The 288,358-nt window shown below is 36.3% G+C and overlaps 1 protein-coding gene across 5 annotated transcripts; it reads right to left on the reverse strand.

Moving 5' to 3' along the window:
• Positions 1–35,530: 35,530 nt before the first annotated feature.
• On the reverse strand, positions 35,531–238,701 carry SPOCK3 (SPARC (osteonectin), cwcv and kazal like domains proteoglycan 3). Of its 5 annotated transcripts, none has more exons than XM_074147075.1 (11): positions 238,528–238,701; positions 167,783–167,791; positions 167,638–167,683; positions 149,599–149,713; positions 117,606–117,732; positions 98,041–98,155; positions 57,289–57,408; positions 44,874–45,095; positions 37,997–38,059; positions 36,637–36,774; positions 35,531–35,697 (listed from the first exon to the last, which is right to left on the reverse strand). In XM_074147075.1, exons 1-11 carry the CDS (start codon positions 238,699–238,701, stop codon positions 35,531–35,533), a joined length of 1,296 nt encoding a protein of 431 aa, XP_074003176.1. The 5 variants fall into 5 exon arrangements, with proteins under 5 accessions (XP_074003176.1, XP_074003175.1, XP_074003177.1 ...); XM_074147074.1 differs by lacking the exon at positions 167,783–167,791 and adding an exon at positions 216,093–216,106 and having other exon boundaries at positions 238,524–238,701; XM_074147076.1 differs by lacking the exon at positions 167,783–167,791.
• Positions 238,702–288,358: the final 49,657 nt, after the last annotated feature.

Here is a 288,358-nt window from a genome sequence, read left to right on the forward strand (position 1 = left end):
CTTTGAAAACAAGACATTCACTAATGAGAAATCTTCATTTTTACGTTTATGTGATTCAATGGAAATTTTTGCTTTATCTTTACCCTTGGTTATACCTCTGGTTCAGGCAATATCTCACTGTCTCACATTATAATAATGAAAGAGCCCGCCCTTTCTTTTTTCTACCCTCTTAAGCTCACACATACACATATATATAAGGGTTAATAAAAAGGGAACCATCAATTGCTGCATCATGCTCCAAGCACAGGTAAACAAGCTGAAGGTGATGCTGTGTTTTCTGACCTGAGAATTAATGTCATCTTACTCAACTGCTGGATGGCTAATCAATTTTATGGGATGAACTGAATGCCAGGAATTGTGTATATACAGTGCGTGTTTATGTTCAAGATGAGTCTTCTCCTGTAAGATGGGAACATAGTATCTCCACTTCAACACAGCAGAGGAGAAGAATGAAGAGAAGCTACCTCCATGCTTTCTTGAGATGAAAAGCAGAGCAATCAAGCATGTTGACAGAGACAGGAGCAAGAAAAACATCTGAAAATGAATGACTATACAGAAATGTATGTCAGAGACTGCAAACCTGAGACTTTTCTGGGGCATGAAATATTTAAAAATTATTTCATTCAGTTTTCTGGCAAACAGTTATCATGAAAAAAGAAATTTAAAACTACATTAAGAATATGAACCACAGAAAAGAGATAATTCTGACAATGTCTTTTTGTACAAAGAAAAGGTTAGGCCCCTCTTCTTTCACCTTTCTCTCCTAAACTTTTAACAGCAAATATAAAAAAAAAAAAAAAAAAAACCATTTTTTCCTCAAGGGTCAGTATTGGTATTGGCACTGTTTAGCATCTTCACCAGTGACATGGATAGTGGGATTGAGTGCACCCTCAGCAAGTTTGCCAACAACACCAAGCTGTGTGGTGCAGTTGACACGAAGGAAGGAAGGGATGTCATCCAGAATGACCTGGACGGGCTTGAGAGGTGAGCCTGTGCAAACCTCATGAAGTTCAACAAGGCCAAGTGCAAGGTCCTCCATACGGGTTGGGGCAATCCCAAGCACAAATACAGGCTGTGATGAGAATGGATTGAGAGCATCCCTGCCGAGAAGGACTTGGGGGTGTTGGTTGATGAGAAGCTCAACATGAGGCAGCAAAGTGCACTTGCAGCCCTGAAAGCCAACTGCACCCTGAGCCGCATCAAAAGAAGCATGGTCAGCAGGTTGAGGGAGGTGATTTTCCCCCTCTACTCCACTCTCATGAGACCCATCCTGGAGTACTGTCTCCAGCTCTGGGGCCCCCAATGTGAGAAGGGCATGGACCTCTTGGAGGAGTCCAGAGGAAGGCTACAAAGATGATCAGAGGGCTGGAGCATCTCTCCTATGAAGACAGGCTGAGAGAGTTGGGGTTGTTCAGCCTGGAGAAGGGAAAGCTCCAGGGAGACCTTATAGCAGCTTACACACTTATGTACTGTGAGGGCAGTGAGATACTGGAACAGGTTGCCCAGAGAAGTTGTGGACACCCCATCCCTGGAAGTGTTCAAGGCCAGGTTGGATGGGGCTTTGAGCAACCTGGCCTAGTGGAAAGTGTCTGGCCCATGGCATTGGGGTTGGAACTAGGTGATCTTTGAGGTCCTTTTCAACCCAAACCATTCTACGATTCTACAGTTTTTTTGTTCTCACGGCAATACCAGGAATTAAATCTGGTTCATTAATATTAAGCACTCACAAGCACAGATGAAGCTCTTGTTGATCAGAGATGTTCTGTCTGGTATTGGTTTACACAGCTTACAAGGGAAATAGTCCCATATATCACAAGATTGTTTTTTTATAGGCTACATGCAACTTCCTGAAGATTGTAACTAGTAGTCAGAAGCAAAAACTAACTGCAGGCTTCCTTTGGTGTGATGAAGGCTATTCCCTAGGTCTTCTACCCTGTCATGCATATTTCAGTCATGAAAGGAACAGTGCAGTTCATTTACCTTCTGAATATTTCAGCAAAGCAATTCGAATATGTTAGGATAGCGAACATAAGTAGGAACAGACTACTGGCTCAACAGGAAACCTCCGACTTGTACTCTTGATCTAGCTCTTCAGATTACCACAAGCACTTTTGCTATGCGATCAAGAACATCTCAAGAACTCATGAAGTTGCTAAGTAATTCTAAATACTGAGGTCATGCAGCATCTTTATAATTAAGCATATGCTACTATGGGCTCCAAAGGGAATCTGATACTGGTTTTTAGATATTTTCTTAGCACCAAAGGGTTGGAGAAGTTTGAGGTAGTGAATCTATAAGGCATTACATAGCGTTTTTGAAGGACCACACTGTTATTTTTTTCTATCACTGACTTGTCACTATTTGGGGAGATTACTGAATGCTCTACCCACTGCTCATGGATATCTTTGATTGCTTTCTAAAACATCTGAAATGGGCATTAGCCTGCTGAGAGCCCTGGAACAGCTTTGCAAAAAAGTAATTTTTCTTCAATAAAGACACAAGTTGTCCAGCATCAGTCACATCAATTGGTGTATCAGATACTGTCATTCAGTATTTTCAGCTCCTGAGATTTGAACCTACTTGATCTGAAATTCTGACAATGATGGGGCAGACAATAGCATCCTTTCAGAAGGTTTTATTTTCCTACTTGCAACAGCTTGAAATACTTTTAACTTAGCAAACATTTCTGTGAGCAGGACCAACTGATTTTTTATTTTTTTTTTCATTTGTTGTGAACCCTGTTATGTGATATGTAAAGATATCAAATAAGATGTTGTCCAAAGGGCATTTATGTTGGCTTTGTCATACTGAGTAATCAAGTCTTGTTGATTTTTTGGATGCTCTCTGTTATCTCAGGAAAAAAAAAAATCCTCAGATTTATCTTACAGTGACAGATGGTTTCATTAATCAATGTGGCAACAACTCTAATGTTGTCATAGTCCTGGCAGCTGGTACTCCAGGGCACACTGTGTGCAGTAGTGTTGAGTGAATCAATGCAGTGTTGTACATCTATGTATCTGTAATCACCTTTTCTTCATTCTTTCTGCACTGTTTTGAAAACAACTTGCCACAACCCATTTCAATTGGTCCATGGTTTCTGAAACTCCACTGGTCAGAGGGAAATTTCCTTCTCTTCAATGACACCACAGAACAGAAGGAGAGTGAGTTACTTAAAAGGCTTCCTTTATAAACTTGGAGGAAAAATAAAGTGCACAAGCGCCTACCTCTCTTCTTCTCTTCCCTAGTACAATCATGATGACTCTTCAGGGTTTCTTCTCCCACTCCTTGCAAGTGCCTTTGTCATTCTCAATGTTGTGACATTTCCTTGGAGCAGCAGCCTCTTTCTTGGATGTGTCTGCAGAATGAGGAAAGCACAGGAAGTGCATAAAGAGAGGTAAATGGCTTGAAGTTATTCCCAAGCAGCCTAGGTTTAGCAGAAAAGGCCAGAAGAAAACTTTAAAAAGTAGACAGTAAAAGACTGAAAATGACTGAATGTGTCAAAAGATGAGTTTGGGGATAAACAGATGGGCAATTACAATTAATTAATTACCAAACATGGAGTTGGAAGACATCACATAACAGATTAGAGTTGCTCCTAGCCATTTTCAAAAGGTTTATTTTAAATAGGTTTTTTCTAAATATAAGGAAAGGGTATCTGTAATGCAGAAAGCAAGGCTTTCTAGTCTAGATTTTTAAAGTCAGCTTTGAAAGGATTGTTTTTATAAGATCTTTCTTTATTCCTGTTTTTAAAGCAGTAATAAAGGGCTCTGTGTCTTGCATGGTACTATTCAGCAGAGATTTCATCTTTTGAGAGTCATGGCATTATAACTTTATCTTTTTTACATATAAAATGGAGCACACTGTGCACATGATTTGATATCATGAGCCAGCTGCCAAGACACCATATTGATGAACAAATGTAGGCAATAATTCCAAAGGGAGCCTTTTAAAGAATGTTTTTCCAAATATACTGTGGACATGGTCTCTGTTTCTGTCAAGTTGAAAAAAAGAGAAGGTGAGCAGGAAAAGAATTTGGTGGCATAGGAGCTCGGCTGCGCAGCAGTAAAGAAAATTACCAGAGAACCCCAGGAGCCTTTAAATGTTTAAATCCTTTTTAAGCCAAGGCCCCAGTGACCAACAGGCGAAAGACTGCACAAGCCCTTATCAAAATAGAAACTTAGTCACCACTGCATTTTTCTTCGTCTTTCCAAAGACTGCACCCTGAGTCTAGATTCCTTACTTCATATCACACATAATGAGTAACTTGGATAATACAAAAAAAACCCCACACCCCAGATTAAGTAACACTGTCTAAAAGAAGCTGTTTCTCTTCTACGCACTACCATCTCTTACTCACATTCAATTCCATTTCATAATCCTGTGCATTGATAAAGTGATTGAGGTCAGGTTTTTTTATGCCAACCTCCCTTACCTTTGCTTCTGGAATATGAACAAAACTACTCTGAGCAATACAATGTGCTTCTTCAGGTAGCTTCTGCCTCCTTTTCTCATGACAGTTTTCTGCAAAATTTCCACTTTGAGGAGGTGGTCTGGGTTGTTTAATAGGTGTTTTCTATCAATTCTAAACTAGATTTTTAATTTGATCTAGAAAACATTGCCAGTTTCAGTTAATACATTTCCCACTCTTGGACAAACTTCATCTAAGTTACATACCAGCACTAACAAAGTAATAAAAAGAGTAATTGCATTCATTCACATTTCAGGTTCCCTTTATATTCAGCAACTCCACACTGAGAAGATATTGCCATGGAGGATAAGAAGAAAAGATAATCAGATATGGAACTGGCTGCTGTTTTCTGAACCCTCACTGTCCTCACGCTGTGTGTGTGAAGGAGGAGCAGTTACCTGATGATCCTTCCTGCAGCTGAAAGTGGTTAGAGTTCAAAATATGCATATTGCACCCCACAGGGAGAAATAGTTATCTCCATTTATTGCCTGTCATCTTTCCATCAAAAAGTGGAAAGGTACAGATGCTATAAAGAAAATTTGATAACACTAAGATTCACTTGAGCCATTTGCTAAGATGGAACTAGAATCTAAATCTACTATTGTTCATTGAAAAATATAGAGAAATATATCAGAAAATGAGTCCATGATTCATTTGTTCAAGGGATTTAGACCTTCTTATCTATTTTTTTCCAATAGATTACATAGGTTTTTCTTATATTGGCTCAGAAGGGACTAGCCTCTAAATCCACTCTAACTCAAAGCTGCATCTAATTAGAGGCCCAACACTTCATGTTTTACATTTAGTAGGTTCACAGGGACTGAACATGGAACACATAGGTGGCTGGTCCATCTCAAACAGGTTCTCTGACCTCCCTTCCCCTTTTCCAAGCCCTGCTACAGAACCATCCACTTCCTTTTCCCCCTCTAAACAAGCTTGTCTTCTTCTTTGCTCTTCAGGATACATAAATCACTAAGATGAACCCTGAAATACCATTTTAAATTACAGAAAAGCATTTACAAAAGATGAAATGGAGAGAGATAAGGGTTCTATCTGAAATGAAACACTGGTTAATCTAATCTATTGCTCACCTCACAGGAACTGCATATCTTGGTTAAAGAATTCTGCTGCAATTGCTTTCATTCAATCATACTCAAGAAAGAGGAAATAGCGTAGCCTATTTAAAACTCATTTCTTAATGCAGAAGATCATAAGGTAAAATATGCAAGGAGATGGCCTACGTTACTTGTTAGTAAACTGCAACTCAAAAAGTATTTGTTAGTTTTATTTCTAAAGTTATTTTGCCAAACACTAACTGCCTGATAGGATGCCAATTGTCCTCTGTTTTCAGCTGTTAAATGACATTAAAAGATGCTAAATGATGCATTGCAGCCTTTCATAGTGTTATGCTTCAAATTGCTGCCACTGTTATAGGAATTCACTTGGTGGTACACAACAGAGGAGCTGGCTCAGGAGACTGTCATTGTAGTCTGTCTGGATGAAAAGGTCTGTTGTTCCTCACCCCCTCCTACTCCCTCAACAGCACTGAATTGTTAAGTACTGAGCTGTAAGTATTGCATTTACAATTACATCTTCCAAAACATTCAGATTTTAGCAGACTAGATTTTCCTGGAAGAAATTTACAGAAAGGACTATAAATACCCCCACCTCAGTCTCTTTCAATGTTATTATTTGATCTAGGAATATTTTTTTTCCCAAAAGATCCATTAGCTTTAATAAATCTTTCATGTTGGAGAAAATGTCATTTTTTTTCTCTTAAAAATAAAATAAACAAGGAGAGGAGAGTGACGGGAGGACATTTTTGCCATTCATTTGTCATTTCATGAACTAGGGCTCTGAAAAGTCTGGACTCTTTATTTCCTCAAAAATAAGTGTTTCATCCTCACAGAGCCATGAAATGTTGTTTTTTTTTCCTTGCATCCAGGAAAGTAAAGAAAAGTGCTGCAAAGAAAAGCCACAGTTTAAATCCAAATATTGGTAAAAAGGTGGGGTTTTCTCTTTCCTGTTTGTTAGTCCGCAAAGCAATGAAGTTACGATCTGAGAAGGATCACAACAGTGTACTGCACCTTTCACACTTAGCAGAGCCATGAACAGACTGATTGAAGAGAGTCACTTTTTTCTTCATAGAACATCTGACTTGTTTTAACAAAGATCATGAAAGATTAGTGGCTGGAATAAGACCGAAAAAAAACCTGCTATACATGTTTTATATTTTTGTTTTGTAACATTCAGCTCTAAGGAATGTCTTCCTTTTGTTGTACACAGATGGTGGATGGTTCCTCAGAAGAGTTTTTTTCTGACTAAATATCTGAAATAAATAGTAAATAATGTCATACCATTATGCAAAGTCATGCAAGGCATTCAGGTACTTGAAAGTACAACAACATAGCACTTTAAAAGCCTTTTAGAGAGCTCACTTTCATCTATATGACATGAAAACAAAATCAATTCTGCTTAAAAATAACATAAGTGATCTAGTAATTGAAGCAATCTTTACAATACAGCTTGTGCAGTGACAGGAGAAAATGCAAGATATTTTTTATTTTCTAGAAAATGGCTCGAAGGAAAAGTGAGTGTAGACCTTTGAGACCTGCAATAACCTACAATGAGGGCAACAGCCATCATACAGAAAATATAACAGATGGCAGCATGGTTGCCTTACTCTCAGACACAGGTTACTGAACAGATGCCTTTAGGGCTTAATATTAGATTTTTTTTTCCCCTTCTTCTAGACCATGGCATAGCTTTGTGCATATGTCATTTATAAAACAAATGTAAAACACCATAGGGAAATGAATAAAGTTTCAAATGGCAAAATGTCAACAGAAATACAAATTTACAGAGGATAATGTGATTATCAATGATGCTAGTGTAGACTGAAACATAACCTTACCCTTTGCAGTACACTATATCTATCACACAGTATTTTGAGCTATGCTACCATAGTTCAAAAAGCAGGCATGTAAAATCTGTTATAAACCCTCTATTTGCTTTACCAGAAAGGTCAACCACCCAATAGGCTAAAAGTCACCTCTTTTTCTTACCAGCTTTAAACACTTAAAAACACCAAGACTGGAATGGGGAGAAAAATTGTCATACACAGCTAGCTTGACGATTTCTACAAATATCTAAAAATCTAAATCATACAGAAAAAATAGGTCATTCATTGCTGAAACAGATAACAGCAAAATAAATTATTTCCAACTCTTCAGGCACCATAGAATTCACAACTTAACCAAATCAAAAATACAACATCAGAATAAGTTAACAGGCTTACACAGATCAGCGTCCTAACATGGATTCGGTCTTGATGGATTGCTTGATACATTGTAAGACCCCCAAGCACCCCCTGGTTTTTCCGGTCCCGAGTCTTTTCTCTAGGTGACAAGACAAAACTCCTTTTGCCTTCAATAAGAACATAATTTCATCTTACATACACATAAAAAAATACACTTGAGCACAAACACATTTTTTTCTAAAATTCTTTTAGGACAAATTACAACTCTGTCCAGAAAATAAAAGAATCATCTAGAGATTACTCCAGTCTCCCTTTCACAATGGGATGTTTCGATATTAAAAATGGTACATTCTTCAGGGCATTTTAGTAAATGTTTCTTAGCTTGAACTGTATTTGTTCTACTACAACTACATTCCTTAACCAAGGAAGAACAATGTTTAACAAAGAAGCTGGCTGCTTTGTTTTAAAACAGAGGCACATTCTTTGCAATAAAGAAGCATTCAGGTGGAAAGCATAGTGAGAAGTGGGCATCACTGTCACTTCCACCATTTTCCCTGTAGGAAAGGAAACTATTTTTATTGGTCTAACTACTAAAATTTGAGACAGCAGGATAGTGAAATACCTGAAAGCAGATATTGTGTGTCAGAGTACTTGCTGTAGCTTACACTGCTTTGCCAGAAATACCACAGGGAACCTTTCCTAAGTTTCACAGAAATTTTGACATGATTTTTCCTAGGGAAAGCAGGATAACCTTCAGCTATGAAGGATGGATAGAGATGGTTTGTTTTGATTTTACTATGAACATTTTATGACCTTATATAATCTATTTACTCTGCCTCAATTCTCCTTCAGCATTGTGGCTACTTTCCAACACTATGAAGTGCTTGGACAGTGTGGCATTGAAGGCTGGTGGAAATCCAGAAGAAAATAAAATTTCAAAGGCTATCTGTAAAACTTTGAGTACTCCTGAGGAAATAAAGTAATCTAGGGTTAGGGAAATAGTGTTAGCAAGAGACCACAATAATTTAGTATATGAACTCGTGAAAACAGAAGAACTGTCACTTCTGTAGCCCTGTAGTCAGTTTTTCATCATGTGTGTGTTACCAAAACACTAGCTGTTAATCAGAAGCTGATTATGGACACATCATCATCCTTGTCATCTAATTGGACTTATTAAAACAAAATATTATGGAAATGAACTATAGGAGAAAACCCATCCATCCTACCCAACAGGGCATGTGTAAGTAGCTACAGAGTATGTTTCCTTCCTCCTTTTCCCTTTCAGCATCTCAGGGTATTCCATTTCCATAGCAAACAGGCTGACTTGGCAATAAAAAGCTTTCACTTAAACAAAAGTCTTTCACCAAATGGATTCACAAGCAGAAAGGCTCTATCATGAGCTGGTTAATGTAGATAGGAAAGGAGGGTAGTTTATGGGAATCAATATAAGGTATTGTGATGGTTTCCATCTTCATTAATCATTACAATAAGGTAATAAACAGCACAGAATGATAGATAAAGATTGAGCCAAACTGGAAGGGGATACAAAACATTAACAAAGAGAAACAAAACAAAAGAACTAAACTATGGAAAATCACCCAGTAAATTAAACTTTAGAAAAATATTGGCTACTTAATTTTCAGATAAATCAGGAAATCTTATTCCATGGAAGTGACATAGATACTAAATACAAATGTTGAAAAATAACTGATAGTTGAAAGAATTTTATACAGAAGCTACAAAACTCCCACTCACATTAGCCAAAAGAAACAAGTGAGCCTCAGCTGCAGGGTAGTAAGAATACCATGCTTCATTTCCAGGCATGCAAATACAAGAAAAATATTGAGTAAGTAGAAGAGAAGAGAAACCAGCATGATTTTTAAGAGAGAAAGAGAAATGGACAAAAGTGAAGAGAAGCTGGTATTCAAGTTGCCAAAGTAGGACTTGGCAATGCTTTCAAGAGTGTGCAATACAAGGTTGTAAATATTTGAAAGATAAAAATCCCAAGAGGGTGCAACAGTAGTGGTATGAGCAAACCCCTGTAAAAGAAGTTGAGTTTGTCATGCATTTGGATTTACTTTGAATGAACAGACCCTTAACCAAATTGTTCACAATCCAGACAGAGAAAACACAGCTGCTTCTTCCTCCTTTTGGGTCAGAGTCCCCTTTCTTTTTATGCCTGTATACAAAAGATTAAAAATGTGCAAACTAACAGAAGAAACTCCTTGATTTTACATTCAGACACTATCCTGCCTTGAGCCAGCAATATAAATAAAATTCAGGTTCTATTCTCAAATGAGTAAGTTCCATGGCTGGTGATAAAACCCATCACCAATTACATGCCTCATCTAGCTGAAGAAAGGTAGGCTGACTTTGCTAGAGAAGTGCTGCAGCTGACTTCAGCCTGCAGGGACAATTGATTCTACATTTACAGTATGACAGGAGGTATATTATAAACTGCAACACAAATTTAAGATGTTTACAAATTATTTTCTTCCTTCTCTTCCAACATTTCTTACCCAAAACATGTACTTCATTGCAGATTTGGGGCGGAGGGGAGAAACATCTGGCTAAAAATGATTGCTCTTTTTCCATTTACGTTTACATTCACTCACTTGTATGTTACCAGACTGTTTTAGTGCTCTGCTTCTGAAGAAAATAGTGTAGTTGTCTTCTGAATCCATTTCAGCTTTTCAGTGCTAATTGCCATTTCCCCATATGTTCATTATTCTGTGCTTCATGGGTTTTAGTTCACTTTGTTTATCTGGATTTAAGTTGGGTTGACTTAGTTTCTTCACTCATTAACAGCATACAGAACAGGGTTGACCCTGGCTGGATGCCGGGTGACCAAAACCGTTCCATCACTCCCCCTCCTCAGCTGGACAGGGGAGAGAAAATACAACAAAAGGCTCATGGGTTGGGATGAGGACATGGAGATCATTGACCAGTTACTGTCACAGGCAAAACAGGCTTGAGATGAAAAAAATAATTTAATTTATTGGCAATTAGAAGTCAGAGTAGCGTAATGAGAAATAAAACCTAAAAATCTTAAAACACCTTCCCCCCACCTCTCCCTCCTTCCTGGACTCAACTTCACTCCAGATTTTCTCTACCTCATTCTCCCAAGCAGCACAGGGGGAGAGAGAATAGTTGTCAGTTCATCACACGTTGTCTCTGATGCTCCTTCCTCCTCAGGGGGAAGATTCTTCACACTCTTCCCCTGATCCAGTGTGGGGTCCCTCTCACAGGAAACAGTCCTCCATGAACTTCTCCAATGTGAGTCCTTCCCATAGGCTGTAGTTCTTCATGAACTGCTCCAGCATGTATCCTTTTCCACCAGGCACAGTTCTTCAGGAACAGACTGCTCCAATGTGGGTACCCCATGGGTCATAAACCCTGCCAGCAAACCTGCTCCAGCATGGTCTTCTCTCTCCACAGGTCCATGGGATCACAGGTCCACTGGGAACACCAGTGCTAAGTTCTGTGAAAAATTAGTCAAAACTATAAGGATTTATGACCAGAAGCTCAAGCAATATGAACTCTTATTTAGTGTTGTGGAATGTTAATAGTGAGAAGAAGTAGCTGCTGAAACAGTTTGCGATGGACCACGAAGGAGTCCCTCCACACAGCTGCTGCAGTCGAGGCAGGCTGCTGCATGCTTGAGTAGCTCAGTTCAACTAAAGGATTCAGACTCAAGGCAGAAATTTGAGGAAGCTCCAACTTCTGTCTTATTCAGGTCAGACTGTAGGATTATACGGATCCCTTTGGACTTAAAAAGTCTATTAACCTGAGTTCTGCTCTGTTTTTTTTAAACATAACACAGTTGCCTGCTGTTAGGAAACAACAAAAGACCCAATAGATGGAACAATGGATTTAGACAATAATAAAATGAGAAAGTCAGGAAAACCAAACATGCATAGACTATAATATTTAATATTTTTTCCTACAAAATATAAGCACAAATACTTTTATGTAATCATCATATTCCAGTTAGGCCTACAAAATACATGTGTAGCAATGAGACCTGTTAAGCATAAGCTTGACAAATTAGGCAAAATTCCTATGGCCACCACTGGAATATACCTGTAAAATGCCTACGGGAGTTTTCTGTGCCATGAACTTATAACCAGTAGATATGGAGCACCAGATAGAAACTAGCTTATGGATGTTGAGGACCAAAGCTGCAATAATCAGCATAGTTTTCATGGTCCCCACACTATAAGCATGGTGTAAATCCAAAGTTAGATGCAGCACTCTTTCCAGATTACTATTGTACTCTGATATATCACAATATAAAAAACTGCCCTTGATCATGATTCAACTTCGGGCAGTGAAACACATGGTCTGTTCACGGCCGTGCCTACCTGGTCAGCTGCTCTGCTCCAGGAAATTATAGGTGGACTAGTGGCTCTTGGGTTGGTTTTCTTGGGGATTTTGATGTTGTTCCTAATTAAAAGGAAGAGAAGGAGAAGAAGAAGGAAGCAGAAGCAGCCCACAAAGAATATTCTGTCTTACGTACGCAGAGCACTCAGATCTACCCTCAGTGCTCGTTACAGCATCACAGACAGGGAACGCCAAGTACCACAGAAACTGTCAGATACATTTGCATACAACTCAGAGATGTTAAGCTGTTTAGGCAAGGTGCTCTGCCCTGACAGCTTCGAGAGGCTATGATGGGATTGTGCCTTAGTTATGTATAAGTCATTCCTATGCTTTCATGGAGATTGTGTTGTCACCTCTGCTTAAACCAATAGTATTGGAAACACTTTATCTCTTGTCATTTGATTTTCAAAAAGAACATAGTCTCAAATGAATTCTGGATGCACAAATTAATCTAGTTTATGCCCTGATGGTATGGATTATTATTTAATAAAATATCAGCAGGCATTTTTTTACTGCATCCGAGCAAAAGAAGGCACAGTTGGTACAGAAAAATGAGGCATATTTGCTTACCCTCTCTTAGGTATGAAAGCATTCACATGAAAGAAGGTAGGTAGTGCCTTGGTGAGAATATATTTAAGGAGGTGGGGGGTGGGGATGAGGGCATGACCCTGCAGCAGCAGCTGTGAGAGAGGAGTGAGAAAAATGTGAGAGAAACAACTCTGCAGACACCAAGGTCTGTGAAGAAGGAGGGGGATGAGGTGCTTCAGGTGCTGGAGCAGAGATTCCTCTGCAGCCCATGGAGGTCCACAGTGGAGCAGACATCCACCAGCAGCCTGTGGAGGGGCCCACACTTGAGCAGGTGGATGTCCAAAGGAGGCTATGACTTTATGGGAAACCCACACTGAAGCAGGGGCTCCTGTGGACCCATGGAGAGAGAAGACCATGCTGGAGCAGGTTTGCTGGCAGGGTTTATGACCCATGGGGTACCCACATTGGAGCAGTCTGTTCCTGAAGAACTGTGCCTGGTGGAAAAGGATACATGCTGGAGCAGTTCATGAAGAACTACAGCCTATGGGAAGGACTCACATTGGAGAAGTTCATGGAGGACTGTTTCCTGTGAGAGGGACCCCACACTGGATCAGGGGAAGAGTGTGAAGAATCTTCCCCCTGAGGAGGAAGGAGCATCAGAGACAACGTGTGATGAACTGACAACTATTCTCTCTCCCCCTGTGCTGCTTGGGAGAATGAGGTAGAGAAAATCTGGAGTGAAGTTGAGTCCAGGAAGGAGGGAGAGGTGGGGGGAAGGTGTTTTAAGATTTTTAGGTTTTATTTCTCATTACCCTACTCTGACTTCTAATTGCCAATAAATTAAATTATTTTTTTCATCTCAAGCCTGTTTTGCCTGTGACAGTAACTGGTCAATGATCTCCATGTCCTCATCCTAACCCATGAGCCTTTTGTTGTATTTTCTCTCCTCCGTCCATCACAGTCAGATATGTAGAAACGTGAGTATTGTCACACTAAAAATTACTCTAATTAATAAGTCCTGTGACAGAGCAGGGAACTGAAAAGGAACTTTTGGTTTCCAGTAACGCCTTTATCACTGGACCACCCTAGCTTTCCCCACTATAATCCATGTAGTTTGTGGATCATTTGACCAATCTTCCAGTTATGGGCTACGGGCTTTCATTCTATGCTAGTGTTTTACTTCGAAGATCCCTCCCACTACTGACAGTTTTCTATATTTTTTTTTTTTTTCCTAATTTCAGTGGTGCAAATGCAGGTCTTCCAAAACTGTATTTACCTATGTCTTTATGTATTTCCATGTGAATTAGCTACTGGTTTGGATTTTTTTTAATATCTGTTACATTAAAGAAAAAGAAGGTATAATTAGAATGTGAGTTTTCTGAAGGGTAGCTCAAATGTACTATGGCAACTTCAGAGACAAAATCCTCTGCTGACTTTACACCCTGTATAACCCCTCAGGGACCACCTTCACTAATTTTCCTGAAGCTGCATCCATGCTGCTGAGAGGAAAAAATCCACAAACCAGTAACATATCCTGTGGCGTTGTAAGTTATATCACTGAAACACACTTCAGGGCAGCAGGTGTGCTAATGTGACATAGAGTTTTGCTCATTAACTTCAGTGGTTTAAGTCAGGATAAGATTTGGCCCTAGAGCATTATCTTCTAATCTTTAGATGAAAGCAGGAAAAGCTACTTATGATAGACCAGTACACAGAAACAGATGTCAGCTGCTGACCACAAACCAACTCTTTGATATGTTGAAAAAGGGGAGTGTTTTCCAGAAATTCCTAATAACTCTCACTTTTGAACAAATCTCTGACTTTCAAAGTGTTCACCTACTGGCATGAGCCCAAATATATAATTTTTTTTTTTTTTTTTTCATTCTGGGTTATGTGTAAACTCTAACCTGTTTCACTTCAGACTGCACACAGATAAATCATTTTCTGCAGTGAAGGATTTTTCAAACTGATCTCATTTAAAAAGTGTTGTTGAACTTCAGAAGAAGATGAATATATCTTCAGTATCAATAATTTCAGCAACACTCTATTCTGCAGTCACTGTTGTCGATTCTTTACAGCTTGTGTGCTTGTGCTACCAAATATTTTTATAAAAAAACAAAATAAAAGTATGCTTCCTCTTCAGACACTCTCTCACACACAAGCCCTTCTCCGTTCTTTTTTGCTTTTCCTTCAGCTGAGATCTCATTTCGGGCAGAGAGATGGGGAATGAAGAGCACAATTCAGTAACCATTGTAAGAATTTAGTCTATATTTAGTGAAAAAAATACGAACTTCCTGTGCATACAGGCACTTCAGAACCTACTTTGAAGCACTTTGTCAGACAATATATTAATGGAAACAAAGAAGAGATGAAGTGGACCTACATGAGTAGTTGAGTACAGACCTGGAGTGCTCCTTGAGGACGTGCTGATTGTCCTCAGTTACTGATCTGTGCCCAGAGGCAAGGACTGTCCTGGGGCACACAAGCAGAATTTCCTTTAGGTGAATGCATATGACCATATGCATTTTAATGTTAGGAAGTCTGCAGCTGCCATAGATTGTGGTGTTTCCCTACAAAATTCAGAAAAAACAGTCATTCAGCCCAGTATAGGTTTCGTTTCCTGACTACACTCAAAAGTACCTGGGCCAAAATCAGTAATGAGCTATACTTACTGGTCTCAAAAACAATAAGCTTGAAAGATGTGCCTGGACTTTGGTAAGAAAAATCTCCCTCCCTCTTCCGCCCCATATAAACCCAGATGCTTTTAACATATTAAAAAACTACCAAGCTATAAGCAGCAGATGAAACATTCTACTGTGTGGAGACTCAGCACAAGTAAGACTGTTCTGACTTGGCACAAGAGTAACAGCCATTATTTTCTGCTTTTGCCATTAGTGTTGAAGAAGGACCGAGTTTGCCCCCATGCTTGCTGGCATGGCATGTTTACAAAGAGGTTCATCAAGACCTTTTAGCAGGAGTTTGTTGAGAAGAGCACCAAGTAACTAAATCACTGGCCACACAAGGATTTACAGGCCAGGCTTGAAGTGTTCATGCATCTTTTATATTATGGATAAAGATTTTAATCACATCTATGCTTATTCTGCTTTCCTTTAATACATCTAGATGAGAAAATAACTATAAAGGTAATACAATAGTGTCAAAGGCAAACATTGTCTAAATGTTTTTCTATGCTTCTTCAGTAAGGCACTAAAACTGGCAAAAAAAATTGTTTGCTAGAGGTTCTGTTTTCATCGTTCACCCCTCGGATGGTATCTGCAATAGCTCGTGGTGTTAACGGCAGCCTGGCAATTACTTTGATATGTTACATTTCTCTACAACACAGTTTTAAAGAATTTGCATCAACAATACCTTTAACGGCAGGGACCACAATAACACTAAGGTTCAGTTTGACATATCCATGTATTCCTCTGTGTTTTCCTCTACACCTCCTAGCTAAGCAATGCACTTATGCACCAGAAAAAAGGTATAACTTGAGCCAGGGCAAAGCCCTTAAGGATCAGGGCCATCAGTAGTAAGTAATTCTTATCAGTAACAAATCAATAACTTAAAATATGGATCCAGGGGAAACAGCTTCTAAATACTTGGACAGAACGCACTTGGCAAAATTCATTTTTATCCCCATCAGCCCCATGCAGATTGATGTCATCTTTCCTGTTACTAAAAGGATCCATACATTCTTCCAACCACCAGCTCTGACAATTCTGCTGAGAACTATTTTTCCCAGTACATCATTATAAGTTTGCCTTTAAAATGAGTTATAAGTATCTAAGCCTGAAATATGCCAGAACGGCAGTTAAGGAAGTTCAGAGGAAGAGAAAAAGGTGCTAAGCCTGTCAAGCCGAGACAGCAGAGTGTTATGAATGCAACTACCTAGAAAATCAGTCACAGGAGAAAGTTAAGCAAAAAGCAGCACTTTTCTTGAACTCCACAGTAAATCTGAGTGTGGAATATTGACTGCCCACTAGAAAAAAAGTTTAGAAACTTTTTATTGAGACCATCAAAGAAATTATAACATGGTAAGCCCAAAAATGCCAAAGTCAGGTAATTCTTTTGAAAAAATTTCAAGTAAAATTGTCCCTAGACATTTATAAATTTCCCAAAATGGCAAAAAATTTATACCTGCACAATTTATACCTCCACTTTGAAAAATACCTGAGAAGCAAGGGATTCAGGTTCATGCAAATACTCGGTACCAAAGTTTGAGCCTGAATAACAATAAAAAATGCATAAAACATGCAGAATTTTTCTTTCTTCAGAACATGTATATCTGAATACACAATCTCTCAGATATTACCTCTAAATGGAAACAGAAGAGGTCAGAGGAACTCATGATAATTTTTTGTTGTGTGTTTATTACCTGTATAAAATGAGTTGAAGGCTTCACGTTAAACTAATGTAAGTAGATGACCACAGAAAAGTCGTTTCAAGCAATCTCTTCACTGATGGCCTCAGTAAACCTTTCCAAATCCTTGTAACTATAGAGAATACAAAATCCTTTTACTCTGATGTTGTTTTTTCCAGATAAACACATTTGTACATGACAACCCATTTTAGGAAACCAAGCCTCAGCCTATAGATTAATCTCTTAGTCTCCCTGGGCTTCAAACTTCATTCGCTACAAAATGATCGGAGGAAAGGCCAGTCAACATGCTAAGGGGAAAACATCCAGCTCCCCAGGAAGGCAACATCTGGCAGACGTTCAGAGAGAATCCATTTCAGACCTCCCATAGTCATTAGAGTAGGTCAGTTAACCAATTTCAAGAGTTCAGCTATTCATCCAGCCTTGATTTATAGGCTTTCTTCTCTGTTTTAAAAGGAGAAAACCAAACTGGTCAGGACCACTGCAGTACCCATACCTGCTTTAGGTTGCAGGGAGAAAAAAAAGTACAAATCTACACATTTTAGAATGAGGATGACTAGGAGATTTTGCTTTTTTAGTAGTTTTCATCTAGACCTAGAAATGCACAAGTAGGCAAACATGTCCAGTTTATCAATATAACAGCAAGATGCTGGCATTTCTTTGTGGTTCAGTTTTCACTTCAAACATCCAGATTGTAAAATCCTGAGCGTGAAATGCATTTCTTTACCACCTCTCTACAGAACTAAATGTGATAAAATCAAGCGTTAGACCCCTTCAAAATTTTCAAATCAAAGTGCTTTAAATTAGAGATGGATTAGACCATCTGGCTTAGGGAATTAAAATTATTTCCCACTCACATTTGGTATTTAATTGTAGTTAAATCAATACATCTGAAACTTTTCACTAGACCAACAAAAATACCAAAATACCACAAAAGGACCCGCTTTGTCCTGCATTTCTGTCCTTGCACATCACTGTGCAGTCCCAAAAGTATGGCTCTGCCATTCCCTTGCTGTTCATAGTATATTTTCACAAGAAGAAGTTGGAAGCCTGAAAAGAAAAAATATTTTCTAAACCTGCCATTGGCTCCAAAGAGGAGTAGGATCAAGCTTCCCATGCAATGCAACTCCACCACCCTGCAGTAGAGCAGCGTGAGGAATAGAAAGACCACGAAGTCCTGTTAGGCTGAGAATGACTGCAGCATTGATCACATACTGCACATTGACTCCAGAAGTGGCATGTGATAAAAAATGTGGATCACACATGTTAATGTCCTTTTATTTTTATTTTTTATTTTATTCTACAGTACAGCCACCTTGTCACAGTGGAAATGGATATTCATTGCTTCTCTTTTTATACTAGACACTGTATAGATTCATTTGCCAGTAACTTCATTACAGGGCATTTCCAAATTCAAAGAGAAAAAAGTGGTTTTTTTAAGCTCTTTTTAGACCAATTTTTCTATTTTCTTACAGCAATTCAGGTGTAAAAATGTGAGAACTTGCTAATTATTATGTGTTTAGGGGATTAGCTAGACTTCTTTTTCTTACATTTGACAGGCAAATCAGCTTCTTGAGGCTGTGAAGTCTCCCTCTGTGTGTTGTCATTAATTTGTCATTTTTTTGACTGCAAAGCAATTCAAAGTTCCTTAGATCCATTAGAAGTGGGTGGGTTTTTTTCAGGATGGTAAAAGAATTAAGAAATTTGCTCTCCAACCAATCCAATGACAACTCATCAAGCTACCACTGGGGAGACTGATGTTCAAGAATGGCACTAAAAAATCCCACAGTGAAGGAATCTGACCTGAGAGCAAACACAACCTGCAGCACTTAACTTACAAGGAACTTTATTGGGTACATCCAGCAGTGTTTGTGTAATAAGGCAAGACTAACTTCTACTGAGGGCAGATTCTTCACTTCTTTCTCTGACTAAAGTACCATTTACCAGACAGTGAGATAAATACTTGCAAATTGTGTAAAGGCTTCTGCATTTTGCTTCTGAATCACAAAAATTTGCAGAGAATAGGCAAAAAAAAATCTGGCACCCCATAAATCATCCTTTGCATTGGAACTAATACAGAAAGTTTCTTCTCTTATTCTTAAGCTGCCATATCACATTGTAGCAACAGACTTAATCAGAGATCTCGCAGCATGCAGCCAGACTATACCGGTGCCTTCTGTCACTAACATGTCTGTTTCTGTCAGAAGGGTGAAGCTACTCAAATCCTGATTCTCTTTATTGCTTAGCCACAATAACCTTTCTTTCCTGACAGTTAACATACAATAAATATTTAAGATATCTAATAAAGACAGAGAGCAGGAAAAAAAAATAATGCAAAGATTTCTCCAGTGCGTTCCTTTGTACTGGCTAAAAACCTGCTATTGAGAGTCCTGGCATCAAAGAAATGGGGACAGGATTTCTCTCTCCTGTCACTGGGCTTCCTAGTGATGTTTGCTTCAATATGGTTGGGTGAATTCTAAATTTCTTTTGTAAGTAGCCCAGTGAACCTACAGCTATCTGTTCCTGAATGGGGTAATAAAATGAAGTTTTTAATCCCAGATTTTTTTTAAGGTCAGGTCTGTACTGAAATAAATCAAGCAGCAGGGGAAAGAAGCTGATTACTAAAACTATTAGCAGGCAGTATGCATAGACACAAAACACAGTGACATGGAAAACTTAGAAGTAAGTTTCACAAATATGGAAATGATAAAAAAACACCAACAACTGTTTTCTAAAAGAAGAAAAAAACAGATCAACAAGAAGTATCAATATACTAACAATTATGATTTAGAATACAGTTTTGTTGGACAGCAGTGATCCCTGGACTGTAGTAACCCTTCACGAGTGTAGCAGTTTGCTTGTAATTTTGAGTTAAATCATAAATGGTATGTGTTTTACAGAAGGATTCTATTTTGGTGGGAGGGAAGTCTTGTGAGATTTGTACCAACTTTTGGCCTATCAGTTCTCTCAAACTTCTTTCTGGAACTCTCACCTCCCCAGTATATCCCCCATCTCCGCCAAAAAAAAAGAAAAGAAAAAAAATATTCCCCAAACACAATGAAAACAATTAAACCTCTACCAATATCTTATCATTCAGGTCTTACACATTACTCAGGAGCATAGTCACTATATTCTCATAGCATTTAAAACATCTGTCTTTGTCATGGTTTTGGCCGAATTTACCAAAACCAGACTGACAGATGACCCTTCCCTCCCCCTTCCCCCTGCAAAAAGAGGAGAGAGGAAGAGAAAGAGATAAGGAGATTCAGAAGCTTAGAATGAACTAAACTACTTTAATGAAAAATTAATATTAAACTAAAAATAAAGAAGAAAATAATGAAATAGATACAATATATACAAATCTGTATCAAGCTCCCAGGATGACAGTCACATCACCGGCAGACACTGGGGAAGTCCCAGACTAGACTCAGTGACGAATGGGAACTGGATTCCAGCTCTGGAGTCAGGAACACGCGGATCGGGATCAAAGGCAGATGAACAAACAGTCGTCTCTGGATGTCGGCCATTGCAGGAAGGGGCTGACCCTTTGATCCCTCAGCCTTTATACTGAGCATGGGGCAGATGGGATGGAATACTCCAGTTGGTCAGGTTTGGGTCACCTGTCCTGTCCACTCCTCCCCACCGATGTGACCCCTCTACGTTTTTTCCGCTTCCGACCCTCTAAGGGGGCAAATAACGAAATTGGCTGACCTTGGTTGTTATAGCAATAAGTATAAGCAAGGTCCTCCCTGCGTACCATTCCTTGGCATGGAGCACAAACATTGGTCTTATCATTCTGAGAATGAGCAGTTTTCTCCACAATATGCCGTTAATTTCAGAGAGTTAGAGGAGGCCTAGCTAGGATGTAAAGTTACAGAACAGAAAATTGGTTCGGTTTTACTTCAAACCGGGACAGTCTTCTCTTTTAATATTGTTGCATAAAAGCCACAGCACAGTCCTGAGCTGAAAATCCCATCCAAATGAACTAGTTAGTAGGCTATTGGGCCAACTTTCTTTTTTCCTGGGACACCACTCTTCTTTTCAAAAATATAAAAACATTGATTTATAAGTCAAAGAATCACAGAATCGTAGGGGTTGGAAGGGATCTTCAGAGATCATCTAGTCCAACCCCTCTGCCAAAGCAGGTTCACCTAGAGCATGCTGGACCGGAACACATCCAGGCAGGTTTTGAATATCTCCAGAGAAGGGGATTCCACAACCTCTCTGGGCAGCCTGTTCCAGTGCTCTGATACTCTCAAAGTCACAGCTTAGCCTTCAAAAAATTGAGTATATCAAGCTGTTGGCATTTCCTAGCTGGGAAGTGTCTGTTTAGCAATTCCTAATAGATCTTATTCTCTGGAATTCACCAAGTGCAGGGCAGAAGTTCACATCAAATAGCAACAACAAGTGTCTGCTTTACATCTAAAGCAGTTGGTTATTCTGATTTGTGTCACAGCAACACATGGATGCCCCAGAAAGATCTTGGCTCCATTTCAGTAAGTAGTATTTAAATAATGTGAGCCCTGAATAATGCATATTCTCTTCTAGTACTCTCTAACAGGAAATGGGTGAGGAAGAAGGGTTGGCATCTGCTAAAACCCATCTAAGATCAATGACAAACAGTGAATAGAAAATGGTTTTCCATTTCACAGAACCACAGGATGGCTGAGGTTGGAAGGGATCTCTGGAGGTCATTTTGTCCAACCCTGTCTCAAGCAGGATAACCTAGAACAGGTTGCTTGGGACTGTGTCCAGCTGGCTCTTGAATGCCTCCAAGGAAGGAGATTATACCACCTCTCTGGCTTTGTTTCAGAGCTCTGTTCTCCAAATGCATTATGAAGCTCACTTTAAAAAAAAATGTAAATAGGAAAAAAATTGTGATTTTTTAAATTTCTAATTAAAAATAAAAATAAAAATTTTCCCAAATATTTTTTTGTGGTTTTTTATTGTTTTTAGGGCATTCATTGATGGTCAAGAATTTAACAAGATTAGTGGTCTATATGATCAGGAGCAGAACTCAAATACAAAGAGAACATTGATAGGTTTTTCCAAGCTATTGCACAGCACACATTTAATATTTAATACACTAACACTTAAGCAGCACTTTGCACAAGTTAAAAGCTAAATGAGCAGTTATGCAGCTATTTAAATTTTAATAAAATCTGGAACACGTCACATAATAAAAACTTTCATTACCACAGTTATTACTTTTTTTTTTTTTCTTTTCTTTGTGTAGAAACAAGGTCTTCCTGTTTGTGTGTTGCAAAGGAGAATTTATGATCACTCTTTTCTAAGGAAAAGAAGCTAAAATTTATCTGGGCAGCAAATACATGCATGTAATATCCTGTTTGTTCTGTCATCTAGTGTTCATCCAAGAGTAGTCACTACCATAACCTTTCTGGAATCAACTCTTCCTGTTCTGAAGTTAGTAATTGTGGCATTATCCTTGACACTGCTTTCACAGATAGCATTAATCATAAACCTGATCCTAACCCTGCAAACTCAAATAAAATTAAAAGAATAATGGAATTACTTTTTAATTACATTGAAAATAAGTTTCATACTTTTCTCTCAAAAATGAGGATGATAAATTTTGGTGTCTCAGAGAAACTACAATCAATATACCTAAATCTACAGAGTGCAGGAAAACACTTAGTGACACTTTGGTAGAATGACACCTCAGAAACTTTTCTATATCTTCATGCCAAATCAGTATTTTCTGGTAGCTTACAAACTAGCAACCGAGAAAGAACAAATCCTAAGAACAAACTAGTGTAAAACGTCACCATGTGAAACACCTTTGGTCATTCCACTCCAAGCAAGCAAGTAAATGGGAAAAGGAAAGGGGCATGATCAGGGGAAAAAAAGTCTTTAAAGGAAATTTAACAATCATTTCATAGGTAGAGCCCTGTGTCTGAAGAAACAACTTCCAAAAAATGCATACAAAAAAGCAAATCAGAAGGCAGTACTAATCCTTCTTCTCTTCCATGCATTGAAATTCATATTTGGTCTTATAAGTTACTCCTCACAGAAAATAAGGAGCCCAAAAGGGCTAAATAAAAACAATCAACTCTTAACAATACTAGGGACAGATCGGTCTCCTTTCTGTGCGAGGTCCCAGTGGGGTACATAAACAGGATTTGACCCTAGCTGAACTTGGCCTCGTCCCTAGATACACGCTGTGCACATTGAAGAAGTGCACTTAATCTGAAATGAGCAAGTGCCAAATGAGAAAATTTTGAGATTTGACACTAAGAAGTAAAGAAGTTTGGCAGCAATTGAAAATATTATATCTGAAAATTGTAAGAGTTTCCAGATGAGATTTCCAGTGTTTCCTAGCATTAGCAAGGCTAACAATAAATTCAAGTTAGTTTTAACACTGCCTTACAGTCACTATGGCATTATACTACTTCCATTATGGGATCTGGCAGATGGTGGCAAGTGCAGTTACTCACAGTCTTTTTTTTTTTTCAAATGAAATTAAAGTAAACATGAGATATCAATTTTTGTATGTCTATATTTTGCCCTCTAGGATAAAAAGAAAAAGAAAAGAGAGAGAAAGAAAAAGTAAAAAAATCTCTTAAAATTACTTTAGTTAAAAAGGAACTAATTAAGTTTTTTGCCAGTAATAAAAAAGTCAAATAAATGAGTTTCAAAGAAACTTTCAACATTTAACAAAGACTGAAATAAAAATCCAGGTTCTAACAAGAGTGGGGTATTAAATGATTTCTCATGAAAAAACAATATTACATTTGAGCTGCTGTAAAGGTCTTTCCTTCACAAGCATTTTAGAGTAAATTATCAGTGACTCCTTTATGCCAGTCAAATGCTATCAGTGTCAAAAAAGCTTGGTGAAAGGAAAGCTTGGTATTTTTACATCCACTTTTTAATACTACTGGATGAGATCCTTAAGTAAGATGTCACACAGAATACCAATTTCAGCCAATAGGCTATGAATTATTTTTTTTCCTGATGGTCCAGATGTGGCTTTCCCAGTCCTAATATTCAACCAATAAAAGGAAAGGGCAATAATCCCCACAGGAGCTCTTGCCTAACACTAGGTTTCCCTTTCAAGAATTTACAACAAAGGTCAACAATGGCAAGATGTATGGCCTGATTATTTGGACCTTTTATAAAGCATTTGACAACTTTCCACTAGATAAGTCTTCTTTCAAGGGGCAAGCCAAAGGAACTACCATGAGAGCAAAGAAAAGGTGGTATAAGAGGGAAAATAATACCGTGTGAAGTACTTGTAAAAAGATTTCTTTCTGAGTCAATTGCTAATTCCTAAGGAGTATGAATGTGCCATCTGCTGCTGCTCAAATCATACGTGAAGGGGCTTCTGCTGAAGAAGATCTGTTGAGCATACGAAATACTGAGACCAAGAGCAACCTTGGAGCTTCCTGGCTGCTGTAGTAATTCTTAGAAGAATGGAATTATTTAGTGGCAAAATAGATGCAATGAAGGTGGAGAATAGATCTGGTTGCATGAAGCATTGACTTGTGCAACAGATAGCTATTAGATGTGATGATTTTCAATAGATAATAGACTGGGAGAGTAGAATGACAGTGAATGGACTCTTCACAATGAAAAAGAAGTCTCCCCAGTAAAGTCACATTTGAAAAAGGGAATGTATTACAGTTTGGCATAGTTAGAGGAGGCATAATTGAAAGTCATACCTGCTCCCTCTGTAGTCAAGACCATTTCTTCAGAGGATGTGTTGATTGCTTCATGAGCCTGCTGAGAAGATGTTTGAAGGGTAACTCGTAGGATGGGGAGGATGTGTAAAAGCTCCGTTGTGGTTCTCTCCAGCAGCTTCAAGGTGGAAAGTCAGGATCTCAGGATCTGCTATATGCTTTCATAGCTCAGAGAAGACTAGAAGCCTCTTCTGGAGCAAGACACCTGAGTAATGGCTAGAAGCATAGCTATAGGAATTAATTTTCTGCAAAAAGAGGCAGTCTTATTAATGTCGTTAATGCGGGGGGGTTTGTGCATGTGTAATCCATGCATTGACCTTCTGAATTTACTTTAGGGAAGAAAGGACAGTAGCTCACCTAAAAACAGTATCTGGTCTGGTAAATTTGAGGGGAAGGGCTCAGATTACCACTACAATTAGATCATACACTAAAGAACATGTTGTTGCACTGGACAAACACGAAAACTATTCTCATAACCATTCATCACCTTCATTTGTTTCCTTCTCTATGATTTGTCTGCTAGATAGCACTGCTTAGGTGTAATGCCTTTTGCTAAATGGCAGCTGTTATTGTCCTCCATAGGGTAAAGGCAAAGCTCAGTGGACATCGCTGCCTTTGGTTCAATGTGTCCCAATTTAGATATGTTGATATTCTTACACTGAGTTGATTAATATCTTTAGTGGCATGTGAAATCGCTCCTCCAGAACTCGATGGACTTTGAAAAACTGATATTGACTTTCTCTAAGGTACCTATGATTTTATCATGCTCTATCATATCTCCACTTTTCACGTTTAATCGAGGACTGAACATCCTAAACTCTTTGTCTTCTTCATATGAACCAATATCACCTTTAATTATCCTCATCATCCTTTCCTGTAACTTTTATACTCTTTGGAAACAGGGAAGACACAGACATTAGCACACAGAAAGAACAGCATGTGCTTATACAGTGACATAAATTATGTTCTTTGTTTTTTTTTTCTCTGTTTCTTTCCATTGTCTCCAAAATAATTCCTGATACAATAGGCTTTCTTTGACTGTCATTGAGCATTCAAGGGATATTTTAAAGAACTTTGTGTATAACTCTATTCTAAATCATTATCTGTTTCTGAACTGGTAATGTTTAATTTAGATTGCCAATTAGATCTTGCCATATATGTAAAGTTAGTTCCTAAACACCATTTTATATTTCAGAGATGGGGAAAAAAAATTCAGCTCACACTATCCAAACATGTACTGTTGAGTGAAAAATTGTAAAGCTATGAGGTGGACTGTAAAATCCTGAAAAGGACTTTGGCTCTAACAAATAAATTGGATCATATATCTCTGCCTAACTGTGGTTGATATTCGTACTAAATGTTTCTTAACTTTCAGTTGGGATGATTTCAAATTTAAATTTGCCTTGAAACTGCATAATTTAGCTCATTCTTAGCAACATGGCTATGAAAAAGATTCAGGGAGCTCTGGAAATTGCACTGCAGTGTTTTGATGCAGTAATCATTTGATGACACAAAGCTGAGTGGTGTGGCTGACATGCCTGAGGCATGGGATGCCATCCAGAGGGACCTGGATAAGCTCAAGAAGCAGGCCCATGTGAACTTCGTGAAGTTCAACAAAGCCAAGTGCAAAGTCCTGCACATGGCAAGGCAACCCCTTAGGGTTGCTTTGTCATGTGCAGGGGTTGCCCTTAGGTTAGGGCAACCCCTGGTATCTATACAGGCTGGGAGATGAAAAGGTTGAAAGCAGCCCTGCAGAGAGGGATGAGGGCGTGCTAGTGGATGAAAAGCTGAACATGAACCAACAATGTGTGCTCACAGTCCAGAAAACCAACCATATCTTGGGCTGCATTGGAAGAAGTCTGGCCAGCAAGTTAAGGGAGGTGATTCCGCCCCTCTACTTTGTGCTGGTGAGATCCCACCTGGAGTACTGAGTCCAGCTGTGGAGCCCTCAGTGCAGGAAAGACATGGTCCTGTTGGAGTGGGTTCAGAGGAGGGCCACAAAAATGATCAGGGGGATGGAGCACCTCTCCTCTGAAGACAGGCTGAGAGAGTTGGGGTTATTCAGCCCGGAGAAGAGAAGGCTCTGGGGACACTTTACTACAGCCTTTCAATACTTAAAGGGAGCTTATAAGAAAGATGGGGACAGACTTTTTAGTAGGGCCTGGTGTGACAGGACAAGGGGTGATGGTTTTAAACTAAAACAGGGTAGATTCAGACTAGATATAAGGAATTTTTTCATAATGAGGGTGGTAAAACACTGGAACAGGTTACCCAGAGAGGTGGTAGATGCCCCACCCCTGGAAACATTCCAGGTCAGCTTAGACAGGGGTTGGACTAGATGACTTCTAAAGGTCCCTCCCAATCCAAACTGTTCCATGATTCTATGATCCTTGCAAAAATCATCATTTTTTGTTCCTGGATTCAACTAAAGGATTGGAAGCCATTGCTTTCTAAGCAAAGTACCTGACATACTTAAGAATGTCAGCATTCTTAATGTGGAGAAAAAAAAAAAAAAGAAGGGAAAATTAGGTTTAAGATGGTGATTACAATGCATAACTCTCAACATGTGATTATTTTTTCAAACAATTTTGTCACAAAAAGATGCTACACCAAAGGAAAACTGCAAATTTTGATTATGCAGTGTCATTTTTTCCCTCCTGAGGGAGGGTGACTGGAATCTCTCCCCATGTGAAAAATGTAGCTTTGGCAATTTACAGATGTTTACTCCATGAACAGGTATAATCCCAGAAATACGGGATAAAGCATTGGCTACAGACAGATACAGATAAAGATCACAAGACTAATAGAGCCTTTAGAAAAAGTGGTGCTGGTGGGGAAGAGCAGCATGGGACTTTCTCAGTCTCACTAGGTGACTATTTTTCAGATCTCTGCCCTGGTAGTTTGGTATTTTTTATACTTAGTTTTTCTCCCCTTTGCTATAATTTCTTTATTTTTCTAGCAATAGTGTGACCAAGAACAGTTTAAAAGTGAAGTTAACAAGAAAAATTAGAAAAAAAGCTCACAAGCAAAATATTTCTTTCTTTTTTGAGACAGATAAAACAGTAGGGAAAAGCAGCTAGCTATTCTGTGCTTATAGTCCAGCCAGGAGAAACGGAAAGTTGACACACCTGACAAAGCAAATGTCTTTTATGAAGATAAAGTACAGAGCCCACAGAGGCCACTGTTGTGGGACTATCCAGTTTGCATAACCTCACTATGCAAAAAGAGAAAAAGCTTTCCCTTTCTTCCATCACACTCGGGCAGGTAGCAGCAGCCGCAGCACTACCATAAAGCCCTTAGGCTTATGCAATTCCCTTTCAGCAAATCTTTACTCTATGGCAGAGCTGATCCCTCTGTGGTCAGGTTTCAACATAACTACATCAGCTGCACAGGAGCACGGGGAAGGATAACAGAGATGAGATGTGCCAGGCAGTAAAGGTTTCTGAAACCTTGTGCTGCTCACAATAGCAATATTCACTCTGCTGTGTCAAAGGAGCTGGGGGCTGCATGGCAAGGTTCCTGTCTGCTTGTAGAAAGAAAAAAGACCTATTCCTGTACAGCAGAAAATAATAGGAATTTTATGCATTTTTACTCCTGCTGTTGAAGATTAATAGGCCTTTTTTTTCCCCATTGTTATGTAGTGGTATTCAAGGAGCAGTGGAGTGGGAGAGAATTTAAGACAAATTGACCTCTTTATTAATTAAGACAAATTAACAGGAAGACAGACATTTCAGATTTGAAAGGGGAAAAAAAGAGCTTCTTTCACTCACTTTCTCATAATAATTGAAATCTAAATATGGCCAGAGAAAAGTTAACCAGGCAGCTAGTGCTTATGGTGTAAGTCAGATCTATGAATCATAGAAGTGAACTGTAAATTAGGGGATCTACTCATTACCTGTTTGGCCTTAAGATGTACCTTGTGTCAGCACTGACATTTCTTTTACCTTTACAAAACTGATACAGGAAATTTACTTAGATGACGATGCTTTTTCTGCCAGTAGCTCTGATTCAAATGAAAGTTACTATGCAGAGAGATAAAACAGTAATGCAATTTCTACTACATAAAAATCAAGCTATCTTAATGGACAAAATATACAACCTTCAATGATTATTCCACTTTTACATCGGAATATATGTCAATTACTATTTGTATAAACAAAAACTCTGGACAATTCCCTGCACTGAGTCAGGGAAGCATTTGTAATGGGTGTACTAGATTACATCTGGGAAAACACTTGCTATAAACTACTTATTCTGAGGAACTCTTTAATGTGCCAGTAACATTCTCAGCTTCTAGGCTGGTCAATGGTGCAATTCCTACAGATGCTTTGTGCCATGATGGCACTATGGGAGTTGAACTTAGCACTCATGTGTAATTTCTGATATGAATGATATGCCATAAAGATACATAGCCTAATAAAAACATGTGTGTGGGAAAATTATGAGGGGAAAGAGCAGCATGAGCAATGAACTTGGAATCCTCACCCTTTTTAATTCAGTGATAGGATCAGTCAGCTACCCAAATACATAGCGCTACTCCAACACTGTCTCGTTCTGATTTTTCCCTGCCTTCCTTTCCTTTGAATTTGCCTTATAGCATTACTTTTTTGTTGTTGTTAAATTAATAAAATTGCTTCCCATGAGCCAAAATTATATTCAGGCACATTTTTGTGGCATAGTTTAAAATTGCTGGTAGGTTTTCTTTACACAATTATCGATCAATTAGTCTTATTTAAACCACGCATTTCAAGCTGCTGTGCTTTCAAAGGCGTCTCCTTCCTATGTTCTGGCAAGATTTCTAGGGACAGATCCTAGAATTCTTACTGCTGAAAGAGGCAGCCCTGCCTCAACATTTGATTTCATCCTTACATTGGAAACTAGTCTACATTTCCGAGCATATGAGGGAATTGAGGGAAGCAAGTTCACTTGCACGTGAAGAAACGTGGACTGGTATCATCATCTTGTGTTGTTACAGTATCATTTCGCATTGTGTATCCTCTCATTTGAGTTACACTAACATACAAACTCCATTCCATCACAATTAATTACAATGAAGACACAGCCCAGTGATGTTAGCTTTGCACAAATCTTTTTATCACACTCAACAAACACGACAACATCCTAACACTAGATACAGCTGTACTTCTCAGGCAGCTGCCACAGATGTTAGAGCAATAAGAATTCTTAAAACAATTTTTAACCATTTCAACCTCAATTTTAAACGTATGCCTCATATGAACCAACCATGGTTTTATAGTAACTTTTTACTTTGGGGAATTTGGCTTGGATTTATACTGGTGACATCTTTAAAATAAACTCTAGATTTTGTTTTCTTCAAGAATGAAACTAGAAAATAGATAAACACTAGAATAGATAAACATAATATAAACGATAAAATAGATAAACACTAGAAAATAGATAAATAACTTCACACAAAAGATTTTGAATTAAAGCATGTCTCAGTTGCTTAACACTAATGCAGGACAATAGAACATACAGAAGTTTGGTAAAACTGAGCAAGCCCCGAAGAAGTTTTGCATAATGCTCAAAACCCATTGATTTTGAATTACAGTATCCTTGCAAATAATTGTATTTTTCTCAGGAAATAAGAAAAAAGTATCACAGCATTATGGCTGCAAAATTGAACTCTTACTATAGATTGCTATTGTTAGGATTTTTTTGAAAGAAGGGAAAACCTGAGTATCCTTTGCTAGCTTTCAAACAAAATCAACAAAATATTTTGTTAATCACTACTCCATTCTAACATCCCAAACTTGGTAAAACTTGGTGTGGCCCTCTAGACCCCTCAGGCACATGGGAACCACAGAATAGAATCACATAATTGTTTAGGTAGGAAAAGATCTTTAAGATCATCAAGTCCAACTGCTAATCTAGCACTGCCATGTCCACCCCTACACCATGTCCCTCAGCACTACAGTTACGCACCTTCTAAATACCTCCAGGGATGGTGACTCAACCATTTCCCTGAGAAACCTGTTCCAGTGCTTGACAACCCTTTCAGTGAATAAAGTTTTCTTAATATCCAATCTAAACCTCCCCTAGCACAAGTTGAGGCCATTTCCTCTCATCCTGTCACTTGGGAGAAGAGACCAACCCCCACCTCGCTGCAACCTCCTTTCAGATCTCCCCTCAGACTCCTTTTCTTCAGGCTAAACACATTCAGTTCCCTCAGCCACTCCTCACAAGATTTGTGCTCTAGACTCTTCAATCAATCAAAATCAATCAGAAGCATTACAGTTACAGTAGAAGAGATCCAATCTCCTCTTCTTCTTGGGGACTAAAGTCCAGTGGACAACTTAATTTCATTAAAACATGTTGGTACGTAAGCCTGTGAGGTAAACAATGAAAAGGGAAAGGAATTTGAGGAATTCTTACTAAGAACGGGTATCTGATCTTAATAGCAAGACTTATAGAGCACACCCTCAGTGCCTTGTGCTGGTGATAGCCAGCTCCTTTGCAACTGCACTTGCCTGAGGAGTGGTATAACAACCCTAGTTGGAGGGATGTGTATTCAGACTGCAGTATATTCTACGAGTTTACAAAGCAGCTGTGAATGCTATGGGCAGACAGGGGAACCAGGCCACCTCACTGTCCATCTTGATTTTAGCTGATAAATTTCAACCATCTTGGCAAAAAATGGTTAGAGGCACAAGCATGAGTTTTGTGGATACCCTTGTCTGAAGTTTTAATCAAGTTTTCCTATGGGGTCATGTGAAAAGCTGGTGAAGTAAAATGTTCTGTGTAATAACAGAACATTATTAACGTTACTAATAACTAACATTATAGGATAGAGATTCTTTCAAAAATAGGTACGCACATTTCACTTGTAAAACTCACCTTCAAGAGGACAGATATTGTGCAGTAGTATCTTTTTCAGGATTTGGTTCAATTTGCATCTGAAACAAAAAATTCAAGTGGAGGTGTCATCTTATGCTAGGCAACTCTTTCCCATTCTTGCTCTGGTTCCTTAACTTCAGAGAGTCTTTTCTACTTCCATTTCACTGGATAAATTAACAAGTTACCAAACTGCACCCGTGCGGTGCAATGAGTACAATGACACTGTGTTAGCAGAGATCTACTCATGACAAAGGGTTTCCCAATTACTTGAGCATGTCCAATATGGCACTTGCCTTCAGAAGCGGGTTGGGTTTTTAAAGTTTTGATATTTTAATTACTTACCCAGTGATAACTGGTTAAGTTGGAGATCCTTCCTAATCCATTACATTGTTCTCCATGTTTATACCGATCTATTTCTTCAAACAGAAACTTGGTGACAAATTACTTAAGCGTCCACTGAACTGCTGAAATAAAATTGTGGATGATTTGCCACTAATATATTTAGATTAGTGGAAAAACCATAAAAAGGATTACTGCATTTCAAATACATTTGTGATGCCACAGGTCTATTTAAATCCAATTTTTAAAAACTTTTAGTAATTAGAAATATATACACCGTTCTAATGAAGAAGTCCTGTAAATACAGATTTTTTTAATTTCCTGTGAAACAAATTTAATCCACTTTCTGATAAACTTTTTTTATTCCACCTGGGCACTAGATACTTTAATAATAATATAAGAAATCCAGTTCTTCTCCATGTGCACAAAACAAGTAAAAATTTTCCTACCACCATTATGGTCCATCTATCTCAGTCTTGTACAATAATCCAGTTTTTGTCCAAGGAAACTAATGACGCTAATTCATTTGCTTTCAAACTAAGTATATCTATGTGGCTTGACCCGAAATATTCCCTTTGAAGACTATATAATAACTGATTTCATTGATCTCAGTATTCCTTACTTTTCAATGAATCTGAGCACTGTAATTCCACACATTCTAAGAGCACAAGGATTAATCCCTGTGTCTGAAAATCTCCAAATTTATATCAGTATCTTTGCATATTTCTAAGTACATAATATGCGCACAATTGTAAGATCAAGAAAAAAAACAATCAACGACAGCATACTGTAAAAATAATGAAGTTTTAAAATCAAGGCTTCCCTACTGCTTTCTGCCTGACTGTGCTTATGAGGACATACCTCTGTGCAAATTTTTGGATATGACAGAAAGAAGAAAAAAAGATTCTGAATGGTTTAGTTATTTTGTAATTGTATACTATTAGCCTTTGCCTTTATTTGTTCTTTATTTGTTCTCCTGATCATGCATTTCTTCAATGCTGCAGCAAAGTAGTTTCCAGTTCATTTGGTAACATGAAAGAAAATCAACACCGTAATATTAATCCATAGACAATTTTACCTATTTTTTTTTTTTTAACAAGAAGGATATTTTCAAAGGAAGTCTCACACTATCAATTGCTTCTCTGGGTTTTCTTCGAGAATGAGAAACAATACAAGTGTTTGCTGTTGCTGTTTTAGTTTTTGGACCACAAAAATTCTCCAAAATGACCCTGAATCTCCACTGCTGCTGTTCTTTAGGAAATTTAGCTATCTTGAATTGCTTCTGACTATATAGTAGGTAGCTTTGATACTCAGGGACTAAAATCCATGCATACTCCCTCCTCTTCCAGTTTAGTAGGGAATTTTCAGGGAAGAAAGAATATAAACTTCTTTTGTGCTCTTCTGCATGACAGCTCATTTTAGCATGGTCTTCATACTGTAATCCCATTAGGCTAAACACATTATGAATTATCTTTCCATACTTTTATTCTCCTAGTATCACAAGTTTTAACATTTTTAGTTTGTCATCTAATGACCATTTGTCACATCAGAAAAAAAAACCAACACAACAGTACTTGCTACATCAGCCAATAATGACAACATTTTTTCTTTAGCTTCTTTATTTAAAATCAATTTATATATCAGTTAATTTCAGCCATAAGAAACTGTTCTCTGATAAAATCCCACTATATTGGAATGGTAAACTCTTATCTACTTTTATTTAAGAAAATAATACAACTATGCCCCACAAATTATGACAGAGTTTGAAAAGAAATATTTCTCTCTTTCTTTACTATGTAATGAAGACAATGTCGTAAAAGTACATAACAAAGCTATAGAAAATTCAGGAAAAAATACAGAAAAGTAAAAGCTCCCTATGGATTTTGCTTTAGTCAGAAATTCTTTACTGGAAATAAAACATTATTAAATGGTTTTATACAAATAAATACATATTTTAATAGGTGAAATGTATCTGAAACATGAATTCTTCCTGTTTCAAAATTTCAAACTATGCAAAAAGTCAAAATGATGGGCTATACTGGCCATAGATTGGTTACAAGGGTCTTTATTTTGCAAACTATACAGAAACAGTAAAAAAGAAAATGCATTGTACTTTTCAGTATTACATAGGATGAACATTAAATGTTTTATTTAATGTGTAGAAATTAATTCAAATAAGAACCTGATTTTCCGTTTAATTAACTATGGGAAACCAGTGATCCAATTTTGAAATTATACAACCTGTAGTATTACATTATACAGGTCACGTCAAATTTATTGTGGACAGAAAGCAACAGATATGATATGAACAAAGATGGTGGAGTCCCAAAATGTCTACACAATTAATTAACATGCTAACATAAATACAGTGATTAAAGTAATTTTCTCTACAGTCAAATCTTAAGTGCTACTCTACACAATAATTATAATCTAGTTCACATGGTAATTACATAACAATAGGAAAAAAAATTAAAATATCCCATTTTCTTCATTCCAGCAGCAGTACCTATACTGGTATTAATTTGGTAATTGGGTGTGCTTAGCTATTGCCTAATATCCTATACTGGTATGCATGCTAAAACCTCTCTATTTCTATTTTGCAAGGCACCTTTACAATACGTTCTCTAAGTTTCTGCACTAGTAACGGAAAACAACATGAATTAAGATAAAGATGCAAAATTATTTCCTGAATTAAGAAAATAAAAAGTATCACTATACATTTATTAAAAACTACCTCGGGGTAAGTGCCGATACTCTGAAATACAGTAATGTATAAAGGTAATATAATTTTAAGCAAATTTTCCCCCCCTTGTAAAACATTTGACGCTAATCTGATCAGAGAGAAATACAGAGAAACAAGAAAGGGTGATGCAATGTTTGAGTAAATAATGATAAAACCTACATGATCTTGACATGAAAGAAAAAAAAAAATTAAGGAAGGTAAAGAAAACTTCAGAATTACAGAATTGGTGCTTGTCCATGCTACTGCTTTTGAAAAATCCTTTCAATAACCTAGCCATTTCCTAATAAAAAACTTAATTACAAATGAAAACTCAAAGGAGGACTTTGCTTTATTTTTCCCTCCTGATAATTTTTTTCCATACCTTTGGTTAATTAAAGGCTGGTGAGATGCTACTTGTGCACCAAAGTTTTTCTACTGTAATACATTTTTGATTTATTAAATGGACAATTTGCAAAGCCCGCAAGGCCTAAAACACTGACAGAACTAAAGTTAAGCTAAGTATGTGTTCTGAAGAGGACATGCACCGTTCCAAGTAAGGGCAAATATCTTTTCAACGGAGTTTTAAAGGGAATGGTCGTCTTTATAGTGTTTTGCACATTTATATTTTCAGTAGCACATAACATTTCTTCCTTCAGGCTACACTTCCCATGTGTTTTCTTCAGCACAAAGGCATTCAAAAAACTCAAAAGCACATAATATAATTATTCTTATTTAAACAAAAAAAGTCTATGACTCCAGCTGCAATGTTTGAAATAATCATACAAAATATACATGTTTGTTAAAATCCTTTTGATCTTGAAGAGCAAAGGGATTTTATGAAATGTCATCTTGTGAATTTTAGAAAGGTACAAATTCATGGACCCCCCTAGTATCATCAAATATATCCATCATGATCATCGTCGTCATCATCATCTCCTTCATCTTCATCATCATCTTCAATTTCGTCTTCATCATTCATAATTTCATCTTCGTCATCTTCATCATCTGTCCATTCACGGAAATCGCCAGAGGCAAAATCACCTGAAGTCTCTAAATCGATAGCTAGAAAGATATGATAGTTATAGAAACAACACACAAGATATACTATAAATAAATAGTGTAATATATATAAGCATACAAAAGGCACACCAGAATATTTAGTTTCAGGAGTTAATTTTAAACTACACAGTGTGACATAGAAAATAAAACATAAACACATATGAAAATTCTTTTGTCTTAAAAGAAAACCACTTCAATAGGGATGAATTGTTAACAAAAGGAGACAAATTTTATGGATAATGATAATGTACACTGTCTATTGTCATTCTTACATATTATCTTGAACTATCTAGAATTGACCATTTTTCATGGATTAGATGGACAATAGGCCTGATCTGTATGTCATATACTGTGTTAAATTTACGCTTTGTTTCAGGTTGTTATTTTGTTGCAAAAGAAGTGGAAAGGAATAATGTAAGACTTTTTAAAAAAAAAAAAAAGCAAAATGTTTTATTGCCATTTTTTGTATCTGGGACACCAAATAAAGGTGACATGGGAATTCTTGGAAGAAGTTGCAGAGTGCTGCAGGGAAGGGAAAAATAAGGGAAGATTTAGTGTGTTAGAACTTTTGGCAGTTCCCTCAAACAGCAACTGAAAAAAATGTCAAAATGAATTCACTAGCATGTTGATTACCCAAAGGGATTTCATGAAGCATTTTGCGGCTTGTCTAATGCTGCTCTAGAACATTAATTTTCCCGAGGTTTATATACACTATGCCAAGCACATATACAAGGTCTATTAATACCTGACAGTGATAGGAGCTGAACAAAAAAAAAAAAAAAAAAAAAAGTAGTAATAAAAAAAATCATAATTTGTTATTTTTTGTTTCAAAATCCATGTAGTTGGGTCCCACATCTGCTCTAACTGAAGAAATTTAATCTGGTTGGTAATCAAAGGGAGTAACACCTCTGAACCAAATGCCACAAAGGGTTCTTAACTTACCGCATTCTGCCACACCGTTTGTTCTGGACCCTGTCACCTCATTACCGTATCTGTCAACACACCAGCACTGCCCTACGCCACCATGGCACTGACTTGGTTTGTAATACCCATCTTCATCACATAAGGGGATGTACTGCCCTGTGATATATAAATATTGAATAAGAATATTAAAAACCACCTCTCAGCCAATGTAACAATTATAGCAGAAAGTAACTCTCTTTTGCCATTTCCTTATTCCACACTCTACACTGGTTTACTATTACTAAATTAAGCAGAAAGTGACTGAATGTATCAAATGTGGGAGGCAAAATAACACGTATCAGTTTGGACTGATTTAAAGAAATAAAGTGACCAATCTTTCCCAAATTTTTCATTGATCCTGTGATGCATATTCCTTACTCCCTGAATATCTCAGTCAAGATCTTCACTGCATTGTGGGGAAAAGGCTCAAATGTAGCACCCAACCCTGTATGGGATGTTCTATAATCTGTGGTGTACAAACAAGTCTAATAAGGGCCACGCTTCCTGGACTAACAAACTATCTGCTACAAGGCTTAGGAGCTATTTTTATTTAATATTTATTTTACAATCCAGTTAGTTACCTACTAATATTTAGTTACCTTACTACTTAAGACAAATGCAGTGTAACACACCAATTTTGTTAACATCAAATGTTAAATTTGCATTTATACGCAAAATACCTAGGCCAATTAGGCTCTAAGATAAAAGGGTTCCCCACCAAGAGTATACGAGACACACTCGGAGATTAAGGCTCAGTAATCCAGATTAAGGTTGAATAATCCACTGGATTTCATTTGGAACTAATGGAGACTTTTTGAAAGAAACATAAAATGCAGACAAACAACAATGAACAAAACATTCATATGAAAGCATTTTGAAGTGTATAGTTATTGTTAGAAACCATCCTTAGCAGAAACACAGTTTTGACTACTTTGGGCCAAGCATTTTATTGCAGCTTTTATGCAGTGGCTAGTGGTAAAATGAAGATTTTACATTTCAGTAATATTGATACAGTATAAACTGATTCACAACAAAGATTTCAATTACTTAAAGAATATTACAAGTAAAGGATCAGCAGAGATACTAATTTAGGAGCGCCTTAGACTATCTCTTCTATGACAGTAAAAACGTATCTTCTATTAGGGTAATAAAACAGATATAACTTTTGGTTGGTAAGGTAATAAAACTAAGTTTAATAGCTTTCAAAAATTTCATAAATTTTGTTGCTGGAATTTACTGCGGTCTATCTTTGTTGGATTAATATTGATTTTATGTTGCTGTTTCACTAGGGTTATTTATGTAAGCAATAAAACCTTCAAAAGAATGATCTATGGCTCACCTAGGAGCTTCTTTACTCCTTGCTGCTTCTGAATGTTGCTGAGTTCTGTCTGGCAAGGTGGGTCTACAATGACATAAAAAATGTTAAACAGATTACACTGTATCTAGGAAAGAAGCATATGACTACATTTTCAGTTTGCAACCTTCTAAGATCTCTCTAACTACTGATCTTAAGAAACACACGCATCCTGCATTAGTAGTCGTGTTCCAAATTCTGAAATCAAAGAATTACTGTACCTTGCTACAGCTCCAAAATTATGAATTAGAGCACCACCCAGATTTGTGCAGAAAGCCACTCCCAGCTAACCCAAATGGAAGTGAGCATCTAGTCACTAGTCTGGAGAACTGAGGAATGCTAGACCAAAATAGTAACTCTATCATTCCTTTTTTTATCAGTCTAGAGAAATCAGAGTGTGACTATGAAGTTTGCCTTATGTATTGGTTAGAAACACAATGGCTCATTTAATTCTTTCTCTTTTGTCCTTGTTAGAGGTCATGTTCAAGTTTTGTATTTCACATACTACACAAAGAAAATAAGAATTTTCTCCACTGAAGTCTGCAAGATTGTGATTCTGTTGCAACAGTTTAACACTGAATCCTATGGCCACAAAGCCCCATGTTCAGAAAACTAAGTCAAAAACAGTGGCCAAACTTTAGATGGCTCTAAGAGGCAGAATAGGTATTAAAATTCCATTTTCCATTCTTCAGAGTTATAGCTTACTCCAGTTCTGAATCATTTAATTTTCTATTGTCTATAAAACAAGTGACAGTATGCCCCATGAATGGGAAGGAAATAAGATGCAAATGTGTATACGATACTAATGAATAAGTGAAAGAAAGACACCAAAGTGCGCTACGTTAGACCGTTAGCACAAAGGCATTTCTCATTCTGAATCAGCAGTAGTATTACTGAGTTTACTTACATGTGTCTTTAGCTTATACTGTTCCCAGACAATATTCTGATAACTTCACACTAAAATCTTACATTCTATGAATATTAAATGCATTTTCCATTTTTGCAGACTAATTATTTAGAATACATCTTTGCTATGCAATTAACTCAAGGCTCCCTTCTGAAATATAGCGAAACTACTTTTTTTCCATGCAAACAGAAAAAAGTCTTCTGAGCCAGTTTAAAGATGAGTAAGACTGGCCTAGCTTATTGATGAAGCACACACTTAGACCAGAACCCAGTCAGTGTTTAGGGCAATGGGTGGCAAAAATCACCTGAGTGGTGATAGTCCAAGCAGCCTTTCCTGAATTCCTCCTAAAGGATAACAAGGGTGCTCACCCTTTAGCCAGCTGAGAGCAGCACAAGGTGTACAAAGGGATGCAGGAATGGCAAGAACACATTATAATACATGGAGGTGCCTTTCCTGTGGAAATGCTCAAACTCTGGTGACAAATGCCTAGATGAACTGGAGCTCAAAAATATGTTTCTGGTGAACACACAGCCTCTGACTGGTGTTGCCTACATATACCAAGAGGCCTTTGGTATTATTCATGAGCTCTTATCTAACAGAATAAATAGAAACTGGAAGATAACAATAACCCCTTACTGATAGCAGGCTGTTAATTTCTCTTGGCTTTACATTTTAAATGTTATTTACATATCCCATACATTTAAGCAAGCTTATAAATGTTTAGAGTGGCATTGACTCTGGTGGGGCAGGTTTTCACACAAATCTATAACAATTCTTTATACAGTGAAGGCCTTAAAAGGAGGCTCTACTTTTAAAATACTGTTCACATGAGTCTTAGTGACAGAACAAATTTGCAAGAGATTTCTTTCCAGACAACCAAGCAATTTTCTGTGTCACTCTTGAAAATCACTGGGACTTGACATCATTGGGTGGTATTGTGTTTTAAGCATTTAGTCTTCAATTATTTGCTGAGGCTATATAAAGTTTTACATTTCTTGTTAAGAAGTGCTCTGATGATGATCATGCTCACTATTATGCCAGAGAAGTTCATTAACTTTCAAAACTAAGATGTCTGTCTTTCCTAATATTTAAAGAGTTAAGCTCTTAATTGTACAACATTCTGAGGATCAATTATTTTTTAAACCAAAGGTATTTCTAATTAGTCGGTAATCTAAAAAATATTAGTGATTTATGTACCCAAGTACCACAGGCTAGAAGGTTCTAGGATTGTGGCGGACTTAACAGTGTTAGATTAATGGTTTCACTTGATGATCTTAAAGGTTCTTTCCAATCTAAATGATTCTATTCTATTCTGTTCTATCTTTCAAAGAAGGGAAATATGATGAAGAACTAGTCAAATAGGAAAAATATATGTATTTTGTTCTATGGGAAAAAAACCTAAATTTTTAGAAACACAGCAGACATGAGCACTAACATGTAGAAATTTAAAAATGATGGACTATGCCTAAAGAAAAAAAATCTTCATTTACAGCTATAAATCTTTGGTGGTATAATTACAAGAGGAATACCACTAACCAAAAGGTAACAAGGCAATATGAGAAAGTTACTTACCCAAAACTTTCTTCTTCTCAGAAGCTAGGTCTTCAAGATTCACAATTAAGCTTTGCTTCTCAGGATAAAAGCAGCAAAAACTCTTAACAATACTAAATCATTCTGGTGCTTAAACTGTCAAAGAGAATGGCAGGCTAGAAGTTCAACCAATTCCTTTTGGTCCGCAGAATATCCTTTTTCCTCTCTCCCTAAATCATCATGCTTCCTTCTTTATTTTCCAGTTAGTTCCTGAGTTTGGAAAAGCTTTCTTTAGACTTCTGAACTTATTTCAATAAATATAACGGTGTCACTGGACAACTTTTGGGAGTCTTGAGCCAAGGATAAAAAATTAATTTACAAAAATCAGTGTGGTGGCTTCCTTTGAAATAGAAATGAATCTGATATCAGTCTTTCTGATAATCTGAATACAAATAAGAGATCTAATCATCTTCACACTTAATCTACTTCCACAGATGTGGCAGAAATTATCTTTCTGACAATATTACTGCATTGTTATGAGTGATTCATGAACCACTTAGCAGCCATCCACAGTTCTTCAGTGCTCAAGGTACTGATGTACACCAGAGTATCCCATGGCCCTTGAGACATCAATATTCAAGTGCTGCAAGGCTAGTACAATTAAGCCTTGATTTATCACGAAGAGGCACATTAACAGAGCAATGGGAGGAAGACTGGTAGATTTGACAAAGAATGTCTAGGATTTTTAACAGACATGTCTCAAGGAGCTGCTATCCACACAGTGAGCCTCCAGCTTTCACAGACTTTCATGGAATCACAGAATTGTCAGAGTTGGAAGGGGCCTCTAGAGATCATCTAGTCCAACTCCCCTGCTAAAGCAGGTTTTCCATCTTATTCAATTACAAAACACTGATCTTCAAGCTGATAATATTTGTCAGAGCCCTTAGCTTCTGGCATATGGCCCACTGCAGACTAGGCTGCCATGTTGTTCTTTGCCCGTGCTTGGGGTCAAGTATTGTAATTGTTCTTGGACAACCAAGGCTTGAACTTTAGGGGTTTGAAGCATCAATACTGAACTGCAAGAAATCTTTCTCAGACCTCAGTCGCATGTTAAGGCATGTTACACCTGCCTTTAGAACCATCCACATTGAAAGTTCTGCAATCTGAAAAGGCTGATGTAACAAATACGAATCACAATAATTATCATTCTTCTGTAAGATGGACTAGTTTTAAAATCATAAATATGTCTTCCAGGCTTGACAGACAGAGCAGCCTGTAAGAAAAAGGCATCTAAAGGAGTGCTGGACTAATAGATCCATGCAGAGGCCCACAGTAAGGAAATACTTAAGTGCTAAGCAATAATATTCCCAGTACAATTGGGTACTCTCCTACTCTGAAGCAGTGATGCAACAAAATCAAGGCTCTAATAATGATGAAGTACTCGCAGAAAGAAATTCAACCAGTAAAAAGGCCAACGCTGCAAGTGCCTCAGCATTTAGATAAGCACTGAAGTGTTAAGCTAGCATCAAACAACTAAGAAAATAAGTTCTGATGAAGCACTTGCATGAACTGTAGTTGAAACTAGAGGGCAATAGCAACCAAAGCATACATGATGACTTGCAAAGAGCACTGGCAAAATGCAGAATTTGAAGTATTGCAGAAATGCATTATAGTGTCTTGGATGTATCTCAGAAATACTAAACTACACTTAAAGCAGAATAAGGCCAAGAAAAAAATGCAATAAGCATCACTAAGCATACATAAGTGTTTAAGCATTAGTCAAGGTGGGACAGTTACTACAGGAAGATCTTTTTCTGAGCAAGAAAGACATGACTTAAGTATTCATAAGAAGTTGCTTATATTGACTAGAAGTTGTGAGTTATGTGCAGTAATGGGTCTAGCGTACTGTAATGCATCATGGCAGACCTCAACCAGAAAGAAAGAATGAAGAATAGTTGCAAGTACTTGTCTGATCCTGAGAGTCTTGAACGGTGAAGCTAAAATCAAAGAGCAAGCGCGCTTCTCAGATAATGACTCAAGCAAATACTATGCATTTTAAAAAAGCAAAATGGAATTTCTATCCCAGTATGATATATATTGTTGACTAAATTTTGTATTCACTTTGAACATTGTTAATCAGCAGCAGTGCTGTAAAACTGTAGATCTGCCCAGAAAGCACCTACTAAGCTCATTGAATACAGAGAGATGTCTACACGGCTTGAAGCATTCTGTTAATATCAACTTAATTAAACATCAGAAAGAAGCCACTGAATTTCTCTGTCTAGCCATTTCTTTGCTATTAATAGCAAAGGTCTAGTTAAAGGTCTTACTTAGATTGTTCAATCAAGTAAAACATAACCAAACATAACATATTATAAGATTTAGCATAGCACTGCAAATTGTTTAGCAAAACGCTGAATAGAGAATCAGTGAGTCCCTAATACACTAGGAAGATAGGACTCAGTTGTGCAAGAGCTAATAATAAGATGCGATAAGACTATAAGCTTTTATTTCTCCTTACACCTTCAAAAAAGGAGAATACAGATTTTGCTTACTGTTAATTTGGAGGGATGGAGGGCATGTTTAATGTGCAAGGATTGTCAAAACTGAGATTACGACTCATTGTCAATGTTGAGGATACATCTTTTTTACTATATTGCTTGAACACACTGTGGTATCACAAGCTATCTGATCTGTTTTAAATCTTAAACCTTATCACAACACAATGGTCATGACAGTGAGGAAACTGGTAAAAAATGGGAAGAAAAGCTTGATAATGTTGGATTCTACAATGGGGAGAATCAGAGTCGCCAAAAGCTGGATACCAGACTCTTAGGCCTCGGGGTTTCATTAATATAATTCAGTAGCATTTAGATCAGTCTTTACAATACCATCTTTGGGTTCTAGTGGTACATTAAGCAAATATTTTAGATAAACATAATTTATAGGCTATAGAATGCAAAATTGAAACTGATCTGTGGAAGTGCTTTCTTAATGCACTGGTTATGCTGTACGCACATTATATGATTTTAGTAGAAGAGCCAATTGGTAGAAGAACCTTGGACCATACCAGATCACGTGTTATGTCCTGTACTTTCTCTGACAACTGAAAATAATTATGCTGCCTTCCAAAGAGAAAGGGTGTTTATATATTAAGCTGAAATGATTGTGGTCATGTTTATTTTTATTTTAAAGACAATCAAACAAAACACGTTATGTTCTTTACTTTAAGAACTGCTTTACTTCTGGGATGGGTTATTTTTCATTTACTAATTTTGTTAGCAGTACATAAATGCTTATAAAAATAAAAGCCAAAATATTGTTCTAGTAAAAAACAAACAAGGTGTTTTAAAAGATTAAATTTTAGCTTTTTAACTACAGAGTTACCAAAGAAGTCTGCTACTTAGTATGTATCTACAGATGTAGAGCTTCATTTTTGTTCAGATTTACAACTAGCATATGTGGCATGATAAAAATCTTTATTTCCACAGAAATCAGACTCAAATCATAGGTGCTGAGTGCTAATGGGAACTTATGAGAGTTTTAAGGGCACAAGTGAGATTTAAAAAATGGTATTAAAATTTTCAAAAAGGTTGAACTGACTTTGTAAACTTTCCACCAAATCTGTCTTATCTCCCTCATATTAGTAAGAAAAATGAAGTGGCAATTCTGTCCAGTTTAGTCCATTAGACAATACTTAATGAGTAAATTATTTGATTTGTTACAACTAGTTTGATTATATAACTAGTGATGTCTCACCCAGATCTAACATCGTTATATGATCTTCAGGAAAATAATGCTTATAAGTTATGTTTATTTGTTTAACCAAATCACATCAGGACATTAACAAAAGGTTCATCTAGGTAGTAAATAACTGGCAATAACTTTATCCATAACGTTCATTCAGTTATTTTAAAAGGTTCACAAAAAGGAACATTAACATATCCTGCTTTAGCAATATAAAGGTCTATTTTGTAATGTAGGCGAAGTAGATTGGGAAAGAAATAGTTTAAGTAATTTTGTTCTTTATTTTGGTCTCTTTCCTCTGCATACTTCCTGGAAGCTGGCATGAAAAACAATATTGCTGTAAAAGCACTAGCCTCTGTTTTGCACTTTATTTAGAATCACTGAATTTCTAGCAAGCCTTTCCATGTAGCTTGGGTTGTTTGTTTGGATTTGTTGGGGTTTGTTTGTTTGTTTGTTTGTTTTTACTTCATTTTAGGTATTCAAATAGGTCAAAAACCTTAACACAAATTCACAGTACAGCATTTAAGAGCTTGTAGTTCACTGTAATCTTCTTATTATTGTGTTTCTTACTATTATATCCCTTCTTATTATTATGTATCTTCTTATTATGTTAAAAAAAGATAAAACACTACCACAAAAGTCAGTCATATGCGTATGCAGGTTGTTCTCATCTTTTACCTTGCTGTCTCTGGAAGCAGTAGCACCATTCATTGTTAGATATCAAACTGTCCTTGTATGTGTCACAAGAATTGAAGAACGCCCTGGTACATGGCTCATTCTTGTCAAGGTAAATGCTTCCAAGTTCTGACTGGTCCAACAACAGGTCATAGTTCGTATCAAGCCTGTTAAACATCCATCCGAGGGAGTCTTTGCAAATTGGCAAAATGCTGGTATCAAATCCTGAGGAAAAAAAAAATTACAAAAAAAAAAAATCATATAGCAGGAAAGAATGTTGCATCATGGAAATTGCTCCAGTGGTACATAGCTACAGTACATAAACAGCGTCTGCTACTGACATATTATGTATAAATTATGTCAGCTTAATTTTAAAAAAATCATTAAATTAACCTTGTAAAAAAATTAATCACACCATCAGTCTCAAAGCATTTAGAAATATGAGTTTTCTTGTCAAACATTATATCTATAGCACACACATTATATATGGTAATAAATGATCTACAGTGAATTCCTGGAAAATAATTCTGTTGAGGAATTTTAGTGATATTATAAACCAGAAGAGTGAAGCTTCAAGTGGCTTGCAATGTTTACAGAATTAAGGAGAGAATAAATTTCAGGTAACTTCTTGTAGTCCATTTTCTTCTTTCTATAACACATATTCAGCTCTATGAAAAAGGAACACAATACTCAGCCTCAGCAATATCTTGAAAGTGATATTTTATCTATACCTGATGTACTTTACATCTTGGAGCAGGCCATGGAAAAGATGACTTCTAAGAGCAGCTGGCTGCCAGTATTAGACCTACTTATACAGCTTGCATCTTCCTAAATTGTTGCTTGGAAAAAGGGCCGTCAGGAACAGGCTGAGTTAATTACTCCTGTAGCCAGAGCTCAGACCTCATGTTTGTTTTTCCTGCATCAGCTGTAAAATACATGCAGACTTGTATATGGACATGGATAGGAAATTCAGAAACTGCCAGGCCTCTTGTCTATGTAGAAAATGTGAGTTGGATTTGATATACACACATGCTGCTTCTTGTTAATGTGCTACGGGTTATACCACAGGCTTATGGTGCATGTGGCCAGGCAGTTGAGTCTACATCCTAATACAGAATGAGATTTACTACTATTAAATACTATTTTTCTAAAAATTTTTAAGCTAAAACTGAGCACTGAAAAAATTATATTGGTGAATATGGATGCAGAAAATTTGACATGAGAGCACACAGGGATTCCCAGTTTCTACTGCTGTTAAAATCAAACCTGCCTGTCTTCGTTGCTGTTCTGAAAACAATAAAGAAATCTGAAAAGTGTTTCTATATTGCTAAAACAGGTCAACTTGGACAACTTGGTAATCAGATTTAGAAATCAATAGATTTTCCTTTAGATATATATGTATGTGGAAATGTCCATGCTATGGCAACAACCATTTTGGAAATGAAAGGAAGAAAGCTGACAGCACCAAAAACTCCCCATGGAAGTCAGACAACCACATAAACTCCACTTCCCCAGAAATCCTAAATTAACTATGACGTTTTGTCAGGGCAGTCTCACTTGTTCTTGCTCCCTGTTGATCATTCGCATTCATTATTATTTCTGCTTGACAGTAAGAAAAAAGCAAAAACATAAGTAATCCATTTGATATTTATGATCTTTTTGATGTGCTTAACACAATTTAAAAACATAGCCAAGCATTGAACCAACAGACTCTCTCTTCCTTCCACTCCAGCCCCTGATAAAATGTCGAGACAGAACAACATTTTTTTTTTTGTGGATTAGCAAGAGCAGAGACAGGACCCAACTGAATGAGTAAGGACATACAGTAGATGTGTTATTCAACTTTATCTGTAAAAGGTATCAAAATTATTTAAAAGGCATTTCCAATTTGAAAAATTCTGGAAGAAAACATTTTTTCTGAGGATGAATTTCACTGAATTTTTCACTGAATTTTTAGAGTTGGAAGGGACCATAAAGATCATCTAGTCCAACTCCCCTGCTGAAGCAGGATTGCCCAGAGCACGTTAGAGCATGTTACTCAGGACTGCATCCAGGCGGGTCTTGAAAATCTCCAGAGACGGGGACTCCACAACCTCCCTGGGCAGCCTGTTCCAGGGCTCTGTCACCCTCACTGTGAAGAAGTTTCTCATATTTGAGTGGAACCTCCTATGTTCCAACTTGTGCCCGTTGCCCCTCGTCCTCTCACTGGCAACCCATGAAAAGAGTCTGGCTCCCTCCTCCTTCAACCCACCCTTTAGATACTTAAATGTTCAGTATAACATTATTTACCTCGAAGGCTCTGATCCTGAAGGCCTCAACACTTCCCAGATATTTCTCTTTTCTCTGCTAGTTCTGCTTTTAGCTAGAGAACCTCCTCAAGACCTTGGATTCAGAAAGGGGTCAATGTGAAACATACTGTTTCCTACCCAGCCTTTGTGTACCACCATGAAGGGAGTAATTATTTTTGTGCTTACAATTTTTTTTCTCAATTTGGCATTCTCGCCAGCTCACCAAACTGTAAGATAAGTTGCAGAAGAAGAGCAACCATGAGGAGACAGATTTTAATGAATAAGATAGCCAGAAGGTAATATAAGATAAAAGCCACTTTAAAGGTGTATTCAGGGATGGATCTTGTGGTCCAAATCAGATAACTGTGTATAATACATCTGCATGTGGAATTTCAAGTGTAAATTTATTGAAAGACGCATCACTTTGAAGCATTTGTGGTCTATGCTGGAAAAGCTCACATCATTAAGTACTTTATATTTTAGGAAACTAAAAGCTATTGCTATGTATTTAATAAAATATTACGGAAAAGAGGAAAAAACCCAAACACCTGTTTATTTCATTTCTCTTAGTCTGTTTCAAATTTTACTCTAAAAATAAATAAATTTATCTGAAGAAAAGTGAAAGAACACTGAACAGTTCAAAGGTTTTATGCATCGCTAAATTAAGGTTGGAATGATAATACATATCTGCAGAAGATTTTATCCCAATTTTTTCTTCATTCTCTTAACCAGCATTAGCCTCTGAATTGAGTTCATCCTCTATTCCCATTTCTCATTTTTTTCTCACTTCTTTCTAAACAAATTTTAGATTTTTTTAAATGTGTGTCTAATAGTGATTTCCCACTGGATTCCTATTACATTTGTCATAGTTAAGGACAGAGCTTGAAATTAAAACAATTGCACTGCAGTCAGTACTATCATTAAAAAACAGATTATTTTATTGCAAATTACTAATACCAACAGTAAAGCACCAGAAAAATGTCACTATGTTGTAATATTTTCTATAAATCCAGTTATAGTTCAAAATAACTATAGTTTAATATTTAAATATAGAGTTTGAAGTCTGACATTTATGATACACACTTCCTAGTAAACAGAAATATAACAGGCACATCAGAATTAAAAAACCTACTTCAAAAAATAACTTCTTTTGAGACTTCTTTTGTTATTTCCAAGCCTGAAAAAATAAAGTTTACATATATTAAAGCTGTCATAACCTATTAAATAGAATCATAGAATAGTTTGGGTTTGAAGAGACCTTAAAGATCATCTAGTTCCAACCCCCCTGTCATGGGCAGGGACATCTGCCTCCAGACCAGGTTGCTCAAACCTGGCCTTGAACAATTCCAGGGATGGAGGATCCACAACCCCCCAGGACAACCTGTTCCAGTGTCTCACCACCCTCATAGGAAAGATTTTCTTCCTTCCTCTTTCAGGGAGGAAATCTCCCCTCTTTCAGCTTAAAACCATTACCACTCGTCCTGTCACTACAGTCCCTGATACAGAGTTCCTCCTCGTCTTTCCTGTAGGTCCCCTTTAGGTACTGCAAAGCTGCTATAAGGTCTCCCAGGAGCCTTCTCTTCTCCAGGCTGAACAACCTCAAGTCTCTCAGTCTGTCTTCATAGAAGTGCTCCAGCCCTCTGATTATCTTCATGGCCCTCCTCTGGACTCATTCCAACAGGTTTATGTCCTTCTTGTGTTGGGGTCTCCAGAGCTGGACACAGTACGCCAGGTGAGGTCTCACAAGAGCTGAGTAGAGGTGCAGAATCACCTCCCTCGCTCTGCTGGCCATGCTTCTTTTGATGCAGCTCAGGATGCAGTTGGTTTTCTGAGACAGAAGCACACATTGGCGGCTCATGTTGAGCTGGTCATTAACCAACACCGCCACCAAGTCCTTCTCAGCAGGGCTGCTCTCAATCCATTCTCCACCTAGTGCATATTTCTGCTTGGGATTGCCCCGACCCATGCGCAGGACCTTGCACTTGGCCTTGTTTGCACAGGCCCACCTCTCAAGCTTGTTCAGGTTTCTCTGGTTGGCGTCCCTTCTCTCTGGCATGTCAACTGCTCCACTCAGCCCGGTGTCATCGGCAAACTTGCTGAGGGTGCACTCAATCCCATTGTCCATATTGCCAACAAAGATGTTGATCAGTGCCAGAGACAAGGATGTCATGCAGGACAGCGTCAAATGCTTTGCTCAAGTCCAAGTAGGTGACATCAGTTGCCCTTCCCTTATCAACCAATGCTGTAACACTGCCATAGAAGTCTACCTAATTTGTCAGATGCAATTGCTCTTAGTGAAGCCATGTTGACTGTCACTGATCACCTCCTTATTTTCCATGTGCCCTAGCATATTTTCCAGGAGGATCTGCTCCATGATCTTGCCGGGCACAGAGGTGAGACCAACCAGCCTGTAGTTCTGCAGGTCTTCCTTTTCTCCCTTTTTGAAAATGGGGGTTATGTTTCCCCTTTTTCAGTCAGCAGGAACTTCACTGGACTGGCATGACTTCTCAAGTATGATGGACAGTGGCTTAACAACTTCATCCGCCAGTTCCCTCAGACCCACAGATGCATCTCATCAGGTGCCATGGATTTGTGTTCACATTATAAATGCTTAAGAAATTACTGTAGTAAAGCAAAACTCTTGGTTCCTTTTTAAAAATCCTTTAAGGAACCGTCCAACCTTAAGATTATCAGAAGCCCTTTCTCTCTGCATTGACTTTCTTCCTCTACTATAATATTGATAAAATAATACAGGTGTCATTCTTGAAGGTGATATATTTGAGAAAGAGTCACTTAAGTACATACCTGGAGTTTAACATCTGCTGACATGAGGGGGTCAGGTGATACAGAACTATGAATCGTGAAATCACCAAGTGACGTAGAACTAGGAAATTAACTGCCCAAATCACAGACTATGTATACTATCACTTTGAGCGCCAACTGGAATGCTGCTCTTAAACACTTTTCACAGTTGTGACACAAAATGAAAAGCAGAAACTAAAAGGGGAAAATTAGTATAGTTGAAGGATAACAATTTATTCTTGATAATTAAGTAACAGGACTGAAGAGAGAAAAAATTGCTGCTCAGATGTCTAAATTACAAAAGGTTTTCTTTCTCTCATTTTAACCACTTATTTGAAATCTATTTCTATATACCATAATTAAGTAAGCTTTTATGCAGTTATTTCTGAACATTGTCTAGAAAAATGTGAAGTACCAGTTTATGCTCTTTTCCTCAGCCAAGACAATCCCAAGGGAAATATTGAGAAACACACCCTTCCTCCATGGCTTACACACCAGCATTCAAAACATTTCCTCAAAAGGAACCAACAAAAATGCTCCAGTGTTTCTGATTATTTCTCTGGGGAGAACTTCAACTCTTGGTAAATATAATCTGCTTTTCAAGGTAAAACTATTGTTTGCCTGCTTATTAAGCTCATAAGTAATAAATCCTTGTGTACATTGAGGAAGATAGCTTTTAATGTTATGTGGAAATCTAAACAGCATACATACATATGGCTCACGCATTGGATTATATATAAATTGTTTATCTAATATGCTAAGAGAAGTAAACTGCGTGATTCTTTCTAATACCAGTACACTGTCCAGTACAATAAAAGACACTGACAAATCACACATGTGAATAGACACCTATGCACTCTGCTAGCGTCCTGACTGCAGTCTAGACCATGGCTTTTACTTGTTCAGTGTGCAAGCTGCATAGCAAGAAGGTATTCACTTGTGAGGGATTTGTCTAATATTTAGCCTATCAGAAAATCTTCAGCTAACAGCATCTCACAGCTGATGCCTACCGCTCACAAGCTGGGAACAAGTTTGCCTTCCTAATGTAGTTTTATCAGGACGGACCTGAGTAGGAAGGACTAAACTAAAGAGAGGACCAAGCAGACATGAATGCTTTCTGTCATACTTGCCGTTCATGTAAGTGCCGATCTAGGTGAGACCCATCTGGCTCCACAGTAGCCTAAGGAGACAGCATCAGGCATAACACTCTCTGTCATCTGTCTAAAGCTGTAATATATTCCTGCTCACTATGATTACACAGATAAGAACAGAGTCTGGGTTAGGGCAAGATATGGGGAAGGTAATAAAGGCCTTATGATTAACCTAGGATAACTCACTCCCATTTGACAATAAAAAGTACAAGGGAAAGAAATAAAGCACAGCTGCAATGTCCCTCAAACATCCATGAAAGTTTGCATTCTGAAGCCTCTCCTCTTCCAGAAAGGGTTGTAGAGAATTTTATATGGTGGTGAGTGGGAAAAAAAAAAAAAAAAAAATCAAGATGAACCCTATTGTTGGAGGTTACCAGTTTGCTAATAGACTGACAGTTCAGATTAAATAAATTCTGTGGGACACCAGATTGACCATTTTATTAATAGGAGTGACTGTTAACGAAAAGTAGATGATACCTGAGGAGGGAGAAATAAAATAAAATGCTACAATAAACATCTATATATATTTCGTTGTGTATAAGAATAATTCTGTACAAAAGATTGAGTCAAAACAAACTTCAGTCAACACTACTAATTTAGTTCATTCAAAGTCTTAATTTTAAGTAAAGATGGATTAATTCAAAATTCCTGCTCAGAATTACTTTTAGGCTGGATTTCTTCTTCTAGACTCATGCTTTAAGGATGCCTGGGCTTATGCTAACCTGACACATGCAGGAAGACATTAGAAGAACCTTCTCTTTCTAGCAAACTAGAACTAGGGTTCAGGTTGCCAGCCTGTACAACTTTGCAGTACATCTTACAGGGCATTTTCTGAGATAATCTTACGAAGTAGCCAAATTCTCAGGCAGTCAGCATTTTCAAGACATCAAAAACGATGTTTATAACTGCAATTCTTTTTATCTCTTATAAGTATACAATGACTGTAAGGGAGAGTACTGACAGGAGTAAGCAAAAACTTCCTGTTCTGCTTACGAGCTCTGTCTGTATATTGGTGTTTCCAAATATGCTTCAGCAATGAAGATCAGGTAAATTTAATTTATCTCTCCATATTTTCAGCTATGTCCCTTCATCAATAAGGAACTAGGACAGTCAGAATGAAGTAAAAACCTCCAAGCAAAGATCTGAAATTGTTATTTACACTTTTCTATACAAAATTGGTCTTTCCTGCCCCAAGTTTGTAAGGGTATTTGGCAATTTTAGTGTAATAATATCTCCCCATGCTAGTTCTAGACAAGCAAATTAGAAGTAATTTTCTTTCAGACTTCTTGTATTTTTCTATTATTTTCAAAATTATTATTGTATTAGACTCCAAATAATCATATTATTTCCAAGCCATAAGAAGATTATTACATTTGGCCTCTACTCTTTCAATCTTCTAACATGACAAGGTGCACAAGTATTCTTCAGAAATAGTCTGCCTGTTAGCAGAAATATTTGTGGGACCCGTATTTTTTGTGCTTTGCATTTGATGCATCCATTCCCTAGAGTTTTATCACACAAAATTAATACAGAAATAGAAGAAGTATTTTAAAAGACTTTAAACAGGTATGTAAAATCTCAATTTTTCAACTCCTTACTTGCCCATCCACAAGGGAATAATAATGGGGGTATTATTGTAGTATGAGGTTAAAGTATACTTCTCTCCTTTGTGTCCTTTATTTAGACCAGAAATGGTCTGAGGACCAGATTTAAGTGTTTATATAGCATTTATAGTAATGATACTTCTAGATATATGCAATCTGAACACATCTGGACACACAAAGGATTTTGGAAATAAAAGCCTATAAATTATTTGAAATATTCTGGTCTGCATTACTAATAAGATTCAGCTTTGGAAAAAAATAAATGTCAGTTACAAAAAATTACATAACTTCTGTAAAAACACAACAACGTAGAGACATTTTTAACTTGCCAGCATATTGATGGCTCTAGCAGAACAACTTAAATGCTATTGTTTGGTTTGTTTAGAAATAATATTAATGATTGTATGGATCAATGTGCACTATTTAATAGCTGGAACAACTCTGAAAAGCACCAGCAAGGCACTATAAACTTGCACCATATCTACCTTCGTCAAAAGGACTGTGCCCAAGCCTTTTAATAAATCCCATCCCAATTGCCACCAGAGAAACTGAAATATGAAAAATCCTAAATGCAAACAGACAACCAGAAAGGATGTCACAAATTGCTTTTTAAAGCACAGAATAGTTTTTCAGTGAGGAAGGAATTCTATGACAAGAATAAAGAACAGCCTGAGGGAAAGGGTGCCAAAACAGATTTTTAACTCCCCAAGGGTAATGAACAACTCCAGGGATTTGCTAGAATAATTAGGACTCTGAAAGGGAAAGTTGCATTCAGGTGGCTTTTTTTTGTAGCTGTTGTTCTGTACAGATCACTAAGTCTCATGTGCTAAGTATAAGATCATTACACATGATTAAGAAATTCTTTGCAGAACTTAGAAATAAGTGTAGTGCTCAGACACCCCCAAAACAGGGGCTGGACTCCCTGGTATACTTTAAAATTAATGTGCCTGATGTCTTGGACCTACTATGACTTTGGAGATCGACTTTGAGGGATTTCATTAGGGTCACTACTTGAGAGCTTAGCTCTTGAAGAAGTTTTAGGAATTTCTTAATGGTACTAGAAAAGACATTATCATGATGAATGGTTTTCATTATTTTTGTTTCTTTTTGTGTTTACAAGGACATAGTGACCTAATATTTTCTTCTAAAACACAGACATGTTAATTTCTTGTAAGATGCAGTATCATTTGCTGTCTCAAATGAGAAATTTTGAAGTTCGGAAATGTACACACCAGAAAAACCATAGTTGCACTAATGAAACCAGGTTTTAAACAATTTTTGCATCCTCAAATCCACAAATGAAAGAAAACTACTACTGATTGTATATTAATTCGATCACTTTCTGTCTATAGATGGACTGCCTTTTTTGCAGTAGCTTGTCAAATTAATTCAATCAAGTAAATATTGGCTATTTATAAAATCAAGCAAATATTGCACAAATAGGATCTGTTATATTTAAAAGTAAAATTTTTTTCACAATTAGATATATGTGATTTGAGTAACTGACCACAGTACTAAAACACTAGACTCTATTGTTCAAATGTTTTTGTGAAACATTGTGGGTTTTGTCAAAAATCTCTTTTTTAAAGAGAAAAAGAAAAGAAAAAAAAGATAGGACAAACTGAACGTCTCCCATGTAACCATTTGCTACAATTTGATTTGAGTAAAAAGAAAATAAACATGCCAATGCCTATCATCAAACTTGCATGTTTACATCCTAGCATTCCTATAATAAACAGCAAATTCTTCAATATTCTTGTAACAACACTACCTCTATTTTAAGGCTGATGAGGTATAACTCTCTGAAACAGAAAATCTAATTTAAAACCAGCCTAGTAATCAATTAATATTTTGTACAACATTCTAGCTGTTTAGGATTAATTTCTGGTACCATATTACAAGTGTAAGTCAAACATTATTGACAGCACCATGTTCACAGGGAATTTAAACTCGGTAGTACAACAAAAACAGATTCTTCCATACAGATTATATTTCATTACCTGTTGATCAAAAAGAGCCCTGAAAAGACTATTCTTAGCCATCCAAATCTCTGTCTCTCAAAAAACTGGTAGAGTAGGATCCAGTCTAACTTGTGCCTAAAATTTCAGATACCTCCTAAAGTAGATGTGAATTCCTATACCGCCAAAGGAGAGCACTTCATGACTTCGAAGGCTTCCAAAAGGAAATTCTGAAAACTGGGCCAGAAACCCATTTTTTTCCCCTCAATTGGAACAATTATATTTGTAGAGAAGATCCTCATCTGAAGGCTTTTAAAGGGAAATACATCTTTCTACCTGCCTTAGAAAGATTCCTTTACTAGCTTAGGTTAGGTGGAAAAGACCCCACAGGCCCTAAACCTTTGGAGGAAGCTAATCAAAATGGGACCATAACATTTTCTGCAGGAGAGCTTCTCATGCTCACAGACCTAAGTGCTTCATGCAATTGAACAATAAGTTCTAAAAACACCCACATATCTCACAAATGCTCTAGTCTGTATAATCTAAGCAGATGGTTATTATCTTTTGCATTGTAAATGAAGTGCCAAAACACAAACATTTAGGATGTGGTAGATGTAAAGTCAACATTGGGTAGACACCTCTCAGTCTTACCAGTGTTGCTAATGTCATAGTAACCATTGTAACCATAGTAACCATAGTGACCATCAAAGTTTGAAAACAAACCAACCAGTTTGGATCACATAACACATTTCTAGGCCATAAATTGACAAGCTCTAAAAAAATCTGAGATATTAAGTCTAAATACAGCCCTTGATTGCTATTATGAAGTAAAAATTTGCAAACAAACAAGTAATAAAATAAATGTGAGTATAATATATCCATGTACACATCATGATACAAACACTTGTCTCAAATATAGATACTAGGTCTTATACATGCCACCTGTGTGCTTAAGGAAAAAAGGCCAAGGAAAATGTCTAAGGAAAAAATCTCACACTCTCAAGAGCTTTGTGGTTGCACTACATTTTCAATGTATTCAAAGTATTAATTACGAACTTTACATTCCTGTATTACATTGAACCCAATTACTTGAAACACTAACTTTTATTTATGGATGCCATAATACGTAATAGCTGTACAGTTGCTTCTTTCAGCATTGCCAAACTTTCTTTTTGGACCTTTACTGTATTATCAGGCTTCTAAACAACTGTGCTGCATTTTTTACCTTACCTATTCAGTGTGTTACCCTCAACAGAGTGATTATTCAGCCAGAAACAGAACCCTATGCAATGTTTCAGCTGACCTTTAACTGAGTGATGTGCTAACACTTGCTATGTTATTTGATACATTTTATTTATTGCTATAAATGTTTACTTAAGAGCTTATATTACTTATATTTCTGTTCTTTTAATTACTGGATGAGAAGCAGATCACATGCCAGCTATGGGCACCAATCAGAACGCAAACTGGAAATATGTTTTAAATGTGTCTTTTTCAGTATCAATAAATAGTGACAGTACTGTATTACCATCTTACCTGAGAAACATTTTTTCTCAATGTTAAGAGAAGTATTCCCAGATAACACAGAATCATCTTTAATTCATTGAGTTTTACAGAATTATTTGTTTTTCCTTAGCATAAAAATAACAAAAAGAAATGACATTTCCAATTAAATGAAATAAATGGATTTCTTGAAAAAAAGAAAAAGTAACACTACAAAAACAACAGCTTTAAAAAATTCTGAATACTGAAAAAGTTAATAATGAAGGAACTAAGGTACACGCAGTCAGTGGTGGCCAAGTTCAGTGAAACATGCTCTGGAGGAATTGATAGTTTGCCCTTCATATTAATGAAAGGCAGAGTTTTACGGGTTATGAAATCTAATTTGACTCTCCTTCATAGTAGGACATCACTCTTGAAACTGTTATTGAACTCTTCAATTGCTATTTCAAATAAGCCCTTTCATAATTACATTTTAAAACTACTTTCCACAACAAAAAAAACTATTTAAGTATTTGAGGGGGTTAAAAAACAAATTATGCCCTCTACCGTTTCCACTTCATTAGTACTCCTGAGTCTTTTCCAAATAGAAGTATATCCTTCAAAATTCCTTTTTACTTACAAGCTTCTTTTCCACGTGTTTTTCTGTACCAGTACCTACAGTGGCATCAACTAGCAACAATGGGATGCACATAATCACAGCTCCTGTTTATTATTTCTTAGGGCTAGCCATTCAGCAATTCACTTTTCTCTGTAGAAAAGTTGCTCCAAATCCCTACTTGTTTCTTCTGTTTTGTTTCCTTACAGAGCAGCTAATTATCAAGTTCCATCAAATAGAATATTTGATAGTGTTCATAAATGAAAGCATTGTGAATGGCAGCTGCCATACGTCCTTACGAGTTACCAGAGTTTTGCCAAATAATGCTGAAAGTTTAAAGTGAAAATCTTATATCATTACTGAGCCATAAATAAGAAAGTAACTTTAGAAAAGCACAAAGCTATGGTTTTGCGCAAATGCCTATTTAAAGCACATGATAACAAATGAGAAATGGAACTACAAAAGTGCAGAAAAGTATCAAAGAGAACATCAAATAAGACAGGTAGAAATCTCTTACTGGTTCTTTCAGGCCTTTGAACAATCCTAGTCTTCTTATTGTGAAATCCACTTTCATGAAGTGCCTTAAACCAGTCTCTCAATCTGTTTGCAACCTCCCTGAATTCCAGGTCACTGCACACTGAAAAACAAAATACAGAGCTGTTTAATGTTTTTCTCCTGGGTGCTAAATAGAACTTTTCAAACTATGTTAAAAAAATGTAAAACATATAAAATAATATAAACATATATGTTCCACAGCTTTCTTTAATTCATAAAGTTCAGTTTCACTACTTAAGTATGCCTTCAAAATCCAATTAAGGTCCTCAGAAATGCCTGATGTACAAAGCAATTATGACATCCTTTGCAAACTACTATAAACAGTCCTAGCACATATTTTCACATCTCACTGTAGATGAGGCTGTACAGCAGAGACACCCACAACTGTCTTTTGGAGTTTCATTTCTATGTTCATTAAGGCAACAGTAACAAAAGCCCAACTAGAACAGGTTGGAGATGCAATTTAGGCAGATAATGAAGGAACACCCAACTTGCTTTCCTATACTGAAGCGTGAAAAGAGGAAATATGGTTGACAGAGAAAGTGATTCACAAGTGTTCTGAAAGCTTATTTGATTGAATGTAGTTTTACAAGCCAACATTCATGAGAACCTAAGTGCAAACAGGCAACCGTACAGACACTTGGTGATGGAAAGGATGGCTTCTTTGATCAGAAAGAGTAAAGGTAGAAAAAGCACACGAGACCAAAGACAGCATCTGTAGTACCAAGAGCATCAGATTAGTAGCAGACTGGCTGAAGCATTGTACAAAACTGGTAGCTAGTACTGTGCCAGAAGCAGATGACAGATGTGCAATGAGGAGGTGAGGAGGCCTATTCATCTTCACTATTAAACTACTGAAGACGACAAAGAAAATGTGTGCTTGGAGAAAGCAGATATCTCATCCAGAACTCTGTTTTCCTATTTCGTGTGTTTGAGAGAAGCTGGGAGAAGACAAGAGAAATAACAGGATCTGGAAGACGACAAAAGCAGGAAAGGCACTGGATGTATGCTTCCCTAAGTAACAAAATACCTTCCACTGTCTTTGTCAACAGTTATCACTTCCAAATCCAGATGGTTTTCCAGGTCTACCAGTAACTGACTAAACTATAGTCTGAAGAGCTCATACTTAAGAGCAGAGTTTCACAGTGATGCTCTTGAAAATAAATCTCCAGTTCAGATTACTTTTCCTTTATTATGTAGCAATCCATAATATCTGGTGACATAGCGTTCAGCACATTTTATTAAATTGAACAACACTGCGAAACACCTATTTGTATTTTAGAATAAGATTGAAACATGTCATTATTTCGACAACTATCAATGCCTGTACAACAGCAGGCATCTAAGCAATTGTTTATTCATTCTTTACTGAAGTGTCTCTTGAGACTTTGATTCTCTCCATGAAAGACTTAGGTGCAATCTATACATACATTTGCATAATTTATGAACCAACATTTTTATAAAACTTGTATTGTGCTTTTCTCTTGTGTAATGGAACAAATTTTTTTTTCTGATAATTCGATAGGGAACTGAGGAAAAAAAAAAAAGATTTATGGGCATGTATGTTCAAAAATGACATATCGCAACAACTAGATGAAAATAATCTCCTGCACCAAGACTACACATTACAATGCAAATTTGTGGGATTTCCACTTTTGCTACAATGACAACTTCCTTTACCAATCCTTGCACCAGCTGACAGGTCAGCATAAAAAATCAGATATTAACTTGGGATACCCTACTCTCTTTAACTTCCCCTCCCATTACAGGTCAAACCGAATAATATTTTTCCCTTCTCTACCTACCTTCCCTTGGTTTAAGAGAAAGGCTTTTAGAATTGAATCAAAGGGTGTGGTGCACAGCACAATCATTAGGGGTACCTGACCTGCCACCTAACCTCTTTCACTGATCTACCCTGCACAATACTGTACAATACCACCGCCAGTCCCAGAAATAACACAGCTACATTAATGTGGTGCACTGAGCACCATTTTCACCTATTTCTAACCTGTTTCTATTACTATTTCATCTATTTCTAACCTATTTCATCATATTTTCATCTATTTCTAACCTGTTTATATGCCGCGCTACTCTGACTAACCTCTGATGCTTAGGTGACCTACTCGGAGTCAGCATATAGGCTTATTTACAGGCACAGACACACGCATATATCCACATATATGGATGTCTAGGTATATATATATACACACACAAATGGGACAGCATGAGGAAGTGCCAGCTACAAGTAAAAGCTTAGCTTGAATAACATTAACGGAAAGATGCACATGGCAGTTGCATGATGGAGAAGCAGGCAAATAGACACACTGAAGCTAATCATCTCCTAAGCTCATTAAGGTGTAAAAACAAAGCACTAAGAAAAGGAGATAGTGCCTCTTTGATTATTAGGAATAAAACAGAGCTTGCTCTTTCAGCATCTGGTACTAGCCACTGTCATGCACAATATGACATAATATGACATTTTCTGTGCTCCTGTGAATTGCATTCCTTTCAAAATGGAAGGTGTATATAGCACATTTTGGGCATCAGATACATCCCACACCAGATCTCAGATTAGGGGCATTCTTCCAACTTCAACTTGTTATAACCCTTTTCCCAAACTTTGCTTGACAATTTAAATTATGATTTTTTATCTCAAAACAAAGAATGAGAAAAATGTAATAAATTTTGGTTCATCTTAATGATTTTGATAAATTTATCATGGAAATGAATCACCTTCAAAAATCAAGGCAATGCAACCCAAACTGATTGAATTGTCATTTGCCTATTTTATACCCCATAGCTACTCAAGTGCTGAAGTCGGCTCTCAAACGTGGTAAGTCACTACATTTACTGTATTATTAACTGAAATGCACAGTGAATTTTTGATTCACAACATTTTTAGTGTGTCAAGTAAAAGTAGATGTCTTCCATATGTGAAATATACATGAGATACGCAGCAGAACTACACTAATCCACACACTTAATTATTTACATGGACAACTGTTCTCAGCAAGGATTTAAACGATGGTTTTATAACAATGTCTCATATTTCAATATTTGAGTATCAGAGTTTTTTGTCAAAGAACATTTAGTTCATTTACTAACATCTCATAAAAAGATTTAAACGGTACAACCTGCCAGCAAACTAAAATTCTTGCCATGAAACTTTCTATCAATCATCTCATTTCAACAGGATGCTTAAAATGTGTTAAAATTTTGAGTTGGCTAAGTAATAACTAATCACATAATTTAATTTTGACTGCTGGAAAGTAAATACACTTGATTCCTCCTGCCTTTTTTTTTTTTTAACCCTTCTCTATTTTGGCATTTTCCAGTGAAAAATTTAAGTTGCAGATCTCAGTATACTTACTATTTTCCAGAATGCTTTTCAAGATCTAGCTATCCTAACATTAAAATAGCAGAATAAAAAGAAAAAAAATAGAATGTATTTTTCATTTTGTGGTTCCTGTTAAGTGGTTTTGGTTGGGGCTACTTAAGGCTAATTCCCCTTCATCTGATGTCAGTATTCATTCACTTTCATGGTTAGTTTTGCATATGGTCCTCTCTAAATATTCTGTTACATTATATTGTTTGAAGTATTTCAAAAGCATAAAACAATCTGATGAAAATAATTCAGTTTTTTATACTGTGTTTACTGGGGGAAAAAAAAAAAAGCCAGTACTATTCTGACATGAGAATTAAAATATATTAAAAAAAAAAAAAAAAGAGACCTTATTAGAACATGGTATTTTCATAGAATCATAGAATGGTTAGAGTTGGAAGGGACCTTAAAGATCATATAGTTCCAACCCCCCTGCCATGGGCAGGGACACCTCCCACTAGACCAGGTTGCTCAAAGCCCCATCCAGCCTGGCCTTAAACACTTCCAGGGATGGGGCAGCCACAACTTCCCTGGGCAACCTGTTCCAGTGCCTCACCACCCTCACAGTAAAGAATTTCTTTCTGGTGTCTAATCTAGATCTCCCCTCTTCCAATTTAAAACCATTACCCCTTGTCCTGTCACTACGCTTCCTGACAAAGAGTCCCTCTCCAGCTCTCCTGTAGGCTCCCTTCAGATATTGGAAGGCTGCTACAAGGTCTCCCCAGAGCCTTCTCTTCTCCAGACTGAACAACCCCAGCTCTCTCAGCCTGTCTTCATAGGAGAGGTGCTCCAGCCCTCCGGTCATCTTCGTGGCCCTCCGCTGGACCCGTTCCAACAGGTCCATGTCCTTTCTGTTTTATATGTTGTCCTCTCTATCTTTTATACTGGAAAATGACAAAGCAGAAAACAGATTTACCTAAGTATGTAAGCACATAGATCCTTAAAGTAGTACAGCTATTTCTATATCTAGAGATTAGCATTTGAGCACCCTTCTTCCCATTTCCTAAGTTATTAGGTACAAGGTGCTTGGACCACTTAAGCCATGCCAGGGGCAGGAAACCTGCACTAACAACCCCCTCAGATAACACAGAGAAGCAGAGGACTAGTGGCTTGGCAGAGAAATTTTCTCAAAGGAAAAGACTGAATCTTTTGACAGTTCCCAAACGTAAATCAGGTAGTAAAACCCCATTTTGGTCCTATCTCAACACAGGCATATGTGCCAAAACTTAACAGAAAAGAAGCACCACATGCATTTCTTTCTTCACACAAAATGGTGCTTACAATATATTTTATATAAGTAACAATTCATGTGGCATCTAGAAAGTCAACATTAAATTTGCATAATATTTTCTTAATTAAAATTATATATTTATGTGAATTACAAAGCTCTAAAATTATAGTATTTTCTGGTCTGAGGCTAAACATTAATATATTACCTGTATGAAATATTATACTTCTAAATATACTGTGACTGATATGTTAATGACATTCCAAATAAATTTAATTAGTATTAAGACAGTACACAAAACAGTCCACCTTGCGTGAACCTGCTTTCATGTTAAGTTATAAACACACAAAACCAGAAATTGTGTATTAGCTTTTTTGCACGTTCTTACATTAGGAAAATAATCTAGAAGTTGCTCTACAGCTGTCAAATGTATGCACAGCAAACTGCCAAACTGAACACAACTCTAATATTATATGGCAGAAGCCATATTTTACAAATTTCTAATAAAGTTTTTTTTTGTACAGTATGCATCAATAGCTAAAAGCAAATTCCAGAACAATTTAAGATCAATGTTATTCTTCTATTTTCAACAGCTTTTTCTACAACTGTGCTTTACAACTATGGTTCAAACTTATTCATAAGAAAAGGGGCTACTGTTAACATCATGAATGTTGTTTTAATGTTGACTCAAAGCTAAACTTTTTTTTTTTTTATTTGGATCAATCTGATCACACTACTTACCACCCTGCAACAAGTGTGACACATTGAGCAATCATTCTCAAGTTATGAAAACAGCACGATTTCCGGCTTACAGGGCAAGTACCATAATCAGGTACAGTTTAGGGGGAAATTCTGCCTTAAGAACTTATATATGTAGTGCAAACTTCAAATAGACTATCAAATAACAAATATGGCCTAAAATGATCTATGCTTCTCTATCAATCTGCTGAACAGAGCTGTCTCAAGTCTTACCATCTTGCAAAAAGTCCAATTTTTGAAAAACCCAACTCTTTTCAGGAACAAAATGTTTTGAGTGATAAAAGAAAAAAAACAGGGGAAAGTAACTCTGGGAGGTAGCACAAGAACTTTTGGGAGATAGTGATGGGCCTGCCAACTTTAATGTTAAGCAAGGTTAAACAAGACATGGGGAGGATTCACTGTTTGAGAATTTTGGATTAATTGTTCTTTCCTTTTCTCTCTCTTCCCAGAAAAAAAAAAAACAAAGAAAAAAAAAACCAAAACAAACAAACAAACAAAAAAAACCCCAAAAAAACCCACCTGTGCTTTTTGCTTCTCTCAATTTCCATTGCTTCCCACCCTGGTAAAGAAAGGGGCCAATGTGTGAATAACATGCAGCCACTCTAAGAAGCAGGTGTGGGACAGGGTGTACCAGCTTTCTGTTCTCGATCCCATCCCTGTCTCAGGTACACACAGCTTACTGTTTCAGGAAAGTAGCTGTCACTGGCACTACTTCTGGTCCACTATTTTATCTCCTCCATGGCAATAGCTGAGATATCTCCAGAAAAACTGAGGGATGGGCTATTTGGGCTAGGATCCTGCTCCTGCCCCAGTCCCTTCCTTCTTTCACCAGTACCTTGAACTGGGCTTGTACAGTAGTAGCCTGATCACAGCACAATGGTATTACATTGTGCATCAATCTAGGGTATGATTATTTACTCTATAAAACACCTTAAAATTCCGGTGAACCAGACAGCAGGTAATAAGTGCAATTCATGCGTGAAATTATTTGAAAATTATTTGGAAATTAACACATTCTCCGCTTAAACTTCAAAAAGTAGGAAGCATTCCATTTTCATAGCACAAAAGAAAGAAAAGATGATAAAACAAAATATACAAAGTTCAGATTCCTTGATATTATCAAAAGAATACATGTGATAAATGTTACTGTCTTATATAAGCATAAAGCAAGTAGAGTTCATCAAAAGTTAGAGAGATCTACCTCAATTTTTTCATAGGTTTTTAGCCAATAAATTCATTTATGAAAAAATACATACTTAGAGGATAGCCAGCAATGACTTCATTGAAAGTGAGTCACTATGGATGCAATTTTCTTGGTCACAAGAGATATTTCTGCCCACACAAAATATGAGTACAGACTAATTGCTAACACATTCAGTCCAGCAAAAAAAGAATACGGCATATATAGAAGTAATGCTAAAAAGTGCATTGATTTTTGCCACATGTATCAGTGCCCGTGAACATATATGATTAAAATTGCTGGAAAATTACAGAATTTGTTAGGTCATTCAATGAATAAAAAATGGTAATGCTTAGATATTAGCTTTATTTATTATCAGGTCTTTGAGTATTTCTATATCAAATTAATACACAGATTCCATATTTCTTCTTGATACAACATTATACTATTATGGAATTTTTCCTTCCTTTTTGTTTCATAATAAAGTCATATTTCTGTACTGTGGCCAAAATGAGTAAAGCAATATTTGTACACTCTGAGTAAACTGAGGGCCTCAGACTACAGAAAGAATCTCACTTAATGTTCCATGTATTGAGTCAGCCATACATACACAGACAAACTGAAGATTCTTATCATGTGGGTTATTAAAAAAGTATAAAATCCTTTCTAACCTTTTCCACATGCTAAAGATATGATTTTGAATGTCAAATAACTTCAACTATATAAAAGTTTTTTCTAAAAGCACTTATCGTGCTTCAGATTTTTTTGACATGTAAAAAGGAAACAAGTAGCAAAACAACCTTTAAAATAGTAAAATAAACAATTTAATACCCTCACACAGAAACTTATCAATAAGTTTTGCTCAACTTTCCAAGAACACCCAGATGAACACAGAATAGATGCAAAAGAGTTCAGCCTAAAAGCAGCTTTCAGGAAGTCATAAGAAGCAGAGAACAACCTTTGGACATTATTATAGCTACAAACACAATTTTTTTTTCAGAGGAGCTGCACAACATAACATTCAGTTATGCTTATGTAAAATCTTTAAGTCACAAAAAAAAAATATCAGGTACATTTACTGAAAATGGCTATATTTGGCTTTGTTTCTGATCTGTATCCTGTCTCAGTACAGTATCTGCCTTAGCACTCCACCTTAATTCACACGGATTTATGTCAATAAACCTTGTATTCTGTAACACAGAGGATCAACCTAACAGTCCGTTCACCAGAACGCTATTTGCCATTGAAATGTGCTTGCTCAGGGTTATGTTAAATGATGAAAAATTACATTAATTAATGGGTTGATGCATTCTAGAATGTTTAGGGACTTTTTGTCCCAGTGATCAGCTTCTAAAGATTCATGCTGCTGAAGTTATTGTACGCATTGCTCTGTACTGATTTAAAATAGGTCAAGATGAGGTAATTCAGATCTATTCAGACTATTATTTCACCTGATAGACTGGGAGATGAATCTTTAATGGTGAAAGACAGACAGTAAAGGTTGTAGAAGGTTAGACAGTAATCAAAAAATGCATATTAAATCACATGAATCCATTCAGGAACCTGGCAAGAAGTACTTCTGGTTTTGTCTAATGCCAATGCAAGGCATTCCTGCTACTGCAATCAATTCTAGTAGCCATTAAGAGAATTAGTATGGGGTGAAATGAAATCACTAGCTCAAAGGTTACTCAAGTCTCCTGCCATTTGAAGTAATAGAAACGGACTGTATTTTAAAACCAACATATACAGCTACGCAAAAAATGGAGGGATCTGTAAACTTACAGGTACCCAATCCAGAAATTTCTTTATAATAAATATTATTTAAATGTTAGGTGGAACCAACTGTTCAATTTGTTTTCACATTCAGTAAATGTTACAATTTGTGTTGGCATTTGAATATAATTTACTGATTGGAAGTAGAATATTTGAAAATGCTAATCAGTATGTGTTCTTTCTGTGCCTTTCAACTCAAGCTAATTGATGAAGAAGTAAAAATAGTGCTACTGAAAGCTATAAAGATATGCAGAACGTATTTTGAGGCTAGCATAACAGATTGAATTCCCTAAGATATTTAAACCAGTCTTAGCTTTCTCACACAACAGAAAATAAGTCATTTTAACAGTGTATACTTTGTATCTAAACACACAAAGACACATATATAAAACTATCTATAGTTAAACAAGTGTAAATGATTACTGTATTAAATAATAAACATACTGACATACTGTTGTATTCATGAATAGCTTTTGTTAAGTGAAGGGTCAAAAAGTGATTTAGAAAAAAAAAAAGGCAGCAATAAACACCCCCCCCACTACGTGGCATCAGTCACAATAATATATGGGACCACAAGGCCGTAGATAGAACAGTGGGATTAAGTTGTAGGAGAAAGATTAAGGCTTTGTTTCAGAGTGAGATATGAAGTACCTTGCCTTGCCAGAAGGCACACCACATAATGTGGTATTCCACTATCGCATGATGTGGTTGTGCTTGCCACACAACTCTATCACGTGTTTCAAGATACACACAGTCTACAACTAGGACTGCAGAAGATCATCCCCAGCACATACAATCTCATGCAACTGGGCAGACCTATATTCATAAATTTGTGTATATAATAAAATAACCAAGAATTAAATATACAGAAAGCATATGGACAATTTGAAGAACAGGGTGCACTTCAACCACCTCCTATAGCAAACTAGGAATTACTCCATGTGAAGATGGATAACTTAACAATCAGCGTGTGCTAAAGCAAGACTTCTGATCATTCCAACTTTTTTTTTGCATTGGAATCACTGCTTATGATCACAGAATCACAGAATAATTTATGTTGGAAAGGAACTCCGGAAGTCATTTGCTCTAATCCTCTGCTAAAAGCAGGTCTGATTACATTCGGTTGCTCAGCAGAGTGTCCAGTCATTCATGTCTTGTGATCATTGTGCTAATCACATGAAGGTTCCTCACTATACGAAGTCTATCCCTCTTTAAAAGGAACACTATGCTACTATCTACTATATCATAACTCTGTACTGTTTTCCCAGAAAAATACAAGAGCATTTCCTCAAGCTGTAACTTGAGACCGCACCCATCTATCTAGGATTGCTAGACATGCAGAAACCTGGTTATAGCAGCAATTCTGACTCAACTGTGAGGAGGATTATTTAGAGCGGTCCACAGCTGATGCTTATTTAGTCTGATGCCCTTTCAGTGCATTACCTACCATTCATATACTACTGTATGGTTGTACAGTAAATCTTATGCATCTGAGATGCACTGCTTAACTGCACATCCAGTACGTGCATATAAATGTATTTCTTTTCCAGAGTGCCCTATGTGAAAATACTGTAACCCTACTACTGCCATTAGAATTCAGAGCTACCTTTAAAGATAGTATCTATTAAAGTAAAGCAGAACATTATATATGGCTTAACTACTCGGTGTCAGTACTCTGCAACACCACCATTCTGCATAGGTTTATGACTTCAGCCCTGAGGAACTGATTGCTCAAACTGAAAATTCCTGGCTCCAGACTAAGGTCTAGTTCCCATTTGGCTAACTCAAAATATCTAAGAACACCAGAACTAAAACTGTATGCAAATGGCCTTACAATTCCTGCAATATACGGCAGCATTTCCAGCTCTGCATCATCTCTGTCACAAATGGGAAGAATAACATATGGCAAAAAGAAATGTGGTCACAAAACCCAATAAATTTGGCAGAAGGAAAAAAAAGCTCTTCAAACTTGTAATTCAAGGATGGGATAGTCATTTCAGTCATCTTTTTACAGTCCCATATGTATAATCAGAACTTTTTTTTAAAAAAAAAGGCTGTAAATTGAAAAACTTCGTATGTGTATTTCTATTTTTATAAGCTCATGAAGTTTATTTAGCCATCTGTTACCTCTAGGGCCAATGATTTTAGGAAGATACCTTGAAATTAACAAATAAAAGCATTCTGATTTCCTTACTATTTAACTAAACATAATGAATTTTCTACTTCAGTTAGTCTATGTTACGAGATAATTAATATAAATGCTGCAGATACCATATCAGGGAACTGCAGCTGCTTATTCTTACTGCCTCAAATTAATGTTCCATACAGACATTCTGCTCATGATTAATGTTTCATAAAATTTAAAATGATTTCAATTAAATTGCATTTTCATAAAATAAATCTGGTATTTGTGTCCTCACAGTTTTAAAGATTTCACATTTAAATAGAAAGAACATTTCTGAGTGCAGGAAAAGTAGTAGTAAGCACAACATACAGAATTTATGCGCTAAGATAGCATTTTCAACAAAATATGTAAACGTACTAAAACATTGCAATTAAGTAAGACAATAGTAATTCTTTAAACTGTCAGAAGTATCACAGACCTATTGTGGAATTTGTTAATTTATTTTCTGGAGGACAGTCAATATATATGGATTCCTTTGCTAACTGCTGCTAACATTTAGTGTCGGTTATCATTTCTCATCATGGTCTGCTATTAATTTCTGAGAATGAAAAAGATGTCATTAATCTGTAAATTGCATGCTTATGAAGCTAGCTAGTCAGCAAAAAAAAGTTAGATAGCAAGGAGACACTCCACTGTAACATGCTATATTCCAAGATCCCAAATATTTTCATATATTCAATTGAATCCAGTATTTCACATAACAGAAGGTATGGAAAACATCAAATAGGGACAGAACAGCAATTTTGTTAGTGGTGAAATCTTTCCAGACAACCATACCCCAAAGGTGAGTTAGTTTTCTGAATTCAGTTTCAAGGATTCCTGAAAGCATTACACAGCTCTGGCACAAAGTCAGGACATTTTCCTCATTTCAAAGACAAGATTGACAGGATCCTGGCAAAGACTTTTTTTGCATTTGACATAATACCCCTTGAAACACAAGGATAAAAAGCTCACTGAACAATGCTGTTTATAAAGAAAATTTAAATATATATATTATTTCAGTATTGCAAATTAGACATTTTCTGAAATCAGAAATATTCTGGGCTGATAAGAGGCTTCAAAGGTCTATCACACTGGGTAATTTTGCACAGAGAACCTGGAAGGGACTGCTGGACCTTTCATTCTATTGTGAGGGAAAATTACCATTGTGCCTTGGTAGGACTGTCTAGTGGTTTGCACCTTTTCTCTTGCAGGAAAGGAGAACAGAATTGAACATTGGGCTGAACAATCACCGACTAATAGAAATTAACTAAACTATTCTGTTCTGCAAGTGTCTGGAATAAAGGAATTTTACATCACATTGGATCCCACTGAAGTCTGACAAATTTCAGGCTGGCATTGCAATAGTTTTCTTCTTTTCACATTTAGATTGTGATCTGATGCTTTAAACCACTTTGTACTTACCCTACCCATTTGCTTGTGTGTCCTTAAATGCTTAATCACTAACATTGCTCTTAATCACTTAAAATTGTGCATTGAAGAGCACAGTTGCCTGAAGACCTCTCAGTGAGAACTGAGAGGGTATAATCACTACATTTTAGCTAACTATTTGTGTCTCTCTTAAACTGAGGCCATCAGAGGTAGACAAGTTCTTTCTCTATCACTGAAGAAAACTATGACAGTTATTCCTTTAAATCAGTAACGTAACAGCAGGATCCACTACCAGCGCACATGAATCACATGCACTGAGATGCAAACTCTACTACACTGTACCACCACCTCGTTGAAATCAGAACTCTAGTTAAGTAAATGTAATCTGCAGCTGTGTCTCCACACAAATTCACTAATCAAAAGTTGAAGGAGAAATGAAGAAAGTAATGATTTTAAAAAGATATGATTAGGGTACAAATTTCTGAAATGTTTCCACGTGCTTACATGAAATACGTTAGCAAAGTGCAATTATGTTTTGCTAGTCAATGCACTGAACATCAAATGGATTGTTCATGAATGTCTGATGTCGATCAGAGAATTTTTATGAGATGTATATGAATATTTATAGAGATAAGAACTTATTTAGCCTTGGTAATTTCTAATGTGTTGGTTATTCATATACGTCTTTTAAATCCCCAAATCCTGCATTACCAACAGTGACCCAAGTAAGAAGGGTATGAGAAGCACACACTGGTGTGGCACATGGGAGTGTAAAAATGTTGGAGGGTATAGTCTCTGATAGGATGCCACTGGGAGACTTTGCAAGTTAAAGGACTATAAATCTGCTGCTTTTTCATCCATATAGTCTGCAGGAAGAAGTCCATGGAGAAAACTATTCACAGAGGTACATCTGAAAGGGCAACATCTACTTTACCTCAGCAGAGAGTCTGGCAGTGAACTAATAGTGTAGACAACCAAGGACAAGAGCCAAGGAGCAAACCGATAAGCTACATTATTTGACAGTGCAAATATACCCTTATGTAGTCTCCCGTATTCCTTCACCCCAAGCCTGCAGCTGAGAAATGGAGACCACGTCATATTCAGTATAAGAATAAATGGCTCCAGAGCAAGTTAATGGTCACTGAACTATTTGGCAAGCCATGACAACATTCAAAAAAGAAATACATTTTGGGTGCTCTCTTAGTTTAAGGGACAGATTTAACACCTTTCTTCAGGAGAGATACTGAACTGCAATGCTGAAGATGAAGTGAGTATTCTAGTAAACTGTGTCATCACAAAGCAGTTATTAAATAAATATGTGTAAGTTTACCCTTCGTAAAGCTTTTAGTTTTCTACAGCAGAAGAGAAAATGCCAGAGATTGGCACCCTTCTTTCAAAATAAAATTGTCAAGATAAAAGTAATGAAAAAGGGAGAAATTTCCACCAAGAACACTTTCCCTTTTTTCAACAAAATATTCAGTTTTTCTCAACCTGTTCTACTGACTGATGTACTGAGGTAATAAAAGCTTTGTCTGAGCAGCCTGGACTGTCAACCCAGGGTTGCTGTTTTGCCATTAGAGATCGGGGTCCATGCATGTAGACACAATACAGATATCCAATTGAACGTAGCAACCGCATGCGTTTTTTGGAAAGCTTAAACTAAGCTTTTCAGCTCTAACATACCCTGTTAGATAGAAAGTTCTTCGTCTATATAGCCTTTCCATTTCAATTGAACAAAGACTAACAGGGAAAAAGTAGAAGATATCTGCCATTTGACCAGCTGCATTAAGTAACTCTCCTAAACTCCTTAAAAGACCTCTTTTTAAACACAGGGATAAAAAACGAAGTTATCTGAATTGGCAACAGAAGACCCTGTAAAAGTTTAACAAAATTAAAACCCTCACTGAAGTCAATGTGCAAGGCCATCAGAGACTTGGTAGCTTTTGTCACTTGCATTAACACCAAATAAAATGTTGAGGAAATCCACAGTTATAACACTGCCACTTAAAATTTTAGAATTCTATAAACTTTCTCCAGAAAGTTGACGGCATTTATTTTCTTAAGATGAATGTCTGGTCTCCAAATGGCTCAGTGCATTCTTCTGATATCCGTACACCTCCTGTGGCATCTAGGAAATGCACAGTGTTCCTTGGAAACACTGCAGTAGCTGAACAAGAACTACAGTATGTATTAAAATTTGAGCCCGTCAGAGTGGAAAATCAGGCTGCAATCAGAAAATCTGCAAAAGGAAGAAAAACTAAGGAAAGGACTGTAAAACTGCAAGTGAATGTATTCCATTAACCTTATTTGCAGGGAGAGCAAGCTTACTAGACAGGAAAAGGAGACAGAAGAAAATTTTGACTACAGCAAACCAGTAACATCCTATCATTAAGAATGACAATTCAGAGGCTGCAGAGCTGTGCATAAGAATGTCTGCTTACAGTCACACCAAACTCTATCAAGCCTCATATCTCCTAGATCAGCTATTCACAGCTACTGTACAAAGAGCGATATTTTTGTAGTAGGACACCTCCTCCTGTTTGATACATGGCTCAGAGATGTCTTGAGTTCACAGAATTTAAATGGGTAATGTAGAACCTGATAATTTCTGATTATCTGCAGATTTCATGTTTCAAGGAAATACAGACTTTATTTTTACGAAAGGACAAGGAGAGAAAATCTGCTTGATCAAGATCCTCCTGAAATCTATTCAGGATTTACCTGAACAGTAAATTATCATAAGGGTAAACTTACAAAGCAAAAGTTGCAAACACAAGTAGCCAACACAACAGGATAGTGATAAAAATCTGTGTCACTATTTATGAGACTCTACTGTTTACTTAAGCCAGGTAAACAGGCAGTGTCTCCAGTCATTTTCTTTTTGTAAAATGGATATGGCTTCTAAATACTGGTACCAGCTTCTCAAAACTTAGCCCCTGACAAGACGTGGTCTGTGGGGGTTACGGAAGACTGTAAGAGTGACAGTGGTATGTCAGACCAAAGGCTTATCTAGCCCAGTACTCAGTCTCCAAGAATGGGAAAAAGTGGATGCATAGTAAAATACATAACAACAGAACAAGTGTTTCTTGATCTGCAACCACTTGTGCACAAGGGATTTCTAAAGCCAGATATGAATCTATATAGCTAGTGAAACTAACCTGGTTTCTCTCTTGGTGGCCTCAACCAAAGGCACGTGTAATAAAAAAAAAAAAAGAAATCCACAAATATTAAAATAAAATTTCAGGTCATGCTTTTAGATATAACACTAGAAACAAAAGAGTACAAATACACTGAATACAAAATGCAATGCTAGTTTAACATCAACCAGCTGTTCTTAAGTCCCTAAAACATGTCCAAATCCTCACTGAGACACTGTTTCTCTCAGCTCTGAGAGATATGAGTGTTGTACATGATGGTTATTGTACAGTCACACATGATGGCTGTGATCAACTCACTTGGTGCAAACCACTGATAAGAAATGGTCACTCAGAGGGACCCTGCTCCAAAGAAAACAATCAAGTCATCTTTATATATTTGCAATCCTCATATAAAATGGGTGTGTCACAGAGAATCTTTAATACACAGAGTAAACCTAGGTGAACTGTGACATTAAACAACACCAGATGCAAACCAAGCACCATGAGGGATCAGTCTGGGTATCATGACATGTTTTAGGAAACGTTTCTTTTCAAGCTGCAGTCTATCTGCATGGGATTGCAGTCTACATGCATGCAGTCTATCTGCATGGCTATTGTGCAAGTACAAAAGTTTTTGAAAAGAGCTGCTTAGAGCAGGTACAAATCAGCACCATTTGTTTACAGAATAGAACAAAGCTATAATTGGTAACAAAGACTACTATATCTTTAAAGCAAACTTGTTATGACATTAGGGCATGTTGAAGATCCTGGCATATTTTCTGATATTTAGAGAAATTCTCATCACATTGAAATCAGTAGTAATGATTTCAGTACAGCCAGAATTTTATCCCCACTTCGGTGCTGTCTAGACCAACTACTCAGACCTTTGAAGAGGAAAGGAATGCTAACACCGATCAACAGACGTCTTGGTGGTTTTTTAAATAATTTTGTTGACATTTTCCACAATGAAAAATGACATTTCATAAATTAAAGTCCATTGAAAGAATATAAAAAAAATAACCTTTTTGCTTAAAGATGACATTTTTTGAAAAAATCTATACAATAAAATATATTGTATTATAGACAAAAATCTATATAATAAGAATGTACATTGCTTTTCCATATGGTGATTAACAATCTTTCCAGACAAAAGGAGTACAGACAATTAGAGATGCCAAGCAGTAATCTATTCAGTTATAATTTTGCTTGTTAATCATAAAGCCTGAAAGGTATTTGAACTAACTGGATGTGTGATTATCAGCACCATTGCCTACAGCTGAAAAGAACTGCCAAATGTCATCAACTGTGAACCTCTTCACCACTGCATCTGAGACTTCAAAACAACTATTACCACTAATAATGGCACCACTGTTCTGTACTGTTTGCAAAATTCATGAAACTGTTTAAACTCAGTGACATCAGCAGTTAGTCATAAAGAGCGAAAATAATGCATCAATAGCTGAGGTTTTAAATGTAAAAAACAAAACCAATATTTAAATATTTTAAGAAATAATCAAATGTCTGCTGGTAATGGTTTTGAAGATAGCTTAGTAACAGCTATGTAAGAGCAGTAAAGAAAGCATTTACAGTGTGAAATTATGTCTATTTTTCACATAGAGTCTTCTGTTTTCTGTCAAAAGATTTTTAACAAAATTTTCTAGTTATTATTCAGATAGCGCTGTATTTTATGTTATTGAACTTCAATTTTATGCATGTTTCTCTTCTGCCCATTGTGGTCTGTGCTCTTAAAAGTATTTTGTATTTCTGAAAACACATCATTAACTACAGAGAAATGTGCAGAAATATGTCACAGTAATATCTGAACTTTGGCGGTCACACAACAGTAGTAAAAGTGATACTCTCGGGTCTTCTTTCAGCAATGATCATCATTAAGATCAACATGGCATTACAGAGTTCTGAGAAACTATTATATTATATATATATACAATATATATTATATACTATTATACTGGGCCAACTGGATCACTAGGCTATTCAGCTAGTTTTTAAAGATAAAGACACTGACATTTACATGTGAACCAACTGTGCTCAAAACACCATGTGGTTTTGTTATCACTGCACTGTTGCTTTCCTGTGTGCATGCTTCCTTTCATTGTCTCAGTTTCAAGATGCTGATATTGCACCTCATTGATTGATTAACTTGCACAGATTCCTATTTCACAAGGTGAAGCTGAGGCACAGCAAAATGTGTGCAGACAGAGATTACTGGATTCAATAGCAGGCACCACCGCCAAGAAAATTTACTTGCAGAGTAGTGGGTCCAAGTTTAAGAGTGTCTCTGTAGCTCTGATTTCATTAAACAGACAGAAATCCTGGTTCCGTTTATGGGGAGTTTTGTCACTGATTTCAGTAAGGCCAGTTTTTCCTTCAACAAATACAAAAAACCTCATTACTCTACTGCAGGAAGCCCACCCTTCCTCCCGGTTAAACAGTTGTGATTTGAAGGCTATAGTGTGCCTATTGCTTGAATACCTGAGTGGACTTGGCATTTTATTCAGTTGTTGCTGTCTGTCCGTATTACAAATAGACACCATCAACATACGTTTCTACTTTAAGAGCTAAGATTGCTAGTATTTCTTAATATGCAAGCTACTTATACTGAAAATTGCTGCTTTAGCCTCATTTTATATTGAATTCCTGTTTCAGCAACAAAAAAATTTCTATGGTTGCCCATGGATTAATAAAAGCTGGTAACTACCAGGAAGAATAAATATAACATAATCCCATAACATACTGTACACAACACAGAGTACCTTTGTTATAATTTAAAATCAATCCTGCAAGATAAACTTATGGTTTTATTGTTTTAAGTAGGACTGGATGTAGTACGTACTTTGAAAAGGTCACTAAGTATAGAGAATAATTTAAAATAATTTAAAATATTACTATACGGTAATTACAGAATTACAGTATTGGATCAGCAGGAAATTACTTTAAGTAGTATTTGACAACTAAAATGTGACTGCTGTGGAGCTTTTTTGATTTAACATGATTTAACAACTGTGCAAACTTGATTTATAAGCTTGGTTGTTTCCTATAATGTTAAGACCTTTGCAGGTTTGGTTTGGGGGTGTTGTGGCATGGGGTTTTTTTAACAGTTTGATCTGCAGTCCCTAGAATAAAAATCCAAAATGGATTATGGATTTGATTTTAATCGCAGACAGGGACAGAGAACAGCAGGCCCTGTACGAGCTCTTTTGCCACACTGCCACAGACCAGCACCTCAGCACACGGGCTATGAGTGTTCCTGGCCCTCTTCAGTGGAAAATCTAATTAGTTTACATATATTGGTACTTTATGTTAAAATCTTGTTAAAGTAAAGGTATCTGACTTTATGCAGAACCAGTTGAAGAGCACAGCATTCATTCTGTTGGCTCAGCCCTGACAGCAGCAGCAAAGAGCAGACGCATTCAAAGCATCACCAATAATTCTGTAGTGACTATAGGACTATGGTGTATGCAAAAAGGTTATAGCCATTTTTAAGCTTTTGCCACAGTTGAAAGACCTGTTAAAAAGTCAAAGACAGATATAAGTTTTGTCTATTGATAATCATACGTGAGTAAACAAAAATGAGAATCTAAAAAGAATAAATAGGTTTGTTGCAGGACATGATGTAGCATGGCCAGCGGTTGCCATTAGGGTAATCTAGTTTAACTTTCTCTGTAAAAAAATTCAGTATTACTTCAACCAGTACTTTCTGAAATTAGCCAGTAACTTGAGCTGTGGAGGGGTTTCTTTTTAAAAAAGTTACATTGAAGAGTATTATTTCCAAGTTGAAATGAGAAGTTATAATCAGAACAGACAGCCCACCATGGTATCACAACATCATTGTTTAAGCCTCAGAACATAAAAATAAAACAGAAAAACTCATTAAAGCTTTAAACTTTACATGAAAATGGTTTTCCTGTACAGCCAGGGAAGAAAAAAAAATATTTAAAAAACAAGGAACAGAACTTCTTTTTATTATCTTCCTGACACTAAAAAGTAAATTTGTGAATTTTGCTGTTGATGCCTCATTATACCATTTTTTGGGCAAATCTATTAAACAAGAAATAAAGTGGACAGATTCATAAATAGAATCATAACTTAGCAATCAGATTAAAATAATGCCTACTGACTTAGCAGTACTGTTTCTTTTAATATGAGTCAGTATGACGGAGCTGTGTCCAAATAATAGCACTGTACAAATTCTCCCCCTACCACCATGACATTGCTGTATAAAGTATTTGACATAAGTAAATAGCTTATAAAAATAAAATAAATGAATACTGAATGCCTAGTCTCTGCTTTAAGCCCAAATATGTCAGAGAGTTAGATAGATATCTTAGTAGGAATTATTAAACAAGGAAACAGAAACTATGACATTTTCAAAAGACATTGACACTGATCACCTGTGAAGAAGATTTAAGCAACAGCTACTCTGATTATTCAGTCACTCAACAGTGACAATAATCAGAAGAAATTTCCTGATGATATAGGCAGTGATATCAGCCCATGGGGCAGCAACTCACACAAAGTCTTCAAAACCTCTCTGAGAGGTGGTCAACTAGGTAGACTAGGTATCTAGCTTTTATTTGTCTTGTTTACTACACACACACACAAAAAAAAAGGTAAGCTCTTCAGCAGAACTTTGGAATGTAAATATATGATTGAATCTAGACAGAAAAAAAACACAAAAACAACCAGGGAGTTCCTCTCCTCTCTTCTTTCTACATAAGGCAGCCTAGTACCTGCCTGGTGGGCACAAAACTACACCCCCCCGAGCCAAAGGCAAAATTAAAGAATCATTATCTCCTTGCAATTCACTTTTTTTTTTTTTTTTTAACCTTTCTCGCCCTTCTAATCTGTTTCTTTCTTTAGTCTCTCATATTTTGAAGTGTCAACAGCTAACGAGCCACACGTTTTTTTGTATTTTTTTTGTACAACAGCAATACACATGGCCCATTTAATCACTTGAAAAGAATTCTGTGAAATTAAATATTTGTCAGACTGCACATAGTTCTGTATCAAAATACCTTTTCTAATTATCATACTGTTACTGAGTGAATTTTGCTTTGGAGCAAACTAATATGTATCCTTTTTTAAAAAAAAATATTAAAATGTAAAACATTTTTTACAAAAAGGTAAGATGCTGAGCATATTAATCTAAAATAACTGATCAACATTTATGCAATCGTTACAAAGAAAACTAAGGTAGATATGCATAATTTTTGAGTCCACATCTAACCATTTTCCCTTATAGCATTGGAATGATCTGATATTTCAAGGATTATGTATATTCAGTTTAAAAAAAAAAAAAAAAAGGCATCTTAACACTGACTGATAGCAAAAAATATTAGCAATAATCACTATTACCAAAAAGAAAGACGTATATTTCAGTTCCTTGATAAGCTTACACTCAGTATTTTCTGTTTGTTATACCACAAAGATCACAATAGGCAGATGCACTTTGTTTTCATAGTTACTCTTTGGCTTCCACTACAAAAGGAACTTTTCATCATTCAGAAGAAAGTTGATGAGCATTTCTGTTGTTTGATAAGAATTTTTTATTAACTTTTTATTTTATGTAACAGAACAACTCTTGTCTGCCTCCACATGAATCACTGGACCAAACTGCTCAACTATACAGGACAAGGGTTACCATATTTCAATTTTTTAGAATTCCGTTCTTCATCTACTGCCAAACTCTGTCTCAGAAGAGTGTACAATTCAAGTTTTAAGTCATTAAGCTGCAAGCATCTGCGATGCACCAGACTCACTGCATATGCAGTGCAACTGATCTGCACACGTGCACTGGTTACCTGCTTAGTTAAAAAATGCATGCCAATGCTATTGATCTCTTTGAAATGCCTTCTTAATGGATATATGCATTTCCATTTCCATTACAGAGGTCCCAAACGGCAAAAGGGGCATTCTTCCAGCCTGAAGAAATCTTGCTTAGAGGTAGAGCAATAGTAAAAAGGAATAGCAGATTCTACAATTATTTGATGACCTCTACAGTAATGAAATTCAGTAAAATTTTTTCCTTGCACTGTGTATAGTCAACATTGTTCTACATACAAATATATACAGCTAGGAATTTAAAAATTACTTCTGAGGCTCCTTATGTCCTTTGTGCAAATGTCAAGAATAAAATACTATCCTATTAAAAAGCTTATGTCAGATTAACTTGAATGTTACATCACTGTGGCTAAAACAGATGGAAAGCTAAGCCTGTTTTGCACGTTTTACTCTCTGCAAACACTTTCTATGAGCTCATGTTGTAGAAAACATGTTAGGTTTCTAGACTACTACTAATGATCATATTTTTCCCTGTATTTTGTATGTGGTTATGTTAACCTCCAAAGTAAATCGCAATGCTCAGTTCCACAGAATAGTTTCAATGTTCTAGTTGTTACTGGCAAAGACCTACTTGTGTTTGGCATATAAAGCTGAGATTTTTATATATATATGAAGCTTTATATACTTTTGTATTGTGTGTGCATGTAAGCAAACAATATATTTTTTTCCCCAAGACATTACTCATAATTAGGAACTCTGATGTAAGTTAATGTATAAATCCGGAAGCGCTTCTAGAAAATGTATGGATTTACATCACCATTTTGAAATTACAAAGAATTTTGTTACAAATATATTTTGAGCTATAAATCACATTTTCATGATTACATTTCATGTTATATGCTACACTACACATTTCTCAATGTGTTCCTTAAAAATGCGAGATCAGAGTGTATTTCTTTCTCTATGTTTTAGCTAAAGGAATATATACATTTGCACACAGAAGCGCAGTGAGCTAAGTATAGTAGTCAGTAAGTATAGATAGATATACCTTGTAGTTCTCTTTTTTTAAAGCTTTTTCTCTTTCACACATCTTCACAGCTAACCAAAATTGTCCCACTAATCATTGCTGAATATAACAAAAACAATCATGAGATTCAATTATGATAGTGAGAAATACATCTATAATATGAGGAAGCGTTGAGGGCACTGGAACTATATACGTTGGAGAAAAAAGCTCAAGAGGATCTTTTCAATATATATAAATACTTGAAGGGAGGACATAACAAAATGGAGCCAGGCTCTCTTCAGTGACGCCCAGTGACAGGACAAAAACAATGGGCACAAAGTGAAACACAGCAGGTTCTCTCTGAACATCGGGAAACAGTTTTTTGCTGTGAGAGTGACCGAGCACTTGGCACAGGTTGCCCACAGGACTTGTAGAGGCTCCGTTGTTAGAGATACTCAAAAGCCATCTGGACATGGTCCTGGGCAACCTGGTCTAGATGGCCCTGCTTGAGCACGGGGTTGGACTAGATGACCTCCAGAGGCCCCTTCCAACCTCAACCAGTCTTTGAGTACATGATTCTGTAATACTGGTGTGTAGCCTGATGAAAATATGGTAGTATAAGCATTTTACTGATAAATTCAAATATCTCAACAAAGATCAGCTGAAGCGATGGTGTAGTTTAATTCCCCATTTACCGGATCTTTGTTCAAATAAAACAATACAAATAGCCTGTGTTGGTTACACATGTTATTTGGGGGAAAAAGGGTGTTCATGTCTGCTTGATTCTTTCACACTAAGCAAAGTTTTCCATCTCTCTCTTCCTCTCCCCCCCCCCCCCCGCCCAGCTTGTTTCTGTACTTGTTTCTGGTTTTGAGAAGAGAAATACAGCAAATCAGAAGTCTGACCCCATGGTCAGATCAAAGTCTGTTGTTACAGGACACAACTGATTTTAAACTTCTCCCAATATTTTAGAGAAATGTAGAAATAGCTTAAATTTGGAAAAAAAAAAAAAAAAAAAAAAAACCAAGACAAAAAAGGAAACTAATTTCAATCTTTATGACACTGGGCATCAATCACTTACTACAACTTACTTTATGTGAAAGACTGAAGTAATTTCAAATATCAACAAACTAAAATATCAAAACAAGCAATTTAAGATAACTGGTAACTTAGCGCTTATCATTCACCCTATCTCTCTTACCCTAACTCACAAGGACTAATACCTTCCACTTCTCACTTGAAGAGTGAAGTGTTACACAGTATACACAAAAACGTAGTAGAAAGTGGCCTATGAAAACAACAAGGAAAGGAGTAATGTATAGTTCTTCAACATAAGAAAATAAGGATGTTCTCAGGAAAAAGGATAATATATTTCAGCTAGAAAGGAATATGCATTGTTTTCCTTTACTATATTTACTCAAAATTGACTCCTAAATTCCTGCCAATGTTGAGAACCTTTTTCAACAAGCTAAAGAAACCAATTCCATAGCATCACTCACGTCAATGAACTTCTAACAACCCCCCATGCAATATGTTAAGAACATCTTCACAGTCTGGTTGAACAGGTAAGAGTGGTCAGTGCAACTTACATGACAATATTCATGTTGCCCACAAATGAACACTACAGAGGTGTTTGCTGTAACAGGTCCAGACTGCTAATCCTTAGTCAGTGACAGCTCTCACTAATAATTAAATTACTATCTGGATCAACTATGGACGTGGTAAATCAATGCTTGCGTTACAAAAACTACCCTTAACCCTCGAGAATAAAATTATAGAGATGTGAAGAAATAAACATGTATACAATAATCTTGTGAACAACTGAATTGTTTTATGGCTTTCTTTTTCTAAATAGCACACTGTCACAGACACTGGCCTCTGACAACTGCCTGCATCCTTTAGCCTTGACACTCTTTATACCGTTGGCTACTTTCAGCTTTTGCCTCAGAAAAAGTATTTCTATACTATCTCTCAGTAAACTTTAGAGCTGGTGAACAACTCCTCCTGAATTCAAGAAAGCCAAATGATTCCAATCTGTAGTTGTTTTCTTTTTAACTTACTTTCCTAATGTTATGTATCTTTTTTTTTTTATAAAGTCTAATTGGTCATTGGATCAGAACTAAACTGTCAGAAACATCCCTACTGACTTGGATATATACTTGTACCAACTCTGTTTTTTTTTCTCATGGATACAGTCAAACAGGGTGCAATAGAATAACTAAGATCCTAAGTTTGTTACTATGCTTTTTCCTATTACTTCTTTTGAGAGGTGATGAGAGCAAGGTCTGTTGGTCTTTCTTGAATTTGCCAGGGACAAAAATATTAGCAACAAGTTGTCCCTCATTCACATTATTGAAATTTTACTCTGTTTCATTTTTCCATTCCTTTATCTGTTTCAAAAGAAAAGAGCAGAAAGAGTAACTGTATTTTCTTTGCTTTTTTTCCTGAGCTGCAGCAGTACTCTGTTCACTTTTTAAAAACTATATGCTCTTTTTGTACTGCTTCTGAAGTTAAATCTTTAGAGAGAAGGTGATTAAATAATACAGCGTATCAGTGGCCTTTGACATATCTTTTAAGCCTCTTAAACCATGCATGCAGAAATACTACAGGGGGTGATCAACTTTAAGTACTGACCTTAAAAGAAAACTAGACCCCAAAAAAATCAGATTCCCATGAGACATAGTAAACTGTGTTATAAACCTGCTTAAAACTCTCATCTACACCTAAATTCAGAAAAGGAGACAATCCTGCTGAAAAGACAAAACAGAACAAAACCATCTTAATTACTGTTTCCCCTAAATCTGGGTTTACAGCTCTATTTCTAAATGTTTCATGCTCTCCTGCTATTAACAATCTCAGGAATTTATAGCAAACCTTTCTCATAAACAGGACAAATAATGCAAACAGTTTTGACAAGAATTACTATTCAACATACATCAATCTAGGATTTCTTCTGACTTCCCTTGCACTCTTATAAATGGTAAATATAAGATCAATTGTGGTTTTTTTTTTCCTACAAAACCACATTTTAGTACTAGTAAATCCCAATACAAACCTGTTTTTCAAAGCCATTTAATCTTAAGGGGTATTTTTTAATGCTGAATGCTTTTCATTTAGCATTCAGACTATTATAAAGGTGCCACCATGCTAATGAGCCCAAGCTTACAATTTGATACAACTGAACAACTGCTGATGCTTGCATGCAAGGTGGCTATAGCACTTGATCTTGCAGTATCAGCAGGAATAACAGTTAAAACAGATGCCACAGTTAATTTCATGGTTCTTGGTGCATTTAAGGAAGAAGCTGGGTTTTTCCTTTTCCATGAAGACTTTAATGTTTTATTTAGGGGATTTTTGACATGTCAAATAGCCTGCATCTGGGATATAAAATTAAGATATCAAGAAAAAAAAAAATATTATTGTATTTTATGAAGCAGATAAAAAGCAACACAGCTGGGTAAGTATAATAACTGCAGCCACAGAGTATCTATCTAATCATGCTTTCATAATGCTGACTCATCAAGAGTACACAAAAATTTCTATTTTTTTTAATTTACAATAGAAAATATGTCTTTTTGGTAGTGCAAGTAATGGAGATATTAAAAAAATGTATCACCTGAAACAGACTAAGATCATGCTGATACTAGTGCATATTTGTTTAATCTTTCTTACCAAGTCTCTGAGTAAAGCTACAGTAACCTACACGAAGACTCAAAGCTAGCAGGACTTGGAAAAAATTGTGAAATTACAATTAGGCATGAACAATAAGGCTGGGGGGTGTTTAAGCAAAAGGAAGATGTATTGTCAAAGACAAATACACTCAGAAGCATTTAAGGCTTGCCCTGGGGAGGAGGCATCTTGTTAAATTCTCCTTTCAGCATTGCATCATCTTTTCAAACTTTTAGAATTTATCATAGCTTGAAATTAGTAGGATAATCAGATGATGTGAACATGGCCAAAGCATCATCATACTTTCACTGCACAGATAAACATTTTCAATGCATTCGATTCACACACTAGCCACATAAACCATCCAACTTGTGCCTCAAAACACTACACCAACCGAAAGAAGAATGGTTCTCAATTGTGAAAGAGAATTCAAATATTTATACAAAAAAAGTAAAAGTGAAACAGTAAATAAATATTGCTCTTCTGCCTGTATACTCAGGAAAGGTGAGCAAATATTTTTAGTGAAAATTTGTACTTTTCTGTCTAAGAACTGATTATATTTTAATTATTGGAAGAAAGAGGAAATTGTGCAACCAAGTAAAAACATGCTGATACCAGCCGAAGTTCTTTTCTTGCATAAGTTATTGGCATATCTGCTTAAAGTTTGCTTAAGTGGATATTAATTTTCATGACAGAGGTCAGCTTCAAAAAATAAATGTCTAAATTTTTGCTTGAGATCCAACATGCATCTTTTCAAATAAGGTTACAAAAAACAATTCAGAAAGTGACATCATATCACCAGGACATTGACTCTGTAATTAGCACATTTTATTTCTGCCAACTTCAGTGTAGTAACTACAGAAACATTAACAATAGCTGGCAAAGACAGACTTTTTAATCCCTGGCTTTTAAAGGACTTTGATATTTTGAAGAAAATACCACGATTCTACCAGCTATTAAAACAGTAACTTCAGAAAAGTGATACTACAACAATTTAACAGGGAGTATATAGCACAGTTAAAGAAGGAGATTAAACTATCAAAGATTCAATTACTGTTATTGAGAACTGGTGGCAAAAAGGATATCATGTGTTCTTTAAATACCAGTGAGTTTACATCCTACTTGAAGACAACTCAGTGAAACTCACTAATCCAACACTCCTTCAGAACACTACTGAACCATCATCAGTCTATTCCTGAGGATCTCAAGTAGCTTCACTATCCAATAAGCTTTGACATAATTACAGGACAGAATAACTCAGCAGTAGGTTATACAAATGCCACCACATATCTTACCTTCCAAAAATAAGCAGGAGGGGCAAATAAACTAGTTTAAAATAATTACCTGATAAAGAAAGTGTTTTCCTAGCATCTATCTCCCATTGATGAGCAATGAAAGACTTTTAAATATAACTGCATATTGATGGTATAAAAATAGCATCAGTAAAAAAATATTACCATCACATCAGTAATTGAGACACAAATACAGCAGCATCCTGTTATCTTACTCGTACATTGCATGAACAGAAAAATAATGCTGATCCAGACACTTAGCATACGATCTGCATCTCTTTGGTTATTTATTCTCAATAGAACTACTGTGACACACTTCTAAAGCCTTTAATGTATCATAAGATTGGCAAGGCCCCTTCATTTACATAATTAAGGCAATTATAGCCATTATAATTGAATGCAACACAATTTTAATGGTCTGCACTATATTTAAGCTTCCAGCTTTATAATCCATAAAAGCTGGTTGGCAGAGAGCAAAAGATGAAAATGAACCTATCCTAAAAAAAGCATGCTCTCATGACTACCTAAAATAGTTTAATAGAGTTTGTTGTGCTACACATACTAAACTTTCCTAACAATTTGGATGTTTTGGGGGGTCTAGGACTGAAATTGTCTGTGGATTGTTTAATGACCTAGGTTAAAATTAATGATTATCAAACATACAATTAAAGAGCATTAACTATCTTCTTTCATCATAATGGCTTGTCTATCTCTCTTAAAACTGCAGCATCACACACAAAAACAGAAGAAGATGCACTGAAGGTAACATTTTCACCTCTAAAGACATATTTAGTGTGAGATTTTGGGTGTTGCTTTTTTTTTTTTTTCCCTACTAAAAAATATGGGGAAAGGAAATAAAGAAATCAACCAGGCTAATCAAACTTTCATAATAAATCAATTTAAAGAAATCTCCTATAGAGAAGTCTTTCCCTTTGTGAAAAGTATATGAATACTTTGTAGCAGTAAGAAAACAACTCTGAATAAGTGCTCATCTTGTATATATTGTCTTTACCTAAAAAGAACCAGAGTGGTCCTGAGTGTCTGAACATTGACATAGAATCCAAGTATTAAAAAAAGGGTAACACATCCTAAGTCTTAAGGGTCCATCCCATGTGCGTAAGCTCACTCTCACATACTGAGTTTTAGTGAACCAGTTATTTTTGCTTGAGATGAAGTTTGGGAAGTTGACCCTGAAATTGCTCCTTATGGACAGGATGGACAAGGCCACTGAGCAGTCCCAGATGTGCTCATATCCTCAAACACACACACCTGTTTTGAAAGCCACAACTGGCATAGGACTTATATGCCCTTGGTGTTCTGTGATAAAAATACTCCGTGAGCAGAGATGTTCAATGGAATTTTAATTTGTTCTACAACTAAAACTTCATTGCAGAGAATTAAAAAAAATATAAATCACTATTCAAACACATGCTACCTTCTTTTTTTCCTTTCCCCCCCTACACTATCAGCTCCACTCTGACTCCAATTCATAGCACACTTTTTACTAGAATGTCTCTGCCTTATTGTTCTACTTGCATTTGTAGTATCACTCCTTTTCTGCAAGACATGTATTTCTATCTCTTGTTCCCAAATATTTTAACCCCTGTAAGAACAAAATGCCAAAGCAAAAACTTATTTTTAGCCAAAAGACCATCTATTAATGACTAATCAATTCCAGTTATCTTTCTTGAACTACCAAAGTGTTTAAAACAAAATGAACACACCCTGTTCCACACAAGAGAAGTTTGAAATTACAGGAGAAACTAATACAGTTGAAGCAAAAATGACAGTCACCTCTACAGCCTAACAACAGTTTACACAGCTACATCTCCATTTCCCCTGTCCTTCAACCACAGCCACAGGCCCTTTGTATTTCTCAAACATTTTACTGTTCAGTCTCAGCCATCTGACTAAACTGTGGGATCTTCAACGCTTCCTATCTGCCAAGCTCAGGTGTGCTTTTCCACATCACATATGGGCAAGACCTGGCAAGCAGCCTACACCCCTCATTTCCAACCTTTCCCTGGGTTCCAGGGGAAGGAAGCCTCTGCACGTGGTGTGCTCTGGCTAACCCCCAGGCTAGATGACAAGGGGACCAGGGGATTGTGGCCATGCAGGTCATATATACCTTCTCATTCCAAACACATTCTCTGTCATTCTGCACCACATTAGATTGCTACTAATCACACTACATTAGATTACTACTAATTATGATGGAGAAATCTCTTTTTAGAAAGTCTTAACATGGGGTTTGATTAATGAAAGAAGATACTGCTGACAATTTTACTTGTCTCAGCGTCACTCAAGCAAAAAAAAAAATTCTGTTTAAGAATCTAAAAAAGATTAATGCAGAAAAATTATCTTAATATTTATCTTTAATATTGAAGGAATAAACAATAAAATTGGCTCCATTAAGTTTCTGTTATTACACAAACACAGTAATGAATATTAAATAAATGTCTTTTACAAATACAATAATACAGTATTTTTGTGCTCGCAAATTCATAGATATGGAAATCATTTGCAGATACAAATGAATTCTTGCTAATGTTATTAGTCTGCTATCTTAGAAAAAAACCCTAACATTTATAAAATATAAAGATACTAAAGCAACAAAATCTGATTAAACAATAGTACTTCCTATTAAAGATCAAGTGAAAAATGGTCTATAATTCCCCTTATATACAACAGAGGAAAAAAAGTTGTTCTAGATTAATTAGAATGACCGAATTTCAAAGCATAAAAAACTACAATGCATCAATTTTCACTTTACCTTCAAAGAGCTTCTCTTTACATATAATGTATACTTACAGCTCAATATTACTGTAAATGTGTATAATGAATTAAACAAAGTGAAAAACAATATTTTAGCTTGCATGCCTGGACGCACATCGGTCTAAGATGAGCAGCTTTGAGCTTTAAAAGTGAATACTATGTATTATAGCATAAAAAATAATAAAAGCAAAATGGACATTTACTGCTAAGTCAATACCCTCTAAAGAACTAAAATAGATATACAATAATACACTGTAGTTTTGTGGCATCTTTAAAATCACAAAAGGTTTCAGAAACATTAGTGAAGTAGAGTTCAGAAACTTCAGTAGAGTAAGAAAGCTTACCTATAGATAATGTTTTTTCCTCTGGAAGGAAACTGAGTCACAGTGTTAGAGCCTATTTACATTCAAATCAATGGCAAGATTCACATTGATGCCAGTAGTAAAGGCATTTAATGTTGCATCCTACAGAACTTCAGTAGCAATTACATAACAAAATATTTTATTGAATCATAAATCTATGGCCAAGAACAACAGTAGACTAGAAAGTTGACAATTACCTAATGCAAATTTAACTCATAAAAAATATAAAATGTTGCTGATATCTATACTCCCAGACTACTGAGACTGCATCCTTCCTTTACTGTGGATATTCTTCAGAGAATGTTAACAACTGAGAGGAATTTCTCCATGATGAAAACCAGCATGCTTCTCTTTGTTACTTCTTTTTATAGGCAAATCCCTTATTTTCTTTAACAAGCATGGCAGAATAAAATTAGATGCTATAATTAGATCTTTTGGGAGATATTTTAAAACATACTAACATATTTGTAAATAAAGCCTAAACAGCACTATAAAATAACAGCAATTTTCTTTAGTGGGTTATTTTTGTCTTATTTGAGGTTTGAAACTTAAATTTTATCCTTGACCACACAGCATGAACTTCATCTTATAGGTGGAAATTTTGCTCATTGTCTCATAAAATGGCTTCTCCTGGCTACCCCATAACTGATCACTGATAATATCAGGCCTAATTGGTCTTGTATATGTTGTTTTGGATACAGTTTTTATTCTACTGATGTCCTCGAGTTAATCTTGCAGAAGAGAAAAAAGGAATTACAAAATATTACTCTCTGTCCTTGAAAGGTAATAATACAAAGTAGAGATTAAAGAGTAAACACAATGTTATTTTTGGCCCTAAATCTCTTTATTTGTGAAGTCTGGAAAGCATTCAGTGTTCTCTTCAAATGCAAACAAAACAAAAGCTTTTTTTTTGGCATCTATACCTGTACTATATGAAGAGTGGTTGAGGTCATGTATTGAGAAGATGTTGCCATGTAAATAAAATAAGAGGATTTGGGAGAGTGCTGTTTTGCTATTTGCTTAAAAAGAGTCCCTATCTTTGTTTTTCATGCACTGATGCACACAGAACGAAACAGAATCCACAGTGTCTTTAATCCTACTGTTACTTATCCTCATCTCTCCATAGCAATTAACAATTCAGCAGTATTCAGTATAAAATAGGATGCAGCTGAGGGAGCAGCTATGTTCTGTGATTAAAGTCTTTCAGATATGCTAACTGAAAATACTTTCAGCATGAAATGTTGCCTTTTTACCTCCTTCTGGCAAAAGCTTAGACTCAAAGAGTATGAGATTTATAGCAGCTCCCTGTGTTACCTGTATCGTCCTCCTCAGATGATCAGATAAAGGGAAGCCCTTTTTTTTTCATGAATATAAGGCTACTTCTTTTATTTTAGTGAAAATATTAAGTGAGGTCTTTCAGAGCATTTATTAGAAATTAAGACAAAAATTTTTGAAAGCAAATTCTTCTATTTCAGTAGCTCATGAATGAAAAGGGACATTTACTATTTTACTCACAATGTTACAGCTTTTTCCATGTAAACTGCATGACCTTCAACTGACCTTGTCCCAGATGCATCTTGACTCTATGTCAGGGCAGAATCCCAACCTTGTTGCCATGAAGAAATCCAAAGACATTATCCAGGAGGATGCTGTAGCACACATCGACCAAATCTTTGAAACAGACTGTTTGGGAGACCTGGACCCTGGGCATGTTACAGCACACACTTATTACAGTGTTAGCTTAGCTTGACAGGGACATAAAACACGGGCACTCTGTCAAACTTTTTGGATTTACGGATAATTAACTTTCCCCAATTCAATCCAACTAACAATGGACGTTTTTCTCAGATACCTTTGGAAGGTCTTTGACCACAGATAGAATTGTCAGCCATACACTCATCTCCTGCTCTGGCATTCAAAACATGTTTAATGAGGATCTTTCTGTAAATACAGAAATGCCCTGTATGTCTTCATTGGGCATTTTCCTTTAGACTGACACATCCGGTGGGATTTTGTAATCTGCATTGTTAAATGTCTCATATTAGGGTACTATGACAATGAAAAGAGACATAACCCAGGTATTTGGTCCAGGCAAGAAAAAAAAACAACCAAAACAGCCCAGAAACACCATCTTGCATCTTGAAGGTTTTAATTGTTATTAATATCTTATACAATTTTTAAATTTATTTCGTCAATAAGCCTCTATATAACCTACATAACACGTAAAGGAGAAACAGAAGGAAATGTCTGCAAAGATGCAATGAGTGGGGTACCATTTAAGGCAGAATGAATAATCTCTATCTCATTTTCTGAATAGATGTGAAACAATTTTGAATTTCAGAGACTGACATATTTCTTCCTCTGCATCATTCTGCAGCTTTTGAGACATGTTAAATACTACAGTTGATCACAGAGAAGGCTGTTGTTTGGGACCTCCCTTTTTATGTTCTGGAAGGTGGGGTATAAACCTCCTCAGTCTACCAACCTCTGTTTTCCTAAGAAACACTTACCGATCTAATATCATTAATTTTCCATGTCTCAACTAGTAATATAAGTACAATGCTAGTAAAAAAGAAATCCAAGGAAATATTAAGATTGGAAATGAGATAAATTTCATAGAGATATTCACAGATGAATCCAAATCCTTGCTCATGACAGTCCTATCCTGACTCCTCAACCAGTATCCAATATAAGCCAGAAATGCTCTTTCAGTCAGAAAATTCAAGGTATTATACTGTAAATATATATAACTTCATATAAAATACATTAAAGGATATATAAGAAGTAAACATAGTTAAAACTTTATGTGCTTATTTCTAAGACATATATTCCACAGACTGCCTTATTTCTTTACATAGTAAAAACAGACAACATGGATCTTGACCTATACCATGAGAATTAAATAACAGTACAAAATTACTTTCATTTTTTTCATCTTTTTTTTTTTTTGGTAACATCTTGAAATAATATTTTTTGTTTATTAAAAACTCTGAAGATTCTGCTATTGGTGTTCATTCCTCCTCATGAATTAACAAAACCTCTTAGTAAACCTGGCCTTCTAGACCCTGCAAGATACAAAGAAGCACGTGTACTCTGCAAACTAAAGCAAATAAATTTCTAATGCTTGCCAGGCCTAAACATGAAAACAAACAAACAAACAAGTGAAAACGCTTCATCCATTTAATGCAAAAATAAATTGCTTGGTAATTATGTAATATATTGATTTTCTCTCTTTTTCTTATCTTCCCTCTAACTACAGCTTGAGCCATGTATAACAAAAATATTCTAACTTCATTTGGTGAGGCATGTACTCATGTGTTCACACCTAGAAAGCTTTTAATTAAGCTTACTGGTGTATAATTTTCTCTCCAGCAGACCATAAAGAATATCCAGGATTATTTTCCCACCTTTATATAATAAGCTACTTATTAAAATTTTGTAGAAATTAACAGAAGACTACAGTTAGTAGGAGAGGTTAATATGGTGTAAGACTACACAGTGTAATACACATTTTCAAAGTAATTTCATTATAATTAGAATGGCCAAAGTCACTGAACAAAGCTGAACTATCCCCAAAGTAGAAAGGTTTGTATAACTTTTACAATAGCTTTTTTTCCCTATGCTTTTTTCATTCATGCTGAAAGAGAGAGAAGAAAAATGGAACTTTCCATTATACATATAAAGGTTTTTGTTAAAACTACATTGCGAAGCATATCTTTATTCATTAAAGGTTTTCATCACAACTTTACATCACATGAATTACATCACATATAATGCAAGGAATGAAGCAACATCTTTTATCTCCTGAACAAGTACCATTTCAATATATACTCAAAAAATATTAAACGTAACAGGTTTCAAGTCAATATGTCATTCAGTAAATGGATTGTAAATATATATTTGAGAATGAGTTCACTGCCATAGAGAGATACATTTTACATTTTGTTAAAAATTCAAACTAGCAAAAGCAACACTAAATAAACTAAAAAGCAAGACAATGCTTCTGGGATCATGCCAAGGTATCACTGAATTTGTTATGCAATTGCAAGTCATAAATGATGTTCATTAACATCAAAAGAAGATTGTGCACCTGAGAACAGTATTTTGAATATATTAACCGCAAAATAAAACATTATTGCGAAGCAGAAAGTTCAGTTGTGACTACAGTTTGTTCAACATTTTGCTCTTGCTGTTTTCAACCCATTATTAACTATTCAGATTACAAAATAAAATATTTCTTTTTTCTAATAGGATAGTAAATCTCCTGTACCAGAGCCTTGAAATCAGTTAAGAATTTGAAAGAACTCTCCCACAACCTCACTCATTCAATCAGACTTTAAAACTTAAATTTTTATTTTCTTGGCAGTATTTTTCCATTTGAATGTCTATTCATAGGTTTTGAATCAATTCAGTACAAATCAAATATGAATCAGTACTGGAATAGAAAAATGGAAATTAAATTGAAATAAAATTTACTGTTACTTAAATATTGACTGAGAGAAGACACAGCTGAAAAAAGAATAAGATAAAATTAGAAAAAAGTGCCAAATGACAGAAGAGCACTCAATAAAACTATTTTTCTTCTAAAACCCACACTTTTTTAAGGTAACAAATTACATTAAACAAACTGAAAATCAGTTAATGGAGACAAGAAAAAATTCCAATAGAAAAGCCTTATCACTTTCACCTCTACTTCTCCATTATTGTCACCTAATTTTTATGGAAGAATTTTTTCCGTTAATTTTTATTCTTAAGTTGGAGGAAAGGAAATATGATTTAAATAAAGTCAAAACAGCCAACTGCCAAAAGCTTTGTAATACACTTTAAATTACTCAAAAAGTACATGTAGGTTGGTGAATTATACATTACTAAATAAATGTAACAAAACTTCAAATAAATGTGCTATTGCAGGAGGTCAGAAATAGTTTCAAATGTGAGCACTAACAGGCAGCAGGTAAGTGTGTATGTGCATCTGTGAATGTCTAAAATGGAACTTTTGAATCCTCAAGCATAAGGCTGCTACTTGCTAGCTGCAATTGGTATGGACTGGTGTAAATTTTAATAAAATAGAAGTGGTATTTCCATTAAATCCTCCATTAAATAAAGAGACACGGGACAGAACTAAGAATTAGGAGGCTGATCATGCATCATGCCTCTGCACATAGACTATTCAGATTGGGAAAATGGGCTTTGGGGTGCTAAGGGTGGTAGGGACTGAAAGAATGGGTCCTGGAAAAAGAATGGCTTCCCAGAAAGAAGAAAGGGTCCCTGAAAGACAACAGGTAAAATCCTGGCCGGTGGAAAGATGCTGGAAGTGTGGAGAGATCCTCGAGATCAGTGAGAAGCACCGAGATGAACGCTGCGGGACTCTCAGGGACTATGGCCAATGACACCTGATAGGTAACTGCATGCAGCTACACAGCAGAAACCAACATTACTTTCTGCCTGACAGGTCCAGGTCAGCATGGACCTCCTAGCTTGGAAGGTAAGCTGAGATCGAGTGAATGTAGTGCTGGGTGGTAGGGTGAGAGAATGAGTTTGAGAGATAAAATCAAATTGAGTAAAAGCTCTAATGTCATTAGTTCTTAAACAAACCCCAGTATCTAGATGCACTACAGGTTCTTGTTTACTCTGTCTTGCCTGTGATAGTTACAGAATAGGCTAACTTCATTGCAGACAGTAGGTCTACAAGTTCCTATTTATCTTAGATAGCTGAATACAGAAGCTAAGCATGCTTCATACCCAAAAGAGAATCATAAAATGGTTTGGCTTGAAAGGGACCTTAAAGATCATACAGTTCCAACCCCTCTGCCATTGGCAGGGACACCTCCCACTAGACCAGCTTACTCAAAGCCCCATCCAACCTGGCCTTGAACACTTCCAGAGAAGGGGCAACCACAGCTTCTCTGGGCAACCTGTTGCAGTGTCTCACCACCATCACAGGAAAGAATTTCTAATCTAATCTAAATCTACCCTTTCATCTTAAAACCATAACCCCTTGTCCTATCACTACCCTCCCTGATAAAGAATCCCTCCCCATCTTTTCTGTAGGCCCCCTTTAAGTACTGAAAGGCTGCTATACGGTCTCCCTGGAGCCTTCTCTCCTCCAGGTTGAACAACCCCAACTCTCTCAGCCTGTCTTCCTAGGAGAGGTTCTCCAGCCCTCTGATTATGTTTGTGATCCTCCTCTGGACTTGCTCCAACAGGTCTGTGTCTTTCTTATGTTGGAGGGCCCAGAGCTGGACGCAATACTCCAGGTAGGGTGTCACCAGAGCTGAATAGAGGGGCAGAATCGCCTCCCTTGACCTGCTGGCCACGCTTCTTTTGATGCAGCCCAGTATGCAGTTGGCTTTCAGGGCTGCAAGCACACATTGGCAGCTCATGTTGAGCTTCTCATACACCAACACCCATATGTCCTTCTCCTCAGAGCTGCTCTCAATCCATTCTCCACGCAGCCTGTATTGTGCTTGGGATTGCCATGACCCATGTGCAGGGCCTTGCACTTGTCTTTGTTGAATTTCATGAGGTTTGCACAGGCCCACCTCTCAAGCCTGTCCAGGTCCCTCTGTCTGGATAGCATCCCTTCCCTCCAGTGTGGTGACCACACCACACAGCTTGGTGTTGTTGGCAAATCTGCTGAGCGTGCACTCGATGACACAGTCAATATCGCTGACAAAGATGTTGAACAGCAACCGTTATAATACTGACCACTGAGGAATACCACTTGTCACTGGTCTCCACTTGGACATCGAGCTGTTGACCACAACTCTTCAGTGTGACCATCCAGCCAATATCTTAACCACTGAGCAGTCCATCCGTCAAGTCCATGTCTCCAATTTAGAGACAAAGGTGTCGTGTGGCACAGTGTCAAATGCTTTGCACGAGTCGAGGTAGATGATGTCAGTTGCTTTTCCCTTATCCACCAACGTTGCAAACCCATTGCAGAAGGCAATCACATTTGTCAGACACACTTTGCCCTTATTAGAGCCATGTTGGCTGTTATTGATCACTTCCTTATTTTCCATGTGCTTTAAAAGTATAGTTTCCAGGAGCATCTGCTCCATGATCTTGCTGGGCACAGAGGTGAGACTGACTGGCCTGGCAGAGAAAGGACTGATCTGGTTCTTTTTTTCTGGTCATTTGGGAATGGGTGGGAGGATGGGTGATCTGAATTGCCAGACGGTAAAGCAGATGAAGTGTGCAGAGGTAAGTGACAACAGTTAACAGGACTTTTGTTCATCCTTAAAAATGAGTGCAACTTCTGCATTTACCCCATCGACTGGTCTCATCTCCTCATCCCAGTGACACAGTTGGTAAGTCTCAACACTGCATCATGCGTATTTGTTCTTACCTATTAGACTGAAGAGTAGGACTAGCAAAATCATTGTCCTCTATGACAGGCAAAGGACAGGACTCGGTATGTTTTAGAGCAAAAGGATCATAACTACTGTTTGGAGCAAAAAACAGTACCCAGAAACTGCCAAGGGGACAGAACTCTTCCCAGTCTTCTAAAATGTCTTCCTAATTTCTGGTTCCACATAACCACTGGAAAAAAAGACTCAGAAGAGCTTAGGAAAATAAAGATCTGCAGATTCCAGCTCGGTAAAATCCCTACATTCACAACTGTGCAAGCCAGCATGACCTGGATGCCCCAAATTCTGGTACATACTTGAAAAGAAGATTAGAGTGAAAATAGGACATAAGGCAATCACTAGCCTGGAAAATAAGACAGGGTCCTATAAGTGCTTCCTCTCTTGTCTCTTAATTAACACCTCTGTCACCAGTGGTGGTGCTTCCCATTCATCCTGGTTTACCTTTCTCATTCCACTTCTATGCAACTCCCTAAGCCATCCCTTTCTTCCATACTCCCCATCTAAATTTATTTCTAACTTTGTGTGATCCTTCCCTCCAACACTGCCTCAAGCGCTCTTCAGATTTTCCCTCTCTATCATGGCAATTTTTCTTTTCTTTCTCTTTTTAAAAATTACTGGAGCACCTGCTGTAGTTTATATGATCCCCGTTGCTTTCTCTAAACTAAAACGAACACATGACAAAGAAAGATCTTAATTTTGTTGTGTCCTTTTTTGTTTGTTTGTTTTGTTATCAACTTATACATCTAGTTCTAGATCAAGTTCTTAGCCCTTTCATTTTTGGATTCAATCTAACAGCCCCTGCACATCCGTCAGGTTCAATGTTACTGAATGTATCATTAAAACAGGACAGATTTCACAAAAAACAGGACGCCCTCATCTGCCTCATGCATTGGTCACAGAGGTGGATTAGATAAACTTCAGAGTTCACTTTCAAGATTTTCCTATGATTTTGTGATTAGGTTCAAATATATTTTAAGATGCAAATCTGTTTTTCTGAATACTGGTTTAATTTTGGTTCCCAAAGGAGTATGGAGTCCCAAAATAGTCTTGGTGTGGAAAAGTTCATAGACATACTTTTCTCCCTAGATACACCAAAAATTCAGTAGAATTTGTCAATCTGAAAAAATGAAAAATTGTCCTGGACAGGGGCTGTATTTTAGGAAACCCTCACTTAAGTTATCCCTGAAACTGGAGCATTAATCTTACTTTGCCTCTTTGGCTTCTTCAAATTTCTAAGCAACTGACATGTGCATATACAACTTAGAACACCTAAAGGAGTTCCATTTAAAGAAAATAATTGTTATTCTTACAAAAAAAAGTTCTTATTAAAAAGTTACAAGAAATTTTGTATTCTGTTAAAATAATGGCTGAAATTTCAGGAATGATACTTAGCTCACTTTCATCCCTCTCATGTCTCCTGGCCTTTGGCCTTGTAAAGAAATGACATTCAGATTTCAACACTGAAGTAAAATGTAGCAGTTGGAAAAACCCTGTATTTTGCTTGCCCTGACAATCTGTCAAGACTGGATTAGTGTTAATTCCCATACTCATATAGGACCTTTTTTCTTTCTCTTTTACATAACTAAGCACAAGTAATCTTGATCCCTTGGCAGTATAAATATTCAAGAAGAGTTCATTCCTAATTAAAACAATTCCATTTTGTTGAAGCCAATAAAATTTGTCTGTAGACTGTTTTCAGTAGAGAAGTAACAAAAATAGTATGTGCTTGAAAGAACACACACAAAAGACAAAAATAACTGCATCAGGTGGAAACAGCTTCCAGCAGAGAAAATGCTAATTTTTTTTTGGTAAGAACTGAGGGCAATTAAAAAACTAACACTTGTATGCCTACTACACACAGACAGATGCTTCTCGGCTCACTATCTTAATTTTACTTCATGCCCACTGTTAAGCAAATATCCCCACATCTATGCTGGATATGCAGAGAAACTGCAACTGCATTAATGATATATTGTATCTTTTATCAAAGGGGCCAAAATAACCATATAAGGCTGGGTGTTCCGGTGTTTTCCATTTGGGTTGGCAATATGAGCAGATTACAGATTTATCTATTAATTTACAGTTACTACATGAAATTGTAAATTAATGCTTTAAAAAACCTCAAGGCTGTATCATTTTGCAGAGACGTTATACCATAGGGAATATTTAATTACACATATTCCATTAATATTTAATTACACAATCAATGATATTGTCCAAAAAAGTGACATAAAGAAGTGCTTCAGAGCAGTTTTTCAACTGACTTGTATGCCTGCACACAGCTCGATGTTTGCAGTGGTCATGTCTATTCATTGTCAAAAGAACATTAGTTCAATTTTTAAACTAGGAAAAAAAAAAATCATTTTGGCAGTAGCAACAGTTTATCATGGAAAAAATAAGACTCTCTTGCACAATAAATTTGGAATAATGCATCAAACCATAATGAAATAACAACTTTAACATAGTCCAGGAATGTAATGCTGGTTTCTTTTATCTTTATAAGGTTGCTACAGGAAAAAAAAAAAAAAAAAAAAGTCTTCAAAAACTAGTTTTGATGTATTTCCAATGAGGATACAGGGTATTGTGCATAAAGAGTTTAGCTTACTCATCAAGAGTGTCACTATACAGAAAGAAGAAAAAAAATACAGTCTAAAGTCTACAGCCTATATCAGTCTAAAGAAATACAAAAATGCTCCAGTCATGCTGTTCTTGGCAAATTCAGGTACATGGTGGCTTAAAACCTCATGCTAAGATGGCTCTCTATTCAGAAGTACCCTGTTTTGTTTAACAGCAACCTTCCCAAGTCACTTGGGAGTCACTGAAGTACAAATATGCTTAGCCAAATTTTTTTCTCCAGTTGCACCAACGGCTAAGAAGCAGTGAAAAGCAACTGCATTTTTCAGCAGCCTAATCCCGTGCATAGTCCAAAAGGAAGCCGATTTACTGCTATCAAACACTTTCCAAACAAAGAACTTGCTTTTATATGATAGTCTTTACTAATAGTTCCATAGTTCAAGTGCAACTTCTTGCTCCTATGATATCAGCAGCAACAAGGACTTTTAAGTTTCCTTTTTTTCCCATCACACTTCATTTTCTTGAATATTCAGCTGAAAACACTGAGGAACAAGGAATTAATTTTTCTTTGTCTTAAGTACAGCCATAAGCATCTTGAGGAGTATTAAAGAGTAAAAAAGGTACAACAGTAATTCATACTACGATAGCTGCAATTGAAAACTACAGTGGTATTTTACTCTAGGCACAATTTCCAAACCCACAGCAGAGAAAATAACCTTGAACAAAATAAAGCCAGTTTTATTCAAGAATAATCAGTTTGTGATCACTGTACTCTTCTGTAAGCAAAACCTTATTTCCTTCTAGAAACGAGCTGTTAAAAATATCATACAAATTACCATCACTCACCTCTCCTATCATTTCTGCCTGCACTTGTGGATTTGTCAGAAGGGCAAGGGCAACGTCCTTCACATTTCACTGAGATTTGTTTTCCTGAGACACAGGCTTGATAGTCTAATTTACACTGTAAGGAGAGAGAATGACTATCATTAACATAAACATCTTTTATAATAAAAATCATAGTTCTAAGTATTTTGAGGGAATCTTTCATGAAGGGCTTAAATCTTTGCAGGCATAGTTGCTAGGCCAAATTTTCTGCATAATATGCCACCTTTGTACTAAGAATTAGATTAGATGAAGGTACAAAGTTTTTGTTCCCTAACCTGGCTACAGTTTCAGGCTCAATTCAAGCATGAATGCACTTCTGGTGTTAGACCGATTTGAATATGCATACTAAAGAGAAGTAAACTGCATTGGTTTCATTTCTATGATATGAACAAAAAAACAAGTCAACAATATTCATTATTGATAGGAAGTGATTAACAGTGAATTGTTATAGAATTTATCACAATTTCTACCTTTAAGATGACAGTATCCTAGTAAAAGCAATACCAGAGAAAATGGAAAGCTGGGCCCGATGCAATTCTGACCAGTGGCAATCTTTTCCAATATAGAAACAGATTAATTTGTGTGGTTCTGATCTGATACTTAAAGCTCCAATTCAGAAACCATACAAAAATTAACTAAATCTAACCAGGAAATGCAGTTGTTGTTTCAAGCATATAAAACCAACCTAGTTAAAGACTACATAAATAGAACACGACATTATTGTAAACACTGTCATTCTTACTGAAAAGCTGAACTTTTACTCCAAAACAGATCTTTCTGCAGGACATTTTGCCAATGTAATATCATGAAAAACACAAGCCAAAACACCGGGATTGGGGGGGGGGGGAAGTATCTGCAAAGAGTTTTTACAGAAGAGGAAAGGAGGAAGATAGTTATGGAGAACACTTCATCCTTGAATAAAAGATGGAAGATGTCTCGTTAATTAGGTAAAGGACATGTAACTTAGAAGTGTAGGAGTCAGAAAACAAGTTCAAGTAACAAATAAAAATATGAAGTGTTTTCTATGCACTCCAACACTTCAGAAGAAAAATCTCACTAGAATTTGTGCCTTATATTCCCTGACTTATCTTCTTTTTGGGTATCTAATTTTAGTTTAATGCAATTCCATTACACAACTATCAAGATTTCTGGCAAACACCAAAGTTGAAGTTTCTCTCTCTCTCCTAAAAATGAGTAAGAGGTGGGAGCACTGTAGCTATGTAAGAAAAAAGGAGCCTCTTGAAAGGCTGCACTTCAGGTTTCCACTAGTATGCAGATATAAGCACTGTGAATTTACAGAACTTTATCGACCTTTCATGCAGTCAGGCTTCTAGCCCTGTCATACTGTCATGCAGTTCTCTACCTAGCACAAGCTGAACTGCATCACTGCATTGAAATAATACCCTTATGCATCACTGCCAATATCAAAAAGTAGATATATCAGCAGAGAGAAAATCATACCTCACATTTTGTGTATTTACATAAAATCATCATTATAGTTCAGTTCTGAATGTGCTACCTTTTGCCAAAAAGCCACAGTTAAAGGACAATGAGGATAAAAGAATCTCTTAATTCTAACAAAAAAGAACAAAAGATCTGTTCCAATTGAAAGCTATACAAATAGCACTAGTGTCTCATAAAGGACCAGAAAATTGAAGCAAATCAAACAGCTCTGTCTATGTTGACTATGAAACAAAGGAATACCTTTTGCATCCCCACGCAATTGCCCTGGCTATACAGAAGAGTGCTTGCATTAGCCATGATGCCCACCAGACCTCTTTCCAGACAGTGTATGACATAATTCATATTTTAATACTCAAAGCAATCTTCAGAGTTAGTAGAACGGATCATAGCCTGAATTTAATAAGTATTTCTGTTGAAAAGAAAGATCTTCCCTCTTTTAAGATCTGAGAATTTTTATTGTTCAATCTTAGTAGCTTAAGGAGTCAAACCTACAAACACCTGTGCTTCAGGCTTTGATTACTCCTGTGGGGGACTGAACTTAATGAGACCACCATTTGAAATTTAACATAAAGGCAGCTCAGCTAAATAAAGGCGGGTCAGACTTCCCTCAATGTCACTTTCAAACTGGCAGAAGAGCAAGCAACATACCTGAAAAACTCCACAGAAAAAGAAATCTGTGACATACAGAATATGAGGACATGATGAGAAGCAGTGATACAAAGGAGAGGTAGTGTTGGGAACAGTGATGAAATCATTTGTTTCGTAGGGAAAACATCTGAAGAGTTTAAACAGCAGAAAAATACATGAACTATTATGTTATGCATAGCAATAAAATAATTCCAATTTATTTGGCTTTATTAGTGAGTTCTTTATATGGAGAAACTATGTCATGAACTTTTCGAGAAACTCATCTGTTGGATTTCACAATACCCCTTATTTATATTGGTTTTATAAACTGTTAACTGCTTGCGCTACTTTCATCACAATCCCTTACATGCATGAAAAAATACCATTTTACTTCTGAATATATCTAGCTTTTCATCTTCTGATCTCGATTCCCCTGACCTCTTAGCATATCAGTTTTTTACACTGGAGTTTCACAATGTCTCATTTGTATGTTTCAGTCTAAGGATGCTTCAACTGTTTGAATCTCATATTGTTTCAAGACAGAAGAATAAGTATTTCTGACTTCAGAGCAATATGCTGCACAGTGCTTAAAAAAAAATCATTTCAATACAGACAAAGAATATGTACCATATCAGGGTCTCTTGGCAATATATTTCAGGATGAAAAATTCCTTATTTCTGTACTGTCGAGCGTCCCATAGCAAAATGCAATTTGTTTACTCATATTCTGCCTGTTTGAAAACCTGTTCAGTCTTAAATGGACTCAACATTCTTCAACATTTGCCCAAAGTAGCTGTTTAGTGAACTAGAGACAAGCAATTAAAGTGTGTGGGAAGAATATCAAAGAATATATGTCATCTTTAGACACGACTCATGCAGCTTTACTGTTATTACAGTGACGATGAGAATAGTTATATTTCTGGAAGAACTACTACAGTGTATGTTATTTTGATATACATGAGCTCTCTTCGTAATGGCTTCAAGTTGCGCCAGGGGAAGTTCAGGTTGGATATTAGGAAACATTTCTTTACTGAAAGGGTTATCAGGCATTGGAATGGGCTGCCCAGGGAGGTGGTGGAGTCACCATCCCTGGAGGTATTTAAGAAACGTGTAGACATGGTTCTTCAGGGCATGCTCTAGTGTCCAAGATTACTGGTTTGTGGTGGGGTGCTGTGTGGGTGGGTGATGGTTTTTGGTTTGGTTGTTGTTGTTGTGTGTTCAGGTGGTGGGTGGTGGTTTTGTTTGTGGTGGTTTTTTTTTTTTTTTTTTTTTTACTGTTGGTTGGACTCGATGATCTCTGAGGTCCCTTCCAACCACTACGATTCTGATTCTGATTCTTAGAACTACTGTTACAGAGTTGGAAAGATTAAATGACAGGACTATATTTCATTAAGCTCTGCCACTTACCATTCCAGAGTAGCTACCTGTCAAAGGCTGCCAAACAGATCTCTCTATATTGTATATACAAAGAGCCTAGGTTGTGCCGCAAAATGGAAAAAAAAAATACAATCTAACTTTTCCATAGTAAAATAATGAAAAAATGAAAATACAATGAAAAAACCCATGATTTTTGCGTGCGTTTGATTGGCATGAATACAAGGACAGGATACACTTTATTTATTACATTAAGTTCCAAATAATCCCAGCTTCCCTTGTATTTGTAAACCAAGTTCCAGGAAAATATCATACACTTTAACATCTAAATTTTTACCTTTAGAAAACCCCAAATCATCCTCCTGTGACCAGCTGACCCAATTTTTCAAGTGTGAATGACAGTATGCGTGTCATTAATATATGGGGAGGACACTGATAAAACCTGTGACTTGGGAAAACTTTCTGATGACTTCAAATACACAGAAAACTTCTACAGAAAGGAGTAATATGGCAGCACAAGTGTCACGTCCAGAGAGGTAAGATCTCTACGTTGAGTGGAAAAGAATATTTGGAGAATATTTATGCAGTCTGGAAGTTTCCAAAATAGTTGATTTTGATATTTACATCCTTGAACATTTAAACTGGCTGAGCAAACTTAAAGCCATCAAGAAATTTTAAAGGAGAGAAAATGTACTATTAGACTGGAAATAAATGAAAGATGAAGAAAATAAATAAGCAAGGAAAAGATGATGTCAGAAATTATAGAAAAAATGGCTTTTAAGTTTGATTTCTGGACACCTAGAAGAAGAAAGGAGATGGACCATGCTACAGGATCTTATAATGCAACTCATAAGAGATCTACTCTCGTTCTGTGGAAGAACTTCTAGAAAACAGAGATATATTAGATTGCAAGTACCTTGATTTCACCAAGGCTTGTCACACTCTTTTACACTGCAACCTGGTAGGCCATACTGGAAAGTATGCTATTTGTGGGCTCATATTGTAAGATGAGTAAACTAGTTCAAGGTGATCCTCAGAGAGTAGCAATCAACAGCTCACTGTTAAAATGGAAAGATGCACCGAGCAGACTTTTCCAAGGGTAAGTCACAACCTTTTCATTAATGGCTTGGAAGATGAAATAAAAGATATCCTATTAAACATGGAAAGGCTGGAATAACTTTAGAAGATAGGAATATAATAAAAATACTCATATGATTGAAATAGGCTAAAAATATAATGTAATTCAATAGAGAGAACTGCTATGTTCTACTCTTAGGTACACACAATTACATTTAAAATGCAATGGAAGCTATGGAACAACTGGCTAGTGGATACTCAAAAGGAAAAATAAAAATCTAGTGATCATTATGAACAATTGAATGGTGTTTAAAAACATTACCATACCAGGACACATAAACAGGACAGCAACCTACAAAACATGTAAAATAATTCCACACAGCTCTGGCAGCACTTAAAAAAGAGCACCCTGTCCAGCTTTGTGACAAGGTTTCAAACAGGATAGGAATTAATTGGGAAGTACAAAAAACAAAGAGTAACCAGAGTGATCAGAGGCCTACAAAATAGAGTCACTGACAAAGAGGCTCAAGGAGTAGGGATGTTCGGTCTTGAGATAAGAGGATTTACGTAACAGCTGTCAAATAGGTAAAAGGCATCTGAAAGATACCTGAAAATAATACCACAACGAATGTTACAAGAAATAATTGGCTTAAATTGCTGCAGAAAAGTTCCAGATTAGATACTAGGAAGACTTGCAGAAAAGTTCCAGATTAGATACTAGGAAGACTTTCTAATAATAAAGGTAGTGAAGTATTAAAGTAAATTATTGGAGAAGTTTATTGAATCTTAATCACTGTCACTTACAACCAGGTTTAGATAAACCTGTCAGGAATGACACCTGTGTAGTTTATCTTGCTTTGAGAAAATGGGTGGACCAGATGGCATCAAGCTTATTCAATGAGGAAGTACAGGATAGAGCTGCTCTGGGAATGAACCACTGTCAAGGGACTATTGCTTGCATAAATCTTCTTCATCTGCTGGAGAGACTGAAAGATGTGTAATGCATGAACTAGGGAGACTGCACGAAGGAAAATGAAAATAATGCTTATGCTGGTCCACGGATCTTAGATAACTTACTTTAGCAAAATTCTGTTTGGTACTGAGTGCATTTGTGCTCTCCTGAGCTCTTGAAAAGCTGAGATCTGATTTGGGAATATGCTAAACATTTTTATATAAACTAAAACAAAAATTAATTGAATGTATAAATGTTTTGCACTGTGAAACATGAAAAAAACCACAACCCTTTAATTGGCCATCAAACCTCACAAATAATTTTTTTGCTTCCATCTATCTGCAGAATCATCTTCTATCTGCAAAACAACACTCATATCACACAGAGGGACTGTGTGTGAGAGTGTAAATTAGTTACTATTTACAGACTTCTCAAATTCTACAGGGAATGAAGATATATTAAAGCACAGAGGAATTTAGTTTAACTGCGTGGCTTCTGTATAATAAAAGACATGAGACTGTATTGAACAGTGCAGAGAAAATGAATTACTAATTAGATACAAGAGAAGTATGTCCATTCTGTGTGTTAAGCGAGCGAAGAGCCCTGTGGAAGAAACAGCAACAGAATTAAGTTAAGATTGCATCATATTTTTTGGGTAAAAAGAAAGACAAACACTGTTTGTGCAACATTAACTTTGGCATTTCTCAGCATTTTTTCAATTTGCTTTTTCTCACAGACTTAATTCTATTCCTTTTTGAGAATGGTACTACCTCAGTGGCAAGATAACATTTTTCCACAGTAGTACCGTCTTGCCAGGCATATCTAGCAGCTTCTAAATAAACTAACTAAACCTAAATCATGAGGATACATGCAATTTCTCTGGCAAGTAAGAAACAGAAGCTCATGCACCAGTGCCTTCAGGTGCAGTCTGCAGATACTCCCTCCAATTCTCCTTTCCTTCACCTTATCCATACTGGACAGCTGGAAGCAGATCTGGTACACCCCTGCAGTATACAAGTCAGCAGAAGTTAGCTGCCAGGGCATTCACCTGGATCTCCAATGCATACTGCCTCCGTTATGTGCTTCAAGCCCTTGACATTGAAAGACTGAAGTTAGGCCAGAAATGTCAATACACCCTTTTCTACCATAACTTTGCAGTATTGGATGAAGCATGAATTCAATGTGAATTGAAGTATTTCAGAAATTTTCATGTGCTGAGGTATATGACACTTACAAAAATGCTTTCTGGAACATCATCTCAATGCTGGGCATTTATGGAATCACGGAATTGTCAGAGTTGGAAGGGACCTCTAGAGATCATCCAGTCCAACTCCCAAATTTAGTAAATTGCTTTTTAGCCAACCAATAACTAATATTCATGCAACTGTAAAAAGTGTTTCATCTTTGAAAGGTATCACCTTTAATTGTACCTTATCTCAATAATGAGAGCTTTGTAGAAGTCCGTGCATTTAAAGTTAAACAGGAGATGCTACCTAATTCTAAGAAAAAAATACACTGATGAATAATTAAATTGAGATTCACCTGACAATTATTAGTCCATATGCTACAAATACTTAATCTGAACATATACTTCCATATAGGGAAACGTTAATAGTTTTTATTTCTTATTATTACCAACTGTGGTCATGAATGATGATTCTGTCACTAACTAGTGAGAGAGAGGAGAATAAGAGGCCCTGCTTCTGACTCCTCAGCTCTTTTGTACCCTTGTTCGTTTAGCTCTAATCAACCTTCCAGTGTACCGAAAAGGAGAATGAGTGATCTGGTGCAGATGAAACTGGGGATATCAGGAGGCATTGGAGAATTCCAAAATCTTACCACCATAGTCTACAAGTTGTACACCACAGCCTTCTAACACTGCTACCAACCAACTGAACATTCATAGGTCAAGCAGAGAAAGCCAGCTGTTATAGTATAAGGCTGAGGGAATTTCAAATATACTCTCAAATTTACATGTTCCTATCAAAAAAGCTCACAGTTCCTCCTTCCCTATTTTCCAGATGATCAACAATTGGTGGTTAGGGGATTTTCGTATGATGCAATCAACAGGATGTCTGAGAAAAGAGCTCTTTGCTAGCGTACAATGAAGATAGATGCTGAAGAGAATGAAGTGTTAAATATTTCTTCCAGTATCATCATGCGTCTCATTGGAAGAAATCTCTCCTGTAGAGCTCCACATTTATGCATCTATACAGATCTCTGTTTTCTCTCTGTTTTCAGAACCCAGTACCACTAACAGTTGAACAGATAATTCTCTGATTACCAGTACTCTGTACTGTGTGCTTTCAACTTCATGCTATTTTGTTTATCCACGTTCCCCATTTTCTTACATTATCCCTATTTCACAAAGCTTGCATACACTCCCCTGTTCAAAATTTGCCTTTACTGTATTTTGTGCAATTTGCTATGTGAAATTATGGCCTCAGATTTTAGTGTCCTAAAGCAAACTACGTAAGAACCTACAATATGTTTTAACTGGATTGGTGATTTCTGTCACCAATCCTGGGCATGGAGTGGGCAGAGCGAGTGTTGATCAGATTATGTTCCAGGTCCAGTTCAACACGGAGCATTACTTGATATGGAACATGCAAGAGAGGTAAAGGACTACTTGCTGCAAAGGGCCAATTCCAGGCAATGGGTGGTACCACTTCTTTGTGCAGTGGTGTCACTTTAGGTTGGCTTAAAATGGAGGCGAAAATATGGCCAGAGTTAGTGACGCTAATGTGGTAAACCTAATTTTGAAATTATTATGCCATTTGATAATTCTTTACAAAAAGGAGCCAAGAAGACACCAACAGTTGCAATATAGAATTTCAAACTAAAACTAGAAAGACCCAATGCCAAGATAGCACATTTTCAACTAATTCAAGCTTTAGAAGTTGAACATTAATGTGCAAATTTATCTATGAAGTGTTATCCAGATCTACAGATGCCTTTTTGTTCCATCAGTAACCTGTTACTCCCTAAACAATAGGAGTTTGGGTAATAAGCTTTTCAGCAAACAAGTACTACTATTGAAAATGAAAATAACATTTAAAAAATATTAACCATAAAGACATGCACCTAGCATTTTGACCAGAGAACAAAAGGAAACATGCCTATTGAACCAAGACACCCTGAGCAAAGAAAATCTTTTGTGGTTGAAAGAGAACGGATGATACATTGTTTACAAAGCTATGAACTAGAGAAAGCAATTTACATGACAAAAAGAAAATCTGTATGCACAGTTTTCTTCCTGATCACCTCTACAGCTCTTGCCTGTTTTCTTCAGCATTCTTTAGTGCAATGGCATAAAAAGAAAAGCCTGAAATCATGTCAACTAGCTATTCAATCTTTTTTCAACACCCTAGAAAAAATATCAAGTCACAAAAACATGTAGATGCCTACTGGGATTATTTAAATTAGGCACCTATCTGTCTTTGCTTTCATACTTAGAAGCTTTCAGAGACACATGATGCTTAGAAGGATTTTCAGAAGCTTCTAAGGACCTATTTGCTTTTTAAATCAGTCATCTGAATTTTTAAGTACCTACTCAGTTTGGTAATTATATACCTCACCATCTTATTCTATACATTTTGCAAACAGGTAAATATTTTATATCATCAAATGAGAATGTAAAGCTTAATTAATGCTAAAGGACAAAACTCTGTGATGGCCCTACTTGAAACGTGCTATTTCCAGTAAACTAAAAAATATTACTAATAATGCTTCTTGTCATTTTTTTGTTTAAAAAATGTAATATATTACCTCATATCCAAATTCATATTTCAATATTCCTTGAATACAATGAATTCTGTAAAAACCAGGATATTTCAAATATTAAAAAAATTAAAATATATTTAGAGTGTTTTAAAAAAATTGATTAACAAAAGGGGTAAAAAAATATAACCATATTACTCCTACCTATATTATTCTTTCTGATCTTCGCTTATTCCAAAATTATAAACACTAATGCAGTTTGAAAATACACTAACAGCTTCTTGTAAGCATGCTTACATATAAAAAATTTCTCTGACATATACATGCATATGCTTAAGTCTATAAATTCTAGCTCTTATTCAGAGCTCTCACCCATATAGCCCAAATTTCAGTATGTCATCAGGCTCCTTTTTTCAAACTTCTTAATCATTTTTAGCAGACCCAAGCTACAGATGCATAGAACATCACTAAACACTGTATGTGCGTGAGATCCTTCGTGTACCTCATTGCTGGCATTGAGTTTTGTAATTTGGAGTGGAGAAAACTTCTTGAGAGATAGAAAAAGGAATATTGCTCAGACAAAACAAACTTCAAATTTTCAAGTTCCCACTTCAAATTTGAAAATTTGTATTAGAAGAAAAATTTAAAATGTGAGCAAAACATTTAATTCTCCTAACCCATCACTTTAAAAACAGCTATTTTGGTTCAAAATCAGCCAAGAAAAATCTTCACTGATTTTTAGCTGACATGCAAATTTCTGAGTAATGGCAATGGCAAAATAAAAGTAATGGCAAAGTTATAAAGCCTTATAATAAGACACAAATGACTTATGAAAGCATGGATTTTTTGGTTAAAAGAATATGCTTATTGCTTATTAACATGCATTATCACTGTATTTTTAATGTGATATGGCTTCCTAAGCCATACTGGCTGATTGCATTACTAATTAAACAAGTTCAATTTACCTAATTATATCTAAGTTGAAATATTTATAAAGTTATATGTGAACTAAAATAGCATCTAAAGGGCGTGCTCATTAGTCTTCAATTACAGGAAAAATTACAACAGTAATAAAAGGTGCATGGATCTAGCTAGTCCACGCTGGGTTACATCCTGTCCAAGTTCTAAAAGATTTAAACTATACTATGGGCGGAAAAAAAATCTGCACTACAGAATCACCGTTTGATTCAGAAGTTAGACACACCTAGGCACTCTGTTTTCTTCCCATTATGTTGCCTCTACCACTCTCTACTCTCTTTTCACCCACCTAAAAACGTATGCTAAAATTCACTTGAACTCAAAGACTAGATTTTATTTATTAAACAGTCCAAAACACAAGGCTACGTGTGCTATCAGTGAAGGAAACGTTTATGAAATTCCACTTTCATAATGTTTTTCACCCTGTCAGGGAAGAAACATGCTGTTGTGCAAATAGGAGTTAATGTTCCAAAGCATGGCTGTTTTTCCCTAAATTACATGTATCTCTTCTTGAACTTCCATAGAGAGAGAACTTCTTGCCTTGTGTAGAGACACACAGAACTGTGCCTAAATCTTTCTTTAACCTTACGTTTTGCTGTTAGTACTTGATTGTTAAAATATACAATAGATTTCCCTGTTCTGTGTTAAAAACATATGGATTAAGATAAGGAACCCAAAGCCAAGATCTCATATGTCATGTTCTGAATGAAGATCTAGATGGCAAATTTTTTCCTACATAAACTCTTATTTTTCTTCTCCACAAAGTCCATGGTGGCCTACAATGTTCCGTTTCTTTCCCTGAAACTTTGCTATGATGTAGAGGACCCACCTCTCATACTCAGTCATGTTTTTCAGATCCCCCTCTCTCTCTCAGTTCTCATCAATGTCCAGATCTGTTCTTTCAGGATTTAAGTTATTTTGCTTTCACACTTTCTCATTTACTCAAGATCTCATCCAAGAGTACATCTCTCAATTTCTTAAATTGGTTTCACTTTCTCAACATTAATGTAGAAAAACAAGCAGCAGAGCAAGCTTTTGTGGATCAAAGATCTATTATTATTTGCTTCTTATAAATTTAGCAGAAAGCAGACAGCTTAAAAGTCTTTGGACATGTAAATAAACAGGTTGGACAGTTCTTCTCCTTCCTAGAAATTACTTAAATTGAGACAGATCACAACCACATCCCTGAAGAAAACTGATGAAGATAGAAAGAAGGCAGGTTCCCTGAAGGACTCCATATCCTCAGAAGAACCTTAAGGATTTTGTTTGGGAGACAACAAAAACATTTTTTGACATTTCTGGATATCAACTATTCATTTCTTCAAGGCTTCCTCTTCTTTGGGTTTGGGCAGTTTGTTTCTTTTTTTCCCCAAGAGGGAGGGTGGCAGGTATATATTAATGCTTCAAAGAGTCCTGAAGTGAACAGAAACTTCACAGCAACATCCAGTGTTGTGAAATTCACACAGCCCCGAAACTTCTGGATGTGTGCTTCCATGTGTGGCTTTGGATATTTTTAAGTGACACGATTATTTGAGGGAAGTGAATGTGGTTACCATGCATACCATTAGAAAACCTGAATCCCAGACAGTTTTCTGTGGTTCGATTGAAAAACTGCATTGTTCTACAGCCATAAAATTAATATGCCTGAGCTGTGAGAACATGTATTTGTTTAGTATCACAATGCTGAATGCTAAATGTGTCTTATTAAAGCACATTAAATAAGATTAGTATGCATATAACAGAAGACTACACAAACACCACCCCCTTTCAATAATAATTTTTAAATTGTAAATTACAGATGTATTCTAAGCAGATAATCTCAAGCATAGAAAAACATAGAACACTGGTATTCAAGCATCTAAAATACTGAAAACTTGAAGGAATATTTGAACAATCCTGATATGTCTGAGCTTGTTTTCAGTGAAATATTCAAATAGTAATTGGTTCATGTTTAAAATATTTCATTGTGAACTCTTCAAAATTATAAATAAAAAATAAAAGAGTGAGACTTGGAAGATGATTCTTTAATGTTACAGACATTTTACCTCATTGACATCTGCTAAATTACTAGGACTGAAGCTATTCTTTTTCTCTAGGACAGTATAATTAGTTTATAGCACTGCTGTTCTAAATTTCTCTTATGGTATCTGACCTCACTACTTGAAACTTCCCAGTATGGCAGTTTCCTGTTAAGTGCAAGCGTAACCTATATCAACGGTGTTTAAGAATATCTTTTTAGAACCTAAACACTTTGTTCTGTTTGATTACAAAATTTAACTGCAAGTTCTAAAAAATTTTAATTTGAATAATTAATTTTTTCTAGTAATTTTCACTTCATTTGCAGTTCTGTAGCTTCTTCAATGCTTACTGTTCTGTTAGTTGCTAAAGGAAACCAAAATGGCTAAGTAATGTTAAGTACATCTGGTTTTGTGCCTCCTGCATCTATGTTGTCCCAAAACCCTTCTTAAAAGGAAAAATAGAAATAATTTTGAAGAAGTTTAAAGATACAGAAAAAGGGAAAGAAATTAGAACCAACATACATTTATTATAACTCTCCACAACACAGGGTACATGAAATAGGCTCTGTTGTAAAGCAACAAAATGATCCATAGGTTCACTGCTATTTGATCAGAATATATTTAAATTCTACTTTGACTAAAAGGGGAAAGGAGACACATTCACACAAAAAAACCCCAAGGTCTCATGGTTCAGTGCACTTGGGAAGTGATGTCATGGATACACATGTAAAAAAAAAATTGTGTATTGGAATTAAGAGAAAATAACAGAGAAAAAAGCAGCAATTTAAGCTAGATTTTTACAGTGGTGTTTTTTCGGTTTTTTGTTTTGTTTTGGTTTTTTTTAAGGTACTATTCTGTATTTCATCCTATAGGGTAAATTTGGGAAAATGATCTGTTTTAAGCACTTAAACTTACTGACTTCCGTTGCACACTGGTGATAGGGAGAAAGAGAGAAACTGCTTTCTGAAAAGAAGTAGAATCATCCCATTTTTACGTATCTATAGTAAAACAAGACAAGTGTTTGTTACTACATTTTCTTCCATTTCCTCACATATCTGGAGTGCTGCCTTCTGTACAAGGACAATTAAGGTAGCCATGGCTCTCCCTCGACCTTGGGACACAGGAAGGAATGTTCCAAGGAGAATGGAATTGCATGCCCGGGGTGGGATGTCAGGCTGTCAGAGACATGAGAACAGAAATACACCATGCACTACTAAACTTCTTCCTTTCTAACAAGTGCTTACATGCATTTTCCATACCATCTCCTACACTGGCACACTCTTTGAGGTCTTCTGTCAGACAATGATTACCGTAATATTTGGAAGTTTTCACTGGGGCAAGACATGAGCCAATTTTCTTGTTTGCCAATTTCAGTTTGCAAATGCCACTTTCAATCTAATCTTTAATTCCATTCTTATCGTAGATTTCTACTAGCTCCCAAAATCCCTAGGTTCCCCAGGTTGACACCATCTTGTTTCATGCCCACTGCCTTTAAACTACGCTCTCTCTTCCTTTATAAAAAGGTTCTTTTCCATTTTTTTTTAGAAAAAAAAAAAAAAGCCCTAACAAAAGCCTTCCAAGATCATAAAAATCCTCTTATCCCACCTAATGACCTCTTCAATTACTACCCTCTTTATCCTTCACTCCACTGAAACCATGCTCACTAATGAGCTTCTGCTTGGTAAATCTGAGACAATATTCTCTTTTGATCCCCCTTCTTGCAACCGACACAGCTCATCACTATGTTCTCCACTGTTTTCTCAAATGCTTTAATGTTTCAAACAGCGACGCAAACTTAAGAACATTATTTATTGTCTCTTAATGCTCCAGACCTATCTTTCTATTGGTTTCTTTTCAGAACAATTCTCAGCTCCCCACCATCATGCCACAAGCATAACTATGCCAGTGGCAGCACCTGTGTTCAGCTCCTATGCATTTCTGCCTGCATGTGATGTGGATACATTCTTCTGGAAAAGAATTCTTGTGCCAAAATGATTCTGATTGTTTTAGCTGTAATTCTAGTTACGACATTTTGAATACTAATTCCAAAAGAGTAACTTCTGCTGGTTAAAGATACCATTTGGAGAAGGACTGTTCCCCAGATAAGTATGGATGTCTCTAATGTAACCTAATGGTTTAAGAAATCTGAATCTTTAACGATCTTCTCAACTCCACTATAAGCAATTTGAGAGTTATTTAATAAACACTGACACTTGTTTCACTTTCCCCCTATTTGTCTTATTATTTTATTGGTTTGTCCGTCCAGCCAAGGCTGTTTCTATTCTAGAGAAAACTTAATACTGTTTTAAAAAACAGTGTAAAGGCGTTATACAGATGAAAGCATAAGAAAATATTTTCCAGTCCATAAAGTAGCATTTTTTTATTTTTATTGAAGTATTAAAGTTTATGTATATTTTAATGTAACCAAATTCAAAAATGAAACCAAATTCAATTCTTGCTAGTATATGTATGTCACCCTAGTCTAAGAAATACTAGGTTGCTCAGAATTTCAAAATATTGAAGGTTCTATAAAGTAATGTGTCATCTAAGCTACCATCTCCATTCACTACAGCTTTAGCAGCTATTTATTTTCAATGCAGTTGATAAAAAGAGATCAGTTATATATAATTTGGAATTTTTAGTACATCAGCCTATTTGGAAAACTGGATTAAGTAAAGTGAGTCACCTTCTAACGTTTCTCTGCCTTTTTTTTTTTTTTGAATACCACATCTTATCAATTTAAAGGCTCCATTGATGGTGGAAGCTGCAAAACCAGAAAATCTCATTTTCTGATTTTTTATTATTAGCCTTTTTAAAGTATTTAATAATAATATTATAAAGAAGGATTTTCTAGTATTTCTGCAAAGACCAGTTTAACCTGATAAAGTATACTCCATGGGTCAATCCAGCATGATGTATTTTATCCCACGAATAACAGTAGCAATCATTTTAAAAAGAAAAATATTAAATATGGAATACTCTGAGAATAAAAATCTAGGAATTTAAGTTCATGTAAAATTATAAACAAAATTTGGACAGAGTAAGCAACGAGTACCAAACTCCCCCCGCCACACAGAGTATGTTTTTATCCACTGTCTCACCTTTCTAATGAGAAAGGAATCATACTTTCTTTGGTCTCCCAAATTATTTGAATATTAAAAAAATCTAAATCCACATACCTATCTATCTGAAAGTATATCAAGAATTCATATCCTCTTTTCTGACTGTTTGCTTTTCTATACCTTTTCCATCTTAGTCTGAGAAACTAAGTTTAGACCCATTATTTTTGCAAAATGTGATTTTTATTGCTATTTATACCTATAGGGATGTCATCAATCACAGGATGTTTTCATAGGTAGTAGAAAAAAATATTTCATAAAAAATTCACTATCAATATGAAACCAACTTGAGCAAATTGTTGCTAACAATAAAACTGATCTAGGACTTAGTGCCAAGAGGATTCTGGAATAAAATCATGAGGCAATGGGCATACTCTAAAGATTAATTTATTTCTGTGGTGTTTTCCTTTCAAAATATTCAAAGCATTGCTCATTGATCTTATTTAAGGTTAGATTTTGTTACAGCATAGCCATGCTGTCAACCACACTCAACCTAAGAGAGAAACTTCAGCCTATTATACCAAACACCAGAGCTGTAATTAAAATATGCAAAAAACACTCAAAAGAAAATTCATCTGATGTGGGACTGTATTTTTTTTTCCTTGTGGCCATTTTTTAGAAAGCCCAGTCACAATAGAGTATAATATGGGAGAATTGTTCCAATGGAAACATCCAAGCCCGAGCATCATCATCTCATCCACAGTTACACCAGCTTTACTGTATCTGTGCTGCACAGCAGAGAGTTGCATTCCTCCGTAAAATAATGGCAGGAGGGGGGTTGCTGCCACAAATCACCCCACCTGAGCTGTTCTCCATGTCCTTTTTATTTCCTTATTAATTGTAGGAAAGATGAAGCTAGAAACAGGCAGCAATGACCATGTTTTCCCTGGAGAATGGATGGTGTGCCAATTATATAGAGGTACCAAAGCCCTATGTTACAGCACTGCTTGAGAATTCCTAGTGTTAAAATGAATAATGCACTTTTAAGTGCCAAAGTTTAGAGAAATGTAGAAGGTAAAACTAGACTAATGAAGTGTAAAACACAGGAAGTATTACTTAAAGGCTATTAACTGAAAATTGTTTGTAACCCCACCCTGGTAAGGAAATGACAGGATCTCTTTATACTGAATTTCTTCTCACATAATAATTAATGTTCACTTTGATTACTCAACATTTCAGTGCGTAATATTTTTATTTCAACATTCTTGTAATGCTAATAATGAATATCTTACACCTGCTACTTTTCCTTTACAGTGACTGCATGCAACCAATTGTGGGTTGAGAAAACAGTATACCTAACCTAGCCTGCTGAAATGGGAATGGGAAATAAAAAATTTGTTACCTGACTCTGGATAATCTCAATTTAGAATGTAACCTTTCCTTCTACATTGTCTACCCATTATAACATCTTTTTTGTTGTTGTTGTTTTTAACAAAGCAAAAAACATGTACGAGATATCTATACTTACATAATTTAATACAAACATTTGCATGGGCTTGGCCTGAAAAGGGTGGACATACTCCCAAAGTACTGTCCACCCAATAACTGCCAGTTGCCTGGCTGTGTTCTACAGTACTATTACTATTTACTGACTTACTTATTTTCAGAAAACGTATTATACAATTTGCCACAGTCATTGACAAATGCATTCTAAATACAAGAAAATTGCTATATGAACTCCTACTAGAGCTTGATGACACAATGAAACTAAACTTTGCCTGGAGTAAAGGAATACAAATATTCATCTTTATGTCAATTCTCAAAACAACTGCTTCTGAAATAACCTTGCAAGGACCCTGAAATAACCTTGCAAGGACCTCATAGTGCAGTTGCATCAAAACAGGAATATGAAATCATAACATCATTGAAAAGAAATAAAAATAAATATTTATAGCCTAATACAGATGATCTGTGCTCATAAACTTTTTTTAGGATTTTTCTGCCATAAACTTAGATTTGAAATGTACCATTACAAGGCAGTGGAAGACCCTGAAAAAGCTCTCTGATGCTACATTACCTTTGCATTACAGGCATGTAAGGGACATAGAGGTTGGATAAGATGTAATATTGCACTTACTGCAGCTCTGGTAATGCACTGGAATGGAAGCAGAGTATATCTATTTAATTCACTCATTTCTCATTCTTAGAAGCACACCCTCATCTTTAACACATAAACTGATATAAAAATATCTGCATCTCATCATTGTTTATAGAATTCTGAGAGGCCTACAGGACTATTTAGAATATAGCATTCATGTGTGATAAAATAGGAAATAAGCAATAAGGTTAAAACTGGCTGTGATGTTTATATTACATTATGAAGAACATAGGGAGAGATTGTAATGGATGAAGTATACAATATTAAAAAAAAACAAAAACAAAAACAAACCCAAAAGTTGCTCATTCAGTATGACCTATATCAAATTATATACCTTGTCTACTTAAACTACAAAATCATAGAGACTACCGTCTGTTTTATATCTATGTGCAGGCTAGGCTTGGGGCTTGAAGACTGACTGAAACTTCACATGGCATAGCAAAAGTAATGCTAACTGACAGTATCATCTAGCGTCTAGTAAGACACAAGCACATTTCCAGCCCTTGATCAAACACAGACAGGAGATTACTGTGAATAAAAATATTTTCAAATACCTAAATTAAAACTAAGTCATATCGTCACTGGAATTATTTTTCTACTAAGCCAAAGAGTCCAATTCATGTGTAGGGCCTCAGATATCTTAGTGTAAGAGTCAGAATTTTTTAAAATTTTTTTTAAAAGGAAAATTAAGATTCTTGATCAGCTCCACATAACTAAATATTCAGTTTGTATGAAAAGCATTTTCTAGGGTAAGATTTAGGATAAAAGCATAAGAACTGTAAAGGTGGAGGAAGCACTAGTTATATTCTGATATTTTTATTTTATCAAGAAGAAAATACTCTTAAAGAGGATATTAAGTGTTCAATCCAATAATCAGTCGCTCCTGGAAATTCTAATGCTTTTTTTGTAAAATTCAGACATAGTGTATGATTACAGTAAAAAAAAAACAACAAAAAAGCCAAACCAAACAAAAAAAAAAAAAACACCCCACACCACAACTTCAATACAGCACATACTAACAAATCTTTAAATACTGGGAAATATCCTATAAATATTTTGCTTTAAATGCCATATGGAAATTTTTTTCTTTATAAGTAACAAACACAGAGCTTCTGCATTTCTATCAATTTAGGCTAGAACAATCATCATTATTATTCGTACCATATTTCTCTTGAAGCACTAGATATTATAAACTATTAGAAATATTTTGTTAGTAGAAGGACACGGAGTCAGAACAACAGAATACAATAGCTCCTCTTGCACTACTGACTTGCACGCCATTTCTGACAAAAATGGGTTCATCAAGAGCACACATTTGTTTCTCCTAGAGAGGATTCAGTTGTTAATACTGGCTGAAAATTCTTCTACCAAAAGTTTCAAGAGAGGATGCTAAACAAAAGGATTCATTTTCAGCTTTATGAAGTCCCTCCATCTCCCAAGTTTCAACTGAGTACTGTACTAATGCAGTCCCATGGTTTCTGGACTTCAGCATGACCAGCATAAAATCTTTTCTCCAAAAATGACTGAGTAAACTGGCAGTAGCATTTTTGTGTTACTATTCTGTCTCCAAATAAGTATGACATAAAAGACAGGAGGGTTTCAGGAATACAAAAGGAAGATTTGATTATGGTCTTAAAATATATAAATGAAGTCATAAGAAGGAAAGAAATGCAACAATTATTTACATTTCTACTTTTGTTTTTTTATCTGGGTATGTTAAAATTATGCCTGGATGCTTGGAATGTGAAGCATCCCCTCAATGGTCAACTGGAAAATCTGACTTAACACATTTACCCTACCCTACCTGAGGGGACACATTTTTTCCTTACTCAAAACCCTGTCTGTCATAGAAAGACTTAACCTGGAGTTTTGTTATACTGTGGAGCACTATTGTTTCATGTTGCTTAGAATTTGCTATGATTTTGCTTTTTTTTGGGGTCTTACTATATATTAGAATTGTTGTAGATTGCAGTCTGTAATATATATTTTAGTCAAAACAAATAAATGTTGATTTGTGTTATAATACAGTATTTTATTTTCCAATACCTGGAATTGACTGGAACAGTGAAAGAATAACTTAGTTCTTTATTCAATTCTTACCTGAGAAGAATATGTGTGACCATCTGATCCACAAACAGGATTGGTATAAACTACTGGACACTGCTTGCAGTTTGATGAAATGGGACCACCCCTCCACTGTTTATGGCCTAAACCAGCCTCTTTCATACTGTAAGTAAACAAAAAGTATGTAATTCTGATAAGCAGTAGTAAAAATAGAACATATTCAGGGTATTTTAATGAGCCTTTACAAACAGTAAGCCATACATCATTTCAGCCACAAAGTTTTCTTCTAAGTAAACAGCTGCCACAGTCTTTAGTGTATACTTGCTCACCTTTGCACATTACTCACTGTGGTGATACTTGATACCTGCAAATTATTTCACTTTCTAAGACACCTTAGTAGAAAAGATGATTAAGATGATGCTTTGGTGATTGTTACACTTATTGATCAAAGATGTCTGACTTGTGTGGCACTTACTTTTTTTTTTTTGTTATTAAATAATACGAATGGAGCTGTTTTATTAATAGTGGTGTTTTAGGAGATGACATTTAAGTATTAGAAAATTATATCATAAATACTTCTATAGAAACAGGTGGGTAGTCCTTCAGAGTACTGTTTGTTCCACTTTAATCATTGCCTTTCACAGTTTACATTTCATAAAATTCAAACTCTAGCACGCAATGTAAAGTTCAAAGCAAGAAAAAAAAGGGTAACCCACTGGAGCACAGAATTGATCTATAAAAGCATATGTATGTATGCTTATACAAACAGATAGATATAGCTAGATGGATCATTTTAACCCAGAAAAAAGTTAAACCTGGTCAGACTAAAAGTCTAAAATTAGTTACTGACTATTCCTCAGAACACTCTTCTAGCTTTCAGTAATTTGTTGCATATGGCCATCCTCAGACAAAATAAAACCACACACCTAACAGTAAACTGGTGATGATCAAAACCAAAACCTAGTTTCTCAGTTATTCTAATGTTTTTATGCTGTTCATAATTTTGGATGTAAATGTCTTGAAGAAGAAAAAGAAAATCATCTTGTAAGTTACAGAAGTTTTAATTCAGATTATGTTTTGTGGCAAAATTTTGAACTGCACCGGTTTTTTACAGTGTAAACAGGAACCTGAAATGTACACAGAAATTATCAGTTACTTCTGAAAAAGCCAGTAATAGCTTCAATTACATGTAGTCAATTTACGAGTGGTAAAACATCCACACAGGAAGTTTTTACATCCATCAGGAAGTATAAAAAAAGGAAACAATTCAAACAACACACCCTATTTAATAATAAATAACAATCCTTTTTGATACGTTGCATCATTTGAAGACTAAGAACAAACAATTTCATTGCTCCTACGATAAAGAAAAGCAAAGTTGAACTGTATATTTGCTTATGTAGAATCATAAAATAATTTGGGTCGTAAGGGACCTTTAAAGGTCATCTAGTCCAACCCCACTGAAATCAGCAGGGACATCTTCAACTAGATTACTTTGCTCAGAGCCCCGTCCAACCTGACCTTGAATGTTTCCAGGGACGGGGCATCTACCACCTCTCTGAGCAACCTGTTCCAGTGTTTCACCACCCCCATCGTAAAAAAAGTCTTCCTTATCTAAATCTAAATCTACTCTCTTTTAGTTTAAAAACACTGCCCCTTGTCCTATTGCAACAGGCACTGCTTAAAAGTTTGTCCGCATCTTTCTTATAAGCCCCCTTCAGGTACTGAAAAGCCACAATAAGGTCTCCCAGGAGCCTTCTCTTCTCCAGGCTGAACAACCTCAACTCTCTCAGCCTTTCTTCATAGGAGAGGTGCTCCAGCCCTCTGGTCATATTCATGGCCCTCTTCTGGACCCACTCTGACAGATCCATGTCTTTCTTGTGCTGAGGGCTCAAGCAGTACTCCAGGTGGGGTCTCACCAGAGCCGGGTAGAGGGGCAGAACCACCTCCCTTGACCTGCTGGCCATGCTTCTTTTGATACAGCCTAGGACACACTTGGCTTTCTGGGCTGCAAGCGCACATTGTTTGCTCATGTCCAGCTTTTCATCCATCAGTACCCTCAAGTCCTTCTAAGCATGGCTGCTCTCAACCCATTCATCCCCTAGTCTGTATTGATACCAGGGGTCGCCTCGACCCAGGTGCAGGACCCTGCATTTGGCTTTGTTCGTGAGGTTCACAGAGGCCCACTTCTTGAGCTTGTCCGGGTTGCTCTGGATGACATCCCGTCCTTCAGGCGTATCAACCGCACCACTAAGCTTGGTGTTGTCTGCAAGCTTGCTGAGGGTGCACTCAATCCCGCTGTCATTGATGATGATATTGAACAGTACTGGTCCCCATATGGTCCCCTGAGGGACACCACTTGTCACCGATCTCCATCTGGACATTAAGCCATTGACCACTACCCTCTGGATGTGACCATTTAACCAATTCTTCATCCACCAAACAAGCCACTCACCAAATCCTTATGTCTCCAATTTAGAGAGAAGGAAGTTGTGGGGGATCATGTCAAAAGGCCTTATAGAAGTCCAGTTAGATGACATCTGTAGCTCTTCCCTTGTCCATTGATATAGTCACTCCATTACAGAAAGCCACTAGGTTGGTCAGGCAGGACATGCTCTTGGATGAAACCATGTTGTCTGTCTCAAATCACCTCCCTGTCCTCTATATGCCTTAGCATAACTTCTAGGAGGATCTGTTCCATGATCTTGCCAGGCACAGATGTGAAGCTGACAGGTTGGTAGTTCCCAGGGTCCTACTTTTTACCCTTTTTAAAAATGGGTGCAATGTTCTTTTTTCCAGTCACCAGGGACTTCACCTGACTGCCATGACTTTTCAAATATCATGGAGAGTGGCTTGGCAACTATGTCAGCCAATTCCCTCAGGACTCTGGGATGCATCTCATCAGGTCCTATCCCTGAACATACTCATGTATGTTATACTTGCGTATCCTCAGGTTCCTCAGGTGATCATGAACCAGATCTTCTCTTACAGCAGGAGGGACTTTGTTCCTCCAGTTTCTGTCTTGTATTCCATCCACTCAAGAGATGTGGGAAGAGAGGTTTCCAGGGAAGACAGAGGCAAAATGTTTTTGAGTACCTCAGCCTTCTCCTCATCCATTGTTACCAGTTTGCCAGTCCTTCTTATCAGGGACGGTACGCTTTCTTTGACCTTCTTTTTCCAGCTGACACACCTGTAGAAGGCCTTATTATTATTCTTTGTATCCCTTGCCAAGTTCAGCTCCAGCTGCACCTTGGCCTTCCTGACCCCATCCCTACATAAATGGGCAGCATCCCTGTACTCTTCCCAGGATACCTGTCCCTGCTTCCACTGCCTGTGCGTTTCCTTCTTGCCCTTTAGTTTGACCAGCATGTCTTGACTCAGCCACACTGGTCTCTTGCTTCCCTTTCCTGATTTCTTACACCTGGGGATCAAGAGCTCTTGTACTGTGTGGAAAGTGTGCTTAAAGGTCTGTCAGGTCTTTTCTGCTCCCTTGTCCCTGAGGACAGTTTTCCAGCAGGTCCTATTGACTAACTCCTTGAAGAACCAGAAGTTTGTTTTTCTAAAATTGAGGGTCCTGACTTTACTCTTCACCTGACCCATGTCCCTCAGGACTGCGAACTCCACCATTGCATGATCACTGCATATAATAATATACAGTAATAATGTACAAATTGCTGCTCCTCTCACTTGACAGATTTTTCCAATCATCCACATGAGTTCCAGTGTAATTAGATTATTTACATGGCTGCATCTTTCTCTTACTTCTGGTTACTTTTATAGCTCACAGTTTTCCAGAAGTGCCCCAGTAGCCTGAGGTTACCGACAGGACCAGAGTCCCAACTACCAACCTGATGCAATTTCTGTTTATCTGAGATACAGTAACTTTAAAACACTGCCTAAATCAATTGCAAAATTTCCAGCCATCAACAGGGAGCACCCCATTGGTATCAGCAAAAAACAGAAACTGGAAGCATGATTTCTGAGACACACAAGGGTTGTTGGTGTAGATGCTTAAAAAAATCTCAAAGAAAGGACTAGTGGTGATTACAGGGTTTTAGCATATCTGCACCCTTGTACATGCCCTCAATGAAGTTTAAAGACAAGAAAAGACAGAGGGGGGAAGAAAAAGCCCTTTTAGATGGAGGAAAAAAGATAAGTAAATTCACATAAAGGATGGAAAAGAGTGATGTGACTCAGTAAGAACCACAAGGCGAATGGACACTAGAACAAGATGACACAAAAATCAAAGGTCTCTGACAACCCGGGGAGAGGTATGAAGAAAATGGATAATATTTTATGTAGTCAGACAGACTACCTTCTCTCAACTAACCTCTGTTTTGTTAGGCTTTTAAATGCAAGCTGTCACCATCATTTAGGGTGAAGCGAGTCAAGTTTCCTGTTATACAGAGAACTCACACTAGACCCTCAGCAGACCACTCTTCTTAAAATCTTGGTTTCTATATAACTGATAATAATTTTCTACAGAACAGAAATATCTGTATTTTTCCAAACTTGGAATGGAACTTAAAATGATAATTAAGTTATAAATAACGATACCTTGAAGGTATCAATGCAGAGATACCTGGTCATGGAAATGCTCTGGAGAGACATCTGTTCAGAAGCTTTAGCACAGTGATGCAAAAACTAGATTCTGTATTATCAGAGCTGCCGAACAACTATTTTTTGATTGTCAGTCACTGAGATGACAGGCAAATATGAAAAATCAATAAAAAAAATTTAATATGGTTATGGTAGGTACATGCATTTTATAAAATGTATTAATAATGCCTTTTATTTATGTACTCAAACATTTCCTTTCACCATTATTTAATTGCATCAGATTTGTTCCTATTGACTATTTCTTTGTTACCAGATGTACAAACTATTGACATAGAAACAACTGAGAAACTACTGTGATGATAGAAATCATCTTGAATTTGGTGTATGTCCACAACATCATGAAGATAAAGAAAGACTGCTTAACTACAATATAAATAATTTATTACCATTAACTTGAGATATGCAGATAAAGCAATATATTTTTACATTTTAAAATGTTAGGCAGGAAAACAATTAGTAAACTAAGAAATTGGTTACTTCACTACAAGAAATCACTTTTTTCTCTTCCTTGTATTTTTTTCGATTTGATATGCAGGAAGAAAACCTAGATCACTACAACTTGCAGTTACTAAAACTCCGCCATTTTTGTGATTCCACTGCAATTACTATAAATGTTGCACTTGTTAGTATTTTGCCACAATAAATACATGATGCCACGCAAAATTCAACCTCTTCCACTGACAAATTTTATACTTCTAAATTACCTGGAAAAGGGCTTTGGCATCTGTCTAGTAATAAAAAAACCATTACTGAATGCACAATCTCTGCCTTATCTGACATTGTTGTCACCTAAAGGGTAAAATTAAATATATGGGTTTAATTTACCAGCAATGCTTGTGATTGCAATAATTTGCATACACCAAATTGTACCTATGCTTTTAGACTGCATATGCAACTGCATGTCTAGAAACATAATTAGCCAATCTACCCAATTACTGCAGCCTATGTACCTGTTTGCATACATAAACTTACCTTCCTGTATACACAGTGATCGTGCCTGCAAATACTTTAAGAATGCTTAATGTAACGCATTGAAAATCTAACTGCAAGCAACTCTTTGGCAACATGACTTATTTAATGATATCTATAAAATGCATGAGTGCCCAATTCACTTGAAAAAATGATATTTTATAGCTAAATTTGCGAATTGTCAAACACGGGTCTCCAAATAGAGACTGACAGAAACAAATCTGACTTACTGAAAACCTAATCTTTCAAAGAACTCTTGTAATTCCTCTCTGATAACTACATTTGCCTATTTTAGAATTATTTCAGTTTAGAGGCTGCCTGATCACATTTTGCCATGGCCTTTGGGAGACACAAACAGGATGTGTCAGATTAATACAATCAGAAAAAACCACTTGTATCACAAAATCTAATTTGCTTTCATTAGAGTTGACTGGATTTCCTTCAAAGTTCCCTTTTCATGTGGAAGCATCCAGGAAGAAAACTATAGTGGTCAATATATTGTTGAGATGCTTCTTTCAAATATCAAAAGAAACCAAGACATTACTGCCAGTCTGTGCATGTGTGTGTTGATATTATTTTGACTTGTTCCACTGTTTTGCACTATTCCTAACAAATCTGTCTTAAGAAACTAATAATAATAATTGAATAAATCCGAGACAAATAAAGCAAAGGTTAATAAAGTTAATGTGGGAATAAAATACAATACATTTTAGCAATTTTAGACTACCAGTGTTGGCAAGATGCTTGTATTTATTGATGGAGCATCATAATGTTTAGCAGGTGCATGTGAAATTATATTAATTAAGCTATTATTTTTCCCCGGCACCTTCAGCCAAGACATTAGATTAGAAAATTATGTATGATCTACCATGTTTGTCAGGATCACTAAGCATACGTACTCAGTATTATGTCAGAATTTAGATGAATATTTCTTTCTGTGCATGTTAAAAGAAAATTATATTTACACATTTGCACCTGAGAAGGAAAAGAAGTAGGTATCTTAAAGATATAAATTCTTACTAACTCCCTCCACCTACACGTATTATTAAAAAGAAAAGTTTATACTTTAAGGAAGTTTCTTGCTTTGTTGTCATACAGCTCCATTATTTTCAGTACCATTTGGCCAACTTTTGCCAAGCAAATAAACCAGTATTTTATTCTAAATGTCTAGATAATAAACTAAAATCTAAACAAAACACCCTTATGTATTTAAAAAAAAACAAAAAACAAACAGTTTTAAGTAATGCTGCAGAGATTTCCTGGAATAATATTTGCTTCAGTTGGATTGAGTGAAGTTAGCTAGCACAGCATTTTAATGAGACAGAAAAGCAAAGAATACACAGCAAAACAGAAATTGGTTCTCTCATTATTTAACATCTGGAGTTGCTTGAAAGGTAAAAGGGACCTAATATATGAACAGCTGAATGCAGTGCTCACACCAACCTTCTTTTCCATTAAGTTGGCAAATGATACAGGTATTTCAAGGAGTAATTTGTGAGAAATTGCTATGTAAATCACAAGGGGAGGTGGTGGTGAAAAGTTGAGATGTTAAAGTGCCTATCAAAGATATCAATACTGTATGATTTTTTTTAAAAAAAAAGGTTATCAGCACAAAGTAGAAGGTTTCTCTTAGGACATCTCAAATTGCTACACTTGTAATTTACATAGTTAGGCCCTGATTACCACATATTTTTCTAATACACTTACAAAGAAGGAACAACGTTAAAGAAATCTTGAGTCAAAATCATTACATGCTACCATAGTTTTCTGATCAGAACTGGAATATGGTTAGTCACATCTTTAGGAGACATACAGCTACAAAAAAATTATAAAGAAAATCCAAATTACCTAAATGAAGACAGACAGACACTCAGGGTAGGTAAATGGCAGATAATGGGCAAATAAAGGGAAAGAAAATGTGGCAGATATCCTTAGACTTAAAAAAAAAAAAAAAAAAGAAAAAAGTAATAGGAGATATTTTTACCAAGACACCCAATTACTAGCTGGTAGTCAATTATGTATATGTGGTACAGAAAAGCTAGTCCATGGTAAGAGAACTCTATTGAAATCTGAAGGAAAAGTTGATCTCTGTAGAAAAGGTTCCAAATATTCTTTCAAAATTGTAAGAGACAGAAGTTCTTTTAAGCTCAACATCTCAAGAGTCCCTCCTCCCAGCTGTAGCTATTCCTTAAAAAGTTCTTATTAAAAACCTTTGTTTCAGTTAAAGATCAAAGGCAGAATGAGGATGTTCAAATATTGCCTAGAGACAATCAGAGAATATAGACTTGTTAAAGTATTAAGAAGATGGTTGTACTGGAAGAGATAGCAAGTAACTGCATCAGGATCCTGCTCTCTTTCCTCCATAAAAATAAATTCCCTTTCTTCCCAGCTAACATAATTCCTTAACACCGTAGGAAAATTAGTAAAATCTAGATGGCAAAAACGAGCACATTCTCACACTCTTCCTGTTTTTCACTTTTCCTTCTAGCATAGACCCCAGAGTACAGAGATAGCACTCTCTGGAGTCCCAGTTCTAGACAGCATGATTTGTCCGTTACTATCTAACACATTATCTAACACAGGCATTTATACGCATTGTAAAGCCAGAATACAATAAATTTCCACTGAAGTCCAGCATTCTTTATGGATATGCATACATAGTTCCATGCATTTCCTATATATTTAATTAGAAATGGTCACATATCTGAAGCTGATTTTGCTTGGCAAATACTGGAGATGTGGAAAGCATTCATGCATATCACAGACTTTATTTTCTGTCACAGAAACCACTGCACTCAAACTTTTCTAAAGATAAGAGATGTGAGTTGACCCGTAATATCTGTATTAACAGATTATATTACATAATCATACAAACATGTTACTACATCTGTAATAACAGATTATATACATAACAGTAATATTCTCTGTTTAAGCTAGCAGATATGTAATGTTACGTCAATAAAAAAAAGTCAAGCACATGAGCATGAACCATATTTAAATTATGAGACTATTAAAGAAAGGAGTATTTACCATTTTTAAAGAAAGGATTATTTACCATTTTGAACACTTCATGCTTTGAACTCAGAAAAGATTTTTTTTTTTGCTTGTATGAATTGGTATAAAGTATTGATAAAGATAAGGAACAAGACTGCATCTTCGCATAGACTATCAGTATTGTAGATGTTATAATATTTCAACACCAGAAATGTTGAATTCCTTGAAATCTGCATAAGAGGAAAACCACATTCTCACCTAGTGATACTAGACACATCCTTCATCCTTATCGCTTCAGAATACATACTGAACTACTAGTGGATAATTGGGTCAGAGGACAGCAGAGTCCAGGGGCTTTTGTTTGTTTTAATAAGAAAGGCACAGATTTAAGTAATTTTCTGTATGACTTCTGTGACTTTTTGATAACTTTTTGCCTTTTACTCCTGCCTACTCCACAAATCCCACTTAGAAGTCCTGAGCCACAAAAACCGTCAAAACTTTAGATTCACCCATTAAGGGTGAGCGTTGAGCATAAACTATCTTCTCACTGTCTCTAAGAAGGAAATCTGGACATGCAGGTCAATGGAGCATCAAAGCACACTCCATCAGTATCTGCAGTTTGGACCATCAGAATAAGGAAGAAGGGCACATATTTCACGGAGTTAATTCCCTGCTAACTGCCTAGCTTCCCCCTAAGGACTGAGGTTTTGATATGGCATGGCTGAATAACCTTGGCTCAAACTTCTGAGGAAACTACTAAATTGTGAAAAAGAGATATGAGAAATTATGTAGAGTGGAACTATGCAATGTAAGAAAAGTAAAACTGCAGACAGAACTAAGATTCTTGAGATATGGTCTGTCGGGGGGGGGGGGGGGGGGGAAACAAGCCACAAGTATGAAAAATTATAAAATCATAAAAGGAAAGAGCAGAGTCAGAATTTTAAACTGATCCTCAGTTCAAACAACACTGAGGATCAGCCCATTTCAAGGAGCAATGGAAGTCAGCACTTATTATGCTTGATTGAACTGTCTGGCCAGCAAGGACTCATTGGGTATCTTGCAAGAGGTGAAGAGCATCTTAACATTTAGTCTGATAGCAAATTAGTCCTAGCTATATATTGTGTCTATTTCATGATAAATAATTTTGGTAGCACGTCCTCCTGCTTACAGAGCCTTTGCGCACTTTAAAAATTGCTTGAGAAAAGTGGTCCAGACAGGGAAGATTATAACTATAGGTCCAGAAGTAAAGAACACAGTGGAAGAAAAACTTGGATGAAGCAGGCTTTTGTGCATGGCAGAGCAATTCACCTATCACAAGAAGTCTGATGTGGCTCTTCAGCATAGTTATTAAAAAACCATGGTGACAAATTCTTCTATAATGTATAAAAAAACCATGCTGCCTGTAGAAAACAGTTAAACTATGAATTGGTAAATCTCTAATACACACATATTTTTCAGGTCTTTTGATGTTGGCAGCTTTGTTACAGCTGTACTTTCTTTCAACAAAACAATAAGAAACACCTGATTTTTATTTTCTTTTAACTTTTTTTTTTTTACAGTAAGGGATCTCATTTCTCTAGAGGTTATTTTCTATGCAAGCATCCATTTGACATATGAATATACAGGACGTCCAAATCACTGTGCCATCTAGAGGCCACACTGAGAAATCCTCTTATCATCAATCATTACTTAATAGATATATGCAATATAAGAAGGTAAAAAAAACAATAGATCTTGGGAGTCCAGCTAATTTCCTACATCCTTCAAAGCTGACATAATCAAATCCAAATCTCATGTTTTATAACTTCTACAGTACAATGGTCACTGAATTCTCATAGAGCAAAATTAATATGTATGTTTATAACTTATCAGTTGTGTGTAGGTTAGGATTTAAGGATTGTAGATAAAATCCTGCTCCTGTTGAATTCAGTAAGATGACTCCTCTTGACTTCCAGTGTGTGATAGTTTTAGTCTGTTTAGGGTTCACGAATCACAACTGCAGTTCAGGATGCTATGTTTCTATAGCAACAAGAGAATGATTCCTAAAGATTATAAAGGTCTTTGGGGTTAATTCAGCAGTATTAGACACAGACCTTGGATCACAGAGTAACACAGAATTCTGCCAATGAACACAATTGGTGTATCTGCATTAACAAATACAGCATTATACACAGAGTGAGACAGCTGAGAACCTAATGCCCATGCTTTTCGGGGAGAGCAGGGTGATGGGTTGTTTTTCTGTTTAGTTTTTTAACTTTGAACTCACTCTAGTCTGGCACGCTGGCACACATTAAGTAGGATCCTGGAGCACATCTCTCAGTTCTTTTCATTGGAAAGAAATCCATTTCATACACTCTAAGAGACACTCCACTAAAAACCAAAGCAAGGTAAATGACATGGTCAGATTTTCACACAGTAGCACACTGCCAATAGAACCAAAACACTAATGTAGACATATCAGGTTTTTCGCTGCCCTGGTTTTTAAGCTTCAGTTTTTGCTTCTGCTCCTCCTTTTTTAAGTATATGGGTTTTTTAAAAAAAAAATAAAATCTTTCCAAAAGCATATTACATCATTCTTTTTATTAGCTTCATTGCACCCCAAATCAACCAGTCCGTAATGTCAATAAAAGAAAAGAGCTCACTGAAATACAGGAGACCCTATTCTTTAATTATTTTTTGTTTTCAATGGGTACAAGGATTTATCAACTTTATGTCTTAGAAGAAGCAGTGATGCTGTAATTTAGAAAGGACCAAATTGCCCTCCCCACAATACAAAAAAATGCCACCAGCTAATGTTACAGCATGTCCTACCCTCTCCTGTCCCTCACTTTTTCTCCAGGCTCCACAGAGACTGAAGAAAGGTCCATGAATCTACCAAGGAACAAAGGGATGAATGGCAGACACACATAAACCTGCTAAGACCCAATGCACACATCCATCCATACTCAACAACGATTCCTATAGATTACATACACAAACTTGGGCCTTCACTTTTTTTTTTTTCCTCTATTTTCATTGTGAAAATTATTTCTTCACCAAGTTCCCAGGGGCAGGTGCAGCCAGAAGGGCTACGACAATATAATTCCCCCAAAAAAACATGGCATTGACAAGTAAAATCTAACTGCAGAAATACAAATGCTACAGAATCGTAGGCTTTGAATCCAGACTCTGAAACATCCACACAGTTTAGAGGCAAATTCTTTTTCTTTTTTAGCTATAAAACAATGCAGAAGGCAATCTCTCCAGCAGTTACTTGTTTATCCCTAATTGTTCTGTGCAGAACAAAACTAAAACCAATACAACAATCTGGGCTGACACCTAGTTTAACAATCACGATAAAAACCTGTTGGGTTTAATAGAGACAAATTACCACAGCAAATAATAATTTCTGACAAAATACATCAAATAACGGTACCGCAAAGCTGAGGCCAAAAAAAGAGTTACTAATGATTCATATGATAGTAGGAACAACTACTATTAGAAGTTTCAAGGATTACTGTTTTCAGAAACTGTACAAAAAAAAAATAAATAATGAAAAGACCCTTGCACATGAAAGAAGTTTACAACAATAAAAGCTCTGTGTATATTCAGTATGCAAATCAAAATGTCACTCAAGGGCTGATATTTTTTCCCCTCTGTAATGCAACATTTTGAAGAATATATTTTGTAGGTATATAAAGGTAAAGAAAATAAAATCAGGTGAGGAAAGAACAGTGAAGCTACAGAAAAAGGTATTTCAATTATTTTGAAATTATATGAAAACATTGTCATCTAAATTATAAAGATGCTTCATTTGCTAGATATTATTTTCAGATATTGTAGATGGTGTAAAATTACCTTGGCAACATTGACCCTCATAATTTTTAAGCTTACCAACTCACCTACAATTTTTCCTAATTCACATTGTTCAGAGGGCTTCTTCCAGTAATAAAAGTTGAGCAGGCTTGAATAGCTCCAGTGACTAACCGGGATGCTCACAATTTTAACTAATTACAGAACTGAGGCATAAAATAATTTCATACATATTTTAGTTGATATAATGTATAGGGAATATTGAAAAATAAAATTGAGATTCATACGCACACAGATCCCACTTTGGTAAAGCAATAATGTATTCTTTGAGAAAGATTTTTAATAGTGTATGTTAACTAATGAACTTACAGTTCATAAGTCATAGTTTCGATCACTTGCAAAGATATGCAAACGTCTTTCATAGATGCTTTCTATGCTAATCTAAGTGTTTGACCTTGTCATAATGCAATTTTTTAATCATTTCTCTTAGAGTTACCACCTTTTCTCAAAACTGTTTTCATTTTATAGAGCTGAAAGAATTATTAAACAGCTCTCAAACCCATCATTTTCTATTTTGCAAAGACAGAACATTGCATAGGTAAATTCTGCAAGGCTGACACAAAATCTCTTTGAATATAAATATATTCACTATCTATTAGTGTTATTGGAAAAAACTTAACAAAGAAAACAATTTGTGTTCCAAAAGAAAGCAGAGAGATTCTAAAACATATTTTCTGATAACAGAGAATTTTTTCGGATAACATAGAAGTTAAAACAATTTCCTTTTTCTTTTTACACATGATTTAATAAAGAATACTTTTTTTAAAAAAAAACAACAACCAGTTCCCTTCATAAATGAAAATAATTTTAAGAACTAGACACAGTAACTAGAAGACCATGTCAACTCCTACATTCTTACAGTTTGTTGAACAGGAATCTAAACACTCCCTAATAATAAGCAAAGTGCGATAATCAGATTTGGGTAGTGCCATTTAAATTTGAGTCCTATATATCATCATGTTTCGTATTTACAAAACTGCAGGGTTGGGCATTGGTTTAATTTTTTTTAATGATTATATATCTAGTATTGAGAGAGAAGTCAACGTTGTTAATTCAGAGCCTGTTTTGCATAATATGATACTTTTTGTTACCTTCATTCAATAGTCAAATTACAGATAGAGTTCTCATCAGAAAGCGTTTTAATGCCTATGATCCATAAAAAAATAACTGAGTGAAGAAAAAACATAAAAAATAAATTAAAAACCAAATAAAAATAAACGAAACAATCAAATAACTAATAACCTCTTCTGCAGCCCAAAGATGACACGACAATATTTTGATTAATACTACTATTACAATGGCCACTCCTACAAGATTTACTATTTTCTGAGTATAATAACAGAATAGTTTTCACTAGAAAATAGCTAATTTTCCTATTGGCTCAAAACACTGGCTGCCACAAAAATGTTCTTTCACCATTATAAAAGTAGATTGATATCCCACTTATCACATTCAGAACCCTGCAGAGTGATTTTCAGGCAATCTGTCTCATTGCCTTGCAAGTGCAAGTTGCACTCTTGCTGCCCATGCTCCCAGCTGTTTCTTCCCTCGCATGGGATCAGTCACACTGTCTGCTTGAAATGAAGACAGAGGAGGAAGAAAAGTCCCTCTATAAGCATCACAGTAATCAATATCTGAAAGAAGAATTTCCATTTTCTCCCTTTAATGTTATCATCGTGCATGTCTGCTGTGTCAATCACTTGAATCTGAGGGCCAGCAGCCAGCATAAAACTTTTAATTTCTTTGAGTACTTACAAAGTTTATTTGCATTCTTCTAAACTTTATATTCAGCTCTTTAGGTAGGCTTATAGGCAGAAAAAAATCAGTTAATGATCAAATTCAAAAGAACATGCTTTTTTCCTTATAAACATTAAGTACTGAAGATAACTAAAGAAATATTATTTCTGCAAAGTGACTGATGTAGTGCAGGTTACAATAATGTACAGCTTGACCATTTAAGCTTTTAATTCTTTCTGTACTTGCTATTTTTTTTCCCCCAAATTCATCTGTTTACTTTTTTAAAATTATCATTTTCATGTAGTAAATTAATCTCTTATCTACTGGAAGGCATTCTTATTTTCATACACCAATGGTAAAATTTCTTCAAGATGTTGGTACACTCATGAATAGCATTTATAATATTCTGGAAAACACATCACCCTCCCAGCAGCAACATAACATAAGAGCTGAGATGATGTAACTCCCTTCAGGAGAAAAAACAAAAACAAAACCAACACCAACCAAAAACCCCTTTTCACACTTTTTAATATATTCATATAATGTATTTGACCAAATCTTTCTTTTTTCTCCCAGAAAGGTTACTTTTTTTTTCCCCAAGAAAACTTCTTTAGATTTGTGTCACTTATGCTGTTAGCCTAAGGCAGATGTTTCAGAATCCGTTTCCTCTATGAGAACCCAGAATACACAACACAGCTATAAGATTCAGCTTTACATTTAAACTAAAGTGACAAACAGTGATAAAATTTGTCCAAGTTCTTCTATATGATTGAAGATTCCTTTTTTCAGTGTTTTATGCACACTACACATGAACTGTATATTCAAAAAAATCAATTTTTCTGAAACTGTTATTAACACAAGTTATTATCTTTGTGGTTTTTTTTTTCCCTCACATATGCCAACGATTGAAAAGCTCTCAACTAACTTTAAAGTTGTTACGAATATTTATGTGCTTTCCCCATATATTACATATCAAAACACTAATAATGTCTTTAACATAAGCTTAAAAATGAGATTGTGTACTCAGAGCAGGTAATATTTGGGACTGCCTACTGACAACAGCATGATCTTGGATCTGCTTTATTTTCATGTGATGGAATAAGGGTCTAAGATCATCTTATTTAGACTCTGTGGTAAAATTCAGCTTTTTACAAGAAGAAACAGTTCCAAGTGTTGAGTGTTATATATTATTCTGACAGTAGTCAGTGAGAGAATAAAATGGTAAACACAAACCAGTAGTAAACACCTGTGGAAATAATGTTTTAGTATTCTCTTAGGATTTTTATTTCACATTTATTAATTCTCTCTGACAAAAATATTTGCCATTCTTGGCTTTATAAGGTCAGCCCAATCTGTTTGGAAAACTTCAATTTCCCTAAAAACAGCTTCACTTGTCAGCACTGGAAAAAGTCAAATGCATTCTGATATGACCCAAGACACTTAACAGTGAAGATACGTAAAGAGTCTCTACAAAAACTAACAGATCTTTTTCAGCCTGAAATGAACTGGGGTAGGAAGAAGAAGAGCAAGTTTTTTTTTTTGTTTTTTTTTTTACTTATAATGAGCAAATATAGTTAAGGAATAGTGCCATTATGTGTCAAAATGGTTACTCATACTTTCTACAATGTTGTGATACTGTGGCAGACAAATGAGACAGCAATGTCAAACTTTAATAAGATCATCTTTTATTATTTACAATAACACTGATAATCTCTCTATCCTTACTGTTCATCGGGAATGTGAAATGTATGTACTGTACTGTCTCAGTCCTGTAATGCCTCTTCCCACACAGAAGCACTTGTAAAAATAAGGCTGCTGGCAGGGAACATGAACATATTACATTTACACAGAACCATTTATATACATACATACATTTATAACATATCCATTTACACAGAACCTATATGAAACTGTTTTCACATCTTATAATTTATATTCAGTAACTAATTTGCCACCCCACTCATTTACAAATTGTATATTTAAAAATGCCTCTATAGCTTTTGCAATAGACGTAAAACAAAGAACACTTTTCCCCACCTTCATATTCATACAAACATTGGTAAATGCACTTTTTGCAAACAAGATTTAATAATCAATTCTTATTTTTTAACTTAGTTATTTCTGGACTTGCTAAAGGAATTGAAATATTTACTTGATTTTTTTACTTTTTCTTAAGTAAGACTTAAAACAACAGAGGTCTATGGTCCAATCAGCACTGCCGCTAAATTCATGTATATGTTATTGAACTTATTTTTACTAGACAACTTTGTTGTGAAAAGAACATCAACAGTACCAAACACATAAGAATTGCCACCACGCTCAAGGGCAAAAGCCTAGCTCTCAATGAAAAATGCTACAGTTAATTATAATTAAATAAATCACAGCAACGTGTCATCACAAGGAGCTTGCTAACCACATTCAAAGAGTTTGGCTGACCATCCTCCTGTATGGTAGGTCTTGCAGTCATGAATTTATTAGAAACTTCAAAGCACACTTAAACATTTCTCAAACACATCTAGACTTGAGATATCACTATCATCAACATAAATGAGGTGTAAATAGCTGAATACAATATACAAATAGACACACAGGTACTGCATCACTACAACAGGACTGCATCAGTGTAACAAGTCTAAAAATTATTACTATAGATTTTTACTAGAACTCACAAATCCCTAACTCATTCCAATTATGTATTTGACAGATCCAAATGTCATACTACAGGTTAATTTAAATAGTTTTTTCAACACTTTAAGTGTGGTGGTTTGTAACTGATATAGCATGCTTCTTGCTTATCTTCACAATTTGATACATTTATACCAAAATGTATACTAATACATATTGAGATATACACACATGGACACACATATATTGCAAATCCGCTCGAGCTGTGTGCACAGCTTGTGATAATTTTTGCAGTTCTCAGCAGAACACACACTATGTCTGTTCACTTGCTTAAATGACAAGTCACTGATTTATAATGATTAATAAAGCAGAAGTTGACTCTCCTCCATCACATCCCAGGTTTAACTGACAAAATGAAGAGACTACAGGGGAAAACAAATGAAAAGAAATACAGTATGGATGATACTAATTGGATGCAGCTTGTACAAGCTCTCTCTTCCTGTTCCCTTGCCAGAAATTACCAAAAAAGTTCCTGTTGCCCTTTCCCCCCCGCCCCCTTCTCCATAAAGAGAAAATGAAGCATATATTTTAATAATTTTTCAACTGGCAAATTGATTTGCTGCACTACTTGTCTTTGAATGTTTTACTGTATTGATACATTTTCAAATGTTTTATAGCTTTTAATTATACCAGCTTCAGTTTTAACACTTCAACAGAAAAAGGGTATGGCCAATATAACTTATGGAAGCATCCTAAAAATAAGCATGTTCCACTCTCTTAGCTCTGAAATTAAAACCAATTTCTGTTGCATTCACTACAGTTGCTATTTGTATCTCCTTTTCCACCTTATTTATACTGATAACACTTCCACCATCATCATGTCTTTTCTCACACTGAGACATGGGGAGAAGAACAGGGAATAACCCATTCTTTAGAGGGCAAAATTTACCTGAAATTGTTTTCTAACACCACATACAGCAGTGCATTTCACGCTTAGTACTTTATTTTCTTATGATATATGTGTAACATACACCTATTTTGAGCCAGAATTGTAAAATTCAAGGAGAGTCATAAGGAAGTATCTGTGTCCGCAGATTTTATTTAGCAATTCCAAGCTCCTTGTTACACCTGTGAGGAATAACAAGCCACTCTTACAAAGAATACATCCAAAGTATTCATGTACAGGTATCTGAGTATTCCTTAATTGCATAAGTGAATCAGGGTTCCTTCAGAGTCTCCTTATGGCACACAGCCTTGCAGTCATCCATTTTAATAAATGTTCTTTGCTCTGTATCACAGCTTTACAGTGAACATTACTTGTTTTTTCTCCCCACCTCTCCTCTGGCTTCATTCTACAGTACCTAACTCCATTCATCACTGCGTTCCTCTGTGTGGCTGATGCTGTTCCCACCACCTGACTGTACAACTTCTTAAACCTGCCAGTTTTAATTTATTGCTCTCCCCACCTCCAGAAGTACCACACCTGTTTTGCTTAAACAGCAACAATGGTTTTGGGGGGTTTTTTTGTTTTTGTTTTGTTTTGTTTTTTTTACATTAATCAGCTATATTACCGGTACTGTGTAATATAATTCTACCTACCTTGGACACCTGTTTTAATTAAACAACTTTAAATCGGACTCATACTAGCCTAAATCAAGAATAATTCTGCTAAACAAGAAAACCACGAAATAGACATAACCAAGCCTCTTTATATACTGTCTACTGCCTGGTACTGAGGAGCAATAAGGCTTGAAATGGTCCAGCTGTCTTGATAATTCCAGTGCTAGTATTACTTGCCCTTTATTCTACAGCCAAAAGGCATTACCTTCCTAAATAATTTCAAAAGAATCACAATATCATGCCTGTAGCTATAGATTCTAAGGCATAGCACACACTTGGACAGAAAATTGTCTTATACAACGGTGCTCAGGGTTACAAGTAATATCTATACAGTATTTAAATTAAAAATGAAGCAGTATTAACTTCAACTGGTTTTGCTGTTGTGATTACGTTAACCCACTTGTGACAAAGGCTGTGACACTTTCAGATTATGTTAATCAGGTGTTAGAAGACCACTTGCAAGCTGCGAACAACACTGCTTCACACCTCATGAGTTCTTAAGAGACTGATGTTTGTCTGCATATCCGTGCCTCACAAAACTAATGTATTCTGGCACTGGTCAACAGCTACGGCATTTCTATGAAAACCAGAATTCCTTTAGATCATCTATCCAACTGTCAACTTATACTGTAAAATTTCAAGTGCTTTTTCAGATAGATGAAAGAGTGCGTATAAGCACCACTTTTCTTGTACCCCCAGAGGGAGGGGAAGAAGGGATGGGGGGAAAGAGACAGAAAGGCTTTTAACCTGGTATTATCTTTTCTGTTGGTATGATATCTTCTGAATTTATGAATGGTGTCTAGTAACATCAGAAAATGGGAAGATAAAGCTGACAACCGGATGCAGAGGTCTGCTCAGAAAAGATAGATAGCAACAAGTGCGTAGTAAGATGCAGTTGAGCAAAAATGAGAGGTTAAATTATTCATGGAGGATCATCTGCTGTATTGTACTAAATTATTCTACTGATATTCTTTTACACTTAAAAAACCTAAAGATTTTCTTTCTTTTTTTTTTTTTTCCTTTTGCTTACAGAAGACAGGCTAAGTTTCCAATAGGTCAGGAGTGTTTCTCGTTAAATCACAGATAGCTAATTGACCTCAGCATGTGCCCATGCAATGAAATTCATGCATATACCTGGCAAGCCCAAAGCATCAAGAGTACCATTTCTGTTACAGATTCACTGTGGAACAGGTCTGTACACTATGGTCAGCCATATTGCCAAATATGATGAAATTCCCTGAACAAATATAAAAATCTGTGTTGACAAACTTCATGGGAGGAGAGAGGAAAACTCTGGTAAATATAAAACCTAATTCAGCAAAGCAGTGCACCAGCTAAACTTACTAAAAGAAAGAGTAACACTTGCGCAGCCTCCATTTTGGCCCCATATTGCTTGTGTTTGTCCTCATTCTTTGAAACATAATCATATTTTGCAACAATACTGCTGTTCTCCAAAAGGTATTTTTAATTTATAATTCTCTTCTTCGTCTCTGAACAAATCCAAGTGAGGTTCATACTGGAGGAAAAAATGTTTCCTTCATAGTTAGGAAATAATTTAGCTTTCTTTTTTTATATACTATGTGCAATTTTACAGCTTGAACAAGTTCTAGTTTAAACTAATTCATAGTTGGTTTTACTTATTAGCCTGCTTTTGTCATAGATAAAACCCACAGAGATAGGTAGGGATATTGCTGTACTGAAAAAAAACCCAAACAATTTAAAAGAAAACCCTGCTATGCTATTTTCATTGGCAACTATAAATGAAGCTATTTTTAAAGCATAAAGTATTATTTGCGCTGTTGCTTGAGGCAAGAACATCAAATAGATTAACAGCGTGAGGTTGTCTTGGCTGCTAATTCACACATATAAATAAAATAGATCATTTTAAAGATGAAAATGTAATATAAAACAGATATCCATAAAGAAATATCTGTGCCAGGATATGAAAGAGAAACAAATTGTCAAAAGAATTTTTACTAAGTACTGTAATGGTGTCTCACGTTATTTAGTCTAGCATAATAGAAGTTCTCTTTTATGTATGTTGGCATTATATTGCCCATTATGTCTTTATCAAAAAACCTCAACTTGATTCCGCAAAATAACTTGGTAGACAAAAAGCTAGATATAACTACTTCTGTCATTAAGAAAGTTGATAAGGTTCCTATTTTAATTTGATCTTTTTTTCTAATAACGTACATAAGCATCCTCAGTCTAGCCTGTTCCTTCTATTTTCTTTCTTCCCTCCTTAATTACGCTAATGTGGGTTCCATAAAATGGTACCTACAGTATAATACATAATCTATCCCTTCTCCATTCAAGCCCCCATAAGTTATCTCTTACCAGGGCGTATTTCAGGTTTGCAGGCATGACTGCATGAACATTAAGCCATGCTGAGTGAAAACATGAAGTACTGTGAAAGAGCAAAGTAGGATATAAAAACGGAGAAGAGTTATTTGAAGAGGAAGAAGAACAGTAAAGAAAACTGCAAGAAAAAAGTCAAGGGACCAAATAACGAGGAAACATAAACATGCTATAAAAGGTAAAATAGCAATAATAAATATTTATATGATGGCAACACCAAGAGAACTGTGGTTCAGCTTTTAGGGTTTTGTTTACGCTTTGATTTCTTCATTCTGCAACATGCAGAGTTTGGAAAATTCCCTAAATATTTTAAACATTATTTCAAACTGTTCAGAAAAATTGAAAAACAAGATACTTCATGCCTCAGCTTTTGCTCTGCTCAGTTGCTCCTACAGGGACTCCATCTTCACACAACTGGGGCCCTTGCTGGTGCCCCAGCTGGGCACCCCTTGTATTCTGCATACCAAAACACACTTATCCTAATTTAACTGCCTAATTTCAAAGTCATGATTCTGAAAAACAACAAATAAACCATTCTTAGCCTCAAAGTTGAACATGTTTCCAAATACTTTGCTTGATAAGATCAACCACAAACCCATCTTTTAAGTCTCAAAACTGCAATGGGGTAAGAGTGACAAATAGGCCACGGTTACACTGAGGAAGGAAAAAAGTAAGCTATTGAGAGATGCCATAAACGGAAACAGGTATTTTCTGCCCCCACTGAGAGGCATGAAAAACATTTCATAATTCGCTTGGGAAAGCATCTGTTTGCACAAAAGCATGATTTTTTTTTTTTTTTTCTTTTAAAAATCCTGAGAGCAGACAGTGCTACTTTTTCCAGTGGTATTTTTCCCTCTGTAGCTCCTAGTTTATCTCCATGTTCATTTTTATTGCAGTTTTTATAGGTTCAAGCATATATAAATAACTATACCTTCTGGTATCTGAATTGCTTTGGTAAGAAAGTAAATTGTGGTATCTAATTGAACTAGCATCCAGTCTGCTGATCAAATATAGCACCTCCTTTTAGACAACAGCCATACTAAAAACTGAATAGGAAAGTGACTAAATGCAAAACTTACACCTCTGTAGCCAAGAAGAGGTTTGTCACATGTCAGAAAAATTAGTTGTCTTACCTATATGCTAACCTGCAGGACTGTTCCAGCTCTACACACACTTTTCTAAACCTTTCATTTAAGCACATACTAACAAAGAGCTCTGTGGCAGTAGTGTCATGTCAAAATGAAACAGGTTCTTAAAATTTGGTTTCAATCCATTGCCTCATGTATTCTTTGCTGTTGCTTTATTATGACAGTGTAAAGGAAACTAACAGAGCAATGATTCCAGAGATAAAATCCTGTCATATCTTTCTTACTAAGCTAGCTTTAATCTAAGCGCCCATTTTTTAGTATTTTTTCATACAGAAGTCTCTCTAGGTCTCTGATCATATTTTTAACAGCTCCACAGTGTTTCTGCTACGTGTAACTTATCAAGATGGTCAGAGATAACAGGGCTATTAATACAAATTGTGAGACCTCACTTATAAAATGATTTCTTAATATTTACAGAATATTCTGTTTACCATTCTTTAAAAATCAAAATGTTCTGTTTGCTTTTATAACTATGGTATCTGCATACGTTTTCCAAGTTCTTCATAATGCCACTTTGTCCTTGCTTCTCAGTAGAACATATAAACAATATTCATTCTAACATAAATTACGTTGTTTTCCAATTTGAAGATAGGAGTGGCGAATTAGAGAATGACAAAAGACTTGCAGTGTAGGAAAAAAAGAACCCAGCATTTGTACTTCGAAGTAAATAGTTACATAATATCAGTATAGTTCTAGAATATGAAAGGAAATGCAGTTTTCCAGAAGCCTCAAATCTGTGAGATACAGGGCTGAAGTCATTCTAGAAGCATTGCTATTGTTGGTTCCCTACAAAAGAGAATTTTAGGGGTAGAAGGGTCAAAAGTACACGCGTCTCCAGCTTTGGCTATAATAATGAATATGGGGACAGCAAGCCCTCACATCCATCCTACTTCGTAACATGCAAGTTTGTTTTATGATATCTAAAAGCAAGGTATTTCATTCTGATCCAGATCATCTTGGCTGTGCATTCATACCTTTTATAGACTCCAGTAGCATGCCTCAAAGATGAATAATCCATCGTTCATATCCTCAGGATATCTGTTTCCTGTAGTTGTATGTTTATTACTCTACTCCCCAGCTTAAATCTCCTCTCAGATAATTTTTTCTCTTATTTGCCTCTCCCTGACACCAATGAGTTTGGGATGGGAGAGGAGAACGTTTGGGGTTTTCTTTAAAAAGACACCCCAACAGCAAAAGCTTAGAACATGACTAGTGTTGAATTTAGGGATCAAAACTTCAAATTAATTTTCATGAGCATACAAATCTTGGTACTACAAACATTCACTGGAAATAAATGTGCAAGTGGTGAAGGCAAAGTCAAGGGGAATTCATTCTTCAACATGCAAATGTTTTCAGAAGTATTTATGCGTCCAGATCTTAGGCTGATCAAGAAATGAAGTAACCCCTGAATTACAATAAAGTTAACTATTTTAAATTTTTACATATATGAAACCTCCATGACAAGAAAAAGCCCACCTAGGTACATTCCTCTGTGAAACAGAGGCGTTATTTCTACAATTCAAATAGTTGTATTTTACAACAGTTTTTACTTTAGTCCCTGCATTAAATTAATCTACAGTTAAGGTAGAAAGAATGATAATTAGAATGCAGAATAGATAAATGGTGTCATCATGCATAGTCATGCTTGAAAACATGAAGAATTATATCATCTTAAACCACAGTGAAAAAATTAAGTGTTGATGAATGTATATTCTTGTAAGGTGATAAATTTTGGGTGGCTTGATCCACAGGTGCTATGAAGTAGTTTAGTCATTACTCTATCCCTTTAGTTAGTGGAGAAAAGTTGTTCTGAAGAGCAAGAGCTTTGAGACTTCTTTTTTTATGTTTTTGTTTTGTTTTTTATTGTTGTTGTTGGGTTTTTTTAATTGTTTTATGGAACAGGCTAGAAATTTCAAGTCTGTGTCTGGTAGTACAGTGTTTATATTATAAGCATTATCCTATTGCTATTATAACTGCAACTTCAGGTAACAGGTAATCTATAAAATTATGGAATATTCTGATTTCTGTGCACTTTTTCAATCCTATAAAAAAAACCAACACCCTACTACTATAAATTGTGTATAAAAATTTTATCCCCAGCTTACTTGTCCTTGTATGTTCAAATATATCATTGAAGGTCTGTATTTGAAAGAAGTCTCCCTGAAAGTAATCAAACCAGTACAGACTGGAGTCACAGCTACCGTGAGTGCAAGTTTCTTCAGGTATAATGTATTCTTTTCCTCACCCAGAAGTTTTGTCTAGACAGAATCTGAGCATTTGTCTGTGATTTCTGGACACAGAATCTAAGGTGCCGTGCATCATGCAGATAGTCTTCACGTGTGCAATAAACCCAAACTATCCCTGAAACAACTGTATAGATTCTGCCTGAATTAAGGGAGTGGAACCCGCAGATTCAGGAAACTTAAAATCCAGCCCAAAATGTATTGCGATTATAAGAATTTATTACTAGTAATATTACTATTACTAATATAGAAGTTGCATATGGGTTTTAGGAAAAGTATTTGTATGGTATGTGTTCTAATATTTAGGTTAAATCATAAAATGACAAATAAGAAATTTTTTTTTAGGCAATAAGGATCTTACATAGAATATATAGTAGTCTGTGGAAGAAGCCATACCTCTAAGTATAACATTATTGTACTTTTGTAGTAGGCTACAGCGTTTTATAAAGTGAACTTACTTTTGACAATGTGGACATATGAAAAGGATTTTGGTGTTTGATTTTAAGTGAAAAAGAAATATAAAAATGCTGCCAAACAGACACAAAGCCCCCTTTCTTACATGGTCAGTTGTATAAGTCAAACATTTAGTGACACCGGACATGCCTTTACTGTCATAAGTATGCTATTTGATTTCCAAAAGCAGTAGTATATTTTACTGTAAAGAACCAATAGATGCACATACTTCACTCTATGATGAAAAACATCTCCAGCTGCTACAATTAATGTATTTTTCATCATTGGAAACCTTAAATGTAGTGTTTTACACAAATGGAAATTAGTAAAACAATTTCTGTTCCCGGAACACTACTCCTACTCAATTTCATACACTTAACAGTTTTCTCACCACTGGTACGTAAGCAAAACAACAGATGTATTTGGAGTCTATAAACACAATTTATGAAGCAAGACCTTCACACAAAATGAAATGCATTAGAAGTGATGCTTGCTAGAAATAAAAGCACCTAATTATAATCAGATCCACATGAAAATTTTAAAACCTGCAAAAGAACCCCCCACATGTAAGCATCACGAAGTTCTATTCTGTTCCATTACCCAGTGTTAGAGTATTTCAGTGACACTGAAAGACAAAAAAACCACACCCAAACACAACTCACCAACAAATTCCAAATTAAGCACTAATTGATTACAAATGTTTGCATCAGCGATTTTACAATTGATAATGTATTCTAATAAAGTATACTGAAAACTGATACTAATAACTAATTTATAAAGCACTAGAATAGGGAAGTTCTGGTTAGGTGTCCTTGACTTCAAGTTTGCTTTGATCTCCTACGAAACATATATTACATACCATTAAAAAAAAAAAAAAAAAAAAAAAAAATCCCCCAAAAAATTAGCAACTAAAAATTTTTTATTTTAGATTTCTACAGACATGGCTCAGGGCGGGGGGGTATCTTTAAGGACACCAATTTTTACGCTTTGAAGTTTGGCTGCAAAAAGTATAAATACTGTATAGCTAAGTTACAACCTTAATAAATAGTAAGGCTGATATGGACAACATTAGTACTGCAATATATATTCTTGTAATCTAGATATATATGTTCCCTTAGTGTTAACAGAAGTTAGTAATAGAGAGAGAATGAATTTAATTAGATGATCCTGATTTCCTCTAGCTGTGTATCTATAACTCCCACTAAAATGCATGGAAGAAACATATCTGTAACAAGGAAAGAACAGGCTCTCACAACATATTCAAAACATATGATGCATAGTCACCATTTTTCCGTACCAATACAATGAAACAGCTAGTGAAAATGAAGCTTCACTTTTTTCCCCATAATAAATTAAATTAAATTGCATATAAAAATATCCAAAATGTTTGCATTTTCACCTCTGTTTTAAGGACATGAAAGTCCAAATTATTTTCTCAACAAGTTCAATTATGCTATGGCTAAGTAAATTTCCTTTTCAGTACTTCATAATAGAGTGTATGATCACAATGGCATAGTTACACTATAATTGGACTAATCAAAGCTATATAATGTTAGTATTGTGAATAAAGTAGTGTTGCTCATTAGCCTATTACAAAAGAATTACTGTAAATTCAGCCTACGTGCAGCATCACTTCCTGTGCAAACAAACACAGATAATGCAACAAGCTTGAAACACTGCCAACCTGGCAGACTGGCAGCACAAATTATGCAGAGACCCAGAAAGCCTTCAGTAGATTCAATAGAGCTTGGAGCATAAGAATGATTAAGTGTTTCTGTGTACAACTACAAATCACAGTAATGAATCAGACAAAAATTTCCAATAAGGGACTTAACTGCACCAGCTGGCCTTCTTCAGCAGCAGTATAATGTGAAATGATGACATCCTAAATAGTGGTGTTTGCAACTTTTACACAATCTGCCCAAAGCAAATCCTTTGTTTTGCTTCAGTTTTTTGCAAGTCTATTTTGAAATCATAAGAAAATGCTGCAGCACCTAAAGATACAGAAAAGCCACAAAGCTATACTGTTTCTTCTTCTCTGCTTTTCCCTTTTTTTAATGAAATAGAGCATCTTCTGTATCATTTCTAAGGGACCCTCTTTCAAAACTGCTCGGACTACTCAATACTAACTACAGATTTGCAATTACAGCTTTTGTTTCTTTTGTTTTTCTTTTTTGTTTCCTTTTTTTAAAAAAAAAAAAAAATAAATCAAAAACTTAGTGGTAGCAAGTCTAAGTTGAAAACCCTTTCTTTTCTTGTAAAATGAGAGTGACCAGTAAAATACTTCAAATTCCAAAATACAATGTTTTGGAAATCCGGGACACCTGTATCTTACAATATGAACAGAAAATATATGTACAGAGGTGTACATATTTATTTATATGTATGTATCTCCATGTATGTACACACATATATACATGTATGTATGCGTGTGCATTTTTCTTATCAAATGGGCCTCTCACGTACTTGGTCTTGGTCACTTTTTATGCCTGGGGACTATCTCAGCCATGCAGTACCACAGCATGGAAACAGGAGAGGTTTCGGTTTGCTTTCACAGTGGAATCAGTGTTACAGTTCAGCAGCACTTGAAATTTACTCTGGGCTTCTGTCACATCATCCATAACAGGAAAAGGTTAACCCATCTCATGCTTCAGGGCCTAACACACTCATCACTTCAAAGATGAGATGGAACATTTTCCTCATGTTATAATACTAAGGTGAACACACTCGGGGAAGAGCTTCTGATAATCCAGTTCATATAAAAAAGTATTGAGGCTGGTCTTCCACATTTTTCAAAACTACTGTCTGAGGGTAAGAGTCCAAGCCAAGATAATGGACTAGATGACCAATGATTTGAACCAAATCAGTACTTGGAAATGTCATTTAACTCAAAAGCCTAAAGGAAGTTGAAATAAGATTAAGTGCTAGCACAAAATCTATCAAACTAAAACACTACCCTACCTTAGTAAATTAGATTAAGTGATGTAATATTTTTACCACTATCAGCTTCTGTGAGTCTATAATAAAGTGACACTTATAACATGCCTTAACAGTGAAATCACGGTAACTTGAAGACTGTGCCCACAGGCAGAAATATTAGAAAATTTTTGTTAATCACTAAATTCAGGTCCTACTCCACACAAGCTTAGGAGCAGGGAACAATTCTTACTAAACCTAAATTAACTTCATAGAACTCTTAAGAAACAGCAAAGGAAACATTTCACCCAGATAGCACCCACCACTCTCTCCTTAATTCTTAAAATAATGAATTCTGTATCATTAGGCCCTCTATACTGCTCACCTACCACCCAGCTTCACATCTTATAGAGGTTCAGTCTGCACACTTCTCTAGAACCTGCTTTGTGGAGCTCTAATACAAGAAGAGCAATTATAATTTTTTGTTTCTTTGTTTTAACTTAGTTAAATGCTTACTTGTTATGACTCTATCCATTTTTGTCATTTTCCAGGTAAATCATGATCTGTAACTGAAATGCTTTTACCATGATTAAGTCACCCTTCCTATCTTAACCTTTACTTTAAAAAAATTACAAATATCGTCAGAATCTATTGCTTAGTTAGTATTTATTGGGAATCACTCACAAACAAGACCCAAAAAGCTGCACACCTCTATGACAAGGCAATTCCATTACTCTTATGAACACCTTGCCTATGTTATTAAAACGACGTAGGTATAAGCTGCTACGAAAAGAAGAAAAAAAAAACCAGTACAAAAATAAGGCAAAGAAGGGATTGTAAATGACTGTAAGGCATAATCTGCAGAGAGAAAGAAAATAAATCACAAATAAAAAGATGTGCTACAAAATAAACCATCCCTTATTTCTAAATAATTCCCTAGAGATACCTAATACGTGAAATAAAAACTGGATCTGGAATACCTGAACTGTGTTACAATTGCTTCTTCCTACTCTGAAACTTACGAATAAATGACAGGAGAGGGTGAGAAATCCAACAGAAAAAGAAAGCTTGACGTCCTTACACAAGTAATAGCTGTCAGTCTTTAAACATTTCAATTCCATCTTAACATGTTATGGATATAACATGGCAGAGACAAGTGCAATCTGTTTCTCCCATAGCAGGGAACTGTTGTGTTGATCTGCACATTTTACATAAACGAACTCATAAAAAGCATAGTAGGTCCTTCACAATGGGGGCAGGGGGTATAATGTATGGTGAGGAATTCATAAAAGAGACATACCTACATTTACCTAGAAAAATTGCACATATATTTAATGCACTGAATAATTTAACGCATCCAAGCATTGACTGATTTTATGTATCTAATCAATTTTACACAGTACATTTGTTTTACTTATGGAAGAGGAAAAAGAGACTGTTTTACCAGATTCCACTAGGATCAATCACTAAGTACAAGGTTAGTGACCAGGTTCTAAGCTGGTATATTAGAAATTATATCAATTTATGTTATCTACCTATATCAGGTAGATAACATAAACTAACAGTCACTAATATAACCTTTCACATCTGATTTTTACCAAGACTTAAAAATGAGTGGATTACTCCTTTGGAACTTGGAAAAACAGATGGCTCTGTTGAAAATCAATATGCAAACTGTAGAAATCAGTGAAGGAATAAAATCTTGGGCTAAAGAAATTAACAGTGGTAAAGAGCCCAGCAGGCATGACTGCTTGTGAATATGCTATTCACACTCTTATTCCACCATACTACAGAAAGGACAGAGGTCGCAGGAAGAAAACCTCTTCAGAAAGAAAACACAAATCATTTGATTTCGTAATCTTGGGGAACTGGGAGATCTAAGCTTGGGAGACCAGTGACAAGTGCTGCTCCTCAGGGGTCGGTACTGGGACCAGCACTGTTCAACATCTTTGTCAGTGACATGGACAGTGGGGTTGAGTGCACCCTCAGCAAGTTTGCCAACATCAACAAGTTGTGTGCTGCAGCCGACACACCTGAGGGAAGGGATGCCATCCAGACAGGCTTGAGAGGTGGGCCCGTGCAAACCTCATGCAATTCAACAAAGACAAGTGCAAGGCCCTGCACATGGTCACGGCAATCCCAAGCACAAATACAGGCTGCGTGGAGAATGGATTGAGAGCAGCCCTGAGGAGGACTTGGTGGTATTGGCTGATAAAAAGCTCAACATGAAGCAGCAATGTGCGCTTGCAGCCCTGAAAGGCAACCACATCCTGGGCTACATCAAACAAAGCATGGCCAGCAGGTCAAGGGAGGTGATTCTGCACCTCTACTCAGCTCTGGTGACACCCCACCTGGAGTATTGCGTCCAGCTCTGGGCCCTCCAACATAAAAAAGACACAGACCTGTTGGAGCAAGTCCAGAGGAGGATCACAAACATAATGGGAGGGCTGGAGCACCTCTCCTGTGAAGACAGGCTGAGAGAGCTAGGGTTGTTCAGCCTGGAGAAAAGAAGGCTCCAGCGAGACCTTATTGCGGACTTCCAGTACTTAAAGGAGGCCTACAGAAAAGATAGGGAGGGACTCTTTATCAAGGAGTGTAGTGATAGGACAAGGAGTAATGGTTTTAAACTGAAAGAGGGGAGATTTAGATTAGATATTGAAAGAAATTCTTTACTGTGAAGGTGGTGAGACACTGGAACAGGTTGTCCCAGAGAAGCCATGGATGACCCATCCCTGGAAGTGTATAAGGCCAGGTTGGATGGGGCTTTGAGTAACCTGGTCTAGTGGAAGGTGTCCCAGCTCATGGCAGAGGGGTTGGAACTAGATGATCTTTAACGTCCCTTCCAACCCAAACCATTCTATGATCTACAAAAACCCTGTCCTGGCTCAGGACAGGTATGCAGAGAATTGCATCATCTAGCTTAAGGACTGCAAGCGTAGTCTTGTATTACAATCAACAACTTGCTGCCATTCCAGTTTCCCATTATGAGATTGTATTACTTTCAGACAAGTTTTGTCTCTTAAAATATTACCTTTCTAAAAGACTCCCAGGGACTGTGGGAAGAATAATACAGGTATGAAGGCAGATGTCAATATGGTTATTAATTCACCCACTGTATGCAGCTTCATCTAGTCTAAAAAAGTTTTCAGTCCTTACCTGCTGCATGTATGCTTAACATGGAGATTTCATTTTTTCCCCGTTTTCAGTTATGTGTGTAATACCTCTCAGAAATTTCAAATGATTGGGTTATCTTTTCAGAGTCGAGACTGACATATTCCCCTGAGAGTTGACACGCAGCTGAAATTAGACCATCTAGCTTTGTCTGATAACAGTGCTTGCACCTTATTCAACATGTCAAACTAAAATGTCTAGCTCTATACTATAGATTGTTTGATATAAACAGTCAAGCTCTAGAAATAATGTAGAGCTTTTTTTTGTTAATTAACTGTAGCTGCGGATCAAGAATAGTTTAAACTTTTCCTTTCACTATGTACTATCTTGCTTGTTTGAAAAGCTACAGATTGGTGTATTTAACATAGCTAGACACTCAGAAGAGCATTCCTTATTTCATTCATAAAACTATACTGGCTCTCCAAAAAGTTTGAAATGATCCTCTTACATCAGACAAGAACGTCTTTTATTTTCCTTAGCTCTTTTCAGCCCCTACTGAGCAAAGCATTTTAACACACACTTATTTCAATCAAATTATTGAAGTTTAACATTTCTACTGTGGTCCATTTCCCACAATGAAGTGGAAAAAAAAAAAAAAAAAGACCAAAGTCAAAAATGCAGCTTGACTCCATCTTCTCAGCAAACAACAACCTCATGACTCAACTATGTGTATGATTCAGTCCCCTACATATTCACTTTCTGTCCCAGATAAAGCCACAGAAGTACATTAAAATTTTGCTACTCTAAGACCTACAAAAATTAAGCATCTAGAACTGTTCTCCCAAAAAAAGGTAAGAATAAAAATTATCTACATTTGGATTCCAGAATAACTTTATCATATATTTCTTCCTTATATTTAACCAGTCCAGAATGCAAAGAAAACTGGAATGCATAGAAGAGAAAAAAGAAAGAAAAAACCCCAACAACTTATGCTATAACAGTCCATTACCTGCACTTTAACAGGCAGTCTTGAGTTCTCTACCTTCATATAAGAAGTGATGAAGTCAAAGTAGTGTACAGCAGCAGGACATTATCACAATCATTATATTGATTTGGTACCAGCACAGTAGGTATTTCCTTAAATGTATTTTTATAAGCAGCTTGTGATATTTATATATGTACACCCTCTAGTTTATCAGGCTATCAAAAAATCAAATATTAAACATTCCAATCAAGTTATGCATACCTAATTACATTTAAAATCCACTCCTCTGCTTATATGTTGTTAAATAACTAAACTAGTTATAGTGTATTTATGGTTTATAGTCAGTCACGAACACTATTAAAAAGGTATATAGGATTAACTTTTAAAGTATTTACCTGTGCGTAAGCCTTCGGTGACTAATGCAAACAGCAGTTTGTTGATCCTGTGCAACACAGACCTTATGGCGACTACATTTCATCTTTAAACATGGATCTTTAGCCGGATCTAAAGCTAAAAATAATTTTAGAAAATTGTTAACAATTATTTAGAAACATGCAATTAAGAAAAGAAACACACCACACATAAAATCCACCATATATGTGGAGGGGGGTTGGCCTGCTGCTTGTACAGCATGCCGGATCAAAGGCACCAATTTTCACCAGGATAAAATACAGCACACTCAATAATAATGCAAAAAAAAAATAGGTGCAAGATTCCTTACCAAGGAAAGCAGATTGTCATGAAACATGGAATTTTATTCTCATAAAATACTACTGGTCTTTTATTTATAGAAATATTGAGTACCCTATCCAGCTCTCTCCTGATCAACATTTGTAGCGAAGACAATCAAAGGTTGCTCGTTCTAACTGTAGCTGAAAACACTTATTTAATATTAGAATTTCTTAGGACGATTTGGAAGTTTGCATACCCATTATGTCATTCAGGGCACCAAATTCCCAAAGAAAACAATTTTGAATGGCATTCTGTTGCCTACAGGATTTCGTGCCATTTCAGTCACGTCATTTCTAAGTAGAATTAGGTTTGTGATTTTTACAGCTCAGAAACCATCACATTTCTGAAATCACAATAAAATCGTAAGCCCAAAAGTAATGAAAAAGAAGTCAGAAAGGCAAATGATATTTGATCAGGAGTTTCGAACATTTGTTCATTCCGATGTTGGCTGCCACATCTCCCACATACAAGATCATTTTACAAGCTGTAAGCCAGGATGCTAATAAAAAAAAAGTACTTCAATTCAATCTATTACTTGTCATTCCTACTATGAAATAACAACATCTACTAAGCTACGTTGCGCAGTATTCAATAAGACATAAATGGTGATGTGCTGTTCCATAAGCAAATTAAATCAGAAGAAAAGCATTCATTCGCTAAATTCTGATGTTGTGTAGCTAAGAAAGTACTCACCACCACATTCTTTAAAGAATTGCCACTTTGTCACTGTAATCTCCAAATACTGGTATTTCTATCTTGAAAGTAGTTTCCCTTTCCTGCTTTCTAAGACACAGTTGGGTTCTTCCGACTCAACATGTAAGTGGTGAACAATGATGCTGCCTGAATTTACTGAGAAATTTTAACTCAGATGAGATTTTAGTAAAAAAAAGGTTATATTAAAATATGCAGGTGAGTGATTTGTATGACTGTCCTTAAATACAAATTCTACCTGCGATATTCTAGTCTCTTATTTCTGTTTCGTGGGTTGTTTTTTTTTGTAGGTGGTTCTTCAGTCATTAATCCATATTCACCTTTGAACTACACTTCGAACTAAAAATACTAATTTCTGGCTATAATACGAGAAGAGCCAAATAATCCTGTTTGTAACATTATTAAGTTTGTATAGCATATTTTTTGAGTAACCATGCCTACATGACAATACAGAAAAGCTTCTGCCAATTTATGCTCTCTCAAGAAACAATCAACTTGTCCCTTCTCTGATCTCCATGGTGTCTTTCAGGTAGACTTAAATACTCCAAAACTATTTTATTTTTATTTCTATAGGTTTGGGGTTTTTTTTGAACACCCATCTAAAAAAAATCCCCAAACCCAAACAACCTATGCTAATAAATTAAACACCAAAGCCTAGCTTAGAGACACCACTGAAAATCCCAAATTGCAAAATCAAGCAAGAAAGCTATAAAAACCTAGAATTCAGTTTTCCTATGTGCATCTTCACTTTAGCATTTACTATCCAGTCTTCAGAGATATTTCAGAAATACTCTTTCCCCATTTTTCATATTTGCTTATAAAATATAAATATCTGTATACATATTTTCTGAAAGTTGTTTCTTTTGTTTTCCACAATCAAAAGTAAAAGTTTTAACCACGCCTCTATTTGAGCTGCCAGACAATATTAATACAAGGCTGACTTAACACATACCCAAGAAACAAGAACCAGGCTGATCATTAGCTGCAGTTTTGACATATGACTTTGTGTTATGATTAAATATAGTCTAAGCAGTGACTTTTTTCAGCTTTATTTTCTTCTTAACAACATATTCAGCTGTACAAAACATATGCATCATATAACCAAAGCAGTAAAGCGACGGAATTATTAATATAATAATAATTCAATGCAGACAGAAAATAAATATTTTGTTAATTATAGCATAAGACTTATGCAAAGATGCATTCCTCTTCCAGGTATTTTGATTTCTACAGAAAACCAGCCATAAAATCACAGTGAGTCATCCAGAATAATTCTAAGAACTCTAAATAAGTGGGAAGCAAATGCAGAAAAAGAATAATTGAACTAGGAAGATAACAGAGTTGGAATCAAAATTAACAAGAGTGTATCCAGTATCCTTTTCCAATATACTCCATGTCAAATACCTCCTCTGCTTAAAGTCAGGCAGAATGTAATGTCAGTCCCTAGTAAGCATAAACAGATTATCACTGAAAGTACTGGTTCAAGTACCTCTTGCCAGAATGTTCCCTGATGGAGACACTAAGGTAGCAATACTGGAATATGATATTGGCATATCTTCAGATAACCTTTTTGCAAAACTGAATAGGTCAAAGGAATAAAAACACACAAGAAAGAAATGTGGAATCACGTAAGGATGACAAGCTCAGTATCAAGTAGAAAACATGTTTCAGGAAAAGAGGCAAATGGGAGAGATCATGTAGCTTTCCATTCCTATTGAAATGGTTATTTCTTTTACCAAGTTCCTGGGACTCTGAAGGTGTGTTTTCACAATTCCATCAAAATTTAGCAAGCCATAGAGACCAAGTAAAACACTGATACAAAAATATGGATTTTTTGGAATGTGAAAAATCAACTACTTGAAGGGCCAATGTCTGCCTGCACTGACACCGTAGCTTAGCAAGCCAGAGGATAAAATACAGAAATAAATGTTGCTAGAAACCGAAAAGCAGTGCAAGTCTTTCTCTTTTTATTTCCAATATCACATGCCATAGTTAACCCTATACGATCCTATGGAGTACATAGGATCTGAATTTTATCAATCTATTTTGCACAATCTCACATTTTTAAATTTAACATGCTTTTTAAAAATCGTAAACTTATAGACTGCAGTAGTGATCTTCGAAAGGACTAAAAAAAAATGAGACACACATGAAAGCATGGAAATGGCTTGCCTTTTTTTTTTTTTAAATCAGTTTTATTTCAATACTTGGATCTGACAAATGGACAATTTTCACGGAAAATGAAGGCTAAACCACAAGCAAAACATTTTCCAAAACCACAGTCTGAAGTTTTTCATGCCAGGAAAGAACTGGACTCCCCTTACAATGCAGAGATATATCTGACCATGTCCAGTCTCCACGTCAAGTCATCCTAAATATCTTGAACTACTATGAAAATGCATTAATTTATTCTAGGAAAAGTACCATTGATTTCATCTAAGCATATAACTCAGTTAATTCAGGAAATACATGGCACTGAGTCATCAGTTCTTCACTGCATCTTCTAGCAAATCCCTGACAAAACTACAGGGATTGGACTAGGTGATTTTCAGAGGTCTCTTCCAACCCCATATCATTCTGTGAAAACGTGCCTGCTTTACCCCAGCTCACTCAGAGCATGCAGACTTGCACTGACAACACCACATATTCCTTTCCATTTCTGCTAAAATAAGCAGCTATGAGACAGCACAATGTTCACACCAAAAATATCACAAGTGTCACAGTCCCACTGTGGAGCCATTTATGTATCCCTCAGAGCTATTTTCTTCAGCATGAAACAGACATCAATCTGTTTTTATTCAATTCACATTTATTAAAATATCTTCATAATTATGAAAGCTAGAGGCCTTTTTTTCCATAACTGAAGTGAAAATGTAGATTGTACAGCACAATCACATTGTCCTTAAAAAATAGGTGATGGTTTCCAATACGGTGAGGAGACTCTAGACGTAAGAAATATGTTTATTTAAGGCTTGCCAACAGCAATTTCTTTATTAGTGTCTATAATGTATCGACTGACTTTTCAGGAAGTCAGACAAAACGAGCGTCTAAGCTGCAGATCTGATCTTAGCTTTATTAATTTGATAATATTCAGCTTTATTTAGCTCCTATTATTCAGAAAAGTGTGCTTGCTATAGGTTATTTGCCTATATGCGTACTTTAAATTTGTCCTTTATTTAACAGAACATTTGATATTATTTTGGGCAAATTTTAACATGCAGAAAAATATCATTGTCACAAGAAGTATTACGGAAGTATAAAATGCTTTGTAATATCTACTATTTCTGTAAGAACTTATATTGTAAGTGAAAAATATTTTGCAGTGCTGAAAAATTATGGAACAGGATTAGGATCACTTGGTGACTTTTATAGGGGATAAGGATTTGTTGTTCTCACACGCTAAGGAAGCGATTTCACTGAATTTCACTGAATTTTTTTAGAGTTGGAAGGGACCATAAAGATCATCTAGTCCAACTCCCCTGCTGAAGCAGGATTGCCCAGAGCATGTTAGAGCATGTTACTCAGGACTGCATCCAGGCGGGTCTTGAAAATCTCCAAAGAAGGGGACTCCACAACCTCCCTGGGCAGCCTGTTCCAGGGCTCTGTCACCCTCACCGTAAAGAGGTTTCTTCTCACATTTGAGTGGAACCTCCTATGTTCCAGCTTGTGCCCGTTGCCCCTCATCCTCTCACTGGGAACCACTGAAAAGAGTCTGGCTCCCTCCTCCTTCAACCCACCCTTCAGATACTTATAAGCATTGATAAGGTCTCCCCTCAGCCTTCTCTTCTCCAGGCTAAAGAGTCCCAGCTCTCTCAGCCTTTCTTCATAAGGGAGATGCTCCAATCCTTGAATCATCCTCGTTGCCCTTCGCTGGACTCTTTCCAGTAGTTCCCTGTCCCTCTTGAATTGGGGAGCCCAGAACTGGATGCAGTATTCCAGTTGTGGCCTCACCAGTGCAGAGTAGAGGGGGAGAATGACTTCCCTCGACCTACTAGCCACACTCTTCCCTATGCAGCCCAGGATTCCATTGGCCTTCCTGGCCACAAGAGCACACTGCTTGCTCATTGTCATTTTGCTGTCTACCAGGACCCCCAGATCTTTCTCTTCAGAACTTGACTCATTGATTCATTTATTACTAATGGATCTATTTATTTATAATACAAATTTGGAAAAGCAATTCAGCAAAGCTTCCATTTACAGCTAGCACTCCCAGAAACTGACATTAGACAGAACATCACTTTTATTGGGAGTATAATAGGAAATTACAACTACAATGTAATATGAAATTACAATTCTCACCAACAAGGAGGAACTGGTGGGGAATGTGAAGCTCAAGAGCAGCCCTGGCTGCAGTAACCATGAAATGGTGGAGTTCCAGATCCTTAGGGTGTTAAGGAGGGCACGCAGTAAACTAAGCTCACTACCCTGGACTTCAGGAGAGCAGACTTTGGCCTCTTCAGGGATCTGCCTGGTAGAGTACTGTGGCATAAATTCCTGGAAGGAAGAGGGGCCCAAGGAAGCTGGCTAATGTTCAAAGATCACCTCCTCCAAGCTCAGGCGCGATGCACCCAAACAAAGAGGAAGTCAGGCAAAAACGCCAGGAGACCTGCATAGATGAAGAAAGAGCTCTTTGACAAACTCAAACACAAAAATTAAGCCTTCAGAGGGTGGAAGCAAGGACAGATAGCCTTGGAAGAATACAGAAAAACTGTCCAAGCATCCAGGGATCAGGTCAGGAAAGCTAAAGTCCTGATAGAATTAAATCTGGTCAGGGACAGTAAGGGCAATGGGAAAAGTTTCTACAGGTAACACCAGTGATAAAACGAAGACAGGGGAAAATGTGGGCCCTCTCGGGAAGACACCCCTGTCTTGCTATGCAACATACCTACTGAGAATAGACACCTTTCAACTTCAGCAAGAAAATGAATTATTGTGCAGCTAACAATCTGAGATTCATGAATAAAAATGAGAGAATAAACAGAAATAGCCTACCTCAATAACCTGATGGGGATGTTGTAAAAAAGAAGTATCTCAAATTTTTGCTTCTTCTCCCAGGGACTGTTTTTGCCATTTAAGATTCACTATATAACATGAAAAGCAGAATGTGAAGCTACAACTGGATGTTCACAAGAGGAATCTTCTTGCATATTTGTTCCATCTGGCCACATGAATCTACAATTTCAGTAAGAGGGACAGAGAGAAGGTTTTTCTGTAGGTGGCCAAGCAAGTAATTAGGAGTTTATATTCAAAACCATGAATCTTGCGGGCTGTCTAGCAGTGTGGCTTCTAATTTGTGCACAAATGCTTCAGCAATTAAGATGGCTGTGTGCATGGAGGTTGCTTCTACCTAAGAAATATGTATTGTCACAAGTGCTCAGAAGTCTCCATACTGATGAATCAGGGACAATTGTGTAAAGCCTCTTATCAGGCTTCTGTTGAGATGCATTGCTGTTCCTAGCAATTTACATTAGCACCCAGTGTCAAGTTGCCCTGCAACAGTGGCAGTTAGGCTAGATAAAGATCTGATAAGCAAAGAAACATCAATAAAAAAGAAAAAAAGAAACTCAATACTGAGTTAGAACCATTTGACACAAAGTACTGCTATATTTCCCTTTTACTCACTGCTGCAAATAAAGTCTGAAAAAAAAAAAAAGGACATGAAAATGCATTTATACTGATGCGTAATATGGTACCTCCTATTCTGGGTACTGTTAATGTAAGTTAAAATAATTGCTAAGAACAATAAAAGCTGGCAGTCTCTATTCTTCCTCTGTAACGAAACCACTAAAGCTTGATCTCTTTTTCACAGTTTCAAAAACTTCATTCTTTCTCCTCTCCCTTTAAAGCAATCATATTAATTGAGCCACACATTTTCTAGACACTCGTGCAGAAGTGGAAGCCATATTTGTATGTTCTAAACCACAGGCACACAAACACACACCCTTCATTACAGCTCACAGAAGAGTAGGTATTTTTCTCCTAGAGAAAGGAAACTGCACAGGATATGTTCCACCAACAGGTTATTTTCTACTGTAGTCTCTGACCGAGAAACTACTCTCAGCAACTTCAACAGTATGAGATGAGGGGTGAGAAAGTTTAAGTGGGCAGATTCCAGGATGAACAGCTAGGACAGATAATTTGTATCATAAAAATATGTCTGTGTGGGTGCATGTACCTGCACAACTAAATGTGTGTAAAACAGCTAGTAAGCATCTGTGCCTCACTTTTTTTTTTTAAAAAAAAAGAACTGTTTGCTGCTGATTGTCAAATAATCAGAATATCATTTAAGGACCTCCTAATTTTCTTCTGAATTCTATTTTCTAAATGTCTAAAATCATAAAAAATCCAATCTCCTGGAAGAAATTTTGCCCAAGCCCCACATTTCTGGCCTACACAATCTCAAATTCAAATTGTGTGCTTAGCAACACCCACCAATGCACTCCATCTTTCAGCATCGTAGTAAGGAATGTGCATTAGATTTCTCATCTATGGAACAGAGATGTTGCGACTCTTCATATATTGATGCTTATTAAATGTTTTGATATCTTTACTATTAAACTCTCATTTGAAATCTTAAGAAATTAACAGATATTACACTACCATAGGCTGTAGTTTTCCTAACAGAGTTGTTACCTGAACAAAGGTTATACTTAATCCTACTTATTTACTCAGGTTTCAGGCAAGGGTGTGAGTATGGCTGGGTGAATGGGGGGAATATATGAAATCTTAAACTTTCCTATCAAAATTTTAAGAGCAATTACTGACTCCAAATTTCTCAAACACCGAGTGTTTACTTTCAGACTTTCAAAAGATATTTGAGTAGTTTACTCCTATGATTAGTAGTACCATTTAAAAAAAAAAAAAAAAAACACAACAAAACGACCCACATCAAACATAAACCCAAACCAAAACAAAAACCAGACACACTTTTGGCCCCCAAGAGGTAAGGCACCCCATAACCCCTAGTCACCTTTGACAATCGTTCCCCAGGCCCACAGCCTGAAGTGACCGCATTTTACTTTTTTCAGTGGTTAGCAGTAATGGTTTTGTAATTTCTAAATTATAGTAAATTCTTCCCCTCACAAATATATGTAAGCTCTGCTTCAAAAATACTTCCATAATTTTGTGTTCCCCCTTTTGGGGCATTTTGTGAAAGTTTACAAGAGAATAGCTTACCCATAGCTCAAAAGTTGATGTAAATGAGAAAGTCCACGAAGTAAAAGTCAAATGCCACCCTTATTTATATCTGTGCAAATTCAGAAGAGATCCTATTTATTTAAATTGCCAAAGAACAGAGTTACTTTGGACTCAGATTGGTGTAACTGACAACAAAATTAAGACAATTATATCCAGTTTCTTCTATATATAGTAAGAAATTCTCAAATATTCTGCAAAAATATCCAAAACAGTTATGACTAGTAGAAATGCATGTGCATACTTGGCTGGCATCCTTTAAGATTTCAACAGTGTTAGTGAAGCACTTTCTTCTTAAATTCCCAAAGTCCACTTTCTTAGTTTGGCAGAAAGAAATAACAAGTTAAGACTACCTGAAAGTTCACAACAGTAATGTAACACTAGGAAATAGTTAAGCATTATATTATCTTTTCCTAAATACACTAAATCATAATTTAGAGACATTCTGGCTGGATCAGAACTGACTTCTGGGTTCTCCAACTCAGACAGTCAGGGGAAGAAACATCTGCATACCTGCAACAGCAGAAAGGCATATTTTTGAAACTTCTCCCATCTATTATCTCACTATTCAAGACAATTACTCTTGCAAAACAACATGCTATAAGAGGTATTTTAATTATTCCAGTCTCTTGGAGAACTGGTCAATTACATATTTTAATGTTAAAGAAGGCATTTTAGTCAGATTTTTTTTTTTACTGTAATACATTTCAGCTTTTAAATTTTTTAAACCAACTAAAACAGTATCCAGTAGACTATTCATATAAAGTATCTAATACACCAGCAATATACACATATATGTATTTTGAAGAAGCCTAACAAAAATAATCAGGAAATATGATAAAACTGAATTAAGATCTCCACATAAAACACATTCTGTAAAAAGTCACAAAAGTTGAAATCATATCCTGCACCACAATATTCTGTCAGTTAAGCTTTTGATACATCCTGGCTCAGACAAACCATCTATGAAAAGTTCTTTGAGCTTAAAATTACTGATTAATTATTACAATAATTACTGAGCTTAAAAATACTGAAATTAAAGGCAAACCTCAAATGCTTCAGTTTTCTAGTATTTAAAGATATTTCACTGTAATAAGCTGACAACCACAAATATACCAAATCTGCAAAAGTTCCAAGTCGATTTAAGCGGACATTAGAAAAAAAGAAAAACCAAAATGTAACGATTTATCTTCTGTAAAATTATAAATGTAAAGAAATAGGGCCTACTCCATTAAAATTCGCTTTGTAATATTCTTTCCAGAGTTTCTCTTGGATCGCTAGAGTCATGCTTGCATGAAACACTTCTGGTCTCCGGACTGAAAAAACCCTGTAGTTTGGAAATACAGACAGAACTACAGGTGTTCTGCAGTTACTAGCTTGTAATAAAGAAATCTACAGTTTCAGTCACTTTTGCGTATGCACCTGACTGATAGCTATCAACACCTGGCATAGCACAGAAAAGGAAGTTGTCGTGTACATGGGCAGGATGGAGTGGAAAACAGCTTGGAAGAAACACTAGAGGCAAGAAGTCAAGTGAGGTGACTTCAGAGTGGCAGAGTGTGCATTACTTCAGACAGGGCATTCCACAGGCAAACCAGGCCTTTCTCTCTAAAAGGCACCTTGACACAATATAACAATTTGAACGCTTAGACTTATTTTTTGTATTGGCAGATAAATACAGAAAAGTGTCTAATGGATACCAGTGAGCAGTTTACTAACAAAGTAGGTTTATTACTAACAAAAATCTTTTTTATTCTATTAATAATCATCTTTTATCTGATCTACAGGTATTTTTTGCAGTTTTGGCTAAGTCCTGTTTTGACATTTTTACGGTTGTACCTATCCATCTCTCACAGCGTATGTTTCAATACATGAGGCAATCCATTTGCTTCCATCTATGGACACATTTTTATTTACGAAACGTTAGTTTAAAACCTGTGACTCAGTTGTCTTACACAGAGAAAGTCTTATTTAAAATCAGACCTAGCTAAGTCAAAGAAAAGCCTGAATATATTTAACTGCGTATTATGTAGTTTATAGAAGCAGAGTAAATGTTCCAGAATTATATGTTTCCTTTCTTTTCTATTCTTCTTTAAAGCACTTAAAGCACTCTCCTTGAAAAAGAAAAGTACAATCATAAAAATGTAACCTCAGGGTCTGCCCTTTAACCCGTCTCACAGAGTGTGGCAGTGTGCTCTCCCTGTTCCCCCCCTCCCAGCTCCTGCTCGGGCCATGGCCATCATTTTGTTAAATCATTGTTTCACCTTAATAAATATTTCACTACTTCTCTCTTAGTGAAGTTAATTACTCCACCCACGACATGGATTCTCAAATCTAATATATTTAAGTTCAAAATAATAAAATTGTTTTTATTTACTGCTGGCCATGCAGATTCTGACATAAGAGGTCAAGAGGTTTCTTAAGGTTTCATAGATGATAAAATAGCACAATTTCTCTTAAATACCTAAGAGCTTCAGGCACAATCTTGAAATCCTATCATTCTCTCACAATCCTGTCCATCAAAATGGAAGAACAATGCAGAGGTTACTAACAGGGGTTTTACAAGCCAATGGCATACTGCAACTTATTTGTCCTGGGATGTCTGTTCTTTACATACCGTAAATTAAAAATTAGTAAACAGTTACGTATACGTCACCCAGAGATAAACAGAACTACAGAAAGAGGCAAGAAACATCTTGGTTAAGCAAATTTAAATGAGAAAACAGGGGTTTAGATATAAGGAGGTTAAATAAAAATGGGTCAAAAAGGCAACTTTCAACGTTGAAAATGTGCTTTAAGAACTGTCATTCTTCTACTCAAGTTCTAGAAAAACTATGTACAGCCTTTTTTCTTTTGTATATTCTTTGGTTGGTTATATGAAAGGGATTTATTAGGCTACTACTTTTCCCCTCACTGCTAATCAGTACTGTGTGATTTCAGATTTCATATTCTTAGTAACTACCTCCATAAGCTATTTTACAAGCTTTCTCATTAAATTCCTGTGGCAAACATGAGAAAGTTCATTGGGCCATTAAATGAGCCTGTGAAGAAGCAGCAGTCCCAGTACACATCAAAACATTTTCAGGCACACAGTCCTCAGGGACTGATGGCACCCGTGACTCAAGACAGTTAGCTGGGACATCCCAGCACAGTATACAGAAGTAGAAGGACTTTAAAAATTAAGAGATTTGCAGGACTAAACTTCAGCAGCTTTGTGAGATGCAAAGAAACAGTTCCACATACCCTTTGCTCAGCATGCTGCCAGCTAAAGAAGGTCGGGTGCTCTATCTCTAGCGAGTCACTGTAGCCCTGTGCCACATTTCCACTTTTCTGACATAACTATCTGTAGGTCTGAATGGCTACCTGAATCCATGATTTAGATGGGTTAAAACCCAAACAAACAAAAAATTAACTTTTTAATTTATCTTATGACAACTTAAGATTTGGTGATTCTACAGACCTGACATCAGGGCATAGGGTGGCAGGAGAGCAGGAACGAGGGGTTAAACTGAAGGCAAGCATTATGGTATTATGGGCTGGGTTTAGCCTCAATAGAAGTCCTTTATATAGCCTTTTTTAAAATAGCTGTAAGAATTTAGAATCCATTCAATGACTCTACAGAAATAAATACTGCACCAATTTGAGATTCACAACTAGAAAACCAGATGCGTACTACCCACTGAACCTGAGTTAGGAGCCAAGACTGTGAATCAATAGGACAAGGCACTTTTGTGGTGCTATCACAGTAGAGAAATCTATAAAAAAATAAATAAAACATCATTAAAGCACAGCATCAGATAATGAAGAAAATGCACCATTAAAGCATTGCTCAGACATCTACGAAAGATCTTTTCAGGCTAGGGCTGGCTGAAAGAAATAAAAAGCAGTGAGAATCTGTTTAACACAGGATTTGGTGTACTTTCTTGGTGAACAGGATTACTAAAGATACCTAAATACCTGGAGCTGGAAACTGCTGACCAAATTAAAATCTTGGCTCAGATAAAGAAATTGTGTCTTTGTAGGAGGACACTATGAATTTCAAAAAGAACACAACCAAAAAGCTGTTAAAAATATTTCAAGGTTATTTACTATTAAGACTAAACTATATTTACAATGATATCTTGTCCTGGTTTGAGGTAGAACAGAACCAACCTCATGCATTTTAATTGCAAAGTACTGCATTTAGTTTTAAAACATCAATAGTTCTTCTATAAAAACTAGATCATGAGTGTATATATCAAATGTAGCAAAGTTAAATCTAAATGACTTTTCACTGTCTTCAACTAATGGATCTTCATTAAAATCCTTATGACTTCCCAGGGCTTGCAAATGAGTGAATCAAATTATTTTATTGAATATGACTCTAAATCTTTTCAGTTCACAGTACAGAAATGTACTCACAAATTATAGGTATATGTTTGCATATATTTGCATATCTTTACTTACCCAAATTATTACAGAACTAGGTAGATGAACCAGAATGAGCTAAAAGGTAGTGTCTCAACTAAAATATAAGTGCTTGAAATTGTTTCAAAAATCTCTTTCTGCTCTAAAATGGTATCTACAATATTTCTGCCGTAAACAGACATCTAATATAACCTGATACTACAAAAGCCAAAAATAATTCAGTAGAATGGTCTACAAGAAATGTTATAAATATAGCTACAAATCAACTATACCTTCAGGGTGTTCATCCTCCATGGAAATGTCATTTCATATTTTTTCCATTACATGAAAATACTCCACTGTTCCTCCAAGGTATTTCTATTGAGCAAAGGAAAACATCCTTTGCGCTTTAAAAAATTAACGCCAGTGTCTTCGTGTATGTAATTTTATTCAATAGCTACACCCTCCAAGCTCTGCTACCATCTGTAGTCAAAAACTAAAATGTACCAAAACTAACCTGTATATTTTTATCTGACATAAAAGTGGTATACGAAGAAAATGTGTTATTAAGTATTGTTTGGTGGGGTTTTTTTCCCTAATTTGAGAAAACATTGATAAAACATACATTAAAGCTACTAAAATATTCAACTTCGAATAGTCCAAAACACAACACATCCTAATTCCTTGTTTCTGAAAATCACTGAAAGGACAAAACTTGCCTTCTAGTAGTAATTAAACATTCATATTCATTCCAACAATAATACCTACCCCACATGATTGCTTTTTTAGAATTTACATTGTGATATTTATAGAAATACACAAACATGTATCTATGCGTGTATATCTATATATGTATCATATACAGTCAAAATATTTATTTAAATATGTTTTTCTATGTATATGAGCAAAAGAGTTCAATGGGAACAAGTACTCTTTGGACAAATGTCAGATGTTGCTTTAAGGAACAGCATTGGTGCATACCAATGCAAATTATAATCACAGAATCACAGAATTGTCTAGGTTGGAAGGGACCTTTAAGATCATCTAGTCCAACCATCTAACTAACTTCCTGGAATGCTTCGACATATATTTCTACATAACCGCTCTTATTAATACCAACAGAATTATACAGATCTGTCTACTTGAGCAATTTCGACATAATCATATTAACATAATATACAAAATACACGGAAGTATAGAAGAGTGAACTAAGACACTATTAAGACACTCATTATCATATGCATGACTATTGAATCCCTGAACCACAGACTTTTCAAACATTATAGAAAAAAAAAAGCATTAAGATCTGGCTTCAGATTAAGAATGCATTTTGAAAAAAAAAAGTATAAAGAGATACCATTCACATACACTAAGTCTATGAAAATCTTAGAAAAAGCTTTAAAAGTCATATAAGTCTTAGGAAAATTATAAGTATATGTAGACCTCAAAGGTATGCCTGTATGGTGAGAACTGGTTCCTCAAAAATACTGCCTACAAATTAATATGGGTGTTGGCTAAAAATAATTTGAAAAAGGTCCCCATATATTGCTGATTTCAAGCAGAATACGGACAAACAAAAAAGCATAATGAAAACCCATCTGTTTGACTACTAGTGATATCAACAAGGAGCTACATGTGTACCAGGTACCTACATCACAGCCTAAAAGACAAAGAGGTGTAACAGAGACAGTGTTTTTTTAAGTGACAACTAACAAATTGAAAACACAGACAAAGCTAAATATTCCATCACCACCTCTATTACATGCAGTCTGCTAGGGTTTATGCAGTTTGAAGGTCTCATATTTTGTTCATATATAGATTTTAAAACTTTCAAATATCTAATTTCATCATGTAAAGTTGCTATAACTTAAATCAGCAAAGAAAAAAAACCAACTGTAAGAGCACTAGGAATTCCTATAATCGATTGTTTTCATAGAAAACATAAAAAGATATCCTGTCTAGTAGACCTGGACTTCAGATCTTTTAATGCAAAAAGTATTCCTTGCTTATTCCGTACTTTCACAGATTTATGGGTAAGCTTCTGAAAAGTCAAATATTGATAAAACAAATAAAAAGAAATAAAACAGATAGAAATAAATTAAGGATATTATTTATTTCTGTCCTCAAAGAACTTATCAGCCTGTATCTTCAGTGGTATTTTTACAAATTTTAAGACAACAGTCATGGGAAGTTGTTACTGCTCCTGTTTAAACATAATCTTTAGTGAGCAATTTTTGTCTCTTAGTGCCAGTTTATCTCTACATTTGACAAATTTGTCTTCACTTGGGAGTTTCATGGTTTCGTTTGGGAGAACATTTTTTAATGGAATGCTCTCACTTAAGAGAGTAGCTGCTGCACAAACCAGAATGGCAATAACACAAGATTGAAGGGGAAACCCTCGTAAAGATTCTTTAACGCAGATTGCTTGGCTTGCAACAAGCCCTGACAGACGACAGGACTCCACAGTCAGTCATTTGTGATGTCCCCATTTATTGTTTTGAATAGTTCACTTTGTTAAAAGAAAAAACATTCAAAACCCATAAATCTATATATAAGCTTACTGAGGTGAAAAAGCTAATTAATTGTTAAATCTTACTTGTTTTAAACTTAGTAGTGAAGTGGTACAAAACTGGAGTGGAATGGCACTAGTGCAGCGCTTATGGCACAGCCCTGGAATGACGCTTACAGAGACTACCAGAATGTACACCTAAAACTCAGTTTCTATAGTCTACCAGCTCTCAGTTTTTCCTCTCATTAAACAATATGAGGGAAAAAAACATGCTGAGATTGTCACGCTGTATTTCTTTTATTGGCAAACACAGGCTATCATAAAAGACTTGATTTCTTCAGTAAATCATGAACATTACATTCATCCCTAAGTAACTGACATTTGCAAGGTTGCCACACTTTTAAAGTATGAATGGCTTTTCCCACAAAATATCACCCACAATCACTTTTCCCATCTAATGAGAGAGACTTGAATATATGAACAAGTACATGATACTTCCATAGTTATATTTTATTCTCAGGAATGTTTTGCTACATTTCAAAAAATCAATTCCCATTATACCCAAAAGTAAGAAGAAACCAATTATGACAACATGGAGACCAAGATATTGACTGGGAAACCTTCTTCAATTTTTTAGTATATCTTTCAGATGTAGTCAGTAACGTTATTTACAGACTTTTAAAAAAAATAACAACAGTATGCAAGTATCTGATTAATAAAGAATATCTGTATGTCAATCCGAAACTAGAAAACATCTAATTCTTGAGAAACTGTAAATATTTTGACATACAGCCCAATGCAGTATCATTGCTAAACTCAATACAAAAACTGTAGCAGTTCTTGCAGGAAAACCGAAAAGCAGTGCACTGGCAGGTAAAAATATCTGATATTTTTTAAATGATTTTTTAAATGATTTTTTAAATGATTTTTAAATTGACAAATTAAGACAATGGGAACATTTTTTTAAATAATAAAACTTCAGTGTGCCTTTTATTTTTAAAAAGTGGTCTCAGTAGCATCATTTGCTTTTCAGTTATAAATTACACAGTAAAACATAGATAAAACTACTCAGCAAATGTATTTCGCTCTTCATTAATTTTCAGTTAACAAGGATATTAAAACAGAAAGTTGAACTCTGTAGGCATGCTTTTAAAACATTCACTACCCAATACACAATGCATTTTGCAAACAACGTAGGACTGATAACGTTAACATGTTTTCTTAGTTGGGTTGTTTGTAAATTCAGAAAAGTATTCTACAAACATTAGGATCGGGATCCCCAAAGAACTCATAATAGGGTAACAGAACAAGCCAGAGTGTGTAAACATGTACATCTGCTGGAAAAAATAGCATTTCCTTATATCTTCCAAAAAACTAACAGTCAGTTGAAAAAAAAAAAACCAAACATATAAAGTATGTGATAAAAAAAAATCATGAGCAAAATTTACAGCGTATTCAATTCAGTGTCTTCTGATGAAAGATTTTACCTTTAATAAGTCATTAATTGAAGTATAACCTATTCCAGTTCTCATACTAAAAGCATATTTGCAGACCATCTTCCTCTACTAAAAAACAAAGAAGAAAAGGAATCAACTAAAAGTATTTTGTCAGGAAGTGATAAGCCTGCTTCTTAGATGAGGTACTTCACCAAAATAAAGGAATCTTTTTCTCTGAGGAGTCAGAAGACTAAAGTGAAGTACTTTTTCCTAATGTACTAGTATATAATGAGAGGAGACACACGGTCTGTGAAATTGTCAGGTTCTAAAATATTTAGGCTGTCATGGATCTAAGTTAACATTTACAAATTTTCACGAAACCAGAAGCAAATCATTACAATTCACAGGGCAGTGATAACACAAAGGTGATATTTTTCCCTTTCCTCTACTCTCTCCCACAAGCTGGCAAAACAAGCCATGTGCATTCATTTAAGAAATTAAGGCATTTCCTTGCACAGGCTTACTATAGTAATCCTGAATTAAAGTGATAAAGGCATAGAACATGGTGGAAAGTCCATCTCTAAGAGATGTGGTTGTAATAAAATACAATTTATTATAAATCTCCCTTAAAAGTCAGCATCCATTACGAAGAAAGTTCCTTAAATTAACATTACTTTCACAACATATTTTTATCTCAGTCTCTTGTGTAGAAGCCCCTACACCGTTTCTTCATTGCATTTGTGCCATTGGTATTCCCAGAAATGACAAAGTCTCTGAAGTGCTCCTTGTAGCAATTAAAAAAAAAAGTATCAAGATTCTCAGTAGCCATACATTTTGAAACAAAATACAAGAAGTGGATTATATTGACAGTAAATATTAAGTTCCTGTGCCTGGGGAGGGAATGTTTAATGTGAAAATTTGCTGCGTTTGCTCAAATTATTCTAAGGTTGAAATTGTTGTACTGTAGCATTCTCAAAGCTCCATCTGTGTTTTGCCTCAAGACAGATCATTTGAACACGACAGAGACTTCCAAAACTGTTTTTCTGGGCTGCCTTTTATCAGTCAGAAATAAAGAGACTTTCAAATTTTAATGATTTTTTTTTTTGCATTTGCAAATGATTGCACACCTTTTTTTCTTCATATGTCCTACTGAAAACACAACAGTGCTTAACCTACATATATAAATAAAAAAACCCAAAAAAACTCCCTAACTCCATGAACTTGTTTATACGAGGGAAAGTTTAAGCTACTTTGGAGGTTCCTAACGCTCCCATCTGTCTCTAATCAATAAAAGTTTGAAAAAATCACAGATATAAAACTATGATTAGGCTGAATTTCTGGCCCTCTTTAAATCGATTATTTGAAGAGGGAGAAAATGATACAATTCTGTAGGTATTCTAGAACAGGAGCACAATTATAAATACTTAAATTTTATCCCATACAAATAACCAATAGCAGAATCTTACCTTGATCAAATGGTTTACCCGGACTCCATGTACGAAAATAATCATCCTGGAGAGGGAGAAACAACCCATGTTTAGTAAAAAGTAAGGAATCAAAGCATACATGAAAAACTCACAGAATCATGAAAGACAGAAGATGTATACCAACCTCTACTTCCTAGAAAAGGTAAGCAGTAAAAAACAAATGAGAAAGATTATAGTTATCATAATGGGACAAATTACTCATATAGAATAAAAAAAATGTCATTCAGAGGCCACTTGCACTCATTAAATGAAAATGCTATTCAAACAATGTTACTTACTAGCATGTAAAATAGAAAAAGTATTTCTCACAGTACTTATATAGGTAATGTTTCTAACATTGTAATTAAGCTTTTCAATACTTCAAGTATAGGAAAACTACTGTAATATTTTAAAAGCATTTTCCATTAATGATTTTTCAAAACCAAAGCTCCAAAGTCATCACCAATAAAATATAACTACGTTTTAAAGAATGATAAATTAATTAAAAAAAAATATTCTGCAACGTACTTTTCAACTGCATCAGTAAGATCTGTCATTAAATAAGTCTAATTAGCTCTATTGATTCTACAAATCACCTTCCTAAATAAAAAATATCCTCCTAATTTTGTCATCAGTTGTATTAGGCTACAATTTCAAGAAGGAAAAACTTGAATTAAATAAATTGCTTTCAAGATTTTAAGAAATTTGATAATGAATTACAAAATCATAGCTGAGATAAATAAATTGATCTGCACACCTCATATAATTGGTGGAGCAGAAAAATTACAAGAATTTTTTTTTATTATGTCTTAATTTAACTCGCTATTTTCTAGAACAAAACATTAAAAAGAGTGTACCCAACATTTAAATGTCCACATAAATTAAGGTTCACAAACTGCAGTGAGTGCATTGTCACATCCAGCTGTTCCATCCTAAGAGTTGCTAAGAGATCACCAAGACCACCATAAAGAACCCTCAATTTATAAAAAAAATTGAACTACTGGGAAAATGTGAGTCTCACACAGTTGTCAAAACCACATAATTACAACTTTAAAATGATCAAGGACCAAGCATATTTTTACAGGAACAAAACACTCTTTGGGTTTTAATAGTTCAACAGTTTTACCTCAAAGGGAAAAAAGAAAAGTGGTTGCAACCCAAACTGATAATGTTTTCTTAGTAAAAATGTTGTTATGGGAATGCGCGCTTTGAAAGAGGAAGAAAGAAATGAGCAGAACCTGGAAATGCAGAATAAAACCATAGTTCTGTACCAATACTAACATGCCCCTTTACTCTGCTGCTGCACATATTAACAACCTATGAGTCAGTGTGTTATTTGCCTTTTTAATTGCTTTTTTTTTCCAAAGTAAATAAATACAGAAAGGCATACCAAATGATTTTTTTTTTTAAATCATGCGAGAGACACGCAGAAATGACAATTATGATAGTGTTTTCCAATTATATCCCTCCTAATAGTAACTATGGAGATGTTACTCCAACAGTAGTGTTCTAAACAGGCTTGAGCCATCTTTTCATGCAATGCTGTTCCATTAGTCACAGCACATGGCAAAACTTTTAGTTCTTGAAAAAACATGAAAGTGGTACATTCTCCTTCCATTTTTACATCAGTAACGTTCACCCACAATGAGCCTATTCAGACAATATGTTTATTAAAATGCTGAAAAGTTAGAATAATTAGAACATAAGGCTATTGAACAAAAGAGCCGTCATTCTAAGTGAGACCAAAATCCCTTCTAAGGCAAAGCATCCTGCATTATGCTTAAGGAAGAATGGAGAAGTGGAGAAGTGGATAAATTACAAATTCTCAAGTTGGCTTCAAAATCAATCACGTGACGAATCAATTCTTGTTGAATCTCTATACTGCAGACAACTTCACAGATCCCAAATGTAATATCCCCGAGGCATTTCTAGAAGACTCTTAGCTGACTTCTGTCTACAAAGCCACCCCATACCTTTCTTCTTAGCATTCTCTGGATCTTTTCCAAGACTATTTTTTTAATACAGTATGACCATTCAAGATGGAGAACTATGTATCTATACATAACACCATAAAAATATTTTGTTCTGTATTCTTCTCCATATTATGCCTACCCCTCCATTTTCTTTTTAGGCTGGGGGGGTGTCTTTAGATTTTTGAATCTTAAATCCAGAATATATATACACATATACCATATATATATCTATATTGGCTTTCCTAAAGAGTTAATTTTTCACATCACCTGTTACTTGAAGTCCATTATTGGATATGTTAAACAAAATCTTTATGTGCCTCTAAAGACAAAATAAAATAGTTAATTGATTCTCAGATTAAGTAAGGAAATTGCTTCAATAAATGCAGTTCCACAGTTGTACAAATATTACTAAAACCATTTAACCTAACATGTGCATAAGAATCTGGCTTCCTGTTACATTCAGACCTTTCTTGATCTTAAGTCAATAAGAGCTTGAGTATTATATCCTCTTCAGAATATCGCCAAGATGATAATATAATTTACAAAGCCTCATTTATCATTATTTTAATGTAAAATTAAAAACAGAATGAACAAATACTCAGTTTACAGTGAAGACTGAGTAGCATCACAGCACCTCTAGCTGAAGTATCCTTGAAGAATCTAGCCACTGTGCTCTACCAGGCAGATCCCTGAAGAGGCCAAAGTCTGCTCTCCTGAAGTCCAGGGTAGTGAGCTTAGTTTACTGCGTGCCCTCCTTAACACCCTAAGGATCTGGAACTCCACCATTGCATGGTTACTGCAGCCAGGACTGCCCCTGAGCTTCACATTCCCCACCAGCCCCTCCATGTTGGTGAGAATAAGGTCCAGCATGGCACCTGTCCTTGTTGACTCTTCTGTTACTTGGAGAAGGAAATTGTCATCAACAAATTTCAGGAACCTCCAGGATTCCTTACACCCTTCTGTGTTGTCCCTCCAACAGGTATTGGGGTGGTTGAAGTCCCCCATGAGGGCCAGGGCTTGTGAACGTGAGGCTGCTCCTATCTGTCTACAGACAGGACACCCACTGTAACATCACCTGTCCCTACCCTCCCTTTAATCCTGACCTATAAGCTCTCGGTTGGCTGCTTATGCATCCCCAGATGGAGCTCCATGCACTCCAGCTGGTCATTGACATAGAGGGCAACACCCCCTCCTCATCTTCCCTGCCTGCCCTTTCTGAAGAGCCTGTATCCTTCCATTCCAATGGAATCCAAATCACATATGTAGACTGAAAATCTGACAGCCTTAAGAAAAGGATTCAAAATGACTAAAAGCAACTTAATCAGAAAAGCTTTAAAAAAAAAAATAAATAAAAAGGGTATTTTGCTTCAAACACTTTTATTGTTCCTTCATGGACTTCTATATGAATTCTTCTCCATTCTTAAAAACCAGTTGCTATACATGTTTTAAGAAATACATATTTAAGTACAGTAAAAGAAAAAAGCTCACTGGGAAAAAATCACATCTGACAATGTAGTCATGCAGCAGAAGTTTTCTGCTTTAGAGATACAAACATATGATTCTATTTATCTTCTTGTATAAAGCATTTGTTGTATCATTTTGTTCATTTGTCTTCTGCAGTATTTTCTGTAGATGATGCCATATATTGCTGACATCACTTGAATTGTTACCCAACGGAATCTATATTGCTAAAGAATATAATGATACATGGTAGATATGATGAGTCTGGCTCAGAGAACAGTAGGTGTCCTAGAGCAAGAAGGGCAGTTTCCTCACAAATATTTTCAGACCAAGGTTGACCTGAAAAAATGGATAAAGCAAATCCAGCTCTTGTTTTGTGGTCACATTTTATCTCTAGTATGGCTTATGCTGTAAAAGCCTATATATTAAAATCAAAGATGATTTATGTCAGAGAATCCACTGAAATTGGAGCGGTTTTCTTAATTTATAATTATCTTTGTATTTTATCTAAGTATAACTGCTACAACAGGCTATAAAGCAGGGATATTATTGTGTGACTTAAAACGACTAATTTAGGGAAAAGTCTAATAGGCAACTGTTCAATGTGAGATATTGCTTCATATATAATGCCTTTTCAAGAAACAATACTTCTAACAGTTACTAAAACAGGAAAGATACAAGATTTCCTGAACTTTATTCAACACCAAAGTAAATTCTGCCCACACAAAATTCCACTCAAATTTTATACAACTTACCATATAAAAAAAAAAAAAAAACACAACAAAAACACCATTTTACTGATGGCCTCCCAATTTCTACATAGGGGCTGGTTTGTTTTTATCAAAGAAGAGTACATACTCCAATTTGTAGATGGACATGAAATCGTGTTTTGACAATTTCAGAAACAAAAGTCTTTCAGGCTACACATGCTCCGTAATATAACTTGAAACCTACATTAGATTTCTTTTCCCTGCTGCCATTAGCTATGAGAATATGTTGCTGTTTTTAATTTCAAGTTCTTATCAAGTTTTCTATTCTGTTTCTTATATCTTCATCTCAAGTACAGACATCTGCGTCTTATCTGATCTTAAAGCTCTTACCTCTTTTAGGCTAGGTCTTTGTTATCTGGTAGCTATGCTATTTTCAGAGTCACTTCAACAAGCCAACTAAATTGAATCAACAGTCCTACATCGCAGCCCTCCACTTGCCTTAACCTCACTTCTGCAGCAGACTTGAGCTCATCAAGTGTCTCCCCTTCATGTCTTTGCACCTCTCCAATAGCAGAGGGTTTGACTCATCTGCACCAAACCTTCCCAGTGACTCCGTAACACTATGTGTGTCACTCTGTGACATCTATATTCTAAGTCTCACCGAAAGAGTTGTGGTAGGGTTGTCACCTGACACTTCTATCCCAACCTCTTTCCAGTGTTGGACAAAAAGTTAGTACCAATAGTGTTTTTTTCCCCACTTATATCTTGCTCCAGGACCTTCAGCCTCCAGTCAGTAAGATTGCCCTGGAGAGCCTTAAATTGCTGGTTACATGGAGAAGTGTTACAGCAATAAAAGGATGAGACACCATCAACGTTTCCATCATATGGGAAATCTACCACACCTAAACACTGCAGTTTCCCCAAAATAAATGATGGCCATAGGCAGCATACACAGAATAACTAAGATACTTCAACCACCTCTAAGGAGAGTACTACCCCAGACTGCCCAGGGAAGTGGTGGAATCATCATCCCTAGAGGTATTTAAATGACGGGTAGACGTAGTGCTTAGCAATATGGTTTAGTGATGATTTTTGTCTGTGTTAGCTAGATGGTTGAACTCGATCTGAAAGGCCCCTTCCAACATAAACAATTCTAAGATTCTATGAAAACAAACCATAACTGGGGAAGTATAAGCTGCACCATGAAAACGGAATGCTTGTGCACTGGGAAACTCTTCAACCTCAAATCTCAGCCAGTCTGGAATCCAGGATACAGACATTCTCTTCAGCAGCATGTGGATACCTTGCCACCTAGCAGATGCTGCTTTTCATCTCTGCTGACCTGCATAGGTATCTGATATATCATAAGCCATGTAAGCACTCTGCTGTATAAATGCGGAGCGTTAGTTTAGAGAGTTAAATGCAGGACACTGCACTCAAAGCAAGAAGGTAGCTACCACACTAAGCAACACCACATTTACTATTGCAGCATCTTATGTGTGTCAGAACATCAGTGAGGGCAAGAAGCCTGGATGGACTATGCACTCCTGAGGACATTTTTCACTAATTGTAACAGATACATTCAATAGGTTGCTTGATTTGTAGGACAATATGTGCATACCTTATGTGACAACACATAGCTAAGGACCTGCAGCAGAACTAGGAGTAGAACTAGTTCCACAAGGGCAGGGACTGTTTTTCTAGCAAATTTTTTGGCTCTGTACTTTCTTCTCAACAGGACCTACCTCTCCTCATCAGCTGAGATACCTCTTATGCTTCACAGGAAGCCACCTTTGAGGATTCCTTTCTAACACCTCAAAGAAGCACAGAGCAGGAATCTTCCTTTAGTAAATCAAGATTTAAGGAAAAAAAATAATATCAGACTTATTACCTGGATTTTAGGAATAAGAAAAAAATGAACTCTAGAAGATTTTTTACAGGCTAGCATAGAAAGGTGGCTACTACCAGATTTGACTCCTTTTCCCCAGATTAATTCTCCCATTTGAAATATAATTGGTTTAACCAAAACCACCAGAAATAGCTCAGTGCATAGAGCACCTCAGACACAGATAAAGGCAATAGCACTTCATATGCAGTACTTCTGAGAATCACATCATCTTAAAGATCAGTTTAGTAAGTCAAGGCATCAATATGAGAAAACAAAATCCAAAATAATGAACCACCACAGAGGTAATAGCAGCATTGCTCCTCTGGTAGTGAAGGACCTAAACACCTGTAGGCGAGATTGAGTCCTGCAGCAAAATTCCTTTCCTACTTGTTTGGCACCTAACCTCCTTGATTGGGGTGCTGGAGTGACAGGTGAAAGGATGCTAGTCTGTTATTCAGTGACAGCCTCCAAGGAGGCTAATGTCAGTTTCCTCTGCTGCTCCAAGCTCCTGGGCCACGCCACCTCCAAGGCCTATATTCACAGGGCTGGCAAGCCACAATTAGAATCAACAGCTGCTTCCAGCAACTCTGGCACTCTGCTCTCCACACTCAGTGTTTATCCCACTCCTTTTGCCTCATGCTTCTAGTACTGTTGATGAGGCTGGGCTAGGAGCCACCACTTTTCAGCCCTCTCTTTCTGTTTCACATATCTCATTCAGTAAGATTTCTGTGGAGGCTATTTGGTAGTAGCAGCATTACTAACATCAGGTTTGAATAGCACAGTATTGAAATCATTTGCCAAGGAAACCAAATGTTCACTAGAGCTTATATTCAGAAATAGTGAGAAAATACTGAAAAACATTTTGAATAGGAAGGAATTAATATCAAAGCACAAACACTATACGCTTCTGAATCCCAACAAAGTGCATCTCATATTTCTCATTACGAACAAAAAAAAAAAATAATGAGCCATCTTTTCACTACAAACATATACAAAAGTTTTGGCCATGCTCCTCCTATTATGCTGTCAAAATTCAACTTGTGAGGAGGGCCTTAAAACAGGTTTGTTAGACTACAGAATCTGTAGTCTAACAGAGTTGAAAACAGATGACATATGTGAGGCAAGAAGGCCATCTGTGGGACTTCCACATGCCTGTTCAGAAGGGTCACTGCTCCATTTCCTCAGGTGCCTCTTCACTAATGCACAAGTCCTTGGTAACAAGGGCAGAACTTATTCCCTGTTCTGTGCATACAATGCCACAGTCTGGCAAAGAGAAGTATAGCCAAGAGTGGCAGAACAACAACTGCCTATACAGAGAGTTCAGGTCACATCTATGGGGCTGGAGGGAATTTACCAAAGTGTTTTGAAAGCAATGGCCAATATCATTGTGAGGCTAGGGTTTGTATCTATGAAAAATGGTGGACTGTATTAGGGAGATCTCTGGGAACTGGAAAGAAAGCTACCATCTTAAAAAATAAAATGTAAGGAGGTAGATGCAGGGAACTACAGGCCAGGCAGCCTCACCTCAGTCCCTGTAAAGATAGCCTCTTCAAGTCCTTTTCCAGGCACATGACAGACAAGAATAAATGCTCAGTGCAGACCTATCAAGGATTTACAGTGCCTGACCAGCCAGACTGCCTTCTATAATGAAGTAACAGTTTTGTGCACAAGGGGAGAATGGTGGGTATAGCATACCTTAACTTTACTAAGGTTTTTGATATAGTCTCCCATAGTGCGCTCATTTGAAAGTGGCAGAAGTCAAGGCTGAAAATTGATTACATCAGTGGTCAACAGCTTAGCATCCAACTGGTGTCCCACTAATGGTCAAAGCAACCCAGATTCAATTCTGGGGATCATATTGACCAACATCCTCAGTAACAACCTGGATGATAACACAGAGCATGACTTAAACAACTGAGCTAGTGGGAACAGATGACAAAACAAATAGCAAAGGCTCAATCCAGAGAGAACTAAGTAATTTGAGGGCTTGCTCAGCAGAAACATGAGGTTCAATAAGAAATGGGAAGTTCTGCAGCTAGGAAGGAATAGCTAAGAAGGAATTAGGGGGTAATAGCTAGGGGTACAGACTGCAAAACAACCGACTGTTAAAAATGGCCTATGAGTTACAATGGACAGCACGAGAATTTGAGGGTGCTGGATTTATTTAGTCTGGGAATGAGGAGGCTAATGGATGGTTTCGTACAACCATTTGAAGGTCAATTACCAGCTCTCATCAGCAGTGCCAAATAATTTAAACAAGATGCAAAGGTCATGCATTGCAGCTTGGGAAGTTCAGGCTGGATACGAGGGAAAATTTCTTTACAAGTGTAGTGCAGCAGCGGAACAACCTGCTCATAGAGATCATGGCATCTTTGTTCTTGGGAGTTTTCAAGATTTGACTGAAGGAACCCACAGCTGACCTGATCAATCCAGTGTTGCGACAGTCCCAGCTCTGAATGGGAGGCTAGATTATAGGTCCCTCAGGGGTACCTTCCAACTAAAATTTATCTGAATCAATGACTATTTACAGTATGTCAATACTCTTAATTCCAAATATTTGAGGAAAAGGAACGATTATTTTCTACTGTCCTTTTGCAATGGATTATTTTCTTTATTCACCTACGTTTCCTGCTTGGATAGTTGAACTGGCATACGTGTATATGATAGTTTCTAATACTGGGATGCGAGGAAAAAAAAAAGTAGTAGTGATGACTGAGGACAAGAGGAATAAGTAGATCAGATGAGAAGCCTGGAGCACACCAAACGCAAACAGATGTTTGGAATAAGGTAAGTAAACAGAGGAGTCACAAAGTTTCTGGAAACCGAGATTCGGGCATGTAGATATTATGGGACCAATAACTGATAACTGAGCAGGAGAGACGATACAGCCAGGAGGCAGGAATAGGGTGGAACTGCCACATGAAGGAAAATAAGAAGGAGGAAGTCAACATCAGCAACTGATTTTTTGAGTAGTGTACTGGAAGGAAGTGGAAACTTCCTTCTACAGAACATGATGCATACCTTGTACCCCAAATAACAATGGGGTTTCTACTACTCATACAGAGCTTGCTCTCTCTTTATAAAAGTCTTCTCTCTAACATTAAGAACGCATGAAATGCTCATTTTGATTATAAAAAGTACTGAACTAAAAAGAAGCTGGTTTATATATATCTTATCAGAGGAAATTTGAAATTTCTAGCTAAAATCCATTTTGAAACAAAAACATTTTATAAATGTCAAAAAATACCATGGCATGGAAAGTTTGTTTTTAACCAAGTCTGGGCTTTTAGGAACTTTAAGAACAAAAATTAATTCTATAATTCCACTAATTCTATATTAATTCTAAAATTATTTAGTTCTTTTAAAATTAATAATATGTCAATACTCCATTAAATAAAATTCCTAGGGTTTTCTCAGGCTGCTTTTTTAAAAAATAGGAAATTTTGTACGCAAATCTTTGATGAATTAGTATCGCTAAAATCAAGCCCAGAATCTAATTAGATCAAGTGCTAAATTCAGTGCCTCACAGCTAATAGAGTATGTCAAATGTTATAAAAATGCTAGATAGGTTGCTAAATGCTCAGATCAAAGGTTACAACTCTTTAGAGTGTACACTCATGATCTCTCTCTCTCATCCCTTCCTGCTACTAAAGAGGAGAATGCCACCTCGTTTTCTCTACCTTTCTTTTTATGCTGCATGAGTAATTTTTAAAGCATTTTGTGTTCTCAAGATATTTTTAAAAATCCAAGGAGGAAAACATCATTGTCTTCAGAACAGTTTGAGCAAGAAGATCATAGACTAGGTTCACAAACAAGTTGGATTAAACAAAATAATTTAAAATGTTTCATTCTGTTATATGCAGTGAATGGTATAGGGGTCTTATGAATAAACAAAGTATAGGCATTTATTAAAGACCATGCCATTAATCATTATAGAGCATGCATGACAGGCACTAAATCTAGGCAGTTTTAATTTTGGCATTTCCAAAATTTTAAGAGCAAGACTATATAATATCTATGTTCTTTCATTAAGATTTTTGAAGATTATGTGATATAAAAAGCATAGTTTAAAACTGGGAAACAGATGCATTTACAGATTGGCTCATACACGAAGTCCAAAACTAAAGATACTATTTGAAACAAGAGTAAGAAATATATCGAACACAGTTCTCTGGTTTTGAAATAGGGAAAACTTACAACTTTCTGAACAAAAAATGATTCAAATTATGTATAAGGGAAACATTACATTGATCGAGAAAACAGTATTTAGTGGTTTTATATAATACTCCAGACATATTTAGAAACAAAGACAAAAGAAATTCTTTTGTTGTACTGCATCAGATAATAACAATTTTGCCTTGCAGCAGAAAAAGTGGGGTGCCACATTCAAGGGAGGCAAACTAGTTCTTTGCTCTGAGACACCTTATTAGAAGAACCCTCCAGAAGAGTACCTGATACAGAAAAATATCAACTGCAGCAGTTTATTCGGCTTACTGTACCAATTAAATCTACTGTAGCTTCACTACACAACTTAGGAAGCAGACTTTTTTCAAAATACTAGCAAGTCAGCAATAAACAGAAGGAGCGGGGGGGGGGGGGGGGGGGGAGGGGCAGAAAACAAAACCAACCCAACCCAACCATACCCAAACACTAAATATAAGGGAACTCCAGAAAAATAGTGTCAGTCTGACTGACATGGAGAACGATAGAAAGAAAATTCAGAGACAAGACAGAATTTGCCACTTCTAAATCTCTTTCACGTCAAACAATCTTCACGGTGGGACACAACAAGTGATACACCTTTCAGTAGAAGAAAGTACCTTCCCACAGCACTGAAAACATGGCTGGTGTACATTGTACTTTATAATACACATGCCTTTCAGAAAAGATCAGTCATAACTTTATTTCTCTGTTTAAGACTGAGTGAGGAAAGCTCACTCTTTCCTTATAACATCCTGAAGATATCTATCATCCTTTAGAAGCATTAGTCTCATAATTCCTGACGCTGGGTTCTTGTTGAATGAAGAATAAACCGGAACAATTTGAGATAAATCACCAGTAAGGATCAGAATAGTTAATGGAGGTATCAATTTTTATGGTATTTGAAGCCCTGCAGGTTAAAAAAAGGGTGGGTAGCAGACTGACTCAACAGCCTACTTGGACCAAATGTGATGGAATTAAAAATTTGAAGAAAAATGTCCTTCTACTTCAAAAGTTGCACTATTCCACAAATCCCTCCTTCCCTCTTTTTTTTTTTTTTTTTTTAAATGATCCAGCTATGAAAGTTGTTGTATTGTGTTCAGGACAGAAGCCCCGAAAGACGCGAAGGATACATGGAGGGCGCAAAGATAAAAAAAATCTGAGATTTTAAGGGTCTACTTAGTGTTTAATAAAGGTATTTTCAAAGCCTTGGCCCACACTCAATTTCTAGGCAATATTTTTTCAAACATATCTGAGGACTGCAAGAGGAAAGAAAAGTGCTACTGATCAGCTTTCTTCCAGGAAGCTGAAAGATTTTGTAGTTTTAGCATGTCAAGGAGAAAAATCTGGAAACAGTTACGAAACAGATACTATACATTTGCTGCCCTTCGTATGGAGAAAATTCATTAAAGATAATCATGAGGCCTGCCATATCACACCACTCACACGGACAGGATTTGGTATGTTTCTCCCAACAGGTAGCCTCTTATGCCAAGGCTCAGAACAATGGTCTGGCCTATCTCTCATAGCGGTACACTGTAGAATATCGTTGAAGTGAAATACATATCCTAACTGTTTATAGCAGTATCCCATCCTTGAGGCTTAATTGCAATTTGGATGCAACATATTAAAATGTTATCTGACTTCTCCAACATTTTTAATTACAGCCTTTACATGACCTCAGCATTGTGCATCCTAACTATTTAGACAGTTATATATTCTTATCATAATTTCTAAATTATGCATAGCAAGCTAAGAACTTGCACAATAAAATATTTAAAATAATGTACACCTGTAACACAAAACTGTCACTTTATAAATAACAATAAAAGTCATTCAAACCTCTGATATGTTTTTATTCAAAATCCTTTTATGGATTCCTTGCAGAAAAGAGATGCTATCTTGATTTAAAGCCCTATTTAACTGTACCACTGAAACAATACAGTTACAGCCATACTAAAAGAAAAAAAAAAAATCCCACGTCCTAACCAGCTGAGATCCTGTGATTCAAAACTGTGCAGGAATTAAATAACAGTATCTGATGTTGATGACACTTTTGCCTATGCTGGTAACTTAAAAAAAATCCAAGAGAAGTCTTGCCAAGCTTATATAGAGTGCCAATTATCTCCAAGAAATATAACAAATTACAAAATGAAAAAATAAAAATGGTGATGAAGGCTTTGAAATAGTAGAAGGTTTTGTGATTCCAAAACCCTATGCTAAATGTGTGCGTGTATACACCTATATATACACCTATTCCTGAATTACTATAAACTTTTTTTTTTTAAATACAAGATCTCCTGTGAGAGGTAGTTTACTAGTTCACTATTCATAGCACTTATCTTGGAAGCCTGGGAATGCATTGAGTCTGGATGACCAGAGAGCCTTCTCTGCACCTCAGGTTTTGAAAAATTATATAGGCTTGAAATAGCGTGCGGGTTGGGAAATAATTTTTGATTATAAACAAAATTCTTCAGCAATAAAAAGGCGCATGCTTTCTATGTCTAATAGCAGTGAGTTATCAGACTGGCACCTTCTTTCAGATTTTACTCCTAAAACAGTGCTCAGAAAAGAGTGATGGCTGGGGACAAGTGAGGGTGGAGGGAGAGACTCCCGAGTTTTCTTCAGTCTTTGCGACTTCTAACACCAAGTCAGTAGGTAGCACGTGATTTGCTTATTGGAACCAGGAAGAGGCTGATTAGCTTCTAGATGCCTGCAGCTTATGTACTTTGTTTGGATCTGGACTATATAAAGTAATTCTACTTCTACTTAAGGGTACTTGTAAGAGGCATTATACATGCTATGGTCTATCCAACCGCTAGAGTCAACAAGTCTTTTGATAAGGTGGGATTCCTTGAGACCAACCAGATTTTCAACTACCTTCTTAGCAGCATTAACAATGTTCAAAGCAGTGTTTGCTAGCTTCTGTTACTTGGGGCTTCCTGAACCACTTGTAGTGGTTGGGTGAGCAAGGGAAACTGGATTGAGGGTCAGTCTTCAAATGAAAACTATATAGGAGCAAGTTGGTGAATGTGGAATTGTGGCAAAGGACTTCTTATGCAGCACAAAGTGTTGAGTGGCAGGCTAGTAGACTGAAATTTGAAGAGAACAGGGGAACTCCTCAGACTTGTGTAAGCTTAGCGGTATTCCTCACAACCCCAAGACTGAATGACTTTTTATCCCCTATTGAAACCTAGGGTAGCTTGTATTCATGTATGAGACAAGAATTATTTTTTTTTTATATAATTTCACATATATACATATATGTATCTACATATGTAGATGTATATATGTGTTTATGCATACAATTTAGTTATAAAGTTAATTGTCATTCAGTCCCACTTCAATTTTGATGTTATTACTTAGTGGATACAATTAGCATCCTTTTCCTTGAGAGTGTGTTGATCATCTAGGTAACTTTTTCCCCCCCACTTTCCAAAGTTGCACTTTGCTCATCTTCACAATATTCCCTGCTGCTGCAACAAGCTAACCTTCAAATGTTAGATACAAAACACTTCTTCCAAATGAGAACATACACATGTTAAAGTTTAAAAGTAGTAAAACATCATTGTTTTAGTACCTTCTAAGCAGGATCTTAATATAATCAAAGGAATTTGCAAGGATGATATAGTTTGTCTCAAGTATTACATCACTTGCAATTTTTTAATGTATATTTAGTTTTATATTAATTACTTTTTAAATTATATCTGTACATGCACTATAGATATTATTCTAGTTGAGTTATTATGAAGTTGAGTTTTAATTTCTAAAAACAGTAGCATTTTCATCAGTAGATTTCAGAGTACCCTGAAAATACAATCATAATTGTGCACCTACAATTAAGGAATGTAAATTAGGTGTCACACAGTTTAAACTCAATAATAGAACCAGAATACAGGCAAGAGAAAATAATGTTGGCAAGAAGAAGAAAACCAATGTTCTAAGTCAGTTGGTCATCCCTTTTGATTTGTGGGATACAAAAATATTCCCACACTTCTTGCCAACATTATAGAAGTACAAACTTAGCAGACTGGAGAACACAACAGATAAAGCACATATAGATTTCAGGGTGATATGTTATTTAGTAAAGTAATACTAATTGGGGAAAAAAAAAATCAGCAAGTAGCACATACTTGAATTGGGTTCCATTATTAGATACATTTGTAAAAAATCAGCTGCCTCATGGAAAAGAAATACTTACTCCACACATGAAAGAGGAATTTCACAGGTGTCTTGGTCTGTTTGTTTAAAGAACAAGTCAGAGTTCATTTCTTAGAAAAGTATTTGCAAACCCTGTGCTTAACAAGCAATTTAGGCTTTAGTTAATCTCCTTAGGATATGTACTTCACAACTACAAACTTCTTTTCAAGAATGTGCCAGTCTTTGTAACAAGAACCAGTAAGGTTTCAGCTCATTCAACCTATATTTAAAGTGAAAATTAAGTCTAAAGTTTACCTACTCTGAACTTTGCCTAATCAGAAGTAATGTTTTCTTTCCAAGAAAAGTTGTGTTCATTAACAGAGATTAATATAGAACTATGAAACTTTTGAGATAAATCAGCAGATTTTTTCATCTCAAAAAGCTTTCTGATGTTCCAATTTCTCAAACACTAGTTTTAGCATGATCTTAAGCATTTTTTACACATCCCTTAAGAAACACCTATCTTGAGACCTTTTTTATCCTACTTGCAAATATTAAATTTAAAAATAAATAAATATGTTGACAACACTGTACATTCTAATTATTTTTCCCTTGACAAAAGCTATGCTAAAAAGGAGTTAACATTAGAGAGTTTTCAATTTCAAATAAAATGCATCTTGATGATACCTAGTCTATAAATATGTCAAGTTTAGGAGGAATCCTACTGACACTGAAGTGACCAAAGGTTTATGAAACCTTGATATCCCAAATAAAAGGAAATTAGTTTTAAAGAAATTGCAGACGTTTTCTTCACTAACTCCACCCACCATGCCAGTGTTGTGCAGAGTTAAGAGCTAATGGATATCCTAACCATGTGTTAGGGTTTGAGGAACCCACAACAATTTACTGTCATTTAGACAATTCTCTCACCCAATGACATCTCATCTGGGAAGGGGAATTGGGGGAAAAAACAAGGAAACCCAAGAGCTGAAGTATAGACGGATTTAACAGAATAAGACTAGATAATTAACATTAACAATGCTAAAGAACCAATATTGATCCTGCTACCAACATAAAGTATATGAGGACTATACTCAGCCAATTCGATCAGTAGGGAGCTGTGCACTCCCAGTGGTGCAGAGCAAATGCCAGACATTGCAAGCACTACAGCTTCAGGTGAAAGGGAAGGGCTCAGTGGTCCAGCACCGGAGCAGGAAGTTCTTGGGATTGCAGCCATCAAGGAAAAGAACAAGCTTCACAGCAAACTTTTTAATTTATATTAAATATGACATTCATGGTATGAAATAATCCTGTTGGCCAAGCTTGGGTCAAGTACCCGGGCCTCGCTCCTCGTCCCTACACCTGACAAGCTTGAAAACACTGAGACCTTGAAACATGCACACCATCACTGGCTATAAAGTAAATATTTTCACAAATTCAGACACTAGATTCTAAAAGTGAAGTTTTCCCCAAGTATTAGAAGATAAATTAGCCCTGTGTCACTCTAACAAGGACACCATGTATGGAAAATTCCTATTTATACATGACAAGTGTCACTAAAAAGACAATAAGAAATTCTCACATGAAGTAAGTATCGCCTATGATACTTGGTATCTTAAACTACTAAGATGTATTAAAACTATTTTATTAAATATTAAGTTTCATAAAATACTTACCAAGGAAATCTGGATATATTACACTGAAACATGAAGGAGTAAAAACACCCTACCTGCTGTGCATCAGCAGAAGACACGAAATACCTGAGATACAGTGACCTTTCTCTACCTTTCGAATGGCAGATGTAGGTTACTAACAGCAGAGGCAGCAGCATCAAAGAGGGCTCATACAGGTTCAGCCTCCCCTATTAATTTTCCCAGGTATAGCATGCAAACTTTGTTACATGACACACTTTCAACTCCTGCCCATTCATTTCCAGAGCAGCTGATTTAGGCCCAGCTCTCATCCAAATGCTTGGGGATAGTGCTAAAGAAGTTTCTGTAAATCAACCCCTATAGTGCCCTTCTCTTAGGCATGAAATTTGCTAGATATCCTTTCTGCACCTCCATTCTTCTGCTTATCTATACACATCTTACCTTAATTTTCTTTTCCTAGCTTGCCTAGCTGTCTCTTTCTCCTATATGTATATATAGATCCTAACCTTACCTTCATCCTTAATCTCTCTATTGAGCAGAGGTGATAATATTCACAAAAACACACTTTGGTACCATATAATTTTCACGACTGTTTTAATCACTAAATGTTATCCGTCAATTCCTCTGCTTAAGAATAGTCTTCTTCAGGGAAATTAATGAAAAATTGTTCTCCTCCCAAAATGGCTATCTTCCATTGTTTCTAAAGAAAATAAAGTCATTAGTCATTTTTGTTAAAAGCAAAGACTGGTTTCAGTCTCATTACAAATATGCATCTACGCAGAAAAAGAGCAATTCAACATGCAGGTCTGTCTCTCACTGCAAGAGAACAGTATTTGTTAGCCCCTAAAGGAGTAACATCTACTGATGAAGCTTAAAGAAAGAAATGGAATTAAAGCATTCAAAGGCAGCTCAGTAAAGGAATCTAGTGAATTTTAAGCACAAAAGAAAGTTTGAAATATCTGCATTATTCTTTTATTAGACTCATCTAGGATAATGAACAAGTATGTCACCAAGTGCTGAATTTCTTAAAGGAATTATTCTTACATGCAATTTAACTTTAACTCAAACTAATTGACCCATTTCTTGTAGATCATTAGTGACTGGATTACTCAGAAATTTCTTTAAAAAGTACATTTGGCTTATTCCAGTCTTTTGCCATAATATCCCATTCGTCGCTTTTCTTCATCTTTCCTCATGTTTCTTCCCCATATTCTTTGCTTTCCTGCTGAAGTTTTACATTTGAGCTGCAACTTTGTGCTGATTATCTAAATCTAGATGCCTGGGAACTGTGGTGTGCCCCTAGAAAGCTCACCAGTGAGGACTGGGCTTACTGGGATCAAGAACTGAAATACCAATTTTTCTGGCGTAATTTTTAGTCAGTTTAGCACACCACTATAATCTAGCAAAGTTTATCCCAATAAAATGCAATGGTTTCTTCCTAGAACTTTTAACACCACAGTATCTGTTGTTACCTAGGTTATCGTCCATTAGTCTCACTTATTGCAAATCCTCACCCAAAACCCTAACTTATTTAATGCTTCTGATTAATTCAATAGGAGCAGAAAATTACACACACAGCTCGTAATAGAAATAACGCTAGTTTAAGTGGAGCTGAAGAAGGGCAAAGTGCAACTATCTTGTTCTCTTCAAATGAAGAGGTGCATAGTGGAAGCAGAAACAGAAGATGGGGACTAGAGAGAGGGAGAATCCAGCTACTGGCCTAATCAGTAAAAAGTCCCCCAAGTATTACTATGCCAGAATCATTATAGAGTAAATGTGTAAAAAACATTGGTCTAATCCTAGAGCCTTTAGGGTTCCTCCATGCCTCAAGGACATCAACAGGAATATTTTCACTGACTTGAGGGAGACATGATAAATTTTCATATGTTCAACTCCCATTCATTGGTTCTACTAAAGGATTAGTTTATTCACATGAAAATGAAAAGCTAGGTTTATCACAAAGCTTGGTTCTTACATTTAAGCTGCCAATACCAAATTTCTTCTAACACCTTAGAACTGCTACAATAAACCACTAGAATCAACACAAATCATTATTACACAGTTAAAGAAATTACATTACTTACACAACCTTATTGCACCCCTAACATCAACCTTCTTTCCCATCCATAAGAGTTTTCTGTTATCTCAGAGCCTCAGGTCCTATGCCAGGTTATTATTGCCTTTAATCTCAAATCAAGCAGAATTGGACCTTGCCAGGATGACTGACAAAGGATAATCCCAGCTGATGCAGGAAACCCTGCTGATGCTTCAGTACGTGACACACAAAGCCAGTGTTGAACTCATAGAGCAGCAGTGTATTAGAAAGGACTGTGCTGCTAGAAACATTTTTTCTTCTATGGGACTTAATACTGAAGACTTGACTATTTTACTTTGGCTAAATTCTCAGCAGCTATAATTACAACTGACATGAGTCTTCCACTCAAAAGAAAATTTGGAAGATTAGCCTTTTTAGTGTCCAGTTAGGAAATTACATTCTGCGTTCCTGAGATTCACCTATGCTTCAAGAACAGTGAGAGCCTTCAATTTGCCTCAAAATAGAATTATATCACTGAGCACTAAAATCTGCTATAACCTGCCCCAGAATGAGATTAATTTCAGTGTTACCAAATGTTAATCATTTGTATAGCATAGAGTGCAATGTATTTTTGGATCTTTCCAAACAGAAGGCAATTTGTGAACTTCAGCCTCTTCCTACTCTTTCTTAGTTTCTGAATTAAGCCCTGATGCAGTGCTCTATACTGAGAATGAAAAGCACAACTATCTACTCTTCCTCACCAAACAGTGCTGTGCTTTCTGTTCAGAAATCTTCTGTAGTATTTCACTTAAGCTTATCTTTGTTAAAAGCTTAACTGAGCTAAAAGAATATAAAACCAAATTAAATGTACTTTTTATAGTATCTATAACCCCCAGTCTATATATTCACTTTTATTCTATTCCTGTAAGAAACTCCATAGCATTATGCTGAAAAATTATGTTGAAAATCACCTCACTCCATTTTTCATTTTACTATATCAAGTTTCTAAGCCTAGCTTTCAGGAACATTTCCCCACAGACTTGACCCAAAATCCACATAAGCCAATAAAAGCTTTTCCAAAGATTTTCCTCACCTGGGGACCAGGCTTCACTATTAATCACCATTGCGGGGGGGAAGAGTAAGAATGAAGAGTAACAATATATGCAGGAAAAGAGACTTTGAAAGTACAACTAATTGTAACAATTTGCCAAAATTGTGGTTTTCACACATCCAGCATCTGTCTAGTTGCATTTATCATACTATACCAAATTGTAACACAAAAAAGAGTTACTGATCTTTCAACAGCAGAAATAGGATAGGTACTATTTACTACTACTTTTTATTTGACACATACCATCTGTATTCAGAGTTTACTTCATTAGGAAACACCAAGTAGCACAATCTGTCTTACTAAAAGATGACTGGCATTAAATTATACTTATAATGCTAATTAAACACATTCTCTTCTTTCCATTTTACAGTGATGTCCCTATGGAAATGAAGTATTTTTCTAACCAAGGTTTATCAAAGATGGCATACCAAATTCAACAGGGTATCACATGTCTGCCAGTACAAACCTAGGTTCCCTGCCCAAGTAATGCTTGACACAGATGAGACTGCTGTAGTAGAAGACAGCTGTGACCTCACAAATGAGAAAACAGCTGTGACCTCACATATCCAAATAGGGAACAAGGAGATTGCAAAGAAAACATATTATATTGTATTATTATTATTATATTAGTTTAATTGTATTTTGATTCTAAAAGAGGTACATTATATAAGTGGAAGGAGAATCAGACTCTGTGTGTGTGTCCCCTTTGCCTGACCTTTCCTTGAAATGTTGATATTAATATTTTATTCTGATTTATCCTGTAAAGAGCACAGGTTTTGCAGCTATAAAGAAGACTGAAAAAACAGAACAAAAACAGAAGGACTCTAGTAGAAAAAACAGCTATACTTGTAGAGAATGAAGGCTCAATGCAGCAGATACACTGCTAATGGCATTTTAGAAAATCTTGATCTACGATAAAAGTAACGTCTAGAATATGGCACATATCATTCCCTGCCTCTGTCACTGAAGTTTTGCAATAAAAGCCAGTTACATATCAAGACTGGGGATCAAATCCTGAGTGTCTTGTCTACCTACAAGCACTATATGTCAGGTTGCCTTAGTTATGGTGACAAACAAGCAGTACCAGAATGTCATGGCTCTCGAAGTGCTAGTTACAAAATTAAAACAAAAAAACATACCAAATCTTTGCAGTGAATTCAATACAAACAAGAACTCCAGTTAACATTTAAGACTAGATTCCAACTCCCTTTATCAGTCTACTGGAAATGTTCAGTAATAACGCACTTTATATATAAATTGTAATTGTAACTGAAGACTGTCACTTATTATCTCTAATGGCCTTTATGTGCCACCTCCCTTCTGCTGAAAAGAAAAACAACTGCCTGAAAGGGCACTTGAGCATATAACATCCCAGTTCATTTCTTCTCAATTATACCTTAAAGATAGATTGAGTTCCCACTTTTTGACTACTCATAATTTTGCTAGGATCAGTAGTAGTTCGCTATGGTGATAAAAGCAAAAAAGAAAGTGTTTTCCAGGTCAACGGCTACGACCTACTGCATTGGAACAACAAACTTCTCTATGAAATATTTCAGAGAATCTGTCTGATTTGGACTATGAGGGCAGTTGGGATCTGAAGCCTTACTCTAAGTCTCTGCATTCAGACTCCTGTTTTCTCTATAGACCTCAAAGTACTGCAGGAAAATCATTGTGCCTATGAACATAATACATTCTCCCAAATCCTCTACTGTAGCATCTCTCTCAGGTTTTAGGAGAGTCACTTCAACAATGCTGTTAGATCCAAAAGCAGATGACACTCCACTAGCACCCCTCAAAAAACTCCTGGGCCTAAGATTGTATTTTCCTTCCCCCTCATGTTACTATGAAGTGAAATTAAAAAAAAAAAAAAAAAAAAATCAGCTGCCTCAGCAGCAGCAGACATAAAACAGTAAAAGTATTGTAATCATAACTAATAATGAAGATTAAACTGTGATGTAATAAAATTATAGGTCATCTAGTCTAACCCCTGCTCCAAGTGTGTCCGATTAGAGCAGGTTGCTCAGAGTCACGCCCAGTCAAGCTTTGAGTATCTATAGGAATGGACATTCCAACTGCTGGTCTGGGCAACCCATTCCAGTGCTTGTCCACTCATAGGAATTTTTTTTCTTTTCCTTAATAAGGATTTCCTATCTTGTAACATGTCCTTTACCTCTAATCCTGTTCCTGTGCATAAGTGAGAAGAACAGTCTGGCTATATCTTCTCTACGCTACCACAAAAGACAGTAGAAAAGAGCAACAAGTTCTCATCCTCTTCTCATGCAAAGACTTTTCAAATACATTATAAACATTTCTTAAGAGACAAGAGGCATAAATAAGAAAGTCCATTAATTTGTATTCTATTACACTGGATATTTGATATTACAACAGATTTCCAAGTTTGGGGCTAAAAAAATAAACAGCGCATAAATGCAGATCACAATCTATAAAATAAGTTTGTTATCCTCTGACTGTAATTTACAGACTACAAAAAAAAAAAAATCCACACACACATCTATTTTCTGCCTGTCAGGCCCTAGAATATACTCAAGCCAGCTGTTCTTCTGCAGCATAGATTGAATACTGAAGCTGAGCCCACGAATATCCTACCAATTTCTGAGTTATGGTATATCAGCAATGACAAGTCTGATTTCCAGCCACACATAACATTTTCAAGATGATCACTGCCCAAGAATTTTTTTAATAAAGTACTTTCGTGTGTGAAGTTTTTGTATGACAGCTCCTGACTGTTCCTTAGATAATAATAAAATCACCTAAGAAATAACAGAAGCACAACAAATATGCCTGTGTCAACAGAACAATGGGTAATGGTTTTAAACTATAAGAAGGTAGATTCAGACTAGATAAAAGGAAGAAATTTTTTATACAGGTGGTGAAACACTGAAACAGGTTGCCTAAAGAGGTTCTAGATGCCGCATCCCTGGAAATATTCAAGGTCAGGTTGGATAGGGCTCTGAGCAACCTGATCTGGTTAAAGATGTCGCTGCTGATTGCAGGGGGGATGGAGTAGCTGACCTCTAAAGGTCCCCTCCAACCCAAACCATTCTATAATTCTATGAAATATATTCAAATGTATTAATGTCTTTTCTTATTTTCCAAAATACGTTGGGCAAAACTGACCATTTATCTTGCTGAAGTATCTTACTTCAATGACAATACTTAATTGAAACAGCAAGACTAAGAGAACTGTTCTATGAGGCTATGTCTTTATTACAGATCTCTACTCAATACATGGAAAGGTCTTGATTGCCTTTTATGATGAAATCTATTCAATAAAGAAAAACATGCATTTCCAAACTGCCATGGGGTGGGTATTTTTCCAAACTTCACTGAATATGGATTTCTTCTTTCATCATATTTAGGTAGCCATCTCATTTTCACATTAAATCATTTTACAAGACACTTGATTCAAGATGAAACGTTAGAATCCTATTGACAAGAATCTCCCATAACTGTTCACACTGCCCTGGGTGGAAAAACAGACCATCGGGTCTCAAGCTTCTCGTAGTGCTCTAAATATAGTTTATACCAGTAAACTGGTTACAAACATTAAGTCAAACTCATGTCTTCCATTCTACCACTCAAATCCATTTTTTCCTCAATTTAAGTGAATCAAATTATTGCTGTTCTTCAAAAACACATATACTTAAGCCCTCTAATGGCATTTCTGAAGGAACAACCTCATGATTTTCCTCAAATTTGCAAATTTGTGGCTGAGTTGCAAGAAGTAGTTAAAAGGTTGCTCAGTGTCAGAGGAGCTGAAGCAGAGATAGACAGGTGGTTTCATAATCACGTTCTTGTAGCAGATACCACTGAAAATAAGGCACCTTGGACCCTGGTTACCCACAACAGCAGGACTCTGCTTTAGTCCCCACTGCCACCACAACCAAAAAAATGTATGCTGCTTTAACAGCAATAAACACCCAGGAGCAAGGTCTGCCAGGAGAAACTGCACCAGCAGCACACAGTGGATATCTCAAAACAATGGCATGTGCTAGCAGTGGGTGACTCTCTGTTAAAGGACACTGAGGTGCCCATCCGCCTTCCTGACAGGGAGTCTTGTGAGCTATGCTGCCTTCCAGCAGCTAATGTTAGAGATGTTGCCAAGAGGGTGCCACAACTCATCAAGAGTACAGACTACTATCCATTGTTACTCTTTCATGTGGGCACAAATGACACCACAAGCCAGAACCTGGGCAGACTCAAGGAAGACTATAAAGCCCTTGGGGTGCAAGTAAAAAAAATTGGTGCCCAAGTTATCTTTTCCTCCATTTTACCAGTTAGAGAAAAGGGATCAGCCAGAAAGGGACAGTTAATGCACATCAACTCCTGGCTACGTGGTTGGTACCATCATGAGGCTTTTATGACAATGGGGCATTCTTTTATGAATATGGCCTGTTAGAGAGGGATGGAATCCACCTGTCTAGAACGGACAAGGAAATCTTTGGCATCAGGCTGGCCAATTTGGTGAGGTGGGCTTTAAACTGAAGGACTTGGGAAGTGGGGTCCAAGATGGCAAAGGTCACACCATGGCATCCAACTGGAGAATAAGCCAAGTCAACCAGAGCAGCAACATATGTTCCTTAGCTGACACCCAAGATGAGATCCAGAAGGACAACCACCTCAAGGGTGTGTATGGGTGTGATGGACCCTCTTGCATCCCTCCAGGGAAACACGTACTGAAACCTCACTGAAATGCCTGTACACCAACACATGCAGCATGGGGAATGAGGAGGAAGAACTAGAGATCTGCATGCAATCACAAGGCCCTGATCTCATTGCAGTTACAGACATGGTGGGATAGCTCTCATGACTGGAATGATGTCATGAACGGCTATGTACTTTTTCATAAAGACAGGCCAGCAGGGCAAGGTGGTAGAGTTCCTCTCTATATGAGAAAACAGCTGGAATGTATCGAGCTCTGCCTAGGGGAGGATGAAGAACATGTTGAGAGCTTATGGGCAAGAACTAAGGGGCAGGATAATATGGGAGACACTGTTGTGGGTGTTTACTACAGGCCACCTGATCAGGGAGAGGAAGTCGATGAGGCCTTCTACAGACAGCTGGAAATAGCCTCATGATCACAGGCGCCACTTCTCATGGGGGTCTTCAACAACCCTGATATTTGTTGGAAAGGCAACACAGCCAGGCATGCACAATCCGGGAGGTTTCTGCAAAGCATTGATGGTTCTTCTACCACCTGTGTCAAAAAGTTATATCAATGAGGAGAGGTGCACTGCTAGATCTTGTGCAGACAAAGAAGGACTAGATGACCTGAAAGGTCCCTTCCAACCTAGGCAATTCTATGATTCTGTGACTAGTTGGGGATGTGAAGACTAGGGGTAGCCTTGGCTGCAGTGACCATGAGATAGTGGAGTTCAGGATCCTTCATGGAAGAAGCAGGGCAAAAAGTAGAATTACAACCCTGGACTTAAGGAGAGCTGACTTTGGCCTCTTCAAAGATCTACCTGGAGGAATACTTGGAGTTCAACAAGGGCAAGTGTAGGGCCCTGCACCTAGGAAGGAATAAACCCATACACCAGTACAGGTTAGGGGCTGACCTGCTGCAAAGTAGCTCTGCAGAGAGGGACCTGGGAGTCCTGGTGGACAAGAAGTTGACCATGAGGCAGCAATGTGCCCTTGTGGCCAAGAAGGCTAATGGTCTCCTAGATGCATTAAAAAGAACATTACCAGCAGGTTGAGGGAGGTCATCCTCCCCCTCTACTCTGCCCCAGTGAGGCCACATCTGGAGCACTGTGTCCAGTTCTGGGCCCCCCAGTTCAAGAAGGACAGGGAACTGCTGGAGAGAGCACAGCAGAGAGCTACAAAGATGATCAAGGGAATGAAGCACCTCTCTTATGAGGGAAGGCTGAGAGACCTGGGTCTGTTTACCCTGGAGAAGTGAAGACTGAGAGGTGACCTCATCAATATAAATATCTACACAGCAGGTGTCAAGAGGATGGGGCCAAACTCTTCTCAGTGGTGTCCAGCAACATGACAAGGGGCAACAGGCACAAACTGGAACACAGGAAATTCCATCTCAACATGAGGAAAAACTTACTTTGAGGATGACAGAACACTGGAACATGCTCAGAGAGGTGGTGGAGTCTCCTTCTCTGGAGATATTCAAAACCCACCTGGATGCATTCCAGTCCAACCTGCTCTAGGTGAAACTGCTTTGTCAGGAGAGTTGGACTAGATGTCTGAAGGTCCCTTCAACCCCTACCATTCTGCGATTCACACAGAGGAGGGACATGACATTAACAAAGCTTCACAACCAGTCAATATGGTGTACCATCCTGCAAGCTGAGTGTAGCTTTAATTCTGTAATTGAAGTGAAGCTCCTCTTTGACATTAAGTTTTGATCACTGTTTCATTGTTGGGTTAGTTATCTGTAAACATGCATGAGGGTCTGCACATGCAAGGAGGTTTGGAAGAGCTGAAAAGCAGAAGGATGTAATAAAAAGGAAAACCTTTAAAAGATGTGATTATCTGAACTGGCATCATCAACTTGTGTACCTAAGCAGTCACTTACATTGCAAGTATCCTAATTTCCATGCAAAACAGCATAAAGTATGTACCACAATAGAGAGATCTTATCCTCAAATTTTACCACAGACATGGTTTCAACTGTTTCATGGCTTAGGACAGCCATAAAATTGGAAACAGTGCCTTTGTGAAATAACAGCTTTGTGCTGTATTAATGACATAGTTGAGGCTGTCAGGGAGCACCTGATTTCAAAACTATAAAAGTGGATTTCCTATCATTTGATTCACAGATATGATCTGCTATTTCTGATGTTTCAGCTTCTAGCATTTGTGAGGTACAGAGCTGATGGTTGTATTGAATGAGCTTTTAGGTCTTTTGTAAAAGCTGTATCAAAGCTCCAGAACAGAGCTTTTGTTCATGACACTTCAGGAAGAAATCAAGATTTTCACGTTGAATTGAAATAGCATACTGCAGTCCAAAGAGACAGTACTAAGGCAGTGAAGAAGAGGGGGGACAGGAGGGAAAAAAAAAAATAATTAACATACTATATCACAAGAATTCAAGAATTTTCATTTTACAGTGTGCATCCACGCAGATTTGCTGCTGAAAAAATGCTTGAGAATCTATGCAGAATTCTTTTCTTTACTGTCAAAATAATGAATTACTATGAAAAAAAATCATCACCTGCCAGCACTGAAAGGCAATAGATTCAGCACATCCTATCCATTGGGCCTACTGAACATGAGTCATATGGCTTCCAGTTTCAAAAAAGTCAAGATTTTGTAGTCATTGCTCATCAAATTCAGAGTTTATTGCTAGAACTATAGATTCTTTTCAAAACTAGAAGAAATAAAGCTAAACTATGTATTTGAACAGCTAGTTGGCACATGGGAAAAACGTTTGTAAAGTAATGACAACACATAGTTTGAGAAGACAAGTATGTCAGAAAGCAGTAAAATAATGCTATTTTCCTTCTCATTTTGTTACACTCTCTAAACATAATACTGATGTTTCTTAATTGTGTCTGTTTGGAATTCTAACTTCCGAAAGACATTACTATGACAAATACTTAAAATTACCTAAGTCACATTACTGGAATATATATGATATTGCTCTTTTAATAGCTGCATGTGCAGTCAAAATGTTTTCCTTCATTTCTGGGTCAAAAATCTTGAGACTGCCTGAACAACTATTCATATCTAATCCAAAATACACAATGCTCACTGTCATTCTACTCATAATTCTTGCATAAGGAAAAGAGTATTTCCTCCATCTATTACTTTGTCTTTCCATCCACTCAGTATTGAACGGACACTTCCCTGTAAAACAAGTATTCATCAACATGTTCTGCTTGGTGTGATATGAGGTGTCTTTTGAACATTCTTCCATTCAGTCAGGATCAAAAACTGCTTCGATTTTCCTCATTAGGCTTTGTTTTGTTGTCAGGCAGAAGGAATAGTCTGGAGAAGGGTTGGTATCCTTAGACATCTGAAACTGATACTTACAGTCACTGGTGAGGCTGCAGGGAACAATTTCTCAGTTCTCTCTCCTTTCTCCTGAAAAGGTAACACTGCATTTTCTAAATGAAAAATAAGGCCCCCATTGCTGTGAGTGGTACAGAGAGGTGGCCCGCTGGGGAAAGAGGCAGGGATGCAAGGAAGGAGACCCTTTTGTCATGCTTAGGAGGAAGGGTTCCTAAAATCAGAGGGCTGGAGCACCTCTCCTATGAGGACAGGCTGAAACAACCAGGGTTGTTCTGCCTGGAGAAGAGGAGGCTCCGGGGAGACCTTATGGCAGACTTCCAGTACCTAAAGGGGGCCTACAGAAAAGACTGGGAGGGACTCTTATCCGGGAGTGTAGCAATAGGACAAGGGGTAACAGCTTTAAACTGAAAGAGGGGAGATTTTGATTAGATATTACGAAGAAATTCTTTCCTGTGAGGGTGGTAAGACACTGGAACAGGTTGCCCAGAGAAGCTATGGATGCCCCATCCCTGGAGGTGTTCAAGGCCAGACTGGACGGGGCTTTTAGCAACCTGGTCCAGTGGAAGGTGTCCCTGCCCGTGGCAGGGTGTCAGAACTAGATAATCGTTAAGGTCCCTTCTAACACAAACCATTCGACGATTCTACGGTGATTTGTGTGTTCCAGTTCACCTTGTCATTTCTGACTCAACAGCACTGCTTGCAGCCAGAAAGGACCCCTTTACATTAAGTCTTCTTTAAGTTTCCAGATGACAACACAGAGCATAAGACAGACTGGACCTTATTTGCTTTGGCTTACAGTGAAGGAAGAAGAAACAATACTGCCCCCTCAATTTATATGCATATATGCATACAGATTTAGTATCTGAACAGCTCTGGTTGATATTAAGGAATTTATTATCTCAAAGGTAGAGTGTTCAGTTCCAGATTCTGGAGAAGAACATACAGGCTAAAAGTGCTTTTCAGTTCCTATCCTCCCGCTATCCATATCATTAGTCTCATTGCAGCTTTCCTATTTACACTGCATTAAGACTACTCCTGGAATATTTATAGATATCTGAATTTGGACAAGTACTTTTAACTGAGTTCTCTAAATTCACCCCAAAAAAGTCAAATATTGATGAATTCCTCTCTCTACTATTGCCAACAGAAAGAAACAAATCTTCACTAAAACACTGCTGTACTTACATTACAAATAAGTAACATTTGGAATAACATTTCATATCAATTTTATAAGGCCATGTTTTGTTTTATTTTTCACCAGGAAGTAGACTGTGTCTAAAATGGCCAATGAAAACTACTGTATTTGCTAAACAGTTTGATGGCATAACACATACATGCACACACATACACCCAAAATTAAGAAATTGCTTTCTTATCTACCTGCTTATAATGTACTACAGCCAGTTATTTTCCAGAAGTATACTGAAACCACTTAAGTTCTGTTTAAGAATTACATACTGAAATCAACACACATCTTCATTACACTTACACAAAGAAGCTTCTCTTTCAATCTGTTTACTTGATTCCACAGCAAGATATGCCAGGTTAGGCAGTTTTGTTATGAGGTACAAATATACACACACTCACTAGCAACATTACTAACAGGATTCCAAGAAAAATATTTTTCTATGTCCCTCTATGCAGATAGTGTTATCTTGCATTTGTTTTAAATAAGCTGCATTTTAGTTTGAAAGCATTATATTCAACTAGAAAATATTTTTCTAGAAACAAATAAGGAATATGAAAATGAAGCAGAATAAACAAATTAAGGCTCATGTTAAATCATAACTAACATAAGGCTGTGGATGTTATCTACCTAGACTTTAGCAAGGCCTTTGATACAGTGTCCCACAGTATCCTGCTGGAGAAACTGGATGCTCATGGCTTAGATGGGTATACTCTCCGCTGGGTTAAAAACTGGCTGGAGGGCCGGGCCCAGAGAGTGGTGGTGAATGGAATGAAGTCCAGTTGGCGACCGGTCACGAGTGGTGTCCCACAGGGCTCGGTACTGGGGCCGGTTCTCTTCAACATCTTTATCAATGATCTGGACGAGGGGATCGAAAGCACCCTCAGCAAATTTGCAGACGACACCAAGCTGGGTGGCAGTGTTGATCTGCTGGAGGGTAGAGAGGCTTTGCAGAGGGATCTAGACAGGCTGGATCGATGGGCTGAGACCAACGGGATGAGGTTCAATAAGGCCAAGTGCCGGGTCCTGCACTTGGGTCACAGCAACCCCAGGCAGCGCTACAGGCTTGGGGAAGAATGGCTGGAGAGCTGCCTGGCAGAAAAGGACCTGGGGGTGTTGGTCGACAGCAGGCTGAACATGAGCCAGCAGTGTGCCCAGGTGGCCAAAAAGGCCAACAGCATCCTGGCCTGTATCAAGAACAGTGTAGTGAGTAGGACCCGAGAGGTGATCGTCCCCCTGTACTCGGCACTGGTGAGACCCCACCTCGAGTACTGCATCCAGTTTTGGGCCCCCTACCACAGGAAAGACATTGAGGTGCTGGAGCAGGTCCAGAGAAGGGCAACGAAGCTGGTGAGGGGTCTGGAGCACAAGTCTTACGAAGAGAGGCTGAGGGAGCTGGGGCTGTTCAGCCTGGGGAAGAGGAGGCTGAGGGGAGACCTTATTGCTCTCTACAAGTACCTGAAAGGAGGCTGTAGAGAGGTGGGGGTCGGTCTCTTCTCCCAAGTTACAGATGATAGGACAAGAGGCAATGGCCTCAAGTTACGCCAGGGGAAGTTCAGGTTAGATATTAGGAAATATTTCTTTACTGAAAGGGTTGTCAGGCATTGGAATGGGCTGCCCAGGGAGGTGGTTGAGGCACCATCCCTGGAGGTATTCAAGAGAGGAGTTGACATAGTGCTTGGGAATATGGATTAGTGTTGGGTGGTGTGGTGGTGTGTGTGTGGGTTGCGTGTGTGGTGGTTTTGTTTTTGTTTTTTTGTGTTGTGGTTTTTTTTTTTTTTTTTTTTTCATTGGTTGGACTAGATGATCTTAAAAGGTCCCTTCCAACCTCTGTGATTCTGTGATTCTGTGATAAGCAGCTGTCATCATCTAAAGGAGAGTAATTTTAAGCAGAAAGAGCAAATGCTGCTTTGTAGGTCAGTTTAATCAGCTATTTTATAACCTTTTCAGAAGAAAACTCCACATTTGTACTTGAAACAGTAAATATTTAAACTGGTGCATTACTATCACTGAATACATATTTCTAAACTACAAATTATTATATGACTAATCAAAATAAGATTATGTTTCATGCTATTCTGGAAATATAGATTGATGCTATACAGATAACGAGACATATCAGAAATAAACTTTGTGCTTGCCACAACTTGAATTGCATCGCTACACAACATATGCAGTACATATTTTCCAGCTAGAATAAAGATTCTATTAGACACACAGAAACAAAATGGCCAGAAGAAATACAAAGACAAGACAATGAAGACACACAATATGCAAGTCCTACTGAGACAAAAGAACAAACTACCATGGGAACCAAAATATCTAAATATAACACTGAGTAAAAATGAAGATGACATTAGGTCATCTTGAACAACCTAAGTCTGCAAGAAGGAAACACTGGATGGAACTCAAAAGTATATTTTGGTTTTACAAGCAAAAACATTTGTAGGACAATACGAAACAGTCAAATTGAAGAGTTGTTTCATTTAATTTATTTGTGAGTGTGTACACATAACATACACTTGCACTGCTGTCACTGGAGTTGCAATAGAACACTTCTTTATGGAAACATGAGTTACATGCTATCCCCGTACCTGAGACAAAACAAAATGCCTCTGCTAACACACACCAAAAAAAAAAAGGCAAAACAAAGATACCACCACAATCTACCAGAAACCTAAACACAGAAGACATTTAAGGGTTTATCAACAGCCTACTGTATGAAAATAATGATTGATAGCTTCATATATTCATTTAGGGAACTATCAGAATCTGCATTTCACAGAATCAGAGAAAGAAAACTTCAAATTGGCAGGAAACTCTGAACGCAGGGTCAACCAGTGCAGGTTGCTTAGGGCCATACTCACTTTGGTTTCCAATTCTGTAATTCATTATGACAACTTGCATGAAAGAAACTTCAGCAAAGACTAAATGTAAAGTTTCAATGTTTATTCTGCAGCAAAATGGGACAGCTAAATCGGTTGCCTTAAAGTAGCATCAGATTTAAGAATTTAAACTCGCTTACAGGTATACTCACTCTAGGGATATGCAACATTTCTCCAAGTTCCACAGACACAAAGACCATTTGGGACCTCCCTCAAAAAATCTTTGAATGAGATAAGAATCAGCCTTCTAAGTGTACAATTCTCTTCAGGTGTAAGAACCAAGTGTATGTGCCATTAGACATGACAATGCTACAGTATTGATCCATCACTTCTGTTTTACAAAACATTTAATAGCTGATTTTGTGCAAAATATTTACATCAATTGACTTTAAGTTATACTCAGAACATTACTATTTCCTTCAAGTTAGAAAGCTTGAATATTCAAAAAGCGGGGCACGCACTTACTAACAAGCATAGAAAGAAGAGACCATGTTTCAGTACACCTGCTTTGATGTATCAACTACCTTTACCAGAAGTCCTTTTACTTCCTGCAGCTCTCTGCCTTATTCAGTACCTGTTCTGCATTCTGAAACTTGACTAAAACATAAGTGTAATTACTTTAAGTCCTTCAAAAGAGAAGCATGGTTCATCTCCAGTTCATAGAAAATCCCTTTCACTTAATAGGTAAGAGATATGAGTGTGCAGTTACAGACTATCATACTGCATATCAAAAAAAGGACCAGTTCAGGTATCAGGTCGAAAGTTGAAGTATTTCGGAATTTCTGAATGCTTGACTTTATAACTTTCATACTCTGTAAATCAGACAGAGTACTAAAGAATTACATATTTTTTCAGAGATTAGCAGAGAAATTACTTGACATATGTAACACAGGAAGTTAAAGTTACTAAACACTGAGGGGGTTTTATGGCCTTAAAATTATCAATCAAGAACACTGCTTCCCATTCCTTGGACATTTCCTGTGTGTCTACTTGTCATATTTCAGGAATATTATATGACAAATTAGACACTGCCGAGTTTTAAAAACAGGTTACATTATTAGAAATACTTGACAAAGCAACATTTGGACAGAAGTAAATCACAAGTTATCTATAGTCACTGCAAAGAACTAAGGCCAAAAGCATTAGCAGAGTCAGACACATCTCAGGATGAAAATATTCAGTTACATTAAAAAGGATTTAAAAAAAAATAAATCAGACATCAATCCTTGTACTCCATGGAGTCAAACTAACATTGCTAAGGGCACTACTAATGCAGAGCCCACTGTAAAAATCCCTTACATATCATGCCCAGCTCCTGCCACATTAGTCAAACAAATCCTTGCTAAATACATGAAAGAAGGATTGATTTTTTTTTTTTTTTTTCAGTTTCAATAGAATGAAGTAACTGGTTTGCCAGCTATTTCTTTTAGGTCAATGTATCATTCACTACAATGATATCCTGGTTTGCTACCTAAAACATTCCTACTTTTGGTCAGCTTTTTTCTAACCTTAAAATGCTTTAATGCTGCCTTAGACACTTCACTGCTACCTAAGTTTTCCTTATTTTCAGTACTCACTTTTGTTTATTCATCAGTGCTTTTCTAACCTAAGACACTTTATAAACTACAGGGATGGCATTATGCAAATTTAAGAGAAAATAAGACTTTATAAACATGATGCTGCTTATTCACACTGTGTTTAAGGGGCATTATCTTTGCATGTGCCATAAAAATGCATACTTAAAATTCTACTGACCCGACTCAGAACTCCTTTATTCCAGCTGTACCAGAAGAGGACCACAATAATGCAAGAGTAATACTTTTATGCTTGGACTCAATGATCTTAAGGATCTTTTCCAACCTAGATAATTCTAAATAAGTCATCAAACAGAGTCCTAAACACTCTACTCCCACTCTATCTCCATCACGAGGAGGCAACTTTAAGCAACAGCTCTCCTACATGCACCATCAAGCAGATATGAATCAAGATGTCAAAATATTGTAAGATTTGCACCCTATGCTCCTCCAAGAGCATTTGAGAAGGAAAGGAGAAATTATGGACACACATAGCCCAAGCTCATTCAAATTACAATGAACAAAAAAAAAAAATAATTAAGAGGAACAAAACTACTTTTTTTTTAAAAAGGCAACAATATGCATCTTTATTATTATAAATATTATTATTATAAAACTATAGTTTTCCTCTGCAATCTACAAAAAAACAAACCCAAAGCAAAAAAAAAAAACCAACCTAAACCACCAAACAAAAAACACACAAACAACAAAACACATTGCAGAATTGTTACAGCCATAAACAGAGTTAGGATGTCTTTGGTATCACTGAAATGATGGCCAGATGAAACAGTCATGCACTCCACGTGCTCAGCTCCTCCCTGCCAGGCAACTTCTCTTTTGTGAATTCAGCTTACTGTCACATTTGAAAGTTTCAAGCATTTTAGGGCTTGGGTTAAATTTCCTCTGAAACTGGCTGTATAATTCCTACAAGGACTGATAAAGCCAGTTACTCATTCAGTTATTGCATGTATTTCAAACAAGCATACCAGGAAGAAATTAATTCTTTAGGCAACTTCTATGATTTATGCCAAGTACCCATCTGTCCATCTCTCTACGATACGCATCAGTGCTCATCATTCAGACCCAGTTTTTGACAGTGCACTCAAACGTAGCTCTGCCATGATGAATTATCTGCCAAGCACAATGCTTCCTGGAAGACTCATTCTCCAGGATATTTCTGTTCTTCTCTTTCTTGGATATCTTGTACAACCAATAACAGCAACAGGATTTGAAGGATCACATTTCAAAGGCATCACTGCTTGCCTTTCCAAAATACAATATCCACTCCTCTGGTCATACCTTCCCAGAAAAAAGAAAATCATCACCAGAAACTAAGAAAAACAAATACAGCAAAAGCAAAGTTTAAAAACTTGATTAGTGAAAGAAAACAAAAAGTCACATGTCAAACCCTACATGCCATATTACGAAAGTCCTGAAAGATAATGAGATCTCAATAAGGACAAAGCAGTATGAAATCACAGAATGAGTCCTCCTTACCCATATTAGTCTCCAGCTTGTTTTTTTATCAGCAGTCCCCTAAAGAAAATTGAGTTCAATGTTACAGAAGTGATATTCCATACTTAAGATCCCAGTCTTTCTCAATTACTAAAACCTACAACTACTTTTCTATTCATAGAAAGTACAGTGATAAATATGGGAGAGTGGAACTTCTCAGAACAGGGCTAATGAATCCCAGTTCATTAATGGAGGTGATAGTTATGCTTATTGATCTGCAGATTTATTATTTTTTTTTAAACCTGAACAGAAATAGGAAAACCAGAATGACAGGAACTGAAGACAATAAGAGCTAAAGGAAAAATCACAAGTGTGTTTTGTTGGTTTTGTTTACTGGCTTTTTGTTGGTTTTTTTGTTTTGTTGCAATAGAACACTTTGTGCCATCTTGATTCTCAGCAAGTAGCAAGGAAAATTACACTATGAACTAATGTGAATAATGCACCGGAAACAGAACACGTGTCCACAGAGGGCGACTGTTATTATAAAATAACTAATTAAGCAATACATTTCAAAAATATGTCATGATATCACCATTTGTTGTTCAGAATTCTTTTTGATTGCTAGTATTGGCATTGGATTTAATAAAAAAATTCACACAGCTTGTATGTTTGCTAGGGCTGGCATAAACCATGGAAAATAAATTTTTCAGTGTCCCTGTGACCGTAAGGGTTTCTCATGTGAAACTGAGCACAGATTCAATGAAAAGTACTTCTTTTCTGCTCTCAAAATGCATGGTCCCTGTCAAGACTGAGAATCCACTAATTTTTCCATTACTTATGCCACATAAGTCTTTCTTATTTTCTTTATCAAAACTATTCTGTCTTCACTTCTAAATTTCAAATGAATCCATCTCGTATTCATTCCATGAGATTTCCTGTGCATTTAAATACTTCCATTTACATACACGCTTCTGTTTTTAAAATATATGCCATAGTATTTAGACAACTAACCCCTGCCCCATGGAATCATTTAGTCCAGATTCCATCTCCAACTGCAGCCAAGAACAGATAGCTACGATCTATTATTGAACAGATAAAGACTGACAGACAGACAAACAGATGGAGGTCTTTACTGAAAAAAAAAACAAACACCAAAGCAATATCCCTTAGTCACCACTCCTTCTCCATATCAGAGAGGCCTAAAATATTAAGCTGCTTCTTATGAGAATCTGCTCTTTTTCATACTGTTTATCACTTGTTTTGCTCTTTTAAATATTTCTTCTAATTCTACTGTATCTTCGGGGGTAGGCAGAGGGGGAATGAAAATATACACAATGTGCCCCATAGAATTATACAGGAACTTAGCCATATCTTCCAATTTGTTTTCTATTTTTTTCCTAATAGTTACTAACATCTAAATTGACTTTTGGATTGGTTTTTTTGGTCAGTTGGCTCCTGTTAAGTAATGAGTGTTCTGTAACTCATTACCTGAATTTTGGATGTATATTAACTGGACTACTTGCAAAAAAACCACTACTCAATAAAATTATGTAGAAGCTTCATTCATAGGAATAAGTGATTCCACTGTTTTTTGAGCTCTCTCCTTTATTCCCTGGAATTATCCCACAAGTTTACAACCAAGAGGAAGGAGAGAGTAAATGCAAGAGAATGCTTAAATGTAACTTTAACAGCACTGTGTTGTAATGATGGTTATAAACAAAAGCCTTAGGTCTCCAGTGTTTTCCGTTCACTGGCAAACAGCAACTAAAAAAAATAATCAATGCAGTGACACGAGAATCACAGTTAACAATGAGAAAGGATAAAGTATTCAATACTGCAATCTTAAAAGGATCCTTGGCAAAGAACCAGCGCACATAGTAACCTCAATAGATAGATGTACGGTAAGGATGCATTCCTGAAGCTGGTCAGGCACACGACTGCAACATTTTATCCTCTTACAGTTAAAGTTCCACAGTACAATTTCTGTAACAAAGTTTATGTAAAACAAAAATCTGCCAAGTACGCCAAAAACCAAAAGTCTCCTCCCATACTCTGACGTGCAGTAACAAGCGTGAACATCTGATAGCACACACGCTGTATGCTGATATATCTTACTTTTCAAAAAACTTTAAACAAAAATCTACTAAAATCTTCAGGCATACCTTTATCCAACAGTATAATTGCAAAACCCCGTGAGGAGTTAAGTCAACCACTTTAACTCAATAATTTCAAAAATTCACCAGGTTTCCATACAGAACTAACATATTTCATAGTGTTTCTTAGAAAGTTTGGCTCATTAGGACTCTGAAATGTCTGAGTCATGCTTTGTTTTGCCTGTTTGCCAAATCAAAGTGCTTATTTTGCATTAGGGAAAGGACAATAATAACTTTAAAAGATGAAACTGTAATTAAGTTCATCAAAACAAGTTTTACACATGTGTTTAAGTAAATATTGACTCCAACTGTTTTGGTCAAAAAGACAGAGATCACAGTGAAAAAAGAAAAAAAAAAAAAAAACAGCCATGGAAACTGACTGAGACAGAGGACTAAGAGAGTACTCAACTCGGTCAACACTGATGAAGTGGGTAATTGTCCTTTTAAGAGAGGAATACATGTGGGTGAGTAATTCAGCACTAATTCATCATGTAATACTTCTAAATTAGAAGCTAAATTGGACTCTGGGAGAAGCAACTACCTCTAACTTCAACCATTTATAAGCCATGTATGATTACAGCAGCATACTAAACTGAAAAGTGCTCTTATAGATAGAATGAAGGCAACTTATGTGAAGGTCTTGTTTCTCACAGCAAGCTTTACAGCAGGATAGTAGTGGGAGCCAACATGGAAGAAGGAAGGAAGAGACAGAAATCTGGCAAGACAGAAAGTAGTCCTCATAGCTGCAGAAATTTTATTTAGCTTTGATAGTTAAATAAAATAGCAAGATATGAACTGGCAACATGGGTACTGAGTCTGGCTGGGATGGAATTCCTTTTTGTCCTAGCAGCATGGTGTTTAGTTTCACAACTGAAACAGCATTGGTAACACACCAATGTTTTAGCTATTGCTGAACAGCGCTCACACAGCATTAGTTAATCCCAGAACTAACCTAAAACTAAAGCCTTCTCTGTTTCTCACTCTGCCGTGCCAGCAAGCGGGCAAGAGGTGGGCAAGAGGTGGGCAAGAGGTGGGCAAGAGGTGGGCAAGAGGTGGGCAAGAGGTGGGCAAGAGGTGGGCAAAAGGATAGAAGGTGACACAGCAGGGACAGCTAAACCAAATCGACCAAAGTGATATTCCATGCCATATAACATCAAGGTCAGCATGGTTTTCCTCGTTTTTGCTCTTCCTATTCTTTCCTAAATCCTACTGACAGAGAAAGGAGGGCCCATGCAGGAGTGAGCAAGCAACTCATGGACGTTCAATCGCTGGCTGAGGTCAACCCACAACACAAGGGCATCAGTAAAGTGGCTACAGTAGTTAAACATTTACTTCCAGATTAAATACTGTTTGCTTCTTTTTTGGTATTATCTAATTTGACACTAAAGGAAAAATTAAACTTACTAGCATGTACCTCTCCATTCTCCAAGTCCATGAGTATAGGGGTAACAATACAAACACGTTCATCTGTGATGTGCGCACCAGAACTAGGTTTATTCTAGAACCAGAACTAGAACTATTCTAACAGCAGTCTTGACAAGCAAGTGTTGATTGATAAAACAGGGTAGTTTCCATAGACAAGACAGAACAATAACATGAGATTTATGATTTGCTTCATACCATGGATACCATTTTGGTGTACGAGAGAAACTTGATTGCTGGCTATTAAGTGCTGATGTAAACTTTTAATTGGTCAATGAAGGTTACAAGCTGGTCCAAATACTTACAAACAATATTTATCACTCCACAGTATCCTCAAATCAGTCAGAATGTTTCAAGGAAAAGATAGTAAATACTGTGTAGGGCTAACTCAATCTCTCTATTTGGCATTGCTTTCAGAAGCACATTACAGACTGCAAATTAAAAAAAAAATAATTGCTTTTCATACCTGTCACATGTTCCTTACCTTGTGAAAAAGTTCATAGTAGGACTGAGGTGGAATGCAGCTGCCTAAACATTGTGTTACCTAGGAGACTCTACAGAACTGTATGGAGCTGTTGTATATGACAACATTTAAGGGAAATATGTCCTCCTGGACTGGCAGGTAGAGAGCGGACAGTAATTTACAGCATCTAAACTGAAACTAGATGTCTGTGCTTAGGTAACCCAGTTGTACTATGTATGTCTTAACTTTGTCAACTGTTGTCTGCCTACCATACCTTTCTCTTAAAATATATGTAGGTAAACAGCTTGACATCATGAATATATCACCCCAAAGCCATTTTCCAACCTTGATGTCTTGCACTGATGTTGTCTCAGAGCCCTTCAATATCACACATGAAAGTCACACACTTTACATACTCTATAAAACTTGTTATTTGATTGAGATCAATATGCAATCTGAAGACAATCTACATGTTACATGTATATCTAAAGTCTGATATATGAACATCTTGGTTCCAAACAACCTTATTCTTGCATAACTTAAGAAAAAATTAATCTTATTTCCTCTCTCAACTCTGCTACATCTGTAGAAAATATTCCAGACACTGATATAGTTATTTCAGATGATCTTTCTGCAGAAAGATCAGGTCCAATGATGTTTTACTAGAAGCCGAGACGATTGCTAAGTGACTCCTGAAAAACTCCAGATTCAATTCAAATGTGGAAGAATTACAAACCAGACTGCTAATAGCCAGCATCACAAAAAGCAACAGGCAACATTGTGTAAGCGTGGGTTTGGCTATCAATGAAGGAATTAGCTTTTTTCCTCTAGAAGACCTTAAAATTTAAATCCCCACAGCATTTACAAGATCAAAGAGACCAACCCTAGAGAAGAGGCACAAAAAGCTGAATGGGTGTAACTACAAATCTTATTGCATTAACCAGCAAAAGACAATTATAAAGTGGATGCAGACTCTTCTTCCCACAATAATTACTTCATTAAAGTGCAGTCTATAATACACTAACTGCATCACTAAAACAATAATAATAACAAACCTTGGAAATAAGACAGAATGTTAAACAAAAACAAAATTACCTTCAAAAAATGCTGTATCACATAGTTACGTATACAAGATATGTTCATAATGATAGAACAATAAATTGGTTAGGATTACCTGAAAATATCAGGTTTTTAAAAGAACTACCACAGAGAGAAAACATGCATCCTAAATCCTTAAGGTTCAAGTTGTCAACACCATAATCTGAGGCAGTTTTGACTTAATATGAACTAGAGTAGTCATAAGGAATATAGGTATTTAAAAGCCGGTTTTTATTTCCAGTGTTCCATCCTTGAACTGTCACTCATTTATCTCATGCAGAGGCAGCAAGAACTTCTGTTTGGAACAGAAAAGGCTAAGAAAGGAAAGGCACCTATGTCAGTTTTTCTGATGTATCTGGAAATCCCTCTGTTGATGTGGGAACAGAATATTTTTGGGGAATTCATTTGCCTCAATAATTTAGCTGATATGTTCTGAATCACCTCCCTTAACAGTTGTTCTCTATACTCTGTTCATGAAACAGAAGTAATACACTAAGAAATACATCAAGTTCCCATTTTTGCAGTTACCCTTTGTCTGTAGACAGAAAAAAAATACTTTTTGTCTCTAGGAGTCATGTGGACTCCTACATCTGTTCAAGAAGAACATGAACAGGTAGGCCAAGTCTGTTTGAGGGAAAAGAAGGGAGAGGGAAGAGAAATGTATATTATTAATACAGATGGGAGCTCAAACAAGACAGGAGTTAGTAGTGATGACATAAAATCAACAATTTCTAAATTAGTTCTAAAACATGTTTTAATATTCATTCAGGAAAAAAGAAAAATCTTCAGTACGCCTCCTTCAGTTCTACATGTCAAAACCATCATTTCAGTTTAAAAAATGAAATATTAATAATAAGAATAGGAGTTAATATTTTTGTCCTTAAGGTTGCCAAATTTGTATTAGGGTTTAATAAAATTATGTCCCACATTACTATTATAAAGTTATGAAAATTAATGCAGACCATTGTTCCAATTGTAACATAGTCAATTCTTCCCTATAATGCAAGGCTGTATGCTACCTAACAATTCTGGGGGATTTCATGGCAATTCAGTAGAAACTCTAAAAGAATGCTGCCAACAATTCTTATTAAAATAAGATGTTTAAAGTTAAAAAAAAAAAAACAAGTGTACATATTGAATACAGAGTATTTTCATGTGCTCATCTGCTTGGAAAAAAAGAGGAACAAAATGCAAATTTTTGCACATCCAGTGTGACTCATCTTTACAGTGATTTGCCAAAATAACACATTTTTTTGACTCTTCTCATGATCACTGCATTGTAATTCAAAAGGAAACAATAAGTCAGACTTTCACAAACAGCAGCAATTATGGGTTACTGGATAACTTGGAAGAATTTACTCCCATTTCCTACTTACTTGGGAACATTTACTAAGTTTTTTCACTTTGTGGGATTTTTTTTGTTGTGTTGGTTTTATTGTTTGTTTTGTTTGGGTTTTTTTTAATCAGACTGGATTGAATGTTATCAAGAGAGTCTTTAAGTTGTTTGATCCACCATAGAAATGAGACACAAACAAGTATTTTACAGAAGTCTTTGGAAAGTAAAAGGTAGGGAAATATCATTACATAGAAATTGTTTCTGAAAAGCTGACATTTCCAAGCTAAAAATTCCCTTCATTCACCTTTCTAGCTTCCAGTCTCACCTACTTAAAACTGGAGCCACCAAAAAAAGAGGAGTCATTCCACAGATAGGCTGTTTGTTCCCTTAAGAACAGTCATAGTCACTCTCACTTACATGTGGTTTAACACACACACTTTCTGTGGAGCTGTTATGTGGAAAAAATATAGCTTAACAGAGTAACTAAATCTTGAACACCACCACTGGATATTTTGATTTCCATCTTATAAACTGCAATGCAATTTCTAAAAAAAAAAAAAAAAAAAAATCTACCATTAAGATCGCTTTTTCTGTCCATGCTAACTTCAGGGGCCTCCTTCTACAAAATTTTGAGACATTGGTCCTTCCTTCTGCATTGAATTGCACTGCTCCAGAACAGCATCCAACCTCTGGAGTCACATGATAAAAAGGAAATTAAAAAAAAAACCTGTCTCTGAAATAGCCTTAGAATCAATTCTGTATGTATAAGAATGTACATATTTTCTTTATGAACCAAATGCATGAAGTTTGTCGGTTTTCTGATGTAAGAGAATTTCTAGTCTTTTGTTTGTTTTCTTGGTTTTTTTAAGAACTCAGGGACACAGCTCCACACAATGACATGTTTATCTCGCCCACTCTTTCAAAAGAAAAACTTTGTCAAGTGCAACAGATATGGTCAAGATGTTGCAGAAAAATATATCAAACTGTGACTAAAGAAAACTGCCCTTTACTGTATTTCATTTTGGTATGTACACATATACACATGTGTAAGTTCAAAGTCTCCCTCTACCAGACCAAACAAAAACATAATTAAGTTATAACATACTGTCTACAAAATACCTCCACTTAAAAGCTGTCAAATATTTAATTTACTCTGTCAGGACCATTTTGCAACTATTAAGTGATCTCATTATAAAATGAGCAATTCTAAGTGAACCAAATCCAAAATTTCTATGAGGTCACAAATATCCCAAGAAACAAATACAAGAAATATATTTAGAAATATTGACAAAGAATGACAGATAAATTTTATGATAAACATATTTGCCATGTTAATCATTGTCTTGCAAAGCAAGCTAAAATTCACGAGGGTTAATAAATCCAAAATTTCTGCAAATTCAAGTTACTCAACATAGAGCCTGTCAAAGCACTTATTTCTATCCTGCAACACCTCATCTACCTTCACAGTGCTTTGACATAGGACATATTGAAGTTTTGATGAAATAAAATTAACCATGTCCAAGAAGCCTGAATTCAAACAGAAATATGCCAAATCATAGTGATAAACACTGGGAAGAAAGTACACTCACCCATATTCTAAAATCAGTGTGTAAACTGACACCAAATTAAGTCACTGTAACATTCCATTCCAACAAGAAAAGCATTTTTATTACATGTATTATTCGATCTGACAGCCATGAGAATATGCCAAATAGGAAAGATATTTTTTAAAGGAAAGACAAATTAAAATTAAAATATACCTGTCAGTACACAATAACAGAAGATAATTTAAACACTAAATTTAGTGACTATAATCAATTCCCTTGTGGTTAAACAATGGAACGGTTATTTCAGAGTGGATTTTTCATTTATTCTTAATACAATTTAATTTTGTACATAATTCTTCAAAGAAATATATTGTCTCTAATTCTAATGACCAAAAAATATATAAACACTGAAATGCATCATCTTTCATAAGTAAACTGATAACCAATTCAGTATACGCCTCAGCCAAAACTTTCCAAAAATTTTGTCTAGTAAACAGGTTTCATCTAAAGGGAATGCATATAACAAAGTTCTATTCAAGTGTGTAGAAGGAAACTCCTAGAGCTATTTGGAATTACAGAACACCAAAATTTTACCTTGTTTCAAACATATGGTAACTTCCTTTTGAATGCCAGTGCTTGCACTATCAGGGAAAGGGACTTCAGAATAGTTTATTACCATCTTACATGACTAAAACCTTCCTACTGTATATAGAATAGTCTCTTTATTAGCCTCCTACTCTTTCAGACAGTGAGAAAAAAAGACTCACAGACTATCTCCTGCTTACAGATGCCATCAAAACCCATACAGCAGTAACATGTACAACTAGTTTGTTCATGGTTTATGTACTTGTACCAAACAGCTACTTGCTATTTCAGAGTTGGTCTGTCAGTGTTGCCACACAATGAGCCAAGACTACACAACCTCTTCAGTGAAAAAAACGTTTACTTGAAAAAATATTTACAACTACTCTAGAGAAAAGGCAAATTATAGTGGCATGAACAACTGTCATGAAAAGTAGCTGATTTTCAAGAACATATAAAGAGGAGAGCATGTGCCTTCAGTTTGCCCTCTGGTGGCCAATTCCAACCTTGGCTACATTTAGAGGAGAGAACAAGAATGCACACTGGGATCAGTATAATTAAAAGGCAATAGATATGTTACAATTACTTACTCAGTTCTTCATCTAACCCTTTATATATGTTTTAGCACACAACTTTAGCTCTTAATTTGGTATTCCTCCTACGGTTTCTGATTCTGTACCTTTGAGTATCTACCAAACCACTGATACAGATCCTGGCTTTATCCAGATTTAAGATATTTTTAAAACTATATATGTAACTTCTTTAATCTCCTGGAAAGAGAAAAGAGTGCAGAAGGGGAACAGACAGTTTTGGAGGACAGAAATAACAGGCTGATTTATGCCACTAGACTTCAACAAATCAGAGGATACAAACAGAGAACTCCAGAGAAAATTACTAGAGCTTCTCAAAAGCACTTGTGAAATTGTCTCTATAGATAAGCAAAAACTACCACTCAAAAGCAGATTGTTGCCACTATACACCTCTAAGTGTAGAGAATTTGATCCAGTAGAGTATTTGGGAACATTTCTTGGTAGAGTTTGATGAACAAACTCATAGCAGGACAGAATAAACCTGAAATAAACAGCGGCTACTGAATTGTTAAAGTTTAAGGTCTTCTAGAGGGAAAAAAGCCAATTCCTTCATTGATAGCCAAACCCACACATGTGCAGTGTTGCCTATTGCTTTTTACGATGAAGCCCTTTTATATCTCCATAGAGGATCAGGTCTGACTGTGCTGCACAGAAATGCCACACTAAATTCACAATTTTCAGTTTTAGATAGACACCTAGTTGAACAAGCATTATTTGAGAATACATGATTCTCTGCGATTCTGAACAGTAACACATCAAGTTGACCAGCATGAAACAGGACAACAAGTTGCTTCAAAAAATAATAATAATTCCTTTCCATTTTTTCTCCCCAAATTGCAATCGTCTGAAAGAAATATATGCATCAACTGTATACTTCCTATTAAATCCAGGAGCGCTGTCACCCTTTTTAGAAACCAATTAGCTTGGCAGGTTCTAAAAGGGGCTTCTTTTGCACAAAGAGTCTCTAGTATAGGAAAATTTAAAAGAACTCAAGACTTCAAGAGTTGGCAAATAAAGCCCGTATTTTCAACAAACGACATTGACTTTAACAGTTTATCCCAATGAAGATTCTAGGCAATCCTGCAGCCCCATTACTGCCATGTCTAACAAAAGTATTCTGATTGCAAACATTCAATAAGCTGCCAATTCTGCCTCACACACTAAACAAACGCACAGAGACAGCTGCCTGAGCTTTTGGAAAGACAAAAAGCAAGATGAGAACGTGCTACCCTCTAATGACTGCCTACCACCTAAAGCAACAATTCTAAATATTTGCTTCTTGTATCCTGTGTAATATAGACAAGGAAAGAGACTTTTATATGCAACTAAGTGAAAAAGTAACAAGATTTCCAGTGGATTATGCATAAAGATGTATTATTGCACCTAAGCAAACTACATGTTTTAAAACAGCCTGCTATTGGCATAATGCCAAAATTACAAAGTCTTTCCGAATAGCTGATTATTTTGGTTTATATAGTAAAGTGTTTATGGAGAAAAGAACTGATCAATGCTGATAAAGTCTGTAACATTATTTGCTGCTCTGAAATGCCTTTGTATCATTTTGAAATGACAGCATTATGCCTTTGTGGCTTTTGCTACTATCTTAAGTAGTTTTGATACTTGAGTATACGGTGGAGTCTTTCGTCATAGAACAGATTTTTGGATACACAAGTTACACAAAGCCTTCCTTTTCCAGATATATCTATATCACATGCAAACAAGATCGCAAGCCAGACACTTGCCAGCAACATAAGCTACTGAAGAGGAGAAAAAGAACACCTAAGAACATCTGCCTGGTTTCTCTTCACACAATACTGTAATATATAGATCTAACCAGTTAACCGTGGAGAAGCCACTGTACTAGTCCTGATTGAAAGTTTCTTTACCAGTGACATTAATTCTGGCATCAGAATAACTTGTTTATTTTTTTAAACTATCTTCTGAAACTGTCCATACATCTCTCTTCTTTCAGAAATTCAGCATTTTTTTCCTTCCTTTCTATAAGGCTTTGTGATGTTCTTAAAAAGAATTAAAAGTAATCACGTTTTCTTCTTGAACAGATACTCAGTTTTCAAGAAAAGTATGCATTTGACTATGTGTGCATGTAATCTTTTCTTTAGAATTCAGATTCATCTACAGTAATCTAGAATAAGAAATAGGCCACTGACATGAGACTTAAAAGTAGTACTGGAGTTCATTTTAGCAATAATGATTAGAAAGACGAGTGCAATTTCCTATAAGTTTGCTAAAATTAGACAGAAGGCTGATAAGCATGCCATGTATTTAGTTCATAAATTTCAGAAGTTTCTTTGTTCCAGAAAATTTCTCCACAGTGTTGTAAAAGAGTATAAAAAGAAATTATACACTTATGGTCAGTGCACTCTCGATTGTGTTATCTAAAAGCAAATAATCCCATTCATCAATAAACAAAGCCACTAATGCCAGCAAGGTCTTACTTCAAATGGTAAACCACTGCGTGCATGCACATCAGCATTTTTTTCATACCATAAATTTCAATGCAATGAAATGCAAGTGTAAATAAGAAAGATGTGTGTGTACCTCCTTAATCATTAAGCTTGTATTTTGTGTCAGTAAAACTGAAGATATTTCTTGTTTCTAGATTTTAGAATGCCTTTGTCCTTTACAAGAACCAACTATTAGAACATTTACTGAAAAGATAAATAATTTGTGTATTTACTGAAGAATAATTTTGTGTAAAATAATTAGGGAATTATTCCTGTTTATGTTAATTTATAAATTTAAGGCTGTCCTATAATGGTTTCATAACACCCTAGTCATTAGCATACTTTCTGATTAATTATATTGTCTTAAATTAACAAGAGAAACACTCTCCAGAAAGGCAAAAAGAAAGCAGAACAGTATTAGAGTGGCTTGATTTCAACAAAACTTTCAAGAACAATGAAATAACCATACTAGGCTCTTGGCTCTAAGGACAGTCTGAGCTTTTATCAGGGTACAAGATACATTTTTATCCTCCAAACCAGTGAAGACACAAAACAGGAACTCCCAAAGACAGTTACGTATCGCTTTGTATACTAAGAGAGACAAAAGCTTCCTGTCTAAACAAAGTAAGCTTTCATTCCTAGGTTACTATTAGAAAATATGAGTTTTCTAGATAAAACAAACAAAAAAAAAAAAAAAAAAAGACTGCCAGGGCTCTTCAGAACAAGAGTTAATAACTTTCAAAGGGATTAGAGAATATTTAGGTTCAGTGGACAAAGTATACTTCCAGGAGAAATAAAACATCTACCACCAGATGGTCACAGCTCTGTATGACAAAAACTCTGCAAAATGAGCCCAGGGCTCACCAAAACCCAAATAACTCATCTTTAGGCTACTCCAATGTAGGTGAAATTGCTACCCCAATATAGGTGAAATCACAAGTCTAAGGCCTGAGGGTACATTCAATTTCACTAAAAAGGAGTCTGATTTAAGAGTAAAACTAATTTGCAGTAGAACTACTTTGCCCTATGACATTAGAAAATGTATATGCAGACGAACTGTTAGGATTTCCTATTGTCTGTAAGGACAGCTGTAATTTCAATTATTTTAAATTACTAATATGAAACTGCACTGGAGGTTTCAAACAAAATACAATTTCTGAAAGAAATACCCCACACAAATATCGCATTTTTTTCCCCAATCTCATTGAAGAAAATAGGAAGATGGGTCTAAACCTATTTAGATCTTCCTCTATGCTATGGAAAAAACAAACCGGCAAGGGTATCAACTTTAACAGAACCTCATATAAACTTAGAGGTCAGTATCGAAATTAACACTTACTATCCCAGCAAGATTTTTTTTAAAGGCTGCTGTAACACTCAAAAAATAGAAGATATCTAGCTTAGATGAAGTAACAGTAAAGGGAAAAAAAGTAAACTCTAAGATTTTATTTGACTGTACAGGACCGGTTTTCCTTTGCTTTTAAATGTGAAAGCAGTGATGATCATGTTATTCTTATCTTAATTCCTCTGCACACCACAGACCAGCATTTTTAATCATCAAGAATCTTTAAAAGCATTACTCTGCAATCAAAACCAGCACTTACAAATTCCCAGCTGCTCAGAATTTCTTTGCTTGCTTTACTCCATTAAATAAAGCTTCCATTTAAAGCACTCAAATGACTTTTAAAAGTATTTTACATAGTCCATTCATATAACACAGTCTACTTTTGATTCTTCTTTCCAGAATGTTTGCCTGACTATATCCTGTGGTCCAAAATCACTTTAATTTTATAAGCGGAAGACAAGAGTTCTTATAGCCCATAAAAAAAATACTTTTTGACTATCTAGAAAAACAAATTCCATCAGTGAATGCTTTTAAAAGAATTACTTGTGAACACTATTGACAGAGAGCTGCCTCTTCTCTTTTGGCTGAAGAAGAAAGAATGCCTTTAGTCAGGATGTTTCAGGTGTTAATGAGCCACCTAAATGCTTTCTTAGCCTGATGGCCCTACCTTCACCCCCCTTCTAAAAAAAGTCCCTTAAGTAAGACCCTACTTTCAGAATATTATTACTTGGAACACTCATTGCCTCTCAGGCTAAGGTTATGTAGTACAATAAAAAAAAGTGTTTATAAAGAACATGCTGTAAATAGTCTTCACATCCATTTTTTCCAATGTTTTGGGCATTTTGAGGTAAAGTCGCAAGCTTTTATCTTTGCAAAGGTCATTTAATACATTGCACAATTCTCTTTTTTCCTCCAGGCTCAAAAAAAAAAAAAGTTGCAGTGTTTGTTAGCTTACAGGTTTCACAATTTTTCTTTGTACGTACAGTAGCAACTTCATAAATACAACGTAATGCATCCCTAGACAATCAGAATATGACATCTAGTAGACACGAAGCTGTTTTGTTTGCTTCATTTCTTTTCAGATTTTTCCCCTCTCTTGATGAACATTTTTTCCTATGCATGATATATCTGATTATTATGCCTCAGATTTGTGTCATTTTCACTTCGTTTATGAAGTTGGGTTTTTTTAAACATTGACCTCATCTGCTTTCACTTTTTTTTTCCTACAGAATTTACTACTCATCCTTCAATTTGTTACTCTGATCAGCAGCTTTTGAAGGTTCTCCCTGAAACTATTGAAAATAAATGGACATGGCTCTTTGAGTGACAGAAGAGCAATTCACAGCTATACAACTACACTCCCTTAACAAGCTATACCACAGGTAAGAATGCTTTCTTCAGGGAGATACAGGAAAAACAACACCTGCTTTGCAGACTGCAGCAGTACTGCAAAAACAGAATTCTTGACAAAATACACATGCCTACACCAGCTTCAGAGAAAGTATTGGACCATAGCACATGCAGGGCAAGGAAAAGGGGGACGTTCTTATCCACCGAGTGCATTAATCAGCACTTTGTCTTCAAGGTCCAACCCACAGCACAATGAAGTACTCTAAAGATTTCCAAGAATTTCAGGTCATGCTCTTTATCAGTCCTGCACCTTATAGAAAATATATTGCAATATTTCACATTTACAAAAGCTAACCTGAAAGTCAGCCACTTCTGTGAAACATCTAAGAAATAATTAATTAACAGTATAAAATGTATCTTCTTTAACGTAAGTGTGGTCATAAATAGGGTACCTACTGCTCATAAAAGGGTATCTATTCATCAGTGGTTTTATTGAAATTAAAGGATAGAAAAGAAATAAAAATATTGAAAAGACCCTGTAGGAAATAACTTTGAAAGTCTATCTTATTCTTAAAGAATTACCTTAAACCTGGTTGGAAGCGGATGAATGTTGAGACAAAACAATTTATTTTTATGCTTCAGTAGATATATGGAATGACCTTTTTCTAAAGCCTGTTAGCTAGCTACATCATAACTATACATACCAGGACTAGATTTTTTTAGTTTTTCTTTTTTAGCAGTATAATGCTTCACTGAAAAAACTAAAATAGTCTATACATAAAGGAGCTCTTTAATATGCAGGTTCTATATTTTATTCTATTACAGTCTGAATCTACCGAAGAAAAAGGAGTTGCCTTTCCATTGACTTTTACAAAACACCTATAATTTAGGTCTTGGTCTAATACAGACTAGCTGTATCTAATTTTAGTCATTTAAAAACTGTTTCATCAGTACAGAGCATCTAGGACAACTATCCTTCCTGAGAGAAAAAGGTGACTACTTTGAAAGGGTGATACACCATATACAAAATTACAACAAAGAACTGTTTAAAGCAGACATCTGCCTCCAGTTACTATAGAGAAAGTCTGCAGAAAAGGAGCTAATGCTAAGCTTCTAAACTAGTAAGAGTTAGGCAAGATGAGTCTCATCCTTACCGTCTCAGTTTCACTTCTCTATAGTTACTCAGTTAAGCAAGGAAACCCCGATTATCACAAGACACACAAACCCAGTATTGCTTTACCTACGATAATGAACAAGTTTCCTTTGTTTGCAAAGTTTACCAAAAGATAACTGAAATTCTCTAAATGTGGCTATTTCCAGGAAGAAGGAAAAAAAAAAAAGCATAGCTTTTCTTTGACATTTTTTTCTCTTCCAGATGCAGCACTGGCATTATAAAACTACATAGTACTTTTAGCCTGTAACAGTAAGCAACTCCAAACAAAAAGCAGCAATACATTGCTATCACATTTCATTCAACCTCCATCAGAATTAGCTGTCTGCAAGCTACTGAAAATAGTTCATTTTTTTGCCCAAAACCAAAAATTTTGAACTATGTTAATGCTGGTATCATTTTTCTAGCCAAAAGGAATCAATATCTCCAGTTATAATATGGCAATATGTAATTTACATTCTCCACTACTTCTAAGGAAAGACAATTTAGATGTCTAGCCTCAGGTCTTTCTGAAAATAACTTTCATAATTTGGAAGACTTGAATAAGAAAAATAGCAGAAACGTAACAACAGAAATCAGGTAAGGGAAATAAAGGAAAAGAAATTTCTGATTGTTTAAGGGACCATGTTAAATACCCTGTCAGTGAAGAGCCTTCCTAGTCCAATACAAGCCACGAAAGTCATATTCTAATTTTATTTCTTGCCCAGTAATAATTTTAACAGAAAAATGAATACATGAAGATATATGAACTGTACAAAGCAGGTCTCTCCTTTAAGTTTTTCCACTACTAGCTACTTAATTTTCAGGGTGATAGATGTTTCTAGCCATAAGGAACTGCACGATATCCTGACATCCTTGAGAAATAATATTCTTATTATCAAAAGTTTTCATAACCTGATTCTTTTAGTTTTCTCAAATTCTAAGAGTTTGTATCCCAATGGTGTAAATACAACTTATGACAGAAGCAGATTTTGTGGAGCTTAGAAGGAGGGATGATGGGCTGCAGAAAATCATAGAATCATAGAATGGCTAGAGTTGGAAAGGACCTTAAAGATCATCTAGTTCCAACCCCCCTGCCATGGGCAGGGACACCTCTCACTAGAGCAGGTTGCTCAAAGCCCCATCCAGCCTGGCCTTGAACACTTCCAGGGATGGGGCATCCACAACTTCCCTGGGCAACCTGTTCCAGTGCCTCACCACCCTCACTGTAAAGAATTTCTTCCTTATATCTAATCTAAATCTCTTCTCTTCCAATTTAAAACCATTGCCCCTTGTCCTGTCACCACTCTTCCTGACAAAGAGTCCCTCTTCAGCTCTTCTGTAGGCTCCCTTCAGGTATTGATAGGCTGTCAGGTGTTTTTCTTCACTTACTACCAAGACTGTTCAGAAATAAAAATTAAAGTCTCCTCTTGCCCTATCACAGGACACTGTGAACACAATGAAGTTTTGAGGTACTTCACATTTGGATTAAAGCAAAATTCCTCCATGAAGACTATGTTCATAGGTATGAAAAAGGCAACAAACACTAGTAGTGCAGTAACTGTCTACAGTGGAATTGATCCTGAGTAATTCTACCTAGTATTATTCAACACTGGAAAAATCTCACACGTGACATATATATGCCAACTGACTGTTGCCATATGCGATCAAGTAAATGATAAGAAAAAAATTCAGCATGCAAGAAATGGGGAGGGAAACAGAAAAAAATACAAAAGCTGTAAAGACAGCAATATTGGTCAAATCATTCCCTAGCAGATTTCATATCTTGGTATAGCAGAAGCAAATCAAATATTTACTATTTGTAGCTGCAATAACGTGCACAGTTATCACAACAGGATACTGGGGTTAGCGAAGTACCAGTACAGAGCACAGATCTTGCACACACTACACCTTCTGCTTTAAAGCAGAGATAGTAAGAGCCAGTTAGCAAAACCAATGCAGTCATCTACAGAGCTTTAAGGCTTGTCATTCCTCTGATGATAATGTCAGTGATTCACCCCTGCCTGGACTGTTTTCTTAATGATTAGTATGGAGGGAAAAAGAAACTTACATAAGGTTTTAAAAGGCTCATCCAGGGGGGTGAAACGGAGAAAGATCTCTTGATAAGGAAACCCAGACACTTGGGAAGCAGGATTTATACTAATAGCAGATTTGCCCTTTTAATCAAGTGTAGTATCCATTAAGCTCACTCCCCTTTTAAACAACTCTTGGTTTTAATTACAACTCAAATTATGTGGAAAAGGGATGACCTTTCAGGAGGTGGAAACTTTTGCAAAATTTCTCCCTCTCCAACTGTCACACTAATCAAAGCTGAAAGGCTTAAAAGATAAATGTCTTACTAATTCCTCCATTTCCAGATAGTCTCACAACGAAAAAAAAGAGTCTAATGTACAGGAACATAGTTAACATAGTAGAAAGGTTACTGTAATATTAACAAGTAAGTAACACCTATTCTAATATCAATTCTGTCAAGACTATAGTAAACACACTTAAAGAGTCTTAAGCTTGTCTTAAATACCCTTATAATCATAAAGCTGTCATGGAACAGTGATAATATCCAATATAAATCACATCTCTTCCCACACACGTATGATCTTTTATTTCAGTACTTTGGGGTCGAGCTCCAAATCTGTCCTTACAGGAAAAGTGAAGATGCAATAGTCAAAAGTAAATTAAATTACACCTCTAAAAGGTATTTGAACACATATCTTTATATGCCAGAGGCTGCTTTATCATTGAGAACCTTGAAGAAACACATCAATAGGAAGAGGCTTCTCTTATTTTGCTGCTAAACAGGCAAATTACTTAAATATTATGTGCATACATAGCAAAAGACATGAAGATCTCAAACAATGCTTTCACTCAGTTTGTTTGAAATTTTCTCTCCTCTCCAATCACTGTCAGAAACAGACAAGGAAAAACCCGTCTCTCCCTACTATTCTAAAATTCTCAGTGTGTGTACTCTTATTTTCCTCTCAATTTAATTCTTGTCTTTGTATTTACTCCTTTAGTTAAGAGCCCAGGTTAACCATGTCTGAAAAAAATACCTACATAGTTTCCCCCCCAGATTAAGGCTGTCTCCTTCTCTCATACCTACTGCAGTTGCTACAACAAAAGGAATCAAAGAAAACAGGTACTCTAAAAATAAAAAATAATCATGTCTAAATCTTGGCAGTCCTGAATTGAGTCTCAGCTGAAATATCAGAAATGCTATAGCTGTATAGTTGATTTATGGATAGTATTTTTAAACAGAATCACTGATCTCCATGGGGTCTTTTTCTGGTACTCATAAGCATTTGCACAGCTCCAAAGTATTACTGAAAGAGAAAGCAAAATTTCTGAAATGTGCCAAATATATGTTTTAGAAAAATAGTATTTATCTTCTTCATTTGAATTGAAGTTTACTTACAAAGTCAGGAATTAGGCACACCAACAACTGAAATATTTTTTTGCAAGTTTCACGTTTAACAATTCATATACCAAATATATTTGGAACCTTTTTGATAAGAGCAGTTATTTTGAGTTGCCTCCAAATCACCACATCCCTGCAACCTACTTTTACAATATTGCCACTGAACTTTTTGTTTCAGAAAGCAACAATAATACATACCCTGCTAGCCACAATATGTAAACTTTTTCAGTGTTTTTTCAGAAATAAGCTGAATGAACTAACTGCTGCGTACAAGCAAGTCAACTAACTGTTCCACTAACTTTTCAACTGGAGTCAGTAAAAATGAGTTTTATATTAAGCTACTCCATCCAAAGGCACTTAAGTACTCCTTTATAGAACCATACATTTTGCTCAAAGCACCACATAGATATATATATAAATCATCTCTGCACACCAAATTCAAACGCCAAAAATCAATAAAAGTGTGAGCATATATTGCTTTTTGTAGGCTTTGCTCAAAAACAGGATAAATTTGCTCACTTAATGCCCTGCATTACTAGGGCTATACTATTTCTATTATTATTATTACTTCCATATCCTCACTCATTACATATCTCTCCTGAGAACATTTTGCCATGTAGATGCACCTTAAGTCTCTCCACAGGGAGATATCAGAAGGAATAGCTGATTGCAGTTTGCTCTCCAATGCTACTTATTCTACACTAATGTTCATATATGTGTATTGGTTGTTAATAGCAATTTTGTAATCAGAACTCAATTCCGCAGATTATTGGTGAGTGGCAAAATATAACCTGAATCAGTAGCTTATATCACTCTTCAAGATAAAACTCAAAGATATATTTCCATCACTGATAGAAAAAGTGCTCAGTAGACATTCATATCCACAGGAGTGACTGATGCTCTGGTGACAAATACTTTTCTGAACAAATGACAAAAAACTGCACCAAGATCTTCCATTTTAATTTGGGGAGAAAAGTAATTCCCAGCTTCTCTCTGTGCTCACTAAAACTGAGATGGCAAGGATGACACACTGCCCATTTATCACAAACTGATAAAAGTCTTCCTAACCTTCCCATTTTAAGTGAAAAAACTTCAAAACAAGAACAAAGGTTTAATTGTACACATGACAATTTTAACAGGGACTTTTATGCTGAAAGAAGTCCACTATGTGTGTATATATGCACTGAAAAAAAAAAAACCCGCTCCTGCTGCAGACACATATTTGCCCTGTTGCTTTGCTCCTAAATAAATTTAACACACATAATGACTTTAAAAATCCAGTTATGAAGAAATTACTATACCATTGCTATAATTTTTGACATGAGTGAGAATGTCCTTCTAGTGCTTACCTTGTATATTTAACAACATTTTATTTTGCTGTTTCCCCTAGAGAACCTCTCAGCTTCCTTTGTTCCATTAGTTATCTAATAAAGCAACAGGAAAGTAATCACAAGACATGACAATATAAAAAACGTGGTAGTAGAGCAATAAAAACAGATGGGAAAGTATGTGAAAATGCAAAGCACATGAAATTACTCCTTAAAAACAGAAAGCATACTTTGCCTTTAATTAGACTATGTTTGCTGAAGATAATAAAATCATTCACCACACAACCAAATCCATTAATGCTAACTTAATAGCTAGAAAATTTAATTATATGCCACAGGTTGTTACTTTTTTTGTTTCTATATTATTTTTGTGGTTTTGTTTGTCTTTTTTTTTTTTTAATTACAAGCTTAAGAACTACATATACCTCTATATATTGTCAATGACCAAAATCCATCAAGAAATATGCCTATTATGGAACCATACTGTAGTATCATGTTGTATGCTTTCACACTAAATTGGTGATATGGGGGCAATAGGGAAGAATATGTACTGACAGAAATCACCAAGAAACACACAGACTACAAATAAATGCAAGAACTGGGAGTGGATAATACCACTGGATTGTAAATAGCAATATATCACACACTTATTCAAGAGTTTTCATCATGTATTTTAAAATATTTTTTCAATAGTCTGATAGTGTACATCATTTTCATTCCTAGGTCAGAGTTTTGCCTTGAATTCACCACAATCCATGAGAACCTTTCACATATAAACAGTACATCTGGTGATTTTTTTCCAGATGGTGTTGTGTAACACTTATTGCTACAAGTCTTTAAGCATGCAACTTTCCACACCAAGTTTCTCAAATAAATGTTACTTTGTTTCCTGCCAAAAAAAAAGTCTAAACGAAGACAAATTGACTGTTTACAGTTTCAAACACTTGAGTGCAAATCATCAAATCTGATTAAAATAATTAATTTTACACACAAAAGTCCAAATTCCTTTTTTCTCTTTCATTTTTTTAGTAATAAAAAAGCAATACAGAAATCCCACTGGATAAGGTTATTTTCCATCTAAAAAACAACTGCTGTCTACAAATGTTCACGTCAAAGTTACTTTCATCTTCTGCTGAATTCATCAATAGCCCTATAGAACCTGAAACAATTTTTTACCAACACAACACTGTCCCAGGGAAGTCAAAAAATATGCAAATCTAGTTCAAAACAATGTCTTCAGAGCATCAGTTCCAGATCTAACAACAGCAGAAAAACTATGGGATTTGGTTGCTAAAGGAAATGTGGCCCATTCTTCATGATATTCATATTACACTAAATATAGTAAGTGCTCCTGTAGGATCTAAAAAATTGAGGTCATGCCCTTGACTTCTGCTGTACTTCATTAGTTACTGCTTATTATTCAGTAAGTTACTGTGAAAGATCTACAACGAAAACACTTCTACAGAACTAGTAGGTTCACAAATAAGGAAAGTTTATAAAATCCATGTCCTGCAAAGCCAGGATGCAAAATAAACAAACCAACAATTTGTATATTACATATACAGAAATGTTTAAGTTTAAAAGAGGTAAGTGTGTAATAAGTAAGTAATAAGTAATAAGTAATAAGAGGTGTGTAATACAACAATTCACAGAAATTCTCATACAATTTTTCCACTTGAAGTATCCATAACTTTTTTTCCACTAAGTGTCATCTGTTTTAATCCAAGTTCATTTTATAAAAAGCTTTATGGGAAAAATATATAATAAGAAATAAATTTCAAGCCCATCAATAATAGCATTATCTATACCAAAAGTAAACAAACTCAACAACTATACCTAAAAAAACCAAAAAACTGTTGGAATGAACAGCAGAAAAAGAAACTGCCCAGACCAGAATCATCTTAACACAAGCGTCGTCTCACTTAATTGAAACATAGAAAGTCATTTCAAAGGAAGCCTACTCGTAAGGCTTATGTTAACCATAGGCCTAAACTCTTTGCTGGACAGAGCACAGAGCATACAGGACATGAGAAATTCAGATTCATTGTGTGGAAATATCTACAATCCCAGTAGCAAGTAACTAAGCAAGACTACATTGTCAGGTTGACTTATCTTAGAAACTCAGTGTCAGAACTCCTCTCAGACTGATGTCAATCATCTTGATCAATGACACTGGACTAAAAATTAATCTTTACATTTAAATGTTGTATTAACAGATCAGTCTACTAGACCATCTCATCCTCATAGTTAAGGATGCAATAGACTTATGTGTTCAAACATTAATGACCATTGTGAAAACTAAGACGTCATCCAGTCTTATTTTCATCACATTACAAAGATTTAAGGAAATAAGCAAATTATTTTTCTAGTGTAGTAAAAGACGGTCTCCTAGCAATAAACTAGGAAAGTGACATAGGTAAAACAATCAGATAAATTCCACTTCTCCAAATAAGAACATACAGTTGGTTGTCTAGCTAGGTTAACAAGGCATCAATGAGATAAGAACTCTATGTACCCAGATGCCTTTAGATAAATATATTCTCACAACTCGTGATGTTCCATTCTCACAAGAAATCATGAACAAATACTCTGTTCTTTTCATGTGATCATAAAACTGTGATTTTTTTTTTTCTTTAAGAACCCTCTAAATTACTCTTAAGCTTTCTCCCTAGAGTGCCGATTTAATTGCTGTAAGGAACAAAATAGAAAGGAAACAACATAAATTGAATATGGAGATTAAACAGGAGAGAAAGAGTAAATCAAAGGACAACACGGAATAATTATTTCATATTTGTGTTACCTATTTTTAACTTTAAAGTAAAGGTTATTGGGGTGGTGTAATACTATTTTATGTTTAACAAATAAAATGCTTAGAGTATTTTGTTGTTCCATAAGACTTCACATATTTTCTCAAACTTTTCTTAGAAAGCTAATACATAGCATTTGAAGATTTTAGGATTCTCCTTATCCTAGAAATCTACTTCACAGCACAGACACCAGCCAGCCATTACAACTACCTATTCCTAACAGCTCAAGCCAAAAAACCACTCAGAGCAGCAATGCACAGCTAAATTACAGTATCAGGTCCTTAACTAATCTTATGCTATTGGAGTGAAGCCCTTAGCTTCCTCTTAACCACATATAACTGGACTATGTGTTAAACCCTTTTCCCAGTGAACAACCTACACCGTGTTCAGGACATTTTCCCTGCCAAATTGTCCTGGTTTGTAATAGAAGTTAGGCACATAGTAACTCCTAAACAAAAAACATGAAAAATACAACAGTAACTATATTTTGAAAAGCATTAAGTGTTATCTAAGACCACAGTCAAATTCCACAGAACACATACACAAATAAACCAGATTTTTGTTATAGATATTTAACCTGAGCAAGCACACCATTCACTCAAATCCTTCTTTAAGAAACAAACTTGCACGAGGCAAGAAGGAAGACTTATAGATTCATACAGTCTACTGTCAGAGAGGACAGAAATATTCCAACTCTGAACTCGCACTTGAAGTTTACATCTTGAACAGAATGCTAAAAAAATCTTCCAAATTCATGGTGTAAGTGATGATAAAATCTGGAATTCTGATCTGAATTGATACTCAAGTTTTCTCACATTAGATAAGAAGTTCCACTTCTCATACAATGCAACTATATTGAGCAACTTTCTACTAATATATGTTCAAAGAAGGCAGGGAGTTACATGTTTACTAACACTATCCCCCAAAGCATTCAACGGTTGGTGCTGTTGACCTTCAGTTTCATAGTTTATAGTCTCATGCATTTAACTGATTAAAACAGAAGAGATCTTGAACATCTAGATCCAGCCTGAGAGAGGGGTTCTTTCTTCATGCCTGTTTTTCCACTTCCTTCATACCAGATACATAAAAATAATTTCAACAGGTGTAAAGATGCCATAAAAATCACTAGTTTTCATCTGAAGCCTCTGAGCGAGGACACTGTCACTGAAATGTTTATTGGAATGATCAGGGACTTGAACCTGATGTAATGGCTGGATAGACAGAGACATTTATCAGCATGACCATTATCAAAGAAATCTCCATACAAAGAAAGTACATGCTGCAAATCCCTATAGTTGACATAACGGCGATACAATTTTGATTTCCATTTCATCATCCTCTCATTTCTAATTTCCTGGTGAGCTTCATAAGAGGAAAGTGGTATAAAATGTTTTGTGTTCAGAGAAAATATTTAAACATATACAACACACAATCTCTGTGTTGTCTAGTCAGAGGAGGGAATTAACAGTTTAATAGAGTTCTGAATAAAGATGTGGAAAAATACAAATGTTGGAAACATCAAGTGACCCAGTAACCTTGTAAGAAAATAAAGCTGAGAGGGGTGTAACAGAACTTCAGAACTCTTGAGACAAGTGAAGTAAGCAAGATATACCATAATAAGAATAGAGAATAAACTAGACTTCAAAAAACTTAGCTTGAATTATACTATGGTATATCTTACTTGAACCGGATTTGGATTTGCTCTAGATCCTTGGTTTCTTGGTACATTGCAGTTTGCTCATGTGAGACTTCTGACAGAAAAAGAAACACCGTATACTTGTCAAATCAGGATAAAGCACCACCTAAAAATTTGCACCTTACTTTGGACATCTAGAATTACTAGTACTAGGTGATCCATCTAGTCCAGAAACACATCCCAGGGCCTAAAATAAAATAAAATCCAGTTTCAGATAAAAGAAACAAATACTAGGTAAATCCACCCCAGTGCTTAGCTTTGCCATAAACTCTTATAATTTCCCAGAGAATTAAGCCATGTAGCAGATGCTTTACTACCTCTCACAAAAACGGTTATTCAGCTTTAGTTTTTAATAGCATTATCATCTATATAAATGGCCTTTCTGATACAGGATGAAAATCTTGCCTTAGTAATATTGTCTTGCTATGCACTGCACAGCTTTTTTATGCTTGTCTGATTTTCTTTTTTTCTACTTAATAATTGCCACCTCCCTAGTTAACTGAATCAATCTCTGCACTGTTTTGCACAATGCAACATGGGATGAAGCTAGAGGGGAAAGCAACATGCATCATACAATATGCAATTCATTGCAGAAGCCCGGCATGTAAGGCAGCACAGAGGCACCTACCTACAACTCCATGAAGCAATGCAGCAATGAATTACACACAGACTATAAATACACAAACAGAAACCATCTCGGATGAATTAGCCAAAATGAAGTATTTTGATTCAGGTCAGTGAAACTGAAAGATTGTTTTCTACCCTCACCTCACAAATGAGGTGGGGGAGCAGAATGAAAAAACAAATAACTTACTGTGGAAAATAATTCATTTAAAAAGAGAAATAAAATCCCCCATCAAATACAGTAGCTTAAGGAAATAAAGAAACAATGCTTTCATTGTGCTCCAAAAAGTAGCAACAAGTTAAGTATTCCTTTATACATAATAAAGCAAAAAAGAAAAAAAAAAAAAGAACAGGAAAAAATACCCCACCGTACTACAATCTTGCTATGTATTCTACTTTAGACCACCAGATAGGATTTTCTAATGAAGAGAAGTTACCACTACAGGGATGACTTTGTTCTCCAGTTCAAGTTTGCTTTCTCTCCATTTTTCAAAGATGTAAAATATATTCAGAAGTCTGCTTTGTAGACTTAATGTTCAACTAATGAGTTTAAATAAATAGACTGTCATAATTAAAGATTTACTCTCCCTCTCACAAACATCAGCGAACATAGTCTCAGTGACCTCGATTAGGCAAGGAAAGACTCCACACAACCTGGATCGAGATCCAGCCTAATACAATATTATCCCTGTGAAATCCACAACAAAGGTTTGATAAAGAGAAAAAATAAATAAATACTTCAGCATAAGTGGTTCACTTCCTGTAAAACTATTTAAAAAGACACCATTTGAAAGAATTCCTATTACAATTCAGGAATTACAGGGGTAGTTGACTACACAACACTGAGGTTTTTCAAATTTTATGATAGTAATTAATTCAGCATTATGAAGATTTTTTCTTTTTTTTTTTCCTTCATTTTCCTTCAATCAAGCACTTCTCTTGATAAACAGCAAGCATAAAACAGTAAATCACAATGTCTTTTGTTTCATCCCTATGCTTGATTCCTCTTGGCAGGTTTTTTGGTCTAATGAGCAAGCTGTTTGGCTAAAACAACCCCAAGTTAAGCAACTGAAAAATTCAGTTGTCAAATCTGAAATTATATCTACTTGATTTTCAAGCTTAATTTTATCACAGTATAAGTAAATGACAAATATTAATATATTTTAAATCAGTTGTATAATTAACGTGTCTAATTTTACAGCTATAGAAATTTTAGCTTCAACTAGTACACTTATTCAGTAAAAACTTTTCTTTCTGATAAAGCCAAGCAAGAGTAGTATCTGTATACGTGGGAATTAAGCATGTACAAATTACAAACCTTTATCTGCATTAGAATAAAGATTAAAAACCAGAAATATCTGTGGAAAAAAAATACTGTTTAACAGATATTATTAATAAGCTGAACTTGTTATTAATGTTTGACAGTAATTTGCAACATTTTAAGAAAAAAGCTTCCTAACATTCATGCTGTTGAATAGACCAGCGACACTCAAACTGGGCTGGAAAGTCAGTCCAATTCTCTGTAAAAAATATCTAAAGATTGCCTTAGTGTAAATTAAAGGAGTATCAGTTTGACAAGAAAGATTTTTTTAAAACAAACTATGTAAGATACTATTACATTTTACAACCAGATAAACACTGTTAGATTCTAAGTTCAGCTTGGTTTCACAGAATAATTTCACAAATTTTATTAAAACATTGTTAATACTTTCTCCTACCTTTCTTGGGGAAACTGGAGCTCAACACAAACATTTTCTTGAAAATCTCTAGATATTTGTAGTCACACTTGTCTTGTTCTTATGTGATAATGAAACACATGTAAAAGGTATTTCTTCTAGCCAATGAACTGAAACTACTGTAGATAACTGCCTTGCATATTTGCGATACAAATTCCAAATTATTGCTTTATTCTGCAAGCTACAAACATTGTAAAATCTGCATCACTCTCAGTACATACCCAAAAATTATCTGCAGTCAATGGGATATCAAAATCTGATGGTGAGATAAGACCTGCAGACATGATAAGATTAGACCTATGAAATACTTCTAATATTCCGTGAGGTATTTTGCTCCCCAGCATAAGGGATGGACAGAGTAAAATCTCTTTAAATTGTTACTGATCTGAGATACCAGTTAGCCTGCGCATGTGTGTGTGCATGCACTCACACATGCAGGCGGCATGCATTCATATTTATTATAAAAACCACAAGAGCTCAACTTTTCAATGTGCTGGACATCAAATACTCCATAACATTAGTACTTTTAAAACCTGCTGGGGAAAAATGTTACTCATGTCTTCAACTTACAGAAGTTATGCTACAATCCAAATGTAGAAAACTTGCAGGAAAAAAAAAAAAGTTTCACATGCCCTAAAAAAGTACCATTTTTTATGCTGGAAAGGACTAAAAGAAATTGTAAACGGTCAGAGTGTACAAGAATTAAGCAAAGAGAACACTATGGTAGCTTTTGGTAGCTGGGTCCAACCCAGACACAGAGGTCCCTGAAGATAAGGCTGTGTACAATCCAGTTTATAAATACACATCCAGTCCTAGCAAAGAGTATTGAAGTGGTTTGAGTTTCATACGTCTGTATTAGTTTGATCTGCAGTGCAAAACCAAATAGTGAAGTCTACTTCTGTATATCCCTTCTTCTGTCTTTATGAGACTACACCTGCAGATCTCAGAGCAAAATCCCATGATTCATCATCATGTTACACTTAACTATTAAGGTGTTACTTGCAGTAACTCCAAGAAGTTCTTTGAGACATTTTCTTTTGAGGAGCCCATGACTATCACATCACAGGTGGAACCAATTGCCTGTTTTCCTGACATAACTGAGTCTTTTTCTTACCAGTGTAAAGAAATTCTGTCCATTCATGCCCCAAGTACCAGAGTTCACCAAAACAGTACCTTGTTAACTGCCTACCAAAAATTCCTCAGTAAAGTTTGATACATTCAACTTTAAAATAAGCACATGGATGAAAAATTAAACAGCTTAATAGTTTAGAAGGTAAATGCTAGATTTATTAAGATTTAGACCAAGCACCAGTCCCAGTCATTATCATATTTGGGCCAAAGGAGGAAATGCTCCCAGATCAGATTAGTATGAATTTAAATGGTATTCTCCCTTATTCTGCTGCAAATCAGCATAAATTTGATGCCTAGATCACCTGGGAATATTGCAGCTAATTAACTCCCTCACACTGCAGGCCTTAGAGATCAAATCTTTATCTTAACCTGTGCCAGTAGCACACAGTACAGTCTTGTGAAATGCTTTTGCCCAACTAGAATTTTTGGGTTTAACACAGTCTGTCAGGATAAACGTTCATGAGCCACTACACACAGAGAAGCATATTATTAAATCCAATGGTCTATTCTGGCCCTAAATTTTATGAATACAGAGTTCTCAGAGTTTCACATGGGCTTCCTATATCTGACTAAACTAGTTAACTTATTCTTCTGCAAAAGGCTGGAAGGGCACTTTATACAATGGATTCCTGGCACTGTTGCTTTACATACCAGCCAGTTGATTCTGCTTACAAGAATCATTGTGTGGGTTTTCTGCTAAAGTGATGTTTCAGACACCAACACAACCACCACCAAATCTTTAAAGATATATGCATCATTAAATATACATCCCAGAGTCTTCATATTAATAACTTCCCTCTATTTTAATAAATAGCTGTTAAAACACAGGTTATTCTCCATACTCAGAAGCACATATCGAGGACTAAGTTCTGTACTTCTCATTGTTATGCTACACAGATTTAACAACTGGAATAAATTTCATCATCGATGCAAGCTCAAAAATGTCAAAGGAGTTTGTTTTCAGCTGTATGCAGGCCCCAGTGTAAGTGCACTACATAAAATTATTTGATGACTTGCAGACTTTTTTTAGAGAGATGCTGAACAAGCTGCAAACCAACAGTCTCCTTTGAGCCAATGATTATACATCACTTGAGAAAATAAAAGAGTAGTTCATAAGAGTTTTCTGTAGAAAAGCATCAAGCACTGGATAGTCTTCAATAAAAACGCATTGTGAGAGTACTCTCTGGAAGTGGCAAAATACCCAAAAGTTTGGGTTGTTTACATGTTTTAAACCCATTCTCTTATTGTGTTCTCTTAAAGCAGTCACTTGTGAAGACAACAACAGAGAAGTGAAATCACAGCCTCATTTTAATGTGAAAGTTTGTCATGAGTTAGAATTTCATACCAGCTCTCCTGTCCTGTCCGAGGTTGCTGCCTTACACTGGACCACTGTTCTTAGTTAAATCATTACTTCCTACAGTGATTTTCACTACTGTAATCTAATCAGTGTGAAATGAGGTGAGATGGGAAAGCAAAAGTGAAAAATCATTAAAAAAAATAATCTAACAAATAACTAAAGATCATTCACATTCAGTAAGAAAGCCCAGTGAAGATTTGAACACTGATATTACTAGCCACAATCTCTCCCTCAGAAATGAAACTTCAATAAATATGAAAACTACAAGAACTTTTAAAACAATATAGTATATTAGCCTTTACTACCATCACCTCCGTAATATTTGTTTCTAAGTAAAACAAGGCAGATTTTTAGCACTGAGCATAGTCAAAGTGAGACTTAACACCAAATGCAGAAAAAAGCAGCTGTTCATCTGTGGTTACTGATACATTCAAATATGTCAGATTAAGACAAATACACAATAGGAGAAACACCACTGCAAAACCAATGTCACACTTTTTACAAAGTTCTACACAAGAAAAATATCCACAAAGCAAAACGGAAGCTATTTTACTAACAAGTAGTTTTCATGTACCAATAGGAAAAAGAGAGAATTGATTAGAAGTTTCCTTATGCTTGAAAACTTAGGAGTTGCTCTACAGCTAGGTACCAAAAATATAACCATCTGTTGGAAGATTTCCTTATTTTATTCAGCATATCTTGGGGAGGAAGTGAGGGACGGGACAACACGCAACTATTTCAACTTAAGTGTCTATTTAAAGGAAAGAGTCATGCTTGAAAATTGGCCAGGACTTGTAAACATATTAAGGCAAGCTATTATTTCTCCTTTCTGCAGCTAGTTACTTCACATGCTTCAATGATTATGAAGTAATAGAGATGGAGGAGACAGAAAAAAAAGAATGGATGGTTAGTATAAAAACATAAAATATTCTAATTCCACTCATATTCCCTTGTTTCCTACATTGAGCTTCCCCTTACAATATACCTCTTGCTCCAGACATGTTTCCTTTCTGATTGCAAAACTAAGACAGCCTATGCAGTTTCTGTTAGCATCTATTAGTGTATTACAAAGCTATTTATACTACACTATAATAAGCACAGATGGCTAGAGTCAATCCCAATAAGATTTAATGGTAAGACAAGAGAATACTGGGTATCCATATCCACTAAACAACCTACAGCAAATAAAATAAAGATTATTCTTCGGAGAAAGGAGATAAAGATAAGATGAAACAATGTTATCAGCTTTACTTTAGATTATGGGGGCAATCTAAGGAAAAGCACATTAGTTCACTTAACTCCTAAACTTTAGCTATATAAAGAGCTTCCAAGCTAGTGCCTTCCAAGAGACAGTTAAGAGTTCAATGCTAGCAATAGTTTGAGATTATAGTAGACTCTGCCTTTGCAGACAAAAAGAAAAAAAAGCATACTTGTCACTAGAAACAAGCAGCAAAATCAGAGGAAAAGCAATCAGGTGAAAGAAAAAAGGAATTCATACTTGAGAACAAACTAAAAGAACATAAACCAACCAGAAACCTTTTTCTGCAAGAAAGAAATGAAGATTTAAGATTTCCATTACTCCTTCCCCTTATAATTTTCCATGTTCAGCTTAGAAGTGCCGAAGAATTAGCTTCCTAAATTCCCTTAATTAATTAGAATTAATACAAATTCCTATCATTTTCCTATATTTCACAGTTTAAAAACAGTGCTCAAGTCTTACATTATTAGCTTCACTTCAAAGGTAGTAACTGTAGATGCAGGTACAAAATAGTCATTCTTTCTGTCAGATCTCCTAGGTTTCAAAATTTTTCCTCCTTTGCCATATTATTAAAACTAAGATCATACAAAATAAATAATAAAAAAAAAGAGAAACACTGATAGCACTTTAAGATAGCGAACAACAAGTTTCAAATAACAAATTGGCATGTGGAAAACCGATTCAATGCCCTAATTGAAAGAGTAACTTTAACTTACTAGCCAGTTCTTGTTTCAACTTAGGCCTAGGACAACATAATGAAGTTCATCTTTCCTGTTCTGCAACTCCATTTTTTCCTGATGTCGTAAGTTTTGATAGAAAATTATGATTATGTATTTAGTAAAAGAGCTGCCCTACCCACTAATAAGAATAGAGGTATGTTTTATTTACCCTGAACCATAAAAAGTACAAGACAAATAAGCCTAGTGGACCTATTTTCACAGCTCATTAGTTAACACTAGTGAGGAAAGCCTGATGAGTGCTGCACTATCCAATCCTAAATACTGACTTCCTTTAAAGTACATTCACAATCCTCCGTAAACTAAGGCGGATTCTAGCCCAATGCAAAAAAACTTGAACAGAAGTCGTCCTCCTCCTCAAATAAACTTATCAGTACTCCACTCTGGAAACATGAAAACCTTCCAAATATTTATATGGTGATCACACAAAGTGCAAAAAAAATGTGATTAATCTTTTTTAAAACAGCCTTTGGCTTTCTTAGTTGTACAGAGATGCAGTTGTGCGGATGTACAGTCGGGCAGAGATGTTCTGCTCACAACAGTAGAGTCACCAGGTGGGGAGATCATTTGGGGGGTGGGAGGGTGCTTGTTTTTGAGAAGCCTTAAACTTCTAAACAGACAAAGAATAATGAATGCTGGCAATTATTGAATTGGTATGGATACCTAGTACTTAATTCACATCTTTTCCAAACACAGAGGTTTAGATTTCACTATTGTTGAAAAAACATTTTCTTTAACTATCTTCAAAAGACTCATTTGGGAGGCCAAGGTGAGCTGCCCAAACTTGCCAAATGTTTTAGAAGGAAATATATTTGATGGCCGATGTGAGAACACTTCATAGTGAAGCTGATCAAGTAAAAGGTAGCGTTACCAGTGCAAACTTCCCCTTCATAGCTGATAGAACAAAAATCAAGTATCAGACCTTAAAACCTATCTTCTTTATCTTTGATAACTTTATGAATATGGTAGGATGATAGTAACACTGTGATACGATGCAACCGATCACGCTTATCAACTGATCATATTCCATAACAATACTATGCCATAGTTGAGTTGTATTTATATACTGTGAGTATCTTTCACTACAAAGTTCCTGATACACCTTAAATTTGAAAATATAGGAATTGCTTAAAGTATGGTCTCTTTGGGAAGTAAAAGCAAAAATCATTAACAAGCAAGTTAGATCATAAAGAACTGTCTTTAAGCAGTAAGTAAAATTTACCATACAAATTGCATTTATTATACAGTCCTTTTAATGAACACAAATGGACATGACACTGTTTGCAAATACGAATGACTAAAATGAGTTATTCTAAAGAATGTTTTACAGAAATAAAAATTAAAGATTCTGAAAGACTTTCAGATAGCAATACAACAGAATTACGGTTGTGTGAAATTTTGTCCAACTGGCTCTGAAGACCACATGAAAAGACAGTGTGATTATAAATGACAAAGCCATTATGTTTTGTACTAGGATTAAAAACAATACTGTTGTTTGGAATCAAGTCATAAAGAGAATAAAGAATTATTCCTATACTTTGCTTTTCTCCACAGATTTATAGCATTATAAGTAATGAAGGTTTGATACATAAGATTTAGGATGTTCTAAGCAGAAGAGTATAAATGTAATGCCATTACCAAATTGCAGTTTTTAAAAGGAATAATCTTCATTTTTAACAAACTGTGGTTTATATGTACTTTTTTATCAAATGTCTATGCAGCCATCATAGACAAGACCATTAGCACAAAGCACTATAAATATAACAAAATATCAATGAAGAAGATTGCCCTAACTTAGTATCTACTAAAGAACCTCAGTTCTCAAGCATGAAATAAAGGATATGTACGTACGCATGGGCTAGGACATCCCAGCACCATGACACCATTGGCTGCTGAAGCAGCCTAACCAGGCAGCCTGAAAAACCTTAATAAACACATCAGTCCTGAGACTTATTTTAGTGACAGACATAAGAGCTGCAACTACTCAGCAACTAGACTGCAGCAGCACTAAGACTGGGTTAAAAACTCTTCCTCCCCAGCTACTACAGGCAAAAAGTAAAAATATCTTTGTATATAACCCAAAACGTTTAATTCACGCATACAAGCTGAGGGAGTTGATATCTGACATATGTAGAATACACTCCCCCCATCTTTAAGATGGAAAGTCTCCTATTTAAGAAAGAGCCCATTCTCAATTTTTGCACAAGAAAAAGATGTGAGAAGATAGCCTCTAACATACACCTTGCTTCCCACTGTTCTACACTAAGGCACAGTTCTTTCCTAGACCTATTTCATTATTTTCAACAGATTTGTCAGAATGATCAAGATCTTTCAAGAGAATTTAAGTCAGTTACTGTTTTGCCTGTACAAAGTACTGAAAAGATCTTAGTAATATTATCATGTTAATAATAACCTTTACTAACAAATCTGACATTTTAGAGGATGTTAAGAGGGCTAGGTTTGGGGGTTTTGTCTTGGTTTTGGGGTTTTTTTAAGATAAAAGATCACATCCTGGTTTATTACGTTTTGAAAGGGTTCCCTTTCTGAATTACTATGTTCTTTCTCCCTGTGATCTAAAGCTCTAAGAAACTGAGCCTATGAGCCAGAAGTCAGGGTCATTATCTTCCACATTAATCAGTCCTGTCAGTTAAGTCTTAAGTTAAGCCTTTAAATACTTCTTTTCACACCAGAATTCCATCTCACCCTTACATCTGTAGGGTATTTAAAGCCAGCAAAAAATATGCTACTCTCTGACAAAAGAATTAAGTCACAAACACAGGCCTTTATTTTGATTTTAACTCTGCAAGACATTTACCCCTACATACGTTCAAAATGCAGTTGTGCTGCTCCTTAACAGGAGGCAAAATTTGAATCGCTAATTAAATTGCTAATCACAATTTCAAAACCAACAAGTTACAGTCATACAAGTAACTTTACCAATTATATAAAACTGTAGGATGTTAATAAAACTTCTCCACCATGCTATATTTAAGGATGATAGTTGATCAGAGCTTCTTAATTTTAAGATATGGTTTTAATGCATACTTGTGCAAGTAGATTAACTCATATTTTTAAAATTTTTTACATTATGCCTTATGAATTACTGAAAACCACTCATGTTTTAAAGGGGAGACTTCCGAAGTATTAAGATGATCCATAAATATTCCAAATCAAGTACCAATCAACAGGATATAAGCATTCTGCACAAGAAATAAAAGCATACTCCTCACTGAAGTATCAGCCTTATAAAACTTAAACAGTGTAAAAATAAATAAGACAGCATATTTGTAAATTGCCTCAGAAGAATCAGTATGCAGTATTTCCTCAAAGCAGTCACTCTTAAAACCCTTGGGGATACCTACTTGTCACAGAATAAATTATCTGGCTAATATCCAATATTACAGTATATGTCAGTGGGCACCCAGGAGACAGGCATTACAGAGCACTTAGCTTCTTCAGCCTTGCAGGGTAGTCCTTACATAAATGACTTTGCCCAATTATAAAACATAACTGATGTACTTATTTTGGAGTTTTCCAGCAGCAGCCTTTCATCCTCAAACATTTATATAGCACTGCTTTTTTTTTTTTTTTTTTCCTAAAATCACAGGTCCCAAAGTACAATACAGTGCACAGCTATTTTTTTCCATATCAACACAATAGTTAAGACATTCAACGCAAACAAAAACATCTGAATACCAATTTGAGTGTTCTCAAACACTAAAATTATGCCATTTAACAGAAACTATTGGGGAACCAAGTTCTCCCACAACTCTAACAGAAGCTCTTCTTTCCTAGTTACTTAACATAAATAGCCAAGTTTGCATCCCACATAAAACATATATTTAAAGCTAGAAAATGCATGCATCACAAGTACACTACAGCTCTTGGAAAAATAAAAGAGACTTCTTAGAGACATTCACTTCTGTTCACTATAGCAAGCCACAGTCACCGGCAAGCTGTAGCACAAGAAACCTGTTGACTCTGAAGTTGCAAACCAAATCAACGCTTTACACCAAACCAAAGAAATCCAGTAAGCAATACAGTAGAAACTTACATTAGAAAATCATTTTGCATGCTTGGAATTCAGATTTTTAGAAGTGACATGAAAGAATGCAGATAGTGGAATATCAAGGAAAATGTTTTTCATTGAAAGCAGCGAGAGGGACTTTTGAAAATTGACTGGGTTTTACTTAACTTGCAACAAACAGAGTATGAACCAAGCGCTAAAGAGAGGCACCCTGGAGGACGAGAGCCACCTTACAGTAAGTAGCAGGTTTGGTAACCGATGAGATTGGGGTCAGATTGGGTCTGGTGTTCGCGTACTCCCTGCAAGGCGCTCCGGACCCATCATTTATACAATTTACCGCCTTATTTAGCGGACTTCCCTGCCACCATCCGCGCTCCAACACCCCCCACAAAGTCCCCCGGCTCTGCGGGCAGCCCCTTCTCCCCCACAGCCCGCCCTCCCGGCACTTCTGACAGCGGCAAGGTGAGACTGGGCAGTCCCCGCCGCACGCTGCCAGGTGGCGGGGGGGCTCTGCCCCAGACGGGGGAGATCCCGGGCCGGCCTCACCCCCGCTTCGGCGGGAAGCGGGGCCCAAGGGCCGCAGCCCTTCCCGCAGCCCCCGCTCCCACTGCGGGGCGGGAAACGGGGAGGAGGAGGAAGGACAAACGCAACTCCCCCAGCGACCGCCGCCACCCTTTAACGGCTGGCGACCCGCAGGGCGGGAACCTGCTCCCGCGGCCCGGGCGCCCGGCACAGCCCGGGGTACACCGGGTGGTCCCGGCCACTCAGCGGCGGCAGCGCACCGGCAACTGCCCGGCGGGACTTCTCTCCTTCTGCCGAAGCGCCGCCGGGAATTAAAAAAAAAAAATTCGGGGAGGAGGGATAAATTGAGGCTGCGCCCCAGCCCCGGCTGCCCAAGGGATGCTCTGAGCCAACGGGGCCAGCCCGCCAGCCGCCGGGAAGCGGCAGGCCGGGTGCGGCTGACGGCTGGCAGGGTGGAAGGGTAGAACTTACGTCTCGGAATTTGTTCCACTGCCCGACCTCCTTGTCGTACTGGGAGATGGTCGTGAGCCATTGTTTATCGTCCAGAAAATTGCCGCTGTCCGGTCTGCTCCCGGCCGCCGCCGCCAGCGCCGGGCTGCACCAGGCTGCCGCACACAGGCACACCAAGGCTGCTACCTTGAGCATCTGGGCGAAAGGAGACACGAGGAGGGGGGTTACCCACACCGGAGCCCAACCCCGGCCGGGGAACGGCCGGCGGGGGGACAGGGACAACCGCCCGAAAGGGGCAAGGGGCGCGGAAGGCGGCAGGGAGACCCTCACCTTGCTGCCAGCCCCGCAACCGCGCTCCTCGCCGCGGCCCGGAATAGGCGGCCCGCTCCCTCCCCGCACGCGCCGCCGTCTGCCGCCCTCCACCCCGCGCCGCGCGCTCCGCCCGTCCCTCGCCCCGCCCCGCCCCGCCCCTCCCCGCGCGCCGCCGCGGCGGCGACGCTGCTGCGCCGGCGGTAACGGTCTGCGCTCGGGCGGGCGGGACGCGGGGTTGTCGCCGGCGGAGCTCCCCGGTCCCGCGGTGAGCACCGCAGGGCAGCGCCGGGGATCGGCCCTCCCGCCTCCCCCGGGAACGGCCGCGGGAGCGGGCGGGCCGCTTTGGTCGCGCCTCTCGTGGCCCCGCACTGTGCCGCCGGCACCTCCAGGTGGGGGTGGAGGCCGCTGGAACTTTTCTACCTCACCTCGTACCCCGCGTTCTATCAGCGAAAATCCTGAAGCGGATACGATCTTTAAAAACTCCCAGTAATTCCAGGGTAAAACTTCCTGTACCTCAGGGGAAAGGAGAGACACGAGCGCTCACATCGCCCCTGAATCCTGGTCTGAGGAGGTGCGGGCACTGCAGTGCCGCCTGCGTTATTCCCTTTTGCAAGAATCACGCACTCTCGGCCCTCTTTCTGGCTTTTCGCCTGCTAAACTGCAGCTGTATGTTAACTCAAAGCCTCCAGTGACATAACGGTTTCTTTCCCAAGTTAGTTAAATTTAATTTAGAAATGAGCAAGGTGCATAAATAGTTCAATTACCTTTCCAGCATAGCTGACTCCATATTTAATTTTGAATTTCATCTGCCGTCCCATTGACCTAGTTCATCTAATTTTGTAATGTTAGCTTTATTCCCTAGACTTGAGTAACACTCCTCTTTTCAGGTTTGTGTTGGCTGCGTGTTTTGGTGCCTCTGTGTAAGCATAAGCTAAGAAAGGGCGGAAAATGCTGTATGTCGAGAGGAGGTGAGAACAGAAAGTAAGAAACAAGAAGGAACACCGAGGTCAGAGCGAGGAAAAGGAGGAGAGGATGCTCCGTGGCAGGTCACTGCATGCCCTGGAAGACACACACTGGAGCAAAGGGATATATCTTAAGGAACTGTGGTGAGCTCTGCATGCCCTGGAAGACACACACTGGAGCAAAGGGATATATCTTAAGGAACTGTGGTGAGCTCTCACCGGAGCACATTTTCCTGAAGGGCTGCAGCCCATGGAGAAGCCATGCCAGAGCAGAGGAAAGGTGTGAGAAGGAAGGAGTAGTGAAGAGAAACCGTTACATACTGACTGTACACTCCCTCAATTCCCTCTGTGCTGGTCAGGAAGAGGAGTCTGGAATGAAGTTGGACCTGGGAAGGCGGGGAGAAAAGCTGTTGTTTTAACGTGCGTCTTCTTGTTTCCCGCTACCCAAAATTAACTATTACAATTGTATTATAATTGGCATTAAATTAATCCTTTCCGAGTCAAGTCTGTTTTGTTTGCAACAGTAATTAGTAAGCAGTATCTCTCCTTTTACCGTAACCCATGAACTTTCTCATTCCTATTCTTCCTATTTTCTCCTCCTGTCCTACTGGCGGGGAGGGGCGAGCTGCGAGCAGCTGGTTGGAAGTTTGGCTGTTGGCCAGGGCTGACCTACCACAAGGTTGCTAAGTCTGTTAAGAGAGCACAACACTCCTAACATCTGAAAGTATTTTCTGTGGTAAAAAATGAGAGTTACTTTCAGACTTGAAACTAGGGCGCAGTCCATCAAGAAATTCTCAGATCTGATAAGCAGAAAAATGCCACTTCATACAAAAAGGGAAGTGAATATGAGATTGTGACTGATTTTAGCAAGTTTTGAGTTTGGTCATAAACTGTAACTACAGACAGATAGTAAAGTATGAATTAAATCCACTAACCTGCATCTTACACTACGTAACACATGCCATTTTGTTCCTAAACCTGCATTGCTAAAATCAATGAGAATCTTGTCACCAGTCTGACAGATAAAGAGGATGATTCCCAGATTAGGATTTATGTGCCTGACTCTGAAAATGCTACCTATCAGAACAATATTATATTCTTAATAAATGAATCATAACATTCAAAGCAAAGGGACAGAGGGACTGCACAGAGGCTAAATAAAAATCAATAAACCAGTCTTGTTATTCTCAGGGCGGGTTATAGAGTCAGTCCCTTATACAATCCTTCTCTGACAATCCAGTTTGTATTTGTCAGTCTTCATGTTAATTTCCTACAAATCACTTTGCCCTTTGGTAAAGAAGAAATTTCTCTATAAAGTTAATGATGTAATTTTTTTTTTTTTTAAAGAATCACTTATTTAAACTTTTTTAAAACCATCCCAATCCCCAAATTTGTGGTTTCGCTTACCTAGCAATCCAGGTAATCTATTTTGGTTTTGCTTCATCTATGTTTCACATTTTCATCCAGATAATGTTAGTCGGTACTTTTAACTTATGGTGCATCTTTCTATACTTAGAGAAGAGGAACAGAAGTGGCTGGGATTTGCGTTCAGTAAAAATCCTTAGAAAAGGGAGCTCTGTTATGGTTTGGGTTTTACAAAAGTTTCACTGCGCTTTCTCTAAAAAGTCATCTTCCACACCTATGACTGCAGTTTCTACTGACAACACATACTAAATGATCAATTATATGTAATTTTGCCTGAACCAAGCTATTTAAAGCCTTTAATAATTCTAAATATATTCCTTATCATTTGAAGCACTCTGATCTCCACATAATTGGTTTAAGAGCCTCATTCTGATCAAGGACTTCACACAAGTTGGTAATTCCATTTATTCAAGCACACAAAAAATGATACTTGATTGAAATGGCATTTTGAAGATACAAAACCAAGAAGTTTTTCACTGCTCTTCAAAGATTACATTTATGTATTTTGAGAATTATTCTTTATTTTAAATGTACATGCATTTCTCACAAAAAATATATCTATATTGTTACATACTGATGTGCCTAGCAATAGGATCTTTAAGATGTGACAGGGAATCCAGTACTGCAGTAGTATTAAGAGAATAATACTAATGGAAACAGGTACATAATTTGAAACTGAGAGTTTAGAAACTGACTAATAGGTCATTTCATCATTGTCCAGTTAAGAAACATTGCTGTTATTAGTAAAATAAATGTCTCTCTTCCCAATTTCAAAATATTATGTTTTCCAAGTTTTCAGTAATACAGATTTTTCAAATATTAAGGCTTACTATTTTAAAATCGTAACTATTCAGGTTGCTTTATCTCTGACTAGCTGATGGACCCTATAGGGAGATAGCAAAGAAGATGGTGTAGCTGGTAATATACCTGCATAAGGTGGCAAGTTTGTCATAAATAATATGGATGTTGCATAAGGAAAAGGACGGAGAGATGAAAAAAGAAAGAGTATACATTTAAATATGTATTTTGTATACACATCTGTATGTTACATGAAAGTGTGTTGGAATTATATAATAGATGGACCAAGGGATATGTTGGAAGAAAAGTTTGAATGTATAGGTTAGTGATGAAACAGAAGGGACGTGCTGAGAAGTTATTAGGAAATACAAAGAAATTTATGCCCTGAACACTGTGTCTCAAAAGTGCTTTGCCTGCTTCCTGCAAATGAAGAATGTGTTAATTTAAGGCACTAAAGCATGGAGTTAAGTTTATTCAAATACAATAACACAGCCCTTCCAGTTAAAGTAATTTTTAGAAGTTATGCTGAAGAGAATCCCAAGGGAACTTCTAGCTATCCCATTGCCCACAAGCAAAACCAGATATACCTTGTCACTCCTGGCAGATGTCGATCTAAATCTATTTTTAGACCACAGAGTCGCCGTTGGTGGAGTCTCTGTCAGTGATTGAAACTCCACACTAATCTATGTCAGTGACTTTTACTAGCCTAACTTCAGAAGAGGTTTCCAATGCCTGAAACAAGTTTTTCTTGTTGCAATTTGTTTATAACTTCTTATGGTGAATCCTATTCACCAAAAGCACGAAGAACAAGTTACTATCTTCCTCTGTTCAGCACTCTTGTATTGTAAACTGTTGTAACTGCATTCCATATTTTCTCCCAGTGATATGTTTATTACCATATTTTTACCCTATTCTTTTATTCTTACACCATGCTTGGTTTTGAGACCTCTGATCACTTTCTCTATTATCCTGTTGAATCTTTCAAATCAGGCTAACTTTTTTCATCATCAGTGCCTAGAACACTAGAATACCTTGTTTATGCCTTCCCACTGTTGAACAGAGCAGAAGGATTACTTTATAAGCAGAAATTATTTTGGCTTGATATGATTTGTTGTGTCAAATACAGGCTGAATGCTATGCATCTTTTTGGTATCTTCCAGACACTTAGAAATGTATAGAATTACCTGTCCCTGTATTTTCTAGAAATTGAGAGAAGGACAACATGAGTTTCATTTTCTAACCCTTTTTCAGCCCACTCTTTTGAAGGTCCCTTTTTAAAAAAAAAACACTTTTAATTTGCTTTTTTACAGTCATCTGGTACCTCACTTGTTCTCCACAGTTTCTTAAAAGCAACTGCTAACAATTCTGAAATCCTTTCAAACAGTTTTGTAAATATTCAGGGACAGACTTAATAAGATGATTAAAACAATCACATTTTTTACAAAATGGAGTTGTTAGACTTGTTACAGACAAAGTCTTATCTAAGCCCTTTCTCTTTTCATTGCTGTGGTAGCCGAGCTAACTACCTATATGCCATTGACATTTGGTCCATAGGTTTTAAATGATTGTTTCTTCCATTTCTCTGCTTACTACATTCTTCCTCCACAATAGGGCACTTCCCTTTCTTTTACACTCTTTATGTATACTGTAATATGTACTATGTTAATAATGATTTCTTATTAACCTTGATGTCTTTTGCTAGCTGCTTCTCAGCTTCCCCTTGGCTTTTGGTACTTGTGTCTTGAACTGCTTTGAAATATTCATCTCTCATAATCTTCCTTGACTTTCATCTTCTACTTCAGACCACTGCAGACTTCAAGATTTAATATATTTAGTCTTCTGTGACTTTCTCTATTCCTCTGTGATTATTGCAATTTAATCCTTAATATTTTTCCTGTGGTGTAAATGCTCCAAAGTGGACAGAGTTCTCATTCTTCATGAATACAATTAGATTGCTAATCATTTGTGGATCTTTGCTGACACACTACTGTCAAAAAGCCAGAAACAACAAAGATCAGGAGAGCATGGGGGCTGAGGTGATCAGCATTAGCCACACATCCATCTGTGCTTATTGACAGCTTACATACCCTTCAGAAAAAGGCATCGATGAATGGGTTTGTCCAAGATCAGGGGCAGAAGACCATCTCCAGACAGGTCTGAGCAAAGTCCTTACAAGCTTAGAACTGAAAAAAAGAGAACATCTTATACTGTGACATCTCTGCCTGACATCTCATCTAACCTTTCTGCCATTCTATATAGCCCCAACAACCATAGCGGATGCAACAGGAGTTCACATAGGAACTCAAGCATTTAAAAACAGGAGAATTTCTTGGGGTTTGAGTTCATCTTCATCCAAAGCTTTTAAACACAGAAGGATCTGGCTTTTCATGTAATAGAAGCTGCAGAACTTTTATCTTCCACACCAACCTGAGCAGCTCATACCTAGTCTATTCAAGAAAAATAGCTTGTCTTCATACGAAATCTTCATTTTTCACTTTGACTACTGAATATTTTCAGTTGTTTTCATTATCAAAGTTAAGGTTATATCTCTAGTAAAGCATGCCATGAAATTTTATATTTCCTGATGTTCAAAAATTCAAAACTCTGTTCACATCCAGTAAACAATTTAAAGTCCATGTTAAAATTTGGAACACGATAGTATGCAGTGTCTTGAAAACAACAACAATCTTCTACATCTGCATGTTAAATCTTTTAGATGCAGTTTATTCATTATAAACTGAAAAGTCATCTCATCTGACTGTTCTCAGTAGTTCCCTAAAAAATCAGAATCTTTTCCTACCCCAGAGTTTCATCTGGCACACACAACATTTTCCAGAAAAAGGCAAACATCTTCCCGTGCCCTAGCCCCAGACAAACATTTTATACAGTAAATATTCTGTGAACAAAACAGTCATAATATTGTAAGATGAATGGACTTTTTAAGCAAAGTCATGTTAAAACAATGCCTGTTAAAACCTTTATGTGTTATTCACAATCTCCTTTAAAAAAATCTTTCCTAGTTTAGGCATCTCTAGCTATTTTGGATGTGCATTATACAGAAGTACTCAGCCTCCATAGCTGAGGTTGGATTTTCAGACTTGACTCCATTTAAGCACTGAAAAATGCTGGGCAGCCAGTAGAGTTTTGTGTGTTGGGTGGTGACCTGTTTTAACCATCTCACACCATAAAATCTTAACAGAAGCAATTCGGAAGTTGGGTAGGATATAGGTACCCTTTGTGAGCTTTGACTTCTCTAAATTTCTTTCTTGTTATTGAGAACATTTGTGAGTTCAGGTTCCCTTATCAGCAGAGTGGACTAAACTGCCACTGCATTCCCCTGATTCTATTCTGTTACTTATCATTCAAGACATACTTTGGAAATTCATATTTTTGGCTGTAGTGAACTTTGTCATTAGTAGTGTACATATTATGAGCTATATGATGTTTTTGTTAAGTTGTTGTGTGATTTTATTGCTTTAGGTCCCAAGAGGAGAAAAACTGTTTACTTCACAGTTTTCTATAAATAAGTATCCTAGAAATTGAAAGAGTAAGTCAGCAGTTCTCTAATTCATACCCCCTATGGTTTTCCAAAGTATGTGATTGGAGAAGGTCTTCCACACGTTTTTCATCCTCAGGCAAAAATGAGAAACAAGGATAAGCAAAGAGAATTCGCTGCTACTTCTACTTTTACCCACTGAAAGTTTCCTGTTAGCCCAAATCTATTGGTCAGTAATATAGAGATAAAATTAGAGTTACATTCAATAAAAGGTACTGTGGATGATACTATGATGTGAAAAGTGTATTGTTGCCAGATGACCTTATTTTGTTATGGATTTTCAGGTCTGAAATAAGTTATAAGAATCATTTTGCAAATCCACTTGTATAACTTATCAGAGCAAGTGCTTCTAACACAGATAAAGCTAGAGAATGAAGTATGTAATGGTATTTTTTTTAACAAATCTCAACCCAGATAGTTACTATGCAGGTTAGCTCTTTATTGTTTTGAATAAGAATGAAAATAACATGAAAAAAATCCATGTTTCATATCTGCAGATAACTGGGGTTTTTTTCATTTTCTCTCTGAAACAAGCTCTCCTGTTTTTCCTTACTGTGGAGATCACCAGCATCGCTTTAAAAATGTCTCTTCATGATACAGTTTGAAAAATCCATGAATTATTCTAATCATTGCGGTTGATTAGACAGGTAGGGGTCCTTTCTGATTCTTCGTTTACCACTTTTTCCTCCTTCTTGATAGTTCTGCACAGCTGGAGATTTTCGGCCCCATTGTAGCCTTCTCATCTTAGTAAAGTTCTTTTGGCATGCTTATTAATCTCCTTTCTAATATTTACTCTCCCTGACCACAAGCCATTGTCTGCTTTTACATCTTATTTTCAAGAGACAGGGTTCTTGAAATTCTTGAATGTCTCTTTTAACAATAGCTCTAACCTATACATAATGTGGCAAGCAAGAAAATTATAAGCAAATTATTTAATGACAAATAAAATTCTAATGTTAAGACATTTTTCATTTTTTCAACATTCTACATGGCTCTGCTTTCTTTTTTTTCGTGCAAAACTGAGTTCTGCTTTTTCTATTTATCCAAAATACTAATCAAAATGGGAAAGTTTACTTAATTAAACCAATTTTTACTCAATATCAAATACAGAGATAATCTGCTTTATATCAGTTCATATTTTAGGCTTTTTTGAAATATCATTTATTGAGAAATGAATGCTTTCCTGTAAAATGTTTTATGCGTGATATCCAAAGCACTGGATATAACACATCGTATTTGGTTATTATATGTTGGACACTGCTATCTATCAAGCTATATCTTCTGAATATAACACATATTATGACACACTTTTAATGTATTCAGTGACATATTATCGAGACTGTTACAGAGGATTTCACAAAATCTAAAGAATTCTAATAATGTCTAAAAATGTTCATAATTAACTGTCATTTATGAAAGAAGTTATTCTTTATCAAAATATTTAATGTGAGAAATAAAAGAAATTAGGTATGCGTTTTTGGAGAGCCAAGATGGGTAACTACAAAGCACTAATAGTTACTAATTTGGCCTAATCTCATGTTTCTGAAAGGTGGAAAACTTTCCAAACTCAGATCGCATAACTATTTAAGGGAACCAAAATCTTCACAAAAACAAAAGCTAAATATAAGAACCATATTGCTCCTCTCTTCTGTTAGCAACTGGACAAAGGTATTCTGTATCTTATAGCGAAGACAAGTTGACCGCAATACTTTATTGACTAACTGTGGGTTGATGAATTGACCTATGGAATTAGCTAGCCATAGTGATAAAATTTTTAGAGTTTGGTTGAACCCACCATGCATCATTCACCTAAAGGATCTTTTTACCGTGTTGTAAACCTAGAGAACTACACATATTCAGGAGAGTTTTGCTATGAAAATCAAGGAGAGTTGAGGACTATCAGTATTAAGATTTATTGATACAACCATGATTGAAAAGCAAATAATGCCTTTGTTTAGTTATCATGGTAGATTTTGGAGCAAAGGGTAAGCATTAAAAGCATCTGTATTACAACAGGAGAAGAGGAATCTTACTTTTACAGTGAGATCACAAACCCCATCTATTCTTTGGTTCTGTTTTTATATGTACATAAGACATTTCAGAATTACATGGTTTTACTGGCATATTTTTCTTCTTCAAAACCACATGTTCTGTTGGACTCAAGTCCATTGCTAATCAAATATGTAATTTGACAAGAGTAAACATTTGTGCCCATTACATTAGTTTGTTCTGGGCCTGTAGGCACTATTACACATGCTGCGTGTCTTACCTTGTTACCAAATAATTTAGAGGCAAGAGAAGGCTACACAATTATGTACAATTTCTTTACAAATAGCCTTGATATGCAGTCTAGGTCTTTTTTTTTTTTTTTTTAAATAAACTTGTGCTGTAATCATTAAACTTTCTGTGTAATTTAAAAGTAAATTAAATTCAGCATAAATCTTGCAAAAAAGAAGGTAGGATTTTTAGCATATAACTCAGAAGAGCCTCTGCACATTTCTGTCCAATTTTAAAATATGAAAATATGAAATTTGCTGCAGGAAAAAACCTTTCAATGACACATTGCTTCACAGACCCTGTTTACATAAATTTCATTTATTAAAACCACCTATACCTTTTTCATCTTTCTGTCACTTGCTGTCTTTCAAAATGACTTCCTTCCAATTCATTTCCTTTTCTATGATTTTCAGAATACAAATACCTAGTTTCTCTTTTACTTATTCCTTTCCGTCATTTTCTTCTCTCCCTCATGCTCTCACTTTCTTCAGTTGACTGGTTTGGCTTATTTTTAACTTAATAAATAACCACATATGCGGTCTATTTCAGAAGTGGAAAATTGATGTGGAACAAGAACACAACAAAACCAACACTGCTGTAGAGTACAGTTGGCCTTCCAGATTACTGAAGTTGATGAAGCTATTGGGAGTAGATCGGTACAAATTTATAAATTATTGCAATGTCCAGCCAAATCTCTCTATACTGAGCTCGTCATTTTGAATTGGCAGCAGTGTTTCACAGTTGGCAGCTTGCCTTAATCAGGACACGTAGGAACTAAATTTTGCTATATGATCATTCTTCTTACTATTTTATTTTTTTCAGCACATTTGATACCTCAAAAATCAGAAACAAGGTTTGGAAATAATAAAAAAAAAAAAAGATAGAAAAAATTCACTTAAGGAACAGAAGAAGGGAACACCAGTTCCATGGTACTCCAGTTAACAGAGAATCTAGATAAACAGTTAAAATGTGTTTCTGCAAAATAATTTTTTTCCTGTGGGCTGATAATTCTGCTTATACAGTAGGCATTTTCACATAGCAAAATTAAACACTTTATTCAACAGAATTGAACGGTTTCATTTTGTCAAAAAGTAACTGAGCAGTAAGTTTCCAGGTTGGTCAGGTCAGAATTAATTGGCTGCAATTTGTAGTTGCTGTATTTCAAAGACTAAGTTCCTCAGATACCCAGTCTCTGTGGGCCAGATGTGTGTCTAAACCTCAAAGGAGACCATGATGAATTGTAGAAGATACAGTTTTGCCACAGAGCCTGGTCAGAGACACAGAAATTTCTAACCACCTGGCTTCTTGGGTAGACCATAGGCAAGAACAGGAACACAAAGTGTTTGGACAATAAAGAAGTAATTTAGAGATATCATTTCATGCAATTTGACAGACTCAAATTCTGAATATTCAGATTAAATCAAATTAAAATTAATGTTTAAATTCAGAGCAATCAAAACACTGAAATTAAAAGAAAAAGCTATTTTTAAAGTTTGGATTCTACAGAAAGTTTTAGGATATTGACTTTTCCTCTACATTTGACATGGAAGAAAATGTGAAAGAAATGGAATTTCTTACACAGTGAAGAGCTTGGAAAGCTGTTTATAAATCTATTGGAAACTTGCATCCCTTCACATAATGATGATTTTCCTTAGGATGACATGGCTCAAAGGGCTCAAGATACCACTGTAAGAATTACCATAAATCCAATCTCAAATCTAAACCCCTCTGCAATCACAGTTTTTCCACACTCTTCGCAAACAATTTCTTCCTGACACAGACTAATACTATACCAAATAGCTGTGCACATAGAGGTGGGGGGGAGGGGAACAAGATGTTGCTCAGCCTGTTGTTTGCCCCTCCACACCCAGACTTTAATCCAGGTAGGTTTGACTAGATTAGTCAGGTCACAGATTTAACATGTCTGCTGAAGTTTTCTGGTCTTGAATGGGGATCATGTGTTCTTCTACAGTATATTTTGTTGCCCTATGAACACCAGTGAAAATGCTAGCATCAGGTTGATGATAACCCACTGAGATACACTCTAGATTCAGCAGATAGAACCCCACCAGTAGACCTCAGTTCCTCTAGAGACGCCTATAAAGCTCAGCAGAAATGCAGAAATTTATTGACCCAGTTGGTGAAACTTCCTCCTTCCCTTTCTCTCTCTTCACAAGCGTATAGGCTATATAATAGACTGTAAGTTGACCTTAAATTAATAGCTCTTTAGGAAGTCCTTGTTTGGAAGTAGTTTAAAACAGTAGGTGCCAAATAGTTTCCCAGTTTATTAGAGTAAAATAATAGTATGTTAATACACAACATAGTACTTCCCAATTTTTGAAAAGATTTTAAGGATTATGATTTTTCCGTATGTATATCACCATAGTCAATTATTATGATTTATCCTTTTATTATATTAACATACATCACACCTATCTTAACTACACCAACCCATGTGAGTACAACAGCAAGTAATTCTGATCTTTTGTGTGTTTTGGGTTGGGTTTTTTGGGTGGAGGGGAGTGGGGTGGGTTTTTTCCTCCTCTACTTCAGGTCATCAAGATAAACACCAAGGGTATCAGAACTTCTTTTTAACTTCAAACATTGTGCAAGCCACACACCTTCCTATATCATAGATTAAAATCAATAACCTAGAATGCTTCTTCCAAGCTCCAGCATGCATCTCAAGGGGGCTGCTTGTGTTTCAGAGAAACCTCTTATACTCGGCATAGTTTCTCCAAAGACCAAAAATAAGTTATCACTGAAATATAAGAGAGAAAGAAGGCTGATCCTTCCAGGATTTTTTTACTTGTTTGTATAACTGCAGCTCTGGACTCTATACAGGAATTTAATTTTCACATGCCACTCTGATTCATACACTCAATAGCAAAATGGAGAGTCGAGAACATAGAAGTTGATGATTGCCAGCATCTTTGAGAATCCAAACCCCAAACTATCAACACCTTTGAAGGAGGGATTACATTACATTCATTAAAGTATGAACAAATCCAGACAATTTCTAAGAAATCAATGTCCAGTTTTTCCAAAGAACAGCATAGCATCCAGCCTCATGTTTATCAGAACCCTATTAAAGGATCACCTTTTCCTAATAACAGGGTCTCTCTCAGAGATTCAGAGTTACAGAATAGGAACAGTTTTAGCCCCATGATAGAATACTTCCTTTTAATCAAGGATGAAGAACATCCCCATTCTTCATCACTCCGTAACTATTTATATTGCTGAGCACATATGAGAGTCATAATGCTGGGGTGGCTCAATCCTGTCTTTTTGAGAGAGACTCACAGTAAACAATTACATTTGCATCTAAGGTGCTCCTGGAAGAGGGAGGGAATCATGCACACCAAGAGAAACTTGAACACCAGCAGTGAGTGGATGACATGGAGCTTTCTGATTTTTTACATCGACCTGTAACTATCTCAGTAGTATGAACATTAGCTCCACAATTTTTGAATCAATATTAGTTCTCAGACCAAAATGGAAGCTATGGTGATAGGTAATATTTTGATGGACATGGCAGATAGTTTTAGGCAGTGTCATAAAGCTTGTGCATAAGAAATTTTTGTCTTCATGCCTCCTCTCAGAAGTTGTTCTGAAAATGCTTCATGGAATTAGAATGACAGAAGCAAATTATATCTTCCATATAGAACATTAAATTAATAGACTGCATTGATCAATATATACCAGGTCACATGATGTGCCAGAAGTCTGCACTAATCACTGAAGACTTGAAATTATGTTTGAATCTGATTATCCCTGATCCTATGCCATGTACACAGAGAATATCGAAAGATGGGCAGTTATAGAGCATGCAATTAATGCTTTTCACATAATAATAAATTTGGTATTTAAAATACAACTGTCCTTTTCATAACTTGTTCACTGTGTTTTTCCCAGCCTGAAAAAGCATGTGTACATATTGATTAAAGTGCCCCTTGTTCTAATCCCTTAATATATTTTGAGGTGAGGTTTTTTTTAAAAGTTATAGTAAACTAAACTGAAAAGTAAATGCTGAAATTATGAGGTTTGTTTTATATTTCACCTTTTATAGTGCCACTACTACATTTTCTTTTTTTTTTTTGAATGGCAAATCTTTCCCTTGTTTTTCATTTCACCTTTTATCTGATCTTATTCAGATCTAGTCACTTAGAAACTGCTTTATGCAGCTGGAAATGAAGTTGTTTTGTCCTGTATACAGGGCCAATATACTTGCAGGGAATCAAATACACATTTGGGTTTAAGGTCTGAAGAATGCTGACAGTTAACAATTTACATACACTGAACATTTGCAAAGCTTTTATCTTTTGTTCTTTTAAGTCAAAGAGTATTAAATTATAAATTTCTTCAAAAGTATATGGATAATGAATAGGAATGTATTAACTAATGTTAAATTAATGATTACAAACTGACAATGAAGATTAAGAACATGACAGTCTTATGAGAGTATCTTTGAGTTCTAAGCAGGAATAAGATATCTAATAATAATCTTCATGAACTGACACAAATGAAGGAGAAAACATTAAACATCCTAGTTCCTCAAGACACAGTCATCTTTTAAAAATAAAAACCAGTGTTTTAAAACTCATATTTAAATAGAATTTAGTCAAAGATTCACAAATTCAGAGTGTGACAAAAGGTTAATTACCAACATATTCTTACCTTTTAACATTTACATCTAGAAACATAGAAAACTCTTTAAATAGACCCATGTGCCTGTTCTTAACATCTCACTGGGAAAACCTATTTATAGGAATGTACTGTTTGTGCCTTTTGCTTAATGTATTTAGGAGAGGAGTGCCCCCTAGTGATAACTGAAAATCACGTTTTTATTGAACATCAGTCAAGATGTGTTTTAGAGATGCAAGCTGACTTATCACAGTTCTTGTATTTGCACATCGTCCTAGCAATAATTTTTCCATTCCTAACTGATTTTAAAATTAAAATATTTCATTTCATTTTTAAATTAGTTATTTAAATAAAATGGCTATTACTTGTCAGTGGGAGTGTTTCTGTTTGTCCCTCCACTATAACTAGTTATACCTATAAAAATTCTTGATCCTGGAAACTTTCATTGCAGATACTAGAACTCATGTTTTTACAGTTATCCTAAGCTTTTCTGGCAACCCAGTGTGATTGCACGTGTTTTATGACTTCTGTTCTCTGAGAAGCTAATGTAAGAATGTCAATAAGACCCATGCACCCTTACGATTCTTATAGTGACTAGCATTTTAATGTCCATAGAAGTTATCTGTGTAGATCTGCCTTTAGAATCATTTGTATTTCCTCTCAGCATGTGATTTCCCTGCTACAGAACTGCAGCAAGAAGGCAAATAGTGCTGTTGCATTGCACTAACACTACGCTAGACATGCAAGTCCCATAGCCTTTCTTGCAATTGCAAGCTTGCTTAGAAGACAACAGACGCTGGAATTAAAGTACTGTGACACGAGAAGCTTAACTTCTTCTTAGGGTGCTTAGGTAAGGAAAATCTAACGATTTCTCAAAGTGTAAGCCTGTCTCAAATTAATAGATCTATGTACGTACACATAGTAAACCAGATTCTTTGGCAAGGGGAAGGCTGCTTCTTGTTAATGGAAAAAAATATGTTGGTAATTTCATGCAAAATGGCTGAACATTTTTTACTATTTCCTACAGAAAATATTTTGTGGAAAAGATTTAAGCAAAGCCAAATTTATTGTTCATCATAAATCCAATTTCAGGAAAAGAAAAGGAAAATTCATGTACAGGTTAGCAAAGGAGGCAAGATCAAAAGAAATGCTTCCTGGAGAAATATCCCAGCCCAGAGGTACACTTTTCAAAGACTCATACTTTTCTGGCAGCCTGAAGGACATCTATGTTATGCTAACAGCTTCTTGTGATAAGAAGTCCATAGTTTTTTTTAAAAAAACCCCATACATGCAGTACAACAGAACATAGTACATACAAGCTTGCTATTTTCTCTGTCAAAACCTATGTCCTTCAGCCAAGGAAAACCACACAGGAATCTGGAAAGTTCCCCCAGGTTCTACAAATTCTCTTTTTACAGTCACGTCTGCACTGGGCAATTCTGCTAGTAAAAAACTAACAACAACATGTTCTGATCTAGATGCTATATTTGATGTCTCTTCTTGTTAAAAATGTCCTCCTCAAGCGAAATTATGTCCACAGATGGGTGGATACTCCTATGCCTCCCATACCTTCACCTAGCTCATTGTAGAGTAGAAACAGAATTCAGGAGAATTCAGGGTGCTCAAATGCAAGGAGTCGTAATACCTTTTCTTATTATGATCTTATTCCATATCATCTAGACCTTGCCACTCAATCCCTTGGTCCTCCAAGGCTACTCTTTGCTCTCACTCTTCTCTCAAATGTAGATCCTGCGCAGGTAAGAGTGTTGCCATCTCTGTTTTAGAAACGACGTGCATGGTTTCTATAGCATTTCAGCTACTGAAACACTATGTGTTACCTTGAAAATAAGAAACTTGAAGGTAATGAAAACATAGAATTGTTTCAAGGTCTATCAGATGCTTGCCAACTAGTTCTGCGCCCTGAGAGGTGGTGCTTCTAAATTTCTGAAAAACAGCTTGGCTGCATTGTGATATATAGATACAATATAATTAACTGTGTTTGCGCAAAACTTCCCGGTCATGAGCTTGCCTCATCTGAGGCTCTCAGCATGGAAACACTAAAATATGAGAGCTTCTTTGAAAGTATAAAGCTCCCAGCTGATATGTGTCAGTGCACAAGCAGTTTACAACAGGGATGATAGTTATGCAGATGGGGACACTGAATCTTACACAAAGGTGATTCTAAACAATGCAGAAAACAAGAGATAACACATCCCAAGATATCAGCCTTGGGATATGATAGATAGCCTCAAAATGTCATTCCCTAACGCTGTTTGTGTGTACAAAGTGTCTTTGGGAGTACCAGTGAATCACTGGGAGATATGTCTGAAAATAATACTGGTTTTATAGAATATGTCTGCTGCTCCCCAACTCTGGAATATTACACCATTTAAAAAAAAAATAATTTTAAATGTTAAGTGGAAAGAATAAATATAAAGCAGGAAAGAAAAAGTTGAGAGCAAGCTGTTCATTCAACAGCTAGACAAAAGAAGTTACAAAAGCCTTTCATTTGGTGTGCTTGGCTGAGTGAGACTTAAAAGAATGCCTTAGAGCACCAGGCATCCATCCTATACTGTGATGCATCTCTAGCAGAGTCAAAAAATCAGTAATTACTGTAATTGTTTGCTGTAGTTGGCTCAATATATCATCTACATATTAGATGATCTGCAAAAGCCCATTTTAAATTAGGGCTCTGGTGCAGTCTATTATTAGATCTACGTTAGAACATTTTAACAAAAACCAAACACACTAACAATAACATTCAAAGCCTATAAAAAGTAGTCATAATTAAATTTCATATTTTAAAAAAGTTGAGTGTGAGCTTTCCGCTAAACCTTTTACTATCTCTGAACTTTAGTGCTATTTCCTAAGTGGCAGAGATAGTGCTATGACTGTTGGCTTGGCTTGGGTGGATGGCTTTGCTGCTTTGAGATACACTTCCTAGGCAGCTCAATGTAAATATTTCCACAGATATGGAGGTTTTGAAGGTATTTTTACAGCATTTGTGTTTGCTGCCTGAAAATTACATCCTATCCTGTTGCACTTTTCATTGCACCAGATAAAATCATACCTCTCCCAAATATTCAGTGACCTTATTATTAGGGCACACTTTTCCCAAGCACCACTGGACAGTAGTACAGTGCAAAAAGAGGCAGCGTGTCCTTCCCCCATGGCCTATTCTTTGCCTCAAGAATGGCATGCCTCACAGAGTTTCTAAGATTGCAATAAAACATTCAAAAAGTTTGAACGGTCCTCGAGAAATAACTTTTCCTTCAAACCAATCACAAAATGCAAAACATTCACTATAAGCGTGCAATTTATTTTTGCTACTTAAAGTATTCTAAATTTTGCCTTTGGAGACGTATATAACATTTTCAAGAAGCTCTGCTAAATTGTGTATAAAATAGACTCTGATTCTACAAACATAACACTATTTTAAAAGTATGTATTTTTAATGCTATACGTTTTTCTTTCTTGCCAGTAAAAAACACCAATCAAAACCCAAGAGTTCAAATGGGCAATGCTAAATGTATCTTCTGCATATTCTGGATGCAGTATTAAGCACATAAATAATAAGCCCCATCCCCCTAGAACACAATATACAGCTACTGGAAACAGTTCATAACAGACTGAGCTTATCTTGTAGAAAGTGACTTGTAATGCAATCAGATTGAGTGGACCTGGGTTTCTCCACTGAGAGGCACAGCAAAGTGTCGGCTTCTTGTTGAACTTCTGTCCGCAGCTATTGGTCTCAAACAGCTTCTGGAGAGTGGAAAAAACACACCAGCGGCACTAAGGTGCTTTTTGTCTCCCAGAGAAGCTGTGCTATACATACTCCTCTCCGTTCCCCTAATCCCTTGCAGTGTTCCACCTAATGCAGTCTTTGTTGATTGAACTTTATGAATGTTTCTTGCAAATGAACATCAAAACTATGTAAGACATAATCATTTATGAGCAATAAGATCTTATTTCAGTCAGCTTTCTTGAAGTGAAAGATGAATCAAAGACTTTTGCAGAAATATTATTAAAATGTGTTTGTGCCAAAGTACTGGATCTTCAAAACTTTCCATTAATCAAGACTTACAGTTTAACTCATGGTCCTAAATTTGACCTAGCAGAACTGAAAAGCAGCAGATCCCCAGAAGTACTCATCCACTGCGAGAGCATTTAGCCTTCTTTCAATTAGCCTTCCTGTAAGATCACTTTCAGCACCCAAAGACCTGGTCTTCAGCAGTTTCTTGCCCCTGATTGTCAAATAAGGTGTGCCACATCAAGATTGTAAAAAAGGGGAAAAAAATACCTTGCAAAATTATGTCAACTTAGAGAAAGGCTGCACTATTTTATTTTTAATGATTACTCATCATTTCATCTTTCATCATTCTCTCTCTCTTCTTTACTATTGGCTTGCTTACTTTTTCCTTCCTCTGAGAAACTCTCATTTTAAGATGAAGGAATTCCATTTTACCATCCAATTAAGGAGGAGTGATCTTTCCTTTCATAGACAGTCCCATGCATGTCATTGCTTGAGATAATGGAGTCATTTGTAAGGTAAGGACAATGCAAGTTATCTTAAGAGACAGTGGGGCAGAACTGGAAGAAAGGAAGTCTGAAAGTTAACAGGAGAAATAAGACATCTGGTTCTTTTTCTTACTGTAACAGAAAAAATTTTACTTAGTCAAATGGTGAGATTGAAACAGCATTACGCTACAATGACTATTATTTAAATTTAATTACAATTTTAATTATCTGTGTGGTGTTTGCAAATGGCTTAACTCTAGCATAAACATGGTTAACCAGTTTGATTTCCTAGTTTGGTTAAATTTCCTCCTTCAATGTTAGTATTTCTTATTTCAAAACATGTTGTGACATCTTTTTTAATACAATATATATATGCATTAATACAATTTATACAATTTAATACAATATATAATATGCATTACTATTATTAATAATAATAATGTGCAATGTATGCATATTATTAAAAATATGCTCAGGTTTTCCAGATTACAACAATGCTACTCAAATCCATGCTGCATGCTCTTCCCTGTCAAAATAGACTTTAAAAAAAAAATAGTTTTGAGCATAAAATCAGTGGAATCTCACAATATACAAATTAATATTTTTCATTCTTTTCATAACACCGTAACACTTAATCTTTTTTAATCTAGTATTTGCATATCTGTTTCACCAAGAATTTTATCACATCAAGCACAACTAAAAAAAAAAGTCTAATTTGTGGTTGAGAGCTAGGTATATGTTTTCTTCTTCACACACTGGTAAACATAATGTATGGTAAAAGCTGGAAAATATAATTATATGGTTTGGCCATTCATCCAACCTGTTGTATGATTAAAGGGCACTTCATGAATGCTGCTCTACACAGTTACGCTCTTCAGGGTATTTTTTTGTTGTTCCACTTCTAGTGGGATGTTTATGTGAGCAGTTACTTTTATAAGTACAGCAGGTAGAAAACTCAGAGTTCATTTCCATGGTAACAACCACCTTTTCACTAGAAATATAAGTCAGTTTCAAAAACCACATATATTTATTTTCTCCTTCAGCAATTTTCTACGTACATGTAATTAAGAGGGAGGTATGAAAGCTCGTACTGTTGTTTTATTAGAATTAATATGGGGTGATACTACAGTGGTATGGAATTAATATACAATGATATTTTGAAAGACAAATGATAGGCGAGAGTAGCAGTAATTTAAATCTAAATCCTATTACCAAGGCTATTTAATTTCTGACTGAATAAGATAATTATTACTAAAGGATGCTTTTATGGCAATAGTCTTTTTGTGATGATTATTTCTTCTGAAAAGACTAGTTCATTACCCTATTTAGTACAGGAAAAATGAATCCAATATTTCTCCACTTAATGGGCATATATTGGTAGATAATTCATGCAAAAACTATCAGAATGGTGTATTTTGTTTGCTCTTTTCTTTAATTTCTTTAGAACCTAGGTTTTAAAATTAGAAATCTCATACAAAATACTTCTAAAGACTGTATTAATCTCCAAATGTGTATTAACTCTATGCAAGGGTCTTGTTTTTAGCAGAACATTCCATTATTTTTTCTTTTATGACATATTTTCTTATTAGCCACAGTATTTCACTTCCTTCTCTATCCTTTTATTTGAAGTTTTACACAGACAGGAGCTGGCAATACAACGTCCCTTCCTGAACAGGTAGACCAAGTGAAACTAAGTCATGAGCTTCACTTTATCCGCTGCATACACACCATTTCTCCTATTCAAATTACAACTTTTCATTGTGACTTTAGTGGATAGCATTTGGAAATTGATTAACTGCCAGTTAAACAATATTCATTCAAGGCAGTTTGTTCAGCTGAGTCTTTAAATTACATTCAATACATTTATTTTGTGTTCTGCTATTTAAGTCTTGCATTTTTTCAGTAATCTTACAATAGGCTAAAGTTGTCAAGTAACCTCCTGCTGTTAAGTATATTGGCTTAATATACTTTATAAATCCTATAATTTTTAGTAGACTTGCAAAAAGCAAACCGATTTTTTTTTCATTTTCAATATGTTTTTTAGACTATTTTTAAAAAAAAAAAACCACAATGTTAACAAATTTTAATTTTTCCTTTAAGAAACTGTAGAAAAAATATCGTTCCACTGGTTTCAATCATCTCTGGCTATGACCTTGCATTCTGATAAAAGATATTTGTACAACTACTAGAATCAGTTCCAAAGTGAAATGTTTATTTAGCATTAATTTCACCTGTACTTTTTTATAAGATATATGTCTTCTGATACTCCATGTATATATACATATACTGAAAATGTATACATAACAAAATGGACTTATGAAAGCTTGTGAAAGCTGAAATGTGAATTATTCTAGGATCCTGTATCAACTCAGAAAGACAGGACATAATCCAGAGTTAAAACTTGTTTCATTCAGTCATTAGAATGCCAGAAACCCAATTAGAATGACAAAAAACCCAACCACCATCACAAGATCAATTGATAGGACTCCAAGCAATCACAAGAACTATTATGAAAAAATGAGTACTTTCTCAGTCTTAAAATATGATTTGTTAGCAAAAGTGAATCTCTAAAATACTAGAGCAAGAGAATCACCAAAGTAAGCAGGAAATGCATTATTCAGAATTCAGAAAGAAATAAGCAGAAGTTTAATCAACATTTTTTTTTGTCTTCAATAGGCTCCTTGAAAAAGTTTATTGCATGTTGAGTATTTGAAGCACCTAATGAAACATTCAGAACATGCACAACATCAAAAGAGGTAGCCTTCCCTACAACAAAACTGAATCAGTGAGAGAACTGAAAATATTTCCGTATAAATGAACTACTTAAGATGAAAACTGGGACGGCTGCGTAATGAAATAGCACTACTTTGGAGAGAATCAGAATATTCTGAGAAAGTTCAAAAAAGAGCTTCAACATATTGTTTCATAGTGAGAGTGTACGCTCTCAGATTTTTTCCCCCAAATTGTGGGGAATATAGGTCAGATTTTCATTCTTCCTATAGTTGAATGTTTCATTTTATTGTTATGCAGGTTGTGACGATATCCTATGGTCCAATCAATTCTAGCTTTGCTCTATGCCTTATTTCTCTCTGCAGCTGAATGGCCATTAGCTCAACTCAAAACAGATTTTTTCAGAGCAGAGGCTGTATATGGGAAACAATGAATACTGTTATCTCATGCCCAACTGGAAAACTCATTTTGAGATAGTTCTTGGAATGCATGGTGAGTAGGTTATAGTCCCTGAAAGTCTGAAGGAAAAAGCATGTGGAATTTTTCACCAAGGCAAACACATTGTTTAGCCGACAAGAACAAACTAGCAGTTAGATCAGTAAATCACTCTGAATTGGTCCACTCAAGATGTGGAGGCAGGCTATATCCAAAGCAATTTACTTTCCTTCCGGGAACTAGAAGGCAGGTAGGGGAAGAACTATGATTGGCAGAGTAAATAGTCCCATCTTTCTCCATTCATAATAGAATTTAAGCTAACAATTTGATCCCAAAGGTTTTGTTTAATAAATAGTTGTGGAATGGTGTTCTATACAGGGATGTTTATCACAAGGTTTGGAAATACAATACAGAAAAGTGATATTGTGTAGCACTTTCCAATACAGAAAGTTACCTGACTATGTGCACCACCTCTTTATGAGCTATGATATTTTGACTTTATTTGCTTTCTCCTTTTTTACAGCTTATTTTTCTTTGCTTTAGTTCCTTTCTTACAACAGAGCAATAAGAAGATAATAGTGCATAGAGTCTTTAATATGATTTTGTCTTTTATTTACTACTTCTCTTTTTACTTTGTCTTGCTCTACTTATGACTTCTTTTCATTCCCTTCAGTTAACAAATAAGAAACTCTCCCAAGAGTGTAAAAGGCAACATTTGACTCATGTTTCTAATTTCCATACACTACTGTATATCTAAGCAGAAGTGACTCCAAGTGAATCAGTGAACCTTGGCGTGCTTTAAACTGATCTATTTTTAAAGATCAATCACATCTACTGTTCCATCTCATTCTGGTCCTAGCTTTCCATTTCAAGTGCCTGAAACTAGCAAATCCCTTTCTTAGCCTATGATTTAACAGTATCTAACACATGCCACTGATGATGAAGGTCTATAGTGATAATTTGCCTGTACACAGTTAATATCCATGTTTTAAGCCATTAAAACATCTTTTTCTTACAAATCTTCAATGGAAGACTACACTGAAGTGGGAGGGAGGGGAACAGGTTTCTTTTAGGAAGAAAAAAAAATAATCTACATATAATATGGTGAAATTAAACTTCTAAATGACTATTCATAAACTCAAGAATAGCCAATTAGATACAGCTGAACATTTAATGTTCCTCCCTAACATAAAAATTCTTTATGAAAATGCTACAGCAGTGACCTCGCTTGCGAAAGCTAATGTATTAGGTACTTTTAAAAGTTCTCAAGATACTGATATTTATAAAATTAAATTAATATATATTTTATCTGAAGTCTTTAACAGCTGTTATCTTTAATAGATAGCGGTATACAAATGAAGTTGTCCTGAATTTCATGTTATGTACACACCAGCAAATCAGAATTGAAAGTGAAAATCCAAAATTCAAATTGAAAAAATTATAACACTCATTGGGCTTATGCAGTTTGTTCTACTCTTTTGACAGGGACATTAGTTTCACAGGCTTTGTTGTTTAGTGTAATTTTTTGTCATTTTGTGATTTTTTTTAATGGTCTTTCCTTGTTTGAAAAGAGAATTTATATTTCTCATCCATTTAACAATTGAAGCTTTTTTTTTCTTTTTTTTTTTAACACTGAAGAGCATGTCGGGAAGTAAGCATGACTATAGGAACCACAGCCAGACCTGACATATCAGCAAAAGGTATTTCAAGCCCCAGGAACTGTTTCTGTGATGTGCTGATATTTCCCTGTTCTGGCGTCTGAGCTGATTCCTTCTTTCTTTCGTTTTGCCCTCCTTTCTTGGTGGCAAAACTGGCTTTTTCTCCTCTCCGCTGGCTTCTGTGACTAACTGGTATTAACCGAGTGTTTGCACAGAAGAGAGTGTGCATAAGACATCAACGATCCTATTTAGTCTTCTGCTCCAAGTGAGTCAGATCCTTTCTTGCTATTGTGCGTGTTAGTAGGAGGTAAGGGACTCTTGGATGATTTGGAGGCAACATACAGAAGCTTTTACTGTTGTTAGATGCTTCTGGAGGTGGCGAGGGAATCAGAGAAAAGAGGAAGAGGTCTAAAGTCATCATTTATAACTGAATGATTCCTGAATAAATTACATACATTTAATTAAAAGATAATTTAAAGTGAAAAAATGAGTGGTTTACCCACCAGACTATACCGTGATTAGGAAAAATACCTGATTTGTAACCTGAACCCTGTGGCTTAACTAGCCTTGCTGACAACATGGAAGGAAACCTTTTCCTTTCTTTTGTGAATCTAGGAGAAACTGAAAAGAATAAGAAGGACGCATATGGATATACACAAAATACCTGCTAGCTCACAGATGTTACAATGATGCCATCCCCTGGGGCACTGGCCCTTAGCACTGATCACTGTCAGAATAATGTCAAAATTATGGTCCTGACTCTTCTGATTCCCTTTGTTGAAAAGGAAAACATCTAAGAAATTTGTGTGCAGCCAATGACAACGGGTAGCTTTTAAAATAAAAGGCTTTGTGTATTCCCATCCAAATATGGGCCTGTGGCAATGTATACATATGCACTCGATGCTAAAGGCAGAAGTCTAGTGATGCCATTTCAGAGAAGTATCTTATTCACAATAAATACTAATCAACTGCTGAAAGACAAACTGTTAGAGAAAAAAAAAAATATGAACAGCAAATCCTTTCTGAAAATGTAGTTTTAAATTTTAATTTGTGCCTTTCTCAGACAGTCTTCATGCTGTGGGAGAGTAATGCTGAAAAAAAATTCTACTCGCCCACAACACAGGTTTCAAAGCAGAGCACAGTTTGAACACAAAAATACGCTTTACAGTGTAGAGCATACTGTATTACAATGGTTTGAGAAGTTTGAGATATTAAATCCAGACCAACAGATGATCTGAAAAGTATCTTCAAAGTGGAAATTGTTCCCAGTATTTAACTTCATCTTTTGTATCTGCTTTAGCAAGACTATTGTGGAGCAAAGAGATTGCAGATGAGGGAGAGAACGCCACACAATTGCACTAGTTTTGGAATGTTTAGAGACAAGTTAAATAAATTCGTAAACCTATGAGTTTTCCATTAATTTTAGAGAATTTTTAGAAATGAGACTATAGCTATGTTAAGAATAGAAACTGAAAAAACTAGCATGTCTAAGGATGAGTTCAGAATGGACAGGTAACACATTCCTGTTTGAGTTCTTTGAAGATGTAACTATTAACATAGATAAGGGGAAGTAAGGAAAAAAGGTCTTTGAAATATTCAGATAGCCTTTCACCACCTCCTTCTACATAAAAAAAAAATAAAATAGTTGAAGTAGAGTCACTGTGAGTAATATGTAACAGTCATTGGGAAGAAAGATGAGCCAAAGTTGCAAAGGTGAATTTCTGTTAGTTCCATGCTTACAATTGAACCCTGAAATATTTCTATACTTATCCAAGCACCAACCAAACTTTTTTTATTTTTCCAATCATACATGTAAGATAGGATCAAAATATAACATGAAGTTTGTTAACCAGTTATTTCCCTCAAAATAGCTGAACAGATAAATGGTGATCTTGTTGACTTGTGCCTTGAAGAGATGAGTGTGTCATTAGATTATATCCATTAGCAAATGGCCTATGGGAATGGGACAGCTCACCGTATTTGTCACCAGCACGTTGCCCTTGCTTGCAAACCTGAGATCTGCTTTTCTATTCAAATCTAATTATCATTTCACATGGTTCTGATACCAAAGTTTCCCACAGGTCTACTCAAAAGGTCCTGTTCAGAGTCAGTGCCTGATACTGCTAGCCACTTATCATCATAACATGATAGTGTTGTAATTTTGTGCACTGCTTCTGTCACTCTGTTGAGGTAGGTGGCTTATTCCACTTTTAAATCAGAAGGCACTGATGCATTTGCTTAACTAAAATTGCATATGACTGTCCTTCATCCAGGTTTATATTATCTGCAAAGAATTTATCCCAGAAAATGCCATAAAATTTGCTTTATCTTGCTTGGTTTTCCATCACTAAAAGGAAAGGTTCTAAACCATAATCTTGAAATATGAGTTTTCCCTCATTTCCTCAGGGTTTTGTTTGTTATTTAATATTTAATTTAAAATTCTTTAATCATTCATCCAATAAATGGTTATTCTACCCAAATTATTTTTACTTCTATCATTTATTTTTACATAGTTAGACAGTTATTTGGTGTTTACTACATGAATTAATTACATAGATTAAGAGATTTTTCTCTTTTATCAATGATGATCAGGCATTCAAGGACAGTTGAAAATCTTAATACTAGATCAGATTGCATTGGATTAGATTCTGAATTTCTAAATTATATAAGGATATTTGGACCTCTGGTTTTATTCTAAACATTTTAATTTAAAGACATGAAAGCTTATCTATTAGATATGCAGGCTACAAAGCTTCTTTAACTAATATCCACCATCTCCAAAATGCTGGAGGAAAAAATGAGTGCGTACCCCGGTCTCCCTCATCTTTGTGCATATGCACATACCAACTATTGACCTTACTTACACATCTCTTGCGTGCTCAAAATGCGCATCTTGCTTCTTTCCCCACTTTCTCTGAAGAAGGAGATTTATACCTTTATTCCATGGAGGGGAAAAAAATAATGTATTTTTATTTGCCAAATAAGTTAAAGAAACCCCATTGACCCTCATACACAAAAACAACTAGCTTCAAGTCTCCTCATTTGTCCAGCTTCCATAAGCTAATCATTCATGTCAAGCACTACACTCCTCTACCTACCTCAATTCCTTATGGAGCAGTTCATACATCATTCACTCCCATTTAGCAATATGTTATTCTCCAGAGAAAGACCCCTTCTCATTTAATCCAGTCCACCTACTAAAGAGGCTGGAAAACACTGTATAACCCTTGTGAAGGTTATACAATGGAAAGACCTGCTGTTTAATGCAACACAATATCCTGAAGTACAAAAGCAACTAAAAGGTAATAGGAGGAAGGAATATAAATGGATGGAGAAGACGTGAAGCTCTCCCCTATCTACTTCCTGCAGACATTAGGAATGGAAAGAAATGGCCTTTCACTTTTTATTGCTGAATTTGGAAGATATGTTTCCAAATGAGCTGCTCTTGCTCCCTGTTGCTTTATGTAATAGATGGGGAAATTTTAATAGACTTACTGATGATGTCCCAAATTCATTTAGTTTCCTAGTGATCCAGCTGAATGTATTTCCAAACTGTCAAGATAGTTTAAAAATCAATTTTGATAGCTCTCTAAGCTATCTTTAGCAGTGTTTGATGAGTTCTTATTTGCTCTCCCAAACCAGCTGGGACACAGGTAGGACAGCAACCTTTCTCCCACCTGGGTAGTGAAGGAGAAATTTGTAATCAAAATGCTTTCATTGTGGATTTCTTCTTCTTTATTTCCTGTAGCACCTGTCTGGAATTGTGTCGCCATTTGAAAAGCACAGGGCACAGTTCAGGAAACAGAAGACGCATTCAGAAGTCAAATACATACCCATCTCAACCTCTTTTCTCTTAGAAACTCTTATTACACCCTTGGCACCCAGACCCAACGTGGTGGCAGATGAACACTGCCAACAGTGTGGCAGCCTCAGATGCATCACTTGAAGTTATTTCATGAGTCACTAATACTAGTAAAATGATGAAAGAAAAAATAATTATGACTTTACCTATCAAACTAAAAGCAAAACTTACTGATACCTCAAATGCTAAATAAATTATATATAAAAAAAAAGATCACAGAGCAATGTGGACATCTCTTTTCAAAATGGGATCTTAAAGGTAAAGCAAAAATGAGTTCTTAAGAACCCAAAGAGTAATAAAATGTCAAAAGCTTAATTTTTCTACCCTCTTCCTATGCACTTTTGCAGGACCAAAGGAAGTTTCACTTTGCCTTCACTTAAAACTACTTTCTAATGTAGTTAGCTACATATGTTATTCTATGACATTTCACAATGTTATTCTATATCATTGTGAAATGTACTGGTGATAAATCAGATTGCCTGTAGTGTACAGAAGATACTGTTCTCTAGGTATACGGTCCTCAAATCCAACAGCAAATCTGGCTCAATGTAAAATTAAAAAAAAAAATAAAATTAAAAGTTATTTTCTCTTAGTCCAGACATTTCTAATCCTAAATCTGTAGCTGACTTGTTTTATGAATCACCTTACTAACACACCACAGGAACCCACAGAGAGCAAAATTACAGAGCTGTCAAACTCTTCTGATGATTAGTACTTTTACAGAGCTCTAAACTCTTGCATTACATCTCCAGAGATCTTGCTACGTGATATTTCAGTAAAAATAGCTGGTTTCTTCAAAATTTTTTGCTGAATTCTTCAGGGATATATTATCATATCAGCTTTAAGTCACTGTATACTGCTTGAGACCTCTCTGAAGGAGGAAACTTACTCTGTTCTTAGAAGAGTGTCCTTGAAATATAAAACAGGGTGGGTTACTATGGTCATATTAACATTTAAATACAGCAGTCAGAAGAGCTGTTTTCATGTATAATCACTCACAATTCATATCAGACAAAAATGAAAGTGTAAAAAATCCCATTCTACATCTTCTGAGTTTTCATAGGGTTGAATAAAAACAAGAGCTTATAGCTGGCTTTGGTAAGGTTTAACCCACAAGCTATTTTTTTCCTTCACACATCGAAAGGTAACGAGTACAAAGAATCTCCTGCCATGATTGTTACATCACGCTGTTGATAAGTTTCCTTGCTGAGCAAAGAAACCTCTATCACGCTTGATGAAAAGTATGTAGTCATTATTCTGAACTGCATTTATCATCATCTTCATTTTAAACTTCCTGTTCTTTGCCATGGCCTGTTTTCTTTAAAGCCTCCTGTTGTTGCTCATTTCCTCACTCTGCTGCAGAACTCCCATTTCTAGGCAGGGAACATCGCAGTTATAAAAATCTCAAGAGACTGTTGAATTGCTAAGCTTCCCCCTTTGCAGGACAAAATCCTGAAATCAGTATGTATGAAACAAAACAGGCAGAGCCTCTTCTCAGTTCCAGGCCACATATACTACCTCTATTATGCATTGACCAAATTCAAGGAGATCATTCCAGGGCAAAACAATGGATTAATTTTCTTTATATTTCAAGAGGAACACTATGACAAACAACTTATGGACTCCCCATCTATATTTAATTTGGATCGTACAATAAGAGCATTGCTTTACAGAACATTGAGTAAAAAGCAAACCATACCAAACAAAAAACCAAAAAAGCAGAATGCAAGCCTTCATCCTGACTGTATTCTTGCAAAGGCTGGATATGTCCCCGAGTAGTGAATTTATATTTACATATTATTCCTGTACCACATGTAGTTTTTAGACATATCTCAAGGGAATCAGTCACTCAGTGTTGCTAACCAAGATGCCTCTAGTAAACTAGGATACCACAAGCTATCACCTCTCTGTGCTTCCATCCAGCCAGGCTCACGCATCTGAAGTTAGTCTCTAAAGGTCTGGCTTCATAAAATTTATAGGTTTCTCCAAGCAATGTAACAAGAACACATCTTGGTTAATATGAAAATGCCAATCAAAAATGTGAAAAAGAAAAAAAAAATCTTAGGTTAATAACTTTTTCATTGATTAGCTGATTTTTACTGGTTGGTTGGTTTTGTTCGGTTTGTGACTTGAGGTGGTTTTTTGTTTGCTTTTAGAGCAACGGACTGGTATTCTTTGATTGTTGTTATTATAAATTAGAACTTAAAAATACGGTGAATTTTAGTATACAAGGTCTGGCCCAGATTCAGACTTTATTTCTATGGCTATCAATATGGAACAGATCTGATTTAACAAATTATCCCAGAATTACACTACTGACAGAATGGAAACTCACCCTCCACAGCTGAGAGGTTCTTTTATAAGTTACATTATACTTGGTCCCAGCAGCATTGCCAGAAAAATCCTAAAGTAGTTTGTAACTAAATCAATTTAAGTATATTATGCAACAGTTAACTGTTTCCCAACTTCTCATACAGTGTTTTATTGTTGAAGGCTCAGGTATGTTTCCATCAGCAGCAAACACCAAGACGTTTTAAAAGCTTTGCATGTAATCGCCTTTTTATACCATTCTGAACACTTTGCGTAAGCAGTATAATTTTTTTTTCCTGATCTACTCTGAACCCCATGAAATGAAAGAAATTGTAAAACACGATTTCCTGTATGAATTATCACATTTCCTGTGATTAAATTTTGAGTAGTTATAATATTATCTGTTTCTTTTGACAAGTACAATTATTGTTGGGATGTGCACCCAAATTGTATTTCATTTTCTGAAGCAGCAGCTCATTACAACTGGGGAAGTCTCCAGTAAAAGGAAGGCATAGAAGAAGTACTTTATAAATATTGACTTACTCTTAGTACCTGTCAGCAAAAATGCAAATGGCCACAAATTACAGCTGCAAAGGAAATGCAACAAAACCCAGAAACAGATACTATATACACTGGCAAGGGTAAAGTGATTTCCAGACTGTCATATGACTGAGCTGGAAACACTTAGATTAAACAAAACAAAGATGCTCCAGATGGACAATTTGGTCCATAATTAATACTATATCTATATACATTCTGTATCATTCTAGGATACAATATTTTGTGTTAGTTTTATGAGATAGCTCAAAACCAACGTATGATTCGTAGTTGTCCTATTCCATTCCTTGCTTGGCCTATGGTATATTTGACTTAACACATTTGAAAATAGTGACGTATCTACATTGTCTTGTGTGATCCAGGCTTTGATTATGGTCAAATGATAAGGACTAACCCACATCCATATTGCTCAAGTCACATTAACTGTGTCCATACTACATATTGTCTGGAGTACACAATGACACCATTCTACAGTGTTCCTTCCATGCATACGTAGCTGCAGCAGGCAGCGTGCAATATGCTCACATCCCTTCTACTTTGGGCAGCTCATACATGTTTTATTTATGTGGCCACATCATATATGAGTCAGTCTTTTTAAATCACTCATGGTCTAAGGATGCAGACTGTTTTCTGATCTGAACCCTCCTGCTGTTGCTACTTGTCAAGAAGCAAAAACTTTGCAGGGATGATTCCGAGCACTTAATTAGCAAGTGGATCCTGGCCTCTTGAAGAACTAGTGTTGCTGGACCTTCAAAGGGCCTCCATACCAAATGTCTTGCTTTCCTGAAGTCTCAGAAATGAGCTTACTATTGCAGCAATAAGATTGGTAATGAGGAATAAAATTTTTGAGGCCACTGTGGAGAAGAGGTTTTTTTAAACACAGAATTTGAATGTATTTACTACTATAGTATCCCCATGATCACTACACTACACATATATGTAATAGCCATTCACTGCTGGATTCCCTTCCTACAGACTAAACCAATTTCTTGAATATTTATTATGATCACTATCTGTTGTTAGTTGCAGTATCTTAGTACAGTTTATATAAATTTCCCCACTCTCAGGTCCACGCATGCACCCAGAACAATGGCTCCTGGCTCCTCAGGTGAAATCCTGGCTCTGTGAAGTTAGTGAAAGTTTAGCACTTTACTACAACTGCAGTTTTTCTGTCCTTGTTAAGCCCCTACTTGATACATTTTGTACTTGTGTAGCTGGTCAAAGCAAGCTAGAGAAAGATATATTCTGCACAACTGTGTTCTAAAATATATACAATGGTAATTTCAGTGAAAATTCCTGAATTAATTTATGATTCAAATCTCAAGTTGGTTCATTGTTTTGTTTCTGTTATGTGTTGTTTGTTTGTTTTTTTTTTTTAAATCCACACTGATACAGAATTAAATGGTTCATAGACGTGTCAAGTAGAACAGAAAAATAATTCAAAATACTACTTGATTCCTTTGACTAATTTTTTTAGCGTCTAGTTTTTTTCCCCTCCTGAACACAGAAGCCAACTTCATATACACGGCTGACACAAAACAATTTAAGATTCTTCTTCCCAGAAATGGCTTTTTGTTACAGGACAGAAAATAAAATGGTTCAATTTTATATTTGTTTTATTCACAGCAGTTTCAGGCTTTTACTGTGGCCATCATTGCAGAAGCATAGCCATTAAAAACAGACCTCAGAGATTTTATTTAGTGAAGAAATTTGTGCTTCATCTGCAGCTATAACCCTTGATATGCAACTGTTAGACAGATAGCAAAGACTGGCTTGCCTTTTTACCTCCATGAAGACATTTGGAAAACACTGATTAAAGAAATCACTCATACACTTCTCCACATACCCTACCCCCTCAAATAGATCAAAGGTTGACTGAAGGATGAACATCATATGAATCTAAAAATACCAGAATGCACATTTTATCAAATGGATAGCAAAAAGCAGGGCAGGGAGAGGGTCTATGGTAATGGTAAAGAGTGATAGAGAAATAGAGGCAAGAAATAGAGGGAAGTTTTCTAGGTGTTCATTTCGCCTGTTAGATGAATCATGTATGCTGCTGTACATCTGTAGGACAGCAGGAAAGGTTTCAAGAGACCTATGAAAAATGTGAAGGTATTGTTTGGGAGAAGAACTGCAGCTCTGGAACCTGGAGATATTTCTAGGGACATCTACAAGATGCCTCAGTCCTCCTCCTAGGTAAATCAGAAAAATTTCTACTATTGGCAATTGATCCTTTTGGTTTGCTGATGAGGCAGTGTGGAAAAAAGCTATCCATGAACTTGTACGCCAAATGAGAAAAAGTAAAGCAGGTAAATTTGATATTAGGGAACACTTAGCTAAAGGACTGTCATTTAATGTAAACACCCAGGAGTGTAAGTATCACAGAATCACAGAATCTTCATGGTTGGAAGGGACCTTTGAGATCATCGAGTCCAGCCAACAAAAAAAAAAAAAACAACCAACCCACCCCAAAAAAATTTAAAAAAACCAGTACACACCACACCCACCCACAAACAGACACAAACCAACAATCTCGGGCACTAGAGCATGCCCTGAAGTGCCATGTCTACACGTTTCTTAAATACCTCCAGGGATGGCGACTCCACCACCTCCCTGGGCAGGCTGTTCCAGTGCCTGACCACTCTCTCAGTAATCTAATCTAATCCTCCCCTGCCGCAACTTTAGGCCATTTCCTCTGGTCCTGTCATTATTCACTTGGGAGAAGAGGCCAACACCCACCTCTCTACAACCTTCTTTCAGGTAGTTGTAGAGGGCAATGAGGTCTCCCCTCAGCCTCCTCTTCTCCAAACTAAACATGCCCAACTACTATCGCAAGAAACAAAGCTATTTTCTTTTAATGTAAGTAGCTTTGAAATAACGTAAAATACTCTAAGGAAACATGATCAAAATTCAACCGTGTAAAAGAAATCTAGCAATAGAGAGCACAAAAGGAATAGAAGATAACTGAAATTCATCCAGGCTGAAGCTAAAAGGAAATAGGGCAGCAGAGACCAATTTTATCAAACTGCACAATCAAGAACAATAGAAGCAATGAGAATATTTTCAAAAATTGAATAGTCTGAAAAAGGAATTTGAGGTCCCTAGGTGAATCAGAATCAAACTGAAGAGTAAGAAAGAGGCTGTTCCTCTGTTATAGGAGAGGAGAAAATGGAGATATCTACACCAAGATCTTTGATTATAGTTTGCATATCTAGTTTTCTAAAGGACAGTAAATTAACTGGATGTGGCCACCTTTCAAGCAGCAATTCTGTCATGAGTCTGGATTAAGTGTTCTTGCAACTACTTTTAAAGCTCTACAGTCTTAGACTCTATCTTTGCTCTGTACAGAATACATTACTCTCTCTTGCTGATCTTGTTTGTCAACATTAAAATATTTTCTTTAAAGATCCAAGGTAGCCTCTCCATTTGTATCCAGTCTGTGTTAGACCTCACGCCACAGGAAGCCTGATCTTGTCACGTACTTGCTGTTTGGTCCATTTTTTGTCTGAAAAAGATTGCATTATGAGATCCCATGAAGGACTGTTTGTTCCACTTAACTAGGAAAGCTTTTTTTATTTTTCTCAGTATTTTGAAAACGTAAAAGATAAAGCAGTAATTCTTCCACTGTATATTCCCTTATGTACCTAGGAATAAAATCTTCTTATAAGTTCTCTGAAGCATAAGTCTGGAGCTGTGTCATATCATTGTGCTTACTTTCTCAAAGTTGCTTATTCCTTCTGCTTTGGAACTCAATTCAAAATTAATGAGGGATTTTATATCAGTCTTGGATTTTGATGTAGATTGCAATATTAGCAAGCAGCAGTATATTTTGACAGTTCTATAGAAGTCCTCCACAGGTTTCTTTTAATACTTTATTTATTTAAGCAAAATAACTAAATGTCAGCCATGGGTTTTCATTTATTAACAGTCCCTCAGGAGCACAAGCAATCAATGTCTTGATTCGGTGGGTTTTCTAGCTTGCTTTTTAAAGCTTTTTTTCTATTGCTATGTATTTATTCTAGCAAGGACATAGTCCAAGGAGATAAGTAGCTGGCAAGATTTGTGATCGTCCTTAGTCCCAGTTTAGCCCATGGTATCAAGTACAGCCTTAAGCGTTTTACTGTCATCAGAAATGAGATTAAATCCTACATAGGAGAGTGAGTCATGCCAGTTTTCCAAAATTGACTTTATACTGAAGTTTTTAAAGATCTTTTACATATCTGAGGACTCATGCTATGGAGTTCCTTCAAGATGAAGACAGGGAGCTTTAACTCACTTTGAGATGCTTGCCTAAGCCTGAGGAGTAGGATGGGTCAAATGTGTTCACAAAAGCCTGTCTTGCTGATGAGATATGCTTTAGGACTCTGCATCAGTTCATGCTTCCTAAATGCCGAACATTTTCAATATCAGTTCTGAAGATCTGCTCAACAGAAACTCCAGTTCAAAAACAACAAGAAATACAGATAAGCAAGAATAGCAATAAATGCTTGCTTGAAAATCCTCCCTATTGCACCACTCAGACAGCAAGTTCAGAAGGCAAACAATGCATAGAAAATTAAACTTCAGTTAGGTAATTGAGTATTCTTAAGCTTCTTTGATACAGCACAGAATAAGGTGGAAAACAAAAGTGTGATTAATAAACAACCTGAAAGCCTTTGTTGTTTTTCCTTTGTTTAACTTTGCCTTGAAGAAATCTAAAAGTTCTAGCTAACAATTCTTGTAAATATATAAATAACTGGAATCACTAATAGTTTTAGCTGCTTTCAGATCCTCTTATAACATGATATCTCTACTACTATAGCAGAAAAGTAAGAGCACACCTAGCAAAACTGTCATTGCTTCGCAGGAAGTCAAAAAGAAGTCCCTGTACCAATAATATGCCACTAATGCTTCATTAAAAATATGGTAATCCTTTTGACAAAGAAAAGTTGCTGAAGAATATAGGAAAAGCTGATTTTGCTGGAATTCAGCCTTGAATTTGTTGTTGAATTCTTTGTGCTGAAATGCAGGAAACTTCCTTCGGTTACATCCCTGAGGCACATGGAGTGGACACTGTCCATCCCAGGTGCCCAAAACAAGTTCTGCGGGGCTTGGAGCTATGCATGACATTAACAAGTCCATCAAGATTTAGTACCCATTATTAATTTAAAAAAAAATAAATTAATTCACCATAGAATCCTATTGCTTTCTGTACTATAAAAGTTAGCTATCATCCTGTCTTGGTTAGATGACCAGCCAGCCCTACAGATAAAACTACTATACATGCAAATGGGGAATTGGGGACTGAGATAAAGAAATGGCAGATTTATTAAGCAATTACTATATATTTTCTGCCTTTAGATGATGAAAGAGGATTGATGGACTGCTGCATACTATATGCCATGGTATAAAAGAGTTAGCAATTGTAGTGCACAGATAGCAATGGAAATGAGTCTGAAAAGATTAGTCATATATTAAAATAGACAAAAGTGCTATGTCTAGTGATACATTGCTAAGAGACTGAAAGGAAATGAAGGAAATGAAGAAAGTTTTTTGTCAAAGTAGTCAAAAGATTGAAAAATATTAGCACATTACAACTATTCAGAAAATAGCCATAAGAAAAGACTCCAGTGACTTTACCCAGTCTGCCACAAAACTATCATGACAACCTCTCAAATCACAGCCAGAAAAAAAGAATAAACTTTTTGGAGAATAAGCCTCCTATCACTGCCTGAAATAACACAATAGATGTGCATTTGCAGTACACCTGATACAGGAGTGCAAAAATCAGAAGCCTCCTGTGCTGTCATGGCATAGACTAACTTACCCTGCTACTCAGGCAGGTTTTGGTGCATCCACTGATCTGTAGCCTACGGCAACAAAACTTCTAGCTTCTGAAAGTCCTTTGAGTGCAGAGCAGACACATTCAAACCATAGTTTGGCTTAAGAGAAAGCAGGAGGAGGAAAGCTCTGTAGCTAAATTTTCTTTTGCCTTGAACCTTCAGTATTGATTTCTCCATACTATTACTTTGTGAAGGAAACGCAGATTGGGGTATTTGATAGTAAAAGCTCACATCGTATATATTAAGATTCTCTTTGCACAAAAAATAATGCCTCTCTCCCATAAACGGCAGAAGATAAAGTTTTAAGAACGTGTTCTTATAAGGATAACGTTGTTTTTGCCATACCCAAATTGGTTCAGTTTATTTATAAAATAGCTGAGCACTACTGAAGGAGGATGGACTGAATTATGGACAAGTTAATTTAATAGCAGCTTTCAGTATAGAGGATATATGACAAACATTTCAGGGGTGAGCAGGGGTCATGGAAAATGTTTTGACCGAGACCCAACATGGATTTGAGAAATAAAGGTTATAACTAGCTTGCCGGAGATCTTTTAAGATCTTACCATTGCAGCAGGCATGTGAAAATATTGTATGCTGAAGATCACCAAACAAAGATTAAGGCAAAAAGCAAGCATAACAAACGAGCCCAGCACAAGTATACACCTGTGGGGTAAGAGCAGAGCAGAAGCAAACAGAAGCCAGTGGCTGAGTTGCAAGCCAAGACACAAGTCCTCATGAGGAAGCAAAAGAGGTGTTCTGCTGATCTCCTGAACCCCTCCAAGCAGAGAATGCCAAAGGTCTTCTGCAACAGACAGAGTATCACTTGTGCTCCCAGACAGGGAGGTGAAGCATGAGCTGACATGAATTAAGAAGAAGGGAGGTGCAAGATACCCTATGAATAAGAATGATAGAATTTACTTCCCCTCTGATGCTAAGCAATAACTGAGTTGTGATTCTGAGTCCCAGTCTGATCCCTGTTGAGGGCCAGAGCTATGCACTGTCCTCACGGGGCTCGATGAGTTGTCAGAGTTCTGGACAGAGTTGCACCAGGCTTTCCAAAGATGGGGTTATAGGATGAAATAAATTTCTTCCAAAAGAAAACAAAAACCAAAACACAGCTTGATGTTTGTGCTATAATTATTTCAAAAGTACAGTACTTTTAGTTAGAATGATTTTCAAAGTAGGGAAACGTGTACTTCAAAATGCATTGGAAAGGTCTAACATTTTGCATCCTTTTAGAGAAACATTCTTGGATTTGTTTTAGCCTGTTAGGGAGTGGGGACAACTGCTAGGCAAGAGACAGGATCACATAAGCAGCACGCAGAGAGAAGACGATGTGAGCAAGGTGGCATAGCCACAGTAAGCAACAGAGTAAGTAGATTTTGGTAAAAAGAGGATTAGTATGAGGAGTAAACCAGGCCAGCGGTATCAGAATTTCTGGGAAGCCCATTTTCCACTACAAACCCCAGCAAAACCACCCCCAAGCTTTTCAAATCAAGAACCTTGCACAAATTCATGAAAGTAAAATCTTCCAACACCTTAATTTACACTAGTTTTCCCCACATGATATTAAATATATAGGTGGACCTGTTGTCTACCAGATCTTACATCATTTCAGGGGTTAGAATATGTGTAGTGAATAAAGACAAGGGCTTTCACAAAGACAGAAGCTACTCCTATGAACAAGGGATTTAAATGGCGTCATGCAGTGCTGGATTCTGCTGCTGCATCTGACACGGGATGCATCTGCACAGCACAATGCGATACTGTGCAGATACTTAAGCTGGCTCACATCAAGCTCCACTGAGGCTAAAAACAGTTCCTTATTAGCCAAAGTGGGAATGAAACACTAATGCAGATCTGCTGGTCTCGTATTTAAGCAAGCAGAGATATAACTGCACAGCAATGCACTAATGTGAAATGTAATACATCTAGGATGTTATGTTAGACTAGTCATTGAAGTTTAGCTCCACAGTTGGTTGCCAATATATATTCTACTTATAAGCACTCACCTTGAGACTGTGGAGTTTGTCACAGAAGAGTCACAACTGTGATTAAAGTTTACTAGAACTGTGCTTTCAAAACATGAAGTTTGCAATGCTAGGTATTGCAAAGAAGCCAGAAGCTATTCCAGTATTGATGCTGTTTGGTGTCCCAGGTTTTCCATCTGAGAAATGGAATTAATGAAAAATATCCCTTTTCTCAATCTCATGAAAATTAATTTAAGCACTTGGATAGGATAATGAAGATTTACAGAAAAACTTATGGGAGAAATAATTTTGTATTTATAATAGGATTAGAAGACTGAATACTAGATAAAGTTGAGCACCATATACTGAGCAGTAAGATTAAAAAGTAGTAAGTAACGGATGTGAGCACTGTACATTCTGCACATGGAATAAACGAGGGACCTGGTGGGGGTAAGAGCCCTATGTGACCATGTGAAGATTGTTGCAACTCATGTACTCAAAACGGCAATGTTGAAATGGTTCTGGCATTAACCACTTTTGAATATTTGACTTAGTAATCTTAGTAATAATAGTAAGTTCTTTAAGAATGCTCCAAGATAGGCCTTGACTAATGCAGAGAAGCCAGTATGCTTCCTTATACATTTTTATGATGCTCTTTTCCTCATCCTCTACCCTTGCATTTTCCCAAGGGCAGAGATTTCGCCTCAAGTCCAAAACATGTAAACAACCCAAAAGCAACACTATCATCTTCCAGACTAAGGAAAGTCTAAAAAAAAAAAAATAATAAAATGCAATAGCAGATCTACTGCTGACAAGAAAGGAAAATGAAGCTTCTATCAGGACAAGATAGATGCACAGAAGATCTTGTTTCAGCGTCTCTTCTTTCCTTGCCTCCATCCAACCCCAATGCAAAAATAGGTAAATCTACTGCTCTTTATGGTGGTAACAGAATATATCATTAGTACTTGTTCCCTGCCCCTCATACCACAGCTACAGTCTCTCCCTTCTAGTCAAAGCCATGAAAAAAGAAGCTCTAATGTTATGTCAGATCCAGCTTCCACATGAACTAGCCCTGAGGTGGTTTTACCACAACTGCAACTGCTGGTCATATATTCTTGGGACCATGTTAAAAAGACCAATTTATTTCTATCAAACTTTTCATCCAATAGATTCTTCTTATGAACAGATAATAATGCAATTATACCATGACAATACAATGAGTTTATGACCACCACTCAATTGGAATGTCAGGCTAACCTTACTCACTAACAGATGACAGTGCATTTACAATCAGTTTAATCACAAGAAAATTATAATCTCATCATCCATCAGTATCAATTGTGCATGGTGTCAGATCAGTTTGAAGAAATAATTAGTTTCTGTACTGGAATTCTCCAGGTAGAGCATATTAGCACACATATACTTAGTTTTCATTTACACACAAGCCATGTAAAACCATAAACATATGGGAGCAGAACTAAAGAGTACAAGATCCAGAAATGATTGAGCAGCTTTATATACTCAGATCTTTTCATTACCCTCCTGGCAACCTATCATGGAAAAATGGAAAACGTAGATTTTCTCCTCGTTATTTCATAGGAACTTTACCAAAGAGAAAAACAAAAGCTTTTTTTTTTTTTTTCTTCAGGGGAAGTATCTATATTATCTGCTATACTTTATTTCAGGATATGAAATCTTTGTAGATTTGTATGTATGCTTTGGGAGAACACAGGCAAAGCTGCAAGTTAGGCTACTAGGCACCATTCCAGATACAGAGGGAAGCAGTCTTTTAACATTGCAGGATGTTGATGGCCTTCCCAGTCCTCCATTTAAAAGCTCAAAATGATGCTTAGAAAGTAAGTAGCTTTTCAGCACATCAACATACTGTTTTGAGTCCTTAAATGTAGGATTTAGATGTGCTGTTAGTGAACCTATATTTATCCCCAAACACTTTCTATCTAACTGCAATATTAAAGGGATCAAGAATTTAAAAACTAAAAATCAACGTTCAGGATCAAGTCCTTTGCTGGTATAAATTAATGAAGTGGTGTAATTGATGTAGATGAATGATTTTTTAGCTTTTTTGGATGAAGGAATAGGTTCCATAATTGTGAACTGACACCAAATAATAAGTTTAATTTACTCCCTTTCCTTTTTACTCCATTAGAAAGAGTTCAGGAAAGGCTGAAAGACCCATAGATGGCAGGTTGTAAGTCACTGTTGTAGCACCCTCTCTCTGCTCTTTCACCATTACAAGGCAGAGCTTGTACCCTGAGGTGCTCACTCCCAAAGGCAGCTCAGCTGCCTGACAGGGAAACAAAAATTCTGTCTTACCTCCTACGTAAAAATGTTACTGTACTGAAAAAAAAAAAAAAAAAAAAGAAAAAAAGAAAATGCAAGGCTATTATGCATAGCCAGTGCTTGAGTGCACGAAAAGGGAGACATGGCTTATAAGAGCTTCTCCAAGACCACAGATCTTCTTTACAAGGAAGTGTGTGCACTTGACAATTCAGTAGACTTTGGGGGAAAAAATGCTTCTTGCCAGAAAAAATCAAAAGCTGTACTACAGATTTGGAAAAAAAAAAAAAAAAAAGAAAGAAAAAAAGAGAGAGAGTTTGTCAACAGCCCATCTGGGTAAAATTTTCAAACAATCCTTTCAAGATGTAAAAGATCCAGTATAGGATTTCAGCAGTGCTCAGCTTCTGGGTGAAAAGTCATTAGACCCAGAATCCAGATGGAGGTGTCCATCCAGATCCCCATAGGAGTATCCTGTTATTTGGGTGACTGCTCTATGAGAGTATGATGTGAACAGTAAGCAACACCACTGTCTTTTCATCTGCATCCTGTCATGTATGGAGAATGGAGGAGGGCCACCGTGGGCTATATTTTGATGGGTCTTCCTGGAGCAGAGATGCCATAGAGATCCTCTGAAGGATTTAAGCATCACTTGACCTAATTTCTAGACCTTTGCAAAGCTTAGGTAAGAGTCAGCTGGTGAGATTGGCGCAGCTGTGTGGCCACATCAAGCAAGAAACCATGGAAGTGCCAGATTATGCAAGGAGGAGGTACTGGTCAGTTTAGGTAGTTTTAGGGGAACATGACTGCTGAATGGGGCTTTTTGAACAGAAGTATGGGCTTGAAGTCTGTTTGAATTCCATTTTAATGTTCAATGTCCTTCTGTATGACTTGATAAGACTTTTAGACGCCTGTGTATTATTGAAAGTCAATGAGAAGGAAGTCCTGAGTCACCAGAGTACTTTTTTCTTTATTGTTCTTTCCATTAGTCAGTGTGATGTAATTATTTATGTCAAATACCACAGAGATTTTTACAGCAGAGAGATCCAAAACCTTCATATTGACTTTATGTGAGTAAAAATCCAATGTTACATGAGTTCTACAACCCTAGTGGAAAGACGAGTTAAGCATACTTTTGGACCCATGCAGCCATCTAAGCTAAATGAGAGAATTAAATTCAGTGATTAGCCTGCAATGTCTCTTTTTCTTTGTGTACATAATTACTTTTTGAAAGCAACAGAATGATTTTTTTCTTTTTAATTATTTTTTGCTACACATCTTTTGTTCATTATTATTTGGCTGTACATAAGAAAAAAGGACTTTTAAACCACAATTGTTCTTTGAAGTACATCCAAGTTAATTACACAAGCAACAATATAAAAATAGCATAATTCAAGTGATTTTTAACACACATGCTCCTTTTTTCTTTGTAGAAACTTTCTTATTCATATTCTGAGGACATAATAGCAGTCCCTTTTCTCCTACAGACTTTACATTAAATGGTATGTAAGTGTTGGTAGTACACATTTTGGAATGCAAACCAAGATATGCACCTAGCAACTGACAGTGCACAGAGTGAATCCCGTTCTGTGAAATCTCTTGGAGGTGCAACTTAAGTGCTATAGCCCTGGTATTGCTAACTGCAGAAGCGCAGACCATTAAGCTTAGAGACCATCCATTTCAAATTTTATTGTATTTTTCTTTTCCTTCCTTACGCTAGTTTGCTACTGGAGAAGAACTGCAGCTTTGAGTTGTTAAGTCTGAAGTAGAGGGAAAAAGTAAAAGACACATTGTGACAAGTATCAAACATTTTCTTGTTTCATGGCCAATTGTACAACTTTTGGAACAAAAGAAATTTTGGACCCTCTTCCCAAAACTGAAACTTGCAACAGAAGGCAAAGCTTTCTCGGCAATAATCGACAGACTTTGAGAGTCAGCAAGCAAAAAGTTCAGCGGCAGAATCAGGAAAGCAAAGGACCTGGCACAGTCAGTTTTTTCAACATGGTGCAGAAACAGAGTGAGGTCTGCTCAGGAAGACTTAGTAGATATGAAAGAGTATGAGCAGGGATAATAGGAAAGGGAGAAAGACATCCGGCCAGGTGACTTGCTCAATTCAAATCTCTCAATCTCTCTCTGTCTGACCCCAGCCAGTGCATGTGCAGTTTACCACTTATTTTCCATTCCACATAGATATTCTTCTTTTCAACTACAAGTACTTCACCAACTGTGAGCTCAGTTGCCTCAGAATACAGGCCCTTCTGGGTGATGCCACCACCCTAATTTACAGGAGGACACCACGTCAGAAGCTTCCTTGAAGGTACATTTCCTCAGGAGCAGCCTTCTACCAAATACATAAGCTGATGTACATAGGCTCAGACACACCAGCCCAACTCATCTGCTACCTTGTCCTCAGGTCCTGAAACTGAACCTGACATCAAAGCCTCCTACATCAGCATTAAGGTAAGCTGAGCTGTCTGGCAGGGACGCACGTCTCCTTTCTAACAGCACCGTATTCAGCTCTCCAATGTACAGCAAAAGGCTCAGCCTAACAACAGCAAAAATCAGTTGATGAGTTGTGTGCTCGCATCTGAAGCATGATCAGCACTGCCTTAGTCATAGAATCACAGAATGGTTAGAGTTGGAAGGGACCTTAAAGATCATTGAGTTCCAACCCCCCCGCCCTGGGCAGCGACACCTCCCACCAGACTGGATTGCTCAAAGCCCCATCCAGCCTGGTCTTGACAACACACATGTTCTTTGTTAATTTTGTTGTAGCTTGTATTGAGTAAACAGTACTAAGTATCTCCCTTTGCCCCTATTACCAATCAAAATAAGAAGTAATCACAAATTAATATACTTTCAGGTAATCAGGTACGATGTATTTTTGCAGCACCAAAGAGAAGACAATACAACAGCTAACATTTGTAACGCACTCTGAAGAGATATAGGTCTAGCTAGGAAACCAAGATGGCTTGGACATACAGAAAGATTTGACAGACCCTTCACATATTTAAGTGGCTCCCAGTGCTGACCTGCAGAAACAAACCTATCTCTATTCCATTGCAACAGCAGGTAGTGCAGATACAACAACGCCTGAGAGCTTTCTGTGTGCTCCGCTTCTTACACAGCCCAGGCTTCCCTGGCAGAGCAGAGGCAACTTGACAACATAATAGACAAGTCAAGCTCAGAGATGAAGACCAGTACATTCTCCACTAAAACATCAAGCACATCCTAAGGCTTAATGCACTCAATTTAGAGACTCTACAGGTGCTCCAGCACCTACCACAGCTGCCAGGCCATTGCAGAAATTGCTGGGCAGGTATTCCACCCCAAACGTGCTAGATGTCAAGAGGGGGAAGTTGCCATTTCTTCAGCTTCTTCCACTTCTTTGAGTGAAATCCACTCTAGCTTGGAAATAAGGAAGCATTTTCACATGTGTGTCTACCACTGGGAATAAATTATCTTTAAAAATGCCTGGTTTATTCTCTTTATAATTGCTTGGTTTTGTTCTATATCACCCTTTTTGAGCTTTTGTTTTATTTATTCTGTTTAATAGATTTTTGCTTGCATCTGGTTTTGATTTTTTGCCACTATTGTCCTTGTTACATAATCTATATTCTTTGGTAATTTAAAGAGCCTGAAACCAGAAAACAAAGCACTTTGAAACAGAGCAGGTTGCCTTTCAATACTGTGTATCATAATCACACAATCAAGTTCAAAGACTAGCACGTCCAGTTAAGCATCTAGTTATATTGATCAAAGCCCTTGTCCATTTAAATACACGTGTCCAGAGTAAGGCTGGTTTCTGTAGCCTTTTATTTAGGTACACAATTAAATTTTTTTTTAAAAAAAACGTCTTCATGACCATGAACTGCATGTGATATTTCTTTCCACTTTCCTATTTTCTTAAGTACCTCTACCAATATTTCTGCTTTCCCAAGTATCAGGTATTGAGATCATTTAAATGCAGAGCATAATTGTGTGCTCAGTTAAGTGCACAATAATCCAAGCAAATATGCAGTTCCAGATATCTTTTAAAATTTGTATTTCTAAGTAATGTACGTTATGTTTATAAATTACAGGTCTGATAAAAATTACTTTGCTGGTATACATTAACCTCTGTTTTCAGTCATTTCTATCAGTCTCTTAGGAGACTCAGGCATGACAAATTCCTAAATGCATAGATCAAGAATAAAGCAAAACTATCACTGTTGCATCTTAATGTTGTAAAAAGACAGCAAATTATGGCAAGTAACTTTTATTCTGATGAGATTTCCATGGCCTGTATTTATGTTGAAAACTTTGTTTTTCTAAAAAGTGCATTCATCTGAATCTGTAGACACTTCTTATTTCAAGAAGTGATATTTGTTGGATAGAAACTTCAACACAGAACTCTATTTTATTCATTTGAAGGTATAAAAACCTGCTAACCAACATTATTCCTAAATACTTAGACCTCCTGAGGTGATATATCTTACATATAGGGGATAACGCTTGGTTATATGAATCTCAATACACTTCACTTACTACCTTTACTGCAGCTTAACAGTTCCAGAAGGCATCCATTCTATATGTTTTACATGTAAAAATTAAATTTTACATCACTCAAGTCAGAATTTACAGACAATCCACACCATGGCTAATCTCTACTAAATTCCTCAGTATTTTAATGGGTTCCTAATTATTTAATTAAAAGAAACCTATGTATTATGATAACCTCAAACAAAATTTGAGCTAGCAATATTAAATTACATTGTAAGTCAGGTACTTTGGAAGTATTTCCTACTACAAGCTTAATATGAATTGTCACATCTGTCACATGACAGACAAAGATTCTCTTTTAACCTGATAAAACTGCATATTTTGTGGAGAAAGTGTTTCACTACAGTCAACAGGTTCTGTTGGTGTGTAAAAAATACTAGTTCAAACCTTTGCTTGGTATATTAATCCTCAAAGGAAAAATCTACGTCACTAAATTCCTACAAGAAGCATGTATACATATACTAAAAGAAATCCACATGTGCATGTTGGATCCTAACTCTGTGGAATGCCATCTGTATGCACTAGATGATAATATGCAAGAGGGCAATGGATGAGAAACAAAACTAGTCATTCATTTAAAAAGAAATACTTCAACACAGCCTTCTCTCATGACACATTAAATATGATAGGCAGAAGTGGCAGAGTGCTAACTACTATAGTGATGTGATCCATTTTCTAAATAGCGAGAACATCAATAATTCATCAGAAGTGGCTGTTAAAAAATTTAATGTCTGACAATCCAAGCCTGGCAAACAGGAAGATATTCTTTTGTGTCTACTAGTTGGCATTCAGAGGCTTTCTTCTCATATAAATGCATTGCTCCTACTTGAGGTTTACATTATGAAAGATGGCAGATATATAATGTGACTAGTTTTGATTGTTTCAGGTAGGAAGGCAGAACCCAGCAGACAGAAATGCAGATGTCACATATTTAATGAAAATTAGTTTTACAAATATGTTTAATAAAGTCTGAATGGTTTCTGCTAATAGTAGCAGCCCAATTACGTGGAATTGAGTATGGCTACATAAACATAAAAATATGGAGTAATCAGGTGGTTCTGCTGGCTGAATATTGCACTTCCAGTTAAGAAAAATTCCCCGCCTATTCAGAAGAGCTTAATTTGGCTGTTAATGTTGGCAGCAACATTTCATGAAGAGAGCATTAATGACTACAGAGTCAAAGTATATTGCAGAAATGGACTGGTAAAGTGTTATCTTTGCTTATGTGAATTTCTAGCTTTTGCATTTCTGCAGCAATGTAGACAAATATAACAAATGATAAGAGCCTTTCTGTTTAGCCTTGGCAGAGTGTAATTTGCAGATATACATTTTTTGAATAGGAAAGGTTAGAAGGGTTTTGTTGTGTCTCCCAAAAAATTAGAACGTAAGTACCTGTATAAACTACAGCTCAAAAAAACCCGACACTACAGCTCAGCTATTCAAAGGTATTTAGGCACTTAACTCCCATTCTGGCAAGTTCATTCTCTCAAAATCAGTGATAATTAAGTGTTCAAATAAGAATTAGGTTCTTAAATGCCTTTGTGGATATAGGCCTATGTCCCAGACTGAAACAGGTTAAAAGCTTCAATTAGAATATAAGAGGATCATAATTTAATAGTCCAACTACAAGAAAATGGGTTTAGCAATGCTATTTCTCTCCTTAACTGCTCAAACAAAATTTTAATGAAGGTCTTATAAAACAATCTCACCATACACAATCTGTTTAAACCCTCAAATCCTTGAATCATCAATATTTCAGTCCTCATGATTTTTCTCACCATAGATAAGCAGATAAAGCTTTATGGTGTTTTGTAAGTCCTGATTGTAATCCTTCATGAAAATTTGGATTGATCCCTAAAGAAGATGCTTCACGAATTCTTGCCTCCAAGAATTGATAATTGAATTTTATTGGTTATCTGAGTAAGGTAGATGCTGAGAGTATGCTTGAACTATTTGCCATATAATGGGACGCATGTGGCAGGTTTGCTTTCTTTCTAAATTTCTGTGACATTAGCTGCAACTCTTGGTTTCTACTAACTTAAAGTAATATGTTTCATGTTAACATCAGATTAATTCCTTTCACAAGCACAAGCTTCACATAAGCAAAGAGTAGCATTAGTGAGGACTGACTAGTATCTACAGATACCAGCGATCTTCAATGATTCTCTTTTAAGCTTTCAAAAGGGAACTCATATTTTCTCTTGTTTACCTACCCAGGCCAGTTCCAGGGTAGCTCAAGCTGAAACTCAAGACATCATACAAATAGTCACTTCTTGAAACTTTGGAAAAATGGGAATTTATTTGTTATTCTGAGACTGGATCCATACAAATCCAGAAATATTTTCTCAAAACTTAGCTCAGAACAGCTTATGTGAGGAGATGAGTGATCTTGTAACATGCATCCGCTATAGAGCCAAGATCTAAGTAGGCTGCATGCACATCAGAAAAATTGTATCCGTGAACTCTGCTGGAAGAACAGCTCTCAATGAACTGTAAACTGGCAGAAAATCATGCCAGGAAAAATGTATAAACGATCATTTCAAACTCAGCTTGTGTAATGAGATAGGAAAAAGCCCACCAAAACACCCTACAAAAACCTTACTAGAATTAATCTGCCTAAATTATTTTAAGCAAATCATTCTCAAAATCTTACAGCATAACTGAAATATTAAAAGAAATTAATCCACACCATTTGTACAGAGATGATACTTTGCATGAACTCCTACCAGAAATGCCCAGCCTCTGTAATTAAAGGCTGACTTTAATGCTTTATCTTCTGTCTGGATCGTTTAGGGTTTATTAAATACTGTGGTTAGCAGCTAACCAACTTTTATAATTGCTTTCCTCTGAAAAAAAAATAAAAATCAATTTAATTTTTTTCCCAGTCACTAAATGTCTGAGAAAAATAAAGATACATTTTCATGCCTTTAGATTTCCAATTTATTTGTATACTTGACAATTATGGACATCCTCCCCACATACCATTTTGTTTACAGTCCAGTCACTAAGTATTAGAGATTATGTTGTGAAGGCCAAATCCTTATACCAATAGGAAAAGAGAAAAAGCATGGAAAACTCTAGAGATTATTGCATCTTTTCACTAGGGAATCAGTCCCATCTGAATGGGAAACAAGGAGGAGAAAAAAAATAACAAGAAGCAAAGATATCCATTGAGCCATGCGCTGTGATCCCACCGCTACTTACAACATAAGCAAGGTCATTAAAAGAGAGGTCACCCGAAAATGCTGGTAGTTCAGCATGTGGTATCTTTTGAGACTTTACTTATGGCTCATCATGTTTTCAAGGCATAATTAATCAATGAAGTCCCTAGTTAGTGTTCGGAGAAATGCATTTCTGGAGGTACAAACTTTTTTCACTGAACAAAAATACCTGAGTTCTGATTGCAGCTGATTTGAGCGCTGCATTTCTAGCAAGAAGTCTAGTATTTCAGAAGTCAAATATGAAAAACAATTAAAAGTGTAATTCAGTAGCAAAATAGAATTAAATTCCACAATAAAATAAATTATTCTGTTATGACAGATTTGTACTGCATTTTATATGAATATATTATGTGGAATTATATGTCTGCATAATATTACCTATGTCTAAATATACTGGATTTTAGTAGAAAATATAACATCCTTAAGATGAAATATATCTATTTTACCCTTTGAGAATGATAGTGATATAGATTCAAAGCTTAGTAATCCACTGTTCTGAATATTAGGAATGCCAAACTCTATTCTGTACAGTATTTTATGGAAGACTTCTGTAAACATGGTTTTCCATTCCAACTTAACCTAGAAAATTTTTCAGAAAATATTTGCTAGTTTGCATCAGTCCAAATCACCATCAGCTAGCGTACTTCCAGCTGCTGCCCTGAGGCCACTCTAGCACAGATTCCTTTTGTCTATACTGCAGTCATTACTTTGCACTGCTTACCACAGTCTTAGTAACTTTTTCTAAAATATTTGATAAAGTTTTCTTTAATATTGTTCTCTCAATTTGCAGGTGAAACACTCTGTGGGGCCTGTTCAAAACCCTGTTATGTTTGGTATTTTTTGAGGTATACCTTTGTGTTGTTATTACCTACTGAATATGAATACAAAGTGTAACAAGTTAACTCCAAAGAAGTTCCTAGTGCCCAATTTCCAGCTATCACATCATTTGACGCCTTAGCTAAAGCATTTTTCTATTATTTTTCCCTGCAGTAGTTAAAACATTTACTGTGCAAATATCTGCCTTTTATTCCTCAGCAGGTGGTTAAAGCTTTGCTTTTGTGATAACTCTAAAGGTCATCTTCATCAGGCAGCATTAAAGGAAATCATCTTTCACAGATGTTTGTTTCCATAACAGACTACAGAGAAGCCATCAGAATGTTACTGTGATTTTGTTACCTTTGGGGAGTGTTTATTATTTAGCTGTCATCATTAAAAATTCAAAGCAGTGGATTGGCAAAGCAAACTTAAACAGGGCTCTCCCCCCACCCACATTTACAGCTAAACAATTGTGAAAAGGAGGTCAGGGGAAGTGAAGAGAGGATAGGTTGCCCTTAGAAACACTAACAGCTGCAAAATTTGATTAAAAGAAGTCACAGATTACAGTTATTTTGTTTTCAGAAACTTTACCCAAAGTAAACCTAGGTAATTATAAGAAGTGGCACAGGCAGTGATTTGAACAGCATATTAATTTGAACAGCAACATTGAGATTTGGGGATGACTAAGCCCTTTCGGGTTTTTTTGTTTTGGGGTTTGGTTGGTTTTTGTTTTTTGTTTTTTTTTTTTTTTTTTTACTTTAAAAACAAGAGTTCTGCATTGGGCATTTTTATGCCCCCATCAAACCCTTCCCACTTGATTTGGTATCAGATAATGTATTTAGCATGATCAAGCCTTTTACTTTGGCTATGTAGGTCCTGTAGGAACAGGTTAAGGACTTCAGAGTAATTCCATTGATTTGAAACTGAGACCATGTTCTGGAGATACACAGAATCTGACGTGCTATAACTGTCCTCTTGCCAGTATCCACAGGTGCTCAAAGAGGCTGAGAGGTGAGAGAACAAGCTGCTCAGAACCGGTTCTCCAATCATTGCCACATTTCCAGAAGGGACTCTGCAGCCTTGTGCATGAACTCCATGTAGGGTGCTTTTTATTATTTATTTTTCCTGTTTTTTG

The sequence above is a fragment of the Numenius arquata genome, chromosome 5, assembly GCF_964106895.1.
Source record: "Numenius arquata chromosome 5, bNumArq3.hap1.1, whole genome shotgun sequence".
NCBI lineage: Eukaryota > Metazoa > Chordata > Aves > Charadriiformes > Scolopacidae > Numenius > Numenius arquata.

Excerpts from the sequence above, each read along its gene's own strand:
- SPOCK3 (XM_074147074.1), bottom strand. The coding sequence starts at position 238,701 with ATGCTCAAGGTAGCAGCCTTGGTGTGCCTGTGTGCGGCAGCCTGGTGC. Across the intron at positions 98,156-117,605 it reads GTCACACATATTCTTCTCAG|TGTAAATTAGACTATCAAGC; the intron begins GTAAGAATTGAA and ends CTCTCCTTACAG. Across the intron at positions 35,698-36,636 it reads AAACGGTGTGGCAGAATGCG|CTATCGATTTAGAGACTTCA; the intron begins GTAAGTTAAGAA and ends ATATCTTTCTAG.